Source organism: Molossus molossus, unplaced genomic scaffold (assembly GCF_014108415.1).
Source record: "Molossus molossus isolate mMolMol1 unplaced genomic scaffold, mMolMol1.p scaffold_m16_p_1, whole genome shotgun sequence".
NCBI classification, from domain to species: domain Eukaryota; kingdom Metazoa; phylum Chordata; class Mammalia; order Chiroptera; family Molossidae; genus Molossus; species Molossus molossus.
The window spans coordinates 85364734-85653091 of NW_023425344.1; the positions used below are offsets into that span (position 1 = coordinate 85364734).

General features: G+C 43.5%; 3 protein-coding genes across 8 annotated transcripts; 1 reads left to right on the forward strand and 2 right to left on the reverse strand.

Moving 5' to 3' along the window:
• The first annotated feature begins 33344 nt into the window (after nt 1-33344).
• HADH (hydroxyacyl-CoA dehydrogenase) lies at nt 33345-82700 on the forward strand. Of its 2 annotated transcripts, XM_036241079.1 has the most exons (8): nt 33345-33514; nt 61430-61558; nt 64555-64712; nt 67008-67134; nt 70081-70170; nt 74252-74324; nt 80926-81042; nt 81948-82700. In XM_036241079.1, exons 1-8 carry the CDS (start codon nt 33383-33385, stop codon nt 82064-82066), a joined length of 945 nt encoding a protein of 314 aa, XP_036096972.1. In that variant the 5' UTR covers nt 33345-33382; the 3' UTR covers nt 82067-82700. The 2 variants fall into 2 exon arrangements, with proteins under 2 accessions (XP_036096972.1, XP_036096982.1); XM_036241089.1 differs by lacking the exons at nt 80926-81042; nt 81948-82700 and adding an exon at nt 75728-76296 and having other exon boundaries at nt 33383-33514.
• Nucleotides 82701-90228: 7528 nt separating this feature from the next.
• On the reverse strand, nt 90229-209198 carry LEF1 (lymphoid enhancer binding factor 1). Of its 5 annotated transcripts, none has more exons than XM_036272741.1 (12): nt 207825-209198; nt 205390-205456; nt 203815-203948; nt 131118-131250; nt 124743-124833; nt 123027-123110; nt 120885-121007; nt 119481-119643; nt 114139-114246; nt 105174-105222; nt 104477-104517; nt 90229-91431 (listed from the first exon to the last, which is right to left on the reverse strand). In XM_036272741.1, exons 1-11 carry the CDS (start codon nt 208032-208034, stop codon nt 104483-104485), a joined length of 1197 nt encoding a protein of 398 aa, XP_036128634.1. In that variant the 5' UTR covers nt 208035-209198; the 3' UTR covers nt 90229-91431; nt 104477-104482. The 5 variants fall into 5 exon arrangements, with proteins under 5 accessions (XP_036128634.1, XP_036128652.1, XP_036128661.1 ...); XM_036272759.1 differs by lacking the exon at nt 207825-209198 and adding an exon at nt 206568-207244 and having other exon boundaries at nt 90369-91431; XM_036272768.1 differs by lacking the exon at nt 104477-104517 and having other exon boundaries at nt 90369-91431; nt 207825-208155.
• Nucleotides 209199-259027: 49829 nt separating this feature from the next.
• Nucleotides 259028-260272, reverse strand: LOC118630831 (NAD(P)H dehydrogenase [quinone] 1-like). The gene is given in 3 exon segments (XM_036263049.1): nt 259028-259779; nt 259782-259871; nt 260164-260272. Coding segments are annotated over 3 exon segments (951 nt in total).
• Between the last annotated feature and the right edge of the window lie 28086 nt (nt 260273-288358).

Consider the following 288358-nt stretch of genomic DNA (forward strand, 5'->3'; position numbering starts at 1 on the left):
TAGGAATTTATCATTTCTTCAGGTTGTCCAATCTGTTAGCAGAGAATTGTCCATAGTATCATCTTGTGATCCTTTCTATTTCTATTCCTGTCACTTCTCTTTCATTCCTGATTTTAATTATTTGGGCCCTATTTCTTTTCTTCTTGATGAGTCTAACCAAAAGTTTAGTTTTTTTTTTTAAAGAACCAGCTCTTAGTTTTTTTGATCTTTGCTATTTTTTTAAGACTCAATTTCATTTATTTCCAATATAATCTTTATTATTTCCTTCCTTTTACTCAATTTGGGCTTTGTTTGTTCTTTTTTCTTCTAGTTCCTTAAGGTATAACATTAGATTATTTGTTTCAGATTTTGTTTTTTTAGGTCAGCCTATATTGCTATGAATTTTCCTCTTTGGATTACTTTCATTGTGTCCCAAAGATTTGGGGTTGTTGTGTTGTCATTTTCATTAGTCTCAAGTTATCTTTGATTGTTTTATTTTATTTTATTATTAACCCATTAATTGTTTCATAACATGCTATTTAGTTTCCATGTGTTTGTGTGTATTTTAGTTTTTTTCTTGTGACTGATTTCTAGTTTATTACCATTGTGATCAGAGAAGATGCTTGATAGGACTTCATTCTTAAATTTATTGAGACTTGTTTTGTGACCTAAAATGTGATTCATCCTGGAAAGTATTCCATGTGCCATTGAAAAGAAAGGGGTTTTGAACCTTTGTTAATTTTGTGAAAGTCTGCAGCATGAGCCAAGTTTGGCCACTGGTTATGTAGGAGCTGCTAGAAGACTTTCAGGCCATAAGAACAGTTTGGGTGGGATGGGATCTCAGGGAATCACCAGGGTAGACAAATGGTGTTAGCCAGGTTAATGGAGAGCACAGATTTGGCGCCTGCCTGCACTGGGCTGGCTGGGTAGGAAGAGAGCTCAACAAAGGAACAGTGACATTTGCCCATGCTTCTGTCCCCAGACAGAGTTGCCCCAGAACCCCCTCCCCCATACCACTCTTCACCCTAAAGTTACTCAATTTAGTTCCTCCCTGTATGTCCCTGGCGCATTTTGAGCTGCTGTCCCTATACTGGAACTTGGAGCCAGTGAGTTTGTGAGGGAGTGAATTTGTACTTCAGTCCTTCAAGAGCAACATGTCCCAGTGTGCTGCAGCCTTCTGTCTTTCCTGGATGCAATCCCTGCTGGTTTTCAAGCACTGGTTCCCTGGTCTGGGGAGTTTGACATGGGGCTAAACCCCTCGCTCCTCAGACAGTACAAATGCAGTCAAGATATCCCTCTGATTCTTAATTGCCACACCATGGATGTAGAACCTGCCCTTTCCATTTCTCTGTTCCTCCTACCAGTCCTGGCATGGTTTCTTTATATCCTTATACAAATTCTGTTCAGCTAGTCTTCAGGTGGTTCTCAATAATGGTTATTCTACAATTTAGTTATAATTCTGATGTGCTCCTGGGAAGAGGCGAGAACAGTTTATCTACTCCACTATCTTGACTGGATGTCCCATCTCCTTGTAGCAAAGTACTGAGTGTTTGTCTCTCTCACCTTTCTCAGCTCAGGAAGAAAAGTGTATGTTGTTGTTTTTCTTAAATACCTCAACCTATGAATTTTGCCTATACATAAAGCCCCCTTGCCAGCTTTTTCCATAGCCCACTCTTCCTCATCTCGGTCACAGCTCAGATGTCACCTCCTCAGGGAGGCCTCCCAGCAAAGCCCTATCTAATCTGGCCTTTCCCAAGACCTCCCTGCTACACACTGTATGTCTGGTAGGAACTGCAGAGGCACATGAGGGTGGGCTGGAAGCCCACAGACAGCAGTAGAGAGCTGTATTAGGTGAGCACGCTTCCCGCTGAGAAAGCGGGGGCTTTAAAAAGCACTAAATCAGCAACAGCCACTCACCCTGGGCTCCGCCAGAGGGAGGGAAGACTGGACTGGAACTGTGTGGAGAGACTCAGGGGCTACTGACTCACGAGAGAGCAGGATGGGAGGACAATACGAGGTTTGTGCTGAAACACTCCCTCACAGAACAGTAGCCATCATACTCAAAGAGTCCCTTCCCAGACTATTCCCTTCCTGGAGTAAAAATGGCCCCTCCCACAGGAATTCAACACCCCCAGGCCAGAGACATGCAAATTGAGGATCACTAACCTTGAATCTGATAGCAAGCAAGTGCCCCACCCACTGAAAATCCTCTTACACCTGAGGGATTTTTCATTCAGCTGAGGGCTAAAAATCCAGGCTCATCAAGTAACTGGGAATAATAGCCACCAGGCAAAAAGCTAGAGGATGACTGAACATTTCCTTGGATTGAAAATTTACCCAGGAAAGTAAGACTTGGCAGTGGTGTACAATATGGGTCCTCACACACTCATCCAAACCCAGTATAGGGAGCCACAACCAGCGAAACGCCAACATCCACAGAGAAAATCTGGCAGGTTCCAAAACCCACTGAGATAGCCAAAATGGTGAAACAATAAAACAAATCCCAAAGGAAAGAACAAGATAATTCTTCAGGAGAAGAAATAAATAACATAGAATTAAGCAAGATACCAGAAGGCAAGTTCTGAGTAATAATCATGAGGAAGCTCAACAGCATGAGTAAAGATATAGAAACACTGGAAACCAACCAATTGGAAATGAATGATATAGAAGAAATAAAGAACACATTGCAAGGAATAACCAGCAGAGTAGAGGAAGCCAAGGACCGAATCAGTGAATTAGAAGACAGGGTAGAAAAAAATTACCCAATCAGAAAAGCAAAAAAAAAAAAAAAAGAAAAAACAGGAAGGCAGCCTAAGAGATCTGTGATACAATATGAAACATAACAACATCCACATCATAAGAGTGCCAGAAGAAGAAAATGAGCAAGGGTTAGAGAATGTATTAGAAGAAATACTGACAAACAAAACTAGTTTGGTAAAGGGAAAAGGCATACAAGTTCAAGCACAGAGCCCCAAGTAAGAAGAACCCAAACAGACATGCACCAAGACACATAATAATTAAAATGCCAAAAATTAAACACAAAGAGAGAATCATAAAGGAAGAAAGAGATAAGCAACAGGTACCTACAAAGGAACCCCTATAAAGCTATCAGCTGACATCTCAACAGAAACACTACAGGCCAGAAGGGAATGGCATGAAGTAATCAAGGTAATGAAAAACAAGGATCTGAATCCAAGACTACTCTATTTAGCAAGGCTATCATTCAAAATAGAAGTTGAAATAAAAAGGTACCCAGAACCCCCCGCCCCCAAAAAAAGGCTAAGGGAATATATTAGCACCAAACCAGCACTCCAAGAAATGTTAAAAAGACTGCTGTAATAAACAGAAAAAATAGAAAGAGAAACATAACCATAATGAACAAAAATGCAATAAATAAGTACATATCTGTTGGGGTCAATCGAGGGCCCTTTAAGAATAAGTTGGCTGTATGTGCAGAACTTGTTTGCCTGCTTGCAGTTTGTTGCCTGAAGATCCTTGAAGTATCGCCTTGAGGAGTATTCCTGAGATAAGGCCCCTGGTTAGTGTTGGAGCAGTAAATGCCTTTGATGATTAAAAGTTGTTTTCTCTGCTCATGCACCCTTTTCCTCCCTTCCTGCCTGACTTTTCCCACAAGTATATAATCTGTTACCTATCTGCAATAAAGTTGAGACTTGATCAGACTCCTGTCTTGTCTCCATTTCTCGTGTCTCTTGTCCCACCTCATCCTCACTCCCCCTCTAGGGTCCTCGTTGATCGACCTGCGGGACGGGTCAAGTGGCGCCCAACGTGGGGCTCGAGCACGGGGGATCCAGTGAAGGACGCCGTTCGAGTGGCCGACAAAAATAAAATAAAAGAGGGAACGACGTGGGAACCTGCTGCGTCTGCACCCCTCGGGTAAGTAAACGGCGATCATGGGGCAAGAAATGAGTAAGCATGAATTATTTGTGGAACAGTTAGGTCATGCATTAAAGGCACGAGGAGTAAAGGTAAAAGTAAAACATTTATGTAAATATTTTGATTATATCAAAGATCTCTGCCCTTGGTTTCCTATTGAGGGAACTATTGATCCAAAGAGATGGAAAAGGGTAGGAGATGCCTTACAAGATTTTTATAATACCTTTGGGCCGGAGAAGGTCCCTGTCACAGCATTTTCATATTGGAACCTCATAAATGAGCTATTGTCTCAAAGGCAATCTGATCCTGTGGTAGCAAATGTCGTAGAAAAAGGACAAACTATATTACAGGAGACAAAATTAACCCCAGAGCCACCTAAAGACAGTAAGGAACAGGAAGATTTAATTTCACTAGAAAGTGAGGAGGAAGAGGAGGATGCAGTAGCAGAAGCAAGGGTAAAAATTAAATGCAAAACCCCAAAAAAGAAAAAGGCAAAGGAATTGGTGGCCGGAACTAAACCTAAAATTTATCCATCCCTTACTGAATTAGAGGTTGAACAGCACATCTCCAGTGAGGAAGAGAATGACGACAAAAATAAGAGTAAAGATGACAACCCAAGGCCGACCCTCGAGAGGTTGGCTGGGATGATTTAGCTGATCAGGCTGTCAGATATCATAATAAAAATTACTGGCCACCCCCATATACAGCTGCCTTGCCCTCAGTTCCTGCTGCTTTCCCTATCATTGATCCTCAGAAACAGTTGAGAGATAAAATAGAGTACTTAAAAGAACAAATAAAATTAGAAAAGGAACATCAAGATTTAATTGGACAATTAGAAAGATTAAAAACTGGAAAGCCTGCTCCACCTTTAAATGATCCTAACAGGCCAGCCAAAGAAAATAATAAACAAAAGCCACTTACAACTCCCCCTGCGCCTCTTTTACCACTCTTAAATGAGGAGCCTGAAGCGTATCCTGTAACGGAAACAACAGACGCTCAAGGCCAGGCCTGGAGGCATCATACTGGATTTGACTTTAAAGTTATTAAAGAGTTAAAAACTGCTGTAGCTCAATATGGTGCTACCGCTCCTTATACTATGGCTATACTTGAGTCCGTAACTGATCAGTGGCTTACACCCAGTGACTGGCAGACTTTGGCTCGAGCTACTCTGTCAGGTGGAGACTACCTATTATGGAAGTCTGAATATGTCGAGGTCTGTCGCGACACGGCCCGACGGAATGCACAGTCTAATAATGGATGGAACTTTGATATGCTTATAGGAGAAGGCAATTATGCCCTGAGTGACAATCAAATGCAGTATGATCCTGGATTATTTTCTCAGATACATTCTGCAGGCACTAGAGCCTGGAGAAAGCTCCCTACAAAAGGAGACATGAGTGCTTCGCTTACTAACATTAAACAAGGACCTGATGAGCCTTTTGCAGATTTTGTTCACCGCTTAATTACTGCAGCAGGCAGAATTTTTGGTAATGCAGACGCGGGCACGGATTTTGTTAAACAATTGGCTTTTGAAAACGCTAATGCCGCCTGTCAAGCCCCTATTAGACCTTATAAGAAAAAGACTGATTTAACTGGTTATATTCGCCTATGCTCTGATATTGGGGCTGCCTATCTGTTATTACTACCCAAATGTTGAAAACTGGATATCTACCAGGCCAAGGGCTGGGAAAAAATAATATGGATATAACAGAACCCATAGAGCCCTCCCCAAAGACTGATAGGGCAGGATTAGGCCATTTTCCATAGGGGCCATCGACACTCCTGTGACCCATGCAGAAAAGATCACGTGGCTATCTGAGGAGCCGGTGTGGGTTGATCAATGGCCTCTAAAAGCAGAAAAACTGATGGCTGCACAACAGCTGGTGCAGGAGCAGCTTGATGCTGGCCACACTGTCCCTAGTAACTCCCCTTGGAATACTCCTATTTTTGTCATTAAAAAGAAATCTGGCAAATGGCGGCTATTGCAAGACTTAAGAGCTGTAAATAAGACTATGGTACTAATGGGAGCCTTACAACCAGGACTTCCCTCACCTGTTGCCATACCTTTGGATTATTTCAAAGTCATTGTTGATCTAAAGGATTGTTTTTTCACGATTCCTCTGCATCCAGATGATCAGAGGCGATTTGCATTCAGCTTATCAGCTATAAATTTCAAAGCGCCTATGAAAAGATTCCAATGGCGCGTTCCTTTGTAGCCTCAGCCTTACAATTAGTTAAAGATAATTGGCCAAATATGTACATTATACATTACATAGATGATATCCTCATAGCCGGAAAAGAAGGGAGCGAGGTTTTGAAATGCTATGAGATGATGCGTGTTGCCTTAAGAGACAAAGGCCTGGAAATAGCCCCTGACAAGGTCCAACTCGCAGACCCTTACACATACCTTGGTTTTCAAATGCAAGGGTCCCTAATTACTTCTCAAAAATTAAAACTAAAATTAGACAAGCTTAAAACCCTAAATTATTTTCAAAAATTACTAGGGGACATTAATTGGCTTATGCCCTATCTAAAAATCAATAAAGGAGAACTTAGACCCCTTTATGATATACTACAGGGAGATGCCAACCCTACATCTCCCCGTGAACTTACCGTGGAAGGAAACCAGGCTATACAAGTTCAGCCTTCTCCAAATTTTGCAAATGCCTCAATATTCAACACATAACAGATATACCTTACAACCCGCAGGGCCAAGGGATTGTAGAGAGAGCACATCTGTCTTTAAAGATCACCATTAATAAAATAAAAAAGGGGGAATGGTACCCCACGAGGGGGTCACCTAGAAATATTCTCAATTTTTAAAATTTGGACACTGATGGGCAATCTGCTGCTAATCGCTTTTGGCGTACAGAAACTCAAAAACAATTTGCCTCAGTGTTGTGGAAAGATCCGCTAACCAACTTTTGGCATGGCCCAGACCCAGTCCTCATCTGGGGCCGAGGTTCTGTATGCATTTACTCTAGGAAAATGAAATCTGCCAGATGGCTACCAGAGCGTTTGGTTAAACAGATTGATCAAGTTAAAGGAATAACGGATAACCATATAGATAACTCCAGGGACGAAAATTCACCCTGAGAGGCTTTTTCTGTTTTTTCTTTATTTCAGGAATGGACCGGAAGGCTGAAATCTTACTGCTAGGGATACTACTGCATCTTTGCCTGCTTGTGGAAGGAGCTTTTGAGCCTCCTCCAAACCCTGACGAGCTCCGGAGGGCCTTATTTGGCCCCCTATGCGACTGCCTTGCAGGAATGCTGCTGCTTAAAAGAACTTTTCGACAATCCATTATGGAGTGGGCTAAATGGGGTTCTCCCTTACCTCCTCCCTCTCTTAGGCCCCTCTCTTAGGCTTGCTCCTTTTACTATCCTTTGGGCCCATAATATTTAACAAAATTATAGCCTTCATCAAGCAGCAAATTGAGGCAATAAAGATACAGCAAATACAGGTCCATTATCATCGCGTCGAGCAGGCTGAGCAAGGCATTCCGTATTTTGATACGATGGCCTAAAGCCTTTGCTAGGTTGGACAGTCAATGACGGGCAACTGAGAGACACTAAGAGGTATGAAGCTCGCCTAAGACAGGAACAAGGCTTTATGCTGCCTTGCTATTCCAATGACGGGTAAGAGACTTTCAGCCCTAGTGCGATCTCTCTGATCTAAGACAGGCGCAACCCCAGGCTGCAATCAATAAAATTAAAAAGGGGGACCTGTTGGGGTCAAGCGAGGGCCCTTTAAGAATAAGTTGGCTGTATGTGCAGAACTTGTTTGCCTGCTTGCAGTTTGTTGCCTGAAGGTCCTTGAAGTATCGCCTTGAGGAGTATTCCTGAGATAAGGCCCCTGGTTAGTGTTGGAGCAGTAAATGCCTTTGATGATTAAAAGTTGTTTTCTCTGCTCATGCACCCTTTTCCTCCCTTCCTGCCTGACTTTTCCCACAAGTATATAATCTGTTACCTATCTGCAATAAAGTTGAGACTTGATCAGACTCCTGTCTTGTCTCCATTTCTCGTGTCTCTTGTCCCACCTCATCCTCACTCCCCCTCTAGGGTCCTCATTGATCGACCTGTGGGACGGGTCACATATCAATAATAACCTTAAACATAAATGGATTAAGTACTCCCATCAAAAGACAGAGTAGCTGAATGGATAAGAAAGCATGGCTCATATGTATGTTGTTTAAAAGAGCCCCACCTCACAACAAAAGACTGACATAGGTTGAAAGAAAAGGGATGGAAAAAAAAATTTGCCAAGAAAAAGGAAAGGGAAAAAGAAAGCTGGGGTAGTAATACTCATATTCAATAAAAGAGACATCAAAATGAAGGCCATAACTAGAGACAAAGAAGGTCATTACATAATATTGAAAGGATCTATCCAACAGGAAGATATAACCTTGATAAACATATGCACCCAACACAGGGGCACCAAAATACATTAAATAACTTCTGGAGAACTACGAAGGAGAAATCAACAGCAATACAATCATAGCAGGGGACTTCAACACCACTCTGACATCACTGAATAGATCCTCTAGACAAAAAATTAACAAGGAAACAGAGACTCTAAATGATGCACTAGATCAAATGGATTTAATAGATATCTATAGAGAATTACACCCCAAAACTTCACAATTCACATTCTTCTCAAGTGCACATGGACATTCTCAAAGATAGACCACATGTTAGGACACAAACCAAGTTTCTACAAGTTCAGGAAGACTGAAATTATATCAAGCATCTTCTCAGATCACAATGGCATGAAACTAGAAATCAATTACAACGCAAACATTCAAATACATGGAGGATAAATACCATGATACAGGTTTCCAAGGAGATCAAGGAGGAAATTTATAACTTCCTGGAAACCAATGAAAATGAATACACAATAACACAAAATCTATGGGATGTAGTAAAAGCAGTCCTGACAAGAAACTTCATAGCATTACAGGCCTACCTCAAGAAACAAGAAAAATTTCTAATTGACTTTCTAATCCTACCACTTAAAAAACCAGAACGTAAACAAAAAGAAAAACCCAGAGCAAGTAGAAGCAAAAAAATAGTAAAAGAGCAGAAATAAATGACATAGAAACTAAAAAAAACCACAAACAAACAGGTGGTTCTTTGAAAAGATAAGAAAGACGGATGGACCCTTAGCCAGACTCACCAAGAAACAAAAAGAGAGGACCCAAACAAAATCAGAAACAGAAGAGGAGAAGTAACAATTAACACCACAGAATATAGGATTGCTAAAAAATACTATGAATAATTATATGCCAACAAATTGGACAATCTAGACAAAATGGGAAAATTTCTAGAATCACACAGTCTCCCAATAGTGAACCAGGAAGAGATAGAAAACTTGAACAGATCAATAACAACTAAGGAAATTGAAGATGCAATCAAGATACTCCCAGCAAACAAAAGCCTGGGCCCAGATGGCTTCATAGGGGAGTTTTACCGAACATTCAAAGAAGAACTAACACCCATTCTCCTCAAACTATTCCAAAAAATCGAAGAAGGAAGACTTCCAAACTCATTTTATGAGGCCAGCATAATTCTAATTCCAAAACCAGAAAAAGACACTACAAAGAAAGAAAACTACAGGCCAATATCCCTGATGAACATAGATGCCAAAATCCTTAACAAAATATTAGCTAATCGGATCCAGAAACACATTTAAAAAATTATTCACCATGACCAAGTGGGATTCATCCTAGGGATGCAAGGCTGGTGCAATATTTGTAAATCAATAAATGTGATACACCACATAAAATAATAGATAAAAACCATATGATCATATCAATATATGCTGAAAAAGCATTCAACAAAATAAAGCACCCATTTCTGATAAAAACACTCAGCAATGTGGGAATAGAGGGATCATATCTTCACATCATAAAGGCCATATATGAAAAATCTACACCCAACATCATACTCAATGGGCAAAAACTAAAAAATTTCCCTTAAGAACAGGAACAAGACAAGGGTGCCCACTTTCGCCACTCTTTTTTTTTTTTCTTTTCATCCTCACCCGAGGACATTTTTCCATTTATTGTACAGATAGAGTGGGAGGGAGAGAGAGGAAGAGAGAGAGAGAAACATTGATGTGAAAGGGACACATCAAGTGGCTGCCACCCACAAGACTAACCAGGGCAGGGGACAAACTGCAACCAAGGTACATGCCCTTAGCGGGAACCAAACCCGGGTCTCTCTGGACCACAGGCTGACGCTCTAACTGCTGAGCCAAACCGGCCAGGGCATCGCCACTCTTATTTAACATAGTACTGGTAGTCTTAGCCACAGCAATTAGACAAAAAGGAAAAATAAAAGGGATCCAAATTGGAAAGGAGGAAGTGAAACTGTCATTATTCACAGATGACATGATATTGTACACAGAAAACTCTAAAGAGTCCATCAAAAATCTACTAGAACTAATAAATAAATTTGGCAAAGTAGCAGGATACAAAATTAACATCAAGAAATCGATGGCATTCTACACCAATAATGAACAGAAAGAGAAACTAAAACAAACAAACAAACAAACAAACAAAAAACCCCATTTACCATCACAGGAAAAAAACTAAGATACCTAGGAATAAACTTAACCAAAGAAGTAAAGGACCTGTTCGCAGAAAACTACAGGACATTGAAAAAAGAAACAGAGGAAGATATAAAGAAGTGAAAGCATCTACCTTGTTCATGGATTGGAAGAATTAACATCATTAAAATGTCCATACTACCCAACGCAATCTATATATTCAATGCAATCCTCATTAAAATTACCAACAACATGTTTCATGGAACTAGAACAAATACTCCAAAAGTTTACATGGAACCAAAAATGACCCCAAATAGCCACAGCAATCTTGAAAAAGAAGAACAAAGTAAGAGGTATTACAATACCCAATATCAGATTATACTACAAAGCCATTGTAATCAAGACAGCCTGGTACTGGCACAGGAACAGGCATATAGATCAATGGAACAGAACAGAAAGCCCAGAAATTGACCCAAGATATTATGCTTAATTAATATTTGAGAAAGGTAGCAAGAGCATAAAATGGAGTAAAGACAGCCTCTTTAATAATGGTATTGGGAACACTGGACACCTATATGCAAAAAAATAAAGCAAGACCACCAACTTACACCATACACAAGAATAAACTCAAAATGGATAAAAGACTTAAATGTGACTTGTGAATCCGTAAAAATCCTAGAAGAAAATGTAGGCCACAAAATTTCAGACATCACATGCAGCAGTATTTTCACTGACACAATACCTAAGGTAAGAGAAACAAAGGAAAAAATTAACACATGGGACTATATTAAACTAAGTATCTTCTGCACAGCAAAAGAAACAAGCATCAAAATGGAAAGGGAACCCACTATATGGGAGAGCATAATTGCCAACGATTTGTCCAATAAGGGATTAATTTCCAAATAGAGTATTCATACAACTCAACAAAAGGAAGACAAAGAATCCAATTAAAAAATGGGCAGAGGAACTAAATAGACACCTCTCCAAACAGGACATACAAATGGCCAAGAGACATATGAAAAAATGATCAACATCATTAATCATCAGAGAGATGCAAATTGAAACAACTAAGAGGTATCACCTCACACCTCCCAGAATGGCTGCCATCAACAAAGCATCAAACAAGTGCTGGCGAGCATGTGGAGAAAAGGGGACTCTAGTACACTGCTGGTGGGAATGCAGACTGGTGCAGCCACTATGGAAAACAGTGTGGTGTTTCCTCAAACAATTAAAAATTGAACTTCCATTTGACCCACTGATCCCACTTCTAGGAATATATCCTAAGAATCCTGAAACACCAATCAGAAAGAATATATGTACCCCTATGTTCATAGCAGTACTATTTACAATTGCTAAGATCTGGAAACAGCCCAAGTGTCCCTCAATAGATGAGTGGATAAAAAAGCTGTGGTACATATACACAATTGAACACTATACAACTGTAAGAAATATCTCTTATCATTTGAGACGACATGGAGGGGCCTGGAGAGCATTATGCTAAGCAAAATAAGCCAATCAGAGAAAGAGAAATATCGCATGATCTCACTTATTTGAGGAATATAATGAACAAAATAAGCTGATGAACAAAACAGACCCAGAGACATAGTAATAGGATACCTCAGAAGAGGGGAACGTGGAGGAGGGAAGAGATAAACCAAAGAATTTATATGCATATATGCATAACCAATGGACACAGACAACAATCCTAGGTGGTGGACTGGGAGGAGGGTGTCACTGTGGAAAAAAGGAGAAACATCCATAACAAAAATAAATTAAGAGAAAAATCAGAAACAAAAAAAAATTTTTATGAAAACCAAACAAAAAAACCTCCCTTAATTTACAGGGACAATCCTTAGCCCCTCCTCTAACACTGGGGTCCTTACATTTAAAAATTTTTTTTGGAAGAAAGAAATTACCAGCCAATAATAGTATATCTAGTAAAGTAATGCTTTAGATATGAGGGAGAAATAAAGGCTTTTCCAGACATACTGAAGCTGAGAGAATTTACCACCACAAACCTCCATTACAAGAAATTCTGAGACTTCTGGAAAAGATGGCAGTGTAGGTAAACATGGTACTCATAACCTCCCATAATCATATCAAAATTACAACTAAACTACAGAACAACCATCATTCAGAACTGCCTGAAATATAGCTAAGCAGAAGTCCTAAAACCAGGGATTTAAAGAAGAAGCCACGAGACTGGTAGGAGGCACAGAACACTCATTTGTGGCAGATAAAAATTGGGAGGAATATAGCGGCTCCACCTAAGGAGTGAGGGGCATCAGCCCTACACCAGACCCCCAAGACAAGGGTTCCAGTGCTGGGAAGAAAAGTCCCCATAACTTCAAGCTGTAAGAACCAGCGGGGATTGTGGCTGAATGAGACAGAGGTTGTTGGAGTCCCAGGCAGTTCCTCTTAAAGGGCCTGTGCACAGACTTACTTGGACTCACTCCCTCTGGGCTCCAGCACAGGGGCAGCTGCTCGAAAGGCACCAGTGCCATTTGGGGAGGAACTGAACTGTCTGGCATCGAGGCAAGAACTGGGGGGCAATTTTCTCCTAGACAGAAGTGCTGGCAGAGGCCGCTGTTCCTTTGCTGAGACCTCCCCCAAGAGAGCTGGCAGGCAGGTGCCATATCTGAGTCTCCAACAACTTGGCTATCACTATTTTCCCAACCCTGATAATTCCAAGACCCCCCACCCCACCAAACTTGAGGGCCCACCCAAGCTGTTTCTAGTGGTTTTTCCATATGGATGGCCTTTCTTGGATCATGCTTCCATCTTGACTAAAATCTCTCAAACAAGCAGCATCTGACCTCAGAGTGCCTCATACCTCTTGCTAAGTGGCCCCAGGCCCAGAACTAGCAGTAGCTGGTTGTGGTTCAAAGCTTGGCCTCTCTTGGACACTTCTATGCTCTGCACAAGTAGCAACTATCTGCAATTCACTTTGTTTGTTTGTTTATTTATTTATAATTTTTTGTTACAGATGTTTCTCCTTTTTTACTGCATTGACACCCTCCTCCCCACCCCCCACTCCCGCCCCCGGCTTTGTTGTGCATGTCCATTGGTTATGCGTACATGCATAAGCTCTGTGGTTTATCTCTTCCCTTCCCCCACCACCCCCTCTTCTGAGGGTTGTCAGTCTGTACCCTACTTCCATGTCTCTGAGTATACCCTATTCCTCAGACTGTTATGTTCATTATATTCCACAAATAAGTGAGATCATATGGTATTTGTCTTTTTCTGCTAGGCTTGTTTCACTTAGGACAATACTTTCCAGGTCCCTCCATGTTGTCTCAAAGTATAAGAGATCTTTGTTTCTTACAGCTCTGCAATTCACTTTGTACATCAAGCCGGGTGGCCCTGGGCAGAACGTAGGTGGTGGTTGACCTTGGCCTACACCTCCCAAAAGGCCCCAGGGCCAGCACAACTGGTAGACAGCTTCAGAACATGTCCAAGAACCACCTCCATAGTGACATACTCAAAGGGAAGACTCAGTGGGCACCAGAACCCTGCTGAAGTAAGTCCTGCTATGTAGGGTGGGCCGCTGCATAGCTGATCCTCCATGGTGGTCAGTGGTCATAGCCAGTCCTTGAAGCTGATCAGCCTGGGGGTAAATCTCTCCCACTGACATGCCTTCAGCAATCAAGGCTCAACAACAACAGGAGCCTGAACACAGCCCACACTAGGGAGGGGGGAGGCACACCTGGAGTGCCTAGCTAATGTGATCAGGAAGGCTGGGCCACTAGATCCTACAGGATACCTACTACATTAGGGCACTCTACCAAGCCTGGAAGATGTAGCAGCTCTACCTAATACATAGAAACAAACATGGGGAGGCTGCCAAAATGAGGAGACAAAGAAATGTGTCCCAAATGAAAGAACAGAACACAACTCCGGAAAAAGAACTAAACAAAATGGAGACAAGCAGTGTACCAAATGCAGAGTTCGAAACATTATTTATAAAGATGCTCAGTGAACTAAGGGGAAGGGTAATTGAACTTAGAGAGAATTTGAACAGCATAAGTAAGGACATGGGAACCATAAAAAATGTCTGAGACTTAGAGTGTACTTTGGCCTTTAAATCATTTAAAATAAAATGGCAAGTGGGATCTTTATGAAAGATAATACAAACATTAGAACAAGCAACTCTGGTTCTTTGCAGCAAGAATTTAAAGTAGTATGAAGCCCTGGCTGGTTTTGCTCAGGAGTTGGAGTGTCGGCCTGCGAACCAATGAGTCATGGTTTGATTCTAGTCAAGGGCATGTACTTTGGTTGTGATTCGTCCCCAGCCTTGGTCAGGTTGTGGGGGAGGCAACCAGTTGATGAGGCTCTATCACATCTACGGCGCTTTCTCTTATGATAAATAGAAAAGTATCCTCGGGTGAGGAATAAAAAAAATTAAAAATAAATAAAGTATGTGTGAAGGAGAAGGAAAGAGGTGAGTTTAGAATGTTGGGGCCAGGATATATCCTGTGGATAAGGTTTTAAAAAAAGGAGAGTGCAGTGATCCAATTTATAAATTGAGAAACAGTCTGAGATGTTAAATATAAACTGAAATTAGTTTTTTACAGCAAGGAACATTAGGGATTGGTACAATCTCTACACAGGAAATAAGGGCTTGAATAAAATGCCAACAGTTAGGGATAAGGGAGGGAAAGAGAGAGAAAGCCATTTCTAAGGTGGAATCAATGGTATCTGACCAACTCGATGGGGATGTAATAGTGAAGGGATCAGAATACTCTTGATTGGGGGTCACCATGAATTGAGACAGTGAATGCAAGAAGAGGTGGCAGGAATTTTGGGAGATGCTAAGAAACATGAGTCTACATGTTAGAAAGGAAGACAATATAAAACACATAGCTCAGAACTTGGTTCTCAGAACTCCCACCATCATTCAGAATGCCTGAAATCCACCTGAACAAAAGTCCCACAACTAGGGATTTAAAGAAGTCACACTGAGACTGGTAGGAGTGGCAGAGACATCGAAAGGGCTGGTTCCACACCCACATGTGGTAGTTAAAAATCGGTAGGGATTTCTTGGCTGTGGAGGTCCCCCCTGAGGAGCAGGGGTCCCGCCCCACACCAGGCCCCCAGGCCCAGGATTCCAGTGTTGGGAAGAGAAGTCCCCATAACTTCTGGCTGTAAAAACCAGCAGGGATTGTGGCTGCATGAGAGGGAGTACTTCTAGAGTCCCAGGCATTCTCTTTAAAGAGCCAGTATACAGACTTACTCGGACTTACTCGGACTCACTCGTTCTAAGCTCCAGTGCTGGGGCAGTAGCTCGAAAGGTGCCAGCGACATAATGGGAGGAACTGAATTGTCTGGTTTCAGGGTGAGGGCTGGAAAGGCAGCTTTTTACTTCTAGACAGAAGTGCTGGCAGAGGTAATTGTTCCTTTTCTAAGTTTACCCACAGAGCTGGCAGGTGATTCTCCATCAACTTGGCTAACACTGTTCACTGCCCCCTGGTGATTCCCTGAGATCCTGCCCAATCCAACTTGTGTGCCCACTCAAGATATTTTCATAGCTATTCAATACAAATGGCATCTCCTGGCTCATGCTTCAGACTTTCCTATGATCCCTCAAACAAGCAGCATCTGGCCTCTATGTACCCCATACCTCTTGCTAAGTGGCCTCAGGCCTGATACTAGTGGCAGCAAGCCTCAATTCACAGCTTGGCCTCTCCTGGTCACCTCCAAGCCCAGCACAAATCACTCTGTAGCTCATGCTGGATGGCCCTGGGCAGGGCACAGGTGGTGGCTGACCTTGCACCTTCTGGGAGGCCCCCGAGCCAGTGTACCTGATGGACAGCTTCAGATCATTCTAGATTACAACCCAACCACCTCCATGAGTGACTGCACTTAAGGGGCATACTTGATGGACACCAAAGTCCTACTGAAGCAAGTCCTGCTCCATCAGGTTGGCCCCTGCACAACAGCTCCTCGGCTTTACTTGCAGTCGATCAGCCTAGGGATTGATCCTTCCTGGTGATACCAACAGCAATCAAGGCTCAACTACAATATGACAGTGAACATAGTCCACACAGGAGGATACCTGGAGTGGCCAGCTTGAGTGACTTGGGGAGGCTGCACTACTGGGGCCTACAGGACACCTACTACACAAGGCCACTCTACCAAGTCCAGGAGACAGAACAGCTCTACCTACTACATAGAAACAAACACAGGGAAGCAGCCAAAATAAGGAGATAAAGAAACAGGTCTCAAATAAAAGAACCAGATAAATCTTCCCAAAAAGAACTAAATGAAATGGAGGCAAGCGAACTACCAGATACAGAGCTGAAAACAATGGTTATAAACATGCTCAAGAAACTTAGTGAGAACATCAATGGCATTAAAAAAGGACATGAAAACCATAAGAAAGAACCAAGCAGAAGTGAAAGATACACTAACTGAAATGAAAAAATAAAGTACAGAAAACCAAGAGTCGAGTAGATGAAGCCAAGAATTAAATCAGCAATTTGGAATATAAAGAAGTAGAAAACACCCAATCAGAACAGCAAAAAGAAAAAAGAATCAGGGGACTTCTGGTCAAGATGGCAGCATAGGTGAACATGGTACTCGCCTCCTCCCACAACCATATCAAAATTACAACTAAATTATAGAACTACCATCATTCAGAACCTCCTAAAATTGAGCTGAATGGAAGTCCCACAATTACAAAATTAAAGGAGCCACGTCAAGACTGGTAAGAGGGGCAGAGGCACAGATGGGCTGGTCCCACATCCATGTATGGCAGATAACAATTAGAAAGACTACCCTGGCTGTGAAGGTCCTCCTCGAGAAGCAAGGGGTCCCCGTCCCACAGCAGGCTCTCCAGCTCAGGGTTCCACAGCCAAGAAAAGAAGTCCCCATAACTTCTGGCTATAAAAACCAGCAGGAATTGAAGCAGAGAGAGGCTGAGGTTGCTAGAGCCTCAGGCAGTTCTTCTAAAGGACCCGCACAGACTTACTTGGACTTGCTCCCTCTGGGCTCCGGCATGGGGGATGCAGCTTAAAAAGCACCAGACATACCAGGAAGAACCGAGTTGTTTGGCATCAGGGCTAGAGCTGCAGCGGCAGCTCTCTCCTGGACAGACGTGCTGGCGAAGGCCATTGTTCCTTTGATGAGACCTTCCCCTATGGAGCAGGCAGACAGGCACCATATCTGGGACTCCAGCAACCTGGCTCACACTGTTTGCCCTGCCTTGGTGATTTCCTGAGACCTGCCCCACCCAACTTTCAGATGCACCCAAGTTGTTTCCAGTGGCTTTACCAGAGGATTGGCCTGTTTTGGCTCCTGCTTCAAATTTTCCTAAATTCTCTCAAACAAGCAGCATCTGGCCTCAGTGAGCCCCATACTTCTCACTAACTGGCCTCAGGCTTGGCACTAGAAGCAGCCAGCCTTGGTTCACAGCTTGGTTTTACCTGGGTACCTTCAAGCCCAGCACAAGGAGCAGCCATCTGCAGAACACTCTGTAGCTCATGCCAGGTGGCCCCAGGTAGAACACAGGCAGTGGCTGACCTTGCCCCAGAGCCAGCACACCCAGTTGTCAGCTTCAGGCTATGTCAAGGCACTACCACCCAATCACCTCCACAAGTGACACACTCAAAGAGTGAGTACCAGAGCCTGCTGAAGTAAGTCTTGTTCTGTGTGGTGGGCCCCTACACAGCTGATCCTCCAAGGTAGTCAGAGGCCAGTGGTCAGTGGGCACAGCCAGTCCATGCAGCTGATCAGCCTGAGTAAATCCCTCCCATTGATGTGCCAATAGCAATCAAGACTCAATCACAACAGAAGGGTGCATGGTCCACATGAGGCATGCACCTCCAGGGTCCAGCTGGGGTGATTAGGGAGGCTGTGCCACTGGACACCACAGGACACCTACTATAATAGGCCACTCTAGGAAGCCTAGGAGACACAGTAACTCTACCTAATACATAGAAACAAACACAGGGAGGCAGCCATAATCAAAATGCAAAAGGTTAAAGACAAATAATCTTAAAAGCAGCAAGAAAAAAGCAGTTAGTTACCTACAAGGGAGTTCTCATAAGATTGTCAGCCGACTTCTCAAAAGAGACTTTGCAGGCCAGAAGGGAGAGGCAAGATTTTTTTTTTTTTTTTTCTGTCCCTACCCCTTCGCTCTTTTCCCTGAACGATGGCGGCAGACACGGACTTGACTGGTTTCCCTAACTCCACTGCTAGTGAATCCTGTTGTTTTGGGGAAGTAATTTCTCTGAAACAGTTCTATTCTTGTCACTCCCTGTTGGAAAACCCTCTCAAGAGCCTGTGCTGCCTATTAGACACAGTCCATATTCCTCTTCCTGGCACTGAAGACCCTGGATGGAGAGCCCCACCTTCCTTTGCAGCTTCTCTGGCCACATGACCATCCCACATCCATTCCAAACTACTTCTCTTTCACAAGGCCATGTATTTTCCTCCCGTAAACCTCTGCTGAGAATGCCATCTTCCTCTGCTCTGCTTGTCCTTTAGGGGCAGCTTCAAGTCTTATTTCCTTCTGTACGTCGCTGTCCTCCCTCCCTCTCTTCCAGACAAAGATAAATGTTCTTCTCTTTGTGTTTCCATAGCGCTTTGTCCATGATTCTAGCACAGTGATACACGTGATGACAGTTATGGGTTACGCACCTTTTCCCCTTCCTGACTGTGAGCTGCTGGGGTGGGAACCAGGTCCTGTGCATCTGTCTCTGTAAGATCTACTATGTGCTCAGTACACAATAGGGACTCAGTAAATGTTTAAGAGGATGGATGCAGCAGAAAGCAGTCCTCCTAGTATGTGAGCAGATATCTCATGATGATACCCAGATGGCATACAGAAATGCTCAGGGCATCTGGAGTGAGAGGAGGTACCCAAAAGAGACACATAATGAACAATGCCTGTGATGCAGGGACTGCAGTAGAAATGAACTAGACACAGTCACCACACTCAAGGGGTTCCAGTATAAAAGAGTACAGACATTTGTACTGCAGGGTGATGGTGCTACAGCACACATCTCTAAGCACTGGCTTGAGCTGAGAGGCACGAAATATTTATTTATTTTTATTACAGATATTTCTCCTTTTCCCCCCATAGACACCCTCCTCCCAAACCTGCCCCCCCCCAACTCGCCAGCATTGTTGTCTATGTCCATTAGTTATGTATATATGCATATTAGTTCTTTGTTTTATCTCTTCCCTCTCCCCCACTTCCCTCTTCTAAGATTTGTCAGTCTGAACACTACTTCTTTTTGTGTCTCTGGGTCCATTTTGTTCATCAGCTTTTTTGTTCATTATATTCCACAAATAAGTGAGATCACGTAATATTGGTTTTTCTCTGCTTGGCTTGTTTAGCTCAGCATAATACTCTCCAGGTCCCTCCATGTCATCTCAAAGGATAAGAGATCTTTCTTTCTTATAGCTGCATAGCATTCGTTGGTGTACATGTGCCACAGCTTTTTTGTCCACTCATCTATTGATGAGTTGGGCTGTTTCGAGATTTTATCAATTGCAAACAGTGCTGCTATGAACATAGGGGTACATATATTCTTCCTGATTGATGTTTCAGGCTTCTTAGGATATATTCCTAGAAGTGGGGTCACTGGGTCAAATGGCAGGTCAATTTTTAATTTTTTGAGGAAGTACCATATTGTTTTTCATAGTGGCTGCACCAGCCTGCATTCCCACCAGCAATGTACTAGAGTCCCCATTTCTCTACACCCTCATCAGCACTTGTTGTTTGATGCTCTGCTGATGGCAGCCATTCTGGCAGGTGTGAGGTGATACCTTAGTCGTTTTAATTTGCATCTCTCTGATGATTAGTGACGTTGAGCATTTTTTTCATATGTCTCTTGGCTATTTGTATGTACTGTTTACACAGGTGTCTGTTTAGTTCCTCTAACCATTTTTTTTTTTTTTTTTTTTTTTTTTTTTTTTATCCTCACCCGAGGATATTTTTTCCATTTTTGGTACAGATAGAATGGGAGGGAGAGAGAGGAAGGGAGAGAGAGTGAGAAACATCGACGTGAAGGGACACATCGAGTGGCTGCCACCCGCACGACCAACCAGGGCCGGGGACAAACTGCAACCGAGGTACATGCCCTTAGCGGGAACCGAACCCGGGTCTCTCCAGACCGCAGGCCGACGCTCTAACCGCTGAGCCAAACCGGCCAGGGCCCTCTAACCATTTTTAATTGGATTCTGTCTTCCTTTTGTTGAGTTGTATGAATACTCTATATATTTTGGAAATTAACCCCTTATCAGACGTATCATTGGCAATTATGCTCTCCCATATAGTGGGTTCCCTTTCCATTTTGATGCTTGTTTCTTTTGCTGTGCAGAAGATATTTAGTTTGATATAGTCCCATGTATTAATTTTTTCCTTTGTTTCTCTTGCCTTAGGCATTGTGCCAGTGAAAATACTGCTGCATGTGATGTCTGAAATTTTGTGGCCTACATTTTCTTCTAGGATTTTTACGGATTCACAAGTCACATTTAAGTCTTTTATCCATTTTGAGTTTATTCTTGTGTATGGTGTAAGTTGGTCTAGCTTCATTTTTTTGCACATAGCTGTCCAATTATTCCAACAAAATTTATTAAAGAGACTGTCTTTACTCCATTGTATCCTCTTGCCACCTTTGTCAAGTATTAATTGAGCATAATATCTTGGGTCAATTTCTGGGTTCTGTTCCATTGATCTATATGCCTGTTCCTGTGCCAGTACCAGGCTGTTTTGATTACAATAGCTTTGTAGTATAACCTGAAATCTTGTAATGTGATCCCTCCAACTTTGTTCTTCTTTTTCAAGATTACTGTGGCTATTTGGGGTCATTTTTGGTTTCATATAAGCTTTTGGAGTATTTGTTCTAGTTCTGTGAAACATGTCATTAGTATTTTTATGGGGATTGCATTGAATCTATAGATTGCTTTGGGTAGTATGGACATTTTAATGATGTTAATTCTTCCAATCCATGAGCAAGGTACATGGTTCCACTTTTTTACATCTTCCTCTTTCTTTTTCTTTTTTTTTTTTTTTTTTTTTAATTTTTTTTTTTTTTTTTTTTTTTTTTTTTTTATTATGAATTTTTATTTATTTTTTTGTTACAGATATTTTACCTTTTTACCCCATTGGCACCCCCCACCCCCCTCCCCCTCCACCCTGTCCCCTGCTTAGTTGTCCATGTCCATTGGTCATGCATACATGCATATAAGTTCTGTGGTTTATCTCTTCCCACCCCCCCACCCCCCCATCCCCTCTTCTGAGGGATGTCAGTCTGTACCCTACTTCCATGTGTCTGGGTCTACTGTATTCCTCAGACTGTTATGTTCATTATATTCCGTATATAAGTGAGATCATGTGGTATTTGTCTTTTTCTGCTTGGCTTCTTTCACTTAGGATAATACTTTCCAGGTCCCTCCATGTCGTCTCAAAGGATAAGAGATCTTTCTTTCTTACCGCTGCATAGTACTCCATTGTGTATATGTACCACAGCTTTTTGATCCATTCGTCTACCGGTGGACACTTGGGCTGTTTCCAGATCTTAGCTATTGTAAATAGTGCTGCTATGAACATGGGGGTACATATATTCTTCCTGATTGGTGTTTCAGGCTTCTTAGGGTATATTCCCAGCAGTGGGATCACTGGGTCAAATGGAAGTTCAATTTTTAATTTTTTGAGGTAGCACCATATTGTTTTCCATAGCGGCTGCACCAGTCTGCATTCCCACCAGCAGTGTATTAGAGTTCCCTTTTCTCCACACCCTCGCCAACACTTGTTGTTTGATGATTTGTTGATGGCGGCCATTCTGACAGGTGTGAGGTGATACCTCATTGTTGTTTTAATTTGCATCTCTCGGATGATTAGTGATGTTGAGCATTTCTTCATATGTCTCTTGGCCATTTGTATGTCCTGTTTGGAGAGGTGTCTACTCAGCTCCTCTGCCCATTTTTTAATTGGGTTCTTTGTCTTCCTTTTGTGGAGTTGTATGAGCTCTCTGTATATATTGGAAATTAACCCCTTATCTGATACATCATTGGCAATGATGTTCTCCCATACAGTGGGTTGCCTTTCCATTTTGATGATCGTTTCTTTTGCTGTGCAGAAGCTTTTTAGTTTGATGTAGTCCCATGTGTTCATTTTCTCCTTTATTTCTGTTGCCTTAGGTGATGTATCAGTGAAAATTCTGCTCCGTATGATGTCCGAAATTTTGTTGCCTACATTTTCTTCTAGAATTTTTATGGATTCACGGGTCACATTTAAGTCTTTTATCCATTTTGAGTTTATTTTTGTGTATGGTGTAAGTTGATGGTCGAGTTTCATTTTTTTGCATGTAGCTGTCCAATTTTCCCAACACCATTTATTAAAGAGGCTGTCTTTACTCCACTGTATGCTCTTGCCACCTTTGTCAAATATTAATTGAGCGTATTGCCTTGGGTCCATTTCTGGGTTTTCAGTTCTGTTCCACTGGTCTATATGCCTGTTCTTGTGCCAGTACCAGGCTGTTTTGGTTACAGTCGCTTTGTAGTATAACCTGATATCTGGTAATGTGATCCCTCCAACTTTGTTCTTCTTTTTCAAGATTGCTGTGGCTATTCGGGGTCTTTTTTGGTTCCATATGAACTTTTGAAGTATTTGTTCTAGTTCTATGAAATATGTCGTTGGTATTTTGATGGGGATTGCATTGAATCTATAGATTGCTTTGGGTAGTATGGACATTTTAATGATGTTAATTCTTCCAATCCATGAACAGGGTATGTTCTTCCACTTTTTTATATCTTCCTCTATTTCTTTTTTCAATGACCTGTAGTTTTCTGCAAATAGGTCCTTTACTTCTTTGGTTAAGTTTATTCCTAGGTATCGTAATTTTTTTGGAGCGATGGTAAATGGGATTGTTTTTTCAGTTTCTCTTTCTGTGAGTTCATCATTGATGTACAAGAATGCCGTCGATTTCTTGACGTTAATTTTGTATCCTGCTACTTTGCCAAATTCATTTATTAAGTCTAATAGATTTTTGATGGAGTCTTTAGGGTTTTCTATGTACAATATCATGTCGTCTGCAAATAATGACAGTTTCACTTCCTCCTTTCCAATTTGGATCCCTTTTATTTTTTCTTCATGTCTGATTGCTGTGGCTAAGACTTCCAGTACAATGTTAAACAAGAGTGGCGAAAGTGGACATCCCTGTCTTGTTCCTGTTCTTAATGGAAATGTTTTTAGTTTCTGTCCATTGAGTATGATGTTGGCTGTAGGTCTTTCATATATGGCCTTTATTATGTCGAGATATGATCCCTCTATTCCTACATTGCTGAGCGTTTTTATCAGAAATGGATGCTGGATTTTGTCGAATGCTTTTTCAGCATCTATTGATATGATCATGTGGTTTTTATTCTTCATTTTGTTTATGTGGTGTATCACGTTTATTGATTTGCGAATATTGTACCAGCCTTGCATCCCTGGAATGAATCCCACTTGGTCATGGTGAATAATTTTTTTGATGTATTTCTGGATCCGATTTGCTAGTATTTTGTTCAGGATTTTGGCGTCTATGTTCATCAGGGATATTGGCCTGTAGTTTTCTTTCTTCGTAGTGTCTTTTTCTGGTTTTGGAATTAGAATTATGCTGGCCTCATAGAACGTGTTTGGAAGTCTTCCTTCTTCTTGAATTTTTTGAAATAGTTTGAGGAGAATGGGTGTTAGTTCTTTTTTGAATGTTCGGTAAAACTCCCCCGTGAAACCATCTGGGCCTGGGCTTTTGTTTGCTGGGAGAGTCTTGATTACCTCTTCAATTTCCTTAGTTGTTATTGGTCTGTTCAAGTTTTCTATCTCTTCCGGGAATAGTTTTGGGAGACTGTGTGTTTCTAGAAATTTGTCCATTTCGCTGAGATTGTCGAATTTGTTGCCATATAGTTGTTCATAGTAGTTGTTAACGATCTTTTGTATTTCCGTGGTGTTGGTTGTTACTTCTCCTCTTTCATTTCTGATTTTGTGTATTTGGGTTCTCTCTCTTTGTTTCTTGGTGAGTCTAGCTAAGGGTCCATCAATCTTGTTTATCTTTTCGAAAAACCAGCTCTTTGTTTCATTGATCCTTTGAATTGTTTTTTTGGTCTCTATGTCATTTATTTCTGCTCTGATCTTTACTATTTCCTTCCTTCTACTTGCTCTGGGGTTTTCTTTTTGTTTGCTTTCTAATTCTTTAAGTTGTGAGGTTAGACAGTCAATTAGAAATTTTTCTTGTTTTTTGAGGTAGGCCTGTAGTGCTATGAACTTCCCTCTCAGAACTGCTTTCGCTGCATCCCATAGATTTTGTGTTGTTGTGTGTTCATTTTCATTGGTTTCCAGGAAGTTTTTGATTTCTTCCTTGATCTCCTCGGTGACCCATTCATTGTTTAATAACATGCTATTTAGCCTCCATGTGTTGAAATGTCTTTGCATGTTCTTGTTGCAATTGATTTCTAGTTTCATGCCATTGTGATCTGAGAAGATGCTTGATATGATTTCAATCTTCTTGAACTTGTAGAGATGTAGTTTGTGTCCTATCATGTGGTCTATCTTTGAGAATGTCCCATGTGCACTTGAGAAGAATGTGTATTCTGTAGTTTTGGGGTGTAATTCTCTGTAGATATCTATTAAATCCATTTGGTCTAGTGCTTCATTTAGAGTCTCTGTTTCCTTGCTAATTTTTTGCCTAGAGGATCTATCCAGTGCTGTCAACGGGGTGTTGAAGTCCCCAGCTATGATTGTATTGTTGTCGATTTCTCCTTGGAAGTCCTCCAGAAGATTTTTAATATATTTTGGTGCTCCTATATTGGGTGCATATATGTTTATCAAGGTTATATCTTCCTGTTGGATAGATCCTTTCAATATTATGTAGTGGCCGTCTTTGTCTCTAGTTATGGTCTTCATTTTGAAATCTATTTTATCAGATATGAGAATTGCTACCCCAGCTTTTTTTTGCTTTCCATTTGCTTGGAAAATTTTTTTCCATCCCTTCACTTTCAACCTATGTGAGTCTTTTGTTGAGAGATGGGTCTCTTGTAAACAACATATAGATGAGTCATGCTTTCTTATCCAATCAGCTACTCTGTGTCTCTTTATGGGAGCATTCAATCCATTTACGTTTAAGGTGATTATTGATATGTACTTATTTATTGCCATTTTTGTTTAGTGTGGTTCTATTTTTGTTCCCATTTCTACTGCTAATTACAGCAGTCCTTTTAACATTTCTTGCAGTGCTGGTTTGGTGCTAATGTATTCCCTTAGCTTTTTTTTGTCTGGGAAGCTCTTTATTTGATCTTCTATTTTGAATGATAGCCTTGCTGGGTAGAGTAGTCTTGGATTCAGATTCTTGTTTTTCATGACTTTGATTACTTCATGCCATTCCCTTCTGGCCTGTAGTGTTTCTTGGGAGAAGTCAGCTGAGAGCCTTATGGGGTTCCCTTTGTAGGTAACCTGTTGCTTATCTCTTGCTGCTTTTAGGATTCTCTCTTTGTCTTTAATTTGTGGCATTTTAATTACTATGTGTCTTGGTGTGGGCCTGTTTGGGTTCTTCTTACTTGGGACTCTCTGTGCTTCTTGAACTTGAATGCCTTCTTCCTTCACCAAATTAGGGAAGTTTTCTCTCACTATTTTTTTGAATATATTCTCTATCCCTTGCTCCTTTTCTTCTTCTTCGGGGACTCCTATGATGCGAATATTATTACGTTTCCAGTTGTCCCATAGTTCTCTTAAGCTGTCTTCCTGTTTTTTAATAGTTTTTTCCTTTTGTTTTTCTGATTGGTTGATTTTTTCTACCCTGTCTTCTAATTCACTGATCCGGTCCTCAGCTTCCCCTACTCTGCTTTTTAAACCTTCCAATGTGTTTTTCATTTCGGATATGTCATTTTTTATCTCTTCTTGTTGGTTTTTAATTTCCATTTGGCTTATTTTCAGTGTCTCTATGTCCTTACTCATGCTGTTCAGCTTCCTCAAGATCATGGCTCTGAATTCTAGCTCTGTTAACATGCCTAATTGCTCCACATTGATCTCATCTTCGGTGGAGGTGGTTTGCTCTTTCATTTGGCTTCTGTTTCTGTGTTTCACCATTTTAGCTATCTCTCTGGGCTTTGGAGCCTGTCAAGTTCTCCCTGTGGGTGTTGGTGTTCTGCTGTTTGTGGCTCCCTCTCCTGTGTTTAGATGAGCGAGGGAGGACCCGCGTTGAACACCACTGTCAAGTCTTACTTTCCTGGTTAAAGTTGCCAGCCCAGGAAACGTACTGTTATCCTCTAGCTTTTTGCCTGGAGGCTAGCAGTCTAGGTTAATTGATGAGTTTTGGGTTGTCAGTTGATTGAAAAACTCCCTCTGGTGCTCAGCCAAGGGGCTTTCACGAGGGTGGGGCAGATGCTGGTCCTTAGTGAGCCTCAATTAGCACTTCAATGGCCCACAGGGTGGGGTTGGATCTCCGAGGGAGGGGCTGCTGCCTCTCCCCAGAGCCCTGGGAAGAACCAATGTGGCCACCGTCCTGAGTGGCTGCACTCAGCCAAAGCTCTGAGAGCCCTCCAAACCCCGAGTGTCCCGACACAGCTCCAGTCCAGTGTGCCCTCCCTCTGCCGGAGCCCAAGGTGAGTGGCTGTGGCTGTTTCAGCCTCTGTCCCGGCTGCGCTGTGGGGCCGCCTGGGAGTGTAACCCGAGGGCGCCGCTCCCTGCTAAGGCCGCTGCCGAGCTGCCGACCGCGGGCTCCCAGCCCCCGACTCGCGCCTTCGCAAGCCTACCGGGATCGAGTCGGTGTCCCTCGTTGTATGGTCCTCCAAGCTGCTTTTCTGTTGGTTTTTCCCGTCGATTTGTCTGTGTTATAGTTGTAATTCCAGTTTGGCTCTGGGAGACGGTCTGTGTAGCTCCGTTCACTCCGCCGCCATTTTTCCGCCTCTCCTCTTTCTTTTTCAATGTCCTGTAGTTTTCTGCGAGCAGGTCCTTTACTTCTTTGGTTAAGTTTATTCCTGGGTATCTTAGTTTTTTTTTTTTCCTGCAATGGTAAATGGGATTTTTTGGTTAATTTCTCTTTCTGTGAGTTCATTATTGGTGTATAAGAATGCCATCAATTTCTTGATGTTAATTTTTTATCCTGCTACTTTGCCAAATTTATTTATTAGCTCTAGTAGATTTCTGTTGGAGTCTTTAGGGTTTTCTATGCATAATATCATGTAATCTGCAAATAATGACAGTTTCACTTCCTCTTTTCCAATTTGAATCAATTTCATTCTTTCTTCCTGTCTAATTGCTGTGGCTAAGACTACCAGTGCTATGTTAAATAAGAGTGGCAAAAGTGGGCACCCTTGCCTTGTTCCTGTTCTTAAGGGAAATTCTTTTAATTTTTGTCCATTGAGTATGATGTTGGCTGTAGGTTTTTTTTTATATATGGCTTTTATAATGTCAAGATATGATCCCTCTATTCTCACATTGCTGAGCGTTTTTATAAGAAATGGGTGCTGGATTTTGTTGAATGCTTTTTTGGCATATATTGATATGATCATATGGTTTTTATCTTTCATTTTGTTTATGTGGTATATCAATTTATTGATTTGCAAATATTGTACCAGCCTTGCATCCCTGAGATGAATCCCACTTGGTCATGGTGAATAATTTTTTTTAATGTACTGCTGGATCTGATTTGCTAATATTTTGTAAAGGATTTTGGCAACTATATCAGGAATATTGGGAGAGACAAGAAATATTTAAAGTGATGAAATATAAGGACCTACAACCAAGATTACTCTATCCTGGAAAGATATCATTTAGAACTGATGACCATATAAAGAGTTTCCTAGACAAGAAGAAGGCTAAAGGAGTTCATCACCACTAAACCAGTATTATATAAAATGTCGATGGTTTTTCTTAAAGAAGAAGTAGTATAAAAATATAAACAATAAAATGGCAATAAATACATATCTATCAATAATTGAATCTACAATCAAAATGAGCAAGCAGAATAGAAACAGACTCATAGATACAAAGAAATTTTTGTTGGTTGCCAGATGGGAGGTAGTTGGGAGTTGGGCAAAAACGGTGAAAGGATTCAGAAGTATATATACCTTGTTAGACTGAAGAACCTCAAAGGGAAGCGGGGAGAGGGGAGGGAAGAGAGAAAGCAAAGAACTTATATGCATATATGCATAACTAATGAACACAGACAATAGTGTGGGGAAGGCATGAGGGGAGCAGGAGTGGGAAGGAGGGAGTGATGGGTGGAAAAAAGGGTGGTCATCTGTAATACATTCAACAACAAAGATAAGTTCAGCCACTCCCCCAAAAAAAGAATCCAAAAAATGAGAATAGTGTAAGGAGCCTCTGCATACCCACATTTGCATCATGAGGGTGTCAGAAGGAGAAGAGAGATTGCAAAAAATTGGAAACCTATTTTAAAAAATTATGATGGAAAACTATCCTAACCTGGTAAAGGAAATAGACATACAAGTCCAGGAAGCAGAGTGTCCCCAACAAGATAAAACCAAAGAGGCCCACAGATAATTAAAATAATTAAATAATTACAATGCCAAAGGTTATAGACAACGCATCTTAAAAGCAGCAAGAGAAAAGCAGTTAGTTACCTACAAAGAAGTTCCTATAAGACTGTCAGCTCGCCCTGGCTGGTTTGGCTCAGCGGTTAGAGCATCGGCATGCAGTCCCGAGAGACCCGGGTTCAGTTCCCGCTAAGGGCGTGTACCTCAGTTGCAGTTTGTCCCCGGCCCTGGTTGGTCATGCGGTAGCAGCCGCTCGATGTGTCCCTTTCATGTCGATGTTTCTCTCTTTCTCTCTGTTTCTCTCTCTCCCACTCTACCTGAACAAAAAAATGGAAAAATCCTCGGGTAAGGATTAAAAAAAAAAAAAAGACTGTCAGCTGATTTCTCAACAGAAACTTTGCAGGACAGAAGAAACACAAAATACTAAATTGAAAAGACATATACATTCATATGTTTGTTGCAGCATTATTTACAATAGCAAAGATATGAAAGGAACCTAAGTGTCCATCAATAGATGAATGGATAAAGAAGTTGGGCATATATACAATGGAATATGACTCAGCCATAAATAAGAATGAAGTCTTCCCATCTCTAACAAAATGAATGGACCTAGAGGATATTATGCTAAGTGAAATAAGTCAGACAGAGAAAGAAAAATGCTAGATGGTTTCACTTATATGTGGAATCTAAAAAACAAAATAAACAAACAAGCAGAACAGAAATAGACTCAGATACAGAGTACATTTTGACAGTTGCCAGATGGGAGAGGGGTTGGGGAGAATAGGTGAAAAAGGTGAAGGGATTTAGAAGTACAAATTAGTAGTTACAGAATACTTATGGAGATGTAAAATACAACATAGAGAATGTGGTCAACAACAGTGTAATAACTACATGTGTAATAACTACATATAGTGTCAGATGAGTACTAGATTACCAGGGTGATCACTTCGTATGTTATATAAATGTCTAATCACAGGATTGTACACCTGAAACTAATAGTGTATTAAAAAGAAAAAACAACAACATGGTTCTTGTAGAATCTACAGGTACAAACACTGGAAAGCATGAAACTTACAGTTCTGGGGTTTATTAGTAAGAATGTCTAAATAAATTAATCTGTTTAACCTTTATAATATTAGTATTACAGTTAAAGCTCCAAATCCAGACATATATAACGTTTACTGAAAACCACCCCCAACCCCCCACCCCTGCCTTTTTTCCCATCTAGCAGCAGGGGAACTTTCTGAGTCCTACAGAAGTATGAAAAGAGTGGGAGCCTTGAGATCAGAGTGGGTTCAAATCTGAGCCTGGACAGTTATTAGGTAGGTTACATTTAATAAATGATTTAACTATTTGAAACCTGTTTCTTCACTTTCAGCAGAGAATAGCAGTGGTAGCCTTTGGGTAGTTATAAAGAGAGGCAAAACAGCATAATGGTCGAGAACATGAGCCCTGAAAATAGACTATCCTGGTTTTGAATTCTGCCTGTGCCATTCACTAGCTGTGTGACCTCACCACATTTCTGAACCTCTCTGGGCTTGTTTCATTATACATAAAAGAGTGGTATCTTTATTACCTACCAAATAGGGTTATTGTGAGGATTTAATGAATTTTCCCGGTAGAGCAGAAGATGAAAGTAGAAAACAGCTGATGCGAGGGCGGCTGCTAACATGATAAAAGCTTAAAGTTTGCCATGATAAATTTTTTTAAAAGGTCAAGAGGATAAAATTATTTGTAAAATTGTTCAGTGTTATTAGAGATTTTGCCTTATGTGTTTTATAAGTCATTATGAGAATATCTTTCAGTGGGATACAGCAATACATGACTCTGCCATTCTCAAACTATAGTTTATGCAAATCATATGAATATTTCCTTGAAAACACTGCTGACAAGTTGACAATGTCAACCCTCATTAATTTTGCAGTAGGGAAGCTTTTGGTTAAACTTTCTGGACTTTGCTGTTGGATAACCCTGAGTAGCCACAGCTTCTAGTTTTCTGCCACATAAAATCTACAAATCGCTCAACAAAACACGGTTTACCTGCTAAGTCAGAAATAACTAATTTCCCACAAATAGAAGGAAAATTCCAATTTACTCAGTGAATCCTCCCCCATTAATGTTCCTGTCTGTAACATACCCTGTCCTTGGGTAACTGTGTTTATCACACGACAGTGTGAAGACTGTATCAGCGCCGCTCTCCCTACCTGCATACCTCATAAAGCAGGGTAACAGGAAGGCTTTGATATTGTTGGAGGCAAAGGACCAATTGCATTCCTGCAAGTATACTCTAACCATGGAGGACTTGACCTCTGCCCTCAGCGATATGGCATCAATGTGAAGAAGCACTATTTCACCTGAGCCACCCAACTTATATGTACGTGTGTGTCTGTGTCTGTGTGTGTGTACCACCATGTATATTTTCAAATAATACTTCTTTGACATCTATTTTTTAAATATAACAATTATCTATTTATATATGACATAACAGAGTAGTCATTACTCACTCTATTCTCTGTGCCAGCCCTTTTCTTTGTTATCTCCAAGTTGATTCAGTGCCCAAGGTCATGTTTCCTTGCACTCCATTCTGCAGAGAAAAAGGAAGCATGACCCCAAGAATAGGGTGAATGTGCAAGGCAAGGACCACAGAAATGGTTACTGGGCACCCAGAGTCCAAGGCCACACTTGGGAAAAGAGTAGCAGTCCTGGCAAAAGGAGAATGATTCTATTGTAACTGTCATCTGATCAGAACTGGGCAGGAGTCCAGGCAGAGTGGCCCCTGCTTCAGAAGACTGTAAATGGGAGTTAAACTCTCAGTATGAAACAGCGGCAAAGTTATCTGTCCAACTGTTTCTTTTGATAGACAAGGACACTGGAGTCCATGAAATGTTGCAGATGGACAGATTGCCCATCAGGGACAGAGCCAGGCTTCTCTCACTCAGTGCTCCTTTCTCAATATCTTATGTTTACATAATACAGATGGACTAAGACTTGAGAGTCACTAAAAATACAGCACTGGTTATTCTTTCTTTCCTGAGGAAAACAAATCATGGATCTGAAAATGCACCATTCTCAGGCATTATGTTTGACATTACACACATTTAGAAATATATATATTGTGATGACATTGCCATTAGAATGTTTGGCCTTGCGTTAGACACAACTTGTAACTGAGAATGAAAGGTTAAAATTCATCTAAAGAATCATCCATGCAGCCTCCTAATTTACCATCTTTGCTTAACCTCTCATCACACATAATTCCTCTTCCTTTTCCTGTAGCATTTATTTTCTTGTTTATACCTTTGCATGTGCTGCTTCCTCTGGCTCAAATCCTTTTTTCTCATACACCTATTCTTCAAATTACTAGGTTTCTCTGTGTCATTTCCCTTTTCCATTTCTGGTCCCATAGGGTTTTACATTTGCTACATTCTAGCATTTAATAGACTTTATTATATGAACGTGATCCTATCTCTCTTTAGTATTATCCCAAGCCTAACAGAGTGCTCAGCAACAGTGCTTCTTCCATGCTTTTACAGAATTAGATGAGATCAAAGCAAAGGAATGGTGAACACAGAATTCACTATGATAGTTACTGCCCATAGGAGGAGGCCTACTTTTGATTTGATGGTGAGTTTTGGGTCCTTATTACATATTTAAAAATAAATGAGTAAAAATTCTACATTACCAAGGTGTAGTAATTAGGGATTACTCACAGGAGGGAGAAGATTGGCCTAGTTGGTATCAATTACTCTACAAAGGTTGCTCTTTAACCTTAAACCTTCAGATGTCTGAAGATGAAATGGGTAACTAAAGGTCAATGCTCCTTTTCCTTTCCCTGGGCTTGATCTTTACATGGGCAATTTGGCATTTATTTCGGGGGTGAGCAGTTACTTTCTTTCCATTTTAGCAGAAACACTCATTATCCACAGGAGTAAAATAGTTCCTAGAGTTGGTTATTAGGTGACATAAATCAAGGGTGCTCACTTTGGGTCCCTTTATCACCACCACCAAAGAACAAGTATTAACTCAGCGCTGAGGTATGTACGAGCATCAAAGGCGGCGATTTAACAAGTCAACACTCCGTCCACATCTTACCTGGAGCCCGCGGCCTTTCGGAAGAATGGCCTGTAGGCAGCCAGACCCCAGAGCACTGACCGCCCCGCCCCGCTGCGACTCGGGGACCGAGCCCACGCTTCGCTGCTATGGGCCCCCCCCAACTCCAAGGCGGAAGGCGGCAGCCCGCTCCAGCTCACGTGGGTCCGGACGCCGCGCTCGGACGCTCGAATGCCGTCCCCGCGGCTTCCGCCAATGAGCTGAGCGGGCCGCGGGTCCCGCCCCGTCTGCGGTGACGTCACGGTCGTGCGCAGGGAGGCGGGGCCGCCTGGTCCTCCACCCCGGGAGGTCCGCTGACTGTCGGAGTGTCACTGCCGAGTCTTCGTCGGATCTACACGCCGTCAACGTCACTGCCCTTCACCTCTGCACCATGGCTTTCGTGACCAGGCAGTTTGTGCGCTCCGTGTCCTCTTCGTCCACGGCCTCAGCCTCGGCAAAGAAAATCATCGTCAAGCACGTGGCGGTCATCGGCGGCGGGCTGATGGGCGCCGGTATTGCCCAGGTGAGCCACCAGCGGCAACGCACTCGGCTCGCTTCGCTGCCCACCTGAGATGAGAGCATTGGCGGGCTGCGACTGGTCGGGTGACCCGCCGAGAAGCCGGGGTCCGCGGAAGACCCGGGAATTTCCACCTCGCTCCTCCCCCGTATAGTCGAAATGTCTCGTCCCTGGGCCTGTGCGCGCTTGTTCCCCAAAGATCTAGTGTCTTGGGGCCGAGCCTTAGTTTTCTACCCTAAATCCGAGCCGCCCGCAGGGCCCGATGAGGGCTGGGTGGAATGTGTTAGTGGATGCATTTGGAAATGGATCGTGCAGAGAGAAGATAGTATTGTGTGTCCAAGATTGAGACATAACGTGCTTGCTTGCTGCTTTGCTTCGAGAGACCTGAGATTTTTTAGATTTATAAAAACTTTGTAAGAGCAGTTTTCTGCTCCCCTAAAGGGTCTCCTTTCAGCCTCCCTTGTGTTTCCTTTGCTTGCTGGGTTACAAAGAATAGTAGTAGTCACCACTTTTGTATCACTTTGTAAAGTTACTTAATCAGAGCTTGAGTGACCCTATGAGTCCACCAAAGGTGGCACGAGGCAACTTTGACCTTTGACCCAGTGCCCTCTTTGCTGAGAACCGGGCTATTTAAGGGCTTGGAGAAAGTGGGAGGGGAACATAAAGGGGCTAAGGGCCTCAAATCTCAATGTGCATGTTCAAGACTGCCATGTCCCAGCCAAGTTGTGGCTCAAGGTCAGTGGTGCAATTGACTACCTGGATACTGTGATATTTGCATCTTATTTATTTTTTGTAAAGTCCAACTCAGCCTGGCGGGTGTGGCTCAGTGGTTGAGCATTGACCCTGCACCTAGAGGTCACCTGTTCGATTCATGCCCAGGTTGTGGGACCGATCTCCAGTGGGGTGCCAGTCGATGTTCTCTCTCATGGATGTTTCTATCTCTCTCCCTCTCCCTTCCTCTCTCTCTAAAATCAATAAAGAAAAAAAAATTTTTAAATAAAGTCCAGCTCATATTGGAGACCTTGATTTTCAGATCCTAGTTTATTCTTAACATTTCAGCCCTTTGCACCTTGTATTGTTGAAGGGGAGACCATTATCTACCTTTTCTTAGTGGAGTACTCAAATGCAGTGGCTACATTCATGAAAGAGTTTCTTTTTCAGTGAAATCCATATTTTCATGCTTGCTCTTTTAAAAATCTTTTGCTATTATTATACTTAATTTTCTTCTCCCTGCCAATTTTTTGCAACATATTTATTTGATTGCATTTTCTCCTAAAATCTGTATTTCATTAACATTTCATCCTTCTAACTTCTTAGTTTTCTCTTTCTTTCTTCTGAGATCATGTTTTTGGATACACATTGCCCTTTTTATTGTTGATATCTTGGCTGCTAGGTTATGGTGTCCCCTTAATCTGTGTTCTACATGAGATGTGAGGATTAAGTCTCTTTAACTTAAAAGTTCCAAACATTATACTACATTATAGGATACTCAAGAGAAAGTTTAGTTTGTGCACACTTGTATTCCCCTTCTCCACCAAAAATATCCCTTGGCTGTGAGAGTGATTTGTTGTGGGAAGGTATAAAATTATGTATTTGGCCCTAGCCGGTTTGGCTCAGTGGTTAGAGCGTTGGCCTGTGGTCCCGAGAGACCGGGGTTCGGTTCCCGCTAAGGGCATGTACCTCGGTTGCAGTTTGTCCCCAGCCCTGGTTGTGTCATGCAGATGGTAACCACTCAATTTGTCCCTTTCACATCGACATTTCTCTGTCTTCCTCCCTCTCTCTCCCACTCTTTCTGAACAAAAAAATGGAAAAATGTCCTCGAGTGAGGATAAAAAAAATAAATAGTGCATTTGTTTAAAACATTTAAACTAGTCCTGGCCCTTGTGGCTCAGCAGTTAGAGTGTCGGCCCGAAAACCAAAGGGTCACAGATTTGATTCCTTGGGTTGCAGGTTTGATATCTTATGGTACCTGGACAGGGTATATGAGAGAAGCAACCAATCAATGTGCCTCTTAGCAATGTTTCTCTCTCTCTCTCTCTCCCTCTTTCCCTTCCACTCTCTCTAAAAATCAATAGGAACAGTATTCTCCAGTGACTATTAACCAAAAACAACAACAACAACAAACACACATTTAAACAACGTCTTAAGGACAAGATATTATGGCCTTAAGCCTCCAATACCAATATAGGAAATGGATCCAGAGACTATTGTTAATGGTGCCTTGAAGACATCAGTGGAAGAGGATTAGACACCAAATAGAAAGCATTATTTCAGGTTGCTCAGTTCTTGGAATGCTGTTATTATTTGCTATCTGTTATTGGCCAGAAAAGGGTGTTATGTTGTACAATAAGGCCCAGAGGTAGCTCCTAAAATTATGGCTATGGTATTGGAGCTTTCATCTGAGAAAGGAGGGAGGAGATTGAGACTGATGGGAACACAGACTTGTGTATCAAATCCTTGAGTAGTTGGACCAGGGAGTGTTTTTTGAAACTTAAAGGGGAAAAAAGAGAGCTGTTTATCCCACAGGTTGGAAATATAATGGAACTATCATTCCAAAAGTTGAAATGGTGGACAGTCATAAGGAACAGTAAGTAGTTCCATTCTTTCAGAGCAAGGTTTATGAGTGCCTCGTCCACTTTAGATGACAGCTCTAATCCTGTGGAGGAGAACCGTGCTTTCCTGCAAAGCATCTATGTGCTACTTTCAGCCAGTAGGTTGGTAGGTTTCAGCAGTTTAGCTGATCCATTTTTGCACTCAACACTGAGTCATATGGTTTTAAGCAGTATTACTTCATTCTTCATGCTCCTTGACCTGCAGCTTTTGGTACAGGGTAAATCTGTTTTGCTTATTGAGCACTACAGACAGTAGTTGATGTGTTTGTAGATTGGCTCCAGTTCAATATGGGGAATTGGACGGCCTATATGCTGGCTCTGCTTCACATTGGCTGTGTTAACATGGGAACATTACTTAACCTCTGTGCCCTCTAATCTGTGACTAGGGCTAATACTAATACCAGCTTCACAGGAGGATCTAGACTCTATATTCTAGAGGATTGAATGAATTAGCCCATGTCAGGCACTTAGCACAGTGTCTAGCTCGTAATAGGAGCTCCCAAAGAGTTAGCTTTCTTTATGATTATTATCTTCATTGCAGTTATGCTTGTCATTTTGTCCTTCTCTCCTCATACTACTCCCATCTAGCATCTTTGCTGCTGAGGTAGGCCTGTAATGTTTAGATGGAGAAGATTGCTTGTGATTCTGTTCTATTTCACTTAATCTTGATGGCAAATGCCAGTTGACCTCTGAAAAGAGGGAAGGCATTTCTTGTCCTCCCCCTATTGTATTGTTAGTTCTCATAAAGCTCTTTTTCTTTTTAACTTTTCACCCGAGGACATGCCGAGAGAGAGAGAGAGAGAGAGAGAGAGAGAGAGAGAGAGAGAGAAAGGGAAAGGGAAAGAAACATCAATCAATTGGTTGCCTGGGCATGTGCCCTGACTGGGAATCTAACCGGCAGCCTTTCAGTCACAGGATGACACTCCAACCAACTGAGCCACTCTAGCCAGTCAGTCCTCATGAAGCTTTAAAAACAAGCACAGCCCTGGCCGGTTTGGCTCAGCGGTTAGAGCGTTGGCCTGCTAAGCGTCGGTTCCCGCTAAGGGCATGTACCTCGGTTGCAGTTTGTCCCTGGCCCTGGTTGGTCGTGCAGGTGGCAGCCACTCGACGTGTCCCTTTCATGTCGATGTTTCTCTCTCTCTCTCTCTCCCCCTCCCACTCTATCTGAGCAAAAAATGGAAAAATGTCTTCGGGTGAGGATTAAAAAAAAACAAACCACAAGCACAAACTAGCATCTGAGGTAGGCTACTAATTCACATTTAGCTTCACTCTCCTGAACTCTTTCTGAATTCGTTTTAATTTTAATCAAGGTGTAGTTCTGTTTAAAATCTTTTTTGTTTCCTTTTTATTGAATTTATTGGGGTGACACTGGTTAACAAAATTATATGGGTTTCTGGTGCACAATTCTAAACATGTCATCTGTACACTATATTGTGTGTTCACCCCAGGTCAAGTCTCTGTTCACCATTTATCCCCTCTATACCGTCCACCACTTCCCCCTCCCCACCCCCACCCCGGCAGACACCACACTGTTTTCCATGTTCATGATATATATATTTTTTTATTGTTTTTGCCATATGTTCCAGTTTATGCTGAGTAGGATGGAAAAAAATTAAGTAGATTTTGTGGGAGCCTGATACATTTCTTGACCAATTAAGCAATTTAAGACTAGTGCAGTCTGTGCTTAATTACAGTTGATCAGAACACAGGGCATTTATACATATCTGTTCTCCAAGAGTGTCTACTTTGCCTGTCATTTCTTTTGTTTATTTTAAATTTTAAAAAATTGCTTAGGCTGCAGGTTAATATTTAAGTAAGGTTAACTTGTTTTTTGTGTTTGCCCATTATACACTTCTGACTTGGTTCTGATTGCCAATTTGTTTTCAGCTGGATACTTGGGCTGGCAAAGAAGCTTACAGCATCAGATGACCCCTGAGTGGGGATCAGGTTGTTTTTTGCCTTGTAAAGGAGGAAAAAAGGGAAGAAGGATACTAACTGTGCTTTTCTTCAATTTATAGAATGAGTTCTTTCTAAGTTTTGTTTGTCCATTATCTTTCTTCATATAAGGGGCCCAGAGAGAGAGCTTGTAGCTTTCATTAAGAAACTGGTGAGGACTCGGTGAGCTCCTTGGGCATGGCATTTCAGAGGCCGAATTTCTCTGGGCTCTGGTTGATACAACCTTATTCTTAGTGCTCCACACTTCTTCGAGGAAGTGAAAAAGTTTGCATCTTTAAGCGGGAAAGGCTGGGTTCTTCTCACTTAAAGCTTTTTGGGAGGGGGTCCCCCTCTTAAGAAGCAAAAAGGGCACATTTCTGCGGAGAGCTCCTTAGGCTACCAAAACAAAAGAGGGGGCAACATTCTGAGCTACAGATGAAAGTTCCTGACATTTGTGACGCTTGATGAGGACTCACGTGGACCCAAAAGCTTCTCCCCGGCCACTAAATTTGTTCACCTTTCTCTGCCCCCAGCTCTGGATGCCGAATAGAAGAGGGATTGGAGTTGTTCTGTATTGCTTAACTTTATTCTCTTTGTTTGGCAATGAGTTCATCTTTTACGAAATTTGCTTGAAAACAGTGCTGTGGCCTGGGAGAGGTTTTGGAATCATGGGAGTCGGGCACAATCTCTCCTTGTGACTGTTATTTTTTGTTTGTTTTGTTTTTATTAATTTATTGATTTTAGAGAGAAAGAGACATCGATTTGTTGTTCCACTAGTTTATGCATTCATTGGTTGATTCTTGTATGTGCCCTTACCCGGGACTGAACCCCCAACCTTAGTAGTTCAGTTGGTTGGAGGTCCCAACTGAACTACCCGACTAGGGCTCCTTGTGACTGTTCTTATAGAGGAAATATTTTTATTCCCAGGTATGAATTTCCTCCTCAAGGGTATGGAATATATTTGTCATGATGTTCTTCCCTCGTTTCCTGTATTGTTGCTCACTTTTTTATTGGGCTGTTCTCTGCTCTTTGTGACATACTGGGACAGTAACCCAGCTTCTGTCAGCATATTAGTTACTGCACTTGGGGTGGGGCTGACCAGCAAAAAAAAAGGACATGGAATACCTTTGGACACTGTAGAGCAGAAATGACACCTCAGTTGGGTTTGAGTTTTCTCTGCCATGTGCTGGACCCAGCCTCACTGTTATCTGTCCCCTGCTTGAGTTTCTAATTACTTTTCCTCCCCCTTATTCCTTCTCCCCATATCTTCCTTAGGCACACCCCTCTCTGCCCCGCTCTCCTGGGACCACAGGAAGATAGTACTGCTGCTCTCTGTTCTGGTCCTGCCCCTGGGTTATGATAACGATGCAGTAGAATGGTTTCTGGTGAATGGTGGTCTAATGCTTGACAGTGAGCAGGCTGTGAGGTACCTGCTAGAGTTTGGATTCCAGCCCTTCCTCTTCTGGCCCTGGGAACCTTGGGCGCGTCATTTAACCCCTCTCTGCCTCTACCCCTTATCTGGGAATTAAGATACTTGCTTCACAATGTTTTGAGAGTTGAGCTAAGTGCTTTGAGCCATACTAGTGTGTTCAGTGGTAACTGTTCAAAAAATGCTGTTATATAGAGCCATCAGATCTAATCTGGTGACTTCTCTTATTTTAGATTCTCTTAACTGTCTTGAAAGATATTTAATAGGGAGCTTTGGAGAGTAAAAACAAGTCTAAAGATTTTTAAGACTAATTATGTGGATTGTTAAGAAAAATCTTAGTGTTCCATTTAGACATTTTGGGTATTACAAAGAGTTCATACTCATAAAGCATTTACAATGGGGCTTGCCACTTTAAAAATTCTGCAAATTGAACACTTTTTTTGTTCAAAGTACTTGATGTTTTCGTCATTTCATGTGACCATTATAATAATCACTCCTGCAGAGATGATACTGGGATCAAGGGTCAGCTGCAGAGCTGGGCCTGGGAATCTGGCCCCTCAATTCCTGTTCATCTGGCAGGAGATCCCTGAGGCTGAGATAAGCACAGTTCTGCCTGCACCTTTGGCCTCCACTGTCTCCTGGGAGGTGTGGTCTCCACGGACAAGGGGCTCCTTCATGGCATTCTGGAATCCACATACCAACCTGACCTCGCCTCGGTTTTAGACAGAGTTAGAGTCACCTGCTGATCGTCTCTGTTTGGGTGCTCTGCTGCCATTTGCTCCCAACAGACTCCAGTCAGTTGCCGAATCTCATCCAACTTTTCCAGAGAATTTCCTCCTCCTCTTCTTACCATTGTTGTTCTTCCAGCCATGTGCACTCTGAAGATAGGGTCGTGGTCAGGTCTACCCCACACTGAAAAGGACTCAGGCTTTCCTCCTTGAGGAGGGTGCTCCCCTGCGCTTTCCTTTGTGAGTTCTGGGCCAGGCATTATTGCCTGGATTGTTGTGGGAACCTGTTAATTAGTCCTTTTCACTAAAACTCCACTCATCTTTACAAACATTGCCATATTAATCTTCCTAGGGAGCAGTTTGTATTTGTAGCTCTCCTCTGTCCAGAAAGGATCCATTGACAGAGGTTCTTAAATATAACTAAGACTTGGTTGATGCCATTGATGTGTCCCCTTATACCTTCCTTTTTCCAGAATTTGTGGGAGATGGGAGGGGAGAGTCCTGGAAAAGAAGTTATTTTCTCTGGACCACAGGCCGACGCTCTAACCGCTGAGCCAAACCGGCCAGGGCAGAAGTTATTTTCTCTACATTATCAAACCCAGAGGATTACTGAATTTTATTAAAATTGTGTGTTTAACAGACTTCTTATCTAAAAATGAAGACACATTTTCTTGGCTTTTTTGAAATATAAAAAATCTAAGTTTATATAAATAGGCTAGCCAAGGAATTCATCTGTTTTAAAATAAGCCAGCTGACCGTAGTGGTGACAGTGGAAAGCCTCAACAGAATGCCTCTCCTGATTGTTCAAGCTTGTGGCGATACCTCGTGCTGGTGGCAGAGTTCACGGTATTGCACAACCAGAGTAATATAAACCCAGAGTTGCCGGCTCTGAGAGGTGTAACTGATTTATGACTTTTCTCCTCCCTGGATCAAATCATGAGAACCCAAAACCAGGCCTTGTTGGCAAGGCAGAGCAACCTCTGGGGCACAGCAGCGTGGGGCTCACTGACTGGGTGCCCTTGTTCTGGGGATTGGGAGGAAGTTGGAATTCCAGCGTGGCAGACAGTTTGTGTAACTTTGCAGTCTTCCTGACAGAATGTAATGTTGATGAAATGCACCCCTCCTGTAGTGTTGGGGCCCTTGGGACACCTCACTAGACCAGTTGAAGTAGTTCTTACAAATTCACCGTTCAGAGAAGCTGGTTCCAATGGGGTGACACATTTGTAAAAATACAAGCTAGTGTGCTTCTGCTGGGCATGTTTACTTGGCCCTGTGGCTAGAGTACTTGGGCTTTGACAAGTGTGCTATTCACTGGGCCTATTTTTACAGCTCTGAATCAACCTTGTCTAAAAATATTTCTCTCTGGCTAAGCCTGTCTTCTACCAAGGCTAGAAAAGTCAAGAAGCTGAGGATATAACCTTCAAATAAAATGTTTTCCATTGCAGATTGCTTGTCCTCAAGGTCTTACAGTGTGTAGGTCACTGTCATATAAAACGAGTTCTCAATGGATTGATTTAAATTATGATCATTCAAGTTAAAGTGTGAGGAAGAGTCTTTTTTTTTTATTTTCAATCCTCACCCAAGGATATTTTTACATTTATCTTCAGACAGAGGGGGAGGGAGGGAGGAAGGGAGGGGGAGAGAGAGAGAGAGAAAACATCGATCTGAGAGAGACACATCGATTGGATGACCCCAACAGGGGATGAACCGCAACTGAGGTACGTGCCCTTATCCAGAATCAAACCCGGGACTCTGGTCCACGGGCCGACACTCTAACCACTGGGCCAAACTGGCCAGGGCAAGTCTTTATTTATTGTAAAAATAACAGATGTTTATGGGAGGAGGAAAAAACCCCCTATTCCTTTTTGTGGTCCACTCTTCCACTACCATCTCCTTCTTAGAAAGTTGGAATAAATTGGGTGGTACTGTTGCATAATTCAGGAATGAGTGTGATTGGTAATCTTGCATCCAAGACACATGAAAGAATTTCCTAAGTAAGAGCCCTCAATAAAATAACTATGTTCACATTGTGAGGGGAGGCACTCAGTTACCCTGATGAAAACAGCTCTGGACCTTCAAAAGATCTAGTCTCATCTTGCCTTTTCCATCAGATGTATTTGATGTCACCTTTTCCTGAGAGCCCACCACAGCCAGGCGGGGTCTAGGTACTCAGCAACAAGGATGAATGACATGCAGTCAGGAGCCTGCAGTAAAGGAGTAGAAGAGAAGGCGGGGGAGGGGGTGTCCAGGTACTTAGCAGACAAAGATGAATGTTGTAGTCAGGAGCCTGCGGTAAGGGAGGAGAGGTGGCGTTTTAACAGGTGATCTCACACATTGTGATGGGTGCAATAGTGAGGGTATGTGGGGCCATTATTGTAGGAGCATGAGGGACACCTAGCCTGGGGCTGAGAGGATCTCGGGGTGAGGATGCTTGCCACGTCCTCTTCCAACCACATTCATTGTCTGACAAAGTCCGGATATGGAGAAGAAAGCTTTAAGAAATGCATCTTCTAGGAAGAGGACGTAGCATAGGGGTGGGATTAATCGGTATTATGGGAATTATAATAATTATTATTCTACTATATGACTAACCTAGAAATAACAAACAAGGTATCTGAAATCATGCCTCTTCAATTAAATTCTGAAGAAACTCCAGCTTCACCTGAAACAGTCACCACTGCATGTCCAGACTGTCTTAATAATTTACTAATTCAATTAGGTAAAATATTTCCCCCGAAAGTCCCTAATAAACAATTCATGGATGAATTATGACAGGTAGAACTAATGGAGGCACCTTATACTCCTGTGCCTCCTCCCCAGATAGAGTATTTCAAGAGAATAAAAGAAAATTATATCGACCCCTACCCACTGCTCAAGGCTTTCCTTATATAGCTTATTGGATAAAAGGAAAACTTTTATCCCCACCTAGAGGGGCTAGAAGTATACAAAGGATTCCTGACCCTCCCTTGCCCTTTACAGGAGCATATAATGAAGATAGATTAAGAATAGTTAGCAAAGATGGACTACATGTTCCTTATGCAAGCTTGCCTTCATGGAACGTTTGGCATGCCAAGGTCCCTCTTGGTGTTTACGCACAAGGGGACAAAAGAAATCTCAATCATTGCAATTGAATAGGTTTTATAAGAAATGTTGTCCTGAGTTAGTTAGGGAGGTAAATAAAAAACTAGCTGATCTAAAAACTTAGAACTAGATTTTAAATAAAGGTCAACTATTAATTTCAGGCAAAGGGCCTATAGAAAACTGTCTCACCTTACAGGTTACTCTACTCCCTTCTTTGTATCCATAAACATAAAAAGTTATAAATTAATTCTGATAAAAATGAAACTAATATCCTGGTACTATGGAATGTAACTCCCTGCTTCTTTAAACGCAAAGGTTAAATTTATGCCCAAAAAGAAAGCATAAAGCACATAGAAACTTGCAATAAATTGGAACTGTCACACTTCCTCTGAGTCGTGTAGTCATCTGTCTCCCAGCGCCGACACCTTACCACCTTCGGGACCCCCTGGATCCTGCTGCAGCTGGATTGCAGCAGATGCTTGGGGGGTTACTCAGGCTTATTTAATGAGGTGAAGTTGGGGCAAAAGTGTGGACTGCAAAGGCCTGGAGGTGAGGGGCAGTAGCAGATGCAGGGAGCTATAGATGTTGTGGTGTGGGAGTGTCGGGCAACAGTGAACAGTGTGTGGAGGGGAGGTGAATCCCACCCTAGAGAGCCCTGCTTACCATGTGTAGGAACTTAAGTTTCACTCTACGGTTGTGGGGAGCCATTGAAGAGTTTGATGGAGTAAGCATTATAGACAGAACTACCTTTTACAGAGTTACGTTTAGATAGAACACTAGTGCCTGCATGTGATCTTAGGTGAATAATTTTTTGCTTTAGTTCCTGTTTTTTTCTTAGTAAAATGAAGGTATTGTGTTGAATCAGATCAAATATTTTTTATTGTGGTTAAAAATACATAAATAACATAAAATTTATCACATTAATCATTTAAAAATGCACCGTTCAGTGGCATTTAAGTACATGCACATTGTTGTGAAGCTATCATGGTCATCCATCACTAGAACTCTCTTCATTCTACAAAACTGGAACTCCATACCCATTAAACATTAACTCACCATCTCCCCTCTCCCCAGCCCCTGGCAAACACTGCTTCACTTTCTGTCTATGAATTTGAGTGTTCTAGGTACTTACTTCATTTAAGTGGAATCATACAGTAATCGTTCTTTTCTGACTGGCTTATTTCACCTAATACAATATCTTCAAGGTCCATCTATGTTTTAGCATGTGTCATGATTTCCTTCCCTTTCTAAAAATTTAGTATACTTGCCAATATAACATTGTGTTAGTTTCAGGTATACAGCATAATGATTCAATATTTGTATATATTGAGAAATGATCACCATAATAAATCTAGTTAACAAGTGTCACCATACATAGTTACTTGTGTGCATGCATATATACCACATTTTCTTTATCCATTCATCCATTGATGGATGCTGAGGTTGCTTCCATATCTTGGCTGTTGTAAAGAGTGCTGCAATGAACATGGAAGTACATATGTCTTTTTGAGTTAGTGCTTTCTTTTTTGGATAAAAAGTAGAATTGTTGGAGCATATAATAGTGTTTATTGTTAATTTTTTGAGGAATCTCCATACTGTTTTTCATGGTAGCTGCACCAATTTTCATTCCCATCAAGAGTGCACAGGGATTCTCTTTTCTCCACAGCCTCTCCAACACTTATTTTTTTACATTTTGATAATAGCCATTCTGACAGGTGTGAGGTTTTACACCATTGTGGTTTTATTTGCATTTCCCTGATGATTAGTGAGATTGAGCACCTTTTCTTTTTCATGTACCTCTTGGCTAACTGTCTATCTTATTTGGAAAATATCTGTTGAGTTCCTCTGCCTATTTTTAAATTAGTTTTTTGTTTGTTTGTTTTTTGTTTTTGTTTTTTTTTGTTTTTTGGTGTTGAGTTGTATGAGTTATTTTTATATCTTGGATAATTAACCCCTTATCAGATATGTGATTTTCAAAATATTTTCTCCCATTCAGTATGTTACCTTTTCATTTTGTTGATGGTTTCATTGGCTGTGAAGAAGCATTTTAGTTTGCTGCAGCCTACTTGTTTATTTTAATTTTTATTGCTTTTGCTTTTGTAGTCAAATCCAAAATATCATCACTAAGACTGATGACAAGGACCTTGTCTCCTGTGTTTTTTTCTAGGAGCTTAATGACTTCAGGTCTTACATTCAAATCTTTGATCCATTTTGAGTTAACTTTTGTGTATGGTATAAAATAATGGTGCAGTTTCATTCCTTTGCATGTGGCTATACCAGTTTTCCCAACACCATTTATTTTATTTTAGTTTTTTTTTTTTAACTTATCTTTATTATTGAATATATTACAGATGTCTCCCTTTTTCCCCCACTGACCTCTCTCCTCCCTGCTCCCATCCTCCTCCTGCCTCCCCCACACTATTGTCTTTGTCCATTGTTTATGTATATATGTCCATAAGTTCTTTGGTTTATCTCTTCCCACCTGCCCTCCCCCCATTCCCTTTGAGGTTCATCAGTGTAACAACTAATTTGTACTTCTTAATTTTTTCATCTTTTTTACCCATCTCCCTAGTCCTCTCTCATCTGGTCTATGAGTTTGTTTCTGTTCTACTTGCTTATTTTGTTTGTAGATTCAATTGTTGATAGATGTGTATTTATTGCCATTTTATTGTTCATATTTTTGTTCTTTTTCTTCAAGAAGACCCTTAATTTCATATAATACCTGTTTGGTGGTGATGAACTTGAGCTTTGTCTTGTCTGGGAAACTCTTTATATGTCTATTGATTCTAAATAATAGCTTTGCAGGATAGAGTAATCTTGGTTGTAGGTCATTGCTCTTTTTCACTTTGCATATCTCTTGCCACTCCTTTCTGGCCTGCAGAGTTTCTTTTGAGAAACAGCTGACAGTCTTATGGGAGCTCCCTTGTAGGTAACTAACTGCTTTCCTGTGGCTGCTTTTACGATTCTTTCTTTGTCTTTAACCTTTTGCATTTTGATGATGGTGTGTCTTGGTGTGGGCCTCTCAGTTCATCTTGTTTGGGACTCTCTCTGCTTCCTGGACTTATGTCTATTTCCTCTACCAGCTAGTGAAATTTTCTGTCATTATTTTTTCAAATTGGTTTTCAATTTCTTGCTCTCCTCTTCTCCTTCTGGCATCCCCATGATGCAAATGTTGGTATGCTTGAAGTTGTCCCAGAGGCTCCTTACACTATTCTCATTGTTTTGGATTCTTTGTTCTGATTGGGTGTTTTTTGCTTCCTTATATTCCAAATCGATGGCTTGCTTCTTGGCTTCACCTACTCTACTGTTGATTTCCTGTAAATTATTCTTTATTTCAGTTAATGCATACTTCATTTCTGACTGTTTTGTTTGTTTGTTTGTTTGTTTGTTTGTTTGTTTGTTTGTTTTTAATGCTCTTGAGGTTTTCATTAAGTTCCTTGACATTTTCACTAGGTTCCTTGAGCATCCTTATAACCAGTGTTTTGAACTCTGCATCTGTCAGATTGTTTACTTTCATTTTGTTTAGTTCTTTTCCTGGAGTTTTGTTCTGTTCTTTCAAACAACTTGAACGAAAATGCAGATTGTTAGAAAATGCTTTCCATCAAATGATCAAAAGTCCCTAACAAAACACTTGGCTTCTCAGAGGTGAGCACTTTGATCCTCTATCCCATCAGCGTTGCTCCCCTAGTGATGAAAGGGAACTACCATTTAGAGTGCCATGTTGGGCTCTTTGATACATTTATTTCTTTATAGGCTGCTTTCTACCAACTCAACACCTGTGCTGTGCCTGTTCCAGACCGGGATAAGATAGTGATCAAAACAAAGCCCTGGCTCTCAGATAGCTTTCATTTCTTATAAATGATCACATTTAATCTTCACATAGCCTTTGGGGGGAGGCATTGTTACAGCAAACTGACAGTCTGGACATGAATGGGATTTGGAGCTAGGGCTGCCTGCATCCAGAGCTCCCATGCTGGCTGTTCCTGACCCAAAAAGGCATGGCTCAGTTTAAGGCAAGGGTGGGAAACCTTTTTTCTGCCAAGAGCCATTAAGATATTTATAAATTCATTCATGGGTCATACAAAATTATCAGCTTAAAAGTTAGCCTGCCATATTTGGTCAAACATTTAATTAACTTACCCCTAAGGTGATGGCTGGAACTGCTTCTCTGTGATGAGGTGTGTGATATTAGCTGGTATTGATGATGATGTTACTCGCAACTGCTTTCCCAGGTTTACGTCAGTCAATCTGGAGCACCTAGATATAGGACTTCTATTTAGCCCAGTTTCAGGTAGTTCTGAATCATGGTTGTTCTATAGTTTAGTTGTAATTTTGATGTGTTTGTGGGAGGAGTCAAGTACTACATATACCTATGCCACCATCTTGACTGGAAGTCTCCAACACCATTTACTGAAGAGACTATCCTTTCCCCATTGTATATTTTTGGCTGCTTTGTCATAAATTAATTGACAATATATGCATGGGTTTATTTTGCATTGATCTATGTCTCTCTTTTTCTGCCAGTACCATACTGTTTTGATTACTATAGCATTGTAATTTGAAATCAAGGCACATGATATCTCCAGCTTTGTTCTTTCTCAAGATTGCTTTGACCCTGAGGTCTTTCATGGTTCCATCCAGATTTTAGGATTGTTTGTTCTCTGGACCGCAGGCTGACGCTCTAACCGCTGAGCCAAACTGGCCAGGGTGGATTGTTTGCTCTATTTCTGTAAAAAAACACCATTGGAATTTTGATAAGGATTGCTTGAACCTGTAGATTACTTTGGATAGAATGGATATTTTAATAATATTAATTCTTTCAGTCTATGAAATATCTTTCCACTTATTTATGTATTTAGTTTTTCTTTTTTTTTTTAATCCTCACCCAAGGACATTTTTCCATTTTTTGTTCAGATAGAGAGAGAGAGAGGGAGAGGGGGAGAAAGAGAGAGAGAGAGAGAGAAACATCGACGTGAAAGGGACACATCGAGTGGCTACCACCCACATGACCAACCAGGGCCGGGGACAGACTGCAACCGAGGTATGTACCCTTAGCGGGAACTGAACCCGGGTCTCTCTGGACCACAGACTGATGCTCCAACTGCTGAGCTAAACTGGCCAGGGCTAGTTTTTTTCATTAATGTCTTATAGTTTCCTTGTAAGATGTCTTATAGTGTACAGGTCTTTTACCTCCTTGATTAAATTTATTCCTAGGCATTTTGTTTTTTTGTGTTTTTTTAAGGCAATTATAAATAGAATTTATAATTTCTTAGTTTTCTCTTAGTTTCTCTTTCTGCTAGTTCATTATTAGTGTAGTAGAAATATGGAATTCTTTAGATTGATTTTTTCTTCCCTTTTTAGGGAATAATATCCCAGTAGAATATTTTTAATGGAATGATATTTCATTCTATGTATATACCATGTTTTGTGTATCCATTCGTCATTGATGGATATTTGGGTTACTTCTACCTTTTAACTGTTGTGAATAATGCTTCTATGAACATGGGTGTACAAATATCTGTTAGAGACCTTGCTTTCAATTCTTTTCGGTATGTACCCAGAAGTGGTATTGCTGAATCATATGGTAATTGTTTTTAATTTTTTGAGGAATTGCCATATTGCATTCCATTTTGGCTGCACCATTTTACATCCTCATCAGCAGTTCACAGGGGTTTCAGTTTTTTCATATCCTTGCCAACACTCATTTCCTTTTTTTTTAAATAATAGCCATCCTAATAGATGTGACTAGTTCAGAGGTTTCTACACTATGCTTTGATGGACTTAAGAGTTTTCGTGAATCTCTTTGGTGGTTCCCATACTCCCCTTCCTTGACCTCTTTTTGCATGTTATTCTTCTGTTTGCATTCCTGTGAAGAAGGGTTTTACGGCTAAAAAATTTGGAAAGCCACCATACTGAATGATCTCTAGGGTATCTTCCTGATGGAAAAGTAGATGGTTTTGATTATCTATAACTAATAAATATGAACAGTAAATGCTTTTGCCCATCTCTGACATTGCAGTATTTGAGAAATGAAGGTGCTCCAGTTTCTCCACTGTGACAGAGAAGAAGCCTGTGTTGGGGGGAGTGAGCTTATATGTCTATGTCTAATCCTAGACCTGGTTCATACAGGTGCCCCTCAAGAGAGGGACACACACAGAGCCACAACTCCTCTGAGAGCAGATGGGGGCATATTTTCATGCTAGAGGAAATGCAGCATTCATCTGTTTTGAAGACACAGGGATGTTCATACTGCACAGTAGTTGTCTTCCAGCTTTCATTTTGCCTGGTATCTCAGCTAGCTGGGCCCAAAATCGGTTAATCTGCTCACCAAAATAACACAGACTTTTGTAGCATTTTTTCCACTTGGTAATTGACTAAAGACTTCGGTTATTAACTTTTTTTCCTGTCCTTTTCAAACTAATAATGATTTTTCTTAAATCTAAAGTAACTTGAAGGTTATGTAAAATTTGTTCTTTGGTTTATCTCTTACTGTGCCCCATCCCGCCATCCCTTTGAGGTTTTCATCTAACAACCAATTTGTACTTATTAATCCCTTCACCTTTTTTGCCCATCCCCCAAACCCCCTCCCATCTGGCAACCATCAGAAAGTTCTCAGTATCTATGAATCTGTTTCTGTTCTGCTTGTTCATTTTGTTTATAATAAGAATCAGTTGTTGAGAGATACGTATTTATTGCCATTTTATTATTCATATTTTTCTTCTTTTTCTTCAAGGAGACCCTTCGATATTTCATATAATACCACTTTAGTGATGGTGAACATTTTTAGCTTTTTCTTGTTTGGGAAACTCTTTATACATCTATCAATTCTAAACAATAGCTTTGCAGGATAGCATAATCTTGATTGTAGGTTGTTGGTTTTCATCACTTTGTATATTTCTTGCCATTCCCTCTGGCCTTTTGAGAAATCAGTTGACAGTTTTGTGGGAGCTCCCTTGTAGGTAACTAACTGCTTTTCTGTGGCTGCTTTTAAGATTCTCTCTTTGTCTTTAACTTTTTGCATTTTGATGATGATGATGTGTGTTGGTGTGGGCCTCTTTGGATTCATCTTGTTTGGGACTCTCTGTGCTTCCTGGACTTGTATGTCTGTTTCCTTCACCAAGTTAGGGAAGTTTTCTGTCATTATTTTTTCAAATAGGTTTTCAATTTCTCTCTCTCTTCTGCTTCTGGCACCCCCAGTATGCGAATGTTGGTATGCTTAAAGTTGTCCCAGAAGCTCCTTACACTATCCTCATTTTTTTGGATTCTTTGTTCTGATTGGGTATTTTTTGCTTCCTCATATTTCAAATCGATGGCTTGCTTCTTGGCTTCACCTACTCTACTGTTGATTCCATGTAAATTATTCTTTATTTCAGTTAATGCATACTTCATTTCTGACTGGTACTTTTTTATATTGTTGATATTCTCACCAAGTTCCTTGAAGTTCTCACTCAGTTCACTGAGCATCTTATAACCAGTGTTTTGAACTCTGCACCTAGTAGGTTGCTTATCTCCATTTTGTTTAGTTCTTTTCCTGGAGTTTTGTTCTGTTCTTTCTTTTGGGACATGTTTCTTTCTCTCCTCATTTTGGCTGCCTCCTTGTGTGTGCTTCTGTGTATTGGATGGAGTTGCTATGTCTCATAGGCTTCATAGGGTGGCCTATAGCAGTAGGTGTCCTGTAGGGTTCAGTGGCACAGCCTCCCTGGTTACTCCATCTGGGCCCTTGAGGTGCACCCCTCATGTGGACTGCCCACCCTTCTGTTGTAATTGAGTCTTGATTGTTATTGACACATCAATGGGAGGGATTTACTCTGGCTGATGAGCTGCAAGGACTGGCTGTGCCAACTGACCACTGACCTCTGACTGCCTTAGAGGATCTGTGCACGGGCCCACCATTCAGAGTAAGGCTTACTTCTGCAAGGCTCTGGTACCCACTGAGTCCACTCCTTGAGTGTGTCACTTGTGGAGGTGGTTGGGTGGTAGTGCTTCGAAGCTGTTCACTGGATGTGCTCCCTCTGGGGCAAGGTCAGCCACTGCCTGTGTTCTACCCAGGGTCACCAGGCATAAGCTAGCTACAAAGTGATCTGCAGATGGCTGCTGCTTCTTGGGCTGGGCTTGGAGGTGCCCAGGCAAAGCCAAGTTGTGAACCAGTGTTGGCTGCTTCTAGTGTCAGGCCTGGTGCCACTTAGTGAGAGGTATGGGGCTTACTGAGGCCAGATGTTGCTTGTTTTAGGGAATTTAGGAAAATCTGAAGCAGGAGCCAAGACAGGCCAATCCTCTGGTAAAGCCACTGGCAACAGCTTGGGTGGGCCTGAAAGTTAGGTTGGGCGCAGCCTCAAGGAATCACCAGGGTGACACAATTGGAGCAAGGTTGCTGGAGCCCAGATATGGCACCTATGTGCTGGCCCCATGGGAAAAGGGCTCACCAGAGGAACAACAGCCTTACCACAAGTCTGTCCAGGAGAAAGCTGCCTCTCCAGCTCTTGCCCTGATGCCAAGCAACTCAGTTCTTCCTCATATCTCTGGTGCCTTTCAAGCTGCCTCCCCCACCCTGGAGCCAGGAGGGTGCAAGTCTGAGTAAGTCCAAGTGCAGGCCCTTTAAGAGGAGCTGCCTGGGGCTCCAGCAGCCTCAGCCTTCCTCAGCCTCAGTTCCCACTGGTTTTTCCAGCCAGAAGTTATGGGGACGTCTCTTCCTGGCACTGGAACCCTGAGCTGAGTGCCTGGTGTGGGACGGGGACCTCATGTTCCTCATTGAGGACCTTCCCAGCCGAGGTGTCCTCCCGATTTTTATCTGCCACATGTGGGTGTGGGACCAGCCCTTCTGCGCCTCCGCCCCTCCTACCAGTCTCGATGTGGCTGCTGCTTTAATTTCATAGTTGTAGGACTTCCATTCAGCTTGATTTCAGGTAGTTTTGAATGATGCTTGTTCTGTAGTTTAGTTGTAATTTTGATGTGGTTGTGGGAGGAGGTGAGTACTGCGTTTACCTACATCGCCATCTTGACTGGATGTCGAAGTCATAGATTTTTAAACTAGAGCCTTTAAGCTTATTTTGAGGATCCAAATATCTACAAGATTTAAAATGATGTGCTTTTCTTTCATTGATAATCCTAAAATGTTAAGCATGTTCTGGATGATATGGACGGTTATTTTATCACTAGTGAGATCTGAGACATCAATGCCACTGTGTACACTTACATTCAGAGTACTATTTGTGCCATGTGAAGACATTGCACCTCTTTCAAGAACATTTGCCACAGGCTGAAGAAAGAAAACTTCTGGGAGAAGGGAGCAGTGTGACTGGTGCTTAATGCTGTGTGAGAGCTGTGAACTCCAGAGAGCTGAGCTTCCCAGTGGTTAACAGTGTATCCCATGTGTTCTAACATGTCAGCGAGATAACCAGAGACGCACAGGTGAATTATAAAGGAGCACTTTATTACACCCGCAGGCTGGGGGGTACAGCTTCCCCAGATCCTCAGCCCCCATTCTTCTTGCTCCGATTTTAAAGACAGAAGCCCCATTCCCCTTTTGCCCCCCCCCCCCAAGGGACCAGTACAATAGTGGGTGTGACAGTGATTACAGAAGTCAAAATTACAGTTATTCACTGGGCTCATGATTTGCAGTTTTCAATACGTGGAAACTGCAAATACCTCCCAACACGTGGGGCAACTATAACCTTAGGGCAAAATTCCTTTACTTCTAGGGGTAATTAACCTATTATGGGAAAAATATCGAGGAAGGTCCATTGATGATAAAAGGCTGGTAGCCTTAGCCTCGGGGCCCAGGTCACATGGAGACTGTCTTGATGAATAATTAGCTATAGGCCTAGTGTAACTGTGTGATGAATTTTCCTGTTCCAAATGTCAAAAATAATTTTATTATATATTTATCTATTGCAGGTTTTACTATCATAATTATCTCATCTTCAAGAGAACAAGCTACAGAACTGTAAAGTAACACTTCATTAAAATTGGCATTTGACGCTTGGAGAATTGGTTAATAAATAAAATTAAATGAGATACAATAGATAGGCTTGGTGTCTGTCACACGGGAACTACTCTAAATTATAGCTATTACTAGGGATGGCAAACCTTCATAGACTTTTTAAGGGATTTTTTTCTCTTAGAGGCTCTGGATTTCTCCCAGCATTATGGCCTGTGCAGAAGGAGGACAGGAAGTGGCTAGCTTAAGGTGGTGGGCGTGAGCCAGGAGCCAGCAGCTAACAAAATCAGTACAGGGCAAGGTAGATGCAATCATGGCCAGAGATCAAGGCTAGAAGAGAGCCATTTCAAGGGAAGGAACTAGAACATGACTGGGGAAACATGTGCGGGGCCTGACCTTCAAGAAAGGCCTTCAAGGCAGGTTGTTTAGGAGAGATACAGCCAGACCCTGTTGTTTAAGATCCCAGGCAGAAGGGGGCCTGGCTAGGCCTGACCTTTCCTTGGGGAATTTGAGGAGAGGTAAGAAGAGGGGGTTCTCCTGGATAGTGTCTTCTGGATAATGTCTGGAACTGTCTCCTGGACAGAGGGCAGCAGGAAGACATTGGACCTACTGGTTTAAGGATGGATATTTGCTGGTCTCTCAGTGGGCTGAGGAGATAGTTGGCAACCCAGGAGTGGCTGGGGTGAGTAGGGGTCTTTAGTGTAGAGTGCTGCTTCGGGCACATTAGAATCGCCTGAAGATGTTTTAAAAATGCCAATGTGTAGGTGCCACCCCGGACCTAATGGATCAGAATATCTGCGGGTGGGCCAGGGTGGTGGTCAGTTTAAATATTTCCCAGCTGATTCTGATCTGCAGTCAGATTTGAGCACAGATCTTAGAGCATCAGAATCACCAGGACCCCAACCCAGATTTTGATTCATTGGGTCTGGAGTAGAGTCTGAGAAGGTGCATTTCTAACAAGTTCCCAGGTCGTGGTGATGCTGCTGTTCCAGGACCCACACTTTGGGAACCTCTGTCCTAGACTCATGGGTGTTTAGAGTGTCCTTTGAGTCTTTAATGCTCATACGGAAACTATCATTTGTCTGTTTCGGTGTTCTTATTTGTCAAGTCATCTTTGCTGTGGATAGGACTGTGATTTGATTGAACCAAAGGCTGCTTATGTTGTGACTAGCTGTGGGACTTTGGAAATGTTATTTAACCTCTTCAAGGCCCAGTTTCCTCATCTATAAAATGGAACTTGATGCCAGTTTCATAAGGACCATGAATGTGTATTAGTTAGGACTTTAGTTTTGGGAGGAACTGATATGCAGGTATTTAGGAGGAATTTGTATTTTTATTATCACTGAGTCCACCATAGTTACTAAGTAAGGCAGGGGAAAAAGAGAATACAGAATAATCAGTACCACGAAATCTCTGTAAGGTGGCATTTTATTATATTGTCTGTTGAAATCTGGTTGTCTCAGCAAATAGGCAGCATTCCCGTACTCCTCTAACCGGTTTCCAGCAGACAGCTCTGGAGCCAGGTGTCTTGGAACCTGGCTGCACAGCCTCACAGCTAAGTGACTTTGGGCAAGTGAGCCCACCTCTCTGATTCTCTCTTCTTTTGCAAAATGGGGATGATGTCTTCTTCAACAGGGTTGTTGGAGCAGAAATAGTCTTGGAATATACAAATATGTGCCTGACCGACAGTAGGTGCTTAGTACAAGGCACCTCTTATTTTTGTTTCATTTGGCCCTTTTTCTTTTTCAAAGGCTTATGTTCTTTCAGTTAATTGAGGGTAGAGACGGTTGCCTCTATAAGCCCTTTCAGCTCTCAGGGAGAAATAAGACAAGTGCATTAATAATTCAGAAAGAGCCCTGGCCGGTTTGGCTCAGCGGTTAGAGCGTCGGCCTATGGTCCAGAGAGACCTGGGTTCGGTTACCGCTAAGGGCACATACCTCGGTTGCAGTTTGTCCCTGGCCCTGGTCGGTCGTGCGGGTGGCAGCCACTCGATGTGTTCCTTTCACATCGATGTTTCTCTCTCTCTCTCTCTGTTCCTCTCTTTCCCTCCCACTCTACCTGAACAAAAAATGGAAAAATGTCCTCGGGTGAGGATAAAAACAAAACAAAAATAATAATTTAGAAAGAAATGACATGGCCTTTAAATGGCCTGTGGCTACCTAGCCATGCTTAAGGCTGCCCCAGCTGTTTGGGCCAGTCTGGGACAGGATCATGCAGCTGTCAGGTCTGACATGGATCACTGCGGGCAGGGACAAACTGCTTGCATTCTGAATCCATCTCTGTAGTAGGCCATTTAGACATATCAGTAGGAGAGGAACATCAGCTCCATAATCCTCTGGATATTTTATTAAGCACCTAACACGTACCAGGCAGTGAGCTAGATGTGCTTCACTTATCTGATTCCTTCAGCAGCTATGCATTGAGTGCTCACTGTGGGCCCACTACTGGGGTTTGCAAGGATGACCTTGCCCTCGGCGTGTTGCCAACCTTGTATCCCTAGGGTATGCCTGCAAGAAATGATTGCAAGGAACTTGAGCATTAGGTTGGGTTGCTCTCTGAAGGTGGGTGGAATGAAATGCTGCTGTAACTGGAAATCACTTGGAGTTATGCTATAATGGTAGTTTATTTACTTTTTTAAAAAAGAAAAGTCCAATAGTGCAGATTTAGATTTCTTTTTATAGAATAAATATTTTTATTTTTTTATTACAGTTTACCTTCAATATTATTATTTTGTGTTAGTTTCAGGTGTACAGCAAAGGGGTCGGATAATCATATACTTCACTACGTGCCCCCCTACCCCCCCGATGTTTCCTGTACCCACCTGGCACATAATGGTAGTAGTTTATTGCTATGCAATTAATTTTGGTCTGCATAATAGAGCTTCACCATAAAATGAAAGAGAGTTAAATTTTTTCTCTTTTTCTTTTTTATTTAATTTATTGGGGTAGCCCTGGCCGGTTTGGCTCAGCGGTTAGAGCGCCCGCCTGCGGTCCGGAGAGACCCGGGTTCGGTTCCCGCTAAGGGCATGTACCTTGGTTGCAGTTTGTCCCCGGCCCTGGTTGGTCGTGCGGGTGGCAGCCACTCGATGTGTCCCTTTCACATCGATGTTTCTCTCTCTCTCTCTTCCCCTCTCTCCCTCCCACTGTCTGTACAAAAATGGAAAAATGTCCTCGGGTGAGGATAAAAAAAAATAAAATAAAATAAAAAAATTTATTGGGGTGACATTGGTTAATAAAATTACATGTTTCAGGTGTACAATTCTGTAGTACATCATCTGTATATTGTACTGTGTGTTCAACCACCCCAAGTCAGGTCTCTTCCGTCACCATTTATACCCCCTAAACCTCTTCTACATCCCCACCCCCCCACCCCCCAATTTTTTTTCTCCTCTATTTTCTCCATTCAGATCAACCAATATTCACTTTAGGTTGAAACAGGTATTTCTTTTTTCTGTCTGTCTTGGAATAACTACACCACATGACTTCCTTTGTATTTTCCTGAAGCTTTGTGAATTATTAACCAAGGAAAGAATAACTAAAGTAGAAAGTGTTTACAAAAAAATAAAAAAACCTGCTAGGGATAACCATTTAGAGCACACAAGTGTTTCCTTCTCACTAGACCACAAATACCAGTTTAGACATTTGGAGAGTCCAAAACTATAGAAAGTGTTCCAGTGATTTGAGGTGGGGAGAAACCCTGAGCTGAGTTCCACAAGAGCAGCTTCTTCAGACCAGCGAGACATGGTGCCACTCAGGGACGTTTTCGGAACCAGAATTGACCACTGACACATGGGGAAGGAAAATCTGCTGGTCTCCTCTGTCAGGTTTGGCCTCTCTTCTGGGTGACTGGGGGAGATTAACAAATGTTTTACACACTCCATCACTTTCACATGGTCACCTGACGTGCACTTTGCTGCCTTGAAGGTTACCTTGAAATAATAGTTGTTTGTTGGCCAGTGTCCACTATGTGTGTTGTCTGTAGTGTGCTCATTCAGACACAGGGCGAAGCCAGGTGGTGACTGAATGACCTGGTCTTCTTGCAGAGGTGACGGCAGTTTGTCAGAGGGACTTTTTTTTTATCCTCACCCGAGGACACTTTTCCACTTCTTGTTCAGACAGAGTGGGAGGGAGAGAGAGGAAGACAGAGAAAGAAACATCAACGTGAAAGGGACACATCGAGTGGCCACCACCCACATGACCCAACCAGGGCCGGGGACAAACTGCAAATGTCAGAGGAACTTTTGATAGTCGTGGAGGAGAGTCAGCATTTAGGCTGAAATGCTTTTTGGCCATCATTGTCCTTGGTTGAATTTTATTGTTTTTATAATGTCTCTAGGCTTACTTGAATATCTGGGGTGCTTCCTCTCCAGGTTTGGTTCTGCTTACACGTCTAAAAACAGAACCATAAGGTTCATCTGCAACAACAGAAATGTCCCCTGACTGTCACAATCAGACAGCATGATGACCACTTTGGACGTGGCTTTCTAGCAAAAGGTGTGGCATACCTCCCGTCTTGTTCTGCCCCTTTAAGGTTAGCACTGTGTTCCTCGGGACCCTGGCCCTTTCTGGATGTGCTCTTGTCCAGCCTTCTTGTCTCGCCAAGGCAGTTTTTGTTTGACAGTCCACGTGTGGAACCATATATTGTTTGTTTTTCATGTTTTCTAAGTTAAATTACCAAGTCTCTAAGGGAAAGGACACTGCCCTCTTTTCCCCCCTCTGTTTCCTTCAGCTTTGGCTCCATCTTGTGCCAAAGGTACTTGAATCCCCTACCCCCCAACACTTGAGGGGCCAAAAAGCCCAAGTGATGCCTGCTGGAGGTGGAGTGTGGGGAAAGCGGGTTGGGACAGGCAGCCAGGAGCGGGAGGAAGTATGCCTGGCCTAGCCAGAATGATCTGGGTCAGAGGTTAAAGGAACAAAGTGAAAATCACTGTGTCATTCCGGAGGGACTGGCAGAACACAGGAGCCAAAACAAAAACGAGCAGTTCTCCAGCCAGCAGCCTGCTCGCCCCAGCCTTGCGGAGGATGCACAGTAAGCAGTCACCCTCCTGCCTCCTGCTGTTGCTCCCCAGGGGCGCCTGTCTCAAAGCAGTTTGATTTCATCACCAGCTCCATCTGGAATTTGAGATTTACTTTCTTAGTTTCTGTGTCAGGGTTCCCCACCAACACTCCCCCCCCCCCTCCAGGTTTGGTGATTTACGAGAAGGGTTCACAGGACCCAGCCTAAACAGTGCGCCCTCCATGTCTGCTGGTTGTGTGTCCATGGATTTAACGAACTGCAGATCAAAAACGTTCAGAAAAAATATTCCAGAAAGTTGATCCCTAAACAACACAGTGTAACAACTATTTACATAGCATTGACATTGTGTTAGGTATTATAAGTAATCCAGAGATCATTTAAAGTATACTGGAGGGTGTGCATAGGTTCTGTGCAAATGCTACATCATTTTATATAAGGGACTTGAGCATCTGTGGATTTCGGTAGCCATAGAGGGTTCAGGAACTAATCCCCTTGTGGATACTGGAGACCCAGGGATGGCTGTAGCTGCTCATGGCTATAATTTGTTATAGCAAAAGGATACAAAGCAGAATCAGCGAAGGGAAAAGGCACACGGGATAAAGTCTGGAAGTGACCCGGCTCAAACTTCCAGAGTTCTCTTCCAGTGGAGTCACTGTTATTTCCCCCAGCAACAAGCTGTGACAGCATGTGTGCAATGTCACCAGGGATGCTCATTAGAGACCCAGAGCCCTGGGTTTTGACTGGGGCTGGTCACATAGGCATCCTCTGCCTAGTAGGCACCAGAATTCCTAACTCGCAGAAGGAAAGCAGGTGTTCAGCATCAACCACGTTGCACAGAGTCCAGGTGCAGAAAACCGTTCTTATTGGAATGGTGGGAACCCTCCCCAAATCTGAGTTTCCAGATGCCAGCCAAGGGTATGTGTAAACAGTCTCAAGCCTGCTGTATTGTCTTTTCTGCAGTTTCTAAAGTTGCTCTTACTTTGAATTTATTGAATTAGAGGTTCACATTTGTGTCCAGTGTTGAGGTATTGGCTAGATGGGCCTTGATCTGTCATCACTTAGGGAGAACCGTGGTCTGGATCGATGGGTGTTTTGCTTTCTGGACATGGTTTTACTTTGATGGTACTGCCTGCCTACCAGCCTGCAGCCTGGGTTTCTGCCCAGAGGGAAAGTTGACTGCCTGCTTCTGACCTTTTACCAAGATGACTACCATTCCTGCTTCACCCCCTTGCCCTGCTGGGGTTGTCAGACTGATCCCGGCAGTGCTTCCTTTTCTGGGTTCCTGGGTGGGTTTGGAGGCATTGGCAGTGCCGATACCAGATACCATCTCCAGGCCCCACAGCACAGACTTGCAGCTTTCTGGAAGGAAGCTGGGGTGGGGGTAGGGGTAGGATTGTAATTAACTTCCATTTAAAACCTGTCTTACCATTATAAAAGTATTCTGTGGAAATCCATCTTTGGGATTTGAACCTCTTTGCCTTTAAGTTTTGCTCTTCTGCTGTTTTTGTTTTGTTTTTCCTTTTTGGTTTTTTTCTTTGAGTTATAGTTGCGTGGTTTCACAAATCTCACATCTGACGGTGGTTTAGAATAATACACAGTTGACACTTGAACAGCGTGGGGTTAGAGGCACTGACCCATGGCACAGTCAGAGATCCACATATAACTATTGACTCCCAAACGTAACCACTAATAGCCCACAGCTGACTGGTAGCCTTACCAATAACATAAACTGTCGATTAACATATTTTTATGCTATATGTATTATATACTATATTGTTACACTAAATAACCTAGAGAAAAGAAAGTGTTATTAAGGAAATCATAAGGAAGCCCTGGCTGATGGGGCGCAGTGGTTAGAGCGTCAGCCCAAGCTCCAAAGGGTCATGGGTTCCATTCCCGGTCAAGGGCACATACCTGGGTTGTAGGTTCGATCCCCAGCCCTGCTTGGGGTACATAGGGGAGGCAGCCAATCAATGTGTCTCTCTCCCTCTCCCCTCCCTCCCTTCCACTCTCTCTAAAAATCAATGGAAAAAAATATCCTCAGGTGAAAATTAACAAAAAAAGAAAACAAAAATCATAAGGAAGAGGAAAAGATACATTTATTGAAGAAAACCCACATATAAGTGGACTTGAGCAGTTTAAACCCGTGTTGTTCAAGGGTTAGCTGCACGTCTCACTGTCCCCAGCAGGTTCATTCTCGCTGACCTGCCCTCTCCTACGCAGCCTCAGTGCCAGAGAAGGTCCGAAGCAGGGGTTCTGCCCGAGCTTCTCAGCCCAGAGAGGGCATCTCAGTGTCTGGCTCCCGTGTCATTTATATTTGCATTAGGTCATGTGCCCTCTTACTTATGGCTTGAATGAATTCACTTATAACTCCTGCCTCTGCTGTGACCAGATGATCTGTTTTGAGCCACGGCAACTATTCCACAGCCCTGGCCAAAGCCATGGGCAGACTGTGATGACGTAGGGTTGTGGCTGAACTAAGCTGGTTACATTCAAACTTCTGGCAGCTTCGCTGAAGTGTCTTCAGCATTCAGCTAGGGTGGGCATGGGGGAGGGAGGAGATTGCCCTCCTAAACAGGAGTCTGGTCACTAAACAGTCCTTAGGGACAAGAGCCTTTCTGCACCGTTATTAGTGTTCAAAGTCTGCAGAGAAGAGCTGAGGCGCAGAGCTGCACAGGACAGGACGCCAGCTCCGAGGGGGCGGTGGGCGAGCTGGCCTTGAGCATGAGCATGGCCAGTGTATGCGGGACGAGATTTCCAGAACACTATTTCAGTCACAGTTGGCATTCAGTATTATTCTGTTCAAGTTTCAGATGTGCAGCGCAGTGGTTAGACCATCGTGTACTTTGTAGAGGAACTAACGTTTTAATTCTACTTCATTTCAGTGGCTTTCGTGTTGCACAGAGCAGCGCGGGAGTCGTGGCACCGTGGCCTTGGGAACTCTGATTTAGGCCAGGCACAGGTTTTAGAGGATGTCGTCGTTCACGTGAGGGTTTGGAATCCTGCCTGGCGAAAGCTGGGTTTCAGCTAAAAGTGTGTCTGGTTAATGTTGGTTCACTATGTTCACTTAGTATTTTGAATGGAATGGTGGTAGAGTTTATGTGGGATATGAAACTCTTTTTTTAACTTTTATATTTTCTTTTTTTTCTAAACAAGTTTTTTATTTTTTATCATTTGCTTTAGGTTGCTGCCGCAACTGGCCACACAGTAGTGTTGGTGGACCAAGCAGAGGACATCCTGGCAAAATCCAAAAAGGGAATTGAGGAAAGCCTTAAGAAAATCGCCAAGAAGAAGTTTGCAGAAAACCCCACGGTAATTTCTTGTTCTCAATATCCTCAGTCCTCTGACCACTTCACATTCTTTGGGTGGAGGCAAGGGTGCTGGCCTTTGCTTACTTCTGCAGTTTGTTTATGTAAAATGCATTTCTCCGTAACTTTAGACTAATATAATAATAAATCACTAAACCTACAGAGAAGACTGGTTAGAAAACAAGAGTACATAACCATATTGTTGGGTAGGATTTGAGGTTGAGGACAGAGTTTTTGTGGGTAATGAACTCATTCTATCCACCGAGAGTTTGGGATTGAATGACACCTGTTTTGTTATAAGGATGGATGAGGGAGAAACAGCAAGATAATTTTTGTACTTGCAAGTTAAAAAGAAAATGACATCGTAAACATTGTACTTAGTTGGAAACTTTTGATTGCTTAGATAATACCTTATGCCTATTGTTGATGTACTGGCTGGAGAGGAAGCTAGAGAGTCATTGTCACTGTCCAGCAGCAGAAGAGGTACAAGAACTTGAACGCGTGGCAGGTCGGAGCGCTGGTCTACCGGCTCCTTTTCCTCGGACCTTCACAAATAATTAGAACTGCTGCAAAAGTCACCCCAGTGAATTTTTGTTTACCTGTCACCCTGTTGACGTTGCTTAAGATGGATTTCCTTGCGGCTTGAATGGAAATCCTCCGTAGACAGGCAGAGGAGAGTGCAGGTGGGGTTATCCACAGGGATGTGTCTAGTTATCCTTAAAAACCTTTTCATCGCCCTGGCCGGGTGGCTCAGTTGATTGGAGCATCGTCCCATACAAAACGGTTGCAGGTTCCATCCCCAGTTGAGAAGTATGAAACGTTACGTCAGTGTTTCCTCCTCTCTCTCTTTCTCGCTCTCTCAAATCAATAAAAAAAACATAACCTCAGGTGAGGATTTAAAAAAAAATTATTGTGGTAAAAAATATATAATATAAAATGTGCCATTTTAACCATTTTAATTCAGTGACTTTAACTATATTCACACTCTTGTACAACCATGACCTCTATTTCTAAAATTTGATCTTTCCGAAAACTGTACCCAATAAACGATAATTCCCCATTCCCTTCTCCCCCCAGTCTCTCTTAACCTCTAATCTCTCTGCCTCCGAATTTGCCTATTCTAGGGACCTCATTCATGTAAGTGAAATCATACAATATTTGTTCATTTTTGACTGATTTCTCTCATTTGGTATAGTTCTTCAAGGCCGATCCATGAACTTCATTCCTTTTTATGATTGAATGATATTCCATTGTATGTGTATACCTCACTTTGTTTATGCATTCATCTGTCAGTGGATACTTGGTGGTTTTCACCTTCTGGCTGTTACAAGTAATGCTGCAATGAACATTCATGTACTCTCTGTTCAAGTCCCTCTTTCAGTCTTTTCAGTTATATACCTGGAAGTGGAATTGGAATCGCTGGGTTGTTATATGGTTATAATCCTTTGTTTGTTTTTTGAGGAACCACCAAACTGGTTTCCATAGTGGCTGCAGGATTTTACATTCCCACCCGCAGTGTGTGCAGGTTCCAGATATTCTACATCCTGGCCAGCACTTGTTATTTTCCATTTTTTCACAAAAGCCATCATCGGAGATGTGAAAGTGGCATCTCGTGTTTTGGTTTTGCATTTTCTTGATATCTAATCACTTTTTAAAGATCAGAGGGATGGCGGTGCCTGTAGTTTTCAGAGAGAGTCTGAACCCAGATAACCTGCATTTTTCACTTGTTTGCTCTGCAGACATCCCCTGTGGGCAGAGACTCTGCCCATCCTGTGTAAATAGATGACCCTGTGCCCAGGTGCCTGAGCTTCTGAAGAGTCACTGCTCAGGAGTTGTCTCCTGACGTTTCTCACCTTTGCCAGGGACATGCTCTGAGGAGGGGCGTGTCATCCGTGGCCCGTGTGGCTAACGTCTGTGTTCCCCCAGCTCTGCGCTGACTGGTACAGGGCACTGGCTCCAAGTGGCTGCTCAGCACTTGGCCCGTGGCCAGTCCAGATTGAGTTATGCTGAAAGTGTGAAACAGACACCAGATTTCAGAGACTTAGTAGAAAGAAAAAGAATATAAAACATCTAAGTGTTTAAAATATTGATTACATTTGAAATTATAGTATGTTAGATATATTGAGTCCAATAAAAATTTTACTATTTTTGCTCTATAAAACATAGTCAATAGAAATTGTAAAATTTCCTGTCCTCTCACATTATGTTTCTGTTGAACAGCTCTGATAGTTGTCTCTTCCGTGGTGATTTGGGAGCTTTTGCTGATTATGACCATTTTGATGCCCATGGGCAAATTACATCTTGAAACCAAATGGCAGCTGATAGAGGGACTGCCTGTCTCTGCCCTGACGTCTGTCTGTGGAGACCTGGAGTCCGACGAGGAAAGATGGGACTTGAAGCTCTTTGAGAGCATGGGCTGTGTCTGCCGTGTTTTTGAAGCACCAGGTGCTGGCCGATTATTGTTTGCTGAGGGACTGCTGAGTTGGGCTTTCTTACCCTCTCTGTTGGCTTTCTCAGCTCTTCCCTACCTCCTGTGAGAGGGGACTAGTCAGCACCACCTCTCAGACTAACAGATGGTCCTGAGCTAAGTTTTCGCCCTTTTCTGGAAGGACAGATTACAGTCTGCGTGGACCAGAACGTGCAGCCTGTCACTGGGAATAGATAAGCAGGCCAGTGCAGGCGCCGTGAGCAGACAGTGGTAACGGGAGCAGAGCTGGCCAACAGCTGGGAAGATTACGGCATATCCACGACAGGGAAAGTTGACCAACAGCTGGGGTTGCCCACAGGCTGAATTCTTGCCCTGGTGTCTAACGTCCATGGAGATGCTGTTGTCCCTAAGCAGGAACAAAGGGAGTTTTATTTCTCAGCATCTCAGGGTGCATTCAAGTTATGTCTGGGGTATGAGGCCTTTTCTCACCCTCCTCTTTCCCTCACCTTAGCAGCAAACCCCGCACCATTTCCTGTTGAGCTCAGTGAATGTTCTTCCTTCCCCTGCAATAGGCAGGTGGTGAATTTGTGGAGAAGACCATGAGCAGCATATCGACCAGCACGGACGCAGCATCCATAGTCCACAGCACGGACCTGGTGGTGGAGGCCATTGTGGAGAACCTGAAGGTGAAGAACGAGCTCTTCCAGAGGCTGGATAAGTTTGCCCCAGAGTACGTGCCCTGGCATTCTCGTTGGGTCTGAGGCTTGGGCTTTGCTCCCAGGAAGGCTTCTTCTGACAGTAAGCTCACTTCCCCTCTGCAGCCCACAGCTATTTCCCTTGCTCTGCATCTGCCATTCCCAGTTGGCTTCCTGAGGCTTGGGCTGCCCTGATCGATCCTGGTCCCCAAACAAGGGTGGAATTTCCCATGGTACACGGAGGGTTCATCCAGGGACAGGCCTCTGTCTCTTGCAGCATCTGGAGCATGGACCCTCTCCAGCCAGAGGATGGAGGAGGCTTAGGCATGTCCTTCCATGTCTGCTGAGGAACCTCAAAGCAGTTTCATGTGTCCCCCTGATTTGGGGGGAACTAACAATGGTGTAAGTGAAGGAGAGGCCTCTGTCTATACTAAGTTCCCCAGAACTCTCATGTTTTGAGCTTTATCTGTATTAAATCGAAACAGTCTTGTGAGTATTAAAGGAGCATTAAGTTCTGACCAGGCTTCTGGCAGAGCGTGGGAGAGAACAGCCAGCCCCAGGAAGGTCAGGTGCCTGGGGCTCAGGACTCTGTGCACAGTCAGCAAGCTTGTGCACACGTGCAGCTCACGTTCTGAGTCGAGCCTTCTGCTGTGCTTGACTCTTGGCTTTTGGTGGTTGTGACACCTGACTGACTCATTCATATCCTCCTTCTGTTTCATTTGGCCGCACTCACCCTTCTTTGTTGGAACTGAAAGTCAAAATAAGGTTATCTGATAAAAGTAATTCTTAGGTAGCCACCAGTGAGCAGTGGCTAAAGAGAGACCCTTGCATAGCTGGAATGTCAGCTGTCAGAGCCATAGGGCCTGGTGTCTGGAGAGGCCCTGCCCCTAACAAAGAGAAGAGACTTATCTTTCTGCCACCTCCCCATCACTCTGCTGATCCACAAGTTTATACTCTGTACACTGGCATTTGGGGGCTGCCTTTCAAATGTCCTGAAATACCAGTGGAAACAGCCTGCCCGCTCCTGCTGCTGTGGCTCAGGGTGTGCGGTTTGCGGCAGCCACCTCTTACTGCAGAGGATCTTTTCACGTTGCCTTCTGTGGCGAGCAGTAGTTTCTCTTATTTCCTCTAACCAAAAAGCAAGACTTGACAAGAATTTTAAAACTTTAAAAAAGGGGAGGAGGGGAAACCTCTCTACCTGGCTTGTATATTGGCTAACTTGGACGTTATTTGAGAAAGGTGGGTGCTGTAGTGCCTTAAAAGTGAAGCACTCTTCTGGCTGAGGACTCTTCCCCCCGGCCCATGGCTAGCCACACTGGCTTCTCCCTTCGCCTCACTCTTCTCTCCTCTTTCCAAATTACTTGTTTCTTCTGCCCCTCCTCCCACTTGCCCCTGAATTCAGGCAGATTGTAGTATTGCATTTTGTTAATCAGAAACCCTGAAATCTAGTCTGAGGGACTTCCTGTGCCAGGCCTTTGTGTTTCTAATTAGCATGAGGCTGTTCTGTGTACACTCACCCACTAGGTGGCACCATAGGGAAGCCTGGAAGCTTGCCTGTCTGAAGATCTGCCCGTCCTTCCCTTGGCATCCCTCTTTCTTGTGGTCTTAAGTTAAATTTGGTTTCACTCAGTATGTATTTTTTAAAATTAGTAATATTCAATATGCACAAAAGAAGATGGTGGTGTGTTTTTAGGAGTAGAACATCTTGAACTACATTTATGACATGTATACAAGTATCTTTTCTTCCCCAGTTCTACTTATGGAACCTTAAAATTGCTTTTGGACCAGGTTGTTCTCTTCTCTTTTCATTTCAGTTCCCATTCAATGGAAAAGTAAAGCTTTTTACTCACGGTAAATCTTCAAGTTTCTTATCTGATGTTTCTAGCTGAGAATTCAGATTTCTTTACATTTTTCATTTGAGGGTCTGTGGTGCATCCGACATTCTTTGCTTAGTCTTTGATCGCTTAGAGTTTTATTTTGTGACTGAGATTGTTTAAGTAGCTGCCTCCTTTTTCCCCCTCACACACCATGAAAATTAATTAATACAAGTAGAGAGGAGAAATTTTGCTCAATAAAATTAAGGAAAGATTGGCAAAGATTACACCTTTAGAACAGGTAACTTTTAAATTAATATAAAATTTTAAAATTAAATGAAGCAAGTCACTTTATTTCAGCATCTTTTATGAAGACATTTCTTTCCTCTGACTTCTCCGGGGTCAGAACAGCAGGTCTGGGCAGGAAGCGGTTGCCTCGCGCATCGCACTCGAGAGTAGGCCTGAGTGTTCCCGAGATGGGGCTCTTGCTGATAACCCCCGTCTTTCTCTCCACAGACACACAATCTTTGCCAGCAACACTTCGTCTTTGCAGATCACGAACATAGCCAATGCCACCACCAGACAGGACCGCTTCGCCGGGCTCCACTTCTTCAATCCAGTGCCCATGATGAAGCTCGTGGAGGTCAGTGGGTGCCTGCTTGTGCGTGTCTGCTTGCTTTGCCAGCTCTCGGTCCTGCTCCTCTGACCATAGCCGGCCCTTCCAGAGCCGAAGGAAGGCCTCTGTGCTTTTGTTTCTTCGCAGCCCTGTGTTCTGACCCGTGATGTCCAGGAGGGCTGTTAACTTTGTGGAATGTCAGTTACTTGTTTATGCGGTAGCTGGTGGGAAGGCTACACTAAAGACCACTGGCTTGATGAGACCCTTTTGCTGCAGGCTGTAGATGGAATTCCTGTTGGACGGCCTGGTTTTACACACGAGCCACTATCACCACCTCGTCCACCACTCCTGGGGTGAATTCGGTCCCACTTAATAGGGCCTCAGTATTGTTCCCAGATTGAGGCACATCTCTTGGGTATTGTGATCAGAGCTACTTAAAGAGCTCCTGATAGCCTTGAACCTCCTGACCACAGACCCACAGGTGGAAGGGAGTGCCCAGGGAGGGCTGCCCCAGCCTTCCTGGCTGGGCTGCTTCTGTTTGCGTGGAGACTTGGGGATGATGGAGATGGAGTCACAATAGACAATTGGTACCTGAAATGTGGCAACTTGCCTTTTACAGGGGACTAATTACAGGGTCTGAGGAACAGCTGCTATTAAAGTAGCATTTGTTGTGAGGTTGAGAATTTATTGCCGTGCGAAGTGTGGGGGACGTGGAGCCGGGCAGACCTCCGGAGCCCTGCGAGCCTCCTGGGAGAGTGTCTCAGGATGTTTTCTCCACTGCCTGCTCCTCCAGGGCCCTTCCTTCCTTTATCCCTCATCCCTGCCCCCCACCCCCGCGCCAGCAGGAGCATTAGCTTCTAGGTGAACGAGGACCATATTTTCCCATAGTTTTCTGTCAAGTGACAGTTCTGACCCAACTTGCGATAGGAGTCTCTGTTCTACTAACATTGCTCCTCAGCTTCTTCCAATTTACCCCATTCCCTAAGGCTGTTTTGAAGACATTGAGGAATAAAGGAGGGGAGCGGGGTGCAGGGAATAGACAAAACCACATTTGTCCTCTTTTATGCAGAAAAGAGCAAAAGAAGTGGAATGGAATTTTTAACATTTCAGTACTTGGGGACTAATTACTTTCTTTAGTTACTGTATCATGCACAGATGTGTTTTGGAGATAAAGACACATTTTATAGATTTACTTCAAACTCTAATAATGTTTTTGACCGCATTTATCTGATAATGTCCATCTGTGTCTTTGGAAATGTTGCACGTTGGTTGTTAACAGCTAGTGCTTATTAGCAAATGTTAGCATTTTGTAGAAAGTATTTTCTAAAAGAGCTCTTCTCTACTCGGTCTTTATTTAACATGAGCTCTCGCGTACGTCTGAGCGGCTCTTCTCTTTTCCTTAGCACTGGACATGTGTCTGTTTCTTCTTTGCAGACTGTTGGAGCTGTAAGCAGATTATCTGTAGCATATTGCTGTTTGTTGAGTGACTGAATATGCAGCCCTCCTGTTTAAAACCTCTGCCATTGATTTCTTTAAACCAACAAATTACTTTTAAAATCCACGATGAGTAGCCTTTGCCCTAGCTTCACCTGTGTGGTTCTGGTGGGGACTTTGGAAGACTCCTTCGGGTCAGCTCAGACCGCTGTTTGATTTTGATGCCTGCTGACCAGTGTCTGCATGGTTCCTCCCGGTCCTCATCCCCATCTTCATGATGCTGCATTCTGTCCCACTCATCGATGTCCCTTAATGTCCTAGCACCCCGCCACACCCCAAGCTGTGCTCACATTAAAACACGGATGGTGATAATTCTGTTCACTTATGTACACCTTTCCTCTTGCACAGGCACGCACTCAATAGGCCACACAGCACTCCGGCCACAGGGAGGACGTGTCGTGTCTGTATTCCCTTCCGTAGGAGAGCTGGAGGCACGGAGGGCTGGTCTGGCTTGCCTAAGCTCATAGAAAGGGCCTGATGTGGAAGCCAAGCCTGTTTGCTTTGACTCTCATTGAAGCTCCTTAACTGGCATTTAAGTTATATATATATAATTTTTTTTTAAAGTATCGATTCACTTGGCTCTCTCTCCCCTTGCCAAAGTCTAACTCCTGACAGGTAAATTCTCTCGACTGCCAGGCATGGTGCTTGGTACTGTCACTGGACCTTGCACTGCACCTCGTAGGAGGTCCAAAGACTGCAGGCACCTTTCCGAAGTGCCTGGCAGGCGGCCAGCCCCAGCCCTGGCCCTGCTTGCTGGACATGAAAGTCTTCCTCTGTGGTGATACTGTTCTGAAGCAGAGGGAGGCTTTAGGCTCTGGGGCATCTGGGCATGAGAGGGGGCAATAATGGGGAGACACTCCTCTCGAAGGCCAACAGACTTGTGACTTGGCCAAATCACTGAGTATTCTGGGACTCCTCCTGTCTACTGAGAGAAGCTGGGACTCTATGCAGAGTCTTTGAGGGCAACCATCATACTCTAGCAGACTTCTAGTTACCTCCCTAGAGTAGTGAACAGTAGCAAGTAAAACACCAGCAAAAGCCAGGGTTCACTGGGCACCTATACCTGCCAGGGCTGCTCATCACGCCTCACTCCTCATCTCATCAGTCTCACCTCAGTTCCTCAGACAGGGGGAGATTTCAGTGTCTTTCAGTCCATAGAACATGCCGTCACAGGGCCAGTACGTGGTGCAGTTGGGATGTCAGCCCAAGTCTGTCTCAGCAACAAAGCCTGTAAAACTCTCCTACACGTACACTCATGTTTATATTTTAAGCCTTGATCGTGTGTATTCTGCAGTTCTTCACTGTCTTAAAGTGGGCATTTTGGTGAACATTTTGTTTCTGTCTTGAGATCCTTCTGTTCTGAAACAAAAACTATTTTTGCTGTCTGTGTGGATGCTTTTGGTCAGTGTTTCTTGAGCTGTTCTATTAAAATTGTCTACTGACTCTTGGCCATGATTCTTCTCCACTTTGCATTTGCAGGTTATTAAAACACCAATGACCAGCCAGAAGACATTTGAATCTCTGATAGACTTCAGCAAAAGCCTGGGAAAGCATCCTGTTACTTGCAAGGTAGAGTATGAGTAGCTTGGGAAGGGGGTGGTTTCCCTGGAACCTGACTTACTCCAGGTAGCAGTCTTGCACAGGGGAATGAGGAGGAGATGGGGCATGTGTGCTGTCCACGGCTGTGAAGAGCGAGCTACGCCTCCTTTCCAGCTCTCCAAGACCAGATGGGCAGTCTGACATCCAAATGGGCCCAGCCAACTGTTGACGAGCAGCCATGTTTCCATAAATGGATTTTGTTACCCCATCAGCTTTAGCTTCTGGGCCCCAGGGAGCCAGAACTACCCTGTGTGTCCAGCACAGCCTGATGGACACGTGCATCCCAGACAGAACGCTAGGGCTTCGCGGTTGGCAAGAGCACCACACAGTCGGGTGGTGAGGGGAGCAGCCACCCGCCCTGGGCTGCAGTAGAAAAGCTGGTTCTCACTGGACTGTTGCATGTGGTTTGTGTTGTGTAGTTTTCAGCGAGAAGTGAGGTAGAATGGAGGCCTCAGCCTTTCTCCCTGACTTAAGATGCCCAATTATTAGCTGTGACGTCACCCACTTGCTCTCCACTGCTTCACTTCGGTTACCTTCAGTCTCTCCATATGTTTAGCTCCTCCTCAGTTCTCCCCAAATTTAGGGACGACACTTCTTTTTTTTTTTTTTTAATCCTCACCCGAGGACATTTTTCCATTTTTTGTTCAGGTAGAGTGGGAGGGAGAGAGAGGAACAGAGAGAGAGAAAAAAACATCAACGTGAAGGGACACATCGAGTGGTCGCCACCCGCACAACCGACCAGGGCCGGGGACAAACTGCAACCGAGGTACGTGCCCTTAGCGGGAACCGAACCCGGGTCTCTCAGGACCGCAGGCCGACGCTCTAACCGCTGAGCCAAACCGGCCAGGGCGGGACAACACTTCTGAGGACTTGGCAGTTTTCTCAAGAGGCAGGTGTGTCACAGAAGGCCGTTAATACCTGCTTTTTTGACCATAATCTTTTACATCACTGTGGTTCTTTTCACAGCCTGCTTTGCTTTCTAAGAGATTCTCAAGGTTGAACTCACTGTACTGTATTAGCCCGTGAAGACGCACGTTGTTCACGGATCATCTAGGTCATCTGCTGACGTGGCCCCAGAGGCCGGAAAGAGCAGACCGTACATGCCAGCCCCCCACCCAGGGGTGTCGGTTATCAAGGAGTCTCACGTTTTTAACACTCACTTTTTTGTTTGTTTAGTTTTGCAGTTTTAAATCTGGATTTTAAAAAAATCATGTTACTAACCAGGTATTATAATTGTACCTTCTTACCCGTTTGTGCTGGGCGAGGGGCAGGGAGGAGTAGTTGTTAGAAAGAACGGCGTGTAGCAGACCAGCGCTGGCTCTGAAAGGGGCGTGTGGACGAGCAGTGACCGTCTGCAGCAGCGTAGTCATTGACCCCTGGAGAGCAAGGGCTGTCCTCACTGGGGTAGCCACGGCAGGCGCAGGATGGGAACGCTTTGTCCCATAAAATTACCTTTGTTATATCATCCAGAACACTTCCTCTAGGCTAGACCTTAGTGCTTCCTGGGAGTCTTTCTGGGTCAATTATTCAGGCTGTTGGTGAGGCATCCAGACAAGGTAGGGCAGCCACATAAACACGGTCTGCAGGCTCTCAGGTGAAGGGCCAGCAGTGGGTATTTTAGGGCTCTTGGTTTCTGCTGCTTCTCAGTCCTGCTGCTGTTGCAGGAAAACAGCAGAGACAACACGTGCTGGGATGAGCATGGCTGTGTGCCAATAAAACTTTATTTACAGGCGGGGGACTGGATTTGGACTGACTATAGGATTGTACTGGTAATTACTAACATCTGACATAGAAGAATGGTATTAATATGCCTGCAGTGTGTCTGTTTTCACAGTGAGACTTCACAGGGTGTAAAGGTTAAGGCTATGGACTCTGGAGCCAGCCTGACTGGGTTCACATTTTGGCTCTGACACTTATTAGCTGTGTAACCTTGGGCAAGTTACTTAACCTCTCTGTGCCTCAGTGTCCTTTACCTCACAAAGAGGTAATGATAGTACACACACACACACACACTCCTTTAATTCTCACCTGAGAATATGTTTTTACTGATTTTCAGGGAAAGAGAAGAGAGAGAAACATCTATGTGAGAGAGAAACACATACTCCTCTCCCACATCCTTCCCTTACGCTCCTCGACTGGGGATCGAACATACAACCTAGGTATGTGTCCTGACGGAAATCAAACCCACAACCTTTTTGGTGTACAGGACAGCTCCAGCCAACTGAGTCACCTAGACAGGGCATGAGTTAATATTTGTAAAGTACTTAGAACAATGCCAGGCACATAATTATAGTAAAGTATATTTAGTAAGTTCATAAAAGAACATGAACAGTGTAAGCTGTACGATTACATAAAATGACATCACTTCGCCCTGGCTGATGTCGCTCAGCAGTTAGAGCGTCGGCCTGCGGACCATAGAGTCCTGGGTTCGGTTCCCGCTAAGGGCACATATCTCAGTTGCAGTTTGTCCCCGGCCCTGGTTAGGGTTGTGTGGGTGGCAGCCACTTGATGTGTCTCTCTCTCTTCCTCCCTATCTCCCCTCCCTCCCCCGCTATCTGAAGATAAATGCAAAAAAATAAAAATGTCCTCAGGTGAGGATAAAAAAAGACATCTCTTCATTCAACGACAATGCCTCTTTACAGCCCACTAACATTATGGGAGTATCTCTCTCAGCATCCTGAACAGCACTGAGTGTTTTCATAGGGAAAATCCGTTCCAATCATCTTAATGGCAAATGCTATTTTGTTCTAGTGAATATTTCTTTGGTTAGTAGTGTGTTTAAATATTTTGTGAGTTTTAGCCTGATTTCAAGCTCTTTATGTAGACAATATTATCTCTATCTATGGAAAAACCTTATATATTTTAAGTGGAGCAGATATTTTTCCCAGGCTGCTTTGTGACTTCTCACCTCGTACACGGTGTGCTTCATATACTCGGGTACCCTGTCTTGAGTTTCTGTAATAAACTTTTTAAAGTTGAAAAACTTTTGCCCGTCTATAAAATCCACATTGTTTCATTAACATAACCTTGGTTAAACTGATAAGGCTCTTTTGTGCATCTCTATATTCCTGGGAGATGGGGCAGGAAACAGTTTGAAAGGAGGTACAAACCCTGTGGCTTCGCTGCCCAGGGGTACCACACGCGTTAGGTTAGCTGTAGGAGGTGTGCAGGGCTGGTCGTCTTTAATTAGATGTTACGGATCACCTAGTGTGTGGTAGAAATGGGACCCAAAGCCAGGGTGAGGACCCCTGCCTACAGAGAGATCACAGCTTTTTGTTAAAAGAGAGGACGCCATTTAATTAATGGAATCAGTTTCACACAAATACCACCAAAAGATGACCACTGCGGCCTGCCCCACTAGCCCCCTAAGAGATCAGTCGGTGAATCCACATCCCACACTAGTCCTCCCAGGGAGATGAGGACGCATTTCCATGTGGAGGGAGAGAGTGGAAGGGGTCACCCAGGGTCCTAGGTGGTGTGTGTGAAAGGCCATTGGTGGGTCTCAGGTTCATTGTCCCAGAACCTGTCCCCTGCTCCACCATCTCACCACACTGTGCGCTGACACAGGATAAAGTCCTGAGTGGCCGGGAGAGGTGCTGCACCTGTGAGGTGGTAGGAGCTTGAGTGTTACTTTTTCCAGATTCCTGAAAGGGGTATGGGAGAGGGGAGGAGGCAGGGGGCTGAGGGTAGGGCAGCTGCCACGGAGAAACGACCACTCCCCTTCACAGATGATGAAACTGAATTTTAGGGCATGCAAGGTCTGGAAGGGCTAGAATTTGAGCCCAGATCTGCCTGCCCCCAAAGCCGTGCTCTTCTGATGACCCCCTTTATTGATCTAACTTTATTTCAGGATCCATGCAGTGGGGGCACTGGTTATTTTAAGTCCTATGATTGTAGGGTAAATTGTTATGTAAAGTAGAAGTAAGGCTGTGCTGCTACTTCAGAACAAGTTTTGAAAATGTATAGCTTCATAAATATGGGCAATGTAATCCAGGGAGAGATACAGTTCAGTGAAAATGTACCTGTCTTGTATTTTTGTCTCCTAAAACAGGACACACCTGGGTTTATTGTGAACCGTCTGCTTGTGCCATACCTCATGGAAGCAATCCGGCTGTACGAACGAGGTAGCTTCCTAAGCCAGGCTGGAGCGGTGCTCTGGGAGCATGCTCCCTGGGAGTCCCTGGGCTGGGTCTGCAGGTCTGGGAGCATGCTCTCTGGGAGTCCCCAGGCAGGGTCTGCAGGTCTGGGAGCATGCTCTCTGGGAGTCCCCGGGCAGGGTCTGCAGGTCTGGGAGCATGCTCTCTGGGAGTCCCCGGGCAGGGTCTGCAGGTCTGGGAGCATGCTCTCTGGGAGTCCTCGGGCAGGGTCTGCAGGTCTGGGAGCATGCTCTCTGGGAGTCCCCGGGCAGGGTCTGCAGGTCTGGGAGCATGCTCTCTGGGAGTCCCCGGGCAGGGTCTGCAGGTCTGGGAGCATGCTCTCTGGGAGTCCTCGGGCAGGGTCTGCAGGTCTGGGAGCATGCTCTCTGGGAATCCTCGGGCAGGGTCTGCAGGTCTGGGAGCATGCTCTCTGGGAGTCCTCGGGCAGGGTCTGCAGGTCTGGGAGCATGCTCTCTGGGAATCCTCGGGCAGGGTCTGCAGGTCTGGGAGCATGCTCTCTGGGAGTCCCCGGGCAGGGTCTGCAGGTCTGGGAGCATGCTCTCTGGGAGTCCTCGGGCAGGGTCTGCAGGTCTGGGAGCATGCTCTCTGGGAGTCCCCGGGCAGGGTCTGCAGGTCTGGGAGCATGCTCTCTGGGAGTCCCCGGGCAGGGTCTGCAGGTCTGGGAGCATGCTCTCTGGGAGTCCTCGGGCAGGGTCTGCAGGTCTGGGAGCATGCTCTCTGGGAATCCTCGGGCAGGGTCTGCAGGTCTGGGAGCATGCTCTCTGGGAGTCCTCGGGCAGGGTCTGCAGGTCTGGGAGCATGCTCTCTGGGAATCCTCGGGCAGGGTCTGCAGGTCTGGGAGCATGCTCTCTGGGAGTCCCCGGGCAGGGTCTGCAGGTCTGGGAGCATGCTCTCTGGGAATCCTCGGGCAGGGTCTGCAGGTCTGGGAGCATGCTCTCTGGGAGTCCCCGGGCAGGGTCTGCAGGTCTGGGAGCATGCTCTCTGGGAGTCCTCGGGCAGGGTCTGCAGGTCTGGGAGCATGCTCTCTGGGAGTCCTCGGGCAGGGTCTGCAGGTCTGGGAGCATGCTCTCTGGGAGTCCCCGGGCAGGGTCTGCAGGCCTGGGAGCATGCTCTCTGGGAATCCTCGGGCAGGGTCTGCAGGTCTGGGAGCATGCTCTCTGGGAATCCCCGGGCAGGGTCTGCAGGTCTGGGAGCATGCTCTCTGGGAATCCCCGGGCAGGGTCTGCAGGTCTGGGAGCATGCTCTCTGGGAGCCCTCGGATAGGGTCTGCAGGAAGGACGGGCAATGCAGAGCAGGGAAGGAGAGCCTGTTTTCTAGCTGTGTGAGTCAGCCTCACCCTGACCCTGGTACCTTTGTCACTGTGCTTCCAGGGCCCCCTGGACTCCCTGTGAGGCCTCTGAGATATGGCTCTGGGACCCTCCACTGTCATTCCAGCAACTGCACGGCCAGCCCAGATTTATATCTTGCATCTCTGCTTTGAGTTAAAAAGTTTATTGCTTAAAATAATAGTAATAATGTAAAAATCGCTGGGCTAGGTCACCTTCAGCTTTTCTTCGGGTTCTAAAATTGTGTCTGTGTGATAGGAAGTAAGTAACAAGACTGATATGTGCCTAGGACTGTTTCTGACAGCTCTGTCTGGCCTTACCAATGATGCCATGGTGCAGGTTGGGGCTTTTTTAACCTTAAGATTAGTCTAAAATGTTTCCTCAGTACTTGTTGATAGAAATATAAGACTTGGGACCTGGTCCAGGTTATAAAATGTCATGTATCCTCCCGCCTTCCTTCCCACCACATTTCTGGAAAGGTAACTATCATGTCAGCTTCAAAGGCAAAGAGGCCTTAATAGGACTGGATAAAAAGTAAGTGTAATTGTTTCCAATTACTTCACAAATGCTTGTTTCTGAGAATGTCATTTTGAAACAAAACGTTTATACCCGCTCTTCCAGAGAGATGAAAGCACATTTGCTTCCTCAAAATCTGCTTTAAATATTAAAACTTTTCTCTGTGTCTCATGGGAGCATTTGCCTCACTTTTGCTCCAAGATCAAACCAACACTTCTGTGTTTATCTATCAACAAATATGCCTAATTACACCTCGGAAGAAGTGAAAAGTGTTTTGCCCGACCTTGAAAGGCAGGGTTGGTTTTGTAATGTGATGTGTTAGAATATAGCACGTGGGTGATCCACCTCCTAATGGTGTTTTTCACACTGAAACATACTGTCACTTTGATATATTTGCAAATGTACCATGTATCTGATTGTGAGTTGAAAGTCATTTTCTTGTCTTCTATCCCTACTCCCTGCAGCGGTCCCTTTCTGAACCAGTGCATTCCTTTGACCCTCACTGTCACTAGTGGCCTGTGAGACGAAGCTGACCCTGCGGGGGAGGTGCTCTTAGTTTGCCTTCGAGGCTGCCCTCGGCACCCTGTCGTTGGCGTCCCTCTGCCTCTCCCGCCGCTGCCTGCTCGGGGCCTGGGAGCCGCAGCCTGTGCTTCTGGAGCAGCTGGGTGATGTCTGGGGCGGGGCCTTCTCCCAGCAAGCCCTGCTGTGATCTGCAGTCCTCAGTCACACCTCAGGCTTCTTACCAAGACCCTGCTGCTGCCTCAAGGTTCTGCCCTCCTTCAGCCAACACAGGTGTGAGGTGCACACCTGCCACCCCGGTTGCATTTGTCTGCGCTGAGCAGCTGGCTGACCTGTGTCCTTTCTCCTTTGAAACCTGAAGCTGTTGTGCATCATCCCTCTCTTGCCTGTCACGTCTGTTCATTTGTCACTTTTGATTCCTCCCTGTCAGCCCAGCTCCCCAGTGCTACCCAGCCTGCCTCAGTGGGGCTCCTTGGGGCAGCCAAGGTGTTCATGCTGCCTTGCATCTTTTCCTGGCTGGTCTTCTCTGCCATGCTTGCTGAAAGTGTCATGCTGCCCTTGGGGGTGAGGACACAGTGCGTGCTCTCTGCCCCACGCAGCAGGGGAGCCCCAGGGCCCAGCAGCAGAGTCACAGTGAAGCCACTGACTGTGTAGCCGGCCTTTCCTGAACTGAGGAGAGCTCTCCACAGCACTGTCCTGGTCTGCTCGGGCTGCTCCAATAAGACCACATAACACATTTATTTCTCACAGTTCTGGAGGCTGGAAGTCCGAGATCAGGGTGGCCGCAGGGTTGGGTCCTGGTGAGGGTCCAGTTGCAAGCTGCTGCCGGCCTCACGCTGTGCCCTCCGTGGAGGCTGCGGAGAGAGGAAACAGCTCACAGAGGGGCTCTGATCCCTTCCATGGGGCCTCCACCCTCATCGCCTCATCTAGTCCTGACCACTTCCCAAAGGCACCGCCTTTTCATACCACTGCACTGGGGGGAGGGTTTCAGCATATGAATTTGGGGGACACAGTCTGTGCCGGGAGTGCTCCACAGAGACGGGCTGGCAGTGCTGCTTTGGGTGGGTGGGGTATCCCGGCAGGGGTCACCTCAGTCATCGTCTGCTCAGGCCTCCTGGGCAGCCAAACACTCGTAGAAAGACACAGGCTGCCACCAGCACTGTCACCAACTCCCCGTGTGTCTCCAGGCGTCCACCACGCTCACCTCTGCCCTCAGCCTCGGGCGCCTGCGTCGGCCTTCTTCCTCAGTGTCCTTCAGCTTCTGTTCTCACGCTTTCTGTTGCCCTCATCCATTCCCACTGTAGCTAAGGCCTGATTGGTGGGGTCAGGCACCCTTATCCCTGTGGGTCAGAGCTCACTCTCCACACCTTTGAACAGGCTGGTGCCCAGTATAAGATAGCTGTCCCCAGCAGATCCCGCTCTGCCAGGCCACGGCCAGCTCTGGCAGGGTGATGGGGCCACAGGTGACGGAGCGCCATGAGTCTGTCCCCCAGTCACTGTGATGTCCTGCTCACACTGTCTCTCCCCCGCTCGGGACATAGCCAGTGGTTCTGAGGTCACCAAGGACAGTGCCCCTGCCAGAGGACCTCCGCTAGCCTCACCCCTGGCCCCTGCCTTCAGCACCACATACCTTACCCCCTTTCTCACAGGCCCCGCCCACTACCCTCAGTGCTGCGGGCTTGGCCTGATCTGTATCGGCACAGTGTCTTCACACTCTGGCTCGCCCATGGGACAGTCGCCCCTCTTTTTCCGTGCCATGGCAGGTGTCTTTCTTCTGTGCTCTTTTCGGTGGCAGTGTCCCGGTGTTCATCTTCATACCCCCAGAGTGCTGGTGGAGGACAGTCATTGCGGACACTGCTGCTGAATAAAGGAATGGTGGCCGCGCAGAGGTTCTGGTCCTTGTCGCTGGGACCCTGGTGATGGTTAATGCCTAGAAGGATGACTGGTAGGTGGTGCTGATGAGCCAGCAAAAGCCCTGATGGGGCAGGTCCCAGATTCCCAGGCTGCAGAAGATCTGGGAGGTCACTGCGGAAGCTTTTCCTTGTTGTCAGAGTGGAGGGCTCTTCACTGGGGGGAGGGTCCCAAGAGCCTCCTAAGGCTGAGGCGAGATTTTGCATGGATGTACTTTTTCTTCGGAGAGGGTGTCAGATTCTCAGTGAAGTACTTTACTGGAAAGAAGGTTAGGAACTATTGGTCTAAAACACAATACCACATTTAACTCTCACATGGCACCCAGGTCTGTGTGAGTGTTCTCTTTCTTCTTTTTGTCTCTTTGTCTCTATTACTCAGAATAGAATTTTTAGGGTTTTGCTATAAAACTGTTTAGTTTCTTTTTTAATGATATGCTGTCTTTATATTATTTTTTTGAAATAGTCAAGTGAGTCTGAATCAGGAATTACAGTTTTGCCTCTAGGGTTCATCGCCTCTCCTCAAATATAGATTAGATTAAAAATGGCTTTAGGTAAGTTGGAACCATTATGCTATGAGATGTCTCCCCCCAGAGACCTTATATTCTAATGAGAGGAGACAGTCCCTAGTAAATAACCAAAGGATAGCATGTTAGGGTACGACCAGTAATCTCTGAGAAAGATGGCAGGGGTCCCAGGCTGGAGTCCTGACAGTCGCTCGTTCGTATGCCTGGAGAGAGATGGTGCTCTGAGCAGAGGCCTGCAGATGTCGGATGTCTGAGGACACTGAGCAGCAGGCACAGGGAACAGCAGGTGCTGAGCCAGAGGAATGTGCCAGGCTGTCATTTCAGCATTCTGGTTCTGACACCATAGAAACCTTGGGGTTTAATGAAATTCTATGAGCAGAATCCACTTTTCAGCTGCCATGTTCTTTCTCATTCTTGCCTTTGCACAGGCTGTTCCTGCCGCCTAGCATGCCCTTCCCTGCCTGCTCTTCCCTGGGAGTCCTCCTCAGGACATTTAGGACCTGGGCCTGGTGTGGTTTTGGTGGAGTCATGGCAGTGTGAATAAACCTCTCCATCTTTGCCCACACAGCTATGTGAATCTTAGCACTTGTTATGGTGAAATTTTTGGTTCACACATCTGAGTCCTCCCATTATATCACGAGTACTCATAACTCAAGTGCTCGTCTTGTTTTTCTTTGTCTCATTCTGAGTCTGGGTGCTGGCACAGGACAGATACGAATGCAAGATGAATGAATGAATGAATGAATGAATGAATGAATGAATGAGGACACCTGATAAGGCAGATGTATATGCTCATTTTTGCTCTCTTTGCTTTCTTACAACCTGAAACTCAAACCATGATTCTCAGGATCCTCTGGTTGACTAATTAGTGGAATACTAATAGTGTCACCCTTATGAAATAATTGGCAGGTATTTTCATCACCCTGGACTACCTTGAAATCCTTTGGCATTACTTTAGTAGTTACTATGCTTTTTAAAACTGTCATTGTAGATGTTTAAGTAGTTCCTGTTTCTCGTGACCCAAAATCTGAAATATTTAGGTATGAAATCTTCTCTGAATATTTTAACGTTTTGGTATAATTGACCATTACTTTATGCTTTGGAACAAAAGTCCAGATAGCCAGTTACTACAAACTCTTCCCATTTCTGATTTCGGAGAAAGGGGACAGGCTGTTTGTTGTAAAGAGCTCTTAGGGCCCAAGCACAGTGTGTTAGGGATGAAATTCCAAGGAAGAAGCATATTGTCCCTTGTCTTAGTCTTCTCTACACACTTTTGCATTTTCATGGCAATTCTGGATCAGGTCTGGGCTTCTCTTCTACCATTATCTCCACGAAAGGACTCATGAGCGTGATTCCGGAGGAGGACTCATTACGTGTAAAACCAGGAAAGCTGGAAAACAGAAACACACATACAATAAATACAAAAACAGAAAACTAAGTTCTTTAAAAAAAAAAAGTCCACTTATCAATCAAAAATCTGCTCTGCTTTAAATGATATTTTAATAAGTTATTCCAGGGTTGGAAAATTCTAACTCACTAGAGAGTAATGCTTCCAGGTCGTGGGGGCTTTCTCTCTCCATGGGAGAAGTCTCCTTACAGAACAGTGTGGTGGAAGAGCTTTGAAAGCCTTGTGACGTGTTTGGCATGTACTTCTGAGACGGAATCTTTTTGAATGTGCAAATATGTACAACTCTAGTAATTCTGGAACTTTCGGCCTGACAAGGAGCGCTGTGGGAAAGATGGCGGTAACTCAGGGCTGCCCACTTCTCCCCAGGTGACGCTTCCAAGGAAGACATCGACGTTGCAATGAAGCTGGGAGCTGGGTACCCCATGGGCCCATTTGAGCTTCTCGATTACGTGGGTCTGGATACTGTAAAGTTCATCATGGACGGTAGGACTTGGGATTCTCTGTTGTCTTTCCTAAATGAGTTGAGGTTATCTCTCTCAACTATGACTATAATGCCTGTTTGATTAAAACAAATTATAAGGGGTCTAGTTATACTTTCCAAAGTCCTGCCCACACTAGCGTAAAGAGTCAGGTTGAGAGATGGTAGGAGAAGGAAAATATGACTGCCTAGAGTCTTCACAGGGTACCTTTTTTACTTTTAACTTTAAACTTTGAAGTCATCATAGATTCACATGCAATTTCAAATATAAAACAGAAGGTCCTGTTTACCCTTCTCCCGTTGTCACCCAGGGGTTCCATGTCACTCAGCCACAGCGCGTGCGAAAGCCCGGAAAGGGCGTCGATGTGTGTGCCCCTCTCGCCTTCTGGTCTGTGTTCCGTACTGCAGTCGGTGCACGGCCCTTTGTTAAAATGTGTCCATTTTACTGCTGAGGCTCCGGGACGGTAAAAATGATTATTAAGACTGGCCTGTCGAGGAAGGGAGGAGAGAGGAAGGTTCTACTTGAAGCCTGAACGCGAATGTTAAGAGAATGCAAAGCACTGGTAGCAGCAAATTCAGGTTCTTGGCGTGTTCTGAAGGTTGTTTGTGCCGGTGAGCAGTCCAGCCCGGGTGAGCCGGTGATTTCTGCAGGGTTTGGACCGGCAGGAGCCAGGCCTCCAGCCGCGTGGGCAGGGAGACAGGCAGCGCACCTCCTTTGGGTACCCCGTGCTGCGCCCCTCAGCCTTCCTCTGCGTGCTGTGTTGGCCTAGGGGCACCACACCCACGGGGCTCTCCCACATCAAAGTAGGGACCCGTCCCCTCAAGCTCTGCCTCTCGACTTGCCCTGGGAGTGCCAAAGTGTGAAAATAAGCCAGCACTCACCCTGAGCCCTCTTCCCTCTTCTCGATAGGGTGGCATGCGATGGATTCACAGAACCCCCTGTTTCAGTTGAGCCCATCCTTGGACAAGATGGTTGCAGAGAAGAAGTTTGGCAGGAAGACTGGAGAAGGGTACTACAAGTACAAGTGACGCGGGCCCTGCGGCCCCGGGAAGGCCCTGCCAGCCCGCACCGCAGCTGCCCGCGGGCCGAAGGAACGCTCTGGCCCGCCGCACTCCCACGCAGCCGCAGCGGAGTGCTCGATTGGGAATGAATTCCTTTTTTAGTCTGTTCCTTTCTGTGTATTTTCTAAAAAGCTTTACACCCTCGGTGCCTTGGAGCAAACATTTCTTTGGAACCTCGTCACTTTCGTAAAGCATTGCCAAACCGATTCACTCGTGGAGGGGAAGCACTTCCTCCGAGCGGGCTGGGCCGGGGCCCACGGAGGGCCCAGGCCGTCCCTGTCGTCGGGAGGTGCGTGCGGAGGTGCTGTGCGCAGCACGGCCTCTCCCCGCGGGAGACCCTCCCCGGCCTGCGGAGCGCAGGGCAGGGCACGTGTCTGCCGCCTCAGTATCAGCATCGCATCGAGACGCAGCTGCTGACCTGCGGGACCGTCTCCAAGGGCCCGGCCTGCAGGGCGAGGTTCCCTTCGCACCCGAAACCTGAATGAGTAGGAATGATGAGTATGATCTCATGATTTTTCATAAGAAATCATCACTGCGGACTGTCTCTCCATCAGCTCTAATAAACAATCTTTTAATCTGTGAAAATTTGAATTGAAATAAATCTGTGTAATTTAAAATGATAATATGCTTACATGGTTATAAAAGTAAAGGCTGGTACTTCAGGGGAGAGCTGTGCCCATCTTGTTCCGAGTGGCAGGGCCGAGGAGCGGCAGGGGGCGCTCGTGGGCCTGCCGGGCCGCGCGTTCCTGCCAGTCAAGCCATACTAAGGGCATGGAAATAGCTTTTAAGGAACATCTGTTTCTTTGCCAACAGAGAGAAATAATGTAACACAAGCTTCTTTTAATCATTGGTTTGAGAAAGTGTCTTCCAAGATAGAATTTTGAAGCTGGAAAGACATCAGAAACCCTGAGGTCCAATGACCTCATTAACAAAGACCCTGAGTTATGTGCACAAGGTCACCAGAAATTTTGTAGCAGAGCCAGGATTAAGCTAGGTTTTGATGATAAAATTAAATTCAAACGAGCACATTTGGGAATTTCAAATCCAGACTTTCAAACAGGACTGTCCCCAAAATGGGCACCCTTGTTTGGTGTCCTGGGCATAAGTGTAATGGTTGAGAGAGTCCCCCTCTATTTTATGATTGACTAAAGGAGACTTATTCTTTTCTTCAATCTAACAATAGCATAATAGGAACATAAGTATGTATAGACATTTTTATCACACGTAGAAGCTGGTTTAGGAAACTTCTAGGCTATTCTTAGAAAACATTTCCTAAGAAGGAAAGGAAGCACCTGTGATGCCACCAACGCCTCCATCACGGAAGGTCGCCCTTGTGGTCCGACAGCCCCACTGCTCCCAGGCTGGCTCCCGACCTTTGACGTGCGTTCTGGCATTTGGAGGGGCCTCGTTTCCTCCTCTGGCTGGAGTGCCCACAGGATGTGGCCCTCGTCCTGAAAATGGCAAGGCTCTTTCTTGACCACTGAATTCCAGGGAAGAGAGAATTCAGCAATGTGACCGTCAGCCTGCCAGGATATGAGGGGGGTGGGTCACAAGGATCTTTTTCTGGCTGAGGTTTTTAAATGCACTTTTGGCAAGTCAAAAGTCTGGCCTCTGAACATCCTCTTAACCACGGGAGTTGAAGGTGGCACCCTCAGTCCCGCCGAGAGCGCCCTGGGGAGAAGGAAGGTCTCGGCAGTGAGGACCAGCTGCTGACCTCTGCTGAGGTCTGCACTGCAAACGAGCTCAGGAGGAGCCCAGCACTCGGGCTGGCTCCACTGTGCTCAGCAACACCCGTCCAGGCAGAGCTGCCGGCCTGGCTCCACTGCTGTGGCCTCTCGCCTCCCAACAGCCTCCAGGACCTTTCACCAGCCCTTGAAGGAAGCGCAAGAGGATACCCCCCACCCTCCCCCACTCTCTCCCATACTCCCTTCTTAGTGCTTATGTTCCTATAAAAGATGAAGTTAGAAAACCATGCAATTGATAAAATGGCTTTTTGAAAAACTAGGTGAGCCCCGAGCATAGCCATCACCCAGACTTCAGTTGTGCTTAGCAACATGGTGCTCTCTAAAGGAGTTTCCATGGTTACGAAGATGTCTTTGTAAGATAAAAACTGTGGCCCTTTAATGTCCGTAAGATTCACCGTTAATAACCGTTTCAGGGGGAAATGGTTGGCTAGCTTCTTGGACATCAGTGGTAAGGTAAGTTCCAGTTTGAGGACTGTTCAGTGGTGCAACATGGGGGCCAGGAGGGACCAGATCTGGAACTGAGAAACCGGTACCAAATCGGGGTATAAAATGACTGCCCACTGAGTACGTCATGTAGTACGTGTTGTGACCCAGCTTTCCGAAGCTCGTTTCAGACTCGACCAGTCACCGACAGAGAGGATAGAATTAACGTTAGTCACTGCTTCTGCATCTTCCATGCCTTCTCATGGTTTTCAAGACACACTTTTCACACATTTGAAACAAGCTTTTGTCTTGTCCCACCTTGATTTTAATCCCCTTAAACCTAATGAACTAACTAAGTCTACCCAAAGTGCAAGGTGTGACTAACCGTGTGGGGCTAATTTTCTCGTAAACAGGCATTGATGCTACATAAACAGTAGCCTGAAAATGCTTTGAGCAATGGAAGCGTTGCTGTTTTCAACCCATATGGTTGTGTAAACTGTTTTTCAAATCAGTTTCAGTATTTTGTAATCACAATTTTTATTTCTATAGCAGAACAAAATTTTAACTGCTGAAAGACAGAAATGCCCCATCATGGATACAAGTTCAGTGCTTTATTTCAAATCACCAACTGCAGCTGTTGAAGTAACTGTATAAATGATCAGTACCAGGGGCTTCGTTAGCTGTGCAGCCTCAGGGGGTTGTCTTCTGGATGTGCTGGCAGAATGGGCAGAAGGCTGGCCCCTGCTCATCAGGCTGTGGAAGACCCAAACAAGACGATGGTATCACATGTTGAGTGTAACGGTGCATAACAGGCGAATTGTGACAGCCCTTCTCCCCGTTGCCCAGTTCAGAAGGGAGCCACAGTTCCCTCGGCCTACAGGCTTGCAGACAGCCTGAACACTTTACCCTCGGGGGAGTGAGCTGAGCATTGAGAACAGGCCGAAGAAAAAGGGAGTCTCGTAAGCTGTGGGGCCACCTGGGTAAAACCATGAGTGCTGGGGCTCCAGGTGCCACCCACAGCTCTCCGGAAGGTCTTCCCAGGCTTTGGGGGAGGTGCTGGGCAGGGTTAAGGAGGGAAAACGTCCCATGAGCTGGGAGAGGTGACCGTCCCCTGGCAAGTTACTTTTTATGTGTGGATGGTAGACTGGATGACTGAAGACCTCAGGAAAAAAGCAAGTGTGTAAGCAAGAAGGTCCAAAGACGTTCCTAACATGCAGCTAGGGAAGTGGTGGAGTCCGAACAGAAGGGAAACTTGCACCGTCACAGTGTAGGTTGTCCGGGCAAAGCCCCTTCGCATGGCTGAGGGACGATGCAGGCCTTCGTGACAGGAGCCGCTGCGGTGTCCGAGAGAACCTCAGCCTCCTTACGGGACCTTCCACTAGAAAAATGTGGTCGGTTTTGCCCTGGCCAGGTTGGCTCAGCAGTGAGAGCCTCCGCAGGTGAGCAGCTCTGGCTTAACTGGCGTCGGGTGAAAAGCTGATGCATGGGGGTGGGAGGTGGTCAAGAGCTGAGTTTGCACAGCTGTCCACACTGGTTTATCCACAGCCCTGGTCTGAGACCCTCTGCCCTTGCAGCACTCGGTCTCGTGGATTCTGCCAATGGCTGGCATGACCTTCAGTCAGGCCTGTGGTAGTTCCTAATGCTTATGTCTTGGTTTTTCTCTGTTGTCTTCCCTTTCCGTTAAGTCTCCTCTGTGTTGGGAGTTCTCTAGCTAGGAGGGAGCTAGCTTATAGCGTCCTTTTATTATAATCACAGCTGTATCAAATCCCAGGCCATCAGGGAGGGACAGCACATCTCATTCACAGACTGGCCGTTTGCAGCCCCTCCCTCCCCAGTGACCACAGCCTTCTTGGGACTCCACACTCTGGGGTTTCTGATCACCACTTGAGGCTCCCCACACCTACTGGTCTAGGTGGGGCGGAATGAAGGGAGGAGTAGACACGGTCATCCTAAAGCTTCAGCATAAGCGTTGGAGTGGCCACACTATGAAGACCATTGCACTGGCCCTGAGAACTCATGACACGGGCTGTTTGGGTGAGGGCTGCTTGGACAGGGTCGAGTCCTCTGGGACCAGGCACCCAGGAAAGACAGCTCCCGCTGATTGAAACCTTAGAACTGGGGTCGGCACAGCCTGTGACAGGTGAGACTGCAGCAGGCAGCCCGGGAGCACTGTGCAGGCCTTGCTCCATGAGTGCCCAAGGTCGCGAGCTGGCGTGGACGGCGAGCTGGACTTGAAGACTGTGGGCCGCCTTTCTGCAGCAGGTGTCGGGCAGCAAACAGGCTGATTGGTGGGGCTCCTTCTAGTGGGGGTCCTCATATTTTCTCCCATCCAGTCTAAAAATAACTCAGTGACTCCACTGAGTGCAAACTGAGACAGTTGAGTTAGAGATGGAAAAGAGAAAAGGATCAATCTAAGTCCACTGGACTACAAAGAAACGGTTGTGTTTGTTCAGTTAAGCAGTATCGTTCTACTTAGCAATACATTTCCTACCAGTTTCTCCCATACACTTAATGGAGAGTAAATTTATTTAATTAATTTAGCTGGTAACTTTTCTAGCTCTTACAGAATAAGAAAAATAGTTAATAGCCCTGGCCAGTGTGGCTCAGTGGTTAGAGTGTCGGCCCTCACACCAAAAGGTCATGGGTTCAAGTCCCAGTCAAGGGCATATACCTGAGTTGCAGGTTCAATCCCCGGCCCGGGTCAGGGCACATGTGGGAGGCAGTGGATCGATGTGTCTCTCTCCATCCATGTTTCTCTCTCTCTCCCTCCTTTCCACTCGCTCTAAAAATCAATGGAAAAAATATCCTCTGGTGAGGATTAACAATTACAAAAGAAATACTTAATAACACATCAGTGTAGATGACCTAATACAACCCAACACTGCCCATTTTCTGTACTGCCTTGATCTTGAGTCCAGAACAGATTGGTTAGTCCTGGCTACCAATTGCTTCCACAGACAGAAGAAATAGGCTCATGTGTTCCATGGCTATAGGCATTACAAAAACATTTTTGTACACTAGGCAATAAAAGTATGTTTAATAACAAATTACAAAACAATTCAGGGGGAAATTCATGTATTAGTTATTTCCTACGTGCCAGGCGTCCCTCTCATGTACCCCTCGCTGTACCGTTGTAGAGGTCAGTGTTCTCCACTGACCCATGAGGTAAGCTCAGAGCGGGGGGCGCACAGCCCCCAGCAGTGGAGGGGGTGGTGGTGTCCGGCTCCGTGACTCCAAACTGGACTTTCCCTGCTGTGCCACCTCCTTCCAAACAGAGAACCTGGTTTTTCACGTCCAAATAACTGTTCAGGAAAAGGATGCTTGTTTGTTAACAACAAATTCAGGTGGCGAATAAGCGTACAAACAGTGAAAACATTTTTCTGGTGTACAAGGACTGATTCAGCAGAGCCCATTGGCAGGTGCCCAGTGAAACGGAGTAAATGAGGCCCCGGTTGTCTCTCTATACCAGTTACTGGGGTTCAGAACACTGCCCATGTTAAGCAACATCAGCAGGTTTTCCCAGGTCAGTTAAGTAAACAGCCAGTTTTCACTTGAGTTCGAGTTTTACCATAAATTATTAATTCTATATTACCTAATACGTAGAAAGTCCTAACCCAGATTGACTTGTTTGAGTAATGTCTGTTTTGAATAGCTGCTGCTGGTACGCCCTTCTCCTAGCCTCCCTCGCAGCCACTCCTGACTGCAGAGAAGAATATTGGTTTTCCAATTAGAGTGGTATGGAAGTTTAGCCGCTTCCAAAATGGAACCCACTAAGTGAGAGCCAACAAAGTCACTCTTATTTTTCCCCATAATACACTTATGTAAGCAGCATTTAGAATCACATCCTTCTACTAGTCTTAAGATGCTTAATTGCAAACTATTCCGTTTCTATTAAAAAGCCGTTTGAAATTGTGTGTGTGTGTCTCATGTATCTCCGGAAGTTAGAGCAGCTCCTGAGAGTCTACGCATGAGAGAGGACCTCCCGTGGCGGGCATAGTAAACGTAACGTGTACAACTTCTCTGTCATGTAGCATTTGCTGCCCTTTTCTGTCAGAACCATGCATTACTCCCTCGAGACCTTTCTCCAAAAGGAAAGCCACACAGACATCTCGTTATTGTGCACGGGCCCTGATTAGAGGTTTCTGTACTGTTGCAGCCTTAGACCAAACTATAGAGGAAAAAATTATTGTACTTAGGATATCTGTAGTCACGAAACTGTTCAAAGATTCCTTCCTGCTAAACAGGTAGTTGCCAGCAACCCTAGCAACCAAACACACTAAAAGCAGGAGAAGACACCCCTTCTAAGGGCCAGTGTGCCAACTGTGACCTCAGAGAAAGGCTGGCCAGTCGCCCTCCTCGCGGCACAGGCACCCGGTTCAGCTCCGAGCCTGCTGCAGGAGAGAAAGCCACGTCCCTCCAAGACCAGCAGCAGCAGTGGCTGGGAGGCCCCCTGCCCGCAGACGCCAGGAGAGCTTCCCCTGGCCTGTAGCTCCAGGGGCTCTCGACTCTGCTTCTGCAGGACCACTGTCGGCAGGAAGCAGGGTGCAGGCAGGATGGGCCAGGCGTGAGCAGTACGCCGTGACATCCGAGTTCTCTGCGGAAAGTTTATTCTGAAAGCAGAATCAGAGACGAGGAGGGGACTGAGTTTGGGGAGGAACCACTGGCTCCGGGAGGATGCGAACCCCTTTCGCCCATCACTGCTTGTTCATGCTTTTCGCGTGGGAAGTGGAGGAGGAGGAACCCAAGGAGAGGACTGCAGTGAGCTTGGGCAAGGCTCGATTCCCAGCTTTGTATCTGTGCTGTCTACTTGAGGGGCGGACTTTTATTATTCATGGATTTCTTTCAAAAATCCAGAAAAGCCAATCAATATGATGCTACAAGCCCCCCCACACACACACACACCAACCCAAATTAACACTTATGTGACACCTCGTCCACCGTGTTGTTGGATTTTCTAGTCAACTCCTGAAAGAGCCTGGTGGGGTCTTCCGTTATAACTACTTGGTTCATGTACATTAAAAAAACGCAAGATAATTTAGCAATAAATATGAAACCTTTAGAACAAGTAGGTCCCCTGAACATAAAGTAGACATTTTTCCTCCCCTGGTTCAAGTTAGGACTAAATGAGGAGGAGCTGGAGAGGCCCCAGAGGATAGCAATAAAAATGATTAAAGCCCTGATGATGAAAGGGTCAAGGAGCTGGGATTGCTTAGCCCGGAGGAATCCGAGGGTGATTTAATGGCAATCTTCAGGCAGTGTGGGGAGGGTTACTACAAGAATGGTGGCCAGCTGTTCCCCAGCTGTACTGAGGTTGAAAAAAGGAGATAGAATTTCAGCAAGAAATTTAAATTGGACCAGTGGGATGCATGGTCCTCATGCGAGCTCAGGGGATGGGAACCGGTGCGGAGAATCACGATGTACTGAGGTTTGAAATGTAAAATATGTGTTTTGGTTAATTCAGATACCAACCTGCACACTGGTAGTCTAACCAAAGCTTAAGGGAGAATTCTTGAAAATAAACTCAGTATTGGGAAAATGCTGGCTTTGGGGAGACACGCAGCAGGAGTTCACGCCTTCCTTCAGGGCGGGGACACCTTGGTTTGGGGGCCCGGTTGAGGACCAACGAGCTATGAAGTGGAAGCAGGGCACACGTGTGGACACGCAGCAGGCTGGTGCCTGGAGCCCATGCAGACGTCAGCGGCTCGGGGAGGGGGACGACCGCGTTTGAATCCTGGTGACACTCTTCTTCCCTTTGGCCCTGATTTCCGGCTACACCTGGGAAGGAGGTGGCGGGCCGCCATACACGTACCTTGCAGGAAGTGCCTTTCCCTTTCCAGCAGGCGCCGGCCTGTCCCCGCAGAAAGCAGCGCCCCTCGGACGTGGACAGACCAGCTCGGGCCTGGCCTGTGGGTTCAGTTCCCACCACCAACTCCAGGTGACCAGGAACGTCACTCTTAAAGCATTACACTTTTAAAAAATGTTTTATTACAAAGCTTCTTTTAAAAAATGCTCAGCACGTTAACTCAAACTGGAATGACAAACGTTAGATGACAGTTTTGGGCAAAGGCTGTGCCTTATTTAAAAAAAAAAAAAATGGGTACATCAATGATCATTTTAACAACTGGCATAAAATCCCACTAATTGGCTAATAAAAACAGATACAAATACAGAACATTTAAAGTAATAACAATTCAAGTGCTGGGCTTTTTACAAGAAGGGGGGGAGGGACGCAGTGAAGACCCACTGCAAACGGGTCTACTCAAAGTATCTGGGTTTACCACTTGGGGAAAAAAAAGAAGAGATCAGGAGAAAACAAAATGAAACAGCACTGCCAACTGCTACCAACAGCGTGGATTCGGCTGTCACGCGTACTTATCGGCTCTATCGAACCCTTCCGAGGACAGAGGGGCCACTGTTTGTTACAGGTCGTTCACAGAGAAGCCACTTCCTGGGCAAGATGCTGCTCCAAAGGTGGCTTCTTTACTGCTCATTTTTATCTCAAACTTTTCCAGATCTTTGAATCTTACTTAAAAGCTCATAGCTAGCAAAATATACAAGAAACATAAAACTAAAAAGTGTAAATTAAAAAAAAAAAATTCAAGTTTAAAAAAGAAAAAGAGAAGCCAACGTAAGATCGATCCTTTTGCACTGTTAAATAAAAGCTTCGGGAGAAAGGAAGAAAAGCGCAGACAAAGGAAAAGGGAACTCTGCCACATCCCCGCCGGGCGCTGATGGACGCGCTGGCTGCGGCTCCAGGCGCTCCTGGCCCCAGAGGGCAGCCGGGTCACTGTCCTTGCCAAGAGGTTACAGGTATGGATGCAAGACGCTCTGGGAAGTGCACGGCGGACGTGAAGGGGGAAGCTGCTCAGCTGGCCCGGGGCCTGCTAGCATTCTCATGTGCTTTTTAATTTTCTTTTAAAAACCTTTTACGCTTGATTTTGGAACTCGGCTCTTGCAGTAGATGAAAGGGGGTTCGGCAGTGATTGTCTTTATGGATCAGTGTCTCTAGCAGTGACCTCAGGGTGAAGTTGGTGTCAGTTCTCCTTTGGGGTCGCCTGGGCAGGCCGTGGAGACAGTCTGGGTTTCAACAAGCTTCCATCTCCAGCAGAGGTCCCGGGGCCGCCGCCTTGGCTTTGCACGTTGGGAATGAGCTTCGTTTTCCACCTCAGGAAGGAACACATGAAACGCTGTTAATGTGAATTTGCCACAGGCCTGAACAAGAGTTCAACCTCTGCTGAAGACAGTACAGGACTTCGGATCTCTGCATTGAATGAACCCACACTGCGGTTCGGTGATGGCTAAAACAAACCGCACCATGGCAGGTAGCCCCGTGTTCCCAGACCACATGAGAGATAAGTGTATTTTATTGAAATGTTTATTTTGGCTCCATTTATGTGTATATGTATGGATAGGTTATGATGTGAAATACACTTTTTTTGGAACTACATTTACTACTTTGGATCATGAATTTACTACTTTGGCCAAACATGAATTGTAATGCTGGGCAATGGCCACATCAGGAAAAGCGCCGTCATCTGAAGTGTTCGGTCCACTGTGGGGAGCCGCTGCGGGATTTTCCTACGCAGGACTAAACCCAGTGAGGCACAGGCCCGCCCACAGACAGCCCATGACCAGGCTGTGCACAGGCCTCTCCAATTCTACTTCAGGTCTTACAATCCTCAAGATTTTTTTCCTTCCTAGTAACAAAATCTGTTAGCCTCGGCATGTACCCCTGACAAGTAAGAGTAATCACTGTTGATACTGCTGATGATAATGACTTACACAGAGGAACGTCCCCTAATCCCAAAATGAGCTGAGACTTTTAAAAGCATTTAAAAATAAAATATAACATTGTAACAGGATGAGACAAACACAAAAGGAAAGTCAAGGCCCCAACGTTTGGCTCCTTCATCCCGGAGAGCACCGTGCTCCCCTGCTTTGCCCTGGGAGGCCGCCTCGGCCAGACTCTACCGGAACCCCTGACGATCTCAGGGGACTCGCAGCCTTCCCTGTTTGTCCTTGTTCAAGTGTTCTTTAAAAAATAATTCTAATAGTGAATTTCTTTATACTTTTAAAGTAAGTGGAAGGAGACATTAGAGGATAAATAGAAGGAAGCTTTGAAATCGTTTCTTAATGAAAACTAGACTCTGGATGCAGTCTGTGAAGTGCTGTTCACGGAGGGAGAAAGCTGCGTGGGGCGGAGGCGAGCGGAGAGGCGAGCACCTCCAAGGTGCGGAGAAGGTGCCCGGGGCTCGGTGCGCCCGTGAATGTGTTAGCTGTTCCCAGGGTGACTGCAGCATCACCAGCACTGGCCCCCAAAATGACTCATCGATACTGTGAGGGAACTACCTATGTATCTGGGTGGTTACTGAAAAAGTAAAACAACAAAGCAGAAGGAAATCAGCCACACAGTGTTGTCAGCTGCGGAGGTCTTCAATGACAACTTCAATTCCTAGGCTCCTGAAAAATTACTCTTTCCCTGTTTAACAGGAAAACACACGCTCCAGCATCATGGTTTTCTGAATGTAAGAAGGGTGCCGATCCTCCACATGGGAGATCAGGAGTCCCCAAGGACCCCGTGGCAGAGGAAAGGAGCGGGGCGGGGGGGACCCCAATCCTCTCCTCTCCGCACTGCAGTTCTGAAGGAGGGTTTCTGAAGGTATGCCCCCGGCCGCTCTCCCTGATGGCCTGCAGCCTGGCACAGCAGAGACAGGTGCCAGCCATCGGCAGGCAGGGATGTCTGCAGGCTGCAGGAGACAAACTGGCCCTCTGTTGGGATCCACCCCCAATTCCAGCCGCAGTCTGACTCTGAGGTCAAGACCTCCACCGCCCTGCTGAGGCCCCATTTCTTGACACCTGCTAGTCTAGCACCCTGCACTTCTGCTCACCAAGGCACCCCCTCCACCTTACCCCAGAAAGCCTCGTTCTCCCTTGAGCTGAGCACAGCACTAAGGTAAGTGTGAAAACCAGCCTGGCTGTCCAGGGAGCATTTACCACAGAGAGAATAAGCACCTCCAGGAAGCAGCTCGGCATCTCTCCAAGCCATTTCTTTCCCAGGCCACCGCACATGTCCCCACCGTTAACCATTATGTCCGTGCCCTCTCACAAATCCTCGGGAAAGCTAGCTTCGGCACTCCTCTGAACGGCTGGCAACCAAAAAGCAATGTGCCCCCCACCGGGATGCTTTCTGAATCCTGGAAGGAACGTTTAAATACACTGGCAAAGAAACTCACTATCAGGCACCACAGTCTGAACCTGGCTGCTCCTATACACAGGGTTGTCGGGGCGGACCGATCCCAAGTGGGACCCGCGGGGCCTGGCAGTGTTGCTGCACAGATATAAAACTGGTCAAATCAAGAGTCTTTTCAAGAAACCACAGGCATGACGCTCGGAGACGGGAGACTTCCCACATCTGAGGCTTCGCTGGGGGGCTGTGGCCAGGCTGGGCCAGGGCAGGCGAGCCCCAGCGCAGCCCAACCCACCAGCGAAGTCGGTGCAATCAAAGCCGCAATTACCGCTCCCGCTTCAAAGGAGCCAGCGAGCCCATCTCCTGCCCTCCGAGCTCAGGCTTCCTCCGCCAGGAGTCACTGCGCCGGGTGGGCCTATGGAATGGATCTGCAGGAGGCACAAGATGGCCCACACCCTGCTGACACCCATGATGCGTGCTCTCCTGGACCAAACTCCAGTCTTGACAGAACATCCCACTAACCAAATGGAACTGGAACCGGAGTGAGCAGACTCATCTATTAGGAGACCAGAGGACAAGGTGAAGATTTCAAGGTGGACCTGTTTGGGGAGATAAACAGCACTGTCTCTGAGGCATCAGAGCTTTCTAGGCTTGACTCAAAGAAGTGGAGAAGGCGGAGGGGCAGTTCCTGCTGCATCAGCTCCAGGGCAAGATTCTCCTGGAAGGGGACCTTTGCGGCCCACAGCAGGGGTTCTGCAGTCCGGGCCCCGCCCCAGGGCTGTCCTCCACTGGTGAAGCTGAGGTGGGGAGGGACTGAGACTCAGTCCTCCGTCCTCCGGGGGGCAGCAGGGCTGGTGTGCAGGAATACTGAAGGCACCCGCCACCCCGCCCCACGTGGTGTCATGTAATGTCACTTCCTTGTTCAGAAATGGTGAGGAACCCAAAGAGGTTAAATTGGAATAAAAGATACTTCCTTGCCCTGGCCGGTTTGAGTCAGTGGTTGGAGTGTTGGCCTCCGGAACAAAGCGTCTCAGGTTCAGTTCCAGTCAAGGGCACGTACCTCAGTTGCAGTTCGGTCCCAGGCCCCAGTTGGGGTCATGCAGGAGGCAACCAATTGACATGTCTCTCTCACATCAATGTTTCTCTCTCTCTCTCTCTCTCTCTCCTCCTCCTCCCCTCCCTCCCTCCCAACTATCTGAAGATAAATGGAAAAATGTCCTCGGGTGACAATTAAAAAGGATCCTTCCTTCACCCCCCACCCAAATGTCACAAGCAAGGAACAGGAACTCCAGACGTCTTGAAGCTGCACCACGAGCTCCGAGGACGGGTGTCTGAGGTGAGCAGGGCCGGCTGTAACTGCAAGGCTGCTGCACACCTCATGCCAACTGCCTAGGATCCAGCCTCGCCACAGGGCAAGCGGACGAAAGCCTGTTCCGGGGCGTGAGCTCCTCCCTTGTGCCATGTCACGGACATGCGGCCAGGAGTGCCGACTTCCAGAGCAGGAAGCAGGTGTCGCGGAGCTAGTCTGGCCGTCCTCCCAGAGGAGACAGGCACACGGTCACCAGGTGACCCCCCGAGAGCACCCAGGCCTCCTGCTTCCCTGTGGTCACAGCCTGGTGACTCCGAGGTGGCCTTGTCTGCAGGAAGCTGGTGTGGGGGGAGGAAAAGCAATGTCGACAGCACCGGTGTGCCAGACACTGGACAGGTACTTCACGTGTACAATGTCACGTAGCCGTCACGGCAGCTCTCCGTATTTCCACTTACAGACAAGGAAATCAGGGCTGCGTGAGGTTGAACAAGTTGCCTGAGGTCCCCCCACTAACAGGTGACAGGGCTGGCTTTGGAGCCCTAAGTGTGTCCTCTCCACCACACCCTTCTCCCCGCTGTCAAAAAGCATAGAGCGGCGCGGACAGCCTGGCAGAACTACGCCCCTCACCTGGCTGGCAGTCAACCCGACACCCTCAGTTCTAAAGAACACAGCCGAGGACAAGAACGTGACAAAGTCTCAAGCTGCCCCAGTACTAACAAGGAGCTCACTCACAAAAATAGCACATCTTACCTGTCCTCCGTGTGCCAGCTCGGGCCCTGCTTACTTTTAGTTTATATATTATTGAAATAAGCTTTGTTTTCTCAGCCCAGATCCACATGTCAGAAGGAACCTATCACTGTGCTGGAGGGGTAGTCTCAGCCAGAAAAGGGAGGCACAAATATTATAAAGAGCAGATTTAAAAAATAAAATTTGGTTTGTTTTTTTTAACTCCTCACCCGAGAATATGTTTTATTTTTCTCATTGATTGTTAGAGAGAGGGGAAGAGGAAGGGAGAGGGAGAGAGGGAGAGAGACTGTCTCCTGGACTCGCCCCAACAGGGGATCAAACCTGCAACCTTTAGGTGTTCGGGACGAAGCTCCAGCCACCTGAGCCACCGGCCAGGGCAAGGGCGGAGTTCAGAACTCCATCATGACCTGGGGTCATTAAGAACAGCGGCAAACAGCACCAATTCCTTGTTAGCACGTACTATGTATCACATTACATGCCCTGGAGGGTAATGATAGGCGGTCTTAAGAAATATTTAATCTCCATGTATTCTGCTGAAGAAGACAGAGTTACACCCAAAAGCCATAAGCATTACATGTTTTGTTAACTTAAACATGAGGCGAACCTCGAGTTCTCTAGGAAACCCTTCTTTGGAAGGGCTGGTTTCCTCTGTTTGCCCAGAGGGCTCCGTAGAAAAACATTCTAGTGAACACAATTTGACCAAAGTACTTTTTTTCCCTCTGTCAACCATTCCTGTGCATTGATCTTAATTCAATTCCATGGGCTTTCATGAACAATACTCAATGGTACGTGTCTCGAGAGGGTTTCAGCCAGCCTCGTACCTCCCTCCCTGTCCTGGATTTTAATGACCCGTCATCAACCTTGATAGACAGGGTCCAAGCTCCCTGCCTGTTACCTGAGGCACCTTAAGCACAATCCTAGCTCTTCTGATCACGAAAGGAGGAAGAACTGACAGCAAGGACACTTAAGCACAGCGAGGATTTTAAAAGTTTTTGCCACCTGTGCGATCCCTTCCCGACTCCTTTGCTAGCACACGGCTGTCCAGATAGAACCGCTCTGTCTATGCATCCCCCAGGCCCGGCCACAGCTGACCGCGGAGCTGCGGGGCACCCGTGGGTGGCTGCCTAGCGCTCCGCTCATCCCCTCTCCTCACACCCACGGTTAGAGCCGTGAGCCCTGACGGCCGTCTGTACAGTGACCACTACCTCTGGCCACAGCTGATGGATCGGGACAGAAGTCTGACCAAGCTGTCCAACCAGAGCCCCCTCTGGAATTTGAAAGAATCACCATCTCTTTGAGAGTCGAGACTGCTTTGGAGTTCTGGTCGTGGGGACCAAAGAACTCGGGGAGTCCACCTGCAGGAGGGAGAGGGACGCCGTTTTCAGGGAGGGACCCAGCTAAGAGGCAGGAGAGCGTGTGGACAGCGTTCGCCGGTGTCCCCTAGTCCTCTCCTCGGCCCAGCCGTCTGGCTTCCACGAGATGCTCCTGGATCCTTACAACAGATGTCCCACTCGGCTTGGGCACGCACGGGGGTGACCACAGGAGCGCGCACGGGGCATCCTGCAGAACGGGCAGAACCCGGGAACCTGCGGTCCACAGAGAGTCCAGTCCAGCCACTGTCACGAGCAGCCCTCGCTAAGACAACGTGACCGCGCCTGCCCTTAACTTGAAGGTGTCACTTTTCCTTACTGCACGTTCTTACCACAGAGTCCCTCGAAGGGAACAATGTGGTCACGTGTCATCTGTGACAAGCTTAGCTGGATTTGTGGACAAACCCGAGAGGAGGAAGACAGGCAGACCACCATCTCAGACAGGAACATGCCCAGGGAAGGGGCCGAGTGTGAACCTCTCCTGGCCACCGAGGCCTCTACTTCCTGGGCAGGGGACTGTCAATCCTGACAGACGAATGGCACGCCATCAGGAGCCAACCAGCGCAGGTGGAGCAGGTGCGCGTCTCCCAGGACATGCTGACTCGGGCCCCATGGACGCCACACAGCCACCACTGCCTGGGCTGTCACCGCGGGCCTCCCCTTCCACGAGCCCTAACACCCATGTGTCCCCTGCTTGCTGAGCAACAATTCTAGGCCAGGGGCTTCCTCAGTGTGTGACAAAAAGATGAAGCATGGAAAACACAAGGTCATTCTTTTTTCACTTTCTAATTATCAAAACCTTGATGTTTTTATTTTGAGACTTTTGAAAAGACTTCAGATTTTTCTAGCTGCTTCAAACTTTACTGTTTTTTAAGAGCACGGCTTCGTTTTCTAACTAGACATGCCAACCCAGAAGCAAGCACCCAGAGGCTTGCTGATACCTGACGAGGCGGCTGCAGGTGCATTCGCGGAAGACAGCGCAGAGCCAAGTTCAGGCAGAAGTACTCAACTCTCCAGGGTGATCGCCAAAGGCCATATGAAATAAACGTTTTTCTCAACAAGACCACTGAAAATATTGAGATCACTCCCTGACTACGGGGCAGGGTAAATCTCTGGCTTCAGGCAAGGCTCCGGAGAGACCATCAGGGTCGCAGCCCCAGCCTGTCCTGAGATGTCTCCTGTCCCGGTCTGCAGCCAGGACGCTCTGCAGGGAGGCTTCATGGGAACCAGGAAGCCCAAGTTCCCCAACCCTAACCACCTCACCAGGCTCCTCAAACACCGCATCAAGCAGAAAGCTACAACAATTTTGTTGAAGATGTAAACCCAAGCACTGCACAAATAACTACTGCATTCTACGCTGTACTAGAAATTACCTTTCCCACATACCTCTTGGGTCCCAGAAAAACAAAGTTTAAAGTAAAAAATACATCAATTTCTCAGGTTAGCAAGTACACAAGATAAAGGCTGTGCTAGAGCCGAAAGCAGTGTGTGTGTACCCAATAGCCTGTGTGCACCTGTCTCTGCATTTACCCGAGGGTCTCTGCATTTTTTTTTTTTTTTTTAATTTTCTTTATTGATTTTTAGAGAGAGAGAAAGGTGAGAGGGAGAGAGAAAGAGAGAAACATCAATGAAAGAGAACATTGACTGGCCGCCTCCTGCATGCCCCCTACTGCAGATTTGGCCCACAACCTGGGCACATGCCCTGACCAGGAATCAAACTGGCGACCTCCTGGTGCATAGGTCGATGCTCAACCACTGAGCCACACGGGCCAGACAGCGTTTCTGCTTTTTTTAAGAGATAGCTTATTCTACTTTTAAACTAGTTCTTTGATGTCATATAATCAAAGAAAATACATTACATACATTACTATATCACAAGAACATCTTTTCAATCTATGTAATTTTGTGTTTGTCTTACTAAAGTTACTAACCAATTTGTAGTTATATTTTTAAGTTAGCAAACTCAGAATGAAAAGCCTATCTTTTCAAAAATTATAATTTTTTGCTTCAATTCCTTATGAATCCTGATTAAATCAGTATTTGATGGTAATCTGACTTCTGACAAACTTGAGATGTTACATATGCCAAATCAAACATGTACCAAAATACTGAAAACTTACAGCAACTTGATCACTGTTCTATCAAACCCAAGAATTACCTCATGACAGAACAGCTCAAGTGTTACCTACTCCAGGAAGCCTTCCTTGATCTCATTCTGATTTATATACTTCCCATTCTCTTCCCATTTACATAATGCACTGCATGCACCTCCTTCATAGCATAAAACGCATTATTTTATAGTTACCCATTTGTATGCCAGTATCTTCTGGAACCGAGAACACTCCAGGAAGGGACAGGATCCAGGTAGCAAGCACCCCCACTGCCCAGTGCAGTTCTTGACTTGCAGGAGCAGCCATCACCGTATGTTTGCAGAGTGAATAAACAAACGATTGGGCGTTGATGACAATGGCCTTCCAGGTGGACCCAGGACAATGTGTGCAGTCTCCTCCCCTGTGCTCCGAATATTCCCAGAGTCCAAAAGCTAAGGGTGAACCCAGCTTTCTTGAGACCCACAGCTTGGGAGTCACCTCCAACCTGGAGGCATGTCCTTTATGGATCCCATTTGCAATGATCCTGGCAGTTGTTGCAAGGTACAGGGGCTGGGTTAACGCTAATTCTTTGTTTCAACAGGATTTTACCGGAGTAAACACTCATATAAGACACAAGAGTGGGAACACACAGGGAAATGGGGACACAGCTGGGTGTCTCAGGAACTGCTTAACGGGTCCGCATGAGGCAATTGCAATACCATTTCCCATCACAAAAGGAAAAGCTTTAAATGAAACATGTATCTTTGAAAAGTAGCACAAGTATTCAGGGTGCTTTTTGGTTCGCTGAGGAGAGTCTTTCCCTGACTAGTTGGGGGAATGAGTCTCCTTTGAGTTTATTACTCCACCCGAGTTCAGAGTAAGAGAGTTCTCTAGCATTTGAGCTACACATGGATGCAGGATTTTTCCTAAGGACATCAAAGTAGCATTACGTTTCCCTGTGCCCATCAGAGGAATAAGTCCTCTCAAAACAACCTAGACCTACCGAGTCATGCCGTCTCCCCTGCCTGGGCCATGCTCCGTCAGCAATACCTGCCTCCAGAGACCAGAGTAGGGATTTCGTTACCACCCAGCAACTGCCCTTCAGAACTGAAAACCAGTCGTGTGAGATTTCACATCACACTAGTCAGACCTCGGCTTTCACTGTCTTGCGTTTCGAGCAATTCGCTTCTCAACCCGACAACGCTTTCAGCGGGGACCTGTGTGGTCAGATGACAAAGAGGAGAGACCGCAAGTGAGAGCCCGTTTACCGCTGCTCACACCTCAAGGAACTGCTGTGAATATTTCCGTGTTTTTTTGCTTTTGTTGCTGTTGTTATTATTAAATTTTCATTGATTACTGTACATTTCCTTTTCGTTAAATTTTCATTTACAATTCATGTCCTTTTTGTCTACAAAGTGGCTATTTGCAGATTAAACAGTACATTAGACATGTACTGTAAATAAGAAAGGTTGAGACAGGGAATCATTTGTGGGTCTGGAACAGATGAATTCAATGTACATTATTTCTAACAGGAAAAAAAATGCTTCAGTTTCAAACAGCTTTCTGGAATGAATTAAGTTAGAAAACTGGGAATCCACTGTATTAGCAGGATTGATCCTAATCACACATTGTACCTGCCTTTGGCTCGTATCGAAGGGGAAGCCAGCACTGGCATGACCAGAGACTGGCAAGCAGGGGGCATGTGATCGTGTCAGCAGAGACTCAACCCCACTAGAGGCCCTGTGTCTGGGGAGGAGCCGGGCAGGCAGGGGTTACCTATGCAGGGACTGAAAACATCCACGCCGTGTACAAGTCATTTCTGAGATCACACAGGTGCTTTGATGGTTATACCAAACCACTCAGGCATATGGAGTGAAGACCACAAGTCAGTGAATATGAAAGAGACCCAGGTCTCTTCGACTGATAACACTGGGAGGCAGTGTAGACCACGGAGAGCACAGCAGACTAGGAAGCTGGACCTGAGGCAGCCAGGACCTTGGAGACGGATGCACCAGCCCTTTCACTCCCAAACCAGGAACCCGAGGCCCACTGGCTTTAAATGACCTGCCCCAGGCCCCGCAGCTCACATGGGGCCAATGTGAGGGCCTCGCTCCTAGTCTAAGCTCCTTCTACAAGACAAGGCCCTTTCCTTTGTCCTTCATTTCTTTACCGCTGCTCTGCTCCAGAACCACACACACAACACCCTCCATGTTCCAGGGGTAACAACGGGGTATTATCAAGTGTCACCTCCTCAGAAGGGCCCTTCCTGACCCGCCAGCCTAAAGCAGACCGCCAAGCTCAGTCCCCATTTTATTTTTCTTATAGCACATACACTTTCCCATTCATTTTTCATCAATCACCCATGGCCACCACCCTGACAGGAGGCCTCATTCAACTGTATTTCCAGGTCTGACCACACAACATGGCATTTGTTAGGTGCTCAATAAATGCTGAATAATGACAAAACAAGTCAACTACTGCACACACCAAAGTTTCCGAGTTCCTCGAACGAAAAAGTTCGGGGGAAGAGGAGGAATATTATCATTAGTAATTCACTGAAATCTTTATGAATGCAAATCTTAGCTCCTCTCTGCTCAGTAATTCTTATCAAAGGACGGCTAGTGCCGCCCTCCAAGGCCGGGCAGGGAGAGGACAGTGACACCAAGGCTGAAGGATGGCCCGGCAGCGAGGGGAGAGGACCAGGGGGGCTCAAGTAAGCGAAGCTGCGCCGTCTGCAGCCTCACCGGGCAGCTGGTGGGAATTTTGGCTGAAGAGGGTGGGGGACACTTCATTTTGTTTTTCTGGGACAGATTAGAGAGGACACCTTAACTTTAGAAAAAATAAATATGTGACAAGAAAGCACAATGATGGCCGTGACTTATTATTATTATTTTTTAAATGATGTCTTGGATACATTCTAGGGCAAAAATATACTCTGCTTAATCTCATGTAAAATACTATGTCATGTTAATCAATAAGGACACAAAATCAATTAAAGAACTCTGAAATACAGGAATACACTTTTTCTACATGATTGTTAATAGAACCAGCATTAAAGATGTCAGTGCAAACAGAGGGAAGAGTGAATCAGTGAGCGTCAGTCCTCAGCCCTGCCCTTCGGAGGGTCTTCCTGTAGGACGAGCAGGGAAGGAAAGACTGCCGTCCACACCTGAACTCAGTCATTCAAAGGACGACATTCTCTCTCAAAAAACAAGGCAAAAACCCCCCACAAATGCCTGTGCAGTGTGTGTGATTGTTACTAGAATTACTTCTATTACGATGCTATGAGCTTCTGGGAGCAGGGCCTGTGATTAAGTCATCTGTCTGCTCCTAAAACCCAAGCCGGGAGGCTTGCTCAGAACAGGTCCTTCCGCCCGCTGCTGGGTTGGGTTAAAAATGGGCAGCTGCGGTATTTTTCGGATACCTTGTTTGGACACCTAGATGAAGAAATGTGCCTCTTTTCCCTCAGAGGAAAGCCCACCTCTCAGCATTCGTTTTGAGGAGGTTTTTGTTTTGTTTTTATTGTGTGAGAGAGAGAAAAAAATGAATGCTGATTTGTTGTTCCACTTGTTTGTGCAATTCAATGACTGATTCCTGTGTGCGCCACGATCCGGACTGAACCCTCAACCCTGGCCTGTGTGAACAGTGCTCTAACCCGCTGAGCTACGGGCCAGGGCAGGAAGGGACTAGACATCACGGAGCTACAGCAGGGGGGGACCTGACAGATGGGCAGCTGCAGAGCAGCCGGCGTGTCAGGGCTCAGCGGGGGCAGCCGAGGAAGGTGGGCTTGTGCGGCACAGAAACCACCACGGGCGGAAGGAGTCAGCACTCGCCTTTCGCAGATGAGGGAAATGAAGGTTGAAAAGCTCAAGTAGAACCCTGGGCGGGTGGCTCAGTTGGCTGGAGCATCATCCCATACACCAAAGCATTGTGGATTCGATTCACCGTCAAGGCACATACCCTGGTTGTGGGTTTGATTCCCAGGAGGGACGGATACAGGAGACAACTGACTGATGTTTCTCTCTTAGCTCCCTCCTTCTCTCTCTAAAATCAATAAAAAACCACATCCTTGGGTGAGGATTCAAAAAGTTGAAGTCGATTGCCCAGGCAAACTGGATCTGATATTCAGATCTATTTGGTACCCACATCTCTGCAGGCTCCTTTGGGGAGGTCCATTGACATTTCTGCACCAACATTCAGTTCTAAAGGTTAAGTAGGAGTCACTGGGTTCTAGTCAAGAACCAAATGACCTACAGGCCAGTGCTCCCCTCAGACACTGCCCAGGACCCCATCCTCAGGCCGAGGACATGGGCCTTCCAAGCACAGAGCAGTGGGCCCAGCAGCCTCCACCTACCTGGGGAACTGCTAGTAGTTCTGCCTGGACTGAGCACAGGCCTGGGGAGGACAGGCAGGAGGGCGGGGGAGGCGGAGGGCAGAGGTGGAAGGCAGGGCTCTGAGGAGGGGCAGAGGTAGCATGGCATTGACTGGCTGGTGCCCGATCCTTCGGATGGATGGCAGAAAGCACTGAGTGTTTTTAGTCGGGAAGTGACACAGTTTGTGTTTTAGCAAATCCCACTGGGAGCCGGCAGAAAGAACGCCTGGAGGCAGGAATGACCCAGAAGTTAATACAGGAACACGATGGAAAGTTGCACTCCGCGCTGGGCCACGGCAGTGACGAGGGTGAGAGGAAAGCCAGACCGGCCCAAGGGACAGAACTGATGGGGCCTGGAGGTGGCTGCTAGAGAGAACACAACCCAAGGTGGCTCCCCCGAAAAGAACTGTCACGGGGAGAAAATACAGACACGCGGTGGACTCAAAGCTTCGCAGAAACCAGATCAACTACAAAGCCAGGTTCCCTGGGCTGCTGGTGATGTGGTCAAAAATAAAATGAGAGCAAAAAGAAATGAAGTAAATATTACTTGTAAATACTAGAGGGAGATCTCGCAATGGTTACCACTCAAGAAAAAACTTGATAGAACAGAGTTAATCAAGTAAGTAGTCCCCATGCCGTATTTTATAAAAAAATAATAAAGTACATAAAGCATATCTTTCTTTCTCATTAGAAACAAATTATTTTTAAGTATCATCTCCGTTGAAAAGAAGCCTCTAGAGTAAAAGGTGGCGAGTCCTGGGACAGAATGGCCTGGGCCCCTCGCCCAGCCCTGGGTTTGCTGAGGAAGACCGCGTTTTGCTTGCTGGTTTGTGTTGTTGTTTGTTTGCTGTCAAGCGGGCAGATCTGCCCACCCATCAGAAGAAGGAACGGCTGAGAAGGGAGTCAGGGAGAGAGGAAGAGAGACAACTTAGAGAGGGCAAAGCAGGAGGAAGGAACGCATACGCGACTGCAAATACGAAGCCGGTATAAAAACCATCAGACTTCTGAAAGCGCTAATTTGGCTTTGGTGGCGTTTCCTCTTTCAAGGAGCAATGCTGAATGCGCAAGGGGGTCTCAAGCAAGTGCCTCTGTTCATAACTAGTGTCAGCAGGAGGGCCAGAGAGTCGCTCTTACCATGTTTCAGATGTAGGCCGCTGTCATTCTCGGACCTGTACCTGCAGAAAATTGTGTCTTTAACAAATTTTTCTCGAAGAGGCGTTTGAACATTCCAAATACGCAGTAGCTACAACATCGTGTGAACCTGTCTGCTTTACTGTTTATGGTTCTTATACCAGCCGTTTTTATCGTGCGGTGCAAAGGGCCTTCCTTTCAATGAAAGAAAAAGGGGACATAAACGGGACCTCACTGACTGATGCCTTGAGTGCCCGTAGAGGAACGATAAGCCCTATTGTCAGGTTTTATATTTTTAAATAACCTAAACCACAGAAATGATTCTCAACGGGATGTAAGTTGCAGAATCACTGTAAAAATTTTACTGTAAAGAGTTATGCAAACAGAAGAACAGAAGTGTTAACGAGCACAGAGAACACGGACGACAGGAGCAAAGGCAAACAGAACAAACAACCGCAGTGAACCAGGATTCCAGGAGACAGGGGTGGGAGGGGGGTCTCGACATATACCTTCACAGAATCACACAGAAAAGAAAGGCCGCTTAAAACATGTTTAAAGACTTTCAGGAGGGAAAAGCAGAGTTGAAATATCACAAGATACAGCTGCAGAATAAAGCAGTGTGTATGTAGAAAGATGCAAACTACATTCAAGGTGTTTGGCAAAAACGTGAGCGTTGACTGAAAAGCCACACGGTACCTACCTGATGTGGATTCCTGCAGTTTCTCTCTCTTCCTCTTCTTTTTCTTACCCTAGAAGAGGACAGGCACATCGTCAGGTCATGGACTGTACTATGAGCACATGGGTGACTGGGAGAGAAAAGTACAGGTGGGCAGTCAACCTCTCTCTCTTTCTCCTCCTCCTCCCTCCCCCTATCTGTGCCTGGAAACAGAAAGCAAGAGAAAGAGAAAATAAATTATTGTTTCTTTGTGACCTTTGTCTCTGTGGCTTCATATTAATGAGTACTGACACTGGCGTGACGAGGGTAACCGTGTCCTAGGGCTGTGGCCACAGAACCCTTCAGGAAAGCCTGCTTAAGGAGGCAGAACTTTTATTTCTAACCTGCACACTTAGAACCCACTTCTGCTAGTGTTCGTGATGAGTGCCCTTACTGTGAATTCCACCATACAATGAAAAGGTCAGGATGCGAACTGAGGACCCCAGCCTCCCGGAGCAGGTATGACATCATGACATGACCGAGGGTGGCGGTAAAAGGGTAGGTTCGAACTTAAGAAAACTGAAAGTAATTTCAAAGACATATTTCTGGCAATTAAGGACCCTGTTTCCTAAGAAGACACAATAATATGGATACCCAGGCAATTTTAAATACATTTCAAAGTCAATCACAAATTTAAAAATTTAGGTCCCATTTATAGTAGTCTAATTTTCTGTTTTTCAACATAGTTACCTTCCCCTCAAACAATAATTATAATAGGACACAGACACAGTACATGACTCATTTTATATGAATAGTAAATAATCAACCTGGATTAGGATGGTATTTTCAAATAACTGGAACAGAACACACATCACATCCAGTATCTCTGTCTTACCTTTACTATAATAACCACTTTAACACACCCTGGTGGGTGGGCTCAGTTGGTTGGAGCACTGTCCCATCCACCAAAAGGTGGCAGGTTCGATCCCTGGTCAGGGCACGTATGACAGGCAACTGATCGATGTTTCTCTCTCATACAATGTTCCTACCCACACCTCTCAAATCAATAAGCATATCCTTTGGTGAGGATAAAAAAATAAATATACATATTTTAATCACATTAACAATTGTACACAGAAAACCCTAAAAACTCCATCAAAAATCTACTAGAGCTAATAAATGAATTTGGCAAAGTAGCAAGATACAAAATTACCATCAAGAAATCGACAGCACTCTTATACACCAATAATGAACTCTCTACATAGAAAGAGAAAGAAAGAAACAAACAAACAAAAATCCCATTTACCATTGCAGCACTAAGATACCTGGGAATAAACTTAACCAAAGAAATAAAGGACCTTTTCTCAGAAAACTACAGGGCATTAAAAAGAAACAGAGGAAGATATAAAAAAGTGGAAGCATATACCTTGTTCACGGATTAAAATAATTAACAATATTAAAAGTCCATACTACCCAAAGCAATCTATATTTCACGGAACTAGAACAAATACTCCAAAAGTTTATATGAAACCAAAAATGACCCCAAATAGCCACAGCAATCTTGAAAAAGAAGAACAAAGAGAGATCACAATACCAAATATCAGGTTATACTACAAAACCAGTTTGGCTCAGCAGTTAGAGCGTCGACCCATGGACCAGAGTCCTGGGTTCAGTTCTGCTAAGGGCATGTACCTCAGTTGCAGTTTGTCCCCACCCCACTTGGGGTCGCGTGGGTGGCAACTACTCGATGTGTCTCTCTCACATGGATGTTTCTCTCTCTCTCTTCCGCCCTTCTCTCCTGTTCTATCTGAAGATAAATGCAAATATGTCCTCTGGTGAGGATTAAAAAAAAAAAAAGGCTGTGGTACATATATACAATGGAATACTATGCAGCTGTAAGAGAGAGAGATCTTTTATCCTTTGAGACAACATGGAGGGACCTGGAAAGTATTATGCTAAGTAAAATAAGCTAATCAGAGAAAGACAAATACCACATGATCTCACTTATTTGTGGAATATAATGAACAAAATAAGGGCATAAACAAAAAAGACCCAGAGATATAAAAGTAGGGTACGGACTGACAAACCTCAGAGGAGGGGGTAGGGATGAGATAACCACAGAACTTATATGCATGTATGCATAACCATGGACATAGACAATAAAGCTGGGAAAGGGTACGGGATCGGGAGGAGGGTGTCAATGGGGGAAAAAGGAGAAATATCTGTAACAAAAATAAATAAGAAAATAAAAACATAAAAAGTAGAATCATATTAATAAATAAAACAAGATGTTCATTTTGAATATACTGTGTTAACACATGAAAGCATATTTTTATACACCTCAAGACAGTTTTTCTCCATGTCACATGGCCTGGCCACTGAAGTCATAAAGCTTTAGGAAGTTGACTGAAACTATTCTCACAAACACTAAGGCAATCAGAAGATACTAGTGACCCGAAGAAACGGCCTATCAGTGATAACAGAGTCGTCTTGAAGACTACCGAAGGCGCTCTGGCGGGGGCGAGAGGGACAGCCTGCTTCTCCCTTTCAAATGGGATCTGTGTGGTTTTCACAAGGCGCGAAGTTTGCTTCATGTCCGAACCGACTTTCTCACTGTCTTAACACTCATCTCAAGTGTCCTCTCTTCCAGGAACCTTCCGTCTCACCCCACCCCACTCTCAGCCAGAGTCGCCACCATAACCTGACTCCTCATGGGTGCTGTGATGGGCGTCTCCGATCCTCACCACACAGCCTGGTCTCATCGGAGCACCACCTGAGGCAGCTCCTCTCTGGCACCCAGAGCGCACCTGGAACACGTGACCGTGGCCTTTGTGAAACACGCTGGACCACATCCTAGGGATAAACGGGTATCTCAAGAGAGGTACACTTACAGTAAACAAAAAGCGCTAAATTGTCTGGATATATTAATGTCGCCCTACACACACACACACACAAAACAAAATCATGGGTGGTAAACAAAAATATTTTTCATAAAATTGTATTAGATACTAAGGTTAAGCACTGACTTTAAAAGCTCTCATAAATATTTGGCTGATTGCACCTAAGAAAATATGTGCACTGTTGCTGATGTATGAAAACTTTGGTTATAAAAGTTTTAAAAATAAATTTAAAGTTATAAAATCTATGATGCCATAGAATAGGGCCATTTAATAGTAAATCACTGAGCTATATTTAATACGATCTCAGGGAGGATCATGATAGCATTCTGACACAAAGTGCTAAAAGATAACAATAAGGATAGTTTTGTATAGACTATTCTCATACTGTTCTTTTAAGAATACCTTTAGCTGAAGTACTATCACTTCATTGACTTCTGTCTGGGTTATTAATTAATGGGTTTATTTTGATTTATTATAAGAAATGTATGTAACAAAGCTGGGTTTCCTCTTCATTCAAGAGGATCCTGAAATCAAGTTATGCAAACCAATTTCCTTTGAAAACTGTGCAGGAAAAATCTTTCAAGGTAAATTCACATGGCACTGGACATCTTTAAACTTTCTCCCCAAGAAGAAAGAGAGCAAGAGAGAGCGAATGTTTCAGTTACATCTTTTTTTTTTTTTTATCTTTATTGTTGAATGTATTACAGATGTTCCTCATTTTTCCCCATTGACCCCCTCCTCCCCACTCCCACCCCTTCCTGCCTTTTCCCACACTGTTGTCTGTGTCCATTGGTTATGCATATAAGTTCTTTGGTTTATTTCTTCCCACCGCCCAACCCCCTTCTCTTTGAGGTTTGTCAGTCTAGCAACCAATTTGTACTTCTTAACCCCTTCACCTTTTTCACCCATTCCCCCAACCCCCCTCCCATCTGGCAACCAACAAAATGCTCTCTGTATCAGAGATTGTTTCTGTTCTGCCTGTTCATTTTGTTTGTAGATTTCATTGTCGGTAGATATGTATTCATTGCCATTTTGTCTGTTCATATTTTTTATCTTTTGCTTCAAGAAGACCCTTCAACATTTCATATAATAACAGTTGGGTGGTGATGAACTCCTTTAACTTTTTCTTGTCTGGGAAACTCTTTATATGGCCATCAATTCTAAATGACAGCTTTGCAGGATAGAGTAATTTTAGTTGCAGGTTCTTGCTTTTTATCACTCTGAATATTTCTTGCCACTCCCTCTGGCCTGCAAAGTTTCTTTTGAGAAATCAGCTGACAGTCTTATGGGAACTCCCTTGTAGGTAACTAACTGCTTTTCTCTTGCTGCTTTTAAGATTCTCTGTCTTGAACCGTTTGCATTTTGATGATGATGTGTCTTGGTGTGGGCCTCTTGGGGTTCATCTTGTTTGGGACTCTCTGTGCTTCCTGGACTTATATTTCTGCTTCCTTCACCAAGTTAGGGAAGTTTTCTGCCATTATTATTTCAAATAGGTTTTCGATTTCTTGTTCTCTCTCTTCTCCTTCTGGCACCCCCAGGATGCGAATGTTGGCATGCTTGAAGTTGTCCCAGAGGCTCCTTATACTATCCTCATTTTTTTTTTTTTTATTCTTTTTTCTTTTTGCTGTTCTGATTGGGTGTTTTTTGCTTCCTTATATTCCAAATCAATGGTTTGTTTCTTGGCTTTACCTACTCTACTCTTGAATCTGTGTAAATTATTCTTTATTTCAGTTCGTGCCTCCTTGATTTCTGACTGTGCATCTTTCATTTCTGACTGGTCCTTTTTTATGCTCCTGAGGCCCTCACTAAGTTCGCTGAGGTTCTCACTAAGTTCATTGAGCATCCTTATAAACAGTACTTTGAACTCAGCATCTGTTAGGTTGCTCATCTCCATTTCACTTAGTTCTTTTCCTGGGGTTTTGTTCTGTTCTTTCATTTGGGACCTGTTTCTTTGTCTCCTCATTTTGGCTGCCTCCCTGTGTTTGTTTCTATGTATTACTTAATGAGAGGTATGGGGTTCGCTGAGACCAGAAGCTGCTGGTTTGAAAGAATTTAGGAAAACCTGAAGCAGGATCCAAGACAGGCCAATCCTATGGTTAAGCAACGGGCAATAGCTTGGGTGGGCTTGAAAGTTGGGTGGGGCGGGGCCTCAGGGAGTCACCAGGGCGGGGCAACCAGTGTGATCCAGGTTGCTGGAATCCCAGGTATGGCAGCTGTCTGCCACCCCAGGGAAGGGCTTACTAAAGGAACAAAGGTCCCTGACAGCATGTCTGTCCTGGAGAAAGCCCCCTCTCCAGCCTTCGCTCCAATGCCAAACAGCTCAGTTCTTCCCTGTATGTCTCTGGTGCCCCTCGAGCTGTCTCCTCTCCAAGCTTAGAGGGAGAGAGTCCGACAAGTCCGTGCGCGGGCCCTTTAAGAGGAGCTGCCTGGGGCTCCGGCCGCTTCAGCCTCCCTGAGCCTCAGTTCCTGCTGGTTTTTCCAGCCAGAAGTTATGGGGACTTCTCTTCCTGGCACTGGCACCCTGAGTGGGGTGCGTGGTGTGGGATGGGGACCCCTCAGTCCTCAGGGAGGACCTTCCCAGCCGAGGTGTCCTCCTGATTTTTATCTGCCACACGTGGGTGTGGGACCAGCCCTTCCACCTCTGCCCCTCCTACCAGTCTGGATGTGGCTGCTGCTTTAATTCTGTAGTTGTAGGACTTCCATTCAGCCTGATTTCAGGCGGTTTTGAATGATGGATGTTCTGTAGTTTAGTTGTGGGAGGACAAGATACCACATTTACCTACCCACCATCTTGACCAGAAGTCAGTTACATTTTTTTAAAAGTAAAAATTCACTTCTTAAGGATCAGAACCAGAAACTTCACTCAAAGACATTTAAGAAACAGTGTCCATTAAATCTATGCACATTCGTAGTCCAGCGAAGCTCTTCCTTCCATGGGTCAGAGAGGGAAGGTCAGCTCACCCCTTTCAGGCAAAGTACATCCACAGGAGATCCAGCGCGGGGTCAGCAGGGGACACTCTGAAACCCTTTAGGTGGGAAACGATTCCCACTAACAGGACGTGGCAAAGGCTCTACCCGGAAGATGCTAATTACTGCCCTGAGAACAGAAGCACAGTTCAGGGGAGAAAACTCTTCAACGACAGCAGTCTTCTTAAGAAAGCACTGGAGCCTGGCCAGTGTGGCCCAGTGGTGGAGCGGTGACCCATGCACCAAGAGGTCGCCAGTTCAATTCCCAGTCAGGGCACATGCCCAGGTTGTGGGCCAAATCCACAGTGGGGGTCATGCAGGAGGTGGCCAATTGATGTTCTCTCTAATCGATGTTTCTATCTCTCTCTCCCTCCCTCTCTAAAACCAATGAAAAAATAAATAAAACAAAAAAGGCAGTGGAAGACTGAGCTAGTCTGCTCAAGAAATGAAGCCGGGGAGACCCGGGTGGACTTTGCAGCGAAGCCACCACATGGCCATGGACAAATTACTTAACCTCCCAACCCCTCAATTTCCCTCATCTATAAAATGCAGTAATGCTACTTATGCCACAGGATTATTACAGGGATTAGAAAATAACACAAAGATCATTTAAACAGTTCTTGACAATTTGCATCCAGTAGTTATTAAAACTACAACTCAAGAGAGAGCTGCTGATAAGTAACAGAGAGAAGGACTCTTACTTCCCACATCATGGTTATAGCCAATGTTTGAGCTCCAAATCCTAACCAGTAGTCAATTCTTTTGGAGTATGTCACCAGAAACAAATGTGTTCCCAAAGGCCTGGTGTCTCATTGGATGAGACATAGATATGACCTCAGACACGCAGCCCTATAAGATCGCCGGCAGCAATGGCCACATGTTAAACTACATACTGATTAATGGTGTCACATCTTTTTTAAAAGGGACATTTTCACTTAAGGCTGTCTTAGATGGCATTTCATTTTGAATGCTAGTTTCACATGGAAAAGGAAAATGATCTTCAAATTTTTTTTTTTCTTATCCTCACCTGAGGACATTTTTCCATTTTTTGTTCAGATAGAGTGGGAGGGAGAGAGAGAGGGAGAGAAACATCGACATGAAAGGGACACATCGAGTGTCTGCCACCCGCACGACCAACCAGGGCCGGGGACAAACTGCAACCGAGGTACGTGCCCTTAGCGGGAACCAAACCCAGGTCTCTTTGGACCGCAGGCCGATGCTCTAACCGCGGAGCAAAACCGGCAAGGGCATGATCTTCAAATTTTTAAATTAAGAACGTAAATAATCAAAATTGTTTCCCTCTATCACATGTTTATAATATACTTTCAAAGAAATATTATTTGCTGTATTAAGACTACATTAGTAAGATGTTCAACTCTAAACAAGTAACATAATTGGCATTATACATAAGGTATTTTTGCCAATAAAACAAGTACAACTTCAAAAATGTTAGTACTGCCCTAGCCAGTTTTGCTCAGTGGTTAGTGTCAGACGGTGGACCAAAGGGTTACGGGTTCGATTCCCCATCGAGGGCACATACCTGGGTTGCAGGTTTGGTTCCAGGCCCCTCGGGTGAGGATTAACAAAAAATTTACAATAAATTAAAAAAGAAAAATGATAGTACCTATTCTGAATAAAATACATAATAGACATCAGAGTACTCTAATATGAAATAAAAAATTTTTTTTTTCCCAGCACTGAATAGTCTATGGAAAAACGACACTTAAATACATAGTTTACAAGAATTGTAAAGTAATATAATCCTTTTAGAAAGCAATTTGGCAATATGTATCAAGAGCCTTTAAAATGTTTATATACTTTAACTCAACAATTCAACTACTGTAACTATATCCTACAGAAATAATAGTTCTAAATACAGAAAACTGTTATGCCAGATATGTTCATTGCAGGATTATTTCCAATTATAAAAAAAAAAAAAATAGAAAGCAACTTAAATGTCTAAAAGCAGGGAAAATGGTTAATTATGACATTCACGCAATGAAATATTGTATAGCCATTAAGATTTATATACAGAAACACTATGCCATAACAAAATAATGCTTATCTATAAAAACAAGAAGTATGATACAAAAGTTATGTACACACACACATATATCCAAGTAAAAAAATAACATATGCACAGAAAAAATACTGGAAGGTAATATAACTAGTTACTACCAATGTTGCTTTTACATGATGAGTTCATGGGATTAAAAAAAATCTTTTTCGTCCAGCCAGTGTAGCTCAGTGGATTGAGCGTCGTCCCATGGACTGAGAAGTTCGGGTTCAATTACCGGTCAGGGCACATACCTGGGTTGCAGGCTCAAGCCCCACCCAGTAAGGGGTGTGCAGGAGGCAGCCGATTGGTTTCTCACATCAATGTTTCTCTCTCTCTAAAAAAATCAGTGAAAACATTTTTTTTTTTTAATCCTCACCTGAGGACATTTTTCGATATTTTGTTCAGATAGAGTGGGAGGGAGAGAGAGGAAGAGAGAGAGAAACATCGATGTGAAAGGGACACATCGAGTGGCCGCCACCCGCACCTGACCAGGGCCGGGGACAAACTGCAGCCGAAGTACATGCCCTTAGCGGGAACCGAACCCGGGTCTCTGTAGACCGCAGGCCAACCCTCTAACCGCTGAGCCAAACCAGCCAGGGCTCAGTGAAAACATTTTTTTTAAAAACTTGTCAGGCCTGGCTGGTTTGGCTCAGTGGTTGGAGCATCAGCCTGCGGACCAGAGAGTCCCAGGTTCGGTTTCCGCTAAGGGCATGTATCCAAAAAAAATAATAATAATAATAAAAAAACTTGTCAAAAAGATTTTTTTTAAAAATCTTTTTCATCAACATTTTAATGATAAGGTATGTTTTTTTTCTTTGTAGTATGAAAGAAAATATAAGGTATTTTTTACTTAAACAGTGTCACTTAAAAAAATGTATTAGTACTTTTAGCCCCCCAAAATTGTGACAGCTCAAAGCTTTCAAAATGTGATATATCCATGCAATCTTTATTGTAAATCCATTATCTTCCAAAAATAGGGCACCGTACCAGCATCAGATACGCTATGAAACACATTTCCTTCATCAAAGTCACAGAAAGAAAGGATGAGTGAAAGGAGAGCCGGTGGTATGCAGAAGGGCCTTACATAATTGTCTCTCGCAGACCAGCCTGGATAAAGCTGCATATGGAGCTGTCTTTCCTTCCGCGCTAATTCATAATACTTAGCCTGCTCTTCGCGGGAGAGGGCATGCCACTGAAACAAAACGGGGAGGGGGAGAAACCAAAGAAAAGTGAGCAACATAGAAACAGTGATATATATTTCATGTTTTAAACACTGCAGAGTGAGAATATTAAGCACTTAAACATTGGTTTATTTTTAAACTGCAGAAGACCAAGTGCTGCAGAAATCCAGTTGGGAGTCTGGTGGCTGGAGAGAAACTCAAACCTTGGTTTCTCTCTTCTGCTCTCTGATACCACATGAAACACATCAAAGTCAATCAAAGTATCCAAAGTAAAATGATCTGTCGCCCACCCTCTTTCCCTTTTCCAACACAAATTAAAAAGAACTTTCACTGCTCAACCTCAACGCCCAATTTAGCCCTTTTCATAGTTTGTAGCATATTCTCGTATCTGCGCCTAAGTACCACTTATTGATGCAAAATGTGATCATTTCCAGATGTCTTTTCCACAGATACAGCCTTGCTTTACATGGACACTCTCCCACTTCGTCCTATGAAGAGCCCAAAACACTTGTCATGTGATCCTGTCTATAAGGCATGACATCAAAAGTTAGCCTGTCTGTCTCAGTCTCTTCACCCTATCCTCACACTTATCTAAACACTGATTGTCTACAGGGAGAACACTGATAACATTGTACAATCACACCCTTTATGGTGCTGGGTTTTTTGCTTCCTTTTGATGAAAAGCAAGGAGCATTACCTAATTTTATTTTGCCATCTAGAAGGTGGGGCAGTTGGACCTACTTTGGGGACTATAGTGGCTGATACTCTGCAAACTTTCCATTTCCCTTTCAATTCACTGATACATACATTTATAGCAAACTAGCTTATGTAGATAACTATTTGGGATTTTAAGCAGCTTGTATTTATTTGCACAGTGCCCTGAATATATTTGCACACAACTTGGCCCAGGCCCCCAGTAGGCAGTTTCAAATATTTGCCCTTCTTCTTCAGTGCCCGGATCTGTCAGCAGAACCTTCCAGGAGGCGAGCTGAGCTCTGGGGGACCCACTGGTCAGAGGAGATGGCACAGAGGCGGCAGCTGCAGGAGCAGCCCCGGGCCCGCACCACGCTGCGTCCATCCGTGTGCACGCCACACTCTGGGCCAGCCCGGCCTCCTGCCCCCTGCTCTCCCATTCCACTCCTTCCATTCAAGAGTGGGAGAGCCTTCCTCATTCATGGCCATCCGGAATACTCATTTTAATCTCCCTGTTCTTTTTCTTAAAAATGGCAAAACAAGAGGAAAAAAAAAGAAAAAGAAAAGAAAGCTGCGGCTGGACTGGGAAGGAAGGAGCGAGAGAGGGGGGCTGATGAGGAAGTTCTCAGGGAGGAGGTCCTCAGCACACGGACGGGCCCTGTGCTTTCCTTAGGGAAACAGAAACACCCGCTGCTCTCGGCTGGCAGGGGAACCCAATGTCAGGGAGGGCACGCAAGCCCCTTCTGCCACATGCCGCCTGCCACTCTGGCTCCAGCAGGCCAACCAAGTCTATTTCCTTTGAAAGCCCCTTAAAAGCCGGGGCCTCTGTGCTGGACGGGACAGAGGACTGGTTTTTAATTGCTGTGCAAGTGCAGAGTGTCAAGTTCAGAAGTGCGACACACAGCAGGACTTGGCCAGAACCTGAATCAGGTAATATGCTTTTCTTTAAAAACAAAACAAAAAAGAATTGGGAGGGGAGGGAAGGCAGAATGAAAAAAAAAGAAAACAAAACCCCGAGACCCAGTTCTTTATACTAGCAGAGTAAACACGAGTCAAAAGGAGCCTAGGAAGAGGCATGTCTGAGTCAGCTGTGGCAGTTTCAACTGGGCAGGAAAAGTCATGTCTCCTACCAAGGGACAGCTTCCCTAAGCCGGAGACACGGGCCAGGAGCGAGAGCCCTTCCCAGGGAGAAACACACACTGAGCACAACAGAAGAGGGCAGTCTTGACTGCTGTTTTTTTTTGTTTTGTTTTGTTTTGAGAAAAGATGAATCATTGATATTCACAAGTTCTGGTATTAAATGTGACTGGCAGGAGGCAAAGTATTACCAAAAAGGTACAAAAAAAGGAAATAAAGTTACAAAAGAAGTCTTCGTCTTACTTTGTAAATGTGCTTATTCATTTGACAAGTAATCTCTCTCTTATGCTACTGTAATACAGCAATATAATTTTATATAATTTATGGTAGCTTTATAACTTGCTAAGACTTGAAATGCGTTTTGTAAAACTTATTTCCACAAGTTTGGGAAGTTGGGTCTTCTACCCAAACAATCAGGTATTTTTCAGTTAAAGCAGAAAACTTAGGTTGACAAAAAGGCCCAAACTTACAAAACTGAGCGAACTGCAAGGGAAAAAGCAGTCCACAAACTAAGCCATTTACTTGCACTTTCCATTGCTTTTAGTTTCCTGATATTTCTCTTGTACAAAAATCTGCTCACAATAAATTTACCAGAGTAAAACCGTAGGTCAAACAATGGTATTAAAGTCTTGCACTAAAACAAAAATAAAGTCTAGTACAAACTAGAATGAAGGTCTTTCTTTACAGGAATTTCTGAAACATACCTGACTAAAAATACTTTTCTATCACTTTTGCTTACTAAAAAATTAAGAGTAAATTTTTTAAAAATTAAATTTTAGCCCTGACCAGTTTGGTTCAGTGGTTAGGGGGGTGACCCACAGACCACTGGGTCTCGGGTTCAATTCTTGGTCAAAAGCATGTACCTGGGTTGCAGGTTTGATCCCCGGCCCTAGTCAGGGTCATATAGGAGACAACCAATTGATGTGTCTCTCTTACATCGATGATTCCCTCTCTCTCTCTCTCTCTCTCCTCCCCTTCCCTTCCACGCTATCTAAAAATCAATGAAAAAATATCCTCTTGTGAGGATTAACAAAGAAAAAAAATTAAATGTTATTGTCAAGATTTCACCAAGTTGTTGAGAAATACCCACTTAACTTGAAGAAATTCATATAGTTCCAAGATTTAAAAATCCTAACAATACATTTGCAATAAATGGACTTCCTCTAATAGCATAGAAGATCTTTAAAAAGCTTACCTTAAAGATGTGTGTTATTATGTATAATATAAAGAAGAAAACTGATGAATTCCTATGAATGAACATTTCTATTTTAGAGATACAGTCAAGACACATTAAAAAACAAAACAAAAAAAACCCAAAGATAAAATGCTCAGGGATGGAATTAAGTTCCACTTTTAAGAATTATAATCATCCCAGTGTAAAACGTCATGATTTTAAAGCCAGGAACTTTAAAGAACCAGCAAGGACCACTCTGCCAGAGGGGAGTTATGAAAGGACAGAAAATCTGATCCTAATCAAAGATCTCAGAGACCTATAAATAGAAACAGGTGTCCAAATCAAAGACAGAAGAGAGACCCCAAATGAGAACCATCCCCGAGGATACCGGCTCTGATCTGGGGGTTGTTAAGGGAGCTGAGAAAGTAGCAATTTGGGAAGCGTGCATTAAAAATAGGAAGCATACCTCCGTATCGTATCCTTGCTTACTCTGAGCAGGAAAAGAATTCCTGTTGGGAGAGGCAGGGGACTTATAACTCAAAAAAGAAAAAAAAAAAAAAGCTAAGAATTTTATGGAAGCTAAAATAAGAACATCAACTCTTCCTTTCCTCCGATTTTTTTCTTTTAAAGGGTCAAGGGAAATAGTCATCAGTCTTTAAGCTTTTAAAGCAGAGTTCTTCAAAGATGATGGGAATCACTCATCGGCTTGGGAAATCATTGTAATTACTGTTATTAAGTGTTTAAGAATCCACAGGGACATAGAGTATATTGTACGTAGGGCACCAAAAAGCTATAATCTGTCGCCGCACCCTGACCCTGAAGCCCTGGTGTCTCACAGATTGGAAATAGCTGCATTTTCTGCCATCCAACAGGAATCGATAATGCAGGGAGGCCTGCTCCCCTCTGCCTGACACCTCCTGAGTGCTTTCTCTTACGAATGCTGAAATGTTATTAGGTTTGTAACAAACATGGTAAAAATGATCATCAATAACAGCTAAAAACATGGTCCCCTAACCAAAGGTTGTTAGACCCCCATCACTGAATGTTCATTTGCAAATCACAAATTTCTTGAGAGGCTGCGAACACAAACACACACAGGCACAGTTAAGAAGCCACCATGCATTCATGAAGAGTGTCAACAACTAAGATGAAGCATTGCTAGACTTATAATGTAATTACAGAGAAAGTGTGATTTGAATTTAAAAATTCAATTTTTTCCCACCACTCTTCAGATAACTAACTGAAATCACTTCGATCCTGAGAAAAATATCTGGAAAGACTGATCAGCCTTTCTTGGCTGGTGGTTGGATGACAACAGCTTAGTGCCTGTCCCAGTTGCCGCCTAGTGCCTGGTACATACGTGCTCAGAAAAACGCCTTGGCATGGGTGCCGGAGGGATGAGAAGGAAAGGGGCATCCAGAAACCTGGCCCGTGTACACTTCAAGAATCAGAGAGTGATTTTTCTAGAATAAAGATTTCTCTGGCCCATATAAATTCTTCCACGTAAAGCACCTGAGCGGCACAGATCTGCTTCTATCTTGGAAAAAGTCGCCACCGCTTGCCAGGGTTCACGCAGAAGCACGACTGGCTGTCCGAGGCCTTTGCGTTGCTCCCTGGGTGGGGTCAGGGCTCTCCTGCTTCAGGCGTAAGTCCACATACACCTGGTTCCCTCAGGGGGGTGGCTACCCCCCCAACACTCGTTAACCCCTACTCACCCCTCAGGTCTCAGCTTAAATACTATTTTCTCAAAGGGGCGCCCTTTATTTCCCTAGCACCCTCTTATTCCTTCTCATAGAATCCCAGTATCTGTCACACTTTTAATTATATATGTATCAGGTCATTATTTGGCTAACATCTTTATCCTATCGCAAAACTTTAAACTCCATGAGGACAAGAACCACATCTATTTTATTCGGCAATTATTATCTAATTGCTTAACTACTGCGGTCTGGCACATAAAAGGCAATAAATATTTGCTGAAAGAGTGACAACAGGAAAAGCAGTTATCATGTACGGGAAGTTTTCTATGTGCAGGTACACTCTGGGTTGTTTACAATGCAGTACAGCATTTACTCCTCTGAAAGGTTATCACCACATCTGCTTCTCTTTGTTACTTTCTCAAGTGGCTGGTGCTGACCCGGTGCGTTCTGGGACCACCTGATACGCAAGCACATTTGGGCAGGTTTTAATGACACAGTTCCACAGTTCCCACACACATTGATTTACCATCCCACTACTTACCCTTCTGCCTAGAATCTGGTTGATAGCTGCACTTTCTTTCAGAGTACACTCGGCCACGACATTTGCTCTCATTTCTTTCATGTATAACATAAAAGCATTCAGAGGCTTCTTAATGTGAGGTCTTTTGGGCTCCTGCTCCTTTCTCTGTTCATGCTGAGGCTTCCTGAAAGGTGGACGAGGTGGTGGGGAAGGGCGGGCAGAATAAGGAAGAGATGGGAGGAGAGAAGTAGAGCATCTGTTTACATCATCAAAGTCAAGCTGGACAACCCTCTAGGCTCTCTACAAGCCTCAGGAACACCATCAACTTAGAAGAGCAACTCTTTGTGAGCGAGTATCCTTTGGTTTGAGAAAGTTCACGGGGAGCTACAGAAGCGTTAACACAAAATGGAAATAGGCCCTGGCCGGTTTGGCTCAGAGTTAAGAATGACGGCCTATAGACTGAAGGGCCACAGGTTCAATTCCCAGTCAAGGGCATGTACCTAGGTTGCAGGTTCGATCACCAGGTGGGACTCGTATGGGAGGCAACCAATTGATGTATGTCTCTCACATGGATATTTTTCTCTCTCTCCCCCTCCATCTCTCCCTTCCAGGCTCTCTAAAAATCAGTGGAAAAAATATCCTCGAGTGAAGATTAACAACAACAAAAAGGAGATAGGTGTGTAACGCTACTCTACTTAGGGCCCAGAGGCTGAGCTCCTTAGTCACCTCAGGAAGAGCTGAACCTACAGTGTAAGTGCTCATCCCACTTTCAGAAGTGAGGTTCTAAACTTTGCAAGGGGATTGGGGGGGGGGTCAAGGGCCACTTTGAGAAGCTAATGAAACTTCAGAGTCTCCCCCAAACAAATGTTTGTTGGCTTTGCCCACATTTTCAGGGGTTTTGTTTTATGGGCAATCTCGTGCTTCCTGCCACCCTATCCACCTGTCCCAAACCTGACATTAAGAAACTCAATTGCTAATCTCTTCAAGGAATTTAGCTCCAATACAACAGCTTGAGACAGTCCTGGGCGTGGCTGCCCCTTTCCCGTGACTTCTGTGCTTGCAAAGCATGCTGGGCGAGTCCTGAGCTCTCCACTTCAGGTTCCACCAGGGGCTCCCCAAGTCAGACCCTGCTGAAATCTGGCAGTAGGTGGCTGCACAGCTCGAGATTATTCGATGCCCATGCTCTGAAGAGTACTCCATTTTGGCAAGGTTCCCTCCATCTTCTGAGGCCTGTGCTCCTCTCCAATCTCAGAATCAAAAAATCAGCTGGCAGTGAGAATTAAGCCCATTAGAAATCCTCCAGAAGCAGAGTAACTGATTTCCACAGTAAAAGAGGGGGAAGGTTCACCAGCAGTGGGGGAAGAAACTGTGTTTAACTCCGCAGTACCTGCAGGCACTCACAGGTGAGGCCACAAGCACACTTACACGTGCATCAGGTCCCCGTCAGCGTGGGGGTGCTCCTGTTTGACCTGAGGCGTTACAATGGCTGGATGAGGGATGCCAGTTGTGTGGGGACCAGGAGGACCAGGAATCATGTGATGGGAAAACCTGAAAGAGGGAAAGAGAAGAAACAATATGTGCTAGTGGCTATCTTGGCAAAAGTTAGATGGAATTGTGGAACAATCTGCTAACTGCTTTTGGCAGTTATACATAGGAGTATTAACTATAAATTAGAGTAGGCTGGTGATTTCTTTCCTTTCTGTATTCAGGTGGAAAATATTTATACTTATTCCTTGTATAACAACTTCTCCCCCAAACTAATAGTAGAATCTGGCATTTTTCCTGGGGCAGCTCTAAGGTCACAAGATTTTAAAAAATGGAATCACTCTTCTTGCAAAGCAGTTTTCAAATAATTGCGGTAAGAACAATTATATTGGAAATATAACACTTAAGATTTAGCTTTTCGAATATTTTTATATAAAGCTAAAGAAATCACATGTAAAAACCTCTGCCTATATCCCCAGTCCAACCTTCACATTAAGAGTCTTCCCGTCCTGTTGGCTTCTTTACTAATACTAAGAACAATTGAGAAAATAAGGGACGGGAAGACGTTTTCAGTCCCCAATTTAATAAGGTTGCCCTTAACATCATCCAAAGTAATTTTCTACACCGAAGGAATGTTTGAGAGATCTGGCCTTATGGAAAAATGATAACAAAATTCAGGGGAGGGTTGCCTCAAAGGGAAGAATACATACAGTTCTACATCAAGGTGAAAACTACACATGCTGAACAAAGGCTTTTCCCCCAAGTATGCTTGCAGAGCATGAAAAAAAAAATCTTAAAATATCCACCACCATCCAACACAAAGGAGGGAAACGGCCATGCAAGACAAATAAAATAAATAAAGACTACTTTCAACAAGCGCTTTGGATAAATTTGGGTCTGCTTTAGAAATCTTTGCTTTTCAAACTGTTTTAAAGTAAACACTTAATTCGGCAAGAACAACATTCTCAGGTCTTTCATCACAGCTTGTACAATCGATTCCTTCATGTGGGAAGGAAAGAAGGAACTCTGCTTGGATATGTAATATTTCAGAAACACTTTTAAAAAAAAATTAAGGCGGCATAGTAAAAATACAAATATTTGATCAAATATTTGCAAAAATACATGATGCCTGCAAGAAACTCCTGTGGTCAGATAGTTCTTACAATGTTAAAAAGTGCAAAAATATATTTTGGGGGAAGGATATTAATTTCGTCCCCTTCCAACTAGCTAGATTTACAATTTGCTGAACAAAGAATGTGTGTTTTTGTGGGTGTTTTTTTTTTTTAAGCTGAAATTCACCACAGGAACTGCAAATTTCATACCTACATAAAAAGTAAAGATTCACGACCAATTACTAACCGAAAAGTTTGACTTCCGGCACAGGAATGCTGGCTCCCTTGAAAAAGCGACATGGAACACACAGGTGACAACCACAGATGTGTGTACATCAAGCTCAGGCACAGAAGCCATCCTTCCCAGAAGCAAAGCACCCAGAGCAGTGTGGCGGCAGGCCTCCCAGAGCTTCGCCCGCACTGTGTGCCCACAGGGCCTGATTCACACACTAGGACACACCCCGTGAGGCCCGACTGCCTGGCAGCACCATTCTCTCTTCTGACGGCCTGGGTCCAGGAGGGCTCTTGACTAGCTGGGCATTTTCAAACACTGTCACATTAAGCTGATACACCTCTCTGCACCGAAAGTCAATGACAGAACTCAGACCAAACAGCTTTTACCTTCCCGGTTACCACACCCCCCAGCATGTTTTGAGTAAAGCAAGCTCTTAGGAGGTCCGCTTTTCAGGACATTTCGCACCCTATAGCTGGGCGGCAGTGAGGTCTTCCGGAGGCCCAGCTTCCCGAGTCCGTCCCCCTGGCGGGTATGGCTGGTGCTTGCTGTTGGGGCACAGAGGGCGGCTCCTGCCCAGGAAGCCCCACGACACCTAGTGTGGGAGCCAGGCACACTGCACAGACAGACGCGGCGGAGCGTGCGCCCTCCTAGCCGACCGAGAGGCAAGCAGAGGCGCACGAGATGCAAGCGCGGGAGGAGCAGCTGTCCTGGGGCCCGGTTTCCACCTCCACCTACCTGGACATGGAAGTGTCGACTGACAGTGAGGATGGGTAGGGTTGCCTGAATCCTCCCGTGATGGGATATACAGGCTGACCTTGCCTGAGGTCACAGAAGAAAGGAACCCATCAATGACAAAACATGAGTAACCAACCAGCAGTAAGAGTTTGATGAAGGGAGAAGAGGGAGGTGTTCAAGGTGGATTTTTTGGACAATTACAGACGACAGCATTTCTTCAGTTGTCCAATTGCTTCCCTTCCTTAACCTCCACCCAATCAAAGTATCTTTTGCCTTGAAGAAAATCACCCACCCTCAACTTTATAAACAAACCAGTCCACGAATTACATGTCTTTTATCCCTTCCCCTCTTCCAACCCTGCTAATGCTTTGAACAAAGGAGGCAGGTAACGTGTTTATCAATTGTAACAGAACGCTGAGAATGGTGAAACACTCCTTTCAGAGGAGGTTAGTAGATTCTGTATCAGCATTTTTGACAAGTTCAGGAACAATGAGAAAGAAGAAAATAAAACTTCACATTTATATAAAAATGAACAAATATTTTTAAAACACTGAACTTACCGCCCCCCCACCCCCAACCAATTCCCCATGTGAGAGTCAAAAAATGAGAATCAATTCGTTGGAATGATTTTCTCTCCACTCTGAGAAGTCCATCTCTCCCTGTCTCCCCACATCTCACACTTCTCACTCACACCGTCCTCACTTCCGGCTGCCACTGACCCGCAGCGCAGATGACTGCCCTGCGCAGCTCAGTCCAGACAGAATGACTGACAAGAGGGTTAACATGTATGCACAACCAATTCAATTCCAGCTCTTACTGACTGGCAGGCCTAACACTACAGAGAGTGAGTTAAAACTTCCAAGGCAGGATGACCCCTTCTTCCTGAAGAAGAGATAATGTAGGGAAGTCAAGGTAGGGGGCTGGGGCATCGACCTGGCGCTGTAGGGACAGAGAACCAGCTGGAGAAGGGAGAGTTGGAACATTGTTTCCATGGGGGGCTGAGGGGGTGGAGAAGGGACAGGAGTGGGAGCAGGGAAAGTTGTACGCTCACAAGAAAAGTACAACAGGCTACACTGTGTGAAAGGATTCTTTTTTCCTAGAATATATTCCTGCTCCTTTACAATTTAGAAACCTTGAAGGCGGCAGTTAGCAATTTTTTAGAAATAACAAAGAGCAATTGGATTCTGAAAAATAAAAAAGCCCAAATGTTACTCATTTACTTTCTCTGAACTCAAGCTGGAACTTACTTTATGATTCAAAAGATGCTTCTGTATTTTTAAGTGTCCCTCTATTGATTTGTCATTTACCTCACTTGCCATTTATAAGCAAAGAGAGCATATAAGATATTCAATGTGTCTAAGCTTCCTTCAAATACGTAGGTTTTCATAGAAAATAACAGAGAAGAAAACCAGACTGAGCACTTTACACAGGCATAGCACATGCCCAGCGCCGCAAATTCAATCCATAAAAATAGAAGGTTCAAAAAGCAAATGCTACAGTCATTTTCTACACATATAAGCAAAGGGATTCAATTCATTTCAAAGTCTGTATGTTTTTTAATCTTTTAAATGGAAATGAAATAAAGTTACCACTTTGCTTATTGTTGTAAAATTTCCTCAATGCCACAAGAGTTATCATTCATAAAACTAATTGCCATGAATGGGAAGTAGAAGAATGTGTCAAATGCCTGGCTGACGTTTGCAGGAAGGATCTTACCAGCCAAGAGGGGGGGTAATCTGTCCAACGCCACCCGGAGACAGTGGGTAAAAGGTAGGGATCTCAGGAGCGGGAGGATGTCTGGACATGCCTATTAAAAAGAACAGAGAGGTTGAGTGTTCAAATTCACAGGGCATTTGACTCTTACAGCAAGAGAAAGGCAGTAAAATGCTTTATGCCATTACATCTTAAGGTCTAGAATGAAACAACAATTATTTATCAGTTCCATTTAACAGAAGTCAGTTTGGTATCTCTTCTCAAGATTTCAACATCTGAGAAAACAGGTTTTAAAATAATCCATCTTGAGGAATTTCTGAAAGAGTAAATACACTACTGATAAAAGTCATCAAAATAAGCCCGGCCAGTGTGGCTCAGTGGTTGAGCATTGATCCATGCACCGGGAGGTCACTGGTTTGATTCCCGGTCAGGACACATGCTCAGGTTGTGGGCCCGATCCCCAGTGGGGAGTATGCAGGAGGCGGCCAGTTCTCCCTCATCGACGTTTCCATCTCTCTCTCCTTCTCCCTTCCTCTCTCTCTCAAATCAATAAAGAAAAAAAAAGTCATTAAAATAAGACTTTTAAATTATTCAGTTTGCTCACATTGTTTCACTTCGGTTAAGAAAATGGTAGACAATTATTTTTGTGTGGCATAAAAAATGAGAGCCCTTCATAAGCAGACGGTCTGCCATGGTGCTCAAGGATTAGGTAAATTGCCACTTTCATATTTTTATTGGCTCCCTTATGGACATACAGATTTGGGAAATGTGATACCTCAGAGAATCAAAGATTAATTAGGAATCATCTTCAGCCCCATAATGGTCACACTTGATATGATTCATTTGGTCTCTGCCACTTCAGCTCCAACTAAGCTCTTCATCAAGTTGAGTCCTCTGGGCGCCAAGGTCAAGCTGTTCTGGATTAGTTGTATCCACAGAAAATGAGAGTGCCACCAAATTGTTTCCTGAGCTCCCTCTCCCTGGAGCACACTGTCCTACAACTGTAAAAATCACCTAAAGATTATACCTAATCCTAGTCCCAAATGATATGTCTTTGTTTATATCTTACTTTGGGTACAAAAAAGAAGGGGTAAGACATGCATAAAAATGCAAAATATGAAAACTTAGATGCGATATATTTGGGGGAAAGTGAGTGATTGTGAATCGAAAAGAGCCTCAAGTTTCCCTATATAGCTAATTTGACTTTATAAGGTCATTTCCATGTACAAACACACATTCCCAGGTTAAAGGCGTAGAAGATGCATCCAGTGGCTATAAACATATTGATTGACTGGTACGTGGAACTGGGCGAGCACGTGGAAGACACTCATTACGTATTCTGCTTTTTTGCTGTTTAAATTGGTTATGAGTCTCATTTGAATCTTAAAAGATACTGAAGGCCTTAAACTGGGAATAGCTTAGGAAGTGTTGCCTTATGAAGTTGATATTACTCTGACTATGAAGTTAGGAAAAAATAGTCTCAATTCTGCAGGAATTAGGTGGGATGGAGAAGGGTCTTTAATCTCTGCCTCAATAGAGAGCTTACATGTTTTTACATGGTCACCTCATGTTTTGCTGTTTTTGTTTTTTAAAGATGTTTTTAATTGATTTTTTTTTTTTAGAGAGAGAAAGGAAGGGATAGGGAGAGAGAGAAACATTGATCAGCTGCCTCCTGCATGCCCCCTACCGGGATCAAGCCTGCAACCCGGGCATGTGCCCCAGCTGGGAATCGAACCAGCAACCTTTCAGTGCCCATCCAACTGAGCCACATTGGCCAGGGCATGTTTTGCTGTTTTTAAAAGAAAGTTTTTAGATCCCCTTTTCTTTTGCTAGATCTACTGCTTCTTTTGGTCACAGTAACCCCAAATTTCATACTCTGGATTTTTTGGGGGGGTCTGGGTAGGTTTGAGCAGTGGGGGTGATCCAAAGGACTACAGTGCTGATTTGTGACATATCAGAATCACTGGCCCCACCCTCACCTGAGACTCACACCTCCCCGAACCTCAGGGTCTGCAGGGGGATTGCTCTGTTTTGAAAAGAAAAATCAGACTAACTGAGAAGGGCTTTGGGAACTTTGGGAAAATCTGAACTTGAAAATCATGGTTGGAGATGACAGACTACCAGAATTGTCTACTTTAATCCCCTGGTTAGAGCGATGAAGTGACTGTCTGGGTGCACAGAAAATAGTGGCTTGTCCCGGTCTCTTCTCACTGGGACACAGTAGAGCCCTGCTTGCAATCACAGGTCTCTCAGCAGACAAGCTTAAAACTGTGCTCGCCATGCTAGTCCACATTCTGAACATGCTTAGAACATAGCAGTGACTCTGGCTGGGGGTGATTCAGCAGAACAACATACACAAACCATTGGGTTTGGTTTCACTGCCCTGAAGGAGGGAGGGGGAAAACTAACGTTTACTTAGCACCTGGCTACATGCTGCTTCCTACACTGGTCCTTTAATTTGACTGTTTCTATTAAAATTCTACTCATATTTCAAATACCTCTTTCCCATGGAATATTCTCTAACTTTTACAGCTCCGAAAAATCTCTTTCTTCTTTGTATCTACAAGATTTTATTTGTACTTTTAACGTAGTACTAAAGATGTTCTTCATTTTGTTTTATAGTTAGTTTGTGCAAATGATTTCCTGCATGATCTTAAATACTGCTTGGAAAAAAGAAACCATGTTTTACCAATCAATGTATCAAACCATGTTGTCTCCACAGGAGGTTGTCAGTAAACACTTCTGAGTGACTAAACAAATGAACAAGTGGGGGAAAAAAAGGTGTTTAAACGGACCCATTCCCCATGCTGGGTCAATTCTGTGAACCATTTTGCAGGTACATACAAGTACATGAGGTACAAATAAATGGCTTAGGTCATTACATGAGCAGAAGATGGATGTGTTTTCTAAACAGCTTATCGTTGTTTTAAGATCCTGTTTCCAAAGATTCCTAGAGGTGTGTGTCCCTCCACCAACTGCTGTCTACTGAAGACACATTTCACATCACTCATTTAACTGGCGTGTATTGAACACTTACTCTGTGCTGCAGGCTATACACAGCATGGCCTTAAAGATTTTTAAGCTTTTACAAGTAACTTTTATGAATATAGATAAAATGATTTTGGAGTTAGGCTGTATGAATATATCGATTTTGCCACTCAACTACATATCTTTGAGGAACTTATTATTCTGAAAAAAATCAGAATAAAAATGAACTAGGGGTTGTTGTAAAGAATAAATGCATTGATATGTGCAATACAGAAAAGTGCTTGGTATACAGTATAAGTGGTATGTCTTTGTTGTTATTTATCAGGATACAATGAAGAGTACAAAGGTACAGTATGTATATAAACTCAGTATTTCCTAAAAGCTCCTTCCTTTTAACATTTTTACCAGATATAATGAGTGAACAAAACAATTGATATTACCTTCCTTTCTTGTTTCTACACCTACACCCAATAAACTGGCAGAAAGGTAAAAATGAATGTGCTTCCTAATGGGAAATTAATCTAAAGTTATTTTCTTACAACTGAGAACGGTTCTGCTGACAAACAGCTTATATTTACTGGATGGTTATATCTAGTAATAGAGTATGCACATGACACTCTTTTTTTTTTTTTTTTTTTTTAATCCTCACCTGAGGACGTTTTTGCATTTATCTTCAGACAGAGCGGGAGGGAGAGAGGGAGGAAAAGAGAGAGAGAGAAACATAGACGTGAAAGAGATCGACTGGTTGCCACTTACACGACGCCAACTGGGGCCCAGGACAAACTGCAACCAAGGTACATGCCCTTAGTGGGAACCGAACCCAGGTCTCTCTGGACCGTGGGCTGATGCTCTAACCACTGAGCAAAACCGGCCAGGGTGACACTTTTTTTTTTTTTAAATACAGCTCATCAGTCTCCTGGGAACTCTGAAACCGGCAACTCTGGCCTCAGTACCACATTCTAACTAGTTGCATCACACAATATAAAGCCAAAAGGCAGACAGGAGGAGAGAAAAGAAGGAAAAGCAAGAAACCCAGTGAGCTTTTTAACTTATTTTTTGGTGATGAATGTACTTTTAAATGGAATAATATAAATTCAAGATCATGTAATTTTGTTCTTTTCAAACCAAAGTTTACATATCTCATATCTCTTGAGATACAAAGTCCAGGACAAAAAGAAATTAAAAAGAGGGCCTTCATACTAAAAGCAACACAAAGAGTGTATGAAGTAGAGTGCAAAAATAACACTAATTTTTAGGATGAAATAAAGACTTTAAAGAAATGGCAGGCAGGCAACTTTTGGGTCATGCCCACTAGGCCTTCTCTAGTTCTGGAGAGTTTGTTAAAAAGAAAAAGTTTGAGAAGCAATGATATAATTACAATTAGTAAGGCAAAACAAGCTAGGGTAACATAAGTGATGGGAACCGAAGATAAAATAGAAATGTAACTGGCAGCTGGTCATAAACTAGTCTTTTTAAAAAATTCAACTGTCCTAGAATTCTTAAGAGGAAAAACTACTAAACCAATACATATTCTTCTTTAAAATAAGTTCATTTTGAAGTGCTGAGAACAGGGCCCACAACATAGGAAGCACCATGCAACTGTTAGGTAAATAAATAGTTAAAAATTTAATAAAACACACTGTTGGGTTCTTCTTGTTAACAGCGTGTTTGAATTTTTACAGCTACCTCTAACCGTCACCTGCGTGTCTGTGGTTCCCGGGTGCGCCTCTCCAGTCCAGGCCTGCTCTGGGGCTGCGATGTTTAAGTGGCCTACCTTGTGTTCCTCTCCAGATACCTCAAACTCACCACAACCAAGGTCATAGTCGTGATCTTCCCTCTCAAACTTGGCCTCCTTCCTAAAATGCCTTAGTTCCCGTTCTCACCATAAATCCACAGACCTTTCTTTGAGGTTTCTTATTCTTTGGAGGTCCTTGGTCAAAGGAAGCAGAGCAAAGACTGGAGGTGAGGACGAAAATGAGGCCGACCTGGAACCTCTGCACAGCTGACTCTCATCTTCTCTGAGTGAAGGTACCTGGGCTCCACTCAAGTGAAGTCCAGTAGTAACTAAGCCCTCAAATAAGTTGCCTATTTTCACCAGGGAGGGAAATGAAGGTGTTGCATATTTAACCTAGACGTGCTCACAGTGGTGGAAACAGGAAAAGAAAAAACAAACAAACACCCAGTCCCTGAACTCCACTCTTTTTTACAAACTTAATAAACATTGTCCACTACAGGTCACAGAGAGGGCGGGACAAAGGGTGAGAGGCTGAAAATGGCAAATCTACACCTGTCTGTTCTCTACCTTCACTTGGTTTCATGGGACCCCTCCCCTCCCCTCCCCTCCTCTCTCCTCCCCTCCTCTCTTCTCCTCTTCTCTTCTTCTCTCTTCTCTCTCCTCTTCTCTTTTCTTCTCTTTTTTTCTCTTCTCTCTTCTCTTCTCTTCTCTTCTCTTCTCTTCTCTTCTCTTCTCTTCTCTTCTCTTCTCTTCTCTTCTCTTCTCTTCTCTTCTCTTCTCTTCTCTTCTCTTCTCTTCTCTTCTCTTCTCTTCTCTTCTCTTCTCTCTTCTCCTCTCTCTCCAATCACAGTTGACATTCAACACTGTATTGGTTTCAGGTATACGGGATCTTTTACTTGGAAGTCCTGAAGATTCCGTTGAGGTCCAAGTGTGCATGGACGTGGACAGAGCACAGGCCACCCGTGAGCAAATCCGTTCTCCAAGTTTGCTCTCAGCAGGCGGGCCCGGCAGGCTGGGAGAGCCTGAGCTCTGTGTCCTGCAGCCAACCACCCCACACTCATTGCTGGTTTGATTTTTCAGACCTCTGTGCTGTGTTTTTCTGTAAGTGACACCGAAGTGGATCTTTGAAACAGCGTAGAGAAGGAAGCAAGATTCATGGGATTAAAAAAAGAAAAAGAGGATAAAACCTAACAGGGATATAACTAAAACCAAAAGAAATCACTCAAAGGCTCAAAAAGATAACATTTGAAAGTAAAAATCTACTTTGTCCTTTTTCTAAACTTTTCGTCTAACACTACCATCAACACCTAACACATGCTGAAATAAATAAGGAACTGCAGGGGGCACCAAGGACTGAATTTTCAGATATCTGTACAACATACTGGTTTATATCGTGGGTCCTAAGAGCTGTCCATTTGAACATAGCCCTGCTAGGTTTTTCTTTTCTTTTAATCCTGAAAAATAAAAGAAGTAACAACAAATTCTCATGGGTTTTTAAAAATTGCTATCAAATGAATTACTCTTGTCTGTCTCCTACAGATGTAATTGATCCACCCAGTGACCAGGAGCAAAGGCACCTACCTGTAAGTTCACCCAGAATGATGAGACATGGTCCCTCCCAAACTGAAAAAGACCTGGGGGGCCAGGGCTCTCACCTTGCTTGGAGTTGACATCTGATGGGATGTGTGACGGGTGTGATCCTGGAGAAAAGTGCTCGTCGCTGTAAGTGATGAGGGGGGTGAGGGGGTGAACCGCATGGGATGGCTGCACCACGGGCACTTTATTTGACTGCAAAGCAACCACAAGGTCAACAGTTAATCACGGATATCCAGCTCCTGTCTCCTCTCCCAAAGCAGCAGCCACACAATAGCAGGAATGGCACCAACATAACCCAAGAATCCGCTCCAGACCTGGACAGCTGAAATCATCTGCTATACTCATTCAAAGCTTCAGAATCTGGCCACATTAAATACTCCTCAAGAGTATGACTATTCCATCAGGAGACTCAGTTATCTAACCAGCTCCCCTTCAGAGATTTGGGTTTATTACTATTATTCCACATGGCATGAATCTCTGTACATACATACATCCCCTTTTAAATGATCTCTTCAGGTGGAGCTCAACAAAGAGTTATTGGAGCAAAAGTTATGGATGCTTTATAAGCGTTTTATTCATTACATATGTCTGGCAATAAAAAGGCACTCAATTAAAAAAAACGTTCAATGAACAAATAAATGAATTAATATTGCCAATTTGAAGGGCAAAGTTTTAAACAAACCAATAACTATAAATTTGCTGTACTGATACTCCCTTAGTTTCTAGAATTCATAATTCCAGAATTACACATCTCTAAGAATCATGTTATACCATTTTTAATGTTTTATAGCTTTGTCAATCAAACCTGATCATCCATTATGCTTCAACCCTACTCAGCTCATTTTCATGTTCTCTAGTTTCTAGAAGTCTTAATTGATATAAAGAATTTCCAATCTTGAGTTTAATGGAATAATATGAAATATAGCCTATAAAAACACTTTAAATTGTTAACATCTTATATATTTTAACACATTTTATCTTTTATTTGTTTAAAAAATTAAATGTACTTAAATTGGAAATCTAAAGCTACATAACAACACTTTTTAAAGATACAGGTTATTTATTTGGACTCCATCAATTTGAAGTCTGGGATCCTTTTGTTTGGTTCAAGATGAATTTTCCCCACCTCAAGAAAGTGCTTACTAAGCAAATCAGTAATATAAACTAGAGTCAGGCAATTTAACATAATTAAGGAGAAAGATTTTACAGAAACTCTACACCTCCCCTGCCAAAGAAAGTAAATTCAAAAAAATTATATACATGCAAAATGTGTCTGATTTTACCAGTTATCACGAAACTCTCTCTTTGCAAACCTTATTGTAATGAGCAACTTGTGCATTTAAGAGGAACAGGATATAATGAATTTTGAATATTCACTAATTCACTACTTCAGACATGCCTTCACCATAATTAGTTTGAATTAATGAGATTTTTTATTGTACTACAGATGAAATTCGTGTGATATCTGTTTCTCCAGAAGCAATTATCTGTATTAAAAATTTTGAGGAAACACCTGAAAACTGCACATCGCAGTATAAACTGCTTATCACGTCCGCCCACGTCTGAACGGTCGAGGGCCCTCCATACACTGTGTATGGTGGGGTACCTGTGACATACATCTTTTTGTTATTTGATGTTTTTTATAAACTAGGTATAAAAAGTAAGTGGCTCCAACAAGAGGTCTATCCTTAGGAAAATTAGGAACAATTATCCTAGTAACACTTAATTCTCTTTACACAGACAGTAATAGTAATTCTCTATACTCTATCATTACAACCTCCACCCAAAAGAAAGTTATGGAAAAAAAAAAAGAGGGGAAAAATATCACCCTTTTGTAGACAATGATATAATTTTCCATACTAGGTTTTCCCCTATTTTATAATTATCAGCCCCTCTCTAATGGCAGAACTGGCATAGCTCGTACAGCCCCTGGCATTTATTAAATAGAGCACCATTATCAAAGCCATACGCCTTTTCTCTATATACCTCAGCACAGACATCTATGCATATAAATGTGCAAAAGGTTAAAAAAAAATGTTTCAATGCTTTTCAAGTGTTAATGATGCAGTCTGCCAAATACACAGATGAGCTTCTTAAATACAAGGAATTTAGAATGCTAGAGGAGGTAGGGGGTGGTGGGAGGGGGGTATGGGGATAGAGAATACTGTTATAAACCCTTTTCCAAATGGAAACAAAAATCTCAACACCCAAATGCGAAAATGAATACATTTCAACTATACCTTAGAATAACAGCTTTGATTTTCATTTTAAAAGTCTCATAAGATGTGTAGTTGCCAAACAAGCTACAAAGATCTTTTCTTAGGGTAGCTAAAAAGACAAGGCATTGCAGAAATCTTCTGGAAACATATATGTATTTCACGTGCCTTTCTTATTTCCAGAGTAGCATCTTCTGAATGTCTGACCTATCCCTCCAGTCATGCAGCTCAGAATCTGGTGGCATGAATTTTTGCTAAATTATGCTATCCTTTCTCTCCTCTTAATTTTACGGTTTTCAACACAGATTTGCTTTCCTGTGGGAAGGAGATAAGAAGCCAAGGGTTTTAATTTAAGCTCTGGCCTTGTCTTATATTTTGCAAGATGGATAGCATACTAGTAGAGTGTTAAAGCCAACAAGGATTATGTCCATTTTTGTGGCAAAATAATAAAAGCAATATGAAATCTCAATATGTGTGAGCACAATTCTAAGGTTTATATTTGGCTCCTGCTGACCACCTCTACTAGGCATAGAAACAGAACCAATCTACACTACACATCACCAGCATGGTCAAGTGTCCTCACCCGAGACTGTGGGCTTCCCCTGAGAGCATGAGGGACTGTCCTCTGACACTATATGCACACACAAGGCGAGAATCCAGGCACTGCCACTGTGAGTAAGTTTTAACACAGACAACATAAACATTCTTAATTCTAGCCCTTGGATCTCCAAACAACAAAGTGGTGCGCCTTGGGGTGAGGGTGGGGGCGGTGAAGGAAGAGGAGGAGGAATAACCACCTATCAAGTCTTTACAGACAAATGTATGTAACTACATTATAACGTGTGGTTACACATGTGAACGTGGGCCTGTGTGTGTGTGTAAGCACCTAAAGTGTGCCAAGCACTATGTCAGCGCCGATGGCCAACAGAGATGAGGCCCCTATTCTCGCGTAGCTTTCTTTCCAGGGCCCTGCAAGTGGGGGTGTGGGTACTGGAGACAATCAACAAATATATCAACAACAAGCAAAATCTGAGGAGATATCGGATGCTATGAAAAAAACAACAATCAGGTGATAGGAGCATATAGCTAACGACATGCCTTTGTATCACGTTAACACTCTAAGAAACAGTCTAAAACGAAATAGTCCAAGATCTACATTTTCTAAAACAGGAAACAGAGGGCACCAGGGAATGGGGTGATTGAGCCGCGACTGTCATCCCCAAAACTCCAGTGCTGCTCAAGGAGCTGCAGGAAGTTAGGTCTAAGCTCACATGCAGTAAGTGGCTCAGTCAGCCACAGACCCGATCTTTCAATTCCAATCACACTGCACATTCTTCCATCTCAGGCAGGTGATCGGTCAGGTGTGCAAAAGAATAATTACAATGATGGGAAGAGTGGGTACTGGGGAAGGGGTGTAAAATACCAAGGGCGGACCCCGAAGACAGCTCTCCCATCTACTCCATACCCACACATTCCGTAGGAAGCCCACAGTCCTTTCCCAAACCTGAAAAATTAGCATCAGGCCGTCCTATGCACAAAGCACATCATTATATAGCAACTGACACCAAGCACTTTCAACTACCTTCGAGACACATAAACTGAGGCATGCTGTTAAGCAACTTTCCCAAGGGTGTAGAGTGAGTAGGTGGCAAAGCCAGAATCCTGACACAGGAAGTCTGGATCCAGCGGCCACATCCATCGCTGGTACACCATTCGGCCTCCTTGAACAGCCAAGTTCATAAAACCCTGGACACTGAATTGACCATCTGGGCCGTACCTAACAGGATATGCATCCACAAAATCCCTGTGTGGTCTCTGTCCCAGGCACAGGGATCACCTCAGACAAAGAGGCACCTCAGGACAAGCAATCAGACCTGCAGAAACTCAACTGCCGCCTTTCTCTCCACGGCTGGGAAGCCTTCCTGGAAGCTGCGTGGCCGCCACCCAGGCTGCTCCCTGCAGGTAGGGACCTCTTTGGCATCATAGCCAAAAAGCCACACCACCTCCTACGGATACGAAGTGGGTGCCACTTAGGGATCCTGAAAGTCACCCTGAAAGCAGGGTTTCCTGAAATGACCCACTCCCCCGCCGGCAGCAACTCAAGCTGTCATGAAAGTTGTCAGCTCCGAGGATGTGGTTCTTTCTGGGAAAGACTAAAAAGTGGTTCCGCTCCCTCCTGGTGAAGGCGTGGGCCTGCGGTAACTGGAGTAATTGGGGGAGAAACCTGCTGGCCTGGTAGCGAGTCCCCATTTTGCACATCTCCAGATTTCAACTAAACCCACAGCACAGGATCCAACTGTGCAGAAAGGTCCTGAGTTCCATTTCAATTGGCTGTGCGTTTTATCAACAGCCCTCCTGGTAATAACTGAATCCAGGGAAACTTTAACACTCCACCAGCGTACTGAGATGAGGAGTTCCATCTGGCCTCGGTGGTTGCGGGGGCACTGAACCTTTAGCACACCCTTAGGCAGTCTGGGACTCGTGAGGTCGAAGCCGTGTAATTTCATACTGCGCCTTCCCTCCTATGAGAACCTGAGCTTCTTCAGCCTTCTCACAAAGAGGAGCAGATCTGATTCACTCCCGAAGGATACATCGGTCCTTGCACCAAATAGACCTCAAAAGTAACATTTAACACTGGCAACCTTTCCAGAGACCCACAAAGCTCAACCTCTGACTTCGATCTGATGTGGCTTTCAAATCGAAGACCGCTATGCCTGTGACGCGGGAGCCCTCTTCAGTGACAATCAGGCCCTGCACTCGGAACACTTCCTAAGCAGGAACTGGTCAAGTTGTCAGGTTCGCAAGGGAGAGAGATTTCATGAGTCCAACTCTGGAGGCAAAGGTGTGCCATCACCAGACGCCTGGGATGTTCTCCTAAGAGGGGAAGGAAACTGTCACAGGAAAAAGAAGTGAGATGGATTGGACATCCAGTAAATGCCCGCCGTTATGGCCATGCCTTTGTATTCTCTGGCACTCGGCCGAGTCCTCCTGGACACACAGCTCAGTAATAATTCGTCGACAGAGGATTGTACTGGCATTGTTTGATACCACGTTCCCGCTGTTCCTGCCTCACACTGCTGGCTACTCAGCTCCTCTGTCCACCTATTCCGAACCACACTGCCGGGCAAGTGTGGCCTGGGTTCCACTGCCATGCAACTGGACAGAACAACTGACCACTTGGGGAAGACCGATGTCACTAGCAAGACTATAAACAGACTCCTGGGAGAGCAGCTAAGAAGAAAAGGTGGTAAACCACCCACAATTTTCCCAGTTCTCTATAAAGTGATGATTTCCATACATTCCCTCATTTAATCCCGAAATCACCCTAAGTTAGTGTTAAGGTTTCTGTTTTACAGAGAAGTAAACCAAGGTTCTGAGACATAAGTACTTTACACAAGATCACACAGGATGTTAAGTAGCAGAGACAGGATTTGACGCCAGTCGGGGACACTTAAGTCCACAGCTTGTACTCCTACCGAATCAACAACACAGTCCTGGCGTCCTCTGATTGCCAAGTGGAAGAGGTGAGTAATAAAACAGTTTGATATTCAAGTACATGGGCACCAGAGGCAGAGAGGACAAATCCCAAACATTTAAATGCCACCTAGTTTCTATGCACAGGTAATTCACTTCGTTTTCAGAATCTCAGTTTCCTCATACATAAAATGGCTGATCACAGGGTCAAGATGAGGATTAATGAGCAATGCAAATAAAACCTCTAATTCAGGCCCTAGCGCACAATATCTGCCCAATGAATATTTGTGGAATGGATAAAGATGAAAGAATTAAATAATCAGCCCTGGCCGGTTTTGCTCAGCGGTTAGAGCATTGGCCCCCAGACCAAAGAGTTGCGGGTTTGATTCTGGTCACATACCTTGGTTGCGGTTCATCCCTGGCCCTGGTCAGGGCCGTGCAGGAGGCAACCAGTCAATGTGTCCTTCTCACAATGATGTTTCTCTTTCTCTCTCCCTCCCTCTCACTCTATCTGAAGATAAATGGAAAAATGGTGAGGATTTTAAAAAAAGAATAAATAAATTCCTCTGCTCTCCCAATATTCAAATCACTTATCTCTAAGACAAAGCAAGTTGCAGAATTTAGAACTATGCTTTATTTCAGGTGAACTCTTCACCAAACTCTCCCTTCCCTGTTCTGCCAACACATTTTTAGTCTAAAGTGTCTGTGATCTCAATACCTTCTTCGGATCACTGCTGTAGAAATCCCTCCCACCCTTCGGGATTCATCAAAAGTGGCACCCCACGCCTGAAACCTTAAACCATACACAACATTCTGACTTAGAACTTGCTGTGATTTCATGTACACACAGGTTTTCTGTGCGCTCATTTTATTTCTTCTTTTATAACTTAATAGATAACACAATCTATCTTTACTCATTTAAATAAAATCTCTTACAGCAACAGTTCTCAAACTTTTATTCTCAGAGCATCTTAATACTCTTAAAAATCACTGAGGGTCCCAATGAGCTTTCATTTGTGTTGGTTTACTTGTAAGTACTTATCATATTAGAAGTTAAAATAAGAAAATTAAAAGTACTTATTAATTCATTTAAAAATGACAAAGCCATTGCATGTTAACATAAAAACATTTCTATGAAAAATGACCATTTTGAAAGAAAAGCATTCAATCAGAACATCAGTATTTAGTTTCACAGTTTTTGCTAATCTTTTTAGCATCAGTTTAACATGAAGACAACTGGGTTCTCTTACCTGCTTTCACATGAATTCAAGTCTCTGTTTTGATGTTATTTTGGTTGAAGTATATGAAGAAAATCTGACCTCATATAGATGTGTTATTGAAAAGGGAAGAATTATTTTAATAGTTTTTTTTTCTCTAGAGAATTGTGGATCCTCTTCTTTGATACTATTCCAAAACTTGACAAGTGGTAGGTTTTTAAAGTTGCAATGTAGAATCAAAACCATATCAATGTATTTTTCCTACTCTGCCATTAACATCCATTGATCTATCTTGCAGTATGGATTTACCCATGTATCATTTGTAATACTATGCATGAGTCATCTGGAAATACTGGCTCACTGAGTTGACATATTTCACTATATATTATAGAAATCACATTTATTCATATATATCGTTGCGATCTCATCAGAAAAACTTTAAAAATTTCAGAAGCTATCAAGCCCACAGCAGTGGACACAAATTTCTCAAATTCTAATTTTTGCTTGAAAGCCCAAATGTTATCACTGGCAACAAATGCTGTCAGTTGTTCCACTGACGAGAAAGACTGCTCGTTTGTAAGAAAGCATCTGCCAAACACCGAAGTTGGAAGAAACCGGAGTTTGTCAGTTATGCATTCCAAGGTCAACATTCAATAATATTAATAATTTTTACTGCTTCATTCAAGGGTATTCTAAAGTGGCATTGGCACGTTTTTTCCCTGGGAGGGTATTGTGCAGAATTCAAGGACTACTAGTACCATTTGGTGCCAAGGCACCAGCACTTCCACCCAGCATTGCTTCGCACCATCATGCAAATGCCCACACAGTGAAAAAGCAAATAACTGTTCGTTACCATCAGAATAGTTCTGACCTTGTGGAACCCCTAATTCAGGGAGCCCCAGGGGCCCACAGTAAAGGAAGAAAACAGAAATAGTTGTTGATTGTGGATGATCCAAGCTAATAAAAGGGTTAATATTTCTGTTATGTTGAATTCAGAGAGAAAATGATTTACAGTTACAGAGATGAAATGTTTTGGGGATGTACCAAGCTATCGTTTCCCCCCCTCTTTATTTCCTAGTAATCTAAATGAGCAAATCAAGAGAAATCTGAAAAGCAAACAAAAATGCACAGCACATCCTTATAAACGATATTTTAAAATGTTTGAAAGACCTTTAATTTAACTCAGTATAGAACCTCAAACTTTATTTCTTCATTAGAGTTTGAGTTATTTTCTCCAAAAGGATTCTTGACAGACAATAGCTGGGAATACAGATCTGTGCCCTTCAGTGCTCAACAGCCTTCTTCACCCCCTGCTGTCCACTCACCCATCATCCACTCTGTACTTACAGCCCATGGACATGACTGCATTGACCACAATGTACTGCTGGCTACCTGTTTGTGCCTCTCTTTTCTCGCACTCGGTAGAGGCCATGCCTTGGTAACCATCCCCAGCATCTAGGGCAGGTCTGGGTAAAATGGAGATATTCAATACCTATTTCTTAGGCCTCATTACCTGAATGAGGCTTTCAACACTAAGGAGTCAATTCCTTTCAAGAAAGAATTCATACTCTTATAAGAAAAACAGGGATTAATCCTTGTATTTTCTATTGCTGCATAAAAATTTACCACATGCAGCTTAATACATCACAATTCATTATCTCACAGATTCGGTCACCATGTGACCGGGTCCTCTGCTCAGCATAGCACAGGGTGTTGGCCGGCTGAGTTCCCCGTCTGGAGGCTCTGCAAGCTCACTTTGGTTGTGAGAATTCAGTCCCTGGCGATCCAATCCGTCCCCACTTCCTCACTGGTTAGGGGGTGGGGGCATTCACATTCCCTGACAAGTAGCCACCTCCATTTAAAGCCAGTGATGGTGTTTGTTTTGAATCTCTGACTTCCTTTTTTATGACCAGTGGAGAAAGCTCTCTGCTTTTAAGGGCTCATGTGACTATATAGCAGGTCTACCTCACTACCCCATAATCTCCCTCTCCAAAAGTCAACAACAGGGAGAGGGTAAGAGCAGAGGAGGGCAGGGACCCCTATGATTAGCTCAGGATGCCGCAAGGCCTAATACCACCTGTTAGACAAAGATAACCCACTTAACTTTCTTGTATATTCATTCTCTCTCTCTCTCTCTCTCTCTCATTTACAAAATGTTATCACCGATTTATCTTTCACAGATAAAAATGGAGTGCCATTACAAACATTAGTATTTGGTGTTATAGTTATTCTGATTACACTATCAAGTTCTGAAGTTAAGTTTTGTGTCTTCCTCTTCCTTTTATCCAGGGGCTACAAAGTCAAGAGTGTGCTCCTCACACACCAGAGCTGATAGCAATTGCAGTTCAGAGGGGAAGGGAAGCATTAGGATTGCAGGTCTTCCCCTCCCCTCCCCCACACCAGGGAGAACTCCTCCCAGGACATGTTCCTCCTGAGGGTCATGGCTGAAGAAAGGGGCAGTCTCTAAACAGAGTTAAGAGTCCAAGTAAATTTATTTTGAGGAAAATTTTTAAAAAGCTCTGGCTTTCTCTCTAATACTACCAACCAACATGTCAGATTGCAGCCAACCATTTTTTTAAGAAAATGTTTAGAAAAATCATTATTTTAAATTTAAGTGCAACTCATCTATTACAAGGTTACGTCTAACCTTAAGTTTTATTTTAACTTAATGATCTGATCCTTCATGGTGAGACTAAAGGGTGGGTCATATAACTGTATTAATATTTATTAATCATTAATAATGCACTAAATGCTATATAAAGTAAATGTGGGAGAAGGGGAATAAAGAAAGGCAATTAACTGAAAAGAGAGAAAGTATAGGTCGCAATAGTTAAAACCTGGAGCCTGAATGAGAAAGACGAGAAGGGACAATTCCCTGAATATTTTCTATATTCTAGAACTATGATGCTTTTATACTTGTGATCAAATTTATTCCCCCATTTTCAAATGAGGAAACAAATGAGATAAGAAAGGTTAGGCTCTGTCCCAGGTCACACAGGCTAGCCCATACATGGTTGAACTTGGATGAAACACACATCTGTCCTATCCCAATCAGATGAACTTTTCACTGTGAACTGTGGAGAAAAACTGCTACAAAGAGGAATAACTCATTCTGGGAGCCAAGGGGGATGCCCCACTTCCCAGTAACTGGAGTCTATAAATAGAGGGGCCGGGGTTAAAGTTGAAAGCTGAGAGAAGATCAGAGTAAAAGGGAGAATGCTTTCTAATTATGTAACAATACAACATCCTATTATTCATTTGATTTCACAACACTTGAATCGCCCACCCCTAATCTTCTGGGCGCTGCGTTTACTTTTCATGTTCAAGATCATCTTTTGTCCATGTTGAGACTGTCTTTGAAAATTAAAAGAAAGACCTGGAGTCATTCAAGATAAACAAAGCAAAGCACCAAACAAGTGCTGGCGGTAAAATACATTACAAGTCCAGAAGTCCAGCGAGGGGGTGGGGCGCAGGTGAAAGCAAGGCGGGCCAGATTCGGAGGAGGCAGGAAGGACAAGGATGGGCGGCAGCAGCACTGGGCTCTACCGGGCCCGCGTGTTTGTAAAATTGTACAGTGGGGCCCCGCCAGTGTGGCTCAGTGGTTGAGCCTTGACTCATGCACCAAGTGGTCACTGGTTGGATTCCTGGTCGGGGCCAGGTTGCGGCGGATCCCCAGTGGGGGGCATGCAGGAGGCGGCTAGTCTATGTTCTCTCTCATTGATGCTCTCTTTCTCTCTCCTTCTCCCTTCCTCTCTCTCTAATATCAATAAAGAAAAAAAAAACAACTTTTTTTAAAATTGTACAGTGGGAAGGACGTGGGGTGGAACAAGATGCTAATGGTTCCTAACACTGTCTGGATTCCAGGCACTGTGATCTGACGAAAGCCGTGTAGACGTTTTTATACACAAATACAATCACACATCAGTGGACTGGGGTGGGGGTTGTGATGTTCATCGGGGAGAACAGGGGCCTTAGATGGAAAATTGCTCCCTGTTCCAAGAGAAAAGTGCTTGGCAATCACTGTATAATCTTTGATTATTATTAATAAGCAAGCTTAGTACGCTTCTGGAAAGCACTGCTTGAGCAGGTCACTGGGAAAGGTGAACACGGCAGGGAAGGGGAGGGACGCGGCAGGAGCCAGAGCCGGCTCCGTGTACCTGAGCGCTGGGCGCAGGGCAGCAGGGCCCAGGATGGACAGGAGGAGGCAACTCCTGGATCTCCAGACTCCAGATCTCTGCTGTGGGTGAGTGAGTTCCAGTTCTCCCCTGAACCTCGTCAGCCATCAAGCCCGAACAGACTCGGTCAGGTTTTCGAGTGGCCTGGGTCCCTCTACCACAGCCCACGGATGGCGTATTTGAAGGGAAGGGACGTCTTCCTTCACCACCACAGCCGGACCTCTCTGTTACCCAGCTTCAGAGAGCTGGACGATCTCCCCGTGGCACTCAGAATGTCCAGTGGGAAAGGAAGACTGTTTGGGGCCCGAGAAGCCAGATGACTCTAGGTGTCCTTGGAGAGGGGAGCTTGAGGGTGGGTGGCTGGAGCCTTCAGGGGGGTCAAGGTCAGGGAAGTTCAGCGGCTAACCAGATGGGGAGTGTGGAGGAGTCATTTCTATGTCCAGGCTGTAAATGGATGGGGCAAACTTCCATAGGGGCAAAGACAGCTGACTTAAACCTAACAATTTCATATTGGAAAGGAACCCTTCACACTTAAAGTAACTATAAAAAGCATCTGCCACACTTTAAATAGACTGATTTTTGTTTTAAGATGAGGTGTGAAGCATTTACAAAACTTGCATAGGAAGGCTTATGCACCAATTTTGCCCTACAAACCGTCTGTGATTTTATTAAGCGCCATATGTGTAAAATATTCTCTGCTTAAAACTGGGTGTTTTAAAAAGTGAAAAGAGCAACCTTTCAGTCTGTGGGGAATCTTCATTTTTCTATAAAATGTGCTGAATTCAGAAATCAAAGGAAAAAATGCGACCAATAAATGTATTTTGGATTCAGCCACTAAGACTAAAGCTTTAGTTGACAGCTGAAGTTTATTAGGAAATTCAAATCATTGTCTATGAATGTATAAATGCGATATGTACATGTAAGAGGGCAGCAACCCTCTTCTACCGAGCTGCGCTGTCTAATGCCGCAGCCGTCAGTCTTCGCTTTCCGGCTCGAAATGTGGCTCGTCCACATGGAGACCCACTTCAAGTGTAAAATACACACTGGTTTCAAACACTTAATGTGAAAAAGAAAATGTAAAACATCTCAATGATATTTAACATTGCTCACATGTTGAAATAACATCTTGGCTATATTGCATTAAATGAAGTTATTACTAAAATTAATTTTACCTGGTTTTTTGTTTTTGTTTTTTTTTTTTGGTGTGGCTACTAAAAAATGTTAAACTACATATATAACTTCCATTTGTGCCTCACATAATATTTCTGTCAGGCAGCTTGGCATTGCAGTTGGAAAATCTGTAGGTAAGGTTGCTCCTTTTCTGTACTCCAGTGTGACTTGAACAAACAAAAGCAGCAGCCATGCTTGTTAACAAAAGTTCCTTTTATGGCAAAGGAAACTGAAAATCAGAAAAGTTGAGTGGTAGACCTGGAGATCAAACATTGGACTTCAAAATCCCATACTGAGGGCCAAGTCAGCAAGTTTGAGAGCTATGTGACAAGCAGTATAACCATGTAACAGTTCATATTATGATATGAAAAAAATTACTACATGTTATCTTTTCTTTTATAGGTTTGAGTGAGCTTTCTGAATAAATGATGTGTTGCACAGTGGTTTATGTAACTTCAACTTGTCAGTCAGTTCAGATGATTTCAAAAACACCTAATACACGTTTTCAGATTCTTTAAAATTTAATGATTAACTCATTCTTTGATGGGTAACTGTCTTTTCCATCTCACATCAGAGCATATTGCCTGGAAAAAAAAACCCAGAACTTATCTTGAGTGAAAATGATGCTGTAGGTACCACTATTCATAGGATCTACTTATATGAGTCAAGGAAAAAGAACCTTTTGTTTTGGACTTAAAAACAAAATCCTGAAATGAGTTGAAAATTACATCAGAAAACTCAAATGACAAAAGAGAGTACAAAAACTGGGTTTTATGTAATTTTGCACATTTTGATTCACTTTTTAAAGCCCCCAAATAAATCAAACTAGAATAGAAAACTTTCCTTAAAAACATTTGTTTTGCCCTGGCCGGTTTGGCTCAGTGGTTAGAGCGTCGGCCTGCAGTCCGGAGAGACCCGGGTTCGGTTCCCGCTAAGGGCACGTACCTCGGTTGCAGTTTGTCCCCGGCCCTGGTTGGTCGTGCGGGTGGCAGCCACTCGATGTGTCCCTTCACGTCGATGTTTCTCTCTCTCTCTCTTCCTCTCTCTCCCTCCCTCTCTATCTGATGAAAAATGTCCTTGGGTGAGGATAAAAAACAAAAACAAAAACAAAAACATTTGTTTTAGTGGTATAAGGAGAGGAAGCAAAATGTAAAGACTTTATAAAAGACTCTTAAATTATATATATAGACTATTAAAAATAAAACCAAGCATAGTATATAGACAGAAAATTATAGTAGCAAAGGTGACAACAGCTATTCTCTGCTAGTGAAAAAGAATACTTTTAGTGAACATAAAAGCAAAGATAAATTCCATTTTGTACCATTTACTGTGAATAAAAAATTATTATCCTGAATTTTATTCTGCATCTTTTTGGTGGGAACATGCCAATGAAATCAGTGTAGATACTGAATTCCTGATCTATAAATCTTTGCCCAAAATAACCTCAGTTGCCCTTAATTTCCAGCAATGTGCTGGAGTCAGCTTGTACTAGAGCTCTCCAAAGCTTATTACAAAATTTTCAGGAATTTTGAGAGCCTGTTAATATTGTGTTGGTAGCGTAAAATTGGCCTTGGTAGGATTATTTACACCATGGAAATTGGCAAATGTGAAAAGTCAGTGCTCCGTTCCCCCAAGCTAGTTGTTAAACACATACCAGCACACCACTGCAAACACTGAATCCCTTCCTAAGTTATTAGGTGAAACACACTTTTTTCTCTCCTTACTTCTCTTTGACAAGCAACAGGAACATCATCTTGACCTTTGTCTGAAACCACTCCAGAGTAAGTACTTCAAAGAGCATCATTGCACATGATCTAGGATGACCTGATCTATGCCCCAGGTCCCACTAACACTGGAGGAATGTGTGGTCATCAGTCATTAAGTGCTCTACCTGGTTCCTTGTCTCTGGGCCTAAACACCTGGGTTTGAGTCACTAGCAGCAGGAGCTCCACTGCACAGCAATGAGAAGAGATGTGCAGAAGACTAATGAACATTTTCTTCCCTTGTTTCAAGGCAAATAGTTAATGTAGTTTTTTTGTTTTTGTTTTTTTTTTCTGTAAGTGTAAAATGCACCCTGGCTGGTTTGGTTCAGTGGTTAGAGGGTTAGCCTGTGGACCAATGAGTTGCGGGTTTGATTCCAGTCAAGGACATATACCTCGGTTGCATTTAGTCCCCGCCCTGGTCGGCCTCATGCGGAAGGCAACCAATTAATGTGTCCTCAGGTGAGGGTTAAAAAATAAATAAAAGTGTAAAATGCTTGCCCTGGCCAGTGTGGGTCAGTTGGTTGGAGCATCGTCCAATACACTGAAAGATCTTGGGTTCAATTCCTAGTCAGGGCACATACCCAGGTTGCGGGTTCAATCCCTGGCTGGGCACGTACATGAGACAACTGATTAATGATTCTTTCTCACATCGATGTTTCACTCCCTATCTGTACACCTTCCCCTCTCTCTGAAAAATAAATAAATAAATCGATAAACATATCCTTAGGTGAATATTTTAAAAAGTATAAAATACTTAATGTTTTTTTTTAAAGTTGTCCGTAACAAATCAATTTTACACACAAAAAAGTAAATAATTGAGACTGTCATCTGTGCATTAAAGAACGAAGCTTCCAGCAGGAGGGCAGTATGTCAGAGTGAAATCATCCCAGCCACCTGCACAGACCTGGCACTGGACTGGAGGTTAGAAAAGAGGAGGAGGAGAGGCTGCTGTCCCTGCAGCACATTCAGTCAAGAAACACAACATAAATTCTCTCCAAAGAACACGAGGCTCAAGTCAGGGTCCAGCTATGAATAAGCCACTCCAAGGACAGGCTGATGATGTCTTGAGGGGGAAAAAGCCAGAATTGAACTAGAACAAAAACAACCAAATTTACATGAGTTTACAAAGAGTTTTCATGTTCCTTATCTCCTTTGGACCTCACCCTCACCCTGTAAGGAAAGGATTTTTAGTATCCCCATGTTTTAAATTAGGGAAAAAAGGCTCAGAAAAGCCCAACATCACACAGTAAGTAAAAGAAGCTGGACTCAATCCTGTTTTCTTTCACCAAACCATTTTGTAGCCCATTTTCTGCTTACGCAGTGGCCAACAGCCCCTCCTCTCACTAGACTGGTCTCAGAAGTTGACCTGGGACGGGCCACGGAGGCCTCGGAGGCAGGCATGAGTAATGTCAAGCTGTAAATGTGTAACCGAACATGAAATCACAGGAGAACCTTCCCTTCCTCTGAACATGGGATCACTGCTATCCTCACCTGTGTTTATGTTTTAGAAAAGGCTATGCAATATCATTTTAATAGCATGCTAGAGGACAGTATAATCATTCAATGAATTATTCACAAGCCTGTGATGCCTAAGCTAAGCTGAAGAATTCAATGTCAAAAAAAGAATGTAAGCTATCATTCTATTTTAAAAAACTCCTGTCCGCAGAACAAAGAATAATCGTTTTAAGGAATCTGTGTCTCTTGCTTTTCACTTTTCCTTTCATTTTCCAGCTTATGTTAAGAATGGTCATTTCTTCAGGCTCACAACTCCTCCAGCTAATTAGCAATGCTCTGGGTGTATCTTCTCGACCTTGACTGTTACTGATAATTCTTGAAAATAAATTTTGTTTTACCAGAGTTTAATTATGTCTATTAAAAAAAAAATCTGTGAGAATTCATCTTCTCCACCAACCCTGTTTAAGCTGGTTTTAATGTGTAAATGTGGAGATAACAAAAATCGTTGTAAATAATGCATTTTCTTTTGTTTAGCATAACCTGAAATTTTCCTCCTCAACTTATTATTAATTTAGTGTTTGCTCTAGCCAATTATGTTGACTTGTTTGAACTCCTACCTCCCTTTTATTTTATTTATTTATTTTTTTATCCTCACCTGAGGACATTTTTCCATTTTTTGTTCAGGTAGAGTGGGAGGGAGAGAGAGGAACAGAGAGAGAGAGAAACATCGATATGAAAGGGACACATCGAGTGGCTGCCACCCACACGACCGACCAGGGCCGGGGACAAACTGCAACCAAGGCACATGCCCTTAGCGGGAACCGAACCCGGGTCTCTCCGGACCGCAGGCGGATGCTCTAACCGCTGAGCCAAACCGGCCAGGGCGAACTCCTACCTCCCTTTAAATTTTTTAAATTAGGTGATTATTTAGGGATTTAAAAATATTTAAAAGAAATAGGAAAATAGTTTTTCAGTTCCTCAAAAAGTTAAACATAGAATCATCATATGACCTAGAAATTCCACTTTTAGGTATATACCTTAGAGAACTGAAAGCACATGTTCACATAAACACTTATATACAAATGTTCATGGCAGCATTATTCATAATAGCCAAATAGTGGAAAGAACCCATATGTCCATCAGCTGATGAATGGATAACAAACTGTGGTAAGGCATACCTCATTTTATTGCACTTTGCTTTATTGAACCTCATAGATGTTACTTTTTTTTTTCAAAAATTTTTTTTCCTTTTTTGATTTTTGAGAGAGAGAAAGGAAGGGAGAGGGAGAGAGAGATAGAAGCATCAATGAGAGAGAACATCAGCTGGCTGCTTCCTACACGCCCCTCACTGGGGATTGGGCCCACAGCCTGGGCATGTGCCCTCACCGGGAACAGAACTGGCGACCTCCTGGTGCATGGGTCGACGCTCAACCACTGAGCCATTCCGGCCAGACTAGATGTTACATTTTTTACAAATTGAAGCCAAGACCCTCCATCAGCAAAAAAGATTGACTCACTTGACTGCAATACTCACTTTATTGCTGTGCTCTGGAACCGAACCCACAAAGTCTGAGGTATGCCTGTATATCTATCCATACAATCGAATACTATTTTGCCATAAAAAAAATAATAAAGTTCTGATATATGCTGGAACATGGATGAACCTTAAAAACTATGCTAAGTGAAGTAAACCAGAAATATACAAAAGATCACATACTGTATGATTCCATTCACATGACATGCCCAGAATAGGCAAATTAGTAGAGACGACGTGGATGAGTGGCTGCCAGGGCTAAGGGGAGGGGAAACTGGGACTGACTGACAAGAGGTCAAAAGTTTCTCTTTGGAATGATGAAAATACTCTGGAATTAGCAATGACAATTCTACAATTTATTGGATACGAAAAAACCCCCACCGAATTATACAATTTAAATGGTGAATTTTATGTTATATGAATTACATATCTTTAAAAAAAAAATAAAAGGGGGGGCAGGATTGGGAGGAGGATGTCAACAGGGGGAAAAAGACAAACATCTGTAACAAAAATAAATATTTTTTATAAAAGGAATAGTGAGGTAAAATATCATTAATTTTTATAATAGTTACTTGTTAAAATAATTTTGAATATATTAGGTTAAATAAAATGTTATTAAAATTAAAATATAAATAAAAATAACAAAAGGGCACAAGAACTGATTTGAGCTGAATAAAGGCTAATTTATACTTTATATGTAATGCAAATTGAAGTCAAATTTTACTTGTTTATTGCATCTCTGAACCTTGTAATTCTACATCAGTGATGACACAGGAATCTCAGAAGGTTACATTTGGGATTATATATAATCAAAGCACCATCCACAGCAAAATGTATGATGTGCTGTGCCCGGCTGAGGACACAGATGACACCACACTGTCACATTAAGGGTATGTCAGGAGCCTCCTCCGTCCCACACACGTGCAAGTCCCGGGCCCATCTCACAGGGCCGCCTCTGAGGCTGTTACCAGCCTCTCCCTCCCCTTCCAGGGCCTCTCTCTGGAGTCGGTCCATAAATGGCATCAGTCTGATTTGCTGGCGGCACTTCCGGTGAACTGACATTTGGGAACTGGAGGTGTGTCTTTTCTCCAACCTGCAGGGGATGATCAGGCTGTGTGCAGACCTCCTGGGAACGGGCACTGTCTGCTCAGCCTGCTCTCAGCTGCCGGGTGGGACCGGGGTGTGTGCCCGGGAGCTGGAGGGAGCACACCCTGCCTGCGAATCGAGGAGGCGCTGAAGGGCCCGAGGGCATTCCGCTGGCCCAGCCACCAAGCCAGGTTTATAGCCATCGACAACCCAGAAACTAGACATTTTAACCTGGGGTGGAAACTATGGGGTTTTTTTCCTCCTATATTTAAAAAGGCAGCAATTTTTTAAAACTTGGAAGTGTGGGAGGAATCCACTTCAGTGTAATATGCACTCCAAAAACCTTACCGGCCACTCTTTTAGAATTTAAAAAATTGTTTTCACTTCAGATATCTCCATTTTTCCCAAGTGGTTTTAAAATTAACTTCAATAATGTTCTAAGTCATGATTTTTACTGTTAAGAGTGGAATTTTTAAGTCTTCTATCTCGTTTCTCGATAGAGCAGCTGGTCAAATCTTAGGACAGAGTGATGGGAAGGATCCCACCGCCTCCCGTGGAAAGTCTCCTGGGCTTTCCTTAGCCTCCTGTCGTAGGTATGTGCGAAATGGCTACTGGGCTTGAGATGAAGTATTCATTTTATCTCATCCGAGAGTAGGAAAACTGCCACTTCAAAGTGATCAAGTGCAAAGCAATTTATTAAAGTGAAATTCGAGAGCTGAAGGGAGCCTGAGGGCTCACCAGCCTGTACCCTCTGCCGGCCAATGAGGAGAGTGATGCCCAGGGAAGGTAGTGGCTGCCTGTCTGCAGTCAGGCTCCAGACCCTCCCACTGTAAATCCAGTGCTCCCCCAAGGACACCACGCTACCACTACCAGATCAGCCGAAATGCTCCAAGGTCAACCCAGGTCTGGCTTAGAGAGAGCAAATAATCCAAAGCAAACTAGGCCAGCTGGGAGAGGAGCAAGTCCAGCAGGAGGCAGCACGCTGGAGGACGGCAGTGACCGGGAAGGCCGCACACGAGCACAGCCGAGGCGGCGGAGAAGCCCACGTGATAACAGAGTGGGCATGGTGACAGAGGAGGAGAGCCAGGGGGAGAAAGAGGCTTCCAGGCTTCCAAACCAGAAGCCTCAGAGAACAGTAAGGCTGCCCATGAGGACGAGGATGGAGAAGGGAGGGGACTGAGGAACGATAAAGGGATGTTTCTGGTGTTTATCAGAAGCGAACCTGCAACAATGTCATACATCCATGTACCAATGAGGGTATTTGTTGTCATCTCATGCAAGAAAACCAACCAAGTGACTTGCACAAGGTCACTGGGCTAGAAAGCAGGTAGCACCAAAGCCAGACTCCAAGCCTGACTTCTGGGCCCCAGCCATCCTACAGCTCTAGACTGTTACCTCTGTAGCGGATAAGTCTCAAAGATTAGCTGCACAAATAGAAACTGTTAAAAATACCTAGGAAAATGTGACATCACATGATCATTAAAAAAACACTCAACGATGAAGGGCAGTTTACACATATGTATATTCCCTTTCGACTTGTGACTGTCCTGAGAGGAGAAAGCCATCTGCGTGAGGAAGTAGACCTGCTGAAAATGGGTAGGGCCAGAGTCACGAGTAGAAATCAGACAGCAGGCCAGATGAACCACCCAGAGTGCGACAGGGAGCTGGTAACCTGAGCCTGACTAGAAAACATTTAAACAACCCAAACCCACGCCTCACATGGTCTTAGTGGAAAGGCTGACTAGGCCTTTAAACGGTCCGCTCTCTCTGTCCCTGATCCTTCTCTTCCTGCACAAGTGTACAGACTGACCCGCGAAAGAAGGGCTAAGGTCAGTGTCCTCTCCAGACAAGCATGATGGAGTTTATGGGCACAGAGAGGGCAAAGGGTGTTTTCTTAAAAAAAAAAAAAAAAAAAGAACACAGATCTAAGTAGCCTTAATTCTAGGAAAAATGAAATTTCATACAATGTGTACAAACAGCAAAAAGGCTAGAATTAAATGTATTGAAACCTTAATCAACATTTAACTTGTGAGACTAGAGGCCATTTATGCTTTTTCCTATATGTTGCAAAATTTCTACCAAGAATATTCTGCATTAGCATAATAATAAAAGAAAAACTTTTACTCTACCTAAAAAAAGGGGGGGGGGTATTTTAGTGCTATTTAAGCTTTCTTGTACAAAAGAAATCATATACTATGAATTTTATTTTGGGTAGCCACCGAAATCAGCTTCATATGTCAATTTTTAGGTTTTTCACAAGTAACTGATTACCTTCACACACACACAACCTTTAAGTCATCAAAGAAAAACAAATGGGGTGTCATGTCCTTTGATGATCATGGAGTCCACTCCCCCCCCCCCCCACTCCTTACCCTCTCCCCTGCTGCCTCTCGTGGCCATTTCCCGTTATTAAGACACGGGACTCGTGAGGATAATTACCACATGAAGGTCCTATCATGGGCGCCGAGATATCCTCAGAAAGCACAACTCTGACCACTCAGAGCCAGGCATCCTCAGCGCATGGCTGGCTGCAGAGGGAAGAGCCACCTGGGCAGGGACTGGGAGGACAGGGACTGGGAGGACAGAGAAAGCCATGAAGTGAAACTCATCTTCACTGGAATTCGAGCGAAGGATGGACAGTGGACGAGGCCTGAACATCTGTATTCACCCGCTCTGGAAAGCGTGTAGCTGCAAGGGACCACAACGTTGACATGTGGCTTCCCAACAGCGTGCTTCGCTTTGAGGTTTCCTCTCCAAGTGGCTCAGATTTTCCACATCAACTTTCAGGTGCTATGCAAGAGACGGCAGTTTTGTAACCAGCCACGCACTGTGCTGGTAATGAAAAGGTCTCGGTTATCATCATCTTATCTGCAATCAGTTTGTCACGGCACCTTTCTTACTTTCGGCTTCTTCTGGGTTTGACTCACTCACCCTTTCTCCTTGCAGCCTGACCTGGCTCAGAGGTGCGGCGCTAATGTTTTACTGGCCTTGGTTTTTCCTGTCCAGATTAAAGCAATGACACGCATGAAAATTGGAATTTTCCCTCTGAATATGTATGATAAATTATATTAAAACACGGGCGGTGCCTCATGGCCTTCGAACCGGGGACACTCCCATCAAACTAAGAGCAGCCACACGGTCAAGAGGAACATCAGTGTCCCGCTTCACCGGAACAGATGTGTCCCAAGAGGCAGACAGGATTGCCCGGGAAACCCATAGAAGTCACTACCTTCTCACTGTCCTTCTTTCTAAGGTATACTCACAAGGAGTTAGGAGTTAAAAATAAACAAAACCAGCAAACAAGCCCTTCCTGTCGAACTGCACGCTTCTCTCCTCCCTCACACTCCCAGTCCTATTAACCCTCTTAATTGCATTAAGAGGAGCTGAAGTGAAGATCTTACTAATAATTAGAGTTGACTTGCGTGTGTTTCTCATTTTCTATCTACAACCAGGAATACGGGATTGGATCCAGACCAAGTATCAAATTCAATAGGTCCCTCCTGTGCGTGTCCCCAGCTTAGCAGGCAAACTTTGATGTGTAAAAACTTACATTTCTACGGAGGGATGTAGTTTTGATAACAAAGGAGCTTGGCAGACAAAGGATAATTTGTTGAATCTGCTGGAAGCTACTTATCTGCTGGGGGCATGCAATCTTTAGGCATATTTGAGTTAGCACCTGTGTGGAAGAACTAATTAAATGGGAGGCAAGAAGAGAAATCCACTCCTTTGTAAGGCCATCGACGACTCCTCCTTAGTGTTTTAGCCTGAGCGCTCCTCCTCGGTGCTCAATTTGTTTCAATGATTAACAGATGAAAGCTAAACACTGTTCACTTGCTGAAGGCCGTGAAACGCCCCTTAGAACGAAGGAGACAAAGTGTCTTCCAGTGCAGTAAGGTGATTAGGCATTAACTCCAGAGCCAGACTGCCTGGGTTGCCTGGGTTTGAATATTACTTCTGCCAGAGCTGGGTGGCTCTGGCAAGTCACTCCATCTCCATGTGCCCCAGTGTCCTCATTTGCAAAATGGGAACAAGAACAGAAGGAGCCCTGAAGCACTGTATGCGGAGTCCATGTATTAATATTTGCAAACCACTCAGAACAGTGCCCGGCATGAAGTTAAGTATATGTTAAGTGTTAAACAAAAACAAATGCATGTGTGGTGCTCAGGCTGGTGGCCAATAAAGCAGTAGATGTTACTACTGTCTACTATAAAATTTGATCTAGAAAACAGAAGCCAGCACACGCAGGGTCCGGAATACTGAGACATTCCCTGAGGTTCTAAACTATGACCTCCTGCTGCATACACGTTTTTAAAAAGCAGACAAATGATTTTCCATCGTCAAGTCCCAAGCTCAGGGTGGGGGTGGAGGTGGGGGTCAGGTGCAGCGGGTCCACAGAAACTCCCATCTGCCCAGTCCCTCGATGAAAATAAGTCACCATTACCACAGGCAGACTTGTTTGAAGTTCGTCAGAGCTTTATCAATACAAATTACTTTCTCCCGGTATTTCAAGCAATTATCACTTTTAAAGTCTACTGGAGGAGGGGTGTGAAAGGGAAGTAATGAGGATTTGCAGCAGAGCAGCCTCTTTTTCCACTGTGCAGCCCGGGTCAGGCACCTCGTGGGGAGGGGAGACGAGGGAGAAAGGCAGGTGGCGATGTTGGCAAAACAGGTTTGAGGCAGAAAATTAACATCCTCCAAACAATGCTTAATTGTCTAATTTTTCTGTCTCCTATTTTGAGTACAGCAACAGGGGTCACTAAGTATTATAATCATTTCCTTATGGGGCATGTTTTCATTTTCTAAAATTAACACTTTTCATTATTTTATTCTCATTTCTCTGAAGTCAGAATTTCTCGCAAACATCATACAGTATGGACAACTTAATAGCTTCAATCTGTCCCTGGTGATACCACCGTCTGTCTGTTGCCTAGAAGGTTGCTAATAGGATAATTGTAATTGTCTCTGAGACTGAACTTCTGCTACTGACATTTAACAAAAAAACAAAAAACAAAGGAGGTTATCTTCCGAGAGAGACACATACCAACGCAGTTTCTTCACCCTCTGAGAGTGCTTCTCTTTCCACTACTCTGAGGACACCAGCCCGCTGACCGACGCCTCTGCCCGGCACAGGCCTCCAGGCAGGCCTCCTGGTCAGTGCAGGGTGGACAGATCTGGGTTTAAATCTTGACTCTACACCAGCGGTTCTCAACCTGGGTGTCGTGACCCCTTTGGGGGTCGAACAACCTTTTCACAGGGGTCACCTAAGACATAACAGTAGCAAAATTACAGTTATAAAGTAGCAACAAAAATAATTTTATGATTGGGGGTCACCACAACATGAGGAACTGTATTAAAGGGTGGCAGCATTAGGAAGGTTTAGAACCACTGCTCTACACCCTTCAAAATCCCTGTTTAGTTACTTAACCTCTCTGTTTCTTCCCCTGTGAAACAAAAATTTAATATCCACCATAGAATGTTCTGATGAGGAGTAAGAAAAAAATATATAGAATTAACAGCACTTAGTAGCTGCTCAATAAGCACATGGTATTCACTGATATTACTTCAAACCCTGGATGGTCCCACAGCTATAGGTCTCTGAAATCTGTCCAGACTGAGCATTTGTTAATTTGGGAGAAAGACAGACCATGCTTCTATATGCTGAAATTCCTAGCAATTGGGCAAATGTGGGCAAATTATTTCCACAAGGTTCTTTCTAAGTAGGGTATAGGGCTAATGGACACCTACTCTTCCCCTCCCCAAATATTTCCATAAAACACACCAAAGAACACATGACAAAAAGGAAGAAGAAAAGATTATTCAAGGTGATGATCTGAATAATCATGAAGGTGAGTGCACCCGTGTAGACTTGACCTTCCTTCCATTCCTTTGTTTTTCCTGACTTTATCTAAAGCTCTGATGACTTCACAAAAAGCTGTATTTTTATCTTGATTCCCAGCACACTGGCCTATAGCTAATTTTGAAAGCACCGCCTGCTGAGTGTACTTCAGGGACCCGGCCAATGGGCACTATCAGCTACGTCCCCGCTCAGCAGCCCGGCCGCACTGCAGAGCCCCCACACTGCTGCTTGAGGTGGAGACAGAGAAGAAAAATGAGATGGCTGCAAAACGAGATTCTTTCCCTTCTGTGGCTAATGTGCAAATTCCCAGCCCTGACTGCCATTTATCCCCATCACCTTATTTAATAAGGGGAAGGGTGAAGGAAGGATGGGGCAGAGGAAGACAAGATGAGAAGGAAAGGTGTTGGCGTACAGAGAAATAGCAGATAGATTTAGGTCCCATGCTGAAGGTGGACTACTGGCCCGAGTCGCATCCATGAAATCAGGCCCTGCCCTAATTGCCCCCTCGGGTCAGCAGCTAATGGTCAGAGCAGGCAAACAGCGGGGTTGTTTGGAGACAACAAGAAACCATGTTAAATGAATAACCTATTAGGGGTTCAGTGGTGCTGGAATGTTGGATTGGCACCAGCCAACCCAGGCCACGTGGCCACATCAGGAACTGGTGCACACCGTCTGGCAGCTGGAGCTTTAGAAACCCCTGTCTCTGGAACCCGTTCTATGAGCCTGTGATGTTTGATGTGGTCAGATGAGAACCTGAGATATGTGCCTCCGCTAGAAGAGGCCCAAGGAAGACCAACGCCAGTACATAGAGTTCCTAGGCCAGAGGGTCAGTTTTCCACTGTGTGCCTCAATCCCCTGCATAGAGAGTTCTGATCCTGGTTTCTCACAGGCAAAGAGAACGTCCCTCTTGAAACGGTGCCCAGGACTGTGTTCGGCCACCCCGCCACACGCAAGCACACAGCCCTGGGTGGTGGTAAAGCAGATGGCGCCTGGAGCCTGACTGCCAAGGGCGGACCCTCCACTCGGCCGCTCACTGCATGACCTTGGGCAAGCTACTTGTTTCCTGTGCCTCATCTGAAAACAAGGATCACGATCACAGCACCTAGTTCATGAGGTTGAGAAGGATTAAGTGAGCTACTACTATTATTCAAGTGTCCAGATCAGTTCCTGACTCATAATAATGTTTGTGAAATAGATAAAAATGTGAAAATAAATCAACATCAACTGCACAGTGGCCAAATGTCCTGTACCCAGTACAAATGCCTTAGGTGAGCATGGTTCGTGTGTGCTCCTCATTTTAAACCTAAACCCTTCTACAGAAGCAGCCCTCTCAGAAAAGGCAGAATCAAGCCAGGGTCTAACTCCACAAAGTAAAATGTTCTGTCCCTAAGACGCCTCCCCCCGACATACACACACACAGACCCATAAAGTGCACTGTCAGGCCAAGTCAAAAGAGCACTGTCGGAAATCGCCCACTTGGAGCGGGAGCTCCAGCACCAGCAGCAGCCCAGGATGAGAGCCTGGAGCTGGCAAGCTGTGAACTGGGGAACACTCTCCAAAGGTGAGATGTCACCGAAGTGAAAAATACACCATGTGCTTAATTAATGATGCCAATGGAAACCATTCTCTTGATTTGATGTCACTCACCAAAGAAGAAGAAATACATCAGCTAGTGTATCCACTGACCCAGACTTTTCACTGTGGAGATCAGAGAGAACACACCTGGGACAGAAGATGTTTAGATGAAGGCAGAGAGGAGACAGGTGCAGCAGAGCCGCAGGGCCGGGTGCAGTTGTGGCCAGGTGCAGGGGAGAGAGGTGCAGGGAGCTGTTTGGGTTTGGATCGGGACACCCAGGGAGCTGTGTGAAAGGGAGAACCTCCTGGATGACCATCCCTTGGCAAGTCCTGAAACTAACCTGCACACAAAGAAATCAAATTGTTGTGGGTGTGGAGGGGGAGATGGGGACCAGAGCAGGGAGTGCCCACCCTGCCACAAGCTTACCGCCTGTAGAGCCAGGCTCACCTAAAACATCCTGTTTTTACCACAGATCACAAGCACCTTGAACCCAAGCCTGCACCTAGTGCTGTCAAAATATCAAAACACACGACACCTACAAATCTGCTCTTCAAAGAATTCAACAGGATTTCCCTGGCACTCTAGAATGGCAGGGAGGACAACTGCAAAACAGTACCAGCACGTCGGGTGGGAGCCACGGGCACACGGTGGGCGTGTACATGGAGGGAGAAGTGAGGGCCGGGAGGACGAGGCCGTGTATGGCTCCTTCTCCCATGCGGCCACCCACTGTCGCCACTGCCTAGAATAAGCACTCTGAATAAGAGACGAGGCAGAGTCAAGTTAAAGTTGGTCTGTTCTACTTTCAGCTATAAACGGTTCAGTTCTGGACACTGAAGTCATTAGGAACCACTACGTGAGTAAAACAGAGTGTAACAATAACAACAGGAAGGCACCAAATAAGTGTAAAGCAATCTGGATTTCTTTTGTTGGTTTGTTTTAAAAGGCAGGGATGTTAGGGAAACTTCAGGGAGTTGAAAATGACTCAGACACTTGTCCTGCCTGTTTTATTAAGTTACTGAAAATCCGTGTTTCCATTGCAAGCCTAGCCGGCTCAGTAGTTGCAAACATTCACGCTCCGTGGCTCTGTGACGGCCCAGAATATTGAGCATGCAAGCCAAACAGCACACACAGAAAAACTGTCCTCCGGAGAGTTTGCTCTCTCCTTTACAGTTAACCTATCTGGTAAGCAAACGAACCTACACAACGTTGTCAGCGTCAAAGAAAGGAGTGTGTAAGAACAAGCCAGGGAGAACGACCACGCTTGCCTAAGCGATAGAGCAAAAAGCATCTGGTGTGCAGAGCCACACAGGTGGTATCATCACCACCACCACCACCGCTGCCGCTACCACTGTCTAAATTGTAGGATGGTAAGAAATATCAAGGGGCCCTTCCAGAAAGTGGTCATGGCAGGAAGAAGGCTTTCTTCACCACCAGCACCCCAGGGGCCCTGCGATTAAGGGGCAAGGACGAGATGAGGATAACGGCAGAGGCACACGGTGAGAAGCTGGCAGCGTGGGTCCACGGCCCAGGGTGATGTGAAAACAAGTGTTCTCCCGGAAGCGCAGATGATGTGGGGCCCTCGAGCAGACGAGCTCCAGGATGGGGGCTTTAATGTTTACGGAGGGAACACTGACTAGGACTGAGCAGCGGCCGAAGGACGAGGCAAACTCCTTCCCCGCTGGGTGGGTAGGACCACCATCAGAGGCACACGTCACATGTGACCTACAACTCGTCACTACCGAATTACATCAAACTGAAGCAGATCTGCAATGTCTGAGGGAACGGCCATCCACCGTCTGAACAGCACTGTCACCTTCTCGGCAAACAGAGACGCAGGAGCCCCTGCCCCTCGGCTGCCCAGGGCGGCATCACCCCGGGCAGCAGTCCTGGGCGTGGTGAGGGTGGGAGCTGCCTGCTCAGGAAGAAGGGGGCGGGGAGAATGACACTTGAACTGTGTTCCACTGGCGTGTGGTGGTCAACCTAAGTCCAAGAGGCTCAATTGAAAGCACTTTATTCATTATCCATGTTAGATTATGAACATCAACTAAAGATCCCCTTTACACAGACACATATAGACACATACACACACACTGGTGTAAGTGGTAGATTCCTAGGCTAGAGACACAAAGTCTCCACTGGCCATGCAAATACCCGACTTCACAGACTGAAAATGATCTGTCCAAATCCACCAGACCAACAGGCACAATTTAACATACATGTCAACCTGAGGGCGAGAGCGGGAGCCAGCGGCAGCAGCCCACAGACCTGACGAAGAGCAGCAGTCAATCAGATGTAATTTGGTTCAATACTGGGAAGTCACCTCCTCTCACGGGGGCCATGGTGAGCCCCTACCATTCCCCTGGTTTTTAAATGTTACTTTAAAGTGGTTTGCTTTGAAAATATAATGGTCTTCTTTCTAGAAACAACTTTGCCAATCCAAGAACTGGTAACTCTGAGTTCTCCATCAAAAGTAAATTAGTAGCTGATGCCACAGTACAAGTAACTGTTGTCAAAGCGATGGCATAGCTGAGGTATTGATAGGACTGGAAGAGGTTATAGGAGACAAGAGCTGGGTGGCTGTGGCGCAAATATAGCAACACTCTAACTCCCCTCTGCTTCCGAAATATACAGAAGAAACAATGTGACAGAAAATGTTGAAAGACGGCACTGAAGCTTTTCAAAGAATAAGAGAGACCTTGACATTCATTTGATTCTGTCCTTGCTTTTTTCCAATGAGAGGACGAAGGTCCAGAGCGACAAAGAGGTCTGCCTATCACACACACAGACGGCTGGGGCACACCTCCAGTTTGAAGACCCCAGGCCAGGGTCTGGCCTCTTTACCTTGTCTTTATCTTTTGAGAAGCAGCTATGGAAAAGGTGCTCTTTTTTTTTAAGGGAAAAGTGGAGCCACTGACTATGACAGAAGTGATGGTTTCAATTCCAAGTGATGCTATAGACTCACTTACACCCAGGTAAGATTTTGACTCTTAGGTACAATAAGTATAGAACCTGATAACCAAAGTTGTTGAGGGATTAGGACTGGGACAGGGCTGGACTCAGCTGACAGGACAGAATCAATGAGTGACAGAAAAGGGTCCAAAGAGCCCTCTGCCTCCATTCATAACCGAAGGTGCCCACAGAACCCATTCCCCTCGCCCGACACCCATAGACTCCCCTGGAGAACGGCGCAGCAGTGCCGTCCGAGTCTGAGCTCAGGGAAGCCCAGGACACTGTGTGGTTGGAGTGTGGGTTCTGGGTTTGAGCCTTAGCTTTCCTTCTCACTGACTGTGTTCACCTCCCCTGTGCCTCAGTTTCCCACAAAGTCAGGACAGCAGGGCCTCCTTCACGAAGTGAACACATCTAGGGAGCTGTGCTGGGCGTCAGGTGAGCACAGTGCTTCACGACCACAGGCCCTGGTTACGTCCCAGAGCCTCAAGCCTACTGTTGTGGGGGGGCAACGTGAGCCGGGGCGCGTTCCTGCGAGGCACACAGCACACAACTCCCATGCACACATCCTCTTTTCTCTGAAAAGGTTAAGCCTTTCGTCCGAAAGACAATTTGGTTTCTTTCTTTAAAAAAAAAAAAAATCAGCTTTGTTTTTTTCTTATTAGAATTCTTAACTCATGTCAAACATTTAGAAAATACAAATAAAAGTTACACGCCTGATACGGCCACCCAGAAGAAAACGAACGCGGATCGTTTTCTCTCCCCTCTTTCCCCTCCATTATGGTTTTACACATGCTGTACACATTTTTTAAAATACAAAAGCCTGTGATGTTTTGTCTTCTAGTTTTTCCACTCAAGATACTGTGAATATTTTCCCTTGCTATGTTTTCTGATTATTTTTAATGATTGCATTATTTGACTATAATTTAATATACTACTTGTTAGCATCTTTATGACAAGACTTGACCCCCACCTGCCTATGCTCACCTTTTACATATCCCCCCAAAAAAACAAAAGTATTACAATGAAAACTTTTGATGGTGACCCCCCCAACAGGTATTTTCCCTTAGATCTCCCCAGTTCAGCTGAACCCCAGTGCTCAGAGAGGGGCTTCTAGAAAAGCCTCTCCATGTAGGGGCTGGAGCTTCCTCAGTAGTAGACCAGGGAAGGGCAGTACGGCAGCCAGCTGAGCTCCACAGCTCCAGGAATGCCTGACCTTTCCCAGGGCTTTGATCTAGCAACCTCCTCATGCCTGGCGCTAACTGGCCAGGGCTGCTTGCAAGGGAGGGAGGGGAAGGGAGGGGGGCAGGGCTGTGAAGGACCCTCCACTGGGCAGCATGCCAGCCTCCTGAACCACTCAGAATGTACAGCTGAGAGAACCAGAGAGCTCACCTACCAACTCCCCATTTTAGAAATAAGAGAACTAAGGCTCAGGAAGATAACAGGACTTAATTAGTACTTGTGAAATACAACTTAATATTAGCAATGATAACAGTCACAATTACTACTGCTACCAGTTGGAACAGTTACCATGCACCAAGTACTGTGCTAAACAAATGTTTGATCCCAGCAACAACCTTGTGAGATTGCTATAATTATCCCCATTTGAGGATGAGGCTGCGAAAGACTGTGTGTGTTGCCCAAGATCCCATAGCTAGTGAGGTAGGGGCAGGAATCAAATCCAGATCCTTCTGACACGGAACTACCCTCTTCCAAGCATATTGTAAGAGTGCATGATCACTTCTATTCCCATCACATTGGTTTTTAAAAGACAAGCTTATCAGTATTCACTGTTAATTTAGAAGGTGGCTAAGAAGTCATACTTTCATTTCTCTAGTCATTTTACAAATCTACATTTCTGCATTTGCTAAACAGGGACATAAAAATACTCAACAGATCCATTTACTGGTAGTCAACCTGCACCTATTTCATATGAGAATGGTTTTGGCAAGGGCCTGAGTGTCAACTGTAGGCTGGGTGCGCACAGCCCTCCCGCGGTGCTTGCTGTGGCTGAACTGGCAGGAAGGTGACAGACCTAATGAAACGCGGTGCCTCCGATGAGTGACAAATGAAAAGACATTTCTTCTAAATCTCTCTGGGAGGCCACTTCAGGTTTGGAAAGGCCTCAGGCCAGGGACTCTCCCAAGTACATAATTACAATGCTTCTCTTAGATGATTATCAGGTAGAAGACAATTTTTTCAAATAGTTTGTTTACTTATTTTCTTAAAGGCAGAGTCTCTTCTCAGAATGACTCATGTGAGCAATTTAAACAGCTGTGGCAGGAGATGGCCGCTGCCGCCTGGTTTAGTGGGTAAATGTGCTGAATCTGTGCGCGTTAATTAGATCAATCTCGACTCATTTTCTTTAATGAGACAGTATAACAACATCCACCGACCTGTTTTCTGGGTTTTGTTTTACATTTATTTGTTGTTTCGGTCTAATCTGTTCTGGAGCGTCTTTTTGACTGAAGCAAGACTGTCTATTGGTCCCCCCCCCCAAAAAAAAGTATTTTTTATGTATATGACAACCATGCCTCATTGTGAGAAAGCCTTACTTCACGTCATGTGGTTTGAATCAAATGCATTCAACTAACTTACACCAAAGGAAGCAAAAATAAAATTGAAAAGGGAGGACTTTACGATTCCATTCTCTGTCTCCTCAGTAGGTCAACTCTGTAAGATCACAGATGCACATTATGCAGAAAGGTGGGCTTTCCCAGGCTTGCTGGGTTCTTTTCCACTTTCTGGAATACTGAATGGGTGCATGGTAAGATGACGTTCCTCTTTCCTGCCCCCATCTCTCCTCACTGTGCTTGTGGAATCCTGAGGTCCAAAGGCCAAGGGGAAGGCTGTGTCACGACCCGTCTGTCAGAGGGGAAGGGACCTCCCACCTTCAGGTGAAAGCTCAAACACCAGTTACACAAAATCACCTAAGAGGAGAAAAGCAGGTCTCTGAGTTTCTAAATCATTTGCCTTTGCTTCTGCTAAAATGAGGACATTTTCTTTCCTTTGATTTAGAATAGATTTTATTTCTATTCTTGATCTCCTTTGACAGCCCATACTGAATTTTTGTTTTAATTAAGTCAGAACTAAGGACATGACTGATTCTTATCTATTTTTACTCAGGAAATCTGAGTCTCCTTGAAGTATATGATAGGGTTCAGATTTATGGTGCTCAATATATCATTTAAGAATATTATAATCAGTTCAAAACGACAGTGAGAATCACCCACACTTTAAAAAATCCCCCTGTAATGCAAAAAAAAAAAAGTTCAAATGCTCAATAAAAGGTCTTAAAGTCCTCGCCAATGTGGCCTATTTGGGGTTATTTTGAATGGTGAGGTTCATCACCAGGAGCCTTCGTTACAAACAGAAAACCACGCGTGTATTTGTGCTTTCGGCAGCCTCAAGTCTTACCTATGAGAGAGCCTAACAGTTTGACTTACTGAACTAGCAATTCTCAAACTTTTTTGGTTTCAGTATCCCTTTACTCTTAGAAATTACTTAGAAAAGCCCCAAAGAGCTTTTGTTTATGTGGATTTTATCTATTAATATTTACTGTATTAGAAAGTACCACTGAGAGCACTTAAAATATTAATTTGTTTATAAAAACAATAGTAAATTCATTACATGTGAACATAAATAACATTTTTATGGAAAATAAGTGGCACTGTTTTACATTTTTGAAAATCCCTTTAACATCTAGCTTAATGGAAAACAGCTGCATTCTCATAGCTGCTTCTGTATAAAACCTGTGTTGATAGGTTGTTTAGGTTGAAGTACATGTAGAAAAACTAGCCTCACACAGATATGTAGTGAAAAAATTATTTTAGTAGTTTTTAGATAATTGTGAATATTCTCCTTTAATACTACACTGGACAAAAGATGGTTTCTTAAAGGTTAGCTGCAATATGGAATTTGAAACCATACTAGTAAACTTTTCCTACTCTTGTTACGTTAAGATCCATAAGTCTATCTTGCACCCTGAATAAATCTTTACCTACGTATGATTTTTGTAGCAAGTACTGATCATTTGGAGAATGTTGGTTTACTGAGTTATGCAGATCTTTCAAATATGGACACACTTTTTATTACACAAAATCAAAATCATATCCGTCAGTATCATCAATGATCTCATCAAAAGAGTCTTTAAACATTTAAGCTTGAGCCCTGACCAGTTTGGCTCAGCGGTTAGAGCGTCCACCAGCGGACCAGAGAGTCTCGGGTTCAGTTCCCACTAAGGGCACGTACCTCGGTTGCAGTTTGTCCCCAGCCCTGGTTAGGGTCGTGTGGGTGGCAACCAGTCGATGTGTCTCTCTCACATTGATGTTTCTCTCTCATCTTCCTCCCTGTTTCCCTCCTGCTCTATCTGAAGACAAATGCAAAAAAAAAAAAAAAAAAGTCCTCAGGTGAGGATAAAAATAAAGAAAGAATTCAAGCTCGAACTTATGGTGAAGGATATAAGATTTCGAAAATTCCAATTTTCACTTGCAAGTCTGAATTTTATCATTGGTAACAAATATAATTGTTTTACTGAAAGTAAAGGCTTCATTTGTAGTTTTTTGTGTGTTTTTTTTTCAGCCAGGTCACTTTCTTTTTTTTTTAATTAATTTTTGTTTCAGATGTTTCTCCTTTTTCCCCCACTGATTCCCCCCCTCCCTCTTCCTCCCTGCCCTTTCCCCAGTTTGTTGTCCATGTCCACTGTTCATGCATACATGCATGTAAGTCACTTTGTAGTTTTGATCAAAGGTCTACCAAATAACGAACTCTGAATAGCCATATTTGATCTGTCAATCATTTGTAAGGTAAAAAACTCAGTCATACAAGCATTTTCCTCAACACAGCCATGGCACTTCACTACACAGTAAAGTACTTCTCATTTCACCATCAGGAAAAAGAGACACTCAAAAGTCTAGGTTTAATAAAATTAGTAACTTTTACCAAGTTATAAATAGCTTTATCAAATAACTAGCATTTTTTAACCCAGTACACGGTAGTAAAGAATATAATGACTACTAGTACAGTCAGTGCCACAGCCTTCATTTGTGCTGTTACTCGCCTTGCTTTCATACCACCAACACAGATGTCAACACAGTAAATATGCCCTCCCCCCAAAATCCTGGCTGGCTTGCTCAGTGGTCAGAGCATCAGTCTGCAGACCTAAGGGTCTCCGGTTTGATTCCTGGCCAAGGACATGCAGGTTCATCCCTGGCCCCAGTCTGGGTCATGCCGGAGGCAACTAATCAATGTGTCTCTCTCACATCAATATTTCTCTCCCTCCCTCTCCCTCTGCCTCCCTCTCTTCCTCCCTCCCTCCCTCCCTCTCCTTCTGCCTCCCTCCCACTCTGTCTAAAAAAGATCAATAAAAAAATATTTTTGGGTGAGGATTAACCAAAAACAAAACAAAAGAAAGACAATATTATTAGGAAAACAGTTTTGATCTCATGGACCCTCCCTTAAAAGTGTCTCAAGAATCCAGGATTTCCAAAATTATACTTTTTATTACAAAGTATATTACAAAGTAGTGAGAACCTATCTACTAAATTGACCCTGCTAATATTGACCTACTCAACTGAAAGAGCTAATTTATTTTTGCTCTGGGTGCAGAACAGAGATATAAAAGCACAATCCAAGTATGCCCTAATATTTTGGTATTACAGAGTAACCACTTCCCTTTTCTCACCCTCTGAACCAGCTATTCCCAATAACCTGGATAACATTTTCTGGCCAAGATCCTGAAAGACTGACTTCTAATAATGTTATAAATTCTCCTTCAAAATATAGGAGCTGATGACTACTAGTAGCAAAGGAGGGTAGCCCCTTGCCTGTACTGTGCTATAATCATTTTTCATGCCTCAGTCATCTTCCTTGATCCACCATATATTTACTGCATCTTTAATCTGTCTTGTTTGCTATTATTAGCACTCAAGGCTATAAATTTGCCTCTAAGTATCCTTTTGGCTGCAAAAAAACTAGTTTTGACATGTAAACTTATAGATAAAAGATAGCGGTCTTCTTCTAAATTAACGGCTTTGTGATAACAGAATAGTCATATAATAACTAAATGCATTAAAGTTTGGTAATACTTGAATTCTGGCCCAATATTTTCCATCCTGGAGTTGTAGAAAACAACAACCCACATACTCCATTTGATAAAGCTTATTAATTTGTCCTATTCAATTATTTTATAGCTTAATTATTTTGGGGTGAGAGGGAGAATATCTAGTGATTTATCAATGTTGAACTGTCTTACTAAAAGGTAGATTTGTCTATATTTGCTACAGTTCTGTCAATTTTTCCTTTATAAATTTTGAAGCTATTACTATAAGCATAACAGTTTAAATAAAATATTTTCCTTTGTCTGATATTATCATAGTTCCATCAGCTTATTCTGACTTGATCTTTGTATATAGTATCTCTTTCATAACCTCAACTTTCATAATTTTCCTTTATTTTGGTCTCTCCATATGTATCAGGAAAGTTTCTCCAGCTCTTCCTTTCATTTCATTAATACCCTCTTCTGCTAAATCCAATCTCCTGTTAAACCCATCATCTTAGTTTTTCATTTGAAATACTCTCTTTATTCTTCCTAGAAAATGTTTTTCTTGAAACTGTGTAATCACTTTTTTTTAACCATTCCAATGAAAAGCTTTAATGAGATTTCTGCACCCCAGCAGATGACCCACTTAAATACCACACAATATCCAATACTCCAGAATTCCTTGATGTGTATCATCATATTTATATAGGCTCTTTATGTTTACTCATATATTTCAGTTCCTGTTTCTATTTCTTAAATATTAAATTAAGTGTGTAATAATTTTATTTTCTAAAACTATACAGTCTAATACAGTAGTTACTAGCTATATGGCTACTTAAATTTAAAATAAAAATTCAGTTTCTCTGTTACACTAGGGAAGTGCAGCACATTGGCTAGACCAAATGACAACAGTGATGTAAAGAAGCAGGTGTCTGATTCTACTGACTCTGTTGACTGTGGCTCATGGAACCATATCTCCATTTGTGGATATGTGTGTGTGCATGCATGTGTGCATGTATGTGTGTGTATGATTTTCGTTCTTGCTTGCTTTATTATGGGTGCTCATCTCTTGTAAGTTTATCTGTGGAAATTCTTTGAGGTCTATACTGAAAGTAAGTGCTTCCAGAGGGAACTTGCTTTGCTTCACTGTACGCTGAGAAGCACTACCAAACTAGGACTCCCTTAAAGAAAACCCTCAGTTTGAGGTCTTTCAGTCCACTTGGATGGTGTGACTAGGGATGCAAACCTGAGTGAAAGTAAGCTGTGGTTTCAATTCTCAGGGGAGTGTTTTTCCTCTTCTAGTCAGTGCCAATATTTGAGACAAGAAATTTTCCTTGCATTTTCTGGGAAGGTGAGTTTACATTTAGTTCACCTTTATACTGAACATTCTTCAGTCTTTGAGATGCAGCTTACTGCTGGGCTTGGATTTTTTCCTCCTATTAGTCTCTACTCTTTGTCCCATGCACCCTGAAAATGTCAACTGAAGCTTGATTCACTACATTCAACAAAGGCCAGCTTCCATGGGCCATTTACATAACTGGGTTCTCACTTTCACTTGCTGACTGGCTCTGACTATCCCATACTTTCTAGTCAACTCATGGATGCATTAAAAATATTAAAAAAAAAATTTTTTTGCAGATTGTACATGTGTATGCATGTTTATGTATACACACAAGATGGGCCAAATGTAGGTTTATAGTTTTGAGTACGTGAAACAGTTTATTCTTTTATTATTATTTATTATTTTATTATTTTCCATACAAACAATTGTAAACCTATATTTGCCCCACCCTGTATTATGAATGTGTACATATTTGTGTACATATATGAGTGTTTATATAGGTAAAATACATCTCTGTAACCTTAGCTTATTTCAGCAGAAGGGTTGGTTATAGTATATCATCACACATGATGCCAGAATTAGAAGACCACATCAACTGTCAGATGCCTAATATCAGTTTTAAATCTAACATTAATAATCAAACCTACAATTTAGGGAGCATCCTGACTGATCACCAATATCAAATACTGTGTTTTAGAAACTTTGAAAGCATATAACCCTACAAACTAAGATTTATTCTCTCAGAGAAATAACCTGTCTGTCCCTTGTCTCATAGTAACAGGCAAAGGCAGATTCAAACCCAGGTTTTTCTGACATCAAAAACTTTTCTCTTAGCAAAAGCCGTACATATATAGTACTGTCACTCTAAGTTACATGAAGTAACTGAGGGTCTAGTCCACAATGTACATGTGAATGTACATGTTATATCCATGAAACGCATGGGGCCACATGTTTTTCAACTTACATAATTTTCATATGTATGAAAAGTAATACAGGATATATACTATGTAATATGTAACCCTCCAGAGTCTAGGGAAGTGCGCCTTAATCAGATACACGAACATCATTTCAGCAAAACTCAACAGCAGTCATGTCGGTGTGGTCAAGGCTCTATAAAGTCTCACACCAATTATTGGTCAACTAAATAAGCTATGAAAACAGTTTCAGATTTCAGACCTTTTTTGGACTTCCACATTCTTTTATCCTCAGAGCAATCTGTCCAGAGTTCAAGTTGGACCTAGGACTAAAACTCCAGTTTTCTACGACACTCCTTTCTAGGTATCACCAGATTTGTTCTATATACTTTAATGTGGCACTAATGGCACCAACCAAGCTGTGGGAAACATTATTTGTGACTTGTTAAATCTTAAATGAATCCTCTACTGAAAGGCTCATCGTATAGAATTTAGCTCTTCCCAACTGAGAATTCTCATACACCAACATGTTTCCCCCCTATAAACTAGCAATTATTTTTCTCTGGACTAATGCACTGGGCTTACTAGTATGCATTGCCCTTACCACCTCAGTATAATTCAATCACTAGCTTATCGATATTGTTTACAGTGCTAGGACTCCAGCTCTTTAAATATATATCCCTCTGCACAATATCATTTTAAAAAAGGTTTTTTTAAATCCTCACCTGTGGATATGTCTTTTTATTGAGTTTTGAGAGAGAGAGAGAGAAGGGGAGGGCAGGGAGAGAGAAACATCCCACCAGGGATCAAACCCCAAGCCTAGGTATGTGCCCTGACCAGGAATCAAACCTGAAACCTTTTGTTGTGCAGGACAACGTTCCAGCCAATGAAGCCACCTGGCCAAGGCCACATAGCATCATTTTTAAATTTCCCACTGTCACAGGTGAAATGTTTAGTGTTTTAGAATTTCCCTGGTAAACTAGTGAAAATCTATGGAAGTTCAGCAGATATGTACATATTATGGATAGTTTATATGATATTAGAATGTAGCAGCTTATGGGTCTTCCAGAAAAATCATGTTTTCTGCATAACACCACACCACCTTAGAATCTTTATTTTAAAAAACATGTGAGTTTGCAAAATAGTTTAATAGTCAAATTTTGGAAACAACTGACCCCCATGGGACGGCTGAAGGCAGCAGTCTGGGCGCTGTCCTACCGGCAGGGGAGAGAAGCCAGCTTGCCTGAGCCTTTGGTGTCATGTGATCGCAAAGGTGACGAAAGCCATTATGATTTATGTATGAGGTGATCCTAAATGTATTATGTTGTATTACTTACAAGTCGAGGTTCAAACACTTACTCATCATAACAGTGTGAACACTGATCATATTATTTACTACCAAAACCAACAAAAACTACCTAATAATCTGCCAATTCTAAATGTTTAGGCTTTTAGATGGACATGAGACTACTTTACTGGGTGGGGGTAGTTTTTGTTAGTTGTTTGTTTCAGGAAATGGTCCTATTACAGTCCAGTGGTATTAATTATGCTCTGAAACTCTCATTTTCCAATGAGAACTTAGCGCTCCAATAAGTTTCTTAATTTGAAATAAATACACATGCATATAAAAAGCCAATTCTAGATTTTTGACAAGAATAAAAAAGAGATATTATGGATATTTTTAGTAAGTGTTCAGTAGTTATTTTAGTCAATTATACCAACTTCCCCAATTAAAATTTTTCATCGAAGTCCCTTACCAGGACTTAAACTGATGAGTTTGAATTCAACCTTCCTGTGTCTTTTGGTATGTACACAGAGGTGCGAAGGGACAAAGGAAAAGTGGGTAAAAAGCATCAGAATGAGGACAAATCACAAGTGGAATAATTAGGCATGACTGTGATTTAATAGTTTCTCAACATACTCACCTGATTTGTTATCCTTTAAAAAAAAAATGAGGTGAGAGTGTTGCTCTGTAACTCCGTTATTTGTTCATTTGGGTATATGTGGCTCTATTTTAGGAGCTAATAACATAAAAGGTGGTCCCTGTCCTGAAGAATCTGTACACCGTCTAATGAGGGGGTAAGATGTAATCACTTTTGATGCAATGTAAAAAACGCTCTCAGTGAGGCATGAATCAAATACCTCAGGAGTGATTAAGGCCACCAAGGGCTCCAGGAGAGCAGGCCTGTGAGCCGGTGAGGGGCTGGGCAGAAGTCCGCCTGTGGGGGGAGCATTTGGGCAGAAAGAACAGCAGAGGCAAAGGCCCAGAGGCTGGAACAGCGCACTGACACCAGGGGGAGGCTGCAGCCTGCACTTGGAACTTCTTGTCTGACTAGTCAGACATGAGCTTACCCTCCAGGAGGACTCCGTATGTTATTCAAACTAAGTTGGGGTGGGGGGAGCTATTACAGAAATGAAAGCTATCTAAAAATTACTGATGTCATTTATAAAGTTGTGAACAGGAGGGAGTGATGACCACTTGAAGACTGCTGTATAAATCTGAGGCTGACTCTCAGGCGAACCTCCAGAGAGAGGCTGGAGAGAACTGGCCAGCGGGGTGGCTAGAAAGAAGCAAGCCCAGGGGTTCGTATTGCTAAAATATTATTACCATTACTGTGGTGTTGTCATTCATCTTATGCTCTCTCCTCTCCATGTATATGAAAAGCACCCGTCAAGCTACCCCAGTGAGTTACAGGTCCTCTCTGGAACTGGTTTGGTAGCACATCCACTCCCTCTCTGAGCATGTCCTGTAGGCTGCATCTGAGTTAAGTAAAAAACGTAGCACACTCTGGCCACTGGAAGGAACCAGAGTTTAGGAATATATGCCTTAGGAAAATAGACGTCACAGAGAACACATGGGTGTAGAGAGTATAACATGTGCAATAGTAAAGGCTGGACTGTGGGAAATAGGAATTTAAGGTTTCAAGTGTTTGGGGCCAGGCAAAGAGAAATAGATCAAGGCCTGGCTGTTTGTCCTTGTGTCCCTTTTCCTAAAGCTCTCCACCATGGCCCCGAATTGTCACTGTAACCTCACAAACCTTATTTCTTGAACTGTACAGATCCGGAGGGCTGCTGGTGCAGCACCGACAGAGTATGTAATCACAATATATCACTGCTGGGGAAGAGCAGAAAATAAGGTGCGTGCTGTTCCCAGGAGGGAGAGCTCTCAAAGCTAAAAGCACACGCAAACCCGACTGTAAGAGGGACAGCACTCGCCGGCTGTGGCGTTCCCACAGAGAACTATCTCAACGGGAGGCACAGTCTGGCAGTCAGGACCTTCACAAGAACCTTCAGTCCTGGCCCCCAAAGACAAGGCAGGGGTTCAAGAAAAAAACAAAGCTCGGCCGGTGTGGCTCAGTGGTTGAGCAATGACCCAGGCACCAAGAGGTCGCTGGTTTGATTCTCGATCAGGGCACATGCCCAGGTTGCGGGCCCAATCCCCAGTGGGGGGCATGCAGGAGGTGGCCAATCGATGTCCTCGCTCATTGATGTTTCTATCTCTCTCTCCTCTCCTCTCTCTCTCTAAAATCAATGAAGAAAAAATAATTTTTTAAAGAAAAACAAAAATAGAAACAAAACTGGGACAAGAGTTCCTAAATGTCAACGTTTACAATATAAGCTACATTAGTTATTGTCATGAAAAGCAAAGTAGGATTAAAATTCTCAAGGGGAAAAAATAATGGTTTTTTTTTTTTTTTTGGAAGGATAAATTGGTGACTCAAAGTAAAGAATTAAAGAGTTGTTTGCCCTTTGGAAAGACATTACTTATTTTAAAGCTGACTCAATAGGACTCCCTTTCTAAATTGTGCAATATGTTCATTTTAATAGAAAATATATAGTTAAGATATAGCAGCCATACTTATTGAAAGGATATAAATACCTAAGCAGGTAGTAGTATAAAAACATATGTACATGGGCAAGGACTAGAAAAGATCATGAAAAATAGAGAGTTATTTATTAGGGTGGTGAGGCTGTGTATAAATTAGCTCATTTCCTTTGTTGTTGCTTTAATACAGATTCAAAGTAAAAAAGAGGAAAAGAACCCATAAAAATGCCTGTCATAAATGGTTATTTGTAGCAATCAAATAAATACTATCACAGATAAAATCAATAAGCACTTCCCAGACTATTAAATCACAGGCATCACCTTCACTTTGGAAAATGAGGCCAGGTGAAACCTCTTTCCCACCCCCTCAGAGCTGAATCAGTACATTTCTTCTGCTTCCTTTCTTCCTCCAGTTCCTGGCAGTACCAAACCTGCTGCTACCAAGGGGAGAAGAAAGGAACACAGAAAACCAAGTTTCCTTGAACACCTTTGCAGGAGTCTAACCATTTCAAAGTCTTTCTGATTATACAGAATTCTGCTCAGTTCCAAATTGTGTAGTCAACCAACTCACTAGAAAGAGACAGAAAAATACATATCTTTTCCCCAAAACCAGTGGTCAGTTAGAATATTCTCTTTGTCTCTAACATCCTAAGAGCACTAGAATTCCAAAGAAAATTATAATTTTAGGGGGAAAAAGTATCTCTGAATCATAGTTTCTCTAAGCCTGAGTCATAATTATTCCTGTAAGGGGTAGTTAGAAGCTCAAACCATGTATGGATTGCATGAATTTTGAATGCTTTGCTCTTAAAAACATGGCCCTTCATGAATAATGGAGAGGCAGAAGGAGAGAAAACAATCAAAGAAAACTAACACTTTTCTGGATTCTGAGAAAATTCCAGATACAGGACAAAAACCCTGCTCTGGGCACTCCCTTAAAAACAAAACTGTCGACAGTTGTTCTCTTCATTCTCCATAAGTCTATCCAACAACAAAGAATCCCCAATTAATTCAGGTCACATTTCGGCATTCTAATTTTAAAAGTTAGCAATATACTTAGTTTATCTTATGTTATGCAAGTCCCAGGCACAAAAATGTGGTATCAATATTGGGTGGGTAGTTGCTAGGGTATAACCCTAGGAATCACATGTGTATTCTTTGAGCAATTGTCTTAGCCTGTCTGAAGTACCAATAATACACGATGTCTATTTCGGAGAAAAACATGGCCCTCTTAGGCCATGCTATGGGCAGCAATGCTATTTACAGAGTGAACAGTCACCAAGGTATTCAATAGTGATCCATTTTTCATTTCTTTTCTTCCATTAACATCATCAGCCCCAATAATCACTTACAGAAAAACAGTATTTCATACACTTCCCTTTGAATTTAAGGATGAGTTAAAATAGTCTTTCATATTTCTCCCTTTATACAAGGACTCTTGGAGCAGCTGGATTTTTTAGGTTAAAAAAAAAAATAGTCTGTCACACAGGTGACCAGAACCAATTACTAAGACTGCTTATATGATTCTCTTTAAATGCAGTGATTAAGAGCTTCACAGGTATCTACCCACATGTTGATGAGATCCTTAAAGGCACCAAAATACACAGTCCTATGATGCTGTGTTATCAGCCTATGATTATTAACTGTTTACAGTTCATCAAAAGGCTCTCCAGTTAATCTGCTGTAAAGCAAAAACAATATGTTTCCTTCTTCATTCTCCCCAAATTGCTTCCTGGAACTTAGGCTTGTCCCTAACCAATGAAGAAAGAAAATTGGTAAGCTATACTTTTAATTTTTTATTTTTGTCTTAAACAATAGTAAACTATTACATGGTGGTGGTGGTACTATGTAGAAATAGTTCTAATTTAAACCACTCAGAAGTACCCAAGGCAATGCCTACACAATTATGCAAGAGGCCATTACAAAAACATGCTTCCATGAATCATTAGACATAATTTTAGTCCAAAGAAAGACATTTGGAAACACTGTGAACTCTCCAGCAAGAGCATCAAAGTCAAGTCTCCATAAATTGCCTAAGTGGTCTTAAGAGGTCATGATGACCAGTTCGCGAGCCTTGGTCTGGGGTGGTATTCTGGCACAAGCCACTGTGTGCCACTAGTGACAGTTACGCTTCTGTGAGGCATAGGCCCTTTGGGAACATAAATAATTTTTTAAAATTTCTGGCAGACTGAAAATCAGACAAAATGCTGCTCTTATGCAACTTGCCATATAACATAAGCCATATCTTGAATAAAAAGCTTAAAATGTAAAAAAAATTCCCAGTAAAGAAAGTGAGGAGTGTGTTGTATAGGAGTGTGTACGGCAGAACAATAAGACTGTGTTTACAAACCACACACACAAATCAGGATTATTTCTTTATAGTTCAGCAAGTACACTGAACTGAGGTTTGGATTTGGGTCAGACAGGAGGGAAATTTCAAATGCAAGTTCAAAGTGTTTTTGATAACTTGAATAAGGACCTAATTAGGCAATGGGATAACAGATTCGGGAATCCAAAACATTACAAGGCTAGACTAATGCGTCTACTCAAGCAAGATGAAATAAGGTAACACATTTGGATCCAAAAAGAATTGATTTCATATCCGGAGTATGTTCAATACGTACTCCAGTCGCCCGCTGGCGGTGTTGTTAGTTCTCGCCCTCGTTAGTGCTCTATGGCACTGACATTCTAGACGCCATCGAGTCCCCAGTGGAGAGGTTAACTGTCCTTTCCCCTGGGCCAGGCATGCTATCCCATTCTGCACCTCCAAAGTCTTACCGTGTCTTAAAGCACACACTTTCCAATGAGCCTTTCCCATGGTCCCAGTTAGAATCCTTACTCCTCCCCAATTCTCCTGCATTTTGAGTCCCATTTACAGCCTTTTCAAAGTAGCAACTTGGCACAGGGCCCCCAGGGCCCATCTCACAGCCATGCTTGCAGGCCCGGAGGGCAGGCATCATGGACCCCTCCAGGCGTTTTCTTGATGAAAAGTACTCAGTAATGGTTACTGAATCAGCATGCATCAGAATCACCTGGAGGGCTTAATAAAAAGCAGGTTTCTGGACCTCACCCACAGAGTTCTCAGTGGACCTGGGATGGGAGCAGATATGAGAAGTGCTAAGACTCCCCAGGTGATGTTGATGTTACTGATCCAGGGACCACACTCTGAGAACCTGGGAGTCCGATCAACCTCATGAAACAAGTTTATCATACAACCTTTCTCTGGAATTTAAATGTTAACAATGACTCCAGCGTTCTGTGTAATCAGGAGACATAAATAATCAATGTAAAGCAATCACAGGCTCCTCGGCATTAGGTGCTGCACTCTCTGGCACGGCAACCCATGTTTAGTTTATGTCCTAATTAGTTCATGAAATGGGCTAGGGCTCATTCTCCCAGAGAAACCTCCACTGGAGCTCATCCACCCAAGTCTAAACAAACTGTCTTTTACGTTAATAAATGCGGGGTTGGAAAAGACCCTAGAGGTCCAGTCTCCTCTCAAGAAAGTCTTTTGACAACGTCCTTAAGAGATGGTTGCGCAGCATGTCCCCACCCCGACCAAGAGTGAACTCGGTGTTTGTTTGAAATGTCATCGCGTTGGAAAATAATCTCACTTTACTGTGAAGCATGTGCACGTCTTCCTTACACTAGGCTGGTATTTGTCTTCCCAAGACTTCTACTTATTCATTGGTCTAGGCCAACGATCCCTTAACTGAAGCCCTTGGGACCATATGTTTTATAAATTAATTTTTCAGATTTTAGGAAAGTAATATTTGGGGGGAGGGTAGTATTTTGGCACACATACTGTATATCATGCACTGCCCTCAGTTGGGTCCAAGGCAGTAGTCTATAATCAAACACATTTAGTTTTGCAACAAGGCATATACATATTCACACTTAGTGTAATAAAGACCATAAACAACTTCACATTAATTAGCATCAGATTCTGCCACCAAATTTACAAAAAGAAAACCCTCAATGTTCAGATATTTTTCAATTCCAAGTTTATGAGCAAAGGATTGTGGACCTGTACGATTTTGTCCTCTCTGACTCTACAAAGTCAGGCTACTTCCTCTTCCACACTAGCAGCCCGTCAGCTCTCTGAGGACAGCCATCACACCCCTCCCCCGCTGGGCCTCCTCCCTCGGCACCATTCTAAATTATCAACTGATAAAGTAACCCAGCAGAATGAAAGAAGACCAGGAGAAAGGTCAGCTACTCATCCAGGGCAGCCTTATGTCATCCTTCCCCGTTCGAACAGCAAACTGGAAGAGCACGGGGGGAGCAGTCCCAAAGAAGTGGCACTTGGGCTCAGAAAGGAGATTTGGGAAGCTGACGGGGAGACGGCGATTTAATTAATCCAAGACATGGGTGAAAAATGACACTTCCTCTCTGTGATGCCAAAACACAGACAAAAGAGAACTGATCCTTGTCGGCCACTACTGTGGGCAAGGCACTGTGTTTGGTGATGTACATGCCTGGTCTCCAGTCGCTCTGTGAAGCGGGAGGTGTCATTATTTCTTACATGAGAAAAGTAACACCTTGAGAAGTTTACTGCTTAAAGTTACACAGCAAGCCGCAGGCAAAACCAGGATTCTCATCTGATCCCAGAGTCTATGCAGCAGGATCCTTCCCACAAACCCAAAGGTACCGACAAATGGCTCAGTGAGTCTGTTCGTAGCCTGGCCTCCACACACATTTTAATCAATGACTTTAAAAAGGATGAAGAGGCCTGCCTTTCAAAATCCAACAAGACAAGAAAAGGGGAAGAATTAAAAACACTGTATCACTGGATCCAAATGAACCACATGGCTAAGAATGACCAAGTGGCATTGAGAAGGGCAATTTAATCTGGATTAGCGTAAAACTTCAGAAGTTCATGGATCTATACCCCAACATGTTGCAGGAAGACAGAAGTTACAGGTTGCATAAAATTAACGTTGAGCCCAGGTATCAAGAGGTGATAAAAACTAAATCCTCTGGCTACATGAATAAGCCTCGGACACCTAGAATGAGGGACGCCGCAGACCAGCCCAGTGCCGTAGTGCTCAGACCCAATCTGAAGTACCAGGTAGTTCAAATCTCAAGCCTTTGTTGAACCAAAACAAAGCATGTGATGAGGAGGGGTACAGAACAGCAAAAGTCCAAAAACAGAGGCTTAGAAGAACTAACACAGTTTAGTCTGGAAAAGTAAAAAAAAAAAAAAAAAAATGGGTGGGAGGAAAGCAAATGACAGCAGTCTCAAATACACTGAGAGAGGAATTCCGTTTCTTGTCAGTGATGGCCCTGAAATGCAGGGGTCCCTCCTGGGGGTGGGGGATGGGGGGAGAGGAGAGGTGAGGTGGCTATTCCTGCTGATGGTTGGCCTCGGCTGGGGAGAGGTGTTACTGTGTCTACCAGCCAGATGATCTGCCAGGCTACCCCTAAGGCCCCTCCTTTTCCTTAGGTTCTGTTCTGGGGCAACAATGGCTCCGTCCATAGAGAACCTCTAACAGTGGGAATTGGGAGCAAGTAGTCCAGCTGAGTGACATTTCAATAGACTGCCAGCAGGGGAGAGATTTTTAGGCAAGCAGAGACATGTAGCACTCCTGGAGCCCGAGGGGGTAGGTAATTATCCACTCTGAATCCTTCAGAGGCTAACCCACTGGAGCCTGCAATTCCTTCTGCCCTCCTCCTACTCACCCCATTGGCCGAGGCTCCAAGGAATCTCTTCTTTTTGGCTTCATCACACATATACCCCTCCCCCCACACCCTACCCAAATGTACATCAAACAGCTTGTGTGATTAAATACATCCTTTTAAAATTCCTTAGGCTGACTTCTCCTTTACCCATCCATAAAGAAAAAGTCACAAAATTATTGGGCAAACAGGCCAACTGAACAAAAACTGGTCTCCTTTTATCTGGAAGCAGTGTAACCTCTCACAGAAAGGTGATGACGTGATGTTAAAATTCAGGTAGAAACACAAAGCATAATGTGGTAGACGAGAGAAGGAAAAAAAAACCTCTGAACTGAAATGCAAAATAATTTCCGGAAGATGATCATATTAAAAACTTGACCATTATAAAACACAGGGCATCTTTTCTAAGGCACACAGCACACTACGGGTTCGACAAAGAACTCTTACCTTTCAAACAGCCATGTGGTGTTGGTTTAGCACTTTATAAAATGTATATCTTTCTACCATTTCTGCTTTGTCCTTCTACTATAAATATCCCCCCACACCTCCAATACTTTAGTTGCACTGGCTATTCAACCAAATATTCTAAAATCAAAGGGTTGATGTTTATAGAAACACATGTATGCTAAATTGCCATTTCAAATACTACTTCCAATGAAATGATGTGCATCGCCTTAAAATCCGCCCCCCTTTTAAATTTAGAGTTATGCCACATACTAACATTCCAGGTTTGGATACCCTCCTGAAATCCGGAAAGCTCAGCAATACTTAGGGTCAAATGCCAAAAAGTTGCGTATTAGGACTCGTACAACTTCAGAGCTAGCCACAATTTACATGTCTTATAAAGCATGACAGTAAATTCTGAGTGCCTGAAGAGTCAAACTAAATCGTTTAGGGTCATGGGCCCTCCAATAAGATTTGTATTTTCTTTCAAAAGCATAAATGTTTGTGATTATTTACCCTGCTACACATGTAAGATTTTTGAAATAATGTTCTCACTCCAAATAGCCGAAAGTAGACTGGGAGATACTGTCCAAAGTTTTTTATGAAGAGATTATATAGGTATGTAGTCAATGAAAATTCCACAGTTACAAGAGCTCTGAGTAGTCCTTTAAAATTCTGAGGTTGCCCAAAACACCACATTGTACACCTTAAATACATACAATTTTTATTTGTCAGTTATACCTCAATAAAGCTGGGGGGGGGGGATTTAAGAGGTGTCTAGTCATTTCTGCTAGGGATAAAGCTATTTAACTCAGAGTAAGTTCCTTTTGACTTGTCATAAAGCCAGTATTTTTATTTTAAATACTTAAAAACTGATATTAATATTAATTAAAATGTATTTTAAAGTCCCTCTCCAAATAAATATTCTTCAAATTACAGAATTTTGAAGCTAAAGGCAGCAAGATTATTAAGTTATTTTCAAAATTTTTTACAAAAACAGAATGAAAGTTAGAGAGTTCCTTTTAAAACAGAAGGGCCAAGTAACGTTTTAAGTATCATCAACTTCTCTTCACACTGCAGCTCGGATTTCAATCTGGAGTTTGGGTGGGAGAGCACAGCCCTCCAGGCCCGAGGAGAGGAGGACCGGAGCCCCCGGACCCCCCGCGGGGAGGACAGATCCCAGGGACTTGCTGCCCAGAGTCGGCTTTTGTCCTGTAGGACTGTAAAAATCCTGTAGCCTGAACCTTGTTGTATCCACCATATTGCTGATTATAAATTTACATCCATAACCCATATTTAATTTGACCAATATGGCCTTCCCTGTTATCATTCCGAATATTAGTGAATTACATGTGCATATGCACGTACTCTGGAATAAACACTTAATACTGTCCTGCGGAATACAGCCAACTACGTGTAAAATGCCCAAATATAACATTCATGTAATTAAAGTTTATTTTTCCTGTGAAAGAGATAAGCTATTTTCTTTAGAATATTAAAGGCTAGAAAAAATGTGAATGATGGTTTTTCCCTAAATTCCAAGTTATTGAAACCCAATAGTTTAAAGAATTACTAGCCATCTATTTTCTCCCATGATTATTCCACCTTTAGGATCACCTCAACAAAGCCTCCTATTTCTGCACCTTCGACAGAAATGCAGGCTTAGCTAAGATGGGTTGGACTCAACACTTCCCTCGATAGCCTGGGCTCTACTCTGGGAACAAAATATCAAAAATGTCTAAGTAGAGAAGATAGTACAGTACATTTCAAAAAGTTAGTTACAACATGCAAATAATGTTTTAATTGAATGCAGAAGACATGTTCTTTCCTGACAACAATAATAATAGCTAATATTTATCAGCACCCAAAAGTCAAGCGTGCTTTGCATTTACACTGCCTTCACACAAAGCCCGTGGGTGGCTACTGCTATGACTCCCATTATACAGACAAGGAAGTAAGAGGATTAAAATACGTAAATTACTTGCTTAAGGTCACACAGCCATCAAGTGGTGGAGCTCGGATTCGGATTCGCGCACAGGCAATCTGATCCATGAGCTTCAAACATGTACACAAACTCACGCACAGGTGAATATGCCCGACAGGTTACCTAGCACAGACACATCTACATAGCAGGCGCCTGGGAACAGCAATCTGGTTGGAAGAAGGGATTAAAGGTTCTATCTTGAAGAATATTTTTACTTAGCAGAGAAGTTTATTTGGGGTTGAGGACAGCCATCGACTATGGAAGGCAGCCCCACCCCCACCCCCTTCCCAACCAACAGCCTGGCGCTGCCGTTGCCTGTGCCAGAGTAAGAGGGATCAGAGTTCAGGGCCCGAACGGAGCTTGCTGGAGCATGGTACCGACGGGTGGCACACACCACCTTGCCCCAGTTTCTTCCTCTGCCTCCTTTCCTTCCTTACATGTGATCTTGAAGCCACTTATAACAACATCCTCCAAGTTGCCTGGAAGGATGACAAGATGGGATTAAGGATAGGAAATGGCAGAGAGAGATGGGAGTGAAAATGTTAGCTGAACCCAGCCTGAAGGAGAGTCAGAGGACAAAGGCCTAAAAATACAGACTGCAGTTCTCCACCACAGCTACCCGGTAGGAAAGGACAAGGAATCTGCATTCCACTTCTCGAAGGGCCTGCAGCCCATGCTCTCAGCCTCAATGTCTGTAATCAAGTATATTCATCAATGGTTCCGGAGAAAACATATAAGCCTTAGGTGTTTGGAAACAGCTCTCCCACTTTTCTGCTCATTAACTCGAGACTAGGACATAGACGTTGAGTTGCAACCCGCAGTGTGTGGTTGTTTTCCATTTGAGTTTATTTAATTTTCAAAACAGTGAGTCATCTGAACTCGGCAAATGAAAGCTATGATGGTTTTACTCAAATGACTAACTATAGTGTATATATAGAACATGTTTCTTTAAATAGAAGGCCATCCAGTTCCAAGGATCTAGGCAAACCATCCTTTTCTCCCTTAAAATCTAGAAGCTGATTACCCGACAAGGGGCAGGCGGGGCTCCCCAGTGGTCAGGGGGATGGACGCGGAGCTGGCTGGCTCCAGCCCGAGGCTCAGGTACCTCCTCTGGGAAGAGGAGCCGGCAGAGGGGCGGGAAGGGGAGGGCGAGATGTGTACTGACATTCCATGAAGGGCCGCCAGGAAAGCCAGGGCGGGAACTCATCTGGGATAAGCTCAGAAATGTGTACAGCTATACAATTAGTGAGCAACAGGTCCACTCTTCTGTGAGAATATCTAAAAATGTAAGCCTTTTTTTTTTTTCCTCCATTGTAACTTAGATTCACAAAAATACATACTGGCTCATCTATCAAAATGCTGGCCAAAATGCTTCAGATAGATACTTAGAGTTAATCTCCAGAAATATCTGACATTACCCACACAGAGGAAAAACACAGATTTCTTACCTCAGAAAGAATTCATGGGGGCTTTCCAGCTCTCCTTAGAAATTTGGCTTGAAGAAAGCACACACACTATAGAGATTTGCCTCACTTTTCATGTAAATCTACAGCTTTCAATAAACATAAAAAACTCCCCTCAATTTATATTCAAAATATCAAGGGATTATTGAAACCCCTAATTTGTGTTGAAGTCTGTGGCAAGTTTTATACCTTGAGTGAAATGCAATCTAATTCCTATGTGGTTATGTTTAAGGGGGTGGGGGTGTGGAGATGGGGGGGCAATTTTATTGAAGCCAATGCTCCAGGCAGCCCTGGAGCAGACCCGATCCAGTCTGAAGAGAACTGGCAACCCTAAAACTTTTTGATAAGATAAAAATGCATTGATGTTGGCCCACACGAGGCCTACTTCAACTCTGCACTTGTCTTCCCAGCTTCCTTGGCATATCGGCTCCTTTCCTCTATCTGCTTTAGCATAACTTTATTTTTCTCTTTTATCTTTCGATAACTGCACCCAGGGACCGGAGGGGATTGATTTTTTTGTTTTGACTTATTGTTTGAAGATCTGTAACTCAAAGCAGCTCTCACGCCTCTGATGTCTAAGCTGGAGCAGCATAAAAGGTACACCCGGGCCTGGGTAGCAAGCTGAGCAGCAGCAATACCATTTTATAATCAGCCATCTAGGTTTTCATCTTATTTTGCCTCCCCCCCACCCCCACCCCCAAGCCTTCCTGGGGCTAGCCGGCAAAGTGCGAGGTTACTCCTACGCCTTTGTTAGGTGACAAGAGCAAGTTAAAATAAAAATAAATGCCTCGACAGCTTTGCGTGCCAGGGCTCTGAGATTAAATATATTTCTACTTAAAGCAGAAAGTTACTTCCTACCTAGAAAAAAAGGCCCTACTTTTTGTCACAATGAAAGGAAACTTCAACGCGTTTCAGAAGGTTGCTTCAGAAAAATAATACTGAAAACAAGGGAAGACGGTATGACTGACAAAACCATTTCCCCAAAGGGCTTAAATAAAGGGGAAAACACACAGGGCTTTTTTGAGGCTGATTAACAAACCCAAAACAAAAATGTCACTCTTGAACCAGAAGTTGTTCACAGACTCACAAATACAGGTTAGAAACTCAGTTGTGTTTTCAGAGTTTGATGTCAGGAGTATACACTCCAAATTAGCAAATGTAATAACCTTAACTTCCCTGTCTTTCTCTCTTCCAGTATAATTATCAAATTATTAGGGCATTTTGTGCCTTAACTCTGCTAATATCACATTCATGTGCTAGTGTATGTACACGCAAATACCCACGAGAGTTTTTGAGGGTCTGTTCCCTGAAGTTGTTCAGCTTGCTGAAATATGGTTACATATGCAAACATTATCTCCCAATTGTAACCTCATTTTCTGCTCTGCTGGACAGCATGACCAGCATTTGTCATCGTGACTCCCCCGCCCGCCACATCATTCATATGTCTATAATTGTCATCGAGATGTGGCATGTCAGCAGGACTCCAGTGTTCTCTGCTCCCCGTCTCCACACAGTCACTCAGGTAACAAACCCGTAATCTTGTCCTGTTTTCATGATGGTTGAATTACACATAATTGTTTCTGCACAGTGATTGATTTCTGCCTGAATAGAGACCTCTGCCTTTTTTCAATGCAAGCGAGTGGCAGCCAAGTCTCTCCATCTAGGAGGAGGCAGCAGCCTTTGAAGAGATCAAAGCCAAGGCCGCAAGCAGTTGTGCGCCCTGGGAATATGGAAAGCCTTTATGCTCTCAACCCCATTTCCAGCATCATGTTGGATTGCAGCTGCATTACATTCTGCCAGCATTCTTAATGCTTTTAGTATTGACTCTGACATCACCGATAGCTGTTTTAAAGTAACAAAAGCCGAAAGATGACTTATTTTCACAACTCTGTAATTGGAACATGCAAAGATGGGGGTGGGGAAGCAAGAATGAAGGGGAGGGAAGTACATTTGCTTTTAATTTAAAGCAGCACAAAAGAAAGCCAGCAAAAAGGAAAAAAAAATTATATAAGTTTCCACAAATGAAAAACATGTTTTTCTTATGGAAAAACCGGCAGGGGCATTTTTATAACTCAGACCACACAAAATGAACTGATGGCTAAAGACACACTTTTTCAAGCCTGGAGGGTAAAATGAAAACGATGGGGTAAGTGATTCCAATTGGGAAAGGGACTGTAACATGCATTCACCCAGTCTGAGGGCTGCTGACACCTGATGCAAGGTGAACCAGCACAGCTGCTCAGGAACAGCCCCACCCCCTCACCTGCTCCCTTTCCAATCAAGTGAAGCTGAAATTTGCATTTTTAATAAATCATAGGTTATTTCAGAAACTGTAAATGCACAATTCTTTATTAACAGGAGAAAAACAACAGAAAAGTCAAAGGAGGTCTTCAATTCTGGCTCCAGATAAGCAGGCATTAATCTGTGTGCCACGGTTACACCTTAATACTCGATTGGAAACCTGAAGCCACCAAACAAGGCAGAAAAATTCTTACGGATGCAATAATCAATACCAGCATCCTACTCTTTATTAAAACAGCAAAGAAGAGTGAAGGTATTTCTGATTTTTTTTTTTTTAATTAAGGCATCTTGGTCACTATTATTAAGCACACTGTGCAAATAATCCATTATTGCATTTAAAATCAACATAGAAAACAAGCAGGTCAGCCATAAATCATTACACCACATCATTAGAGTTACATATAGCGCTATGTATGTCCAGTAATCTTCACTCCCTAGCCAGCACAAAAGCCCCTGATATTCCAATTCCAAAACTTTGACTATCTTTTGAAATGTCTGCCCCAATTATTATGTAGCTTTATACAGAAACTCCAAATGCAATAAACGACCAGGCTTTAGGAAAGGGTGGGAAAGCAGAAGAACTTTTAAAGAATTTACAAAACTGAACGCATCTCATTTAGTAAAGCCTTTTTAAATTTTTGCAAAGATTTAATATTGTTTATGTAGATATTAGTCAATGAACCATCAGTCTTTTACTTTTCCAACACTACGAAGTTCTGAAACTTAATGACATCGAAGAAATGACTATAAAATAACTCGTGTCTTTTCTTTCTGAACAAAATCTCTTAGTTCTGAAGCACCAAGTAATTGGCGAACAAAAGCTGCCTTTGTCTGTCTGATAGGATTTTTAATCAACAGGCCTGGTTGTAAGGTACCCAACTATAAATTTTCTTCGAAAAATTTGTCTGAAACTGGGCTGAACTAGAAAACTCTTTTAACAGCCTGTCTACCTCAGTTTACTAGGTTTCAGTTTTAATGTTTGTGCTATTTGGAGTTTGTTTTTTGTTTGTTTTGGAAGAAGGCATGCAAACTACATGAATTCAGAATTGCAACAACAAATTTCTGCAAGAAAATATGAATTACAACATTTCAAAGCCTAGATCTTTTTCAAGACCAAAAAAAAAAAAAACCCTGTCTTTCCTTAATTTTCCCATTTTCCGAAAATGCCAGAAATAAGTTCCAGTTATCAAATTTTTTTTCTCTAGGTTCCATTCCTAGTAAGCTTATCACATTTTCTACATCCCAAGGCCCTAACTTATTCAGATTATCGGGCAAAACCCATTTCTTTTATGATTCTATCACTGGCCTTCTCCACCAAAGTAATAAGCAAAATAGCTACTGCAACATCCCAGGCTTCTCACTCATATCTGAGCAGGAAGTCCATACAGGCTAAGTGAACCCAGGCCCCCTGCTCACAATCACAAGTTGGACTTTTCCTAGATTTTTTTTTTCCAGTGAGTCCAACGTTCTTCAAGGCTCTCCCCTCCGAGAAACTGGAATTGTAGTCACCTGAACAGCACGTGAGGTGTGCTCAGACGCCCACCTTGCGACACCAGGCGGCCAGGCAGAGCCAGGCTGAAGCTCATGGATTCTCAGCAGCCTCTGGAGCCTTGGGCTCCGCACACTCCTAAGGCTGCCCCTCAGCAAAAACTGCCATAATTGAGAAATGAGGTGACGACACTGTACTGATACACAGGGGACTCGTTATGCAGCATAATCTGTATGCTGGCCTATTTATTTTTCCCTTCAGGAAGGAATAGAATCTCTTGGAGGACCTGGAGGGTCTGTATGCTGCTTACTGAAAAGAAAATAAAACTGCCTCAGAGGTGAAGAGTGGGAGAGGCAAGCTGGGCGGGAACGGGACTCACAGACAGGCACAGCCCAGGGTCTGGGATCCCTCCAGGTGAGGCATTTAAATCGCTTCATACAAATAAACATTTACTCTCAAAACCTTTAAATAATCAGGTTCCATGCTCTCCTCTGATAAACCATCCCAGGGTTTATTAATCCCTCCCTCGGAAGTAATGCTTCCAACCTAAATTCTTTCAACAATCTAAGCCCGCTTCCTTTGGATTTTCCTTCAGCGAAGAACAAAGCTAGTCCCAGACCTGCGTGGAAGAAACAGTCTTCCGTCGAGAAATGATTTCAAACTGGCCTCCGAGTCCAACGACCGGCTTCTGTCAGGCAGGTCCCACGGAAGACTAGCAAAGAGTTGTACCATCAAGAGCCCCAAGACTATGTCAAGATTTGGACAGTGCCCCGTTTTCAACATGCTCATGAAGGACGGAGAACTGTCTCGGGCAGCACAGGGCTCTCTTTTCAAGCGATTTCAGCCCTTGCACACCCATTACGACCTTTTGGGTTTAAAACAGCCAACACCCTCAGCACAGAGCATCTCATCTAGGGCAGGGAAGGTGGCAGGATTCCCACAGGACTGCTGGAGGGCAGGGCCACAGGAGGGTGAGCAAGAGAAACCACCAGGTCAGCGTGAAGCACAGTCTCAAACGAAGTAATTGAGCTGGGCCACTCCAGGGTCGCATCCACATTCAGCCCATAGCCTGGTGCAGAGCAAACCCAGGTGATTCCGAGGAATCTGCAAGTCACCTACACGGCAAAGGGCTGACAAAACCACCAGAAAAGAGAAGTATTTTCATGAGTGCTACACAATCTGCTGGTCTCATAAAAATCCTGCATGCGAAACACACAGCAGCCAGATTGTCAGAAGCATTTCACTAAACAAACAGAAATCCAGTTCCCCTTTCCTTTCCCCACCAGTCTGCAGCAGCGGGTTATAACACATTACACAAAAAGTATCCAACATCATCCGCTGGGGTGCAGGAAGGACACACTATAGTGTCAAAATATATTTTTATATTAAAACTTTAAGCATTACAAGAATACTTAATATACATGATCGCTGGGGACCCCACTTGCTCTGTATGTCAGACAGGCAGAAATGCCAAATGGATTGGAGAAAATGCTAATAATGCAAACACAAGAAAATGGCAAAGCTAACCGGTAGCCTACCTCTAACAGCAACTCTTGAAGAGCTTGCATCCGAGCTAAAATCTATCATGAGATCTGACAAGGAGCTGACCAAAATTAGAAATTATCCATTTTACTTGAAATAAGAATTTGCAGTTTCCATCAGTGACCATAAACATGGCCCTAAGTGTATACTGGGACCTGAGTTATTAGGTAATTATGTAATTCAGGTATATAAGTTATAAATAATTAGATAATGGTCAACATTTTTAACTGATAGGGACCTGAAGTAAAAAACAAACAAACAAAAAAACTCTCTACTACTGATTTATGTATCTTAAGTCATCCATTGATTTTGATTTTTCTTCCTCCCAAAAACAGACTAACCCTCCTGGATGTGATATCCCTGAGTACAACCACTGTGCCGCTTAATCCTTGTCCAGGGAGCTACCTTGTAACTTTAAAAACAACAAAATGTTTACTCATGAAAATGCAGCATCTGGATCAGAATCGTGGACAAGGAATTCTAGGACTAGACCAGGGTGTGAGAAGAGAAGAAGAGAAAATATAGGTGGGGTGGTCCTCTGAAGACAGACCTTTATGGTAAGGGGAGCTATTCGAGGCAGACGGCCAGATCTTCCCTGGGTAAGCCTGCCTTCTGGTACCCCCAGAAAGTTACTAAAGCACAAGATGCCCTCCCAGAACAGGAAAGGCAGTAGTGGGTTAATTTTCTACCTTGTTTACTCCTAGGGCAGAAAAATCTCCTTTGCCAAAACACTGAGGTCAATTCAGATGCTTGAAGCACTGGGAGATCAGCAAATATCTCCCCCACGCCCACCCCACCGGCCCCATTCCAACTCAGAGATGAGAAAACGGGGGCTGAAGAAGTTGGGGACTTGTTCAGACACATGGCTAGTGAATGACTTGCCTAACTCCCTATCAGTCTTTTCTCCCCACCATTAAATTAGCAAGAGTAGAACTTAAAAAATAAATTATGCCAAGTGAAATAAGCCAGTCAGAGAAAGACGAATATCACATGATCTCATTTATGTGTGGAATCTAATGAACAAAATAAACTGATGAATAAAATAGAACCAGAGACATGGAAATGGAACAGACTGATGAACCTCAGAGGGAAGGGGGGCAGGAGGAGATAAACCAAAGAATTTATATGCATACATTCATAACCAGTGGACACAGGTTACAGGGTAGTGAAGGCCTGGGGTGGGGCAGGAACTGGGTGGAGGGGGGCAATGAGGGGAAAAGGGGGAGACATCTATAATACTCTCGACAATAAAGTTAAAACAATAAATAAAAATGAAAAACCTTTTGAAATGTGCTTTTCTTCAGGTAACCAAGTGTTTTCAAACTTCACATTGCATACACACATTATTGAATTCACACAGAAACTATTAAAATAATAAACAAAATATAAGCATCTGAGATGTCCCTGAATTATGAGCTGTGTTCTCATCTGTGAGCCAAGTGTCACATTTCTCTTGCAACTACACAGAGACTTCTGTTCTTTCCTGATAACCAGCCATCTTGGGAGGAAACATTTCTTTTTGGAAAACTTAATCTCTGACTAATTTCTCCAATTAGCTACATAAGAAACCCTCATAAAAATCTAGTTCATATGATCTTGCTTTATTTAACTTTGCTTGTCGCTTAGAATTATTTGATAAATGGTATGTAAGACATGAAAGCAAACATCCTCAGGCCTGCAACTCACAGATGTATCTTGGCACCTCATTCCTAGCAGGCAGTGATCCCTGCCATGGATATTGACCAAATATTTCCTATATATGGTAAGTAAGCCACGTGATTTTCAAAGCAGTCATTTCCTGCTGTGTTTCCAACTATCACAAAAATTTTCAAACTGTGAGTCAAGAAACAGAAACAGAAAGGTGAAAGTAATTTTTCATTAGCCACCAAGCAAGTGGCTGATCCTGAATTTGGGCTCAGGCAGTCAAGATCCAGGGCATGTGTTCTCAGCCACTATACCATGTAAATGGAAACTTATCTACCTCCATGAGATTCTGTCTACCTAATTCTAATGGCAGTCAACTCTGAGTACTTCAAAGCTATTTCAAATGTGGTTACAGGGTACACAGAGTATATGCCTATTACAAGTCAAGGTTTCTGGTGGTTGTGTTAATGAAACAGTGACACAGTACCAGCAGCATAAAACAGAGGCAGGTCTAACTCCTAGCCTTCATTCTTACTAACCACCAGTTCATTTGGCACCGGTGTTTATAAATTTGTTCATTTAAAATGTTTTATCATGGATGTATTAGCTAACTTTATTTATCAAATAAATTTAAACAAGTAAAATGCTCTATAAATAGTTCGGAGTTCTTTTCTTCAATTGTCTTAGGTTGCTTAATATGCATGACCTTTTAAATTTTAAAGTGTTTGTTAAGCAACCGAACAGAGCTATCTACACATCCATTTTTAAACAAGTAAACCAAACACTCTCTACCACACTTCCAATGGGCCACGATGAACTGAACGCAGGTGAGAAAAGAACGGTGCGTTATAGAAGCGACAGCCCTGTGGAACTGTGGAAACGGGCTACACCCCTCCAGGAAGACCTGGCTGGCCTCTGCCCAGCCTGCACCAGGCCGGCACCCGTGGCGTGGCTCCTGCTCGCTCAGGGTTGAGCTGTGGGTCTCCGCACAGTGCCTCCCCCACTAAACCGTAAGCTCCTTAGAGAGTGGGGGCTCTGTCTCCATTGTCACACATCCACAGTGGGGCTCAGACAATGACTTCCAAAATAAGTGCCTTTAATGAATATTTACGGGGTGAATGATTAAATCATTCCTGAAATAAACACTCTCTGATGTTAGTCCTCATCCTACCAGAAAACTTGTTTAACCCTAAACTTTAGGGGTAGTTCAGAGATGGTTACAACAGAAAACTTCTGATAGTGAAATGGAATAAAATATCCTTTGTGATTCCTGCACCATCCTATAAGGGTCCAAAAAAGCTGTACTAGCATCTTCTCTCCTGAAATAAAAATACAAGAAATGAGCCAAGCTAATGCTGAAAAACATTTTCTTATAATAAGTAGCTAGCTGTTTACACAACAACCAGAAAATAGATCTCAATTATGGTGCAAAGACACAGAAAAATAATCATATGTGTAGAAGAGTTCTGAACCATTATTATTTCAAGAGTAGTCAATCAAAATGGTTAATATGCTTTACATATAAGGAGTTCTCATAAATCAAGAAAGATATGAACAAGCAATTCACATAAACACAAATATGTAAAATACAAACATAAATACTTAAAAACACATTATAATCTATTTAAGTCAATCTCTTTTAAAAATTAGATGACTTCTATAAAAATCTATATAACCTATAAAAACCGACTATAGATAAATATATATATTTAATAGGGTTCTATTTAAAACAAACAACAAAAAATTTAACATCCATAATTGAGGATAAAATCAATAAATTGAAATATTCTTACAACTGGTTAGTAGCCAGCCATTACAACTGATGATGCAGACCTATATTTATTCACATGAAAAGATGAGCATCCAATGTATTTTAATGAAAAAAATTACAATAAACCACTAATGAACCCATTTATAAAAATGTTTGTATTGTAAGTATAGATGCACAAGAATGCCTGAAAGTATGTGTGTTTATAAATAAAACCATTATATCTAACTAGTAGGAATACAGGTACTTTTTTTCTGTTCTATAATGAGTTTCCTCCTGACTTTTAAAACAATTTATTACTTTTTAAAAACCAACCAAGAAACCAAAAAAAGACATCTTCTTTTGAGAAGGAAGAAAATAGTATTCCTAATAAGATCTCCTTAACAAGAAGGTTCTTCACTGTTTGAAGGAAACCCACTGGTGTAACTTCTCAGGAATGATCACAATTCTAGTTCATTATAAACTAATTTCTTACTAAATGTGACATCACAATACCACAAAAATCACTACTAAGAGCTCTAAAAAACCAAGCACATACCACATTGTGACTGCTTATTGTGCAAAGAATACTCTCTGGCAGATTTTTGCCTGTTAATGCTCAGTCCTCATGGAATAGGAGGCAAAATCATTTACCAAAGTGAATTCAAGAATCACAGAACCTTTGACCACACAGCTATTTGGTTCTACTCTATTTGGTTTACTTGGGGATACTGGGCCTACAGAGGTAAGCAATGGAATTCCCATAAAAATTAGACAGTTATCAACATGTGTCTGATACACCCAAGGAACAGATATTTCCTGGGAATTTTTTCAAACACACTGAGTGATTACATGGCTGTGTGTTGAATGAACCAGAAGACAATTTTCAAGTATTCTTAGAACCTGTTATTAAGCCACCACTACAGCAGAACCATCTACATTGTTTAACAAAACAGAAGCATAACAGATGCTTTTATAATCTTCAAAGTAATTTATTGACACTGACTAAAGGATTCTTCTTAACAGCCTTTCGAGGAGAAACTAGTTCATGAACTAGTCCTGAACCTACCACTACTAAACTCGAGGACTATAGCAATCCAATAGCCTCCTCTGTGCCTCAGTTTCTTTATTGGAAACATGGAAAGACAAGTAGTATTCACTTCATAGTGTTCTGGTGAGTATCTAATTTAAAAATGCATTAAAGTACATTCATTAAATACCATAGTCTACTATATTATTAATACTATTCCTCTCCTCACCTCTGGGCATCATGCAGTCCTATTTCCCACAATCATACAGAGGTTTCTCATCAAGATCCAGATAGCTTCAGAGGAAAATTTGGTGATTTTTTTTTTTTTGAGGCACTTAAATAAATCACAGACCAAAAGAATATTCATAATGTAAAATGTTTGGTTTCAGATATTAGTTAATTTTTTGTTTTCTTACCATAAAAGAGAAAACACAGGATAATCCTTAAGCCCAACTCACAAATGGTTGTCCTAAAACGTGTCCCTCTTTCCAGATTCGTTATTTCCCCTGATACTGCCCCCCTCCAGGCTGGAACTCTCACCATCTTTTATACACCGGCCTCCCCATCACCTCACTGGCTACCTTCGCCTCCATGTTCTCCACCAGCACAATAGCTACTACCAAAAATTATGTTAAAGAAATTTAACATGTCATATACTATCTCACTGTATACTCACAAAACCCCTGCAAGTTAAGAATCAATGACACCTTACCGATGAGAAATTCCTGGATTCGACAATTCCAGTACCTCATGTGTGCCCGAGGCAGTGATGGCAACAAACACCGAGGCTGGAGGGCGCCCTGCAGTAGGAGCCAGGCCTGGGCCCCAGTTAGGGACCACTGCTCACCAGGGGTGTGATCCGAGCACATTACCTCCTTCATCTGACCTGGTCTGTTCCCTTTCTGTGGCCCTATGCCTCAGTTTCTCAACCCTCTTTATGCCTCAGGCTCATCTGTAAAATAGGGCTATAAGGGAGATCCGCGGGTTACTGTGAGGATCACATGAAGTGCTTAGACAGGTCCTGGTATGGACTAAGTACTCAAAAATAATAGCTAAGGTCTAGTCCATGGACTCTATATTGAATGATTTTTAAGCTCCATGTCAGCTTTGTGATTCTGTATGAGTTTATACATTTTTTCAGGGTCTTTATTTAAACATGGACTATTATCTGGTTATTGCCCTGTATTAGTGAAATTTTAAAATTTCTCCTCTATTTATTCCACACACATCTGGGGAGTAACCTGCTCTGTGCAGGGTAGTATAATGGCTTCTGGGCCATAGAGAAGAGTAAGACATGCTCCCTATCCTACAGGAACTCACAACTAGTGAGAAATACAGACACGGAAACCACCGTGTATTATATAAGACATGGTAGCAGCGTAACGAAGAAGGGCCTGTGGGAAGCCACAGGAGAGCACTCAGTCTTACCTGGTGGTGGAATCAGGAGGAGCTTCCTGACGGACACACCAGTTCGCCCGGGCCTTCAAGGATGAACGACGTTGTGCTGCCAGGAGTGTCAGGGAGCCAGGGACTTGGGAAAGGGCTTAAGGTACACGTCTGGAAATGTAGCTGAACCATAAGCTACAGGGTAGGGCAGCGAGAAAGCAGGTCTTAAAAGGTGTATGGTCCAGACTGTAGAAAGCTTTGAAAGTAATGCTAAAGAATGTGGATTTTATTCTGTGGTCAGTGGGGGAGAACACACGGGGAGGAAACCTCCTGAGGTCTGACTAGACGTGAACAGAGGGCCAGCAGTCTTGATGAGGGAGGGGGCTGGGCAGAGCCGAGTGCTGAGAAAATGAGCTCAGGGTGGGACCAAAGCACCCGACTCGGAGCCCAAGTTCCACTGATGTCTCGGTGTGAGACCTTGTGTAGGTCACTTAGGTTTTCTGAACCTCGTGAAAAGTTGAGCATCTTCTGGGCCGGTGTTTCTTCAACATTACTTTAGGTAAGAATTAATCAAGTAACTTGTTAAAAGTGCATACGCATGATGTGCCTGCAGTTTCTGATTTAGGACATTTGTGCAGGGGCCCAGACTTCTGCCTTTTAAAGAAGAACCCCAGAAATTGTGTTGCAGTTGGCCCACCCTTCCAGAAAACGTCCTACTAACACAGCGTACTTTTACTAGTAGAAAAGGCGGCAATCTAGGTTTCAGGGGCAGAAACCAAGGTTCAGGGAGAGTAGGTAAATGGCTGAAGGACACACCGCCAGCCAGTCACAGAGCACTGGACCTGGAGCGGCCCCGCTGCAGTGCTGCTGCGGCTCCCATCCTGCGTGGGTAGGTGTGTTACCACCACGGCCCCTGGGCCAGGCCGGTGGAGCTGATCAACGATTAGGGCTAAGGAGATAACCACCCTCCTCCTCTCCCCTCCTCCTCCTCAGCTTGGCCAATACAGTAGGAATTTCTGCTCTCTGGGCAGTTGCTGTAGCCTTTTTCTCTCCCACTCCTTCATTCACTTTCCACCAGGGAGACCTACTCATCTCTGGTGATGGAGAGAAGAAATTGGGCAAGGACAGACTGACTCTTGTTTTTCTCTCTGGGGGCTAGCTAGCTTGCCCAAGCACAGGTTTGTTCTCATTTCCAATTCCCTGACAGGTAAACGACAGCCTCTCCTGAGGCGGGGTGTGCTCAGTTCAGGGAAGTCAAAGGAAGTCCCAATTCATGTCACAGTTCAAGCCACATTCTCCAGCCTGGCCTTGTGAATAAGTAAGCTGATATTCTGCTCCCCATCTGCCCAGCATCTTGACTACTGCTGGACTTAGTCTTGACTAGAAGAAGGCATAGACATTATCAGTCGCAAAACACCAACCATAACCAAACTTGAACATAATCAAGAACATACTTTTAAATACTGACTTTAAATAAATGACTTTAAGGTTAAATTGCGATGCTGGGTTCACACAACTTAAAAAGGTACATTGCCTTTGACCCTACAATTTTGTTTCTAGCAATTTACTACAGAGAAACAAAATTTATGCAGAGATTTAGTTAGATAATATATATTTCATTACAACGTTGCCTAAGATAAGAGAAAAAAGGCAATGGCATCTGAATATCTACCCAAACACTGATTAATCATTAAAAATGACATTACTGAAGAGTAAAAAAGATATCCACTGTATTATATTAGCAAGGGAAAAATCAAGTTACAAAATGGTATATTACGCTCCCACTGCCATGAATGTCTAACATATATTGTGCATGTTCATGTATATTTCTGTATGTGCGTAGGAATAGCTCTAAAGGCCACAAGCGAGTTTTAAGAGTGGTCATCTCTGCCCTAGCCAGTTTTCTCAGTGGTTAGAGCATCGGCCCATAGACCAAAGAGTCTCAGGTTCAATTCCTGGTCAAGGGCATGTACCTCTGTTGCAGGTTCAATACCCGGCCCTGTTTGGGGTCCTGTGGGAGGCAACCAATATATGTGTCTCTCTCACATTGATGTGTCTCTCTCTCTCTCTCTCCCCCCCTTCCTCTCTCCCCCCCTCCCTCCCTCTCTCCCTTTTTCTCACTCTATCTGAAAAACCCACGGAAAAATATCCTCAGATGAGGATTGAAAAAAAAAAAGTGATCTGACAGTAGGATACTGGGAATTTAATATTCATTATTCCTGTTGCTCATCTGAATTTTCTAACGTTTCTAGTGAACATATATTAATTTTAATGAATATTTTCATTAAAAATAGTTGAGCATTATTGAAAAGAAATTTCCAACAAAATCATCAAAATAATTGATTTTTTAGATTTTAATTATGATTCATTAATAAGTGTTTTATGTTCTAAAAGGCAAATATGGTTATTTTTAATTAAAGTAAACAAGCTTTGAGACCTTAAGGAAGGGCACTGACTCTACAACTTACCAAACTGAGGCAGGTTACTGCTGTCTCTGAGGATGAGCCCTTGTCTCACTGTGGAGATTTTAACATCCACCCACAGTTTTCAGTTAAGATGAAATTAAACAAGATAACCATGTAAACTGCCTAGCACAGTATCTGGCACAAAGCAGTAGTTTAAAAAAATAACACAGGTAACTGTTTTCCCTCTCAAAAAATACACAAAAACCTTCCGTTTTAATTTAAAGCTTTTAATGTATACATATAAAATGAACAAAAACCAATTCAAGCAATGTTTGGGAAACGTAATTCTTTTTCTAACTTCTGAATAGCTAACTGGTTAACCCCACTCTAGTCAACAGTAAGTATATTTTTACTTCAGTACTTTTGGGTTTGTTTCAGACTTTAAAAAAATATAAGTGGTATGAGTCAAGACAAAGTCTAAGACACCTGAGATAAGATTATAGTGTCTTTTCCCTTTATCCAAGTCATCTGAACTAATGTACCAAGATGACCTGAGTGATCACAATTATTACACGGTATAATACATAGTGTTTAAGATGGAAGAATTCTGCACCAAGAAAGCTGACTCCATGTTGAAATATATTTAACATTCACTGGGTTTTACTAAGTGAAGAAGAAAAGTCTTCAAAGGATGGAGTTGGGAGTTTTCCATGAGGCCAGAAAAGCACTGACTTCTCTTTGCTGCCCAGCCAACCTATTCCCTTGGACCCGATCCTTCTAGATGCCAGGAAAGCTAGAAAGATTTCAGTTAAAAGAAAATTCAAAGGGGAAGAAATAACATTGTCCTCTCCATTCACATGTATAGAGCTCTCCTCGCTGTACGCTCTTTGCAGTAGGGGGAAGAAACCCAGCTCCAGGAGGATTGGGGGTTGGGGGAAGGGAAACAGCCTAACCAAAAATATATTCTTACTCCCATCCAAGGAGTTAAGAGTTATCTGGCAATTCCACATCAAGTACTAGAGGGATATTCTTAACAAATATAAAACTTAGAAATATGATCCCCCAGGCACCTCATTCCCTTACTAGAAGACTATGGTGCTGAAGAGGAAAATCAGGTGCCCTCCTAACAATGAAGAGAGAAAAAGAAGCCCAAGAGAAGAAAGCCACCTTTGTAAGGGACATAATGACAAGTCCCAAAACTTCTATTTATGCAAATATTTTTTAAAGGTTAATGAAGGCCTTCACTCAGATTCCAGGTCAGCATGGTGGCGCAGTAAGAACCAAGAATGTCTTCCCTTTCTCAGCTGCTTCCTGGGTACAGCCGAGACTTCTTGTGGCTGCAGGATTCCCAGCAGGTGGGAACCAGGGCACCGGCTTACACCATGGGAGACTCGTGCTTTGCTACCTTAGCTAGAAAACTGAGTGCTTTTGCAGGCTTTATCTGAATTTCACATCAGCCATATAAAGTAGGCAAGCCAGATATTGATATGTCATTTTGTAAATGAGGAAACAAAGGCTGACAGAGATGAAACAACTCCTTCTCAAGGCACTTGGGGAAGAGCAATAGACTTGGGACCTGGCTCAACCATCGCAGGGGACTGCCTTCCTTCACCTAACAAGGACTCAGAAACATGGCTTTCCCCACTGCAGAGGGATATAATCACCTTACAGCACACACTGGCCTGGAAGAGGCAGCACGGAGACTGCCATGTGCATTTAGAAAGAACACAAAGAATTTTTTCATATGAGAGAATATCTCAGGTGTTACTGAAAAAAAAAAAAATGTCCTTTCTATCGGGGAAAGAATAAAACTGAAGTGAAAAGCATTAACCATATGATACTAAAATATAATTGAAGATGGTTTTCTTTTTATTCTATTTCCATCTCAAGCACCCTTCTGAAAAAAAGGATTTCTATCTTCCCTCCTTCAATTAGGTTTCTGGACCTAAGTAAGAGCTAAGTACTTATTATGATCAGTGCTCACAGGAGGGTCCGCTGCCACCCTGTTCACTCCAGCAAGCTCAGAGGCGGACTGCTTCGCCCTTTCTTAGAAGCTTAACATTCTGTAAGGAGCGACGTCAACCTCCTCATGAAAGACATTGCTTTAATGCTCTTTTCATTGATGCAACAAGTCAGAGAAAGAGTAAAATAACAAAATGCTAGGGATTGAGAAGCAGACACGTTCAGATTTTGCTTTTCACGTGGCATTTGGTTAGACAAACAGAAATCTTTTGGAAATATACAAAAAAATCTACATGAAAACTTTCTAGCACATTCTTTATTCAGCAAACCACTGAAGTGCCTATTGTGTACTGGGCCAAATATAACTATCTCATAATTCATCAGTAGTCTCGGATCGATTGATCAGATAATCAACTATCATCAACAGTTGATAGGTTTCACTACAAAATAAAAATATAGGGACTTGTAAAAATATCTTAGTATGTCAGCTTTTATTTTATTTTTTTAAATAGTTGTCCTTTATTGAGTTTAGAAAGAGAGGAAGGGAGAAGGAGAGAGAGATAGGAACACTGACGACAGAGAACATCTACTGGTCTCCTCCTGCACGCCCCCCACTGGGGATCAGGCAGCACAACCTGGGCATGTGCCCTGACTGGGAAGCAAACTGACGACCTCTTGGTGCCTGGGTCAACGCTCAACCACTGAGCCACACCTGCCACACAGTATGTCAGCTTTTAAATTTTTGTTTTGGTAACTCAGAAGCTGACAATGATTACAGAACATTAAAGCTACACCAGAGACACTCCTATATTATACAGCCTTCCCTCCACCAACCCTCATTCAACCTTTCTCTGTGTCCAGTCAAGTAGCAATAGGCCTCTCTTCTCAAGTGAATATACTGTCAACAATACATTACCAGGACAAATTAGTTGTGGGCATAACTGGAAACAATCGTCACTAATCAAATGTTTTTTTAGAGTTTACTTGTTCCACGTTAGCTACAAAAATAAAATATATTTCTAGACCTTCTGTGATGCCACATCTCTGCCAAGTCGTATTTCAGCCAGACGGGAGTAAAGGAGACAAGTCATCTAAACTCCTGTTGGCTCTGTAATGCCCTTGCAAATTCCCACTTCAAACTGAAGGCGGGCTAGCAGCACTCCTCAGCAAGCTTTGTAAGTGGTCTACATATAGCAAGTAGATAACTCCAGCAGGTTTATAAGTTCAGATAGAGTGGGTACTGTGCACAAATACACAACTTTACAGAGAGACTACAATCCTCTGAACAGCCTCTGCTAGTCGTCTATAAATTGCCCAGGCTAGATTGCCTACGTTAGCAATCTCTGTTCACTCTCTACGTTCAGCTCCCCACTCTCCTCTTTAATGCAATCAAACCCTACCCTCCAGTCTCTGTTGCTGGTCTTCAGGTCATTTTCTGGCTTCATGCCTCTAAATTTTAAGAGACTGGATTCATTTATTTGCCTAAAATAACTTAAGAGCTTATAGCAGAGTCTACAGTTCCTACACTGTGACTTCATAAGGTCACAATTAATATTTAAAAAGTGATCATGAATCTAAACATATTTTTTTAATTATTTAAATAAGACACAATGGTTGCCTTTTCCAAATGAGGAAGGACCTGTCAAGACAGTGTAAAGTAGTACTAAGTCTCTGGATTGTTACAGTATTAGTTTTCCACGGACTGGTTCAGTTGGCATAACCACTTAAGTAATAACTCTAAAGATGCAAGTGTTAAGTGAATATGCTCTTTTCAAAAACCTTAGTCCCGTGACAGCAGCACCTATATAATGCTGAGCTCTACACTGCCCAGGAATAAAGCAGATGTAGTTTTCTGCTGGCCCACAGACGATGTTGGCATATTGTGTCCTTAAATTCACGATTATCTAGAAATCAAAGGGAAACCAGTTTTATAAAATTCTAATCATGTCTATAATACACAGATGAGAAACGAAAGGAGTATAGAGAAATGGAATGATCCAGTTGCTAAGAAAAAATATCAGTCACAAAACCAAAAATGGTTCTGTCTAAAGAACTAACTGGGTTAGTTTTTTTTAAAAAAAAAAAAAAGACTCAAAAGCTGCAAAATTTTCTCAGTTGATGTGGGAGAATACTTGTGAGGCTACAAGTTCAATTCCAGACAGACCCATTTGTGAGGGCCCATCTCCGCCCTGTTAAATCACACATGAGTCCTTGACCACAAGAGAGACTGGATGAAAATAATGGATTTGATGAGAGCAAGTCCAACACCGGTATGGGCACAGGGAGGGGGCTATTTCAAAGAGCAAGATTTTCTGTGTGCTGGCTCTATGGCCTCGTTTTAGTGAGACTGGGTTGTTCCCATGTCTTTATGAATAAACAAGAAATTTCTAAGATCATTAAAAAACACACACACATATCTGAATAAGAATCACACTCTTGTGGTACTAGCTACGCAAGTAGGACACCAGCCCCTGAGGGGCCATGCAGTGTGGCGCCTTAGGACACTGGAGTAAGCAAACTGTTGGTCTAAGTTATCTGAAGGGGGGATGGCAAGAGCAACCAATTATTCTTATTGTGATTCTTTCTCAACTTTAGCAGTACAGTTAAGAATGAACCCAACAGAAGAGTCTAGGGACCCTAAGGAATTTTCCCATGTTTCCTTCTGGCATCCACATTCACATCTGAGTGGGAACATACTTTCTAAAACTTAACTTCTCCTGCACTTGAGGTAAAGAGGAAAGTTTAATACACCTACCTTCAAAAAGTATACAACTTAGATTAGAAAATTAAAAATAATTTATCAGTAAGTTAAATTAAGTAGCTCCTTGTAGTAAAATGAAAAAACACCCTGCCTTAAAAATCTTGCTCAAGTCCAGCTGGTGGGGCTCAGTGGTTGGGGGTCGACCCATGCACCAAGAGGTCGCCGGTTCAATTTCCGGTCAGGACACATGCCCAGGTTGTGGGCCTGATCCCCCATGGGGGGCATGTAAGAGGCGGCCAATCGATGTCCTCTCTCATCCATGTTTCTGTCTCTCTCTTCCTCTCACTTTCTCTCTCTCTAAAATCAATAAAGGAGAAAAAAATCTTGCTCAAAATACAAGCCATAGATAGTCTCCTCTACCCTTGAATTAATTATTATTTCCGTGATTATCTTCAAAGCTACACAGGAATGTGGTATACAGTGATTTAAGTATAAACTTGCTGATTAGACATATCCACCTTAGTTCCTTAATTCCAGATGTGAGCAATGACAAAAATGTTAGCTATTTCTAAGCAAATACAAACATGGGGGCGGTGGGGGGGCGTTAAGACAAAAGTGTAGCAGGTATAAGTCTGTCCATCAGAAATCCTAATGTTGATTCCTTTAAGGTAAAAACCATACACTAGAACTCAAACTAGTGTTGTTTGAAATAATGAAAAAAGAACCCCTGAAACATTTTAATAGCAATGTCTGATAGAAAATAAGAAAAGAAAGATAAAATGCAAACAAACACCTTCCTTTCCAACCTAAAAGTCCATCCTGGGGAAGATCACAGAAAGAGCAGCCGGTCCACAGCGGTGGTGGCCAGGTGCTCCTGCGGTTGGCAGGACCCAGCTGCAACGTTTTTGTTTCCTGCACTGAGCTGGCTGCTTTTCCCTTCCTGAGCAGCTGAAGAGAAGCGAGATGTTTCTCTTCAAAGGTGTTACACATTTGGGTTGTGTGAGGGGCCAATGGAAGCCTGACACCTAAAATGAATAACCACAGAGCGCTAGGCCAGTGGGAACTCTCAGTGTGTCCACGCCAGCCAAGCTCACTGCTACCGGGCACTGGGCACACAGGCAGAGGGGGTGATATATGACTTTTCTCTTTTATTATTAACCTTTACCACTGACCTACAGAGATTTCCATAAATAAGACTGGGAGGAAGAAAGGCTTGGGGGTGTGCTTTTAAAACACTCTCCAGGGTCTTTGCTCTGACATATTGAACAGGCTTCTGAGTCTTCTCGCTCTCTGTCAAGACAAGCCAAGGTTTAAGGTGCTTCAAGAACTCACACGGACACCAAATGCATTACATTATCATTATAGGCCCTTTCTTCTTGGGTCCATTTTATCTGAAGGAAGAATTCTTATGTAAAATTCTGTGAGACACCCATTTGTAGGATTTGTGGTACAGAAACACCTCTAAAAATTCCCGTTCTGGAAGGATGTATAATTAATTATCCCATTAAAATTTTCCTTCTGAAGGAAAAAACCTGGATTGGAGAAGGTGGTTCTCCTGAGTAGGTAATACTGCACTCGGGTCAAAAGCTGTGTGATGCTCCCGTATGTCAGTGTTTGTCTAAAAACAAGGAAAAATATATAGAATTGTTAGCAGAAGCTACCAGCAGGAACATTTCTGTGGGGGCCAGTGGCTGTAGCTGGTATTCTACAGGTTACTACAGATAGAAATTCTGTGTGGGGAAGGGGCAGTCAGGGCCTTCTCCCACCCCCAGATGTTTTTCTAGTCCTAACACCTGTGGGCAGCATCTGCTGTAAACAAGCAGTTGTTTGTAATGCAAATTCCACTCACTGGTATGCCTCAGGGCTGATCCCACCTTTAAACCCAAACACAAACGGTCACCCTGCTCCCTGACTTCTCAGCTACAAACCTATCACTGTGGATGTCAGTTACACAAACACTCTTTCTGCTAAGGATAGAGTTAAAGAGCAAGAAGGCAGAAGTGTGTGGTTAGGGGTGAAGGAGAGAGAGGCTGCCTTCCGGTTAAAGTGTTTTGGGTCTCAGACACATTAAAAACAGCTGTTGGGTATTAAAAACCAAAGACTGCAACTCCCTTTGGTTGAACCTTAAACAAAAAAATTTGACATAGCCTTGTGGTTAAAACTGAAAAGCTTCTGGAATTGTGCAAACTGCAGAATATCTGCAAGAAAATGTGCCTAAAATAAATGTCCTAAAATGTAAAAGAATAAAGAAAAACAACAGATAACAGGGCAAAGTAACTGCTTCCTGACCACACCCCTCTCCTCTACTCTACACTCACCAACATTTATTCTGGCCACAAGTCTTTCCTAAACAATGAATAGCTAGCTGTTCATTCTACTGACCTCAAAATTTTAATACCTACACTAGCAAGAAATACCCTCCACTGTCTATCAAAATTTCAAAATGATTAATATAGGGGGAATCAAAAGCTGGAGAGAAATGCTAAAGGTAGAAAATGCTGGTTGAAAGAGGAAAAGAAGCTTAATTTTCAGTATTAGCAGGGATCATCTATAAATACCAATAGATTCTTATTATATTGACTTTAAAAATTGTTTTGAAAGAAGTAGGTGAACTATGGAATAAATCCCACAAATTCTTATTAATCATTAACTGTGTGCACAGCTGAAAAGTGTAAGATTATTTTGGTGGCTATTTTCTATTGTTTAACAAGTCAGAGAGTATAATCTAAATTGGTCAGAAAGATTATTTGTTGTTCTAAAAAGCCTATCAACAGAAATCTTCAATCATTCCTCATCTAAAACATACTCTCCATTCCCCCTTCATAAAAAAAACCAACAAAATATCCCAACTATAAAAGAAATATCTGGTATGTTTACATGTTCAGTTCAACAAATATAAAGTCTCTTACAAATTTTAAAACTCAGAGAAGCATTTATTTGGGGTGGTCTCTAAATATTCAACTATATTCGCTTTTATTCATTCACGTTTTAGGTAGGAGATTCATATTTACTACATGGGCCTCTGGATCATTAAATATTGTAAAAGTCTTTTAAAATAAAATGTGAAATTGCTATTTCCTATAATCACCATCACAAGATCTCCAAGGTCACCATATTAGCCACAACATGAAAATAAGAAAAGTATTCCCTATTTGAAAGGTCAAGTATCTTTTTGAAATTTTTTGGAAAAAGAATTACAATAACTTCTACATCACAGTGCCCAATAACAGTTATATTTCACATACTCATCATTTCAACAATTGCGTACTGTGGATTATCAAGATAAACTCAAATACCCTGTGAGTACAAGCTATTCCGCTCTGCTATTGTGGTGAATCTTCTCCTCCCCAGATTCTGTGCACTGAGGGATTAATGACAGTACTTTCCCCAGATGTCTGTGACTAATTTTTTTTTTTTTTCACTTAGTGGAAGTACTGGGCTAATAAGGCAAAAATCCTAGGTTCCTTTTTACAATCAGAATCTGACTCTGAAGAGGGCCAGGTAGACTGAAACTCTGATCTCCAAGACCCAGACATACATGCTTGTCATTGACTTTTAGGTGGTAGTGGGAGAGTGAGACCCAGTGAAGGTGAATATATTGATGGAACAGTAAACATCAATCCCCATCGCCGTAGGGCAGGTTCTCAGGGAGCACATCTCATGTTTACATGCTACACAAGTTACCCTTCAGATACTCTCTTAATGCAGATGAGGTTTCCAATTCCCAGCAAGAAAAATAATGTCAACTAACAAGTCTGGAATTCTTCACAGTGCTATACATTTGCATGCAGTTCTAATGTCACTGCATTTTTGGAACATTGCAAGTGAACTGAACCACAAGATAAAAAGGGCAATTTTCACAGGGTTATCTTCAAGTGATACTTTCCCAACAATTGACAATAAAGTAAAAATAGCTCATCCCAACTGATTTTAAAGAAACAATAGCTAATACAATAAAAGGAGGACATCATTGTAGAAGTTGAAGTAACATTCTGAATGTTTAGCTACCAATGAGCCAAAGTAGTTCTGATTCTACATAGCTTAGACAGTGAAAGGTAGATAATACTTAGCTACCTGAAAGAGTAAATCCATTTTTCCTCTCATCAGCACAGAAAACATAATACTCATAAAATTATAAGTCTGTTGACTTAACTCCACTTGATTTCATGACAGTTGGTGATCTGTTATTTATTCATCTTAAACAATAAGCCAGAAGCTAAAATTCCAAATGCAAGACATCAAAGCGCTCTTCTAAGGCCGCCATTCCTCATAACAGGTCTTATTTAGCAACGACTGGTCATATATAATGAAAGCATCTCCAATGTGTTTTTAAAAAATACAAATTAATTTGCTCTTCTGAAAATAATTTGCAACATCAGCATGTTACTCACTGTTCTCGGAATGGGTGGAGAGAGAGATCCATTTGACATGTATGGGTCATTATTCATATTTGGCATCATTATGTACCCGGAATAACTCGAGTAGGAGGGTCCCTTGTTGTAGAGGCCTCCGTCTGGATGCTTTCCTGAGAGAATCCAAGGAACAATGGATGATGCACTGGCTTCCTTTTTATATCACTGCTTTTTATCTGAAAATCAACTAGTTCTATGACAAATCAGACCTTACATAAAAGAGTTGTTTACAAAGTATGGTAACTGAATTATTATGCTCTATTTTAGATTGACAGTATTTATTCTCTTAAATAAAATTAGCAGGGAACCAGATGTTTTAAAAACATGTGGTTCAATTTACTTCCACTACTGACTGGTGTTTTTACAAAATAAGTGTTTTCCATCTAATTTAATTTGTTCTAATACTAACAAACTGGACTGAGAAATAAGAGACACATGAAAGAACACACACAAACCTAAAGCTGCAATATAAATAATATTAGGCCATCTAGTCACTCACACATATATATATTTATACACTTAAAAGTTACACTCCACCTTATAGCAAACTTGAAAATCCGACCTGTGCTTCAAGATTTCTAGAATATTTCTAGATTTTTAATGAGGGAGAGAGTTGTAACTAGTATATGGGCAACTACCCAAATTTATGAAGGATTAACTCCAGGAGACTTAATTTTATGTGCTACACTTACATCATTTTGCCAAAGTAATTTGCGTGTGTTCAGTATATACATTTCTTCTCTTTAATCTGTGTAACTACTTTGTATCTCAGAAGGGAAGCCTGATATTATAGGTCTCTTCCCTTCTTCTCTGGGTTGACATGTTGTATGTAAAAACACTTCGTTCTGGTCAGGCCAATTGTAAATTATTAAAGGAAAACAGAAAAGCCGACTGTCCAACAAGGAAACCCTACAGAGTCCTTGATTCTTTTAAAGTCACATGGAGTTCTCCTTAAATCTAAAAAAATATATACAATTTTTAAAGTTATGAGCAAGAATCAGAAATGGGGAGGAAGTATCTCGTTTCATATGCATAGTTCCCAATTTTACGAATAAAGTTTTTAACTTTTACAAGTTATATTCTGCTTTACTGAACCATATTTAGTCTGTGCTTTCTCTGCCTGCCCTCTCACTGTAAATAAAAACAGCAATTTAACAAAATAAAATCCATTTGAAACTATTCATGTTGGAAAATAAATTGGTTTAGACTGTCACTCTTTGTAGCAATTGAGGAAAAAAATGCTAAAGATCTGACATTAGAACTTCAGGGGAAAATGAGGAAAATTCATTATTTCCTCTTCCACAAAGAATCTGGAAGCCAAATGAAATCCAAAGCCCCTTGCCTCATTCAAAGACAGTTTTAAAATTACATAAATATACATTAGAGATAAGCATTAAGTTTCCTGGGTTTTCCTTTCCATTTTGTTAAAATAGTGGACACAGTCTTATCACATCTGATCCCAGTTTTATTGAACTCAAATTAGCAAAATGTACCTACATTCACAAATTGCATTTGTTAAATGATAAACTTGAGAGAAGTAGAATTAAGTCTTACCGTCATCAGGGTGTTCTCTGGCCTTGTCATGGTAGGACTCCTGCGAGGTTTGTGCTTGTCTGGCCACCTAACAGAATGAATCCCCACCCCCAAAAGAAAGAAAATCACCTTAGAGTTTGTGAAAATACTGATTTAAGTGTGTGTCCACTGGTAACTGAAAGGAGGCAGCTTAGGTGCAACTCAATCACCTGTTTTATTAATCTAAGAGGTGAAGGCTAGGGTTGAGCATTGGGAAATCTTTTTCTTTCCAACGTGTATTTCTGAATCATTGTATATACCCAGAACTAGAAAAAGCATAAATAAAAGGAAAAACAATAATAATATAGTAAATTTGGGAAAGACCCACATGCTGTTCCGACTGCTGTTTGCTAAAATCCATCACTGTTGCTCAGATGCCTAATATGATAGGAGTTTGAGTTCAAGGAAAGGGTTGATTGTTTTGATAGCTTCAACCACTGTTCACTTCAATCAGAGCTGATTAAAAGTGTGCTGAAATATCACTTTGCAGCTGAAAATGACATTTTAAATAAGAACAAGTCAACCACTCACAGAAGGGGGCTTGAGGCCATTGTCCCAAGCCAGTCTCAGCAGGAGGCTCCACTCCTTATAACCTACCATGGCTGACTGAGTGCAACCTTGCAAGAGAAAAAGTGAACTACTCTGTGGTTAAAGAAAGGAAAATTTGAGAGTCTGGTTATAGACATCTAAAAGGTAGCCCAGCTAATATCAGTTCTGGTAACCACCATCCACCCAGGCTCAACCACGTGCAAATCAGTGGTATTACCTTCACCATCTTTCTTGGGGCTGCCCCATGCCCATTTACCACCATGACAAACATTGACAGAGCCCTAACTTCCCAAAGCAGAAACATGCAGAAAATGTGAAATGCTGGCAAATTTATTTGTGGAATAAGGAAGGACAGCAAAATGGGTAGGAAGAAATAGAGGCCCCTCTACAAATATGAGAGTTTAGCCTGAGTGTCTGGGATGTTATTTGGTTCTTTGGACATGTATTTGCCCCCCAATACCATTTAATTGGGGTTGGATGCACCCTACATTCCACCACCACGTCCCTCTCAAATTGGCATAAGGGGATGAAAGATTCAGAAGGTAAAAAAACACCTTTATATGTTCTCCTTAGAACCCAGGTTCCCCCGGCCTCCCAAAATGAGTACTCACCCCTGCCATTGGGATAAAGAAGGTAACTCTGAGGTGTTCTTAAACTCGTTGTTTAAAACCCAAAATGCCCCCGCCCCCAAAACCACACGCTTTCTTTCTGGGGGCAGAAGGATGCCATTTAAGGGAAAAGGGTATACCCTCCAAGTTTCTTTGGAGGGAAAAATCGTTGGTGAAATCATCTGAGTGTCAGAACTTTTCTACCGGATTTCCTCCAAAGCGTTTCCCAGCTGTTGAACTAGGGTGGCCAGTGCAGTGTCGGGTGTCAGGGTCCATCCGCCCACCCCACCCCCCATCTGAGCTCTCACGCCGCCTGAAATAGCCCTTCCGCGGGGTCCCTGCTCGCGGCTTTCTCCCGCCGGCACCCACGTGTCTCTATTTACTCTACTAGAGTTACCAGCGCTATCGCCAGCCACCGGCCAGGAGATCTGATAAAGTGCTTTCCACCCTCTCCTGAGTGGGTGCCCTGGCTTCCGCCGCATCTCCACTCTGACTCGCCTGTCTTCTGTGTAGATTTAAGGCCTGATCCGGGGCCCAAAGTGACCCCAAATATAAGTTTTGTTTTTGTTTGTTTTTTTAAGTGATGGAGGTTGGAGAAAACTGGGATTGCGGAAAGTTCAGCGCTCCTGTGGCTCGGGGAAGTAGGCCCGGGGCTGGGACTCCGGCTGCCGCAGGGACCCTCTGGCGCGCGCCCCCTCGGCCCGCCAGCTCCTCGCGAGCCCAGCTCAGCGGCGGTTGGGCCGGCCCCTCCTGTCCCCGGCCCACGCCCGCCTCCCCTTCCTCTCCGCCTGTGGCTCTGCTCGTCTCTCTACCTGTGCCTCTGGTGGTTTAACGCACTTTTGCAGAGATATCTACCGAGATAGCGGGTGCACTTTGTTTTCCGTCCTACGGAAGAACTCAGTTCAGACATCGCTTTGAAGCATCGCACCTTTTCAGTGCCAATGAAAAGTCCGAAGGCCACACGTTGTGTGTTAAAGGCCAACTTCTCCCACAAACCAACAGTTTAGCCACCGAACCCCAAACGGCTCCACTTGAAATAAGTTTACCTGCACAGCCCTCCACCTTCCATCCGACACAGGAGCGCACGCATACACACACAAAGGAAGAATGCAGACCAGAGGCTCGTCCACCACCTCAGCAAACGAAGAACCTACGAGGGACGGTCGCCAGGGCTGCCCAGCGCCTTCCCTGCCTCCCTCGCTCTCCACTCTATCCCAGGACCCGCCACGCCTCTCGGCGCTAGGGCAGCGGCTCCCTCACCTCGTGTCCGTTGCTGGCTGGGATGATTTCGGACTCGTTCACCAAGGACGACTTGATGTCGGCTAAATCGCCTTCCTCTTCGGGGTGACTGATCTCGGCGAAGATCTTCTCCTTCTGGGGATCGCCCTCGTCCTTGAAGGGGATCATCTCGTCCGTAGCGCAGAGTTCCGGGTCCCCCCCGCCGCCGCCTGCCCCGGAGAGTTGGGGCATCCCGACCACTCTGTAATCTCCGCTGTGCAGGGGGAGCACCCGAGGCGACAGCAGGAAGAAAGGGAGTCAACGAAAGTGGGAGGGGATAGAATTGGAAGGATGCGAGAGGTAAGAGTGTGGACGGAAGCGGGGCCAGCGAGCGAGGGGCCGGCGGCCCGCAGGAGGAGCAGCTGCGGCGGCGCCCGAGCACCGGCTGCCGCCCGCGCCTTCCCGCTCCGCTGAGACCGACGACGGTGCCCGCTCCGGAGGCTGAAGGGCACCGGGCTGCGAGGGCCGACGCAGCCGGCGCCTCTGGGGACCGCGGCGCGGCGCGGCGTGGCGCGTTCTAGGCTCCGCTGCTCCCGCGGCCACCCCACGCCTCCAGCAGACCCGCGCTGAGTACTCCGGCTCTGGAAGAGGCACAACTCTCCAAAGTCCAGGGCAGGGTCCGTCGGGCGGGTGTCTACGCAAACCTCTCCACCCTAGCTTCCCCGGATGCCGAGTTTGGAGTTGGTTTTCCGAGGAAAGAGGAGAGCTGGGGAGAAAGGATCCGTTTGCCCCAGCGGAGAGGTGCAAGGAGAATCAAAAGATAATGAAATGTCCACTTCCTGGAAGGTTAAAAAAATAAAAATAAAGAGACGCCCAGTTGGAGATGTCCGCTTTAGAGCTTCTTATTTCCTTCCCTTTCGCTTCGGCTTTCCTTCTCCAGGCGCGTCTAATCTGCTGGAGGAGGAGGAGAAGGTGGGGGCGGAGGATGAGGGGAAGAGAAAGAGAAGTTTGCCAAGAATAAAGTTTGTGCGGGCGAGCTCAGGGAGTCGGCAGTGGAGGGCACGGCGGGGTCTCGGAGAGTCACAGCAGGGGCCTCGAACCCAAAGGCTTCTGCCCGGAGCTGGAGCCGACACACACACGCAGAGCCCGACCCCTCTTTGTTCCCGGCTCGAATTTCTCAGCCTGGCTCGCTGGCTGTCTCGCTCGCCGCTCTCCACGCCTCCTCCGGGCCGCTCTGTCAAAGCAAAAAGCTGCACCCCTCGAGTTCTCCCGGCCAAGGGGCGGGGGACGCCCCGAGCTTGGCCGCGTGCGGGGCTTCGGGCTCGTCCTGGCTCTCCGGCCCAAATGCGCGCAGCCTGGGTCCCTCCTCCGCGCCCTGCCCCGCAGGTGAGCGGCTGCGCCACCCCACCGCTTCTCCTCCTCCCGCGCCTGGCCGGCGCTGAAAAGCTACCCATTTGCGTCGCTTCTCCTCCCCCTCCCTTCCCCCGCCTCCAGCTCTCCTTGGCTGCCCGCTGGGGGGGAGGAGAGGGACCGCGAATTGGAGGTGGTGATTGAGGACTTTTTTTTCCCCCTTTTCCCAGAGCTTGTAGGACGAGTCCTAGTTTTGGGGTGTGTGTGTGTGCGTGTGTGTGTTTGAGCGCGCGCTCCAGGAGGAAAGGATCAGGCAATTTGGCGAGGGAAGGAGGGACCCGGCGCTTCTTGTAACCTACTGAGAGGCACGCTTTGCCCGCGTGAAATTGACAAGAAACTGCCCGAATGGTTTAACTTCATCATCTAAGTATCTCTTGTCTCCCCCCGCCACCCCTTCCTCTGCCAGTCTCACCCCCACCTCCTTTCCGCCTCCCTTTCAACCGCCCTTGCTCTGGCAGGGGCAGGAAGATGAAAGAGAAGCCGCCGCAGCTGTGATCGACACCACATTGATAGATGCTCTGACCCAGCGGATGAGGCGGGAATCGGGACAGAGAAAAGGAAAATATAACAGACATTGCTCAACTAATAAGAGAATGGAGACAAGGAAGAGAGTTGCGGCTTTCCTAAATATAATGTGGAAGGTCAAGGGAGCACATACTAGCAAAAATGAAATCTCCGGGTTTACGGAGAATAATAGGACAAGGAAGAACAAACTGAAGAGGATCTTAATGATCGTTTTTTAAACAGGATGTCTTCCATTACAGCCTCACTACGCGATGTACGTAGAGAGTATGCTGGGTCTCTCCTGGATTTTTGGAGATACACACCACAAAGTGCGGGAACCCCATAGAGGATGAAAACAACCCAAGGAGAAGGAAGGGAAGGCAGAAGGACCCAAGAGAGAGAGGCCAGTAGAGCGAGAAAGGATCGGGAAGTCTTTGGCACCTCTGCCTGCCTGCTCAAAGAGACCCTTGAAGATGCAAATCCGAATTCAACCTCAAAAATTCTCCAGCCTCCACCGACTCTTTGATGCATTTTATACAAGGACAGGACTTGAGATGTTTTGTGAAAGTTACAGTATAAGTGAAGCTGAAGTTTGAAAACACATTACATGTTGTTCCTTGGCTCTCAAACCCCTTCAGTTAAAAATCCAGGCAAAATTATTATACCCAATACAGTAGCCATCTGTAAAACCTCAGAACAGTAAACAAGGGGCAGGAAGAAATGTGTTTCCATCTCCCTTAAATTGAAAACAAGGAAAGCACTACAGAATCAGACTTTAGCTCTGTGATACATGGTCAAGCAAAGATCCCTCTTCTTTTCCTCAGGAGGGAATTGCATGCTGCTGGACACTGATAAGTAAAGACCTTAACAATGCTCTAAATGAGCATCTCAAACCTCACCTACTGATAACTACTTCCTAGAGATGGGAATTTTCTAGGAAGCAATTTTTAAAAACTATAATTTAAAGAGTTCAGTGGGTCACATAGAGCATGGCCAGTAGTACACATAACTTCTTTCTGAGAGGATTGAGGCTGGTGAAGGGAGCCAGAAAGAGTAAAGCATTAAATCTACTTTACGTAGCTGACTGTGCTACGCCTTAGAAAAGAAAAATAAAAAGAATATTCTTCTGCAATGTGTCTATAAGGCAATACTGTAAAGGTTGGAAAGAAATCAACTTTATTTTTTGGTTGGTGGCCATATGTAATTTTCCTTGAGGTTATGCACCAGTGAGAGTGTAATGTCCTAGAGATGTGAACATGTAGCTATGTTAGACATTTATACCCTCTATTCTAAAAGAAATATGGGGAAACAAAGTCAAAAGTCCTCCCATAAATGCGCCAATTTACCGACAGGAAAAGAACTGGAAAATGCAGTTTCACCAAGGCAGCCAGAGTAGAAGTTCCTTCATCAAACTCAAGGAGGGGGAGGGGACCACACAGCGTGGCCAGAAAGTAGTTTCTGGAAGGCAGAGATTAAATGAGGACTCCCACATCCCCCGTTTAAGTGTTGCAACTCATTCGAATCCCATTTTCTCCTTCATGTTAATTATCTGGACTCCCTGAGTCCTTTGGAGCTCAACTCCAGGTGTCCTGGAGATCAGGCGCTTGAGATGGGAATTTTTGTAACAATAACTAGTGGTAACTGTTTACTAGAAGGGCCGAGAGTACGTGTCTGCCTTTAGTACTTGGCCATAACTCTCTCTTTTGGAAACATTGTTTCCAACGAAATCCCCCAACGCCAGGCTCTGTTTGCGTGATTGTTTTTCCTCCCCGTGGCGTGCGGGGTGTTGGCTGACTGTCCTTAGCGTTGCAGTAAATGTTCTTTAAAGGAGCTTTACTAGAAAACAATTCACCCAAGTTTTTTAAAGCTTTGTCTGGGAAGGAGGTTGACATTTCCACATGAAGTCTGTCTCTCCGGGTAAAGGGGGGAACCAAGAGAGGCTAAGTAACTCTGGGAAGACATAATTCCTCCTAACAGGTTCGGTGAAGATCCAGGCAAAGGCATTTCTGTCGCCTGGAGGTCTCCTCTAACTCCTGTGGGGGCTGCTATTAACATATGCAGCTGCCTCTTAGGGTGCGTGGTCCTGGACCTGGTGGGTGCGGCGCGGGAGAAACTCCGCCGCTCGCCGCCCCCTTCCCTCGGATGTAGAGGCGGGTTGTTCGTGTGAACTGGAGCGGACGACTGGAGGTTGGCTGTTGCAGGTTCACTCCTTCAGGATGTGGGTTTCAGGGGGCGTTTTGATGTGATTTAATTCCGACCGTGAAACAATTGCTAGGGGCTGGCTGGATTGCTGTTGGTTTTTCCCCTCTTGGTGGCTTTGGTTGGTTGGGGTTTAGTTTGAGAGCGAACAGTGACTTGTTTTATATCAACACTTCCTTCTGCGCCGGGCACCGCTGGCCGGGCTGCGCGTGGGGGGCGAGGCGCCCACCCCGCGCCGGAACAGAGGCGCGGGGAGCGGAGACGGGCCCCGCAGCTTACGGAGCAAACCGGGTACAGCCCCCCGCGGGTGCCTGCAGGGGAGCTGGGAGAATGACCCACACCCACACCGGAGTCCCCTCCCCCCGGCGATTTTGCTGCCAAGTGGAGTCAGCTACAGACACTCAAGTAGTCCTTAATTACAGGGAGGAGAGAAAAAGCGCGGTGCCCTTCAGAGCCCTCTCCGCCCCCTCGGTCCTAACCCTCCTCCCTAGCTCCGGGTCTTCCCCTTTGTGTGGCCTGGACGCGCTCCCAGCTACAACTTTGGTGGGATCCCAAAGGAAGGGGGTGGCGGGGGCCTGCGGAAGAGGATGCTCGAAGGGAAGCGAGGGTGAAGGACTAGAGAAACGAAGAATGTGATTACAGAGACGGAACTCCGGCACCCTTGATTTTCCACTGCGGCCTCACCAGAGACGAAGAGCTGTGTGCATCTTCAGTTTAACGGACTAAGGGGAAAGGGAGAGGGGAGGGCAAGGGAAATGGCAGTTTGTGTCCCAGGGGTTCTTCCGCCTCCCCTTGCCTCCTCCTAAAACAAACAAACTCAACGCCCCACCCGCAGGGGTAACACTGAGCTCGTGGGACCGTAAAACTGTCCTTCCCTAATCCGGCCGCCTGCGGACACCCGGCTTCCGCGGGGCCAGCGCTGCCCGGCGGGGTGCGCCCACGGAGCCCACGCCCCCCGCGCCAGCCCTCGGGTGGCTTCTACCCCCGCGCTGGTGCGGATGCGGGACGAGCGCAGCGTCCGCGTCTCTCTGGGTCGGGGCCCCAGGAGCGCTAGTCTAGGGGCCAGGTCCTCCCATGGCCGATGACGGAGGGCCACGTCCCACTCCACTATCTGTGGGCTCGGCCAGCAGCCCCTCTGCTAACCGGGAGGCAAGAGCTCAAGTACCGAGGCCGCCAACAGGGAGAGGAGTCCAACGGGGGGGTCGCCGACTGGGATGAGGGGCTGCGGGCTCAAGCGAGCGGTTTGGGCCAGGAAGAGTCCTGCCACGCGCCCTCACTGCCCGGCTCCACGACGGGAAGCCCCGCAGGGTGCGGGCTCCCGCGCAGAGGAGTGGGAATTTCGTCTGGAAGAGAGATCCCCAGAATGGGGTATTATGGGAGCTTGGATAAATTGGGGCCCGCAGCACTGCTCGCCCAGTGTGCGGTACTTGACATTCTTTCCCCTTCTTTCTGAAAACTTTTCTCAGGCGCCTTAACTTGGCTGAGGACAGGCCTCCGGCTGCCGGCGGGTGGCGCGGGCGCGGCGTCCCGCCCCTCCTCCCTCCGCCGCGGGACCCCTCCGCCCACCCTCCAGCCGGGAACGCGCGCGGGGCGGCAGCGCAGAGAGGCCGCCCGCGCGCCAGTTGCGCCTTATATCTGCGGAGGGCGGCGCCTGCGCAGGGCCCGGCGCGGCGGCGCGGCCTTTGAAGTCCTGGCGGCTGCCGCTTTCATCCTTTCTTTTTTCCCTTGCAGGCCCCTTTGTGTGACTAAATTTGGCAGGAATATGGATCCGAGCCAGTCTTTCCACGTGTGCTCCTAGCTCCCAGCTGAGAAGGCCAAGGGTTCTCTTCCGGGTAAGGAGACAGGGAGAAAGATCAAAGAGTTTGGGGAGCTGGATCTGAAATGTGAATTGAAAATAAAAATCAAGCCTGGACACATTCCAGTTTCTAAAGCAAAACCAACCCTCAGCAGAGGCCGTCTGGCTATGCCTCTCTTTCTCCCTTTGCTCCCTTTAGGCTCGCTCTTTCCCGCAACCGTTCTTGAGCACATGGAATAAAATAGAGGACATAGGGAAACACTTAGTTCCTCCAGATTTTGTTTTGCAGTAATTTTATTAAGGAAAATATCTTGTTCATAATTACCGTTATGTGAAGCCGAATTTCTTCAGCCATAAATATTGTCTCATTTCAGTATGCTTCACACTTTCTTCTGCAGCCACATTTGGGGAAGAGAATGTTGACACAACTCGTGTGCACGTATTCATTGTGCATAACATTGCTGTTTCTGCACACAGCTAAGTGCACCACATAGTTTTCTTCCACACAAGCTAGAGTCTGGAGAACCAGTGTTAATATTATTTTTATTAAAGCACTCACTATCTCAATGGTCTCTATGATTTGAAATACTTTTATTGGTAGATTTCAGAGATCTTTTCCTACAGCCAGGAAGTAACTAACCAGAAAGTTTCTGGCTTGATGGTTAAACTGTAAGGACCCTCCTGACATGCTTCTTGGGCAGAATTCTGTTGTTTTAGAAGTAACCAATATAAAGAGACAACTTTGAAATAGTGTAATGCAGTCAGAAACCCTGGGTTGCAGATAGGCCCTGCCACTCCTCATGCTGTGGTGACCTGAGGCAAGGCTTTTAACCTCTCCTAGACTCAGTTTCCTTTTTGCAGAATGGGCATAATAATTGCCTACTTGATAAGATTGTTTTAAGAATTCAGTGAGATAATGCATGTGGAAGTATGTACACATGCAAGGTACTACTAGCCCATGAAGCAAAGATGATTCTTGAGGAGACCTCTAAGTTGCAAAACAGAATACTTCTGAAAAAACACTAGTAACCTTTACCACAGGAGCAAGTGGGGATGGTGCCAAGCTTACACATCTACAGTTGTGACCATCTCCACATCTGTGTTTACAGTGGTGTTTACAAAGGCACCAAAGTCACCTTAGCATTTGTTATCCAGAGTGAGTGTGATGAGAGAAAGAATATTCCAGGAGGAGAGGGAATGTGCCTTATCTCTGCCTTGTGTTTATATGTTTATGATGGGCTTTTAATGCATTGATAATGGATGAAGAAAAATGACACTGAAAACAGAACACTTTTTTGTGAGGCATTTGACACAGCTCACACGTAACTCTGAGAACAGCCTTAGTAGTGTGATGTCCTATGAAAGGGGCAACGTGCACGTGGATAAAGTATTTGAAACAACAGCAGCCATAGGAATGCAGGGGGAGGGAGCAGAAATGTGTATAAGAAGTGTTTCTTGGGACTGAAAGTCCCCCCAGAATTTATGTTTCAGAATAGAATGTGATTATATATTTCAGACTGAGACATGTCAAGTTTACAAGGCAGTAAAGATTATGGCTTGGGCTTGATGGGAAGTGACGGGAGTATCACATATGTAACTCTTAGGTCATTTAGCTTAGTGTGTTTCGTGTGTGATCTTTTCTAACCTAAGGCAACCCCACCGACAGAGTCATTGCCTTGGTTCCACCTCCCAGTATAAACTTATCTGTGTACCAGGTGATGAAGCAGGAGTAGGGGCTGGTTTCCAATGTTCGGTTCTCCTTCTTCCAAGGCCCAAGGCTACCTGGGTGCAGAATGCTCCCGAGGCACTCCATCTCATTTGGCAGCAACACTCAGACTTTCCAAATAGTGTTGAAGGGACTCTGTAGCAATTGCAGGGGAGGGCACTCAGGAGGTACCTTCTTTTTTAAAACATATCTTTGCCCAAATATCCTGAATTAGAAGTAAATGCTGATCAAACGCACTGGTCCACTTCAGTCCTCCCTTTCGCTCTTTACAGATGCAGCCATTCTTGATGGAAAGAGAAACATAGACCACTGAGAGTTCTGTCTTATTTGAGGGGGTCAGGGGTAGAGCTGTGTAGAGACCCTGAAAATACTCAAGGAAAGCCTGGGCCTCTGTTGAAAATAAACTCTCACCCGCCTGGTGTGGCTCACTGGTTGAGTGTTGACCCATGCACCAAGAGGCCACTGGTTTGATTCCCAGTCAGAGCACATGCCCAGGTTGTGGGCTCAATCCCCAGTTGGGGGGCATGCAGGAGGCGGCCTGTTGATATTCTCTCTCATCGATGTTTTTATCTCACTCCCTCTCCCTTCCTCTCTCTCTAAAATCAATAAAGAAAAAATATTTCTTTTTAAAAAAGAAAGAAAATAAACTCTCTGAAGGGGGAGGCATGGCTAAAGCATTTTCTTATTTTTATAAATCTGTTTCCTCAGTGGCTGTGATAATGGAGGTGTTTCTTGAACGGTAGCAAACGCACCTCCTGAGATGGACGTCTCTGTAGTCTTCTCAGACTTCTTGGGCTGTCAAAGCAGGGCCCTGGGCTCTGTCAGCCCTGGGCCAGCACCTGATCCCTGGTTTGAGGCTAGAAGCCAAAGCTACAACCTTCTCGCCTGAGGGCGAGAGCAGTACCAACAGAGCCATATGGAGATTAATGCAGAACAAGGTCATTAGTCTCATTGTTTATCCAGTTACTTACAGCACAGATTTGTGTACATTTCAGCTGCAGTGGTTGCAGCCTGCCTTTGATGTGTGTAATCTCTACATTTCTGTGCTGGGGGAAACTGCCTGAATGACAGGAGCTACATCCAATGCCTGGGTACAGTGAAACATGGAGTTGGACAATTTTCCAGTGAATTCTGTCAAAGTAAATAAACCACCAGGAGGGTCAAGGTTGAGCCTTCTTTTTATCATGACAAGACTTTTGGGGGCCTTGTGATTGCTTTGTATTTGTTTTCATTTGAAACTGGGTACCTACTTTAAACCTTAATTTATCTCTCAGAGGAGGGACTTGGCCTACATAACATTTGACCTTGAGGATGCTTTCTTTTTAAAAGTACTTCTGTCCATAAAAACAGACTTATTAAGTGGAGTTATCTAGACTGATATATACATTTATCCAAGACACGCTTCTAATTCTTTTTTAAAAAATATTTTTTCTTTATTGATTTAGAGATAGTAAGAGAGACTGAAACATCGATGAGAGAGAACATTGATGAGAGAGAACATCAATTGGCCACCTCCTGCATGCCCCACACTGGGAACTGAGCCCACAGCCTGGGCATGTGCCCTGACTGGAAATCCAACCAGCGACCTCTTGGTATATGGGTTGAACACTCAACCAGTGAGTCACCCGGCTGGGCCTAGTTTTTTCTTTAACTGTGTCTTGCGAGTACAACTAAACTCATCAAAATTAACAGTCATGGGAGTAATTCAGAAGGTAGACAGCCAATGCAAATAGTTTAGGCTACAATATTGTCATCTGACTCAACTAAATAATTTTCTTTGGCAAAAATAAAGCTAATTTGCCTAATCTGAATTTGAGTTAAAGGCCCTGTAATCCCACTCTGCCAATTACAGATCTCAAGTCCACTTCCCTTAGGTTAAATTCGCAGAAAGCAAGGGACAGAGACAAATTACTATCCCATGAAGTTAGACAGTGATTTTTTTTCTTTACTGCCAGTTCAGATAACTCTACAGACTCCCAAATATATTTTGAAGCTTAAATTATCCAGATATTTGACCTTTGCTGTGCCAATTCTCTGGATAATTTTTAGATTATTTTACTTTGAATTGCAGGAACAGCAAATCTCCAGCAGCTGAATCAGGCCTTGTAAAATTTCTCTTGAATTACCAGAGTAGCCTCCTAGCTGGTCTCCAGCTCCCGCTCTTGCTGGGTTCCATGCATACCCACAACAGTCCATGCATCATAGAGCAGCTAGAATCATCCTTGAACATTTCCTAGCTGTGGGGGCTTCCAAGTTGCTACGGGCATAGGCTCTGCCTTCCTCTCCTTCTACTCCTTGCTCACTGCTCTGTAGCACCACTGGCTCTCCAGCTGATCCTCCAGTGTGTAGAGTACGTACACACACACCCCTTGGTCCTTATTGTTGTCTCTGTGCCCTGAAGCGCCGGCCAGGTAGATATTTGCAGGACTCACTCCTTCATGTTTCTGCTCAGGTGACAATTCCTTCTCAGACCTTGTTATCTTAAAGATAGCATACCCCCACCTCACCCTAGTTCTGGGCACTCTGCATTGGTGTACAGGCTTCGTCTTTCTTCACTGTCACTGTCCGACATATTTTTATACTTATTTGTTTATTACCTTTCTCTCCCACTACAACATAAATTCCACGAGAGTAGGGACTTTTGTTTTGTTGTATCTCTACTGCCTACAATAGCCTTTGGTGCACAGAGAAGATATGAGATGTGTTGAAGAATAAATTAATATAGCCTTTGCCCCCTCAGTTCCCTCATCTGTTATACCTCCCTTGTGGAAAATTACATATATTTGATATAAAATTACCTGGCACATAGTATAAACACTGAGTGGGTAGTAACTAAAATTGTGTAGATAACACTGCTGATAGAAATAGGACAAGTCTTGGTGGTGGTGTTCAGTGGTTAGAGCATCGGCCCACAGACCAAACGATCTCTGGCTCGATTCCCATTCAAGGGCACGTACGTGGGTTTCAGGTTCAATCTCTTGCCTTGGTTGAGGTCATGCGAGAGGCAGCCAATCAATGTGTCTCTCACATCGATGTCTCTCTTTCTTTCTCCCCCTCCCTCCCTTCCACTCCATCTCCATCTAAAAATCAATGGAAAAATATCCTCAGGTGAGGATCAACAAAAAAAAGAGAGAGAGAAAAGAAAAAGAAACAGCATGCAAGTCACATATATAATTTTAAATTAAAAAGCTAGAAAGAAACAGGTTAAATTAATTTTAATAATATATTTCAATTAACCCCAATATCCAAAATATTACCCTTTCAACATGTAATCATTATAAAAACCTATTAGTGAAAGATTTTACATTCATTTTTTTTCATGTTAAGTTTTTGAATTGGTGTGTCATTTACTTTTAGCACTTTCAGTTCATACTCACCAAATTTCCACCCCTCAGCAGCACACACAGCAAGAAGCTACCATATTGGACTGTGCAGCTGTAGTGGGTCCCCTCTGAATGACAAGTTTTTTCTGATTCATCTTTGCAAGCCGCTTGTGACAAATTGCATTGGACAATTCTCTTAAAACAGTAGATGATCAAAACTGTATCAAAGAATATTATAATATGTTGTCATATACTATTTTTCATGGCAAATATAAGCTTGCTTTCAACTTCATTGGAGAGTGAAATAAGTTTGTGAACTAGCTTGAGACTGTATTCATCATCTTAAGTGCATTATAATAGTGCTTTGCACATAATAGGGGCTCATGTGGTTCAAGTGTGTTGCTGAATTATTTCTTTGAGTATTTTGCTATATTATAATAGATTTACCATTAAACTTTAGGAAATATATAAAGATTTTCTGTATCATATTTTCTAAAATGACTTTCTCCTCCCCTGTAAAACTTCTAAGTTCTCTGCGCGTCCTCCAGGATCAGAGGTTTCTCAGGAAATATATAGCATGGTGAGCGCCCACTCCCACACAGACTTCATTCTCAGCTCTCCTCCCTCAACTGCTTCTTGGCCACACATGGGCCAGATAATAAATCTCCTCTGTGCTATGCCTGGAGTTTTCAAACAAGGCACTTTAATAAGGCATTAGCCTTAGACTTACAGTGGCAAAAATCATTCTGTCCATTTCAGAAATTTAAACCCTGATTCAATGAAAAGTCAGGTACTTTCCTGGAAGAAATGGGTAAAGAATCTCCTGGTGAGGGATCCTACCTTCAAGGCCTTGATATCCCTTAATGGTAGAGAGGCATTACATGGACATAAGTACATGAGCATGTCAGCCTTTACTGTGACTTTGAAAAGGTCCTATAGATTCTTTCATCAAAAGTACAGAGAGTTAAGGAATAAGCTTATGCAACCACCAAAGTGAATGGTGTTTAAAAGAAAATAGTTAAGTATGTTAACCATGATTCCTGAAATTATTTTGCCAGCAAGATCACTAAAAATACATGCAAAAGATTCTCAATGAGATCTTCATAGAAGTGTAGTTTATAACTTTGAAAGGTCTAGTTGTTTGAACTAGGGGATTTGTTAAATAAATTCTAATTTAGCCACACAGTGGAACATTATGCAGCTATGAAAATGTCATTCAATTATTTTTATTCACTTGAAAAGATATTAGTGATATATTGTTAAGTGGTAGAAGATTATAAAAGAGTAAGTACTTAAAATCTCTTTGTACATGTTATATTTTTATGTTAATCCTCATCTGAGGATATTTTTTCCATTGATTTTTAGAGAGAGTGGAAGGCAGGGAGGTGGGGAGAGACAGACACAGAAAGACAGAGAGAAACATCAATGTGAGAGAGACACATTGATTGGTTGCCTCCCGCAAGACCCGACCAGTGCCGGGGATGAACCGCAACCAAGGTAAGTGCCCTTGGTTGGAATGGAACCCGAGACTCATTGGTCTGCAGGCTAACTCTCTAACTGCTGAGCAAACCAGCCAGGGCCTCTGTGTTATTTATTTATTTTTATCATGCAAGCTCTGTGAGAACAAGGCCATTCCCTGCCTTGTGTATCACAACATACCTGGTGCCTGGAACAATTCCTCCCACAGAGGGGGCGCCTCGTCGGTATCTACTGACTATATCTAGAAGGAGCAACTAAATTGCTGATGGTCATTTCCTCTGAATAGCGGGGCATGGGTGGCGTTTAGTCTCTGTGCTTTTAAAACATGTACATGCAGTGAACCCACATTATTAAAGAAAGAAGATTTAAAAATGTTAAAACGTAATATGATTTTTTAAAAAGATTAAAAAAACGAAAGAGCCGATCCTAGGTTATTTTGACAATAATAACAACAAAAGAGAAAGAAGTTATTGGGTCACCAAGGACCAGGGGAGCACGAAGCAGTGCTGGCGGCCACTGCGTCACAGCAGACACAGCTCGGCCAACTGCTGGGCACGGGGAAGATATCGCCATGGCGCTCTGAGCATTCGTTGCATTGGGAAAGGTGAGCTGTTTATTTTTAAGATAAAATTAAGCACAGGGAAATGTACAGGTTTTAAGTGTACAGTTCAATGAGTTTTCGTAAATATATACACCCGTGAAACCACCTCGCCTGTCAAGGTACAGAACATTTCGCTCACCCCAGAAACTCCCCCATGGGATGAACTCATCTCGGAGCAACTTTTTAAAGCTACATTTTTGGTGAATGGTCATATGTTGTTAGACTGTTCTTTTCTTGCTCGCGGCTTTGGAAATATCCCTTCATCTCTCTGTGATTTATTTTCTCCATCTAAAAACTTGTCAGATGAAAATAGGCCTTTCCAGAAAATGTGCTAATAAAGTATTTTATAGAAAGGGCAGGCATGGACTTCATGGTATAGGGTTACTGTTGAACTGCTGAAGTGAAACACCAACCAATTAATTCAGCGAAGTAGTTGTATTACAAATTATTTTTCTTTCTTCTTCTTCTTTTTTTGTTTTAAATCCTCACCCAAGGATATTTTTCCTTCTATTTTCAGACAAAGTGCGAGGGAGAGAGAGAGAGAGAAACATCAATGCGAGGGACGCATTGATTGGCTGCCTCCTGTACAACCCCTGCCAGGGCGGGGGACCGAACGGCAACAGATGCTGGTGCCCTTGACCAGAATTGAACCCGAGACTCTTCAGTCTGTGGGCCCTCGCTCTAACTGCTGAGCCAAACCAGCTAGGGCTACAAATTATTTTTCAATGTAATAGTTGAAATGATGTCTGTGGTCCCCACAGATAAAACAGTCAGACAAGGCCTTGGGTCCCCAGACATGGATGCCTGGGGGAGAAGATGGGGAGAGGGTAAGTTGAGAAGGAGTGATGGGGTGATTTCCAGAGGCAGCTGCATCCCAGAGACCTGGGAATGTGAGGATCTTTGGTGGGTGTAGCAACATCGGAAAGTGAAACTGTGTTTCTGGGTGCGTCCAGCACATGCCTCCTGAGCTCAGCACTCCTCTGGCCATCCGATCCAGGCCATGCGTACATGCAGTTGAGCATGGCTCACAGGAGGGTCTCTGGGCTGTCGCACGAAATCGTACTCATTGTACAAGAAAAGGTGGGGGTTGCATTTCCTGGATTTCTCTTATAGGAAGTGTTAAAAATTACCGACAGGATGTAGTCTGATGCTTTTCCCCCTTGTTGTGAAATAGTTGACATTCTTATCTTCTCCCCCTCATCAGTGTCTCCCAGTTTTCTGTCTGTCTGTCTGTCTCTCTCCTACCTGAAAATAAACCCAGGGTTCCAGGAAGGAGAAATTGTAACTTAACTATGGGCTCCAATGCCCATGCCAGAACAATCAGACCAGTAAACAGAATTGTCCACAGTCTGTGGAATGGACTGCAGTGCGGTTCAGGTCAGGCGATTTCTTAGCTAAGTGTCAGAACCTCTTGGATTACTATCCTGGGAGTCCAAAAAGGCATCGCATGCTGTGAGGGAAAGAAAAACAATCACGTGAAAACAACACTCAGGATTTACCCCAAGGATGGACTGCAAAGTGCTCCAAAGCGGCTGCCTTCCTCCTCGCTGCCTTTCATCTGCCTCCCTTTCTTCATGGACCCTGCAGCACGCGGGGTGTGAAATCACTTGATAAACTGTTTCCACTGGCGAGTTATGAGAATTTCATAGTTTGACCCCTGAAAATGAAGAGAATTAAGAACTGATAGGAAGGATGACTTGGTGCCCAAGGTGGTGGTGAATTGGTCGCCCAGCAGAGTCACCGAGGCAAGAAACACCTTTGTGCAATAGCTACGCAGGTGAGAAATAAGGGAGCTGAAAGTTAAGATAATTAAAAAAAAGATCCATTTCTCTGAGAAAGACAGTTAAACAGAGAGCAATAATAAAAGCTAAGTTATAATCTGTGAAAAAAGCAAGGGAGGATGTTTACTTAATAGCTAAATATTTTCTTTTGTCTGTCCCCTTCGCTTGTAAATTAAGGTGGGTATTTATTTGTTTGCTTGTTTTCCATGCAAGAGTTAATGCTCTGTAGTTAATTATAGTCATTAGTGCAACAAGAGCAACAGCAAAACTGATCTTTAAAAGACAATCGTCATTATGTTTTTGATTACTAAAAGTGAAAAAAGGTTGAAAATCAAATGGACATTGTACATCAGTTACTTTGAGTATTTCACTTTACTATGGTTGATTAAAAAAAAAAAAAAAAAAAGCCCTATTCTGTTTCATGTAATGCTTCAAGTAAATTACATTTTCTGCCTCTCACATTTGAATACAGGACTGTTATCTCCGGGTTCCCAGCACTGTGGAAGAAACATTTCATGGAATTAACTCTATTTCAGCTATACTCTTTCTGCTCCTTTTTATTGAAGAAAAAAAAAAGGAGATGAAAAAGAAAGAAAAGAAAAAATAATAAATAAAATAATTATTATATTTGTAGCATAACACTATGATCCTTTGAATAAAATTGCCCTCACTTCTGGTCAATCAGGGGATGAGTGGTATCTTATTTCCTCATAGTTTCTCCTTGTCTGAGATGAAAGAGGAATTTACAATCAAAGAGGATACTGCGGACATTACAACTAATTTATACAGTTAAAAACTCAGGATTGGCCCTGGCCGGTTTGGCTCAGCGGTTGGAGCGTCGGCCTGCGGACCAGAGAGTCCCGGGTTCAGTTCCCGCTAGAGCCATGTACCAAAAAAACAAAACGAAAAAACTCAGGATTGTATTCATGATCAACATGTAACAAGATTTCTTCTTTTTTTTTTTTGGTACATGCCCCTAGCGGGAACAGAACCCAGGACTCTCTGGTCCGCAGGCCGACGCTCCAACCACTGAGCCAAACCGGCCAGGACCACGAGATTTCATTTAAAAGGAAAGAGGGAGCAATTCTCCTTTTACTTTAGTAACCCAGTTTCCGTTGTAACAGTGCTACCAGCCTCCCTGTTGAGCACTGATGAATGTGACTGCCCATTATTTGCTACTGGACTTAAATGGAACCTCCGCCATTTAGAAGCATTGCTTGCTCCTTTTTCGTCCTGTCTCCTTTTCCCCATCTTCCAGATCATTGATACCTCACCAGAAGGGAACAGAGAGAAGGAGAGAGACTTATTTAAACCAATCATTAATTGTGGTAGGCAAAACACCCTACAGTTGAAGAAAAGGCTGGTTGATTAACCTATAATTAAATTTAATATTCCATTATATTTTATTTTTGTCAGGGAAAAAAAAACCAGACAATGTTTTAGGTCCCAAACAGTCCTAAATTTAGCCACGAGCACAAAGAGGGCAGCAGGTGTGAATACATGCCTCCTCACCCATCCTCTCTTGAACGTACTGCAGACGTGCTGTAGGCCCCAGCTCTCCACCAAGTCTGATGGTCAGTTCTTATTTGACGCATCAGCATTTGACACAGCTGATTACTCTTTCTTCACTTTCTCACTCGCTTCCAGGATGCCATCAGCTTCTGGTTCTTTCCTGGTCTCCCGGGCCACTCCTCAGTCTCCTTGGCTTGTTCTCCATCTTCTCCCTCATCGGCAGTTGGCAGAATTGCCCCAGTGGCCCAGCCTTTCAGCCCCTTCTGTCTCTTCATTCCCCTGATGACTATCCAGTCTCTTGCTTTTACTGTGCAGATGCTAGCAACTCCCCGAGTTATACCTTTGGCACAGCCCTAGCCTCTGACTGACACACTTGCACGCCCAGCTCCCTACAGACCTCTCTCTGTCTAATAGGTATCTGGAATGTAGCATGTTCAAAATCTAACTCATCTCTCCCCAAATCTACTCCACAGTCTTCTCTCTCTCTCTCAGGATATGCTGCTCAGGCCAAAAACCTTGGAGCCATTTCTTTTATTTATTTATTTGTATGTTTTTATTGATTTTTTTAGAGAAGAAGGAAAAGAGAGAGAGAGAGACATCGATGTGAGAGAGAAACATTGATCAGCCACCTCCTGCACGCCCCCCACCAGGAATGCAGCCTGAAACCCGGGCGTGTGCCCTGACTGGGAATCAAACTGGGACCTCTCAGTCCATGGGGATGACGTTCAGTCCACTGAGCCACACCAGCCAGGCAAGCCTTGTAGCCATTTCATCTCTTTCTCTTACTCCCCATATCTAATCTGGCTGCAAGCCCTTTATCTGTAAAATATAACCAGAACCAGTGATTTCTCACCACCCTGGTTCAATCAGCCATCAACGACCTTTCATCTGGATTTCGACAGCAGCCTCCTAATGGATCTGACTCTGCCCTTGCCACACCTGCCTGTTGTCTACACGGCCACCAGAGTGATCCTCATAAACCTAAGTCAGTTCAGGCCTTTCCTCTGCTCAGAACTATCCAGACGTTTACATTTCAAAGGTTTACAAGACCCTGTGTTATCTGCACTTACCCCTAACTTTTCTGGTCTCATCTCCTACTGCTTTTCCTTCCCCTTGTTTACCCTGCGCCAGCCACACCAGGCTTCTTGCTGTTTCTCACATCTCAGGCATGTCCTTGCCCTGGGATCTTTGCACAGGCGATTTCCTTTCTTTGTAGTCATCTTTCTCTGAAACTTCACCTAGCTTTCTCCCTTGCCTCCTTTGGGTCTTTCCAAATATACCTTGTCAGTAAAATTATAACCCATCCTCTTTCCTGCTTTATTTACAGCACTTTTTGCCAGCTGACATCCTCTATAGATTATTCATTTTTTCATTGACCATCCTCACTACTAGAATGTAGTTCATTGGAGGGAAGAGATTTTCATGTTTCCTTCATTGCTATGTCTCTAGGCACCTAAAACAGTTCCTGGTATATAGAAAAAGAGTTCAATCCATGTTTGCTGAATGAAAGAATATATTTAAAAAATACATACACAGCCCAGCCGGTGTGGCTCAGTGGTTGAGCATCAACCCGTGCACCAAGAGGTCACAGGTTTGATTCCTGGTCAGGGCACATGCCCAGGTTGTGGACCTGATCCCCAGTAGAGGGCATGCAGGAGGCGGCCAATCAATGTTCTCTCTCATCAATGTTTCTATCTCCCCTCTCCCTTCCTCTTTCTCTAAAATCAATAATGAAAAAAAGTTTTTAAATAGATAAATGAATAAATAAATAAAAATAAAAAATACATACACATACTTTGGTAGCACTTGGTGCCTAGATACTTGATTCCTTGTTGTAGTTGTGAGCTATAGATGGGGTAGCTTGATATTTGTAAATAAATCATTTTAAATGGACCAGGGATGCTATCTATTACTTGAAGGAGTTTGAGAGTCTTTTATAAGGGTAAAAGTTCTTTTAAAATGATCAATCATTCTCATTTGTCTATGTTGTCAATATAGATTTGCATTCTAATGACTTGATTTCATTGAGAAGACTCTTTGACAACTCTGTTGGGCAGGCAGGTGTGATGAAGTTCTTTCTAATTGGTAGAAAGGGAAATCAATTTAAATTTAAAAGTATTGTAGAAGGTCTGTTTCTCAGTGGCCTGGTCTGGATGAGATTCAGCCAGGCCCGTCAGGACAGTGGTTGGGTTGGGCTCTGTCCCTCTAGAGCTGCGTCAGGCCTGACCAGGGTGGGGAAGCCTCAGCCTGGTGGTATGGGAGATGCTTTTGAGTGATTAGTGGGTCCAGCATAAGTTCCTTTGACGTAAATAATGGGAAAGCTATTTCCCTTTGTATTATCTTTCGATCTCAGTTTAGTGTCTAGCAGCCTCTGCTGGCCCCGGTCCACCTCTCTCACCTTGATTAAGTCGGTGTACTCCGGCCAGACCGCCAACTGCAGCACTGCCGTTCTCCACCGGGGTCTTCTCTTGCCTCTGGGGTCTGCTTTGCTGCCTATAAGCAGCTTGGGAGTGCTGGGGGATTAATGTCCCAAGAATCAGCCTTGGACAGCAGTTACTGTATAAAGACCCAGTTCCCTCACCCTTGGTGGGGGCAAACCTGACGGGTGTTCTGCACTGGCTCCCAGTTTCCCCTGGGGCGTTAAACCCGCCTGATGACACATTATTTCTTGACTTCCTTCCCTTTTCTATCTCATGTCCCCAACTCCCGACGTTGTGTTTCCATGTTTCCTTCACTTTTCAAGTAAAGTACTTGCAATTGAATTCTTGTCAAAGGGTTTGCTACTGAAGAAATCAAACGAAGGCAGTATCAGGAAGGCTTTTTACCACTTGTTGTGCTAGCTGAGCTTCCATTCTATTGGAGAACTCAGGCTGTGGGCTGGAAAACAGGTGCTGAGAGCTTCTTGCTAGAATTATTAACAGTTGTTTTGTGTCTATTATACTTCTTTTTCAGTAACCTTGTGTTTATTGGGATAATGATTTTCCTTTACTATTGTGATAAAATGGATCTACTTAAGTTTAAAGTGACTTGGTTTTAGATATGTTGTGTATTAAATAATAGGACTGGTAGTGAAGGGATTTGACAAAAATCATGGGCTTAAATGACTGATGTTTGGTAACATCCTGCTTCGGTTCCTGAGCTGGCTTTGCCGGGTCTCTGGGGGAACCAAAGAGTTTCCCACCACTCTTCATGTGGCCCCTTTACAAACAGTGAGCAATGATATGTAGCAGCAATGTTATTTTATGCCATGTTCCCCATCAAGTTGGTATCTTCCCTGATGAATTGAAAGGCTTGAGCATGTTGAATAAATTTGTATCATCTCTATAGTTTTTAAATGTTTCCTTTTGGACTGGTAGTGGAATATTGTACCCTCTTCTTTGTCCCTTACTCCTTATCTCTTTTCTCAGAAGAGAAGGAAATAGCAATTACCCATAACCTCAGCACCCAGAAATAATTACCGTCAACATTACATTCCATTTCCTTCCTGTTCTTTTCTAATAATATATAAGTGATGCGCTGAACCCATTCCAGTAAAGCTCCCTGATGAACACCGAGGGCAAGGGTCATTTTTACTTGAGTCAACTTATTGGTTCCCTCCACAGTATTTGACACTGCTGATCCTTCTTCTTCTTCTTCTTCTTTTTTTTTAACTCATCTTTATTGTTGATGTTTCTCCCTTTTTTCCCCATTGACCCCCTCCTCCCCATTCCCACCCCCTCCTGCCTTCCCCACACTATTGTCAGTGTCCATTGGTTGTGCATATATGCATAGAAGTTCTTTGGTTTACCTCATCCAACCCTTCATCCCCCTTTCCCTTTGAGGTTCATCAGTCTAACAAACAATTTGTACTTCTTAATTCCTTCATCTTTTTCACCCATTCCCCCAGCACCCACCCATCTGGCAAGCAACAAAAAGTTCTCTGTGTCTATGAGTCTGTTTCTGTTCTGCTTGCTCATTTTGTTTGTAGATTCAATTGTTGATAGATATGTATTCATTGCCGTTTTATTGTTCATATTTTTGTTCTTCTTCACCTTCAAGAAGACCCTTTAACATTTCATATAATACTGGTTTGGTGGTGATGAATTCCTTTAGCTTTTTCTTGTCTGGGAAACTCTTGATATGTCCATCAATTCTAAATGATAGCTTTGCAGGATAGAGTAATCTTGGTTGTAGGTCCTTGCTTTTCATTCACCTTGAATATCTCTTGCCACCCCTTTCTGGCCTGCAAAGTTTCTTTTGAGAAATCAGCTGACAGTCTTATGGGAGCTCCTTTGTAAGTAACGGACTGCTTTTCTCTCCCTGCTTTTAAGATTCTCTCTTTGTATTTAACCTTTGGCATTTTGATGATGATGTGTCTTGGTATGGACCTCTTTGGGTTCAACTTGTTTGGGACTCTTTGTGCTTCCTGGACTTGTATGTCTGTTTCCTTCACCAAGTTAGGGAAGTTTTCTGTCATTATTGTTTCAAACAGTTTTTCAATTTCTTGCTCTCTCTCTTCTCCTTTAGGCACCCCTATGATGTGAATGTTGGCATGCTTGAAGTTGTCCCAGAGGCTCCTTACACTATCCTCATTTTTTTGGATTCTTTTTTCTGTTCTAGTTGGGTGTTTTCTGCTTCCTTATATTCCAAATCGATGGTTTGCTTCTTGGCTTTACCTACTCTACTATTGATTCCCTGTAAATTATTCTTTATTTCAGTTAGTGCATCCTTAATTTTTGACTGGCCCTTTTTTATGTTGTTGAAGTTCTCACTAAGTCCTTTGGATGTCTCACCAAGTTCCCTGAGCAACCTTATAACCTGTGTTCTGAACTCTGCATCTGTTAGATTGCTTATCTCCATTTTGTTTAGTTCTGTTCCTAGAGTTTTGTTCTTTTCTTTCATTTGGGACATGTTTCTTTGTCTCCTCATTTTGGCTGCTTCCTTGTGATTGTTTCTATATATTAGGCAGTGTTGCTATGCATCCTAGGCTTCGTAGGGTGACCTACTGTTGTAGCTGTCCTGTAGGATCCAGTGGCACAGTCTCCCTGATCACTCCCAGCTGGGCCCTCACAGTGCACCCCTAGTGTGGACTGTACACCCTTCTCTTGTAATTGAGTCTTGATTGCTGTTGGCACGTCAGTGGGAGGGGTTTACTCAGGCTGATCAGCTGCAAGGACTGGCTGTACCCATTATCCACTACCTTAGAGGATCAATTGTGCAGGGGCCCACCACACAGAGCAAGACTTACTTCAGCAGGGCTCTGGTATCCACTGAGTCCACTCATTGAGTGTGTCACTTGTGGAGGTGGTTGGGTGGTGGTGTTTTGATATGGTCTGAAGCTGTCCACCAGGTGTGCTGGCTCTGGGACAAGGTCAGCCACTGCTTGTGCTCTATCCAGGGCCACCTGGTATAAGCTACAAAGTGAACTGCAGATGGCTGCTTCTTGTGCTGGACTTGGAGGTGCCCAGGCAAAGCCAAGTTGTGATCCAAGACTGGCTGCTTCTAGTGCCAGGCCTGGGGCCATTTAATGAGAGGTATGAGACTCGCTGACACTGGCCCCTCTTGAGCCCTGGCTCCGCATTGCTCTTGTGGGCCGCTGGGTTGCACAGGGCCCTATGGAGCCCCAGGACCCGCTGCTAATGGCTGGGGAGTGCTGCTGCCCAGTAGGGCTCAGCTCCTGCTCAGCCCTTGCTAGTTTTTGGAGATGGTTCTCTGCTGCTGGTCTGTGTTTCTGTTGCCTGGGGATGGATGTCTGCTCCCCAGCCTCTGTTGCTGAGGACATATCTCGACTCTGGTGGGGCTGCTACTGGGGGGGATGGTGCTCGCCTCCCAGGGTGTTTGCAGCTTCCGCAACCGGCACCTTGACAACTACTGTGCACTGGTCTGTGTTGACACAGGGTGTCCACTGGTACGATGGTGCCAGGTGCACTGGTGGGCTCAGGTACCAGATGCTGCTTGTTTGAGAGATTTTAGGAAACTCTGAAGCAGGAGCCAAGACAGGCCAATCCTAAGGTAAAGCCTTTGGAAACAGCTTGGGTAGGCCGGAAAGTTGGGTGGGGCGGGGCCTCAGGGAATCACCTGGGTGGGGCCAACAGTGTGAGCCAGGTTGCTGGAGTCCCAGATATGGTGGCTGTCTCCCTGCCCTGCCGGGGAAGGGCTCACTAAAGGAACAACAGCCTCCACCAGCACGTCTGTCCAGGAGAAAGCTTACCCTCCAGCCTTTGGCTGGAGGCCAAACAGCTCAGTTCTTTCCTGTTCCCTGGTGCCCCTCAAGCTGCTTCCCCTTGGAGCTCAGAGAGCGCGGGTCTGAGTAAGTCTGTGCGCGGGCCCTTTAAGAGGAACTGCTGGGGCTTCTGCAGCCGTAACCTCCCTCTGCCTCAGTTCCCGCTGGTCTTTCCAGCCAGAAGTTATGGGGATTTTTCTTCCTGGCACTGGAACCCTGAGCTGGGCGCCTGGTGTGGGACAGGACCCCTCAGTCCTCAGAGAGGGCCTTCCCAGCTGAGGTGTCCTCCTGACTTTTATCCGCCACACATGGGTGTGGGACCAGCCCCTCCGCCCCTCCTACCAGTCTGGGTGTGGCTGCTGCTTTAATTTCCTAGTTTGTAAGACTTCCATTCAGCTCCATTTCAGGTGGTTTTGAATGATGGTTGTGTTGTAGTTTTGTTGTAATTTTGATGTGGTTGTGGGAGGAGATGATACTGCGTTTACCTGCGCCGCCATCTTTCTGGTGTGTCCCTGCTGATCCTGCTTGAGGCTCTGTCCTGCCTCCTGACTGCAGCCCTGGACTCTCCCCTCCTGGGCCTGCTCTGTCTCCTTGGAAAGAGCTCCTGTCTCTCTCTGCTCCTGTCTTAACTCTAGGCCTTCCCGTGGTCCTCCCTGAGTGATTGCACCATGACATGAAATCTACTCCAGATCTACTTAAAAAAAAAAAATCCACACCTGAGGATATTTTCAAGAAAGAGAAGGGCGGGGGAGAGATTGATCAGTTGCCTCCCATATGCACCAGGGATCAACCTTGACACCTAGCTTTGTGCCCTGACTGGGAATCAAACCCCAACCTTTTTGGTGTACAGAATGATGCTCCAAACAACTAAGCCACTTGGCCAGGTCCATGTCTACTTCTTGAAGCTGGATTTTACTCCTCAGCCCTAGACCTAGGACATCCCTTCCTGCATGTGCCCTGGCCACATCAAATTTACATGTACAAAATTATACTGCCGAGGTTTCCCCACAAACCTGTGTTTCTTCTTTATTTACAATCTCATTAATTTCAGCCAAAATCAAGGGATCATCCTTGACTCATCCTGTCTGTCACCCTCCTGCCCCCCCCCCCCCCCACGGCGCTGTCCCCACCCCGCATGGCACTGCCTCCATGCAGGCTCTTGACATCTCTGAATGAACTGCCACCGTTACCTGCCTTCAGTCTCCTACTACCTTGTGCCCAAAGTGACTTTTAAATTATTATTATTTTAAATATGTTTTTATTGATTTTTTTTTTTTTTTTTAGTGAGAACAAGATAGAAACATCAATGTGAGAGAGAAACATTGATCAGCTGCCTCCTGCACGTCCCCCACTGGGGATCAAGCCTGAAACCCATGCGTGTGCCCTGACCAGGAATCCAACCCGGACCTCTCAGTCCATGGGACAACGCTCAGTCTACTGAGCCGCACCGGCCGGGCCAAGGTGACTGTTCAAAATACAAAATCTGTTCATGACACTTTCGTGCTTAAAACACTTTTTGGTGACAAGTCCAGAAGGATAAATGCTAAACTCTTTCCTCTAGGCAATGGGCAGGGTCATCTGCTTTTCGTCCTATGCACTTTTCTACTATTTGATTTTTCTTTAACAATGAGCACAGATTATTTTTTTCCAGTAAAAATGAACAAAGATAAAGATTTTCAAGAGGAAATCCCTTCAACGCACACCCCTTGTGCTTACAAGCAGGAGCCTGAAACTTCATCCCCATCAACCACTGATTCTTTCTCGGGCTTCCTTTCTCCACTACAGCCTTGGGCCACCCGGCTCAGGCTTACACTGTGGGCTCCGGGAATTTCAGGAATTCTGAAGTATGGGCAGTTTGTCAGGCCTCTGCCCAGCGTTCCCTCCGTGGACAGTGCCATTCCAGTCTCACCACTTGTCCTACAGTTTAGCATCCTTCAGGGCTCAAGTCACGTCACCTCTTCTGTGAAGGGCTTCCCCACCCCAGAAGGCGGGATCACACATCCTGTGTTCACTCCGGAGCTCTGCCCTATGGAGAAGGCCACCCTGGTGCCCTTGGGGTTTCTTTACTTTTTGGCCCCTCCTCCCATGTCCCTAAGTCTCCTTTATTTATTTATTTATTTATTTATTTATTTATTTATTATTTTTAGAGAGAGAGGAAGGGAGAGGGAGAGAGAGATAGAAACATTGATGAGAGAGAACATTGACTGGCCACCTCCTGCATGCCTACCACTGGGGATCGGGCCCACCACCTGGGCATGTGCCCTGACCAGGAATTGAACTGGCGACCTCTTGGTGCATGGGCCGACGCTCAACCACTGAGCTACACTGGCCAGACAAGTCTCTCTTTTTTTAAAAAAAATGTTTTTATTGATGTTTTAGAGAGAGAGGAAGGGAAAGAGAGATAGAGACATCAATGTGAGAGAGAAACCTCTATCGGCTGCCTCCTGCATGCCTCCTACTGGGGATCGAGCCTGGCAACCTGGGCATGTGCCCTGCCCCGGAATTGAACTGGGACCTTTCATGGCTTAATCCACACCGGCTAGGCTCCAGAAGTCTCTAGACAGCATGGACTGTGCCTCTCAGCAAGCCCTCAGAAACCAACAAAACAAAACTTGTCGTTTCCTGAACCTCTCCCCATGCCATGTGCCCATGTGTTGCATACATCAGTTCTTCTCCTGGAAAAAAATCTGCAAAGCAGAGGATCTCATTTTACAGAATGAAAACTGAGGCTCAGAAGTAGGCTCAGGGTCACCCAGCTGGTTTATGGCAGAGCTGGGATGCAGAACTAAGCCCGGTGCCACCTCTCCTGGTGGGCACCAAGGGCCAGGACCACGGCTTGGAGTGTCTCACAACAACCGGCACAATGATGGCTCAATAGTCTGTCAATCAGTATGTCACTGAATAATTCAGTAGGATAGTAGTCCATCTCACCAAAGAGTCTTTACCAGATTTATGAATTAACTTCATCCTTTCTCCATGTACTCTCCAAAAGAGGTGCCCATGAGTACTCGAGGACCACAAAGCAGTGTGCAGAGGGTGGGCAATGAGTACCAGCTCTTGTGTAATCCACTCTGGGGTGAAGTATTGGTAGTCATTTGAAAGTTGTTTGCCAAGTTTATTACAACAGCTCTGTCACCGAACAATGCACACACACAGACAAAGGCACTCAGGGAAACACAGAGCTGTTCCCTCCCTCTGGGCAGAAGAAGGGGACTAGAAAGATTTGAATGCCCTGGCAATCCTGCAGCTCTGGAGGGAAGCCAGGGGCTGTCCGACACTGAGCCTGGGAGTCCTGTGCATGTGCAACAAGTGCCTGGGCGTGAGCACACGTGTGCCTGGGCGTGTGCACAAGATGAAGCACAGCTGATGGAGGGCAGTGAGGCTCTGGGCAAGTCAGACTGGCAAGGATGGGGGTGCCAACTTAGCCTGGTTTGAAGCTGGGGGTGTGGGAGGACCTCTTCTCCGAGGCTCTCACTACTGGGAACGTTCAGCCTGAAGGGGGCCGGAGGAGTCAGAAGGTGGCAGGGACAGGGAGGCTCTTGTTCCCTCTTGGGGGCGGGGGACATGGGTGGGAGTCATAGTAGCAGTTTTTTGAGCCCAAGGAAAGAATAAAAAATCAGTATATTGTGCACTTAAGTCAGTTTCAAAGGTAGAGGAGACCTAATTCCTCCTCAGAGGAATTCACATTTCAGCAGTGGGGGGCGAACACGCAACCCAGAGAAACAGTGGGCAGGCCTGCTGGGGGCCTGCAGCTGTGCACACGTCATTTCATTCAGTCATCACAGCCTCCCAGTGGAGGAGGCACATCCTCCAGCCTCACCCATGGCAGACTGAGCCCAGCGGTAGGAATGTGCTGCCAGGTAAGTGACAGCACCTGGATCCAACCCCAGGTCGGGGGCCAGGATGTGTTCTGTTCAGCACACTGTGCGCTGAAGGGTGGGTGAAATGATTTGCAGGGTGTATAATGCAAACATGGAGCGATCATTACATTATTATGTCTGTACAGAACACTGCCAGCACTTGGAGAAAATGGAAACCAAACTTGGTCAGGTGGCTACTGGGAAGCGCAGGACTTCCTGCTGAACAAACAGGAATAGCACTTTGTGTTATTCAGGATTTGGGCCACACAGCACTTTGATCTAAAATTTTAGTAGATAACAAATGAGTATTTATTGTTTTTATGAGCATTGTTTTGTATAAACAAATTCGGGGGAGAGGGAAGGAATAAATATTTGGGACAGCAAACATTTAAATGCCAGTAGTTAATTTTCTCTCCTACCTTGATTTACAACGGTGACATTTGGGTGGAGAGTTGAAAAAAGGGGACATTCTTTTGTTCTTGTTTTATTTAGAATTTCTAAAGTCTAAAGGCATGTTTTTATTGCAAGTACATAAAGTAATGAAAAAAACCCCCAAGGATCTAAATGCCATTAAAGAAACTTAACCCCGGGGTGTTAAAAGAGCAAACGAAATTCTAGCATATTTAAAATATCTTTTTCTATTTTTTTCCTTCTTAAAAAACCTTCCAACTTCAATTTGTTGTTACAAGGGAAAGGGGGAGGGAAACAGTGTCAGGAAAGGGAGAAGGTAAAAAGAGCCCACGCTTCAGGCACGAAGGTCCAGGACCCCACAAAGTGAGGAAGAAGGACGAACTCCCACCCCCTGCGCTGGTTTAGGGCAGAGGAGGCCATAGTTGCCCCACAGACCGGAGGGTTTTATTGGGATGAGTCGCATGGTTCATCTAATGCCGAGTGGCACAGACTGCTCTGTCCTCTGCCTGTGCAGATCCAGCCTACATGACTAAATAGCCACCAGCTCCGGAGTCTTAGGAACCTAAAATCCTCAAATCACATTTATGGCCGATGTGATGTTTAACAAGGGTCATGCAGAGGGAAAGCGTCTGATAGGCTCGGGGGGTACGGAGGCTGGCTTTGAATGTTTCAAGCATGCCATTTGCCTTGATCAGATGTTATTTTCAGGAAAGAAACTAGTCTTGTCTCTGGGAGTTTGCCACACTAAAAATTCTTCCAAAGTTTTAAAAAGACTCCAAAGTTGCATAATCTTCTCAAGTGTCCAAAAGGCAGAAAAAAAAAGCCCCACCACTTGTGTTTTTCAGGGCCTGTTGTTTTATTTCGAATTTGATTTCTTGTCTGTTTTATATTGTGACCACAAGCAGAATGCTGTAGCTATGGCAATGCCTGTAGAATCCGTACATTAGGCTCTGGGCAGCAGGGCCCTGGGCGCATCGCAAGCTTGGGGCAAGGAGGAAGAGGACATCAAAGAACCTGAAGACTGAGCACATTTACTTTTCTGATTCAAATTACTTTGTTTGGGAAAGAGTAAACACAAGTACCTTAACAACTGAGCTGGGAGGCTTTGAGGGCTTAACACTACATTGTTTTCCTAGGGAGAGGTAGGGACTGCCGAGGTTCAGGGAGAGGGGCCTGGAGAACCAGGTGGCTTTATTTGTTTTCACTTTCTTCTCAGAAAGGCAGTAGAGTAGTTACAGGCCATTTGATAGAGTTCCTGATAAAATTAACTGTTGATTTTCCTTGCTTAAAATGGAATTAATGTTCATCATAAAATAATTAGAGAGGGCAAAAGAGAAAACCTACAAAGTTCTGTCACCAAGTCTCTCCCTACATTTGTCCCCCAGCGAACTACTCCCCTGCATAGGTTTTATATACATTTATAACCACTCCTCCCAATAGCATGTTGCTTATTGTTTCATAGTTTGCTTTTTTTTTTTTACTTAGTATATTCTGGAGGCATTTCACTCTCAGTTCCTATATAACTGTCTCATTCTTTTTATCTGTAGCATAGTATTTCATTATATGGATGTTCCCTAGTTTATTTAACCTGTGCTCTATTGTTAGATATTTAGGTAGTTTATAACCTCTTGTGATTACCAACCGTGTGGCAATTAATATTCCTGTAGTTGTGGGATGTTGCATTTGTTGAGAATTGTGCCTGGAGAGTAAATACCTTAGCACTGTAATTGCTAGGTCAGGAACTATGAGCACTGGCGGCTTTCACTGAAATTGTATTGCCTTGTGTTCTATAAAGATTATAGCAATTGATTCCCCCACCAGCCAGAGGAGCAGGTGCGGTTTCCTCACATTCTTCATAACACAGAGATTTGGAGATCTTTGCGATTTGGGAGGTGAAAATAGTGCCTCAGTGGTTGAACGTGTACTTCAAGGATGAGTAAGGATGAATGTCTTTGCCTAACTTGAAAGAGCTCTTTGTATTTCTTATCCTGTGAACTGTATGTTTAGATCCTCTGCCCATTTTTCTATGGAGTTATTATTATTTTTTTTACTGATTTGTTATAACTCTTTATATACTAATGATGCTAGGCTTTTTTTCTGAAATATGAACCACAGACATATATACCTCTTTGTGTTTTATTTCATTTAGTCTCCTTCCACCACCATGCAGAAAGTTTTTATTTTCATGTAATCAGATATCCAGATCTTTGTCTTTTATGACTTAAGGGTTTTATAGTAAATTTAAAGAGGCTCTTTCCAAAATAGGTTATTTAAAAAAAGTCTTCCCATTTTATTAATCTATTTGCCTATGAATTTATATTTGATACAGCTGGAATTTATTTCGGTGGAAGGTATAAGGTAAAAAAAAAACAAAAAAAAAAAAAACAGGCTTACTGGTATTTTCCATATTGGCTTCTGCTTTTCTCAACACCATTTTTGTTGCATAATACATCATTTCATTAATGCTTTGAAAAAATACTACTATGTATTAAGTTAACTCATGAATTTGGGTCTATTTCTGGACATCGTTTTATTCCACACATCAGTTTGTCAGTACCTCGTTGTTTTCAAAACTGTAGTTTTATGTATGCATTCTGAAATCTGGTCAGCTTATAGTCTTCTATTACTGCTCATTTTCCCCGAAACTTTCATGGCTAATCTTGCTTGCTTATGGACGTTGAAATCAGTTTGTTTAGTTCCCCCACAAAAACCGTTAGCCTTTTTGGAAACATGTGAAGTTTACAGATTGATACAGGAAAAATTGAATTTTAAGATGTTAAGTCTTTTTTCAAAGAGCGTGGTATTTTTTGCTATTCTTTTCAAGTCTTCTTTTGTGTCTAGTAGCAGATTCTTTTAAAATTCACTCCAGTAAGAGAATCCCTCCTAATGAGGCGCTGGCAAGAGGATAGGCTCCCCCAAGAGTAGCCAGAGAAAGCACAATTTTGGCTTCGCTAATGTGTATTTCTCATCTTTGAGAATCATCTTTCTCTTTATTTAAATATACACGGTCAATGGTTTTGCATCTGTGTGGCCATTTTAGTAACATAAATAACATTTGCAAAATTATTCTGTATGGTTTTTCCCTTTGGATATGACAGAGTCCAGCAAGATGATAGCATTGTGTTCTCTCCCCCCCCCCCCCCCCTTTTTCTCTCTCATTTCTTTTTAATTTTTTTTTTTTATCCTCACCCGAGGACATTTTTGCATTTATCTCCAGATAGAGCGGGAGGGAGAGAAGGAGGAAGAGAGAGAGAGAGAGAGAAACATTGATGTGAGAGAGACATATCGAGTGGTTGCCACCCACACGACCCCAACCAGGGCCTGTGACAAACTGCAACTGAGGTACGTGCCCTTAGCAGGAACCGAACCCGGGTGTCTCTGGTCCACGGGCTGACACTCTAACCACTGAGCAAAACCAGCCCGGGCTCTCTCTCATTTTTATATTTAAATTTTACTTAACTTTTTAAACCAAGTGTTTTATTCTGGAATAATTTTAAATTTATAGAAATGTTCCAAACATTTAGATTTACAGAAAATGTTCCTGTGTTCTCTTTACCCCATGTGCCCTAATGTTAATATTTTAAATAACTATGGGGCATTTGTCAAAACTGAGAAATTAACATCGGTGCATTACTTTTAACTAAACTTCAGACTTTATTTGGGTCTCAGTAGTTTTTCCATTCATGTCATTTTTCTGTTCCAAGATTCAGTCAGGAAACCACCTGGCACTTCGTAGTGTTGCTCTTTGATCAACCCACAGAGGACACAGCAGCCTTGCTCTTTGCAGCCTCTGGGGTTAACCACGTAGGCTCTTGTCCTGTGGCTGGAGGGAAACCCGTATGACCACAAACTCTAATCATTCAATCACACGGCACAGCCTTCCTGCCGTACATGTCCCTTTTTGTATTTGCACCATTCCATTAATTTAACCTAAGTGTGTGTGTGTGTGTGTGTGTGTGTGTAATATAAAGACACATGAACATTTCTTTATGCTTTCGCCCTGGGGTCTGTCTTTCAAACACGACTGGTAAGGTTGTCATATGTATTTTGATAAAAACTCTTGCTTGTTAAATCAATAAATGGTTGTTTTTTTCATACTGTCCCCATTTGCCTAATCTACAAAGATAAGCAGTCTGGTTTGGCTCAGTGGTAAAAGCATGGGCTCTTAAAAATCTAGGTTCAAACCTCACTCAGACACATAATGTCTGTGTAATCTTGGGTAAGTTACTTAATGTCTCTGAGCTTCGGTTCATCCTCTATAACGTGGAATGATCTGATCATAGACGCTTCCAGAGATAATGCATGCAGAACCCTTACAATACAAATTTCTAATAAAATATAGTTTTCATAACTGGTCACCTGCCATCTTTCCTGTCCTCAAATAAGCTTTATAGCCAACACATCCCTTGGGACCACAGCTTGGAATTTAGCAACATAATTGTTATGCCGTGAAGGAACAGGTGTGGGAAGAAGTTTCTGCAATAAGGGTTCTGTCAAGTTCCAGCCCCTCCTCTTTCTATACATTGCTTCTCTATTCTGTCCTCAGCGTGGTTGGCTAGTGGGAAGCATGGAATTGGCCCAGGGACACAGGGAGAGTGGAGGAGTGTGGAGCAGGAAGAAGCTCTTCCCTTCTCTCAGGTGGTTCTGTGTGTGGCTGCCGCACTGGGGTGTGTGCCCAGGTGGGAACTGCCAAGAGGCCGGGTGGCCCTGGCTAGAGTGGAGTCTACAGGCCTGATTCTGGGTGGATCTCGGGCTGGCTAGTCCGTGACTGCGGCTATGGGGCCCCGTTGAGAGCTTCCTCTAAGGGTAACTTGGGTCCTTCCTCCGGATGCCACTTCCAGGCTCTGCTGCCAAAGAGAAATGTTCTAGTTCACCCAGGGCATTCCGAAAAGCCCCGAGAACAGGAGCAGAGGGCACGGGCAAGCTCCTCAGTCTGCTCCGCAGCTCATCCCGAGCTCCCGGGAGAGTCTGGCCCAGGGTGTTCTGGGATGTTTATTGTAATGAACATTTCAGTCAATGCTATTATCTCTGCAAAACTTGACACATTTGGCAATATGGAAATAAGTATGCGTGGCTTTACATATAAAGGTCTTCCATTACAGCTCACATCTTTCTTTACCTGGAGGTGAAGATGATTTCATCTTTTTTTAATCTTATTTTTCTATTGTGGTTATAAAATCCTGATACACACACACACACATATGTAAAATTTTAGGTTCTGAACGGAAAATTTTTTAGGAGGAAAATAGAACCTTAAGTTACAAAGTTGCTCTCTTTTCCAACGATGTGTCCTTAATAAAGCTTGGAAATAGCTCATAGATAATACATAGCCTCCCTCAAACCTATTTAGCAACAAAATAATCCCCAAACCCAGTGATCAATAATCTACACGCCTATGGCATTCTTGCAGATACACATACTGTTCCGTATCAGGGTCAGAGACATGAGAAGAGGAAGGGTTGATTTTCAGTATATTATGTCCTTGCAAAATAGACGGACAATTTTTTTCTCTGCTGTGGTATATTTAAGACAGGATACTGCTTTACATCTCTACTGCTTCTCAGCACAGCTGGGATATGGATCTTTACCCCTCTGCATATGAATGTAAATTATCCTTACAGTCTTATAGGGGAAAAAAAGTCTAATACATTACTCACACTGCCTTCTTTTTCTTCTTCCAGGAAAACCTGTGTAGCTATTAAGGGGACCTCTCAACACAGAGCAGAGTAAGAGAAGGCAGGGTTTCCGAAGGAATAGCTGTTTACCATCAAAGCAAACCGGGCTCCACACAAACATGGTATATTATACACAAAGACATAGGTAAATGCTCCATGGTTTTTCCAAGTAATTTACTGTGCTTACATGAATGCACTAGAGCCTCTAGAATTTTCACTGATCACATTGCTTGCTTTTCTATTGTTAAAAAAAAAAAAAAAAAAAAGCCAAATAATCAAATGTAATTTTAGAAAGTCAGTTGTCTGGATTCCACCCCCTCTTCCAGCACCAAAATACCTCATGCTTCTTGTGTTCACATCTGTGTGTCAGAGGGACCTGATTTATTCGACGTGATAAACGCCAGTTGGGCGATGCCACGTACCGAAAGTGGGCCAGCCTTTCATTTATCCAAGTGTCTTTCTCCACTCAGTTTTTAAAAAGCCGGAAGTTTACTTGAAGTTATATATTTCTTGGGTTAATTTATATTTTATAAATAGGTGGAATTATTAATTTATTCTATCTGTAGCATGTGTGGACCCTGAAGCTTACGGTAGTGCTGTTATCTGTTGCAGGGATGCAAACGTGCTCTTTGATGTGTTATTCTCAGGGACTTGGGAGGATAAAGATGGAATACTCATTGGGCCCGGCTCTCCAGATGGGCTGAAAATGCAGCCGTGTGTCCCATGTATTTCCATAGAGCAGGCTCGTTACATTCTCATCTTCATCATGTTGTAGATAACAGGATTCTCCCAGGAGGAGCGGCCTCAGCCGTTTCCGCCCTCTGCCCCTCTGGGACGGGGCACTGGACATCGCCAGTCCGCACGTGCCCCTTCCTGCACGAGCTTGCTTCGGAAAACTGCCCTGGTTCATGGTGTGGAACAAGGTCCACAGCCCAGGAAAATTGACCCTTGTGAATAGACAATAGTGCATGTGAATAACTACATACAGTACCAGCATATGACACAACCTGGCCTACATGCTTTAATTCTATTAACTCAAACCTCACGACAGCCTTGTGAGACAGGCTTTCTATGGCTCTGGTGTACAGATGAGGAAACCGAGGCACAGAGTGGTTACCGACGTACCTCTCTTTGTTTTAGTGAATGCAGACTGATTCTCGGCATTGAGATTTTTTTTGGGGGGGGGGGTTGAACTTCAGGACTTTATTCTTTAATTTATTAATTTATTCTTTTAGTCAACAAATGTGTGCTGAGGGACCCGATGAGCCAGGCAGTGTGTTAGGTGATGAGGATACAAAGATGGATATAATCCAGGCTAGATTCATTATTATTATTTTATTTTTATTTTTAAAATAAATTAACATTTTGGGGGCCTCTGGGTATTGTGTTGTGCCTCACGGATAAGTAAGTCCTATTTCCAAATAAGCGACACAGTGAGAAAGAAATCAGAAGAGGAAGAGATTGTTTTGATCTGAACTGAGGTGCTTAGGGATTCAAAGTTAGCCAAGAAGATGATGCTAAGTGGTCAGTGTCCAGGACATGGGGAGGATAGGATGGGCAGCTGAATAAAGTCCAGAGAGCAGTGGAAGGAAGGGGGCAGGTGCATAGTGAGGGAGACTGGAGATTCCTTTTATCTAATGCCAGCTGTGGAGTTCGGGAGGCGATTGCTAAAAGGCACTGTGCAGAGTGGGACAGAGACCAACACGGGCCAGTGTCGGTAGGGAAGGGCCCACGGGAGAGATGAGATACTGGCCAGGACCCTGAGAGCCAGAGAGTAGAACCGGGGAGCCTGGGGTACTGGCAGGGTCCGAGGCAAGTCTGCGCAAGGCAGTCAGGAAAGGCACACAGGAGCAGGAGGATGTGGTGACACCAGGAATTGGATCATTCCCTGTCCATGGTAGCTTCATTCTTGCGCTCCTTCCTGTAGTTCAGTGCCTTTTAGTCATTGATGCCCTTACAGCTGGAGCCAATCAGATGCCTTTTGTGAGACTTGAATTCTGACCTGAGTTAAGTTGGGAGAAGCAGTGTGAAGGGCAAAGGAGCAAAAGATGGAAGGGCATGCCAGCTAAGAATATGTCCTCAATCAGGTTCCCGAGAAGCAGGCCCTGGCTGTTCATGTGTTTGTGGTTTACTAAGGAAGCATTTCTAGGAAACATTCGTGAATGGAGAAAGGGAAGTAGAATCTTCATCTACTTCATTCTCCAAATGATGAAGCTAAGCAAGGAAGTGCTTCAGCTTAATCTCAAGGGGAAATGGGAGCACAAATCACACAGGTTTGTGTCATTTTGAAGCAAAGTAGCTCCGTGTTTAGACTCCTGCCCCGTCAGTGGAGGAGGGACGTGAATGTGAATGCCAGACCTCTGACATCTAGGCCGAGAGGCTCCAACAGCCAAAGGTGCTGTCTGAAGAAAGTCACAGGTGGCAAACATTAGGATCAGAACCCACAGAAATAAGGCTGCACAGAGTGGATAAAGGGTTTCTGAGGAGTCTGGGCAGACCACCCAGTGTGAGCTGCAGTTTGTCTCTGTTATGAAGGTTCTCAGGGTGCCCCGTTTAGCAATCTCCAACATGTCCCTTCCATATGAACTTGTCACATAGCCACCCCTCACCGCAAAGATGGCTGAAACAGAGGTTCAAATTGGATATGTCGGTCCTCAGATGAAGCTGGAGCTCTGGAGAGAATGGATATTGGGCAGACAGCCATCAGTCTGCTAAAATGTGTTTGTCTCTTTGTTTACTTTATTTGGTCATTTTTCTTAAACAGAAGATTAAAACTTGTACATAGTAGATATTTTCTTTTTTTTAAACTTATCTTTATTGTTGACTGTATTATAGCTGTCCCTTCTTCCCCCCCACCTTGACTCCCTTCTCCTCACTCCCACCCCCTCCTGCCTTCCCCACACTATTTTCTGTGTCTATTAGATATTTTTTTTGTAATTTCTTCATTACTGTACACTTTAAAATGCCCTTCTTAAATGGAGATCTGATAAATATCAACCTGTACTTTATCTGTATTTTCTACTTCATAAAAATATTTAGCTCTTTAATCTACCTATACCTTATTTTGGTGAATAATTTCAAGTGATTCTAAAGATGATTACTTGTACATCCACATGAACACACTATGATTTGTTTGCGGGGGGTATTCCATGCCACTGGTCTAATTCTTCAGTGCCACATATGTTTTAATGATATGCTTTTATAACATATTTTAATTGTAACAGGGCAAGTACTGATCCTCATTTCTCTTCCATTATTTATTTATTCATTTCATTTCTTTTAAATTAAGTTGTGGATTTCATCAAATGACTGTCAATATCTATTGTTCTGATCATATAATTTTTCTAACTGATCAAATTGTATGTGTATTATTGATGAACTCTATCATGTAACATCAGAGAGCTTCATTTTCTCCTGTGAAAAAGAAGCGGTTCAACTAGGTGTCTGTTAGGCTCTCATTCAGGTCTAACATTTTATCATCCTAAGAATGATCTAGCTCTCTGAAGACGATCCCATTTGGCTTGCTTGTTGAAACTAGTTATGGTTGTATTCTGCACCAGTCAGTAGATGTTCTTATGTAAGGGGGGAGGGGAGGGAACACTTCTAGAAAGTCATGGCTTCTAGTCTTCCTACCAGTACATCTTGCAGCTTTCCACCACCAGGGGCTTCTTTCCCGGGACACCCAAACCAGCGTTTTTTTTGTTTTTGTTTTTTTAAAGAGGAAAACAACAATGCTTGAATAATAATAGTAGAAATATTTATAAATTACTTTGTGAATATATATATATATATTTAATTGATAAATTAAAGTTAGACCCATGCCTGGTATGTAATAAACACTGCATAATTATTAGCTATCATTTTTGTTGTTGTTATTTTTATTTTTTTATTTACTATTCCATAATCAATGGGTGATGGGAGATCTGAATTTGCTGATCCTTTATTTGATCTCAATTTACTCTTGCTTCTCATAGAGTTAGAATCTCCTCACTCTGAGTTTTGTTCTCATGTTTAAAATGTCATTCTAGTGTTTTTTATGAAATGTGATCCCTAAATGCAGGTCAGCAATTTCATCTGCTGCTTACCCAAAGAAACAGCTTTCCTTCAAACACTGAAGAAAAGACTGGCTATGTTGGACTTACTGAGAGGTGGTGTGTCAATTTTCAAGTTGACATAGTTGATCCTCATTATTCATGGATCCTGCCTCTGTGAATTCACCTACTTGTTCACATTTATTTGCACCCCCAAAATTAATATCGGTGCTTTCACACTCATTCACAGACATGCACAGGATGGTGAAAACTTTTCGTTGCCTGATGCACTAGTTTCCCAGCTGAGGTCAAACTATGCAGCACTCTGTGTTCTTGTTTCTGTTTGCATCCTGTACACAGGTGTCCTTTTTGTGGTCGATTTTTGTATTATTGTGCTTTTTGTTGATGATTTTGCTGTTTAAAATGCCCCCGAGCACAATGTAGTCTGGAGTTCCTGTGTGTAAGAAGGCTGTGACATGTCTTATGGAGAAGATATGTGTGTTAGATAAGCTTCATTCAGGCATGAGTTGAAGTGTTGTTGGCCATGAGTTCAATGTTAATGAATCAACAATGTATATTAAAGATGATATTTTTGTTTTATTATTTTTTAATCCTCACCTGAGGCTATTTTTCTGTTTATCTTCAGATAGAGTGGGAGGAAAGGAGAGAGAGACAGGGAGAAACATGGACATGAGAGGGACACATCGACTGGTTGCCTCCCGCAGGACCCCAGAGCTGGGGACAAATTACAACTGATGTACGTACCCTTGACTGGAATTGAACTTGTGACTCATTGGTCCACAGGCTGATACTCTACCACTGAGCCAAACTGGCCAGGGCAAATAAATATGATATTTATAAAAGAAACACACATAAAACAAGGTTATGCGCCAATCAGCTGGCAAAAAGCTTGTGACCAGAGGCTCACAGGAACCTAATCCTCTACTTCCCTTAGGAACAATGGTTCAGAATTTCATGTTTGCAGTGACTGTATAGCACATTAACTACCACAAATAATGAGAAGCAAGAGAAGTGTTCTTTCCTAAGTGATATTCCAGGGTTACTAGGGCTACTTGTAGTTATTAACCTTGAATATTCCCATGTCACCTAATGCTCCCTAAAGATGAGACCCCCCTGTATCTTATTTGGACACAGGAAGCTTTTGCATGCCCGTGACACCACTCACAGTGGCTTGATTTTGAGGTCTTTTAGCTCTGTTATTTAAAGGTGTGGTGAATGATTTTCATGTTTACTTTAACATTATATTGTATGTTCATCATTTAAAAAAAAATCAGTGGTTTCTATTAAGAAACACTGAATACCGTCTTTAAGAGAGGAAAAGAACATTGTACCCTGATTAATGATGTTATAGATTCTTCAGTGACTTAGGAAAGCATTTTCTTAGTGATAAAAATAGTCACCATTAGCCTCGCTGGTGTGGCTCAGTGGATTGAGTGTGTCATCCCATAGACTATGAGGTCCCTATTCAATTCCTGGTCAGGGCACATGCCCAGGTTATGGGCTTGATACCCAGTGGAGGGCATGCAGGAGGCAGCCGATTGATGCTTCTCACTCACATCTATGTTTCTATTTCTCTCTCCCTTCCTCTCTCTCTCTAAAAACAAACAAATAAGCAAACAAACAAAAAATCACCACCGTTAGGTTCTATCATGTGCCAAGCACTGCAGTAAGTGCTTTATATATGTTATTTTGTTGTATCGTCACAACAACCCTGTAAACTAGGTTATTATCTTCAACTCACAAATGAGCATCTGCAGATCAGGGAGCTGGATTCAAACCCAAGTCTATTGACCTACAGTTCAGGTCTTTCAACTAAAGCAGTGGTAACAGGTACTACCCACCCCATGGACTGTTCTTCCTTGTGGGTACTGTGTAGAGCACATTGCGAGAACTTGAGCCAAGTTTACTCATCTGAACTGAATGCGTCACATGCGCGCCTTCTTGACTCAAGGGAAGACAGACAAATGCACAGAGCATGAGAAAGATGCCACAAATTTGACCCATGGTTTGTTACCTTCACCAGGAAAGAGAAATGTGCAGGGGGAAAAAGAAGAGCGCACACCAGACCATCTATGTTTGTAACATATTAATTAATAACAAATACAAACAATATTTGCATAGTGTCTACATTTCATAAGCTGGGGGAAAGCGCACAGTTCCCGAAACGACGCCTTCAGCTCCAGCACTGACAACGAGGCAGCAGTCGCTCTGCCGCACAAATGAGACATCTTTCTGCCGATGCTTTCAGAGTAATGGTAATTAGATTGGGGGTTCCTCCTGGCCTATATCCTGCACTAAGTTGATCAACCTGTTTAATGAGTCTGTGAGAGTGACCAAAGCTGACCTCACATCAAAGAACCCCATTGTTGCTGTGTGCTGACCTGAATTTTAATTGTGCACCAGGTTCTTTAATTGCATCACAGATGTGCTAGAGAAGAGAGTATGTATTTTAAGCGGCAATGGGTTTCTTTTTCCCAGATGTGTTCGGTTAGGTGCCGTGTGAGTTGCTGGTTTGCATATCCAGGCTCCGAACACTCCCTCTCTTTGAAGATCTATAGCTTAGCAGTTATCTTTGCCACAGTTGGCGGTGGTGATCCGTTCTGTTTATATGGTAAAACTCAACTTTATGTATTATTAAACATCACAAAGGAGGAGTTTAGAAAAAAAAATTGTATAAATAAGTCAACAGTGCATAAATTACAATCTAGTTTTCCAGACCCCCTGAAGGCCTCCATGCTCAGCCTTGAGCCTCTGAGAGAGGCAGATATGGCTTTCTTTTTTTTTTTAATCCTCACCCAAGGATATTTTTCTCTTTATCTTCAGATACAGTGGGAGGGAGAGGGAGAGAGAGAGAAACATTGACGCGAGAGGGACACATCAACTGGTTGCCTCCTGCACGACCCCGACCTGGGCTGGGACGAATTGCAACCAAGCTACGTGCCCTTGACCGGAGTTGAACTCGAGACTCATTGGTCCGTGGCCGATGCTCTAACCACTGAGTCAAACCGTCCATGGCAGATGTGGCTCTTTGTCACCAAGGGCCAAAGGTTACTTCAAGCTACAGTACCAACTATAGAAAAAAGGGAGCTAGTTCTTAATTGATTACATTGACATTTTTAAACCCTAAAATTTAGTAACATTTTCTGTAGCCTACTTTCCAATTCCTCTTGAACTTGTTTTTGTAAGCAAGTTGAAGAGGATGTTCCAGCTCTCCTCCTGCAATAGGATGACGGCCTTATGAACTTATTTTTCATTGTGGCCTTGTTTTAAAACACCAGAGGTCCTATGCTTCTGATGCTTAGGCCTCAAAACAAAAGTCATCTTAAAATCTTTTTGCAACAAGTTTTTTTTGGGGGGTGGGGGCACAGATAGAATACATTTTTAAAAAAATCCTCACCTGAAGATGTTCATTGATTTTTAGAGAGGAAGGAAAGGAGAGAGAGAGAAACACTGGTGTGAGGAAGAAACATCTATCAGTTACCTACTGTACACGCTCTGACCGAGGATCAAACCCACAACCTAGGTATGTGCCCTGACTGAGAATCGAACCTGTGACCTTTTGGTGAACAGCATGATTCTCTAACCACTGAGAAACCTGGCCAGGGCTGAGGGGCGGGCACATATAAGTAGAGATAAATGAAGCAACCGCTCCTGCTCCTGTACTCTTCTCCTGGGATGGAAAGCAGGCCCACCGAATGCCCACTCTGCACCTCACTGTCTGTGACAGTGCCCCCAGATGGAAATGGGAGATGGCACCCACTCTTGGATGGGGGGAGGGGCGTGAGCAGTGGAACAGCAATGGGGAGGGAGTCTCGATCCCACTGGGACCAGCGGGAGACTTGGGGTGCCCTTAGTTTATGTGGGAGCCTGTGTCATCCCGCAGGCTGGGTTCTCAGCAGCTTTCTTTTACCACTTCTCCTGCTGCCTGGCTCGTTAGTTCGTTTCTTGTCCCACCACTAACTTGCACTGTGACCTTGGAACACGCATTTCACTTCTTTGGGCCTCTGTTTCTACACCTGTAAAGTGAAGGTGTTCCAGCAAATGAGTCGTCTGCTATTCTGTGCTTGTCTTGTGAGAATATTTGACTAAAAAGGTGCTTAAACTCTTCCCTAAAATCCCTTTTCCTTTTTTGAGGTATCTTTGGGTTTTATTTCACGTTCCTCCACAAGCCTTTAAAAAAAAATCCAGCCTTTTGGTGACAGACGGTTTTATAGCTAGACAGTCACTGGCCTCCAGGTAGGCTCAAGCCGGCCCGGAGCTGTGATTAGTTTTCCGAAGAGAAGTATCTGCATCTGTATACATGCTGGTACATTATCAGAGCCAGGACGGGGCCATACAGCGGAGAAAGGTGTTTGTGTCGTCGGTAAGACCCCGTTAGTGGTGATGGGATCTCGGGACCCAAGTTCCATGGTCTCATTGTTTGGGGCAGATTTCTAGCACATCAGCAGGACCTCTCCTTCACACGGCAAGTCAGCAGGAGGCGGAGGCATTTTTGTGCCTCTGTGCCTGGCTGCCACGAATCCCACGTCCAAGTGTGTAGAATTACGTTTCTTTCCTGTGTGGACCGGCGCCCCCCGCAGTGGGGCCTTCCGTGAGTGGCAGCAGCCGAGGCTCAGAAACAATGTCCAGAAAGGCAGTGTCTGCAGCACCTTCCTTAGGGCTGCTCACGTGGGGAGCTGTCCTGAGGCTGGGTGAGTGTGGGGGAGGCGATGGAGGGGCTGGTGAGGCTGGACTGGCAGAGCGGGAGGAGGGGCAGAGTCCACTGGGCCGGTAAGACACTGTCCTTCCTTAGAAGCGACTCTCCCAGAACAACGTGGGGGAAGGGGCATCTACCCCCGCCACAGTCAATAATTGAGTACAACTTTTGACTCCCCCAAAACCGAACTATGAATATGCTGTCATTGACCAAAAGCTTTAACGAGAACACAAACAATCGATTCACACGTATTTTGCGTGTTATATGTGTTATATATTGTATTCATAAAGTAAGCTAGGGAAAATAAAATGCTATTAAGAAAATCATAAGGAAGAGAAAATACAGTTACACTATTTAATGAAAAAACAAAAAGTGTGTAAGTGGACCCACGCAGTTCAAACCCATGTTGTTCAAGGGTCAACTGTAGTTCCTTTCACCAGTTTCAGCCTTGGTCACAGCCACACTTAGCATTTCTGTGCACTCCGCCAAATTTCTTGATTCCTTTGAGCCTCAAGTTCCTCACCCGTAACCTGAACGTCATAACATCAGCTATAGAATTGGCCGCATCGAAGATACAATATGCAAATCTTTGTGAGTGTACCGCGTACATTGCAACCTGTTGCCGAGCCATAGCAAACAATTAACAGCTCTATTGTACACATTTTGGGTATCAGCCTCATTCCATTTATTTTCCCTGAGTTCCATTTATTAGTTTGTTTTCTTATTTCTTTCCCCTTCCTCAAATGCTTTATATATTGCTGAGTATATAAACTATTTGAGGGGAAAGATAAGGTATGTTTAAATAATTGAATACATTTTGCCTTGGCCAGTGTAGCTCAGTTGTTTGGAGTGTTGTGCCATACATGGAAAGGTCACAGGTTCAATTTCCAGTCGAGGCACATACCCAAGTTGCAGGTTCAATTCCCTCTGTCGGGTGCATATGGGAGGAAATCAATTGATGTTTCTCTCTCACATCAGTGTATCTCTCTCCCTCTCCCTCTCCCTTCCATTCCCTCTAAAATCTATAAAAGCATATCCTCAGGTGAAGATTAAATTTTTTTAATTGAATCAATTTAAATTATAATTTTACTAGTGGTGTGCTAAAAGAATCAGAAATACGTGCTAATGGCACTTTTCCACCAACCCAGGATCAGCCCTACTGCTTATACCAATCTCAGCCATTGACTTATAGCATGCCAAGTGCCGTCTGTGGTACTTGCTGTTCCTTTCTAGGGAAGGTGATACTTGATTAGTGTTTACCTGATTGGCAAAGTCAGTTATGTTGCTCCCTTTATATAGGTCGGGATTAGGCAAATGTTGGCTTCAGGCCAGGTAAGTCCAGAGCCACCAGCTTGCTGAGCTCTTTCTCTGATGCCACCATAGGCCAGCTTTTTATGGAGATATCATCCAATTCACATACCTGGAAATGGTAGGAAAAAAATCCATTCATTCATTCCATTAACAGTGAAGGAGCCCCTACCACCCACCAAGCACTGTAGCAGGCATTCTGGCTGATGTAGGCATGGGTGGGAGGTGGTCCCTGCACTCCAAAAGTGTGTGGGCCAGTGGAGAAACAACCGTGTAGCTAATGAGCTCGATGCAGTAGGGAGGTTTGGTAGAGAGCTTGAGTGCAGTCCCTGGAGCTGTCCTGCTCTGTCATCTACCAGCCGAGTGAACACAGGCACCAACGTCTGAGTGCCTCAGTGTCCTTATGTGTAAAGTGGGAATAATAATGACACTTACAATGGGGTAGTGCTGAGGATTACCAAGTTAACACATGTGAATACAGAGAAGAGTGCTTGACACCACAGAAAATCCTTGAGAGAGGGTGATGGGGTGGGGGTGGGGGTGATACTGCTCTGGGTGGGAGCAAGAGAAAGGCATGTCAGTTTCATCCAGGAGGCTGGGAAGGGCATTGGCAGAATTGGTCTTGGTTGGCAGAAGAGAGGGCTCCTTCCAGGTGGGTGGGTGGGTTCAGCACTGTGGGTATAGTTAGGGTAGAGAGAAGGATGTTCTGAGAACTTTTTGGTCAGGCAGGAACTGCTCCCCACTCCTGAAATCTGAGTTTGGTGTCAGAGTGGAGACAAACATGGCATGTTTCCATCTCAAGAGCATTTTGTTTGTACTCATGAGAAAAAATTGGCCAGGCTGGAAAAATATGGTTTGTGAACAAATGCCTTCTCACGTAGACATGACCAGTGGGTGCCTCCAGTGGCAGGGAGGTTGGTAACAGGAAGCACTTGCCTAGTTCATTCCAGGTTGTGGAAAAACTTGTTAAGAAAATGAAGGGTTTAAACACATGAATTATACAGATTAATAGTGTGGTCTGAGTTCAGCAAATTATCTTGCAGCTCTTCGCTTTCAACAAACAAACAAACGAACAAACAAACAAAACAAGTTGCAGTCAAGCAACAACCCACATCAAATGATGTCAATGCCAGCCACAAACCCTGATAAAATCCCTGACTTCTTTTATCCTCTCATTCCCACAACACTATTCTTCCAAGAAACAGGGGACATAAATTGCTGTGTCTCCAAAATGACAGCAATTACTAAAAATAAAACCAATGAAGGGTAGAGAAAAAAGACCCACTTAACTTTAGCTTGTACATAAATAAATTCATTTATATATAATTCAGTGTAGAATTTCCAAACAGAATAATCAGTTTTAAATTAATGTGGTTTATTAACAATTAAAAGTGATAACACAAGCTGGAGAAGATTGGGGGTGAAATGTTGAGTTTCCTTTGATAGGTAGAGTAATTACAAAGTGTGCTTTTGAAGTTCAAGAAGACAGCCTTAGGACACAACATTTTTAAAGTAAAAATTGGCTTGCACTCTGTTCAAGTGATTTATTTTGCACTAAGAAATGGGTGTGAGACATGATGTGATTTAAAATTTCATCCCTTGATGGAACTGCTTGAGGGTGACATGATTTTTTCTTTTTTCTTTTTGCAGCCTGCTCAGCCTATGAAGTTTCCTATCTGAAAGTTAATCTTCAGAAATTCCTTTGGAATTTAAGGAAACCTAATCTTTTGGTGTGTAAACAAAAGGGATTTAGTATATTGCTTTCCCTCTGACACCCAACAGCCTAGGAGTGTCCACGTAGCAGCTAACAGGATCTAGTGCTTACTCGGCACAGCAAACCCAGCCATTCTTGTTTGGTTGCCTATTAAGTAATTACCTTTGAAAAGTTCACCTGTACCATTAAAAATGCTTCTTCTCTCTTTCAGAAGGCTTGAAAGGTGTGGGGGTGAATTGAGGAGGGGAGGCAGTTAAACTTGAAGAGGAACGTTAAAAGGAACTGGGAGTTAGTTAAAATAGAAGGCTAGATTTTCAAGGGAGTAGGCTATTGAGGGAGAAAAGATGAATACTAATTTGAAAACCAGCTTGATGGCAAAAATATTTTACATGTCTCAGTGAGTGCTTCTTCTCTATTTCCACTAAGGGAAAGAAATGCATTTAACAGACTTAAAAGTTTTCAACTATCTCTTTATATAAAGAAAAGAAATACTTGAAAAAATGTCTATTACAGTATGCTAGTAAATGCTTTGAAATTGGCCGTCCGGGGATGAGTGGGGAGGGGAGGCCTGATTTGTATGGTTTGTCAATTCTCTTGGTGTAAATACTCCCAATTTGGTGGACTCTACCCATATGATGTCACTGAGTTTGAAGCTGGGAAGAGATATGCAGGAAAACACCAGTCGTCTTTCCACCATACAGATACAATAAATGTAAATAACCCCAAGAATGGAGACATTCTTGTAAATTGTAGTAAATGTAGTAAAAAAGGAAGTTATGAGTTTTGAGTACATATTATAACTGTTAATAATGACTGTGTTTAACAACCAGCTCACAACTTTCCTGAACCTTGAAGTTGGCTGTCAAGGATCAGAATGAGCTGTATCCAGCACACTGGTAAAAACATGCATGGCATTCTGGAAAGGGGTTTGGAAGGTCACACCCCAAATTACTGACTGCGGTAATGAACTCTTGGGGAATTGTGGTGTGTAGAAGGGGACCTTCACAGTTTACTCTATGTATTTCTCTTTTGTACATATTGCTAATGTAATACGAGTAAATAGAAAATAGTTTTCATAAAACATCTGTTGTTTTCATACCAACATTTCCTTCCCTCCTTTCGCCCGAGTCCAAGCCCCACTCAGCATGGCCGAATGAGTGTTGGACTAGGCACAAGAAACTTGGTTTTTGACTCTGGGTTGGCCTCTGGCATCCACGTAGTTTACCTCTCGGAGTCTTGGGATCTTTGTCAAATGAACACCTTCGGGTAATATCTCTAAGAGTCCATCCAGTGCTAAACTTGACGTTTCAGATTCTTTTATCATTCAATACACATACAGTCTGCAGGAGATCCAGAACACGCACACTGAGTTCTGCCGAGTCCAGCTCACCATATGTATTGCTTCTCTTGTTTCCTGACTTCTCAAAGGAGTAAGGACTTAAAACTCATGGTCACTGTTGGTAACCATAAAGCTTGGCTGGGTTGAGAAAACAGGTTTGGAAACTAGCTAAAGGAGGGTCCAAGAGATGTCCTCTGATTAGCTCTATTCCTAGCAGAGGGTTCATTGGTTTACTGGCTCACTGATGGTGTGTGTGACTAGGGAGCCCTCCCCGTACTGACTGGTTCATATTCTTCTGGAACGTATTTGCTTAATTAGCAACCCTGAACCTCAGTCTGCATCTAGCTGACTCTCGTCTCTCACCAGGAAAATTAGGAGTTTGGCTCCCAATCAAAATAATAATATGAATTTTTTGTTTTTATTTTTAAACTGTAAAATATTAGATATTTATTGTAGAATACTTAGTAACTACAGATGAGCAATAAAAAGGACGCTCACTGATTTTAAAGTGGAGGCCTTTTCATTTTGGCTGTTACTGTGTTTTGGATATACATATATGAACACATGGGTGTTTGAAATGACATCCTCCTTCTGGAAACTGAGGCACAGCACAGACACAGCCTCACGCTCCATCCACTGGCTGTGTGGCCACATGCAGTTTACCGTCACGCACTCTATGCCTTAGTTTGCTCATCTGTGAAACAAGATCATGGAACGTCCTTGTAGATTTGTTGTGATGACTGACTTAATTCATATGAAACCCTTATAGAACAGTGCTTGGCACGCTACTCCATGAATGGTAGCTACCTTTATTTTATTCTATTGTATATTTCTATGCCATAGTTTACTAACCTGTTATGTTAGAGTTTTAGGTGGCTTCTAACTTTTTTATAATTGAGATGAAGTTTTTTATATGTTATAACTTACACATCTCCTCAGGATAAATTCTTAGATCTGGACATGTTAATGTTTTAAGCATATATTATGAAAATCAAAGTCCTCCTGATACACCGTGAAAAGAACATCCACGTAAGTGTGCGGACGTGTCCCATCTCTCCCTCCTGTCGATGCCGGCGAATAGGCTGGGCTTTCGCATTCCTTATCAAAATGAGAACTACAATCTATTTCCATAATATATACAAATCTATGCTCTTCATCTTTAGGATGAAGAACAAATGCCCTGAGATACTGTTAAACTGTGAAAATTAATTAAATTGAAGGCAAGCATTTTTTTGCACTAATTAACGCACCTGGCTTGCCTAGGCGTGGAAACGCAATAGTGTTGAGCAATCCCTCCTGGCCCCGCTGCTGGGCAGCAACCCCCAAGGGTTGCAAACTGGTCAGGGAGTGTGCCTGCCCGCGGGCAGAGGGCTTTTTTGTCTCTCCTTTCCAGCCTTCTTGTCACTACAGGTCCTAATACTCCCCATGGCTTTGAGGCAGACCCTCTATGCTGAGGGGAAGATGCCACGTTCATCCTTACTTCCTTTGCTCGAAAAGTGTGTTAACACAAATCAGCGTTCTTCATGAGAACCAGAGCCAGCGGGACACTGGATATGCTCTGGTAGAATTTCTCCTTCCTCAGGAAAAACCTCAGTTTTTCTCTTTGAAACCTTTCAACTGACCGGAAGAGGCCCACACTGATTATTGAGGATATTTTCCTTTACTTAGAGTCATCTGATTGTAGATGTGAGCCACATCTATGAAATACCATCACAACAACACCCAAATTAGCATTTAATCTTATAGCTAGGTGCATTGCTAGCCAAGTTAACACGTCACATGTCACAAGAAGCCAGCATGCATAACCAGTGGCCCAACTTCCACTCGCACCTGACACCTGAGCTCCATGCCAGGCAATGCACGAGATTTCTGAGCAGAGCTGCCCTTAGCCCACTGTTCAGACAGTGTGAACCTCTCTTCATGGGGAGAAAAACGGGAGCTTTTATTCCTACTCTCATGCAGGATAATTTGGAAATTATAGTTTGTCAGTCTCATGTAATAAGTGATTTCAGAGGAAAGTCTAGAATATCCATTTAAAGGATGATTGGGAGCAATAGAGGGCTAATCATGATATCACTCAGTATTTCCAAATATAATTTCAAGATGAGTTCCAAGGGGCACTAGTTCCATGGGATAGCAAGTAATGGGTGCAAGGTGAAGACTCCATAGTAAAAAAAAAAAAGAATTTCTGGGTAAAAAATTAAACAGGTTTTTTCTAGTGTTCCATGAAATACATGGGAAAGATGTTACAATCTTTAGTGTTAGCTATTCAGATGACAGATGGGATAAAATTTATTCCCAGTTACCCCCTGTACTGCCATTTAGCACCACTAGATTCTGTGCAAAAGAAAGTTGACTCAGAAATTCCCATAGAAGATGTTATTGACCACATTTATTGAATGCCCATTATGAGCCAGGCTTTATGCTCAGTGCTGGGAACAAGATCCACACAGACCCTCATCTCAGGGAGCTTATGCCTTTTCCTAGACATGTGTTCCATGAGGGAGCGATCCTAGATATCTGTTCCTGATGGGGCCCCCACAGACCACTATCAACCCTGGTGCACATGTCTCCTGTAGGTTAAAGGATTATAGAAACGGGAACATGTGTCCTAACGTCTGTGCCTTGGCCAGAAGACGGGAAGTGCTAAGAAAAAGTACATTCATCTTGCCAGAAAACTAGATCAAAACCAGAAGAAAGAAAATCCTTTCACATGGGGTGGGCAGTTTGGCAAACAGCAAATGCCTCTGAGGCTGATGGAAATAAAAGTTTGCCCATCTCCCCTTCCAGCTGCCAGTATTTCCCCCTGATAGCCAGAGACATCCTTGACTGAGAACCTTGAAAGTGACAAGATGCAAGTAACTAAAAAACGCAGGCCTTGCACAGCCGTATGAAGTTAAAAGGCCAGGCAGGAAAACCCATACCTAAGGTTCTTATCGCTAGTTTCCTAGTCAGTCCTACTTTGCTGAAGAAGAATTTTAACTAATTTGAGACACTTTTTTGTGAGTCTTTAAAAACGGCTCCATTGGCTGTCTCATGCAGGACCGTTGATTCCTTGGTTTGCCACACCCTGTGTCTTATGGGTCAAGCTCATCTGGGCCAGCTGGGACTTTTCTAGCTAACTCCCAGCAGTGACGCAGCTACAGGCTTTCAAGAGTAGGCATCCTATCCTGGGGAGGCACTTACTGGCAAAATGGGGGAGGTGACTCACCCAGATGATCACTGGGAGATAGGGAGAACGTGAAGGGCAATCCTTCCTTCCATCTTACACTTGACATCAGTCAACAAACTTGCATTGAACACTCCTTTTGTGCAATGTATATAAGAAAGGGACATTAAGGTAGATCAGATATCTTAGACAGTAGAAATTTAATTCAAACTGGGAAATTATAAATAGGTGTTTTCTCAAGTTGGAATTGGACATGGATCTGAAAATTGTTCCTTTTATGTTTATTCTAGTTTCCAGCCTCTGCCTTCTCAGCCCCTCCCCTATAATGCCTTCCATTTGGCTCAACCATTCCCAATTCTTTTTAAAAAAATTATAGTTGAGCCCTGGCTGTTTTGGCTCAGCGGTTAGAGCGTCGGCCTGCGGTCCAGAGAGACCCAGGTTCGGTTCCCGCTAAGGGCATGTACCTTGGTTGCAGTTTGTCCCTGGCCCTGGTTGGGTTGCGTGGGTGGCAACCACTCGATGTGTCCCTTTCATGTCGATGTTTCTCTCTCTCTCTCTCCCTCCCACTCTGTCTGAACAACAACAAAAATTATAGTTGACCTTTAATACTACTTTATATTAGTTGCAGGTGTGCAACATAGTGGTTAGACATTTATATAATTTACCAAGTGATACCCCTGATACGTCTAGTACCCACCTGGCACCACACATAGTTATTACAATATTATTAACTGTATTTTCTACGCTGTACTTTACATCTCATGACTATTTGTAACTATCAATTTATACTTATTAATTCCTCCACTTTTTCCACCCAGCCCCCAGTCCCACTTCCATCTGGCATCTATCAGTTTATTCTCTGTATCTGTTTCTGTTTCATTTATTTTTGTTCTTTAGATTCCACATATAATTATGTTGTTTTTGAGTTATTTCACTTAGCATAGTACCTTCTAGATCCATCCATGTTGTCATAAATGGTAAGAGTTCATTCTTTTTTATGGCTAAGTAATATTTCATTGTATATAGCTTCTACATCTTCTTTATCTAATCATATTAATGGACACTTGGGCTGCTTTCATATCTTGGCTATTGCAAATAGTGCTGCAGTGAACATAGGGATGCATATATCTTTTCAAATTAGTGTTTTGGATTTCTTCAGGTAAATCATACCCAATTCTTAAATCAATTCTGATCAGGACAGTGATCAGGTACAGTATCGTTGGCTTACCAGGTAGTGGGGCATGACTTAATCTTGTTGCCACAGGCTGTTTTGGGGATGAGTACTGACCTGTCCATTCAGTTGTAGCTTCCCCCTGATTTCTACTCCATCCCATTTTGACATTCTTTCTTCTAGATCCCTCTGGAGTCTGCAAAGGATATTGTTTAACTTTGTAGGCGTTAGTCCCCTAGTAAGTCTATTTTCTCAATCACACTCACACTCAGCCCTAGAAATATTGATCCAAGTGATAAAAAAAAGTTTTTTTTCCCTAAGGGTCAGATATGACCACATGAAACCTTGATCATGACAGTGTTAGTTATGCATGCTCAGGGACCAGACTTTGTGGGTTCAAATCCTGAATCTGCCACCACTAGCTGTATAATCTTTAGCAAATCATTTAATGCTACGAGCCCTCAGTTTTTCTCATCTAATAGATAGATATACAAGCTTATAGAGTTGTTGTGAGGATTAAATGAATGGTAAAGACACATAGTAAATGATCGATAAGGTTAGCTATTATTGTTATTATTCTCTTTGTTGATCTAAGGCAGGGGTGGGGAACTCCGGCCCACAGGCCGAATAAGGCCTCGTGAAATTATCTGGTCAGGGCCTAGGCAACCAAAGGTGGGACTCGAAATTCAGCAAATCAAGGAGCATTTTTTTTTTTTTTAAAGTAAAGGAGACTTTTATTAGCTTTTCATTTCAAGGTATTTGTATGCAAACAAGAGAATTTAAAGGAAGAGTAACACTCATATTAGGTATATCAGTCACTATGCAGTAATTAAAACCAATGTATATCACAATCAGGCATCGATTACTAACTACTCAACAAGTCCCTTAGTTCTGACATATTCAATCATTGCTTTCTCTGAGCAGTTCCGTTTTGCTGTACACCACAGAGAGGTAATTAAAAGAGAAATAGATCATTGAAGAGTTGGATGCTTTCTAGTGAGATTTAGCCCTAAAAACTTATCCCTAAAAGAGGGATTAAATTGTGTACAGAGCCTTAAAGAATATTGTCTAGCCTCTTTCTATACCTTTCCTTGCTTTATATTTTAAGCGGCCTCTTGAGCCTAATCAGATTTTGCCATGATAGCAATTGTGAGAATCAGTTATGTCTATTAAAACTATCTAAAATGTATGAATAGTCTATTCTCTCTCCTATTCATTCCTCATGGAAAAAGAAAAAGAAAAACACAAATTTAAAGGAAGCCTGGAAAAGAAACCTAGATTTGGCTACATTTTAGAAGGAAATCAAATCTTGTGAATCTTATTCTCTGGCTTTGACCTGGTTGTCAGTCAGGATGGATTTGCCCAAGTGATGGCCCACAGAGAGGCCAAACTTCTTGTTTTTCTGCTCTTCCTGGATTTCCTTTTTCATTAAGAATCCTGCCTGGAAGTTTAGGTCAAAGAAACTACTTGGAGCAAAATATAGTGGAGTCTCATCCCAAATATCCTCTGGGCGTTTCTTCCATCCTTCCAGGATCTGAAGTCGGGCATCCGCAGGAATGTGCCCAGTGCTATATGTCAGTTGAGGTTCTAAGATCTGGAAGCCACAGAAATGCAGAGTGCCACTCTGAACTGGCCCGAGAATGATATTCATGTCCCCGTGGACACCCTGCAGAGAGTATGTAGAGCCGCTGCCACCAGTGGTGATGGACAACACTGTTTTCTTCCGGAAAGGTCCCTTGTCATACATGGCAGCGTACGTATAAGCAAACTCCCCAATGAGCACTCGCTCAAACCAGCCTTTCAGGATGGCAGGGGCTCCAAACCACTGCAGTGGGAACTGAAAAATCACAAGGTCTGCAGTTTCCAGCTTCTTTTGTTCAGCCACTATATCTGGGCTCAGACGGCCTTCTTTATACGCTAGAACAGACTCGACAGAATACTGGAAGTTCTCGGGGTCCTTCAGTTTACCTGTGATGTCCTTTCTGGAGATGACAGGATTGAAGTGCATGGCATACAGGTCTGACACAGAGACCTCCCATCCTTTCCCCTTCAAAGCCTCTACAGCAGCCCCTTCATGGCACAGTTGAAGGATGTGCTCTCAGCGTGAGCCAGTACCATCGGGCTCCCGCGGTGGCTGACTGTCTGTGCTGGTGGCTGCTGGGCTGGAGAGGGAGGGAAGGAGCATTTTTTTTATAGCAACATATATTTCTATTAAGTGAATCATAATAATAACATACATTTTGAGGGACAGGCAAGAAACATCCACTACAGGATAGACAGGACACATATGAGTACGTGCTGGGACAGACACGTACCCTTCCCGTCAGTCAGTGCCAGGCAGGCTGGGAGCGTACACGCTGTGAAAGTGTTAATACACGTGGCAAAACTACCCCGATCTGGTGATGATGAGACGATATGCGATTAAATGATTTTTTCCGACGCTGATGACCTTGCCTCCGATGATTGACGACGATGTTGCTGACTTCTTTGTCGACACAGAGGATAACTCCAATCCAACCTTTATCCACACATCCATGATCAACAGTCCTCGCAAAAACTGCATCTCCGATGAAGATTCAGGAAATTACAGTACACAGAAAAGACCTCAAGAGTCAATGATACAAATGTTGGGTATGTTCCAAATCCAAGATGCAGGATTAGAACAGTGAAATAATCACATTGCTGGCAATACACACACACTAGATAGTTATTAAAACTTAAGTGGTGTGACATCCTACTAATGTCAACTACAAAGAAAAGAAAAGTTGATGCAGAGTGTCACTCTTTCCAAGAGAAATGGACAAATGATTATTTTTGTTGTTGAAGTCGAAGGCAAACCTGTGTGCCTAGGTTGTGGCAATACATTAGCAGTAATGAAAAAAGCCAATCTGGAGCGTCATTACAGCTCAAAACATGCCAAACTCAATGAATTGGGAGACCAAATGTATCTGGATAAAATCAATGCTCTTCAGCGGGGTTTAGAATCACAACAAGCCACTAGGCCTTGTTGTGACAGAGACAACGTTCTTCAGACGAGTTGTGTAGTGAGCAAGCTAATCGTAAAGAAGCCGAGGCCTCATGCACAGGGAGAGTCTGTGAAAGAGTGTGTGGTGGCTGCTGAGGAGTTGTTAGCACCAGACAAAGTAAAATTGTTTCAGAGTATTAGTTTGTCTCAGAGATACAAGATACTGAAAAAACACGGAAGGATTCTGCAGGAGATTTCCAACTTTTTCTCTGGCTTCTGATGAGACAATGGACATAACCAATACTGCCCACCTGGCCTTCTTCACATGAGAGGAACTGCTGTCACTGGAAGCCATGCATGGCACTACAAGGGGTGAGGACTTGTTTTATCAATGGAAAAACTTGAGCTAACAGTTGAAAAGTTAAGTGGCCTTATTACAGATGGAGCTCCTGCCATGGTTGGCTTGCAAAAAGTGTTCATTGCATTTGTCACGAAAGAACTGAATTGTCTCAGCCTTGATCCAAGTGATTTAATTATATGCCACTGCATCATACACCAAGGAAGTCTCTGTGCATAGTCGTTGAGGCTCAACAGTGTGATGTCAACAGTAGTGTCATGCATAAATTTTCTCAAAACAGAAGATCTAACAGCTGCCAGGTTCAGGAGTTACTGAATGATCTTGACTCTGAGTACGGTGATCTTGTTTCTCACTGTGAAGTGCAGTGGCTGAGTCGCGGGAACATGCTCATGAGGTTCTAGGAACTGCGGAATGAAGTCAAGCAGTTCATGGAGGTGAAGGGAAAACCTGTCAGGGAACTCAATGATAGCAAGTGGCTGTGTGATTTAGCGTTCATGGTAGACATTACCAAGTACTTCTCAAAGCTGAATGTCAAGCTGCAGGCCCCCAAACAGCTTCTCAGCTCCCTGCTTTCAAACGTGAAATCATTTGAAGCTAAGTTAAGGCTGTGGAAAATGCAACTCTAAAGGAATAACACGGTGCATTTCCCCACTCTGGAAGGACAAAAGCCTTCTAGGACACTTGAATATGTTGGCGAATGTGCGAAACTAATTGAGGCATTTAATGAAAGAGTCAAGGACTGAAAAGTAAACAAATGGAACTGAACATCTTTGCTACACCATTCAATATGGAACCAGCTGATGCGCCTGATAACCTGCAGCAAGAAATCATTCAGCTGCAGCGATGGTGGGCTGAGAGCTGGGTACAACCACCTCCCACTGCTTGAGTTATGTAAATGTTCCGTACGCAGTGATGAATTTCCCACTTTGAGGAGACACGCACTGAAATATGCATCTGTGTTCAGAACAATTTATTGCTGCGAGCAGTTCTTTTCGAAACTTACCATCACAAAGGGTCAGCTGTGCTCCAGACTGACCAACGCAAACCTGGAAAAGCAGTTACGAACAGCAACATCATCAATACCAGCTAATCTCACATGCCTCCCCACAGAGAAGCAGTTACAGCCATCCCATTAGGGGTGAGTTTATTAAATGTTTGACCAAATATAGCAGGCTAATTTTTAAGTTGATTATTTTGTAGGGCCCACAAATGATGTTATAAATATCCAAATGGCCCTTGGCAAAAAAAAAAATTCCCACCCCTGATCTAAGGGGACAAACGCATCATTTTGGGTTCTGCTGTAAGAGTGGTAGAGATGTGGGAAGTGCCTATCTGAACTGCCCAACTCACCTTGCTTTTTCATACTTGCAGAGAGTTCAAGCGCGATCCTGGAAATGTTTCCTTCCCAAGTTTGCTATAATAACTTTGGAGTTAGAAGTTAACATATGGTCCACTGTAATTCTGAGTGCAAAGTAAAGATTGTCACCATTGCACATGACACTACCCCTGAGCCATTACAGGGCTTACCAGGGAAGCAGGCACTCTCTCACCCCCCTTACCACCAGGGCACTGCTGCAAATACCTCCCACCTCTGAACACCAAGCTTTGAATTGTTGCCTGAGACTAACACCTTTTCTTTAAGACGACTTCTTAACTTGACTAGTACCCTCAGGGAAATCTACTTGCCAAAAATTCCTACAGTAACTATGGGTTGAGATCCTGGAGGTAAATTAGTATTGGAGTTCTGGGCAATTTGCCCTAAATGCTAATGTATAAAAATGCACCTGGATAAGGACATTTTTCTTCTGAATCACAGATTCATGGCTTAATTTTTTTTGAAGTGTATTTTTTATTGTTGACAGTATTACAGATATCCCCTACTTTCCCCCTATCCCCACCCCCCCACCTAATTTTTAATAACAAGAAGAAAAATGTTTTGTTTTGTTTTTTAATTAGGTTTACTGAATAGGGTCTACCTAGATGACAACCTGGCGTTCACTTTGCATCCCTCACAGCTCCTAGCCCATTCCCTTGAATGCAAAGGCACTCCAGATAACATGGTGCACTCCGAAGAGGATGTTAGAGAAGGCATGGGGTCCTGGGTTCAAATTCTAGTTCTGCCACTTATTTACTAGTGTTGGGGGCTTCCGTAAGTATTTAACTTCTTTGAGAACTAGTTCTGAAGGATAGTGTAGGTAGAGCATCTGACACATCTTCTTCCATTGCTGAGCATGATGTGATTGATTCCGGAATCCCCTCCCAATGTGAGGGACCCTCTTGGACTCTTGCAAAATTTATTTTGTGGTGCTTAACTTTATAAATCTTTCCAAAAATAATTCATTTTGCATAACCTTTTTTTTTTTTTTTTTTTAAAGTCACAGAGATAAATCACATTTGCTCTTTTGCTACTCATTTAAAAACTAATTATTATGCCTTTGGTAAAAATTAGCCATTATTCTTCCAGTAGAATATAAATTATTTTTAAATCACTTTTATGAAATCATTAAATCTTCAGGACAGACATTAATGTTTTCTTTTTGAGTACCTTTTTACTTCATATTCTTTGAAAATTCTCAATTTGATGCTTCTAGGCAGGAAAAGAAAAAAACAAGAAAGATAGATAGGAATCTGACTTTTCATAGGCAAACACTATGCTCACAGATGATGGATTCTTAGAGAAAACAGCATGGCCTCAGAATCCCACACAGGGCGGAGCTAGCATTCAATTATGAAGATGTGAAAAAATATAGAACTATGCTACCCATTCATAGCTTTTATAAAAATAGTTGCTCAGGGAAGTACCCCAGCCAAACGAAAAATAAATCAGAATAAAGAAGTCAGGAAGGGCAACTGAAGCAGACTAGATAGAATGGTGAATATACAATTTATAGTAACTAACCTATGAGGTAGCTATAAAGTTTAATGCAAGTTTTAAGGATTTTTATAGTCAGAAGAAATGAATTATAACAATAAAATAATCTATGAGTAAAATTTGTTTACTTCAATGAAACCTGGGGAGAGAAATTAAGATTCTGCTGAAGACCTGATCTTGATGGTTGTATAAAGATAATTACAGATTCTGAATAATTCTTGAAGTTGATAGAGATATATAAGTTCAGTTATATTTGTTAGAGTAAAATGAGCCAAATATAATAAAGATGAAAACAGCAAAGAGCAAGCATAATATACTGAAGTACAAAGGAAGACAGTGGGAAAGAGACTGCATCAGTAGTGATGTATCAGTGGTTAGAAGAAATGTGAATGAGTTCATCCTCTTCCCTGGACCACTTGGCAACCAGCAAAGGCTTTCCAATTGGGTGAAACAGCAAGATCACTTATGTTGTATTCATAACAGATATACTTAAAAATAAATGACAGCCCCAGCCAGTTTAGCTCAGTGATTAGAGCATCGGCCCCATGGACCAAAGAGTTGAAGGTTCGATTCCCAGTCTAGGACACGTACCTCAGTTGCAGTTTTGATCTCCGGCTCTGATTGGGTCGTGTGGAATGCAATCAATCGATGACTCTCTCACGTCAATGTTTCTCTCTCTCCCTCTCCCCCACTCACTCCCTTCCCACTCTATCTAAAAAAAATCAGTGGAAAAATATCCTTGGATGAGGATTTAAAAAGAAAGAAAGAAACAAACAAACAAAAGTAAATGACAACTAATTATTTTTAAAAAGAGACATTACAAGATGTATAAGGTAAATGTATGCAAAAGAAAATTAAGAATAGAAATACAAGAGAAACAAAGACTTTAAGGCAAAATGCATTGAACACAAGAGAGGGGACTATTGTGATATTAATAGAAGATAAAATCCATCAAGGACATAGAACCTGTACACACTGAAAACCACTCCATTGAATTGAAAAGTATTTGTAGCCAATATGGCAAAACAAAACTTACAAAATTCTTACAAATTAAGGAGAAAGATATCAACAAAGACTCCTTTATCTCTCTCATCACTTAAAAAATTCCAAGTGTTTTAGGAGTTCTGTGACAGAAATGGAGACTACGGCCTAATATATTTTCCTTATTATAAGTCGCAATATCACAAGAGCTACTGGAGTATAGATCCTTTTAAAGCCACGAGACAACCACCAAGGGAATGAATGACTTCACTTTTAAGTGTGGAGACAAAATTCCTTCTATCAAGGGGTAGAAAGCAGTCAAATAATTTCATATATTTTTTTATTCCTTTCAAAAGTAATTTAAACAACATTCAAATATGACCCACACGGCCTTGAGCCCTCTGCTTGAAGATGAGCCCTCTGCGGTTATCAGCAAGGTCTCAGACCTGAGCTTGGGGGAAGGCAGAGGATGGCATGGCCCTGGCAAGGTCGCTGAAGTTTGCCCGGGATGTCTTTCTAGTAAGCCGTGAAGGTCTCCGATCTGTTTCATGCTATCCAAAGAAGAAACTGTGGACCCACATTTTGAAAGGTACCTAAAACTTCCTTTTGCCTTATTAGAGATACAAAAGGAACTAGTTTCTCTTTAATCTGTTTATGGAGGTACATTTAGCAAAAAAAAAGAAAAAAGGAAGCAAACCAAATTTCTAAACAAATATGGTTCTAACTACAATTTCCTTCACACAGAAAATGGTGCAGTGACTTTGGCCCACCTTCTTAAGGACTGTGATCATAGTCTATAGGTCTCATCTGAGTCATGTGCAGCCATTCCATGTGCAGCACAGAGTGTCCTGCCCCAGTTAGTGGTTCTGATCATCCCCTATAACTCCAGACACTTTGACTTCGAGCAAGGCAGGACGGTCTGTCTGGCTTCCCCATTTCTACCCATTCAGTGCCACAAGCTGACTTTCTAGCCCAGCTGCTGTATCCAACAGCTGTGCTGCTCCAGGTTTCTGACATCTGTAATGAAGTCTAGGCCCAGCACCTGGCTCTTCCATTTTCCATGATTTGCATATCCTGTTTTCTTTGCCTGAAAGCCCTCTCCTCTTCTCCTAACCTGGCCACTACGATTTCTTCTTCAATTTTCAGTTCAGATGCAACCTCCGATGGAGAGCTGTGCTAGCTCCTTGCAAGTGTTGGCTCATACCTGTCTTTGCATCTGTTGTAGCAAGAATCCCATTGTTTGGTTTTTGTTTGTTTACAGATCTGACTCCTCCCTGAAGCTAGAGCTGTATGAGGGCAAGTTGACACCCAGCACAGGCCTGACATATAGTTGGTCGGCATTCAATAAATACTTCCTGAGTCATTTGGTTAATGATCGCAGGAGAGGGGATGCCTCTCCCTGAGATGCCTCTCTCCCTGAGATGCCTCTCCCTGAGATAGCAGTGACGCAGGAGAGGAGGCATGAGGGTAAGCTGACTGGAGGTCAGGACAGAAGCAGAAGTTGTCCTTGCTTACAGGCACCTGTCTTCTCTGTGCCGGAGGAGGTTAGGCCACTTGCCGAGAGCAATGGAGGCAGGGAGCTGGTAGGTAAGGTTCAGAACAGATGTTAGGGAGAGCGGATAAGAAATCCTTGAGGGCCCCGAGGAGCTTGGAGCTCATGAATTTATAATGGAGCCCAGCAACATGAATATGCAACTTTTTCCTGGAAGGTCTTAACAGATCTGTACTAGGAACAGACACAATAATGCTGCTTGCTATTTATTTATACCTACCATGTTCCAGGACTTATGCTATATGGTTAAGATGCCCATTCTCTATTTCTCATAACAAAGCCTATGGTGTAGGCATCATTTTTTCCAACACACGGATGGAGAAACTGAGGCTTAGGGAGGTTAAGCTGGTCGAAGCGGATGCAAACCACAGACTCACTCCAAGGGCCAGGGCTTTGTCTGGGGCCGTGCATTCCACTCAGCCCTCTGTGGTTTCGTTGGGTTGAACTGAGCTGGGGGCTGGTCATGGTGAAGGAGTGAGAGGACAAAGGAGGCTGGAACGAGGGGCACTGGTCAGAGTGTTATTAGAATGACTAACTGTGGGCTCTAGGTAAGTGAGTATCTGAGCCTAGGAATGTTTGGAGATCTCCAAGTGAAGAGAAATTAAGGTGTCAGTAATATCAAATAAGGCTTTTTAAAGAAGTAAAAAAGCAGGAGAAGGGCACAGATAGGGAGATGTGGATTGTGTTTATGAGTTCAGAGTGACCCAATTCCAGATGGTGATACAGCGAAGGTGTGGGCGTGGGAGTGGATGTGAACGAGTCAGAATGCAGGAGGCCACAGAGCTAAGAGCCCCTTCTGCATTGTGTCTTGGAAGGTTGATGCCTGGCATATTTTAGATGCTCAATATTTACTGAATGAATGAATAAAGGAGGGAGAGCCACAGAGAGAAACCATAAAGTAGCGGGACTTCTTCACTGGTGCCACTTGTGAGCATTTACCACCCTTTTACAATCCTCTTTACCCCAAAACTAATGAAGTAGGTGAAGAGAGCGAAGGAAGTTCTCTATCCGGAATGGAAACAGAGTGCCTCTTGGAAGTGACTATCTGATTTCTGGAGAGTAGAGTTCTGGGGGCACAAACATTTGAAGGCCTTTTCGATTGGAAATGGAAAGAAAGTGCACTGAGAACAGTTTAAGTTATGGTTGAGGAGAACAGTGATAAAATTGAGACACAATCATCTATATACTCGGTGGTTTTTCCTATGTGGAACGTTAATTAACGCCTGGACAGTCCTTTGGCAAAGAGAGTATGAATAGTTTGCTTTTTGTGTGTTATATCAGGGACCCGGGCTCAGTCAACAGTGTCATGCTTTGAAATCTGTAACTCAGGCATAGAGTCTTATTTAAGCTAAGTCACGATAATCCTTCGCAAATGGAATATAAAACAGAATCCCGATTCATGAATTAGTTCATTGTTTTCCCCTGCTGACGGCTGATTGTTAGGTATAACGTGCAGGCATGCCAAGTGATGACAGATGAAACAGCATGATGTAATCTTGCATTTCAAAGGGTAGAGCCTCCAGGGTATTGGTAAACACACAGCTAAACAGAGCCTCACAATACACTTCTGTGTTTTATGGTTTTGTCAAAATCAAAGGAAACGTATTTACTTTGGAACAAATAATTGTGGGAAATTTCTATAGTGTCCCCGTGGCTTGTTTTCATGGTAACTAGAGTTCCCTTTGGTGTGTGAATAACATTGTACAAGTAAGCAGTGTTGGACAAAGGACAAGATGTACTCCATCCTTAATTATGGTGCAGAGGGGTTTTACTCTAGGCTTCGTACTTCACTTGTCAGGAAATCGCTGTGGGAAGGTGCGTTCCTGTTTTACAGTTAACGGAATTAAGGTTCTTAACTGAATATAAGAGAAAGGCAATTTCTCAACTCTGAATTTTTAGATCATTAACACTAAAAGGTAGCCCTGGCCATCCGTACTTGGCTAGCTTTGTGATGTTGCAGGAGAGAGGATAACCTCCATGTAACTTGGCCACCTGGCTCTGGCATTTCTAGTTACTTGCAAACAGCACTCGGCTCTTTCTGCTCAGCTCTGTGATGGTGAAAGGTCACTGCAGCAAGGCCCTTGGACTTAAGAATGCACCCATTAAGGAGCACTTCAAGAAATAAAATCTATGAACTAATTAGTTTTAACACTCTCCAAGTCATACTTACCTCCTACCTTTCTTCTAAAAGAATTCAACCTTTACACTTTTTAATTTGTTTAAAACGATAAAAAGACATAGATGCTGTAGATACTCTAAAAAATTACCCGCCTAGCATGAGATGCAAAGCCCAAGGCAGAAATTGGAGCATCCTCCGTGGCCTGAAACCTGGGGAGACCAGACAGAGAAGCCACACCCTCAGTTTTCTGAAATCTCAGTTGATTCTTATACTATGGTTGAATGTCATTATAGTAGTTGTAAAGGATTTATATTGTGAAACTGGCAAGCATGCGATTCATTGATGGCGCTAATATAGATATCTCAAGGCAGAAGTAATGATACACTTTGCAAGGCAATAATGCATCAGAACAGATTGTCAGCGGAATCTGTAAAAATGTGGAAAAATGAGCAATATGTAAAAACCTCCTGAAATTCATGAAAACATATTGGTATTGAATGTTATTCTCCCATAGTTAGAAGTGTGTGTAATATGGACTTTGATTACAAGGACAGGAGATTATAGACATATTATGTATTTATTCTAGATATGTTTCCCCCAAACTTTAATTTTTTTTTTCCTTTCCTGTCTTCAGAATAATGGAAGAATTGGTTAAACTGGTTCATTGCTAATTCCCAGGAAATACTTTTATAAATAAAGAGTACTGCATAAACCATAAGACCTGATAGGATTCATTTAATGCAAAAATGGAAAAGTTATACATTATAAGTCAAGATGGTTATCTGAAACACCATATATTGTCATTATGCTCTAAAAATTAGAGTATTTTAGGAAAGAGGAAAAAGAGCTCACATGATTTGTAATTTACATCCTGAAGTTTCTTCCTCTTTCAGAAAAACAATTAAAGACATTTTTTTCTCCCTTTTAAATCAACAACTTACAACCGTGAGAATTGGGTGGTGTTTAATTCTTGTGAGAATTTCACAGCAAAAGCCTAACTCTATTCTATTTTAACCTTGGTTTCAAGTGATTTCTCTAGTGTCCTGTATTTTCCTTGTGATCTGTGCTAAAGTAGATTATTAGAGAGCTACATGGCTGGGAGCCAGATTTCACAGGCATGAAATATGAGTGAGTGGTCAAGGATTGGAAATCGCTGAGTGTAGGTTTCTCTCAAGAGGTTGGCTGTGAGGAGAGGAGGATGGGGGATAGCCTAGGGGTAGAATGCTCTTTTAGGGTAGGAAGAGAGATGTCAGCTTGATTACAGGCTGAGTAGGAAGGACCAGTGGAGAGGAAGGAGGAGGAGAATCATGGGAACTGGTCATTGATATGGCTGCTCAAGGAGGGTGTTGTGGGAGAGATCAGTCTCAAGTGTGGTTAGCCTTGGAGAGCAGGGATTCTGCTCTGTGCTGGGAAGGAAAGACGACAAACGGGGCAAACATTTAAAGATATTTTGAGGAGGAGGAATGGGCCCAGGGCCTCAGCTGAGGCAAAGGGATGGGAGGATTAGAAGAAAGGGAATGACCTGGAGTTGGCTTTGTAGGGAATGTGTTTGGGTTTCACTGAATGAAAGAACTGAAGTTTTAAATCATTTTTATGTTCCCAGTAATAGTAGTACCTTGGGAGGAGAAAATGTGAATGTGGGTGATTTGAAAACCCAGGTTCAGGATTCTTAAAGTAAGGTAGAATTAGGAGCATGGGCTGATAGGATTCATGGCATTAGATGGAGATTGTAAAAAGGTCTAAAAGGGACCGATGAGTAGGGAGGATAGGGAATTTTAAGAACGGAAAGAAAATGAAGCAGAGAGCAAGTTTTGTAGGGATTGGAAGTTATCAACCAAAAGGAGGAATTTAAGATCTCGGAGGTGAGCAATTCTGAATTATGGATAACCAGATCCAATGCGTGGGTGTGTTTCTGGGAAGGGCAAGCAGAAAAGAAGAGGTGGTCAGGTCCCAAAGGAGACCAGGCATAGAGGGGTTGATGTCGTGGATGTGAAGTGCTACAGGGTTTGAGCTTCCACCACGCCGGTCCTAGTCTCCTTGACAGTTCCAGTCTCTTGTTAGCACATGTCTGTCTTCTCACCAGACTGCAAATGCATAGAACTTGAACAGTTCTTATTTACCTTTACGTTTCCAGTGCTTGATGCAGGGTGTCATGCATCTATTAATGTACCATAATTGTTAAATACTAGAGTCCAAACAACCAAAACCAAGTACAGTTTATGAAAAAGCTAGGAACTATGGCAGCAACACAAAGGGAGAAAGGTGGTCTATATGGATGGCTTTGGTTGCTGGGTAAGCAGAAATAAGTTTGTGTTTGGAACATGCTTATCTCAGAGGTGATGGGTTGCAGGCCACCTTAGAAAAGGTTATATGGAAAATGGCATCTTTAGGGACGAGCCAGCATTGAGGAAGAAGGACAAAGAGGGTGTGTGTTCACATGGGACAGAGATTCCAGAGGGCAGAGTGGAAGAGCCTGGTGGGTGGGGGAGGGATGGGGTTGGGCCAGATAGGAATGAGAGTATCAGAAGAGCTACTCTGCGGAAATTCTCATCTAGGGCAATGTTCCAGTCATAGGAAGGAGGAAGGAGATTGGGAGTCAGGCTGAAGATGCAGTCGTGATTCTGACACTGTGTTGGAATAACAATAGCTAACGTTCACTGAGACCTTATAGGTGCTAGGTACTGCACTGAGCACTTTCCATGAACTATGTTATTGAGTCCCACAGCAGTCATAGGAGGTAGATGATACCATTTTTAGTCGTGTTAACCTCCCCAAGGTCACACTGTTGGCCAGGAGCAGGCCCAGAACTCACACCTCCAGAGCCTATCTGCTAAATCATGACACACTCAGCCTCCAAAATAGACCCCCAAGTGCCACCAAGTAGTGTTGTCTTTTCACAGATATGTCCCATATGTCACCCAGGGGTGAAGTCATAAGAACTCAAAAAATTTCAGGCCTGTGTTCTTTCAGGTAGTAATCAGAAGCAGGACATTCATTTTGTTTAGCCTGGGGTAGGCGACCTTCAAAGTGCCACAGTGAATCATAACTCTGCGAAGCACTCAAAGGCCGAGACCATTGCAGCATGCATAGATTACTTATTTTGTTTTGTTTTCTTTCTTTAAAAGGCCTAGATAGTTATGGAACATATTTAGCTTTGGCAGAAGAGAAAAATGCTTTGTTTAATAACAGACTAAAAAAAACCAAGGGCATTGATTAACTTCCACGAAGAGATTGTTGCATGGGGTATGTGTGTGCACTTGTGTGTACGCACGCGTGTGTTGAAGAATGGGAGAGTTAACAGTTGTGTGTGGAGGTACATTGTTTTGATAGCATGTGATGCTAAACCAAGTGTTTTCCTTCTGCAACAAAATCGTAGGAAGCACAAGCTATATACAGTCAGTCCATGGTTGTAGAGCTCGTGGATATGAAGGGCCAACTAAGGTACGTTAGCATCCGTGGATTTGGGTATCCGAGAAGGGTTTAGAAACTAATGCCCTGTGGATACCAAGGGATCATTGTAGTCTTAAATGGTAAATCATGCCCCAGGTTTGAATGGGTTGCTCTGTGCTTTGTGGGAGGATTGAGCAAAGGCAGAAGGGCCTATGAAATTGGTATCTGCTGTGCACAAGAAATAGACTTGTCCAGTGTCATCAGGACAGAGTGAGTCGGGGTGAACAGAGAAGGTGGAAACAGAGACTCTAGTAGAGCACTGAGCACTTCATCAGGGAGCTCGGAAGGCTGTCACTGAGGGCACAGAGGATTGAGAATGGGAGGATACTGTCAGGAAATGGAACACATGAACATGAGCTTGGATATGCTGTTCTTGCATCCCGGCTTGTTTCAACCACACAGTGATCTTCATTCCTGCTTATGTGGAGAGTGCTGTTTTCCCCACTGATCCCTGAGGCAGGTGGGGATTTGATTGGAAAAATGATTCATAAAAACTATGAGACATTGTAGTCTGTGCTTTGAGGACATGCTGACAAGTTTGCAACGCCTGTCATCACGGCTTTCTGAGCCTCAGTATGTGCAAGTGCTAACCAAGAGATTAGTTTCCATCTGATCTGCCGTAGTTTGTGAATCTTGCTCATCACGAAGATATTTCTTCCACAATTATTTGATACAATGCTAGGTAGCACATATGAAAATGTATATTTAGGTTCTGCCACTTACCAGGCAAATGACTTTAGGTAGGTCTGTAACATGGGAATAATCAAGCCTTCCCTACAATACTGTGACGATCCGCTGAGGTCCCATTGGCAGGGTGCAGAGCACAGTGCTTTTCACACAGTAGGTCTCCAATAAATATTACCTGCCCCCCCTTACCCTTCTCTCCCACCTTGGTGTTGGTATGATTCTGATCATGTTTGTTTGACTCAGCGGTGGCGTACCCCGTCATTAGACATGTTGGATTTGCCATATATTTCCAGACTGTTCAGAAAAAAGTCTTGGTATTTTGATTAATTTGTTTCAACCAAATTAACTAATAAATGCCATATATACATAAAGAATAACAGGAGTACATGACAGAAAAAAAATTCAAAGTTTTGTTTGAGAAACTAAGAAGACACATGGGCAGTGTGTTGAAACAGTCCCCCTGTGAAACTTCTAGATTACATGCTTTTGCAATTACTATTTGGGAAAATGTTTATCAGAATGAACTAGTAATATACTCGGCATCGTGTACACACCTTATAATGTTGAGTGAAAGGAATCAGATATAAAATGGTACCTGTTGTATGTGGTGAATTAAAAGGGCCATGTATGTCTTGCAACTACTCCCGATAGGACAGAGTGTGTGTGTTCCTCCCATGAGCACAGTTGCTGTATGACTTGCCTTGGCCAGTAGAAAGCGGACGAAATGATCAAGGGTGACGTCTCAGCCTGAGCTCAGAGGCTTGCAGCCTCCCTGTTCCCATAACGCGAAGGCCATGTGACAAAGTCTGGACCGCCCTGTCAGACACATGCAGCCCAGGGGACAGTCAGCAACACCCACCGGAGATTTATTTGGGCCCCTTTAGATCGGGAAGCACCAAACCGAGCTGCCAGATGACTGAAGCTGCATGTGTGACCCAAGGTGAGACAAACAGAAGAACTGAGCTCTGGCCAAATTGCCGACCTAGAGAATTGTGAACAAATAAAATGGTTGTTCTTTTAAGCAACTACATCTTGGCGGGGGGGTGGGGGGGGGGGGTTGTTATCAAGTGAAGATAACTAATACAGAGTATGAGATTTTACTTATATGAAGTTCAAAAAAAGGCTAATCTATCGAGGTAGAGGTCAGAATAAGAGTTATCTTTGGTGGGGGACTGCCTAGAAGGGGCATGAGGAAGACTTCTGGAAAGGTTTTCTTTATTGAGCTGGTTGATGGTCATGTACATCTTTTCACTTGGTAAATATTCATCAAGTTGTGTCCTTGAGCCCTTGAGATCAATGCATTGTACTGCGTGTGAGTTAGAACACACACAAACACGCACATGGCAGGTGATCGATACAGGCGTGCACCAGTGGGTGTGTTAGCAAGCTGGCACGCAGGTTTGGGCAGAGTCAGCAAAACAGCAGACTGAGACTGAGGATGAAGATGCAGGCCAATCATTTCAAGGAACTTGTCACCCACCTATTTTGGACCAAGTACTCTGCTGGGGATAAATACTCGAATAAAACACAATCTACTTTTGCAAAATCATATGTGCTAAACCAGACCAATGCAGAGACAAAGGCTAGGAGAAAACAATATTATTTACCGTGACAATGGGTGACTGAGAACATTAAATGCAATTAAAGACTGGATTATAAATCACATCATGGTCTTTGAAAAATACATGGAATACGTACTGCTCATTAAGGTTCATTTCCTTCAACAGACCCACAGAATTGTGTATCTTTCATTTTGTGAAACACAGTATGTGTGTATGAGACCCAAAGACACCACTGAGTTTAGGAACTGCCAAAATAGGAGGTGTTACTCCCTCTCTTGGTTAGATCGTATTTCAATATTTTTGTCAGCGAGCTTGGCATTGCAGGGTATCAAAGAAGAGAGTGGTTAAACCATTTCACTCATCCTTTATCCATTGTCAAATACAGTGTTAAGGTTCGAGGAAATATGTCACAGCAATCAGCTTCTATCAAAGGTGGAATTGTTCCATGAGCTGCATGAAGGCTGAGCTTGAAGCTGACACAGAGAGAGCAGACTGAGGTGCAGAGACGGAGAGCTGGTGACAGAGTTGGAACCCTAAGTTAGCTGTACCTGAAGCATAAACATTTTTCCTTTATTACTTATTATAGTTATAGCAGTTTGGGTTTGGCTTTTTGCCACTTGGAAGATACCTAACCATCCCCTCCTCATCCCCTGCCCTTCCTTGGCCACTAGCAAAACCATTACTGCCTCCCTCTCCCTATTACAAAACGATCTAAGGTTCTTGTCTTTCTTCTAGGCAACGTTATGTGGAGTAGAGGTGTGGGATATGAGAGCAGTGGCTGAAAGACGGTAAAAAACAGTAACAAAGCAGAGTCTAGCCCGGCCGGTGTGGCTCAGTGGCTGAGCGTCGACCCATGCACCACGAGGTCGCCGGCTCGATTCCCAGTCAGGGCACATGCCCAGGCTGTGGGCCTGATCCCCAATGGGGGGCATGCAGGAGGCAGCCAATCAATGTTCTTTTTCATTAATGTTTCTATCTCTCTGTCCCTCTCCCTTCCTCTCTTTCTAAAATCAATAAAGAAAAAAAAAACAAAAAAACAAAAGAAACCCAAAACAATGGCAGAGTCTAGATTTTATTTCTTGTTTGAAAATATGAGTTCTATGTTCAGGGAGGGAGGGGGGAATCAGTGGGGGGAAAAGGAGAGAAATCTGTAACAAAAATAAATTAATTAATAAAAATAAAAAAAGAAAATATGAGTTCTAGCTGCCATCTGGTCAAGCACCCAAATGCTTGGTGCTGGCAGTGCCACAGTTGCTTGTATGTGGATATAACCTTACTACACACACACATTAAGGATAATGTGTGCCTGGCTGCGCTGGTTCAGTGGTTAGAGCACCAGACCTAGGACTGAAGGGTCTTGGGTTTGATTCCTAGTCAAGTGCATGTAACTGGGTTGCAGGTTTGATCCCCAACCCTGGTCGGGGTGGTGCAGGAGGCAACCCATCGATGTGTCTCTCTCACATTGATGTTTCTCTCTCTCTCCCTCCCTCTCTCCCTCCCTTCTACTCCATCTAAAAATCAGTGAAAAAAAATATCCTTGGGTGAGGTACAAACAACAACAACAACAATAAAACACTAACTTTTGGAGTAAGGTGAAGAAGTAATAAACAACTTTACCATTTATTAACCTCTTAACCATTTAGTTAACCTATTAACTTCCCATTGTGAATTGCAACCATCTCTATTTTCTTAATTAGAATTAGTACTACTTATCAAAAGGTATGCTTTCTTCATTATGGATTGTTTGTATAACTAATTTATAAGTTAATAGTAGACGCTTATGTATGTGAATTGCATGTATTTTAATTGAAGGGAAATGTGTGTTAGGCACCGGGAGTGACAAGAGAAGACTAGGACATGGCCCCTAGCCTTAGGGAATTTAGACTTTAGTTGCAAAAACAGACACATAAACTGTTTTTGGAAATTAGTCCAGACCTGGTGTCAGTCACCTGGTAGTAATATGTATCGTCTGTCGTCTGAACATGCGTGTGCGTAGAAGTAGCGAGTCTGACACATGGGCACGGAGAGGCTGTGGACCTTTCACGCGCCGTGTTGCAATCTCCTTCGTCGCCTGTCTCCCAGAGCAGAAGGGGAGCCCCCACCTCAGGGCTCATGTTTTCTGCAGCTTGTATTCCAGACCTTTGCATAGTGCCTGGCTTAAGCAGTGTTTGTTGAATGGCATTAATATTGTACGTACGTCCTTGGTTCACGCAGCCTTATAAATACGTACCATCTCCATCTCTCTTGACCGCTGGCTGCCGTTCCATAGTGAGAGGAAACAAGTAGGTTCCTATATCCTGCCTTTTGCTTTTAATATAGACTGGGCATTGGGCCAAGCAATGGCCAGGTGGACAGGCAGACAGAAGCCTAGAAAGTTTATACCAAAGGTCAAGGAAAGGTAGATGGCCTTGGGTTCAGCCACGCATGGAAAACAAAGTGGGTCCAAATTTGAGGAGAAGTCAAGGGTATGGGCAGGCAGCCAAGGCGGCTCTAGGAATAGATTCAGAGGAAGGGGGAGGTGGCAGGTGAATTCGCAACTAATTCTTACGCAAGGCTGTGGTCCAGTCAAGAGCTTACTCCTTTGAGAGTAAGACCAAATTTTAGGACACGGAAAATACAGAGGGCTCTTGAGTGAAACTGGCTGACTATGCAGCAAACTTCCAAGGTGGTTCCTTAACAGGACCTCACTCTATTTTTCATACTGACAGCAAGATCTCACTCATGTGAACACAGGATTATCCATCACAATAACTTCATAAACAGGATTCTAGTTAATGAATTCACAAGTAGCAATTTCCTGTTTATATGCATCAAAGTTCATTCATAAATTTTATTTTAAGCCTGAATCCAGTCACACAGCTAGATACAAAATATATATGCATGTGTGTTTACACGAAACCCCCTGCCACTCCCCGTCCACCCCCACACACTTGCACAGAACTAGAGAGAAAATATCTCCATACCATTGGGCTAGGATTTGAAAACATGGAGCAACACATACTAATACTTGGAATCTTAATTTATGAAAATGAAAATATGATTCCTATCAGGAACACTGGATCCCTTTTATATGTGTTAGATGGCTATGGGTCAGACTGAGAATTTGTAGTAATTGTTTGACATTAACCCTTGGAATTTATAGTTCAGATCTCTGAACCTGCAATTAAATCCCCCAAATCAGAGTTACACCCTGTGCTGAGCTAGAGTAATAGGCACTGTTTTTACCCTTCTGCCTTACACAACTAAAAAAGTGGGCAAAAGTACATAAAACAATAGTGTTTATTTGTTTTATTTATTTATTTTTATATATTTTTATATATTTTTTTAGAGAGAGAAGTAGGGAGAGAGAGAGAAGCATCAATGTGAGAGAGAAACATCAATCAGCTCCTGCATGCCTCCTACCGGGAATCGAACCTGAAACCGGGAATCAAACCGGGACCTCTCAGTCCACGGGATGACACTCAATTCACTGAGCCACAGCAGCCGGGCAATGTTTAGTTATTTTCAAAGAGACAGAACAGGACAATGATCTCTGAGAAAAGGGAAACAAACAAATGAAGTGAGCCCTGTGGCTGGCCCAGCTCACTGCTTCATTCATGTTTCTAGGCTGCAGAGCAATCCTCCCTGAATCGAGGAGAAAGAGTTTGTAGCTTGAGAAGGCAAAGATGGCTGTAATTCACAGGGCAGAGTACCCGAGAACAGAGAGCTCTGGATTGTGGGGGGAGGCAAGAAAGAGAGACAGGGAGGGAGGGAGAGAGAGAGAGAGAGAGAGAGAGAGAGAGAGAGAGAGAGAGAGAGGATGCTCTGGAGATCTGGAAATCTGCAGAGGTTACCCTTAACTCTTTAGTTGAATACTGGTCAGTGCATGTATGTGAGGAAAATTCTGTGGCAATGGGAAGAAGTAGGTAGAACAATCAGTGGAAAGAAGTAGGTAGAACAATCCCCGGAGCTCACACAGAGCCAGAAATAGTTCATCTTCCCACCATTCAAAGTGAAAAGACCTCTTGACACACAGCACATTCAGTAGAGTGCCCAGAAAGGTGTTTCCTTAGCTGTGGGGTCAAGCCTCACACTAAATGTTATTGTGGACCTGCCTGACAAAGATTAAAAGCAAGCCTTGAAAGGATCAACCTATTTCTAAGTTACTTAACTTTTCCAGAACAATATTCAAGAATACATAAAGAAACACAAGAACAAGAATCCATCATTCCACAACCAAAAATTTACAATGTCTGGCATCTAATTTAAAAAATGAATAGGTGTGCAAAGAAATGAGAAGATATATAAAATCTTGAGGAGCAACATCAATCAATAGAAACAGACCCAAATATGGCATGAATCATAAGATTAATAGATAAGGACATTAAAATAGCTGTTTAAAATATGCTTTATATAGTCAAGAAAATAGAGAAAAACAAGCTTAATAAGGAGAGATATGGAAATATAAGAAAGACCCAAATCAAACTTATAGAGATGAAAAATCAATGTTTAAAATACATACACACCAGATGGGATTAAGAGTAGATTAAACACTGCAGAAGAAAAGATTAGTGCATTTGAAGGCATATCAATATAAATGATTCAACAGAAAAGAAAGAAAGAGATAAAGATAAAAACCCAGCATATGTAAGCCTTGGGACAACATTAAGTACTTCTATACTTATTAAAGATATTTAATTAGTAGTTAAATTTTTCTCACAAAGAAAACTCCAGCCCAGATGACTTTATTTGTAAATCCTACCACACATTTAAGGAAGAAGTGATACCAATTCTACACAAAAGATTAGGCAATTTCTTAAAAAGTTAAACATATCCCTACCATATGAGCAGTCATTTTACTCCTGGGTACTTACCAAAGAGAAGGAAAAGCATATTTCTACACAAATACTTATATATAAATGTTCATAGCAACTCTATTTATAAAACTAGAAATAACCCTTGGGCTCATCAACAGGTGACTAGTTAAACAAATTATGGTACATTTAGATAATAGAATACCACTATAAGAGGAACAAAGTACTGATCCACAGAAAAACATGAATGAATCTAAAAATCATTATACCTTAAGATAGACAAAAGGGAATACATACTGCATGATTCCATTTACATAAAATTCTAGAAAATGCAAACAAATCTATAATGGCAGAAAGCAAGTCAATGGTTGTCTGGGGCTGGGGGCAGAGGGAAGGATGGATTGCAGAGGAGCACAGGAAAGTTTTTGGGGGTGATGGAAATGTCTGTTATCTTAATTGTAGGGATGGTTTTGGGTATATACCTATCAAAGCTCATCAAATTGTATACTTTAAATATGGGCAGATTATTTTATTTTATTATTATTTTTTATTGATTTTAGAGAGAGGAAGGGAGAGAGAGAGAGAAAGAGAAGCATTGATTGGTGATCAGTTGCATCCCACACACACCCTGACAGGGATCGAACCCAAAACCTGGGAATGTACCCTGACTGGGAATCGAACCCGCCACCTTTTGGTGTATGGGATAATGCTCCAACCAACTGAGCCACACCAACAAGGGCTATAGGAAGATTATTGTCTGTCAATTATTCTTCAGTAAAGTTGAAAAAAAGAGAGGGAGGGAAGAAGGAAGAAAGGGCAGAAAAAGAGGAAGTAAGGAAGGGAGAGGGAGAGAGAGAGAGAAAAGAGTGAAGAGGAGAGGAGAGAAGAGAAAAAAAGAGGAGACAGCATTGCCATTGACTTACCCCACTAATGGGCTTTCTCATTTACCAGGGGCAGGGTTGGATCTAGGTTGAATTCTGTGCGTGTTCTCCTTGGTTTGTTGTGGCTCCTGGGACACTAGCAGCAACTCTGTGTTGGCCATCAGAGCCATAAAGAGGCCGTCACTGCCTTGGATTTGTGCCTTGAGCTTCTAGAGAAGCTGTATAAGACTGTGGCAGCTGACAACTTGAGTCCAGGTCCTCACTGATGCAGATGGGACATGATGGCATGGGCAGCAATCCTTGAATTTTGGATAAATCTCTTTTTTGGGGAGCCAAAGTTTTCACTCAGTTAAAAATCAACTGCATCGAAACATATTGCTATGCAACTGCACACAGAAAGGGAGAAATATTTTGCTATCCAAAGTACTTGAAAGAAAATGTAAAACTTTTGAGATGTTTAAACTTACATGAATATGTAGTAACCTCAAGTTATCCTAAAAAAGATGTCACCCTTAATTATGAGTGATCAGGAATATCGAGAAAGGAGGTGACTGGTGAAAATTAATTCTGTTTAACGTTTCCATTTAACCAATTCTTGCCTTTCAGAATGAAATAGACTGTGTAGTAAAAGAACCAAGCAAAGAAACTTAAACAATCAGATCTAGATGCATTAAAGGTGGGTATTTCTGGAAATGTAGAGTCACTAGGACAAAAATCAAGTCTGTGAAATCACCAGTGACTTATCGCAGTAGAGCCTCAGGCGGAGAATCACCTTGGCCTGGCCCTTCCCAAGGGGCCAGCCCTGATCAGAGAGACCTTTCCCTTTTCCTCCTCTGAGATTCTTACCTTGGTTTTGCTCCTTCACTGCTAACTCCAATTAAGTTTCTGTGATGCTGGCGGATCCAAGGGGACATTATCCTCTTGCTTCCCCTGAAAGCTAGTATAGACCACCACAAAGACCTTTTTTTGCCAAGCAATTTTTCTGGTCTGCAACTTCCTTCTATCAAAATGAGTATCTCTCCATTGAGGAGTTCCCATCTTCCTCTTCTGTCATTGAGGAGCTTCTAGAAACAGTAAGAAACCAAAGGCTACTTTTTGTCTTCTAAATTAAATTTGAATTATCTAATTGTATACTTTTGAAAATGGATGCTTTGTATAATTATAATCCCTACATTAGTATTTTATTTAAAATGTTGATTAAAGTATTAAAAAAAATAAAACATTTAAAAGTATAAAACTAGCCCTGGCAGTATGACTCAGCTGTTAAGAGTGTCATCCCATGGACAGAAGGGTCTTGGGTTTGATTCCTGGTCAAGGGCATGTACTGGGTTGCAGGTTTTAACCCTTGCCATGGTCGGGTTGTGCGGGAGTCAACCAATTGATTTGTCCCTTTCACATTGATGTCTCTTTCTCGCCTCTCCCTCCTTTCCACTCTATCTAAGAAGCAATGGAAAAATATCCTCAGATGAGGAAAAAAATTAAAAGTCTAAAACTAAAAAAAAAAAATCACCCAAATCGCTAATATTATTTTTCCCTTGTTTTGGAAAGAAAAGAGTAATCTGGGGGAAAAAACCCCCAAGAGAATAACATATGAGAGAGTGCTGTGACCCACAGCCCAGCATGATCACAAAGCAGAGGAGTACCCTCACTATGTATTCTCCTGTTGCAAAGGACCAAAACCCCTGTGCAAGTCTGTCTCAGGTAGACAGACGGGGAATTAGTGGGTAAATTCCCTGTATACTAACTGTGTACCACATGGAGTTTCTCTTAAGTACATGATTTCTGTCAATAAAGATAACAATATTTATAATATGTTGATGAAAATGATAGCTGATAACTCATTTATAGAACTCTTGGGGTAAAGTTCACCCTCTCTATCAATTCTTATGAAGAAAAAAGTATCATCCTGATTTTCTGGTTGGAGAGACTAAAGCTAACACCCAGAATCATACAAAGAGCAAGTCCCCAGGCTGGAAATCATATCCAGATGAAGGCTCCTCTTCCATGCCCTTCCATTCCCTTCTGACTCCACAGCACAGTATATGGAATGGTAAGAAATAATTTCAGAATAGTTTTGTTTAAGCTCCCCTTTGAGGAGTTTTTTGAGACATCCCGTGATCCTAGAAGAGTGGCAATCTTCTGGGCTTCTCATGATGTGAATCTGTGCTTTCGCCACCCTAATGCTGTATTTCTAGATCTCTGCCCATTGGTGGTGATGGGTATTATTTAACTGTACAAAAGTCCCGTATAAGGGACTTTTTGAATCAGAGTCTCCCAAGATTTTAGTTATTTTCTGAAAACAAGGTACCTATTTAGCTTCTTTGGGCCATCAGGGTACACAGAAAAAGTTTTTCTTCATAGATTCTGTTAAAATACAACTCTTGGCTTTCTGAATTACTGAATTACTGAAATCCTTAATTCTAATGTTTGAAAAATTTAGCAATATTTTAAATTATGCATATGGCCAGCTGAAGATATCTATATACTTCCATTGGGATTTAAAGTATAACCAAGGATCACTGGCCAGTGTGGCTCAGTTGGTTGAGCATCTCGGGTTCGATTCCTGGTCAGGGAACTTGCTTGGGTTGCAGGTTCAGTCCCGGTCAGGGCATGTGTGGAAGGCAATCGATCAATATATCACTTTCACATCGATGTTTCTGTCTCCTCCCCTCTCTCTCTCTCCATTCCCCTCTCTCTAAAAATCAGTGAAATGTCCTTGGGTGAGGATAAAAAAAAAAGTGTGTGTGTGTGTGTGTGTGTGTGTGTGTAAGAGACCAAGGAGAGCATGCTTTGAAAATAAGCATAGAAGAAATTTATAGAATAGATTCATCTGGTTGTTAATGACGGAAACCCAACTCAATCACAGGTTATGAAACCGAAAGATCCAGGACTAGAGCAGCCTTTAGTCATTGCACAGACATCAGGTAATGGCATCCATCTTTCCTTGTCTCTCGGCTCTGCATTCTCCTGCACTGGCCTCGTCCCTGGTCTGGCTCTCTCCTTCAGCTTAATGTGGTGACCATCGACATCAGGCTTATGCCCGACCAGATTAGCACACCAGCCGAGAGAGAGCCTCTCCCTCATAACAGTTCTAGCAGAAGTTTTGGAGTGGATTTTATTGGTCCAGAATGGGTCACATGCCCATCCCCAATCAGTTGCTATGGACCGTGGGATGGGATGCTCTGACCAGCCAGGTTTGGATCCTCTATGCATCTGTGGACTGGGGTTGGGGTCAGCTTAAGTGTACTCTGATGGACTAGGAAATGGGGAGAGATGGTTTCCCAGGATAAAATTGGGGTGCTATTAATGGCAGAAAAGGAAATGGGTCCTGGGTAGGACAAAACAACAGAGGAGCTATATAACTTCTTACTATCAACTTCCATAATCCAAAACATAATAATTTAGTAAAGGCCTAAATTTTAGTAGTATTAATAGAGAAAATGTTTCTTTAAAAATTAATGTCATAGGTAAAAGGACAAACATATTTTTTGGTCTATATAACAGAAGAAACTTTTAAAACTAATGCTAATAAATTGTCTTCAGTCATGAAGACATTCACTGGTTCATTCATTCTAGAAAGTCCTACTGGGTGTTTAGCCAGGCAGTATACTAAATGCTATAGGTACAAACTCTTGAAGATGAGGTTATAGGTTCCTGGGTTGACATCAACCTCCCACACATTAAAGCTATTGATATAAGAGCTCTACCTGTTAATATGGATAGAAATTTCAGTTATGTCTTATACCACAGAGTAAAGCAACTCAATTCCTTTATAAAGTGTTTTGTAAAAAGTATTTTGCAACTTAGCATTTTTAGTTGATTCATCCTGGCTTTGCTTTTAGTTAAGCCAAAATAGTTAATTTAACCAAATGGTGCATTTTTCGAGCTTCTTATACCTGAGAAATTCAAGATGACCATATAACAAGGCACAAATCCTTATATCCTTTACACTTCTTTCATTAGGATGAAACTGATCGACCTGGGATCATACCTTCTAATGCAATGGATCTTTCTGATGATCATTCTCTAGGTGGTGAGTTTTTATTTTTGAACCAGTTATGCTGAAACAAAGGCTGTCTTTCTTGTTTCAATTAGATTGAATATTCACATTATTTATTAAGGGAGAATTATGTAACATTTAAATGAAGGCTCCAATCCATAAAATACCTGTCACCGATGAAAAACATGTATGTGGATAAGCATAATGCATTCATTTACAGGCTGTGGGTCCGCTGTCCCTCCAGGAATGTTATGAATCCACTTGGTGTCCCTGGGTGTCGGGGTTGGCCGCAGCATCTGTCGCTGTGGGGGCCGATGTGGTCCAGGAGCTCCCCACTGGCTGCACACATGAACAGCTTCAAGAGTACAAGTTTCCCCATCAAAGGTTTGGAATAAATTACACTAAAAAATTGGCTCCAGAAAGAGTTATTTTGGATGGGACAAGGTGAAGCTCTCATGAGGTGTGTGAAATGAATCCCTTCTGTGCAGTGGACGTCTGTGGAAGAGGTGGTGGGGTGGTTAATGTGAGGGAAGTGGGGGAACCTAACCCCCCATACACTTGGACAGAAATGCTAATCTACTGACTGGACAAGGATTTTAAAAATTCAGTTTCTTAACAAATGGCTTTATAACTTAATATGAATATGTGTCTTATAAAATTATGAATTTTTCCTGATACTTCATTTTTAAAAGAATATCTCCCCCCACCCAGTGGAGTATAGAGTTAGCTTATACCAGTTTGGGAGTACTGATTAGTAAGATTTGAGGAATTTTGTAAACCAGTTGTTAAATGCAGCTATAATTAAAAATTAAATTCTATAAACTGACAATTACATGTTATATTAAAAATGAAGGTAAAAACTACCTCAAACTGACCACTTTCTTTTTTTATCCTCACCCGAGGACTTTTTTCCATTTTTTGTTCAGATAGAGCGAGAGGGAGAGAGAGGATGAGAGAGAGAGAGAAACATCGATGTGAAGGGACACATCGAATGGCTGCCACCTGCACGACCAACCAGGGCCGGGGACAAACTGCAACCGAGGTACGTGCCCTTAGCGGAAACCGAACCCGGGTCTCTCTGTACCGCAGGCCGACGCTCCAACCGCTGAGCCAAACCGGCCAGGGCTCAAACTGACCACTTTCTAATTATTTTGCTACATATTTATGTGGTCTATGATCTTGAGGTGGTTTACGTCTATTGTACCAGTCCAGTGAGCAGATGTGTAATGGTGGGTCTCTTCACAACCCCACCCTTGGTGACATCATATTGGTAGTTTGAAATCAGCCAATGGGAGTATTTATACCACAGAAATTGGCTACAAATCAGGGTTGATTTAGTATTTTGTTGATTGTCTAGACTTAAGAAAGTGATGGAGAAAATGTTACTGATCCACATTAAATTTAAATGTGTGTCGTGTCTGCAATCATCACATTGTGGATACCCCTCAAAATTGAGGAAATATTCTTCTGTATTCAAAAACTGTTATCTGACTAAGAAGCTGCTTCCATCATCAGTGAACAAGTGGTTTTCTGACATATGTTTTTGTTTTGTTTATTACTCCTTAACATAAATAAAAATATTAACCAACATACATGTAGGGATTATACTTGTTTGATCATTGCAACCATAGGTTGGCTAAGGATATAAGAATTAGATAAAAAGCATTCTGTGGGAAATTGATTGACTATATAGAATTTATAATACAGAGGTTTGTATATTTTCTTATACTTATAAATTGTAACCACACTTTCTTTATATCAGTAAAATATATATTAAACTTATGCATATATTTCTTTCCCCTGGAGAGCTGATTGTTAAACTTCTAGCATACCACCACCAATTAACAAGATTGAGTTTCCCAGTCTTGCTTGGAACTGGCTTCTGTTTTCGCAGAGCCAAAGTCTCTTCTGTGTTAGGACCCAGGGAAGGAGCTATGGCAGTAACAACTCCTACTAACAACTCCTGCCAGAGGGGAGACTTTCTGGGCCAGTGGAAACGATTTGGAGTCAGGGGGCCTGTTCTACATCCAGTTCTGCTATTGAGAGTCCTTTGGCCTCGGACAGGCTATTTCACTTCTCTGGGACTTGATTTTCTATACAGTGACCTATAGTTTCTATACAGTGGTAGAGGTCCCTTCTCACTCCGTCACCCTGTGACTCGTGGGCCTTTGTTTTGCAGTTAGTGAAGAGCAAGCACACATCTTTGGTCAGAATGTCAAGGGCAGCATACAGCATATTGGTCATATCAATTCTTTGAATCCCAGGCCTCAAATCCTTTATGGCAGTAGGCATAAATCATAAATAATTCCAGGCTACTACTCCCAGATTTCTTAGAAGGATCAGAGCACTGACATTCTTTGGCAGATGAAAAAAGAAATTCAATTATCTGGAATGCAAAGAAAAAAGAATATTCTCTCTTGTTGAAAATCTTTCTGAAGGGCAGTAGCAGTTTCTCTTGCTTTGGTAAGAACAGAGGACATAACAATATTTCTTCCATTATCCTGGCTCTGCTCTGCTTCAGGATTAAGATTCTGACTACGTGTGATCATTGTGCCTTCAGTATAATGTGCTCTGTCTGTAGAAGATTTAAGAGATTGGCCTGAATATATACTGTCCCAGGTGTCCATGGAGACATCTTTATCAATTAGACCTGTAGTCTCTGTGAGTCACTTAGTTTAAATCTTTCTCATATAAGTGGGATGGCAAAAAAGGTTCTATATATTTTGGGGGGCGTGGTGGTGGTATTGTTCCATTTCATTGAATTTTGGCGAATGAAGGCTCTAAGATGTTTAAAGAATCCAGAAACATAAAACATTGGTCCTGTGTTCTGAGTATCAAAGGCTACAGGCTACAGTTGTTGTTTATAAGACAGTTGCTCATAAGCAAATGTTTTCAGATTCTGAGATGTAAGGAACAATGTGCCACATTAGCCCGAGCCTCCTGGCGCGGGAGCTTCTTCCTCAGTGTGGGAGTGGTCCCGGTTTTATTCTCTTTTATTAGTTAAAAGTGTTTATTTGAGCACCTTCTCTTGGTTCTCATTGCACAGTCTCAGCCCCCAGAAGCTCCCAGTATTCAGGTAGAAGACATATTCCCCGTCCAGACCGTGGCCAACTTCCAAGGCCATGGAAGAGAACAGGAGGGTGAGAAAAATGACCAAGAAGAAAAGAAAGAAGGAAAGAGGTAGGAGAGCAGAAGAGTATGATTAGTTATGAAGAGCTCATGCTTAAATTTAAGTAAGGAGACAAGGATTCAGACCTCCAGGAAAACAAGAGCACCCACCCCTCCAGCTGCAGGGTACTGAAGGCGGAGCTTTTCCTCTAGAGCAGTGGTTCCCACCCTCCCTGACCCCGCGACCCTTTAATACAGTTCCTCATGGTGGGTGACCCCCAACCATACAATTATTTTCGTTGCTGCTTCATAACTGTAATTTTGCTACTGTTATGAATCGCCATTGGAAATATGTGCTTTCCGATGGTCTTGGGCGACCCCGGTGAAAGAGTCATTTGACCCCCAAAGGGGTCGCGACCCACAGGTTGAGACCGCGGCTCTAGTGGGAATCGTACATTCTGGGTATCAACACTGTGGCATTTGGTTCATACACTGGCTGCTTCCACTCACGATTTTCTTGGTCATTGTCAAAAGTGTATCATAAAACCCTCTTCCTCTCCCAACACTGTTTCAGTTATGCAAAGATTGGTGTCAAAAAGGAAAGTAGCTTTTAAGCCTGAGCTACTTGTCTGAAGAAGTTCAGAGTTCAAGGCGTTTTTGATGACCCTGGGTGTCGGAGGCTTTGTGTGTTCTTAGGTAAGAAATGGAACTGACAGTCCTCAGTCCCAGCCAACCCGGCAGCTGACCACCCAAAGACACACGGCTCCCTCCCGCCCACACAGCTGCACCCCTGCCAAAGGCAGTGTGTGTGTTGATCTCTAGATACAGCTGCGTCCTGATTATTTCTGTGTGGCTTACTCATTAGATCAATTCTCCAGACAGCTTACTACCTCTCTTGCCCACCTGTTGGCATCTTTCCCAAAAATGAGAAAAGAGGTTCTCACACTAGTTTGTTTGGCTACACGTTAGCAGTTTTCGACTTAGTACTAATGAAGAGAAGGTTGAAACTAAAGGATAAAATGAAGATTTTACTTTTTTCTTGCACTTCAGTTGTTTATGCCAGCCCTAGCCCATGTTTCGATGGGCATTTGTGAAGTTATTTTCATTTCTGTACCTTTAAGTTTTAAGACCAGTTCTGTCAAATTGCTGAGACCCATCCTTTTAAGGCGATGATGTTCATGTGCTGTGCCTCCTGGCTTCATTCTCAGTAAATAAATCAACAATAACTCTTTGGAGCCTTTAACCTTTCTTTTATTTCCAATGTGGAAAAGTTCAGGTAGAAATATATCTGTGGATCTATATCATGGGTGTTTTTTTTTGT

Excerpts from the sequence above, each read along its gene's own strand:
- HADH (XM_036241079.1), top strand. The coding sequence starts at position 33,383 with ATGGCTTTCGTGACCAGGCAGTTTGTGCGCTCCGTGTCCTCTTCGTCC. Across the intron at positions 33,515-61,429 it reads TGGGCGCCGGTATTGCCCAG|GTTGCTGCCGCAACTGGCCA; the intron begins GTGAGCCACCAG and ends CATTTGCTTTAG. Across the intron at positions 64,713-67,007 it reads CTGGATAAGTTTGCCCCAGA|ACACACAATCTTTGCCAGCA; the intron begins GTACGTGCCCTG and ends TTCTCTCCACAG.
- LEF1 (XM_036272734.1), bottom strand. The coding sequence starts at position 208,034 with ATGCCCCAACTCTCCGGGGCAGGCGGCGGCGGGGGGGACCCGGAACTC. Across the intron at positions 124,834-131,117 it reads AGATGTCAACTCCAAGCAAG|GCATGTCCAGACATCCTCCC; the intron begins GTGAGAGCCCTG and ends TCTTTTTAATAG. Across the intron at positions 121,008-123,026 it reads GTCGACACTTCCATGTCCAG|GTTTTCCCATCACATGATTC; the intron begins GTAGGTGGAGGT and ends TCCCTCTTTCAG.